General features: G+C 43.3%; 9 protein-coding genes and 1 long non-coding RNA gene across 21 annotated transcripts; 5 read left to right on the top strand and 5 right to left on the bottom strand.

Moving 5' to 3' along the window:
• Nucleotides 1-8,500: 8,500 nt before the first annotated feature.
• Nucleotides 8,501-28,886, bottom strand: LOC139628351 (EMILIN-1-A-like). The gene is made up of 14 exons (XM_071489981.1): nt 28,342-28,886; nt 21,425-21,550; nt 18,914-19,152; nt 18,228-18,487; nt 17,944-18,117; nt 16,835-17,740; nt 15,483-15,816; nt 15,023-15,241; nt 14,681-14,929; nt 14,089-14,280; nt 12,285-12,401; nt 12,043-12,060; nt 11,774-11,908; nt 8,501-11,219 (listed from the first exon to the last, which is right to left on the bottom strand). The coding sequence occupies exons 1-14, from the start codon at nt 28,473-28,475 to the stop codon at nt 10,897-10,899; spliced, it is 3,426 nt and encodes a 1,141-aa protein (XP_071346082.1). The 5' UTR covers nt 28,476-28,886; the 3' UTR covers nt 8,501-10,896.
• Nucleotides 28,887-42,947: 14,061 nt separating this feature from the next.
• On the top strand, nt 42,948-43,871 carry LOC139628062 (uncharacterized). Its single transcript, XM_071489400.1, has one exon. It carries the CDS (start codon nt 42,948-42,950, stop codon nt 43,869-43,871), a length of 924 nt encoding a protein of 307 aa, XP_071345501.1.
• Nucleotides 43,872-55,289: 11,418 nt separating this feature from the next.
• Nucleotides 55,290-124,789, bottom strand: vps13c (vacuolar protein sorting 13 homolog C). 5 transcript variants are annotated; one of them, XM_071489976.1, is made up of 87 exons: nt 124,556-124,789; nt 123,353-123,396; nt 122,532-122,574; nt 121,459-121,554; nt 121,016-121,048; nt 119,442-119,543; nt 118,438-118,500; nt 117,398-117,472; nt 116,947-117,056; nt 116,771-116,830; nt 116,616-116,675; nt 116,336-116,416; nt 115,526-115,583; nt 115,285-115,412; nt 114,998-115,104; nt 114,573-114,747; nt 114,012-114,074; nt 113,779-113,923; nt 113,588-113,688; nt 113,263-113,405; nt 112,788-112,980; nt 112,568-112,682; nt 111,883-112,019; nt 111,673-111,802; nt 111,441-111,558; nt 111,223-111,355; nt 110,704-110,776; nt 110,422-110,522; nt 110,183-110,330; nt 109,448-109,527; nt 109,211-109,270; nt 108,838-108,988; nt 108,630-108,746; nt 108,421-108,524; nt 108,157-108,324; nt 104,965-105,269; nt 103,672-103,819; nt 103,480-103,588; nt 103,137-103,267; nt 102,806-102,962; nt 102,124-102,203; nt 101,894-101,953; nt 101,260-101,413; nt 101,014-101,133; nt 100,832-100,935; nt 100,508-100,675; nt 99,913-100,217; nt 99,564-99,711; nt 99,090-99,231; nt 98,883-99,004; nt 98,567-98,733; nt 98,195-98,442; nt 95,101-95,327; nt 94,711-94,803; nt 94,360-94,593; nt 89,920-90,051; nt 89,532-89,621; nt 88,737-88,892; nt 87,931-88,195; nt 87,678-87,838; nt 87,465-87,586; nt 86,704-87,001; nt 86,102-86,491; nt 85,359-85,463; nt 84,725-84,880; nt 84,345-84,470; nt 84,127-84,260; nt 83,336-83,462; nt 78,622-78,857; nt 78,391-78,535; nt 78,098-78,238; nt 77,935-78,016; nt 72,348-72,417; nt 71,173-71,284; nt 70,973-71,086; nt 70,676-70,806; nt 70,451-70,532; nt 69,965-70,078; nt 69,425-69,500; nt 68,661-68,824; nt 68,534-68,579; nt 67,831-67,954; nt 61,219-61,333; nt 57,536-57,627; nt 57,307-57,430; nt 56,340-56,420; nt 55,290-56,214 (listed from the first exon to the last, which is right to left on the bottom strand). In XM_071489976.1, exons 1-87 carry the CDS (start codon nt 124,653-124,655, stop codon nt 56,113-56,115), a joined length of 11,250 nt encoding a protein of 3,749 aa, XP_071346077.1. In that variant the 5' UTR covers nt 124,656-124,789; the 3' UTR covers nt 55,290-56,112. The 5 variants fall into 5 exon arrangements, with proteins under 5 accessions (XP_071346077.1, XP_071346079.1, XP_071346078.1 ...); XM_071489978.1 differs by lacking the exon at nt 118,438-118,500 and having other exon boundaries at nt 124,556-124,788; XM_071489977.1 differs by lacking the exon at nt 121,016-121,048 and having other exon boundaries at nt 124,556-124,788.
• Nucleotides 124,790-130,497: 5,708 nt separating this feature from the next.
• agrp (agouti related neuropeptide) lies at nt 130,498-132,299 on the top strand. Of its 2 annotated transcripts, none has more exons than XM_071489973.1 (3): nt 130,498-130,879; nt 131,789-131,923; nt 132,000-132,299. In XM_071489973.1, exons 1-3 carry the CDS (start codon nt 130,741-130,743, stop codon nt 132,218-132,220), a joined length of 495 nt encoding a protein of 164 aa, XP_071346074.1. In that variant the 5' UTR covers nt 130,498-130,740; the 3' UTR covers nt 132,221-132,299. The 2 variants fall into 2 exon arrangements, with proteins under 2 accessions (XP_071346074.1, XP_071346076.1); XM_071489975.1 differs by having other exon boundaries at nt 130,505-130,879; nt 131,789-131,886.
• A 399-nt stretch (nt 132,300-132,698) lies between these two features.
• On the bottom strand, nt 132,699-134,881 carry LOC139628347 (chymotrypsin A-like). Its single transcript, XM_071489971.1, has 7 exons — nt 134,744-134,881; nt 134,301-134,404; nt 134,133-134,212; nt 133,867-133,945; nt 133,600-133,780; nt 133,023-133,156; nt 132,699-132,923 (listed from the first exon to the last, which is right to left on the bottom strand). Exons 1-7 carry the CDS (start codon nt 134,793-134,795, stop codon nt 132,762-132,764), a joined length of 792 nt encoding a protein of 263 aa, XP_071346072.1. The 5' UTR covers nt 134,796-134,881; the 3' UTR covers nt 132,699-132,761.
• Nucleotides 134,882-139,499: 4,618 nt separating this feature from the next.
• Nucleotides 139,500-141,582, bottom strand: LOC139628348 (chymotrypsin B). The gene is made up of 7 exons (XM_071489972.1): nt 141,432-141,582; nt 140,843-140,946; nt 140,686-140,765; nt 140,466-140,547; nt 140,193-140,373; nt 139,883-140,016; nt 139,500-139,770 (listed from the first exon to the last, which is right to left on the bottom strand). The coding sequence occupies exons 1-7, from the start codon at nt 141,481-141,483 to the stop codon at nt 139,609-139,611; spliced, it is 795 nt and encodes a 264-aa protein (XP_071346073.1). The 5' UTR covers nt 141,484-141,582; the 3' UTR covers nt 139,500-139,608.
• A 9,349-nt stretch (nt 141,583-150,931) lies between these two features.
• On the top strand, nt 150,932-156,666 carry galr1b (galanin receptor 1b). Its single transcript, XM_071489969.1, has 3 exons — nt 150,932-151,775; nt 153,993-154,058; nt 155,094-156,666. Exons 1-3 carry the CDS (start codon nt 151,062-151,064, stop codon nt 155,409-155,411), a joined length of 1,098 nt encoding a protein of 365 aa, XP_071346070.1. The 5' UTR covers nt 150,932-151,061; the 3' UTR covers nt 155,412-156,666.
• Nucleotides 156,667-158,031: 1,365 nt separating this feature from the next.
• LOC139628344 (ATP-binding cassette sub-family C member 12-like) lies at nt 158,032-178,974 on the top strand. Of its 5 annotated transcripts, none has more exons than XM_071489967.1 (30): nt 158,032-158,389; nt 161,943-162,035; nt 162,745-162,891; nt 163,003-163,150; nt 163,689-163,853; nt 164,083-164,256; nt 164,722-164,869; nt 165,096-165,244; nt 165,454-165,561; nt 165,814-166,017; nt 166,520-166,591; nt 167,187-167,311; nt 167,397-167,469; nt 167,702-167,905; nt 168,371-168,505; nt 169,152-169,221; nt 169,391-169,441; nt 170,149-170,235; nt 170,361-170,464; nt 170,730-170,912; nt 171,302-171,528; nt 172,106-172,243; nt 173,451-173,640; nt 173,862-173,951; nt 174,104-174,293; nt 174,869-175,028; nt 175,186-175,264; nt 175,345-175,458; nt 178,266-178,430; nt 178,703-178,974. In XM_071489967.1, the coding sequence occupies exons 2-30, from the start codon at nt 161,944-161,946 to the stop codon at nt 178,793-178,795; spliced, it is 3,885 nt and encodes a 1,294-aa protein (XP_071346068.1). In that variant the 5' UTR covers nt 158,032-158,389; nt 161,943; the 3' UTR covers nt 178,796-178,974. The 5 variants fall into 5 exon arrangements, with proteins under 5 accessions (XP_071346068.1, XP_071346067.1, XP_071346064.1 ...); XM_071489966.1 differs by having other exon boundaries at nt 163,689-163,925; nt 165,096-165,217; XM_071489963.1 differs by having other exon boundaries at nt 161,940-162,035; nt 163,689-163,925.
• A 1,153-nt stretch (nt 178,975-180,127) lies between these two features.
• Nucleotides 180,128-216,719, bottom strand: LOC139628346 (transient receptor potential cation channel subfamily M member 1-like). Its single transcript, XM_071489970.1, has 28 exons — nt 215,066-216,719; nt 209,106-209,182; nt 208,638-208,830; nt 208,278-208,491; nt 207,846-207,970; nt 207,553-207,724; nt 206,537-206,711; nt 204,573-204,696; nt 193,630-193,702; nt 193,392-193,492; nt 193,035-193,211; nt 192,611-192,745; nt 192,150-192,200; nt 191,649-191,789; nt 191,433-191,462; nt 191,056-191,348; nt 188,327-188,555; nt 188,002-188,133; nt 187,783-187,923; nt 186,925-187,053; nt 186,105-186,356; nt 185,599-185,773; nt 184,784-184,804; nt 184,104-184,248; nt 182,852-183,054; nt 182,547-182,679; nt 181,889-182,250; nt 180,128-181,677 (listed from the first exon to the last, which is right to left on the bottom strand). Exons 1-28 carry the CDS (start codon nt 215,147-215,149, stop codon nt 180,989-180,991), a joined length of 4,776 nt encoding a protein of 1,591 aa, XP_071346071.1. The 5' UTR covers nt 215,150-216,719; the 3' UTR covers nt 180,128-180,988.
• Nucleotides 216,720-227,786: 11,067 nt separating this feature from the next.
• On the top strand, nt 227,787-232,720 carry LOC139628369 (uncharacterized). 3 transcript variants are annotated; one of them, XR_011692758.1, is made up of 3 exons: nt 227,787-228,660; nt 228,956-229,124; nt 230,216-232,720. It is a non-coding gene; the product is annotated as an uncharacterized lncRNA (long non-coding RNA). The 3 variants fall into 3 exon arrangements; XR_011692757.1 differs by having other exon boundaries at nt 228,956-229,927; XR_011692759.1 differs by having other exon boundaries at nt 227,789-228,660; nt 228,956-230,609; nt 230,691-232,720.
• Nucleotides 232,721-237,992: the final 5,272 nt, after the last annotated feature.

Genomic DNA, 237,992 nt, shown 5'->3' with positions numbered 1-237,992 from the left:
CTAACCTAACCCTAACCCTAACCCTAACCAACCCTAACCCTAACCAACCTAACCTAACCCTAACCCCTAACCTAACCCTAACCCTAACCCTAACCCTAACCCTAACCCTAACCCTAACCCTAACCCTAACCCTAACCCTAACCCTAACCCTAACCCTAACCCTAACCCTAACCCTAACCCTAACCCTAACCCTAACCCTAACCCTAACCCTAACCCTAACCCTAACCCTAACCCTAACCCTAACCCTAACCCTAACCCTAACCCTAACCCTAACCCTAACCCTAACCCTAACCCTAACCCTAACCCTAACCCTAACCCTAACCCTAACCCTAACCCTAACCCTAACCCTAACCCTAACCCTAACCCTAACCCTAACCCTAACCCTAACCCCTAACCCTAACCCTAACCCTAACCCTAACCCTAACCCTAACCCTAACCCTAACCCTAACCCTAACCCTAACCCTAACCCTAACCCTAACCCAACCCTAACCCTAACCCTAACCCTAACCCCTAACCCTAACCCTAACCCTAACCCTAACCCTAACCCTAACCCTAACCCTAACCCTAACCCTAACCCTAACCCTAACCCTAACCCTAACCCTAACCCTAACCCTAACCCTAACCCTAACCCTAACCCTAACCCTAACCCTAACCCTAACCCTAACCCTAACCCTAACCCTAACCCTAACCCTAACCCTAACCCTAACCCTAACCCTAACCCTAACCCTAACCCTAACCCTAACCCAACCCTAACCCTAACCCTAACCCTAACCCTAACCCTAACCCTAACCCTAACCCTAACCCTAACCCTAACCCTAACCCTAACCCTAACCCTAACCCTAACCCTAACCCTAACCCTAACCCTAACCCTAACCCTAACCCTAACCCTAACCCTAACCCTAACCCTAACCCTAACCCTAACCCTAACCTAACCCTAACCCTAACCCTAACCCTAACCCTAACCCTAACCCTAACCCTAACCCTAACCCTAACCCTAACCCTAACCCTAACCCTAACCCTAACCCTAACCCTAACCCTAACCCTAACCCTAACCCTAACCCTAACCCTAACCCTAACCCTAACCCTAACCCTAACCCTAACCCTAACCCTAACCCTAACCCTAACCCTAACCCTAACCCTAACCCTAACCCTAACCCTAACCCTAACCCTAACCCTAACCCTAACCCTAACCCTAACCCTAACCCTAACCCTAACCCTAACCCTAACCCTAACCCTAACCCTAACCCTAACCCTAACCCTAACCCTAACCCTAACCCTAACCCTAACCCTAACCCTAACCCTAACCCTAACCCTAACCCTAACCCTAACCCTAACCCTAACCCTAACCCTAACCCTAACCCTAACCCTAACCCTAACCCTAACCCTAACCCTAACCCTAACCCTAACCCTAACCCTAACCCTAACCCTAACCCTAACCCTAACCCTAACCCTAACCCTAACCCTAACCCTAACCCTAACCCTAACCCTAACCCTAACCCTAACCCTAACCCTAACCCTAACCCTAACCCTAACCCTAACCCTAACCCTAACCCTAACCCTAACCCTAACCCTAACCCTAACCCTAACCCTAACCCTAACCCTAACCCTAACCCTAACCCTAACCCTAACCCTAACCCTAACCCTAACCCTAACCCTAACCCTAACCCTAACCCTAACCCTAACCCTAACCCTAACCCTAACCCTAACCCTAACCCTAACCCTAACCCTAACCCTAACCCTAACCCTAACCCTAACCCTAACCCTAACCCTAACCCTAACCCTAACCCTAACCCTAACCCTAACCCTAACCCTAACCCTAACCCTAACCCTAACCCTAACCCTAACCCTAACCCTAACCCTAACCCTAACCCTAACCCTAACCCTAACCCTAACCCTAACCCTAACCCTAACCCTAACCCTAACCCTAACCCTAACCCTAACCCTAACCCTAACCCTAACCCTAACCCTAACCCTAACCCTAACCCTAACCCTAACCCTAACCCTAACCCTAACCCTAACCCTAACCCTAACCCTAACCCTAACCCTAACCCTAACCCTAACCCTAACCCTAACCCTAACCCTAACCCTAACCCTAACCCTAACCCTAACCCTAACCCTAACCCTAACCCTAACCCTAACCCTAACCCTAACCCTAACCCTAACCCTAACCCTAACCCTAACCCTAACCCTAACCCTAACCCTAACCCTAACCCTAACCCTAACCCTAACCCTAACCCTAACCCTAACCCTAACCCTAACCCTAACCCTAACCCTAACCCTAACCCTAACCCTAACCCTAACCCTAACCCTAACCCTAACCCTAACCCTAACCCTAACCCTAACCCTAACCCTAACCCTAACCCTAACCCTAACCCTAACCCTAACCCTAACCCTAACCCTAACCCTAACCCTAACCCTAACCCTAACCCTAACCCTAACCCTAACCCTAACCCTAACCCTAACCCTAACCCTAACCCTAACCCTAACCCTAACCCTAACCCTAACCCTAACCCTAACCCTAACCCTAACCCTAACCCTAACCCTAACCCTAACCCTAACCCTAACCCTAACCCTAACCCTAACCCTAACCCTAACCCTAACCCTAACCCTAACCCTAACCCTAACCCTAACCCTAACCCTAACCCTAACCCTAACCCTAACCCTAACCCTAACCCTAACCCTAACCCTAACCCTAACCCTAACCCTAACCCTAACCCTAACCCTAACCCTAACCCTAACCCTAACCCTAACCCTAACCCTAACCCTAACCCTAACCCTAACCCTAACCCTAACCCTAACCCTAACCCTAACCCTAACCCTAACCCTAACCCTAACCCTAACCCTAACCCTAACCCTAACCCTAACCCTAACCCTAACCCTAACCCTAACCCTAACCCTAACCCTAACCCTAACCCTAACCCTAACCCTAACCCTAACCCTAACCCTAACCCTAACCCTAACCCTAACCCTAACCCTAACCCTAACCCTAACCCTAACCCTAACCCTAACCCTAACCCTAACCCTAACCCTAACCCTAACCCTAACCCTAACCCTAACCCTAACCCTAACCCTAACCCTAACCCTAACCCTAACCCTAACCCTAACCCTAACCCTAACCCTAACCCTAACCCTAACCCTAACCCTAACCCTAACCCACTACAACCCTAACCTCAACCATCCCTTGACCTTTGCCTAACCCCAACCCATCATGACCTTTGACCCAACTCCAATATCCCATTTTAATCATCCCTTTCAGGGAGTTGAGCTGGGCGACACTCCTGCAGGGTGTCTGTGATGGAGTGTGCATGACTCGGCCACTGCTAGTCAGTGGCCGAGTAAATTTTATCTCTCCTAACCCTAACCCTAACCCTAACCCTATTGATTTTATTTCTTTTATATAAAAAAACAAATTTAAAAAGCCTTCTTAAAGGCTAGTTTTTTGTTAAGTTTTATTACATTTAATCCTTCTCAATTGGAGAAGCGTTTTTTGTTTACCTTTTAATTAATATAAATAAATAAATAACACATAGACAGTTTGATTTCATATTTTTCTTTATTATTTACATTTCATTACATACACATATATACCTACCTTAAAAAATACAAGTTATTGTTCTAGAAATACAAAGCCTTTAATACTTACCTGTAAAGCAAATCATACTTACCTGTACCTGTTAAAAAGGAAAACACATAACAAACATACTTACCTGTACCTGGAAAAGAAACACTTACCTGTACCTGAAAAAAAGAAAAGTAACTGACTGAGGCCTATTGGCCGGAAGATGGACGGAGGCTGGACTACGGTCCGCTACGGACGCAGGCGCCGGGAAGCCAATCGTGGCAGGGTTCGGTTTACAGATGGGGGTTATCCTGGGTGGAAGGACCGTGCACCTTCTGCTTTCTCCAGCTGGAGGGGGCGGGTTCCTGACTCCTATCCTAACCCTAACCCTAACCCTATTGATGGGAAGGGCTAATTTAATCTATAAATAAATAATTAATCTTAATAATTTCATAGGGTTATATAGAGTTAAAAACATGGGTTTTATTTTAATTGGCAGTTATAGAGTTAAAAAATTATGGGGAGTAATAATTTGTTTAAAATGTAATCAGTTTATAAGGATATATTGGGTTAAAAACAGTTATTTCATTTTATTTGGCATTTATAGGGTTAAAAACAGGGGGGAGGGAACATTTAAAACAAGAAAGGTTAAAAAACAGTTTATTTGGTAAAATAAAATATTCGCCTATACAGAGGGTATAAAAGGAAAAAGACGGACATAGAGTTCATTTCTCATCTGGAATTCAATGGGATAACATGCTTGGTTTACCAGCCATTTCAGCAAGCCATATTTAAGTTTTTTGTGTGCCAGACCTGAGGAAGGCCTACTAGAGGCCGAAACGTTGTCTCTTTTTGTTTTTTCTTGGGCACACCTTCCTTAGTTCATTGTTTTTTGTTTTTTATTTTTTATAATAAAACACAATTTGATTTATTTTTTCTTTCCTACCTTTTGGAAAGCATTTTTTGTTAAAAACAGTTTAAAAATAATTTGATTTTATTTCATTATAAGATAAAAAAAAGAATAAATACAATACAAATTTGATTTAAAACAGTTTATTTCAATTTTTTTTCTCCAAGTTGGGGACACTTTTAGTTTTTCACATTTTATTTTAAACAAATAAAAAAACAAAACAAAAGAAAAACATGACTGATGGTTGGACGGTGGTTCAGTATGGCAGGAGGCGCCAACGTAACCGCCAACCATGGGACCAGTGGTACGGGGGGTCCTTCGGGTGGAAGGACCGTGCACCTTCCTTCTCCTACGGGAGAAGGGATAAAGTCCCCTAACCCTAACCCTAACCCTAACCCTTTTTTTATTATTATATATCTACCTTAAAACAAAAATTATTATTATATGAATACAAAGCCTAAAATACTTACCTGAAAGAAAGAAAAAAAGAAAGAAAAGGAAAAAGGAGAAGAGAAAGGAAAAGAAGGAAAGGAAAAGGGAAACCAAAGTACTTACCAGAAGATGGACGGAGGCTGGACTACGGTCCGCTACGGCCGTAGACGCCGGGAGGCCAATCGCGGCAGGGTCCGGTTTATGGATGGGGGTTACCCTGGGTGGAAGGACCGTGCACCTTCCGCTTTCTCCAGCTGGAGGGGGCGGGTTCCTAACCCCAATCCTAACCTCTACCCTAACCATAACCTCACCCCACCTCATCCCTAACCTCAACCTTTGACCCCACAACTTATCCCAACCTACCCTAACCCTATCATTGACCTTTACCGGTCAGTGAGACTGGAGCCCTTGATGGTGTACTGGATAAGACTGTGGACACTGACACGGGAGACCTGGGTTCAAACCCAGGTTGTAACCTCTATCCAATAGGGGTCCACAGTCTGAAAAAGATTTCACCAGTCTAATCCTACCATCATTCTTACGGCTGCCCTTGTTTTATCCCTTCTCAGCTCCTTTTATTTTATTTTTTAGAATTTTACCATTATTTTAAACCATAACCCTCTTAAAATGGATCATGGTTTCCTGGGTCCCCCCGGTGGTGTAGGGGTTAGGGTTGTGGACCCCCAAACAGATGACTGGGGTTCAAAACCCAGCCCTAGCAAAAGAGCAGTATTGCCTAACAAAATACTAAAACACTAAGGAATCCACAGCCCAACCCCCACCACCCCTAAGTGAATTTTAAGCACCTGGTACTATCTTAAAAGAGACCTATTTTAATGTTTTTAATGGGTCCTCGTGTGCCCGTGCCCTTCGCAGCCCTCCCAAGAGTGCTGCGCCTTTTACCTAACCTAACCCTAACCCTAACCCACAACCTAGAATAATGAAAAGATGAAAAGATGAGGAATTTTACCAACATATCTCTCTCTCTCTCTCTCACAGACAAACACACACACACACAAACACTCACTCACTCTCTGTCTCTTTCTCTCTCACACACACACAGACACACACACACACACACACACAAAACAATTAAAAACACATTTAAAAAACAATGAATCATATCATTTTTCTTTTGATAAAAAACGAAAACGGGTCCCTCACACCGCTGAGCCAGGACTCCTTTCAACAGCTGTGGGAGAGTGTATTAGACAGGCTCAAATAAACCTGGAGTTGACCTTTGACCTCTCCAATTGTATGGGGTATTTTATTATTTCTATTTTTATTTCTTTTGACCTCCCCAGAAACCAAGTTTCACACCTCCGCCCTGCTCCACAGAAGCTACAGCTGTTCTGACCAATCACAGGCCTAGTATGCTAATGAGAGTCAAACTGCTGAGAGTCCTTTGCCATATTCACCCATATACCTAACCCTAACCCTAACCCTAACCCTAACCCTCTTTCCCTCACCTGACTCAGCCTGTGCCTCACTTGGGTGGCTCTCTCCATCAGGTAATACCAGTTGAGTCCTCTAGCTCCTACCAGAGGCCAAATATTGAGGATACTCAACCCTAGTCGGGTGGGTAAATGTTTCTAGCCCTAATCAGGGCGCTTTCCTAACCCTAACCTCAGTGGGTTTAATGCCTAACCCTAACCTCAGTGGTATTTGTGTGCTCAAGAGCCTGAAGAAGTCAAAAACGTCAACAGTCAAAACGTAGCTACAGGGGCACACAATTTATTAAAAAGCACAAGAAAGTGGTTAAAAAGCATAAATAAGAGAGATTAAAAAGCATAAAAGCATGAATAAAAAGCATAAATACATTAAAAAGCATAAATATATGAGGAAGCATAAAAAAGCACAGTTAAAAAGACGTTACCGAAGTTCATGGAGGTTAATTGATTTTATTAAAAACCCAGAGAGGTTAATTTTTTGAGCCAGTAGGCATTTGATGTTTGATGTAGGCGCTGGTATGGATGGTGCTGCGTACCGTATCGTAGACCAAGCCGGATCACGGTACCGTACGTAGGATTTGGATGGGGGAGTGGCCTGGGTGAAGGACCGCGCACTCCTGGCTCTAGTAGCCAGTCTCTTTCCCTCACTAGACCCCCCTCTCTACCTTTAAGATCAGGCTTAAAACTGTCCTGTTTAGTAAAGCTTATAGTTATGGCTGGCTCGGGTATGTCCTGACCCATCCATTAGTTATGCTGCTATAGAGCTAGACTGCTGGGGGATTCCAATGATGCATTGGGCTCTCTCTCTCTCTCTCTCTCTCTCTCTCTCTCAGCTAATTTATGCCATTAACTTTGTTTTTTTTCTCTCTCCCGTAGTTTGTGCTTCTTCTCTCTTCCTCTCTCTGTCCTCATTCTGCAGGTATCTCTGCCTCTGGAGCAGTAGGATCCAGATCCACCACTACTCATCATTACTATTAACCACTGTTATCTGTCATTATTATTGATAACACCATTACATATACAGCTGTTCCAGGTCTCTCTCTCTCTCTCTTTTCTCTTCTCTCCTCGCCACACCCCTCTTTCTCCTCTTAAACCCAACCTGTCGAGGCAGACCCCCCCCCACCCTGAGCCCGGTTCTGTTAGAGGTTTCTTCCTGTTGAAGGGAGTTTTTCCTCCCCCTGTTGCTAAGTGCTGCTCTTTGTGGGAACTGTTAGGTTTTTCTCTATAACAAAGTAAGGTCTCAGTCTTACTCTGTAAAGTGCCTTGAGATAATGTCGATTATGATTTGACGCTATACAAATAAAATTGAATTGAAATTGAATTGAATTGAATTGAAGAGGAGATTTCAAAATGGGGTACATCTGTATATCAGTGTATAACAGTGTTATACAGTAGTAATATGTGTGAGATTGTGGAATATACAGCAGTAATATGTAATGGTATAATTACACAAAATCTGTGTATATAGTTATAGCCTGACATGTTAGCCCTCCAGGATCAATATGTGGAACATTTGTGTCTCAGTTTCTGTATCCCTATGTGCACTTCCAGAGGGTCTCCGTTATGAAATGGGGTCTCCTGCGCTTACCTCTCCCCTTTTGTTGTTGAACTCCATGGGAGAGGTGAGCAACAACATTGTGATCTGAGAGGTTTCCATGTGTTAACCTTTCTGTTTATGTTCATGAGCTAAATCACTAGCACACTAATATATTGTGTTGTCTAATTTGTGTAGGGGCTAAGTTGCATTGTCACTGGATGATTTTGTTATCAAACTCTTTTGTAAGAATAAACGGAGATTGTCTCTAACAATATCCTGCTCTTGGCCTCTTCATCAAAACACAAAGCACACAACACTAGATAGGGTTAAGGTTAGGTTTTGTGTGCTTGTGTGTAGTATGGCTGTGCACCTAAGTGTTGTGTTCCAGTGTGTGTAATTGTATACCTGAGTGTAATGTAATGTCCAAAACTGTAAATGATGGCTAAACTCCACCCATGAACAGATACAGTTGTGTTTCATATTTGTATTAAATGCTGCATTTCTTGGTGCATTAACAGAATTTGATCATTTATATCAGAGGCTGTTAATAACTTGTGCTGAATTTTATGAGCTCCTCTAAGCAGCACGTCTTTTCTTCATAAACAACACAGTTTGTTTGATAACCTGCTGGGTTTTATTTGTGTTTTGTGTAATGTCAGGGAAAATTATTCAATACAAAAGTGTGAAATGTAAATCAAGTTTACATGAGAAAAGCCTGTTAGAGAGTAAAGTTTCTAAAATCAATTCAGTGACATGGTGCTGTTCATATCTCTTCTTCTCAGACTAAAGTGTTATAAATATCTGTCACCTTTTGTCCATCAGTTTATGTGCAGACAGTGAAGACTTGAGATGACGACGTGAATGATATGAAACATAACACATTCATCATGTTCAGTAACAGATGACAGAGTTAAATGGAGATGGTTGTGTTCTTGATCTGCTTTAGTCATTAAATGATTAGAACATTTAGTTAAAACATAATTTATACGTCTTCTCAGGCAGCTGTTATAATAATTATCCACAAAGCAAACACTGTCTTCAGATAAAATGTGTTTTCCATCATTCTCAGCTGTGTGGGCTAAACATTAGATTTACACTATTAGTCTGGCTAGACTCAATATTTTTCTTTTTGTCAACAAATTCCATGATCAGATGCAAACCAACAAGTATTGTGTACTGTATGTACTGATATACTCTAATATAAATTAACAAAGAAGCCTGTACAGCCTGACAGATCCGATTCCTCTGAGCCAGAGAGCTCCATTGTTTCCAGAAACTATTAAAACACATCAGTGAACCACAGTATGTCACTGGATGACATGTTCATTCATCATCATGATCACACACACTGTAGTTTATTCCTCACACACATTTTCTGCCACAGACAATCCCTACAACTCTAGATGTGGATTAATCTGCTGTTAGTTTAATAAAAACTACAGTTGGCAGCTGTTTTAGGAAATTACTGAAACTATATATTTGAAGTGTTTTTAAGGATGAACATCTTCAGCAGAAACCAGTGAGCTCAGAGCTGAGAGACACAGAGGATGGAAGTCTTGAGAGATGAACTAACACACTGTTGGTTTTAGTCTTTCCAGTGGTGGAACATTTACTCACATACTGAGCTGAAGTACAAATTTGAGGAATTCGTCCTTTCTTGATTAATTTCAACACTGCTATTCAATATTTCTACTGATTTATCTGACACATGAAAGGTTACTTTACAGATAAGAACATAACATATCATATGATTAGTAATAATAATAAAAAACAATACATATTCAATCTGTCATTATTTTAGCATAGATATATGTTTCTACATGAAGTACTTTTATATTAAATACCATAAGTACATTTGGATGATAAAACTACTGTACATTTACTTAAATAACATTTACAATGCAATACTTTTATTTGAAATCCAGTAGTTTTTATGGTGTGGTATTACTACATTTAATGAATATATTTTCCACCACTGGTCTTTGAATGTGATCTGTTGACAGTAAGAAAATACTGAGTATTTCCAGCCTTGTCCTTCAACATTTGTCTATAAAAGTGACATTTTGTGACAATGGCTTAAATAAAACCACAAATAAAACAAACATGTGCAGCTCAGTATAAAATATTCACAATGTGAACCCTTATGTTATAAAATACACATTTTGCTTCTACAGAGTAAAAAGCTTTCTTTGTTTTTCATATTTAATGTTACACTATTGCATGTTGACATGACAAAATCTGACCTGCTGAGGGCAGGTTTAAAGTCCCATCTGTCTGTCCAACACTTTGGTCCACAATCATTTAACTCAGTCAGATCATCAATATAAGACAGGTATCTAAATATCTACCAATCATATCAATAAATGTCCTGATCTTGTTCCTGCTCCTCAGAGGATTTAACCTTTAGATGTTAATGACTCCATCATTTTTCCTGTAGTGCCACCCTCAGGACAAAATTTACAGTTTTAACTCCACTACTTTTCAGACTCAAAGAATCAATAAATCTGGGTGTTGTTTATGTTGTGGCTTTCATGAAGTCTGTGGCCTGTAGGGGGCATTAAAACCACTACAGACTGGAAAAAAATGTAATTCTTCAGTACAGAAAGTCATATGCTTCCAAAAAGTGGTTTAAAAGTTTCAAGCAGCAGCAGGAAGCAGGTCTGCCAGGCATCAGCTGATCCTGGTTTACAGGGATGTGTCCTGACAGTGCTGCTCTTAGGTCAGGTTATGTGACCACAGAGGATCAGTTGATTGGATTAAAGCAGTCAGACAGTTAATCAACTCCTGCTGTTGTCCACATGAAGAGACATAAAGACTCAATACAACAATAACATAAAAAGTCAAACAGATTGCTGGGAAGAACATGGAGACAGAACTCTATTCAGGACTCAAGGTTCATTTAAAATATTCTGTCATCACTCCCGGGTCAGTGACATCATATTTCATGTTGCTGCCTCCTGTGGGTGTTGTTCGGCTTCATTGTTTTGCAGACGTCAAGACAAACCTGTCACATGTCTTCATACAACAGCATGCCATTGAAGATGGTGAGGGGCTCCACGGAGTGAGCCAGTTTTCCCATCACCAGATCGATGCAGATTGTGTCCCGTGTCTGCAGAGGCAGGATGATGTTAAAGACTGCCAGAGAGCCAGGAGTGGTTTTAGCCTCGGCCACAGGGTTATTCTCCAAGCCTTCAGGCTGGTAGCCTCCAGAGTCCACCCGGGCCATGCCATAATTAGACTTTGACAGAACTGCCTCAATCTTCTCATTCTTATGGCCAGTCAGGATGGCACTAAAGAAGTAATGTCCATCAACAGGGGCTGTGAAAACACCTGAAGGTGATAGAGTTAAAGCATCAGATCAATACTGGGAACATTTTAGTGATTGAAAGATAAAACTAAATATTTATGTGAGCTGTAAAACAGGTGAGACATATTGTTTGATTTACTTCACATTCTAAGAGCAGCTGCAGGTGAAACATCCTTATTTCAACACTTTGACTTCATGGCTTCAACAGAGAGTAGACTGTTCTCATTTTCATTCTGTGAATCTCCTCAGGATTTATTAGGCTTTGTGTTGATGTGGATTATGATTAAATAGTAAGTGGTTGCATTGATGCACACTTTTATCCAAATCTCTTTACAGTTTGCCTCCCACACACACACACACACACACACACACACACACACACACACACACTGATGACAGTAACCTATCATACAAGCTGTTGTCTGACCATCAGGAGCAGGTTGAGCTGATGCTGCACCATCTATATGTGACTGGGTGAATGAGACATTAACTGTAAAGCACTTTGAGTGGTCACTATATAAATGCAGTCCATTTACCATTTATCTGCTCTACCTACAGTGAACGCCCTCAGGTTTACCTGTTCTGGGGTCGTAGAAATCTCCTTCGTTGACAAAGATCTTGTCAAAGACAATGGTTCCAGCTCTATCCATGGGGAAAGTGAGGGCAGCAGAGAATGACAGTCTGGGTACGTGAGCATCAGCACCAGGCACACCTGAAAAGACATGCACACACACAGACACAGAATAATAATAATGTGTATAAACACAGCACTGCAGAATGAAGCAGCACTAATTACAGTGTAGATGATGTTAACAGCTTGAAACTTTGTTCTTGTGAGGTACGAACCTGGTTCACCTCTGGGACCTGGAAGAACCAGAGCAGATATTAGAAAAGACAGAGAAATAAGACACCATGTGTGCTGATATGAACAGTAATAGTAAATGTAGAAATTTAGTTGATAAATTCAAGCCCTTTACAAATTAGCTTTATAAAGTGAGGATCCAGGTGTTCATCAGTTTTTCCCCCATGTCTTTCACTCTCCTTCCTAAAGACTCCTCTATCATATCAGAAAAATAATGAGCATGTACCAGGAAGACCTCGTGCTCCACTCTCTCCTTGTCGTCCTTGAGGTCCAGGGGGGCCCCGGGGACCTGGTAGCCCTGTGAAACCTATTTCTCCTGGGGGTCCTGGGGGTCCAGGGAGGCCTGTGTATTGATACATGATAACACACATCACATCATTATTCAACCCTGATCTTACCATTTTACCAATTTTCCCAAAAATCATGCTGACATATTGTTTGTGGAAAATTTGGGGTCTCCAGTGAATTTGAATAAAGTTGTGAGGGTGCGAACATGACTTTGCACAACTAATCAGACTGTGTGGAGGTAAGCTTCATAAATCAACACATGAAGCGATGTAACCCATTATTCCTTCCATCTGTTTGAGTGATCTGTCCCTGATATGAGCCCAGAAAACTGGATTTTGATGTGAGACTTTTCAACAAATCCATCAAAACAGCTTTCTTCCATCTGAGTAACATAACCCCCTCCACTCCTCACCGACACAACACAACAACACACTGAAGACAAACAGCAACCCACTGAATAACAACTACAACAACAACACACTGAAGACACTGAGGACAATAACATTGATGAGTTCTGGAGACTGGTATTAAATTAGTTCTGGTTCCTGAGTAGTCAGGACCATTAACTGCAGTCTATGATGTCTGTAAGTGTATCTTCATTCTCTCATTTGATAAATAGGTTTCAGTTTTAAATCCTGAACATTGTGGTGTTACTCTGTGTGTTTACAGGAAGCTAACAGTTCATACTGTCACAGTGTTCCCTCTGTTGTCTACTTCATGTTCAATAGTATAAAAGTCTCTGGGGGGAACATGTTACCTGAGGAAATCTGCCTGTATGATAATGCTGATCTGAGACATGCCAAGAAAACTGAAAAAAAGATTGACTTTTTTTTTTTAGCCCTAACCCTAACCCTTAATATATGAAGAAATTACATTTTAAACATTTGGACAGTTGGTTGCAGTCATTTGTTTAAGGATTTACACAATCAGCATGTTCAAACTCTAACCCATGATGGTTTACAGAGACTGAGTCAAATCACAAGAAATTAAAATTCTGTTGTGGGTAAACAGTTTTAGAGCTTCTGCTTTGTTAGCTCTAATTTACATTAAACATTAACACTACCCCTGAAGCATTACACATAAACAAACTCTTAAAGCCCTTGGCAGGAAATCTAATTATGTCAAATTTTAACAAAATAAAACATCATTAAATACAAAGAATCTTGGCTCCTACCATACTGACACAATATGTAAACACAGGATCAATTATATATAAATTAACAGCCACTGAATGCAGTAAGAGTGGACTGCATCATCCAAAAAAGAAAAACTTTCTAGTCAATCTGCATTTTCAATTATACTTGCTCGTGTGGATCAAACCCAGCGACATCACAATAAACAACAATTGGTTCTTCAGCTCTGTCAACATGGGGTGAAAGCACTAAATTTATACTATAACATGCATATTCTATGTTGTGCTGTGTTATTACATCACATCTACCTTCTTATAACTTTAATAGTATGAAAATATTTTATTATATTGTATTATATTATACTTTTATATTGAATGTTTTATGTTTTTTTACTGCTTCATTTTCTTCTTAACATCTGTCCAGGGACAGCAGATGTAAAATAGCCATTTGGCTGATTCTGATACATTTACTTTTATATTTATTAATGTTCCTGCTAAATCAGCAGAAAACTGAAGGACAGTAAAGTAAAGATCTGAAACCTGATTCTAACCTCAGTTAAACTGAGCTTAAATAGTAGAATGAAATAGAAAACAGTAGAGTTCAGCGCACCAGTCAGGTTGTTGTCAGAGAAACTCTGAAGGTCTTTGAGGACCTGGTTCACACTTGAATTTAGGTTTTTCATCCTGCTGTGGACATCATCCTGGTTCTTCTGAATAAATTCCAGGATTCCTCCATGATGGACGATGGAGTCATTCAGACCAGAGACACATGTCCACAAACTGGATACATGTCGATTCAGTCCTGAACAGAGAAAAGATCAGAGAACAGGAGACATGAAAACAGGGGACTCACAGTGTTGAGACAGTTAGCTGACCAGGGTCCAATCTGTACCTGAGGAGTCTCAGAGGGCTTCAAACTATTGTTGGGTGGCTCATGGCAGGATGAACTTGTTGGATAAATTAACCAGTTTAGGTTCAGATCTTGGATCAGTTCAGCAGCTACTTTCTGACTGCACTTCAGATTTGACCAACCTTGTTCAATTTTTAAGCGACACTGTTGAAGTGCCCATGAGCATGTCATATGAGAAGTTTCACCTGTTGTACCTGATGTTCATCGGAGTTTGGTGTAAATAGTTAACAGGTTTGCTTCCTGGTATTTAAGGGAGAATAAACACAGGAAGCTCCATCAGAACCAACCCTACCTTCCTTGATCTTGTGGATGGAGTCAGAGACACCGTCCAGTTTCCCACAGACCCCCTCCAGCTTCGACAGCCTCTTCTCCAGTCCGTCTCCAGACCTCTTACAGTCTCCCATCTCCACCAGCAGTGTGCTCTCAAACCGCCGGATGTCATGGCCCATCCCATCCAGACGGTCACGACTCTCCTCAATGTGCTCCGTCACCTCCTGCTGGATTTTGTCCAGCTCAGAGATGATCTTATCCTTGGTGTTTCCTGGTGGGAGGATTAGGAGAGGATGAGGGAGTGAATGTTATGTGGGGAGGGTGCATTAATGACTAGTGGTCATTGTTCCTGTGTTGAGCTCACCAAGGTCGGTAATGACGCTGCCGTGTTTCTGCACTGTGTGTTCAAGCCCCTTCAACGTGTCATTGATGGAGCTGAAGGTGAGGATGACCTCAGACAGTTCACCTTGGAGTGTCTTTAGCTGGTTGCTGTTGATGGAGCCTCCGATCACACTGTGGCCATCTAAAGGCTTCTCAGCATCCAACCCAGTTCCACGTCCACTTGTGCCACCACCACCAGCACCTATTGGGTGTTTAGTTTGAGTAAAATCATCTGCTCATAAAACAGTAATGTCAGTAGGTCTGTTTGTTTGAATGCTGCAGTCATAGTTAAAAAGTGTTGATGTTGCACGTGTTGATTTTTTTTTAATCATTAATTTATCAATTAGTTCCAGTAAGAGCCTTTCTAAATTACTTTATCATCAAATGCTTTTGAAAAATAAGGGGATGGCTTTGTGAAGGATCATTTCATGGGTTGATCTGACCTGCGGGTGTGTCCAGGCTGGTCTCACATTGGCCAGTGCACCTTCTAACGTCATCTCGCAGCATACGGACTTCGTCCTGCAGGTGTGAACAGATCTGGAAGCAGCCGTCTCTCTCTGAGTCCAGTCTGATCTGGAGTCTGTTGATGTGGCTTTGCATGCGCCCCAGTGCATCATGGGAGTGATTCTTCAGCCTCTGCAGCTCGTCTTCCACCTTCTTGCACAGCTCACTGTCCTGGCCCAGCAGCTCTACCTCCGTCACGATTCGGTTAAAGTGTTCGCCATGGTCGCCCGTCAGAGCCTTGATCTTACGGACGTCATGGCTTAGGTCCAGAACCTGGAAGTTGGTTTATATGTTAATTAGGGTTGTCATATGATACATTTTTTTCTTAATCGCAATTAATAGCTGAATTTCAATAGTTAATCGCTACAAATCGCATGTTTTATCACGTGGTTAAAATTCTATTATTTTGTATTTCAGAACTGTTTTCTCTCACTTGACTTAACTGTCAGTCTGTCTGAACTAAAAGCTAAGATTAGCATGTCTGATGTGTAATTATGAAGATGTCCGATCATTTATTTATCTGTAGATGAGCTCTGGGTAAGTTATATTTTTATTTTCCAACTCATTCAATCTTTACCAACAACAATTCAGGCATTGGATTTAAACACTTTAGGTCTCCCAACACACCCCTTTATGCAGACTGGAACCGTCCCCCTTTTGCTCCCATAGATGTGTCAACAAGTATCTTGCTCTGCCATGTAAAATCATTGTAGGAAGTTTCTGTGGCAGCTTGACAACAAGTAAGGGTGCGTTAAAGAGTCAAAATAGTAGCAGCCAAAGATTCTAGAACGTAGCACTCTAGAATCTTTGGTAACAGCACCAGTAACAGTGTAAAATGATTAATCTTTGGCGGCTTGCAATTAACACCATTAAGAAAAAAAAATGGCATTATGCTCGGTCCTTAATCTTATTGCGATTAATGCAGTGATGCTGACAACCCTAATGTTAATATTTCAACACTTTTTCTCTTTCATCTGTGAGACCTGCACTCAGTCCCATGAAAGTAACATCAGTAAATCATGGTTTAATCTCTTGTAATATTAAAATATTAACAAAGGATGTAGATGAAACATGGAGCACAACATACACATTAAACATGATGGTGATTTTTATGTATTCAAATGTGAACATTTTTAGAGTCCAGTCCACTTATCTGTAATAATGCAGATGTTCATACAGATGTTTTTTATTGGGTTTTTTTTGGTAATCTTTGCTGTAGTTTCATATTGTTAAGAATCTGCTTTATTTGTTTATTATTCCACAGTGATGATGTTGATAAAACACATCTCACCTTGTCATGCAGAGAGTCTCCAGACACCGACAGGTCTTTAAGGCGAGTGTTAAAATGTTGAATCCGATCCTCATTTGCCACCACTCTCCACTCCAGTGACTTCTCTGTTGTATTTTCTCTGTCTCCTCCTGTCCCAGACAATCCTCCCCCTGTACCTCCCCTTCTCCCTCCCCCTGTAATTACTCCTCCTCCTCCTCCTCCCCACCTTTCTCCATCTCCTTGGTCACCTTCTCCTTCCTCAGGCTGTCCACAGTTGCATTTCTCCAGCCTCCAATTCATGAGGGAGGTATTGTTTTCCAGCATCGACAGCCTCTTGTCATGGTTGCTCACCCTGTCCTTCACCAGCCCCACATCCAGCTCCACGTCAGCGATCCTGAAGGCCTGATCATCGAACCGGTCCAGGAACACAGTCCTCAGGTCCCCCAGTTCTTTATGGAAGTAGTCTTTCAGGTCATTCTGCACAGATGAACAACTCTGCTCGGTTCGCTGCACAGTGTTGTTGACACGCCGCTCGAGGCCCCTCAGCCAATTGTCCAACATGTTCTCTGTCACCAAAGCATCCCTTCCGCCCCCACCGGTCCCACTACCACCACCAGCACCTCCTCCTCTGGGCCCACTGTTCTCATTGTTGCCACTGCTTCCTCCTCCTCCTCTGAGCTCCTTGTCCAGGCGGTTCTGCAGAGCATCAAAGTTCTCTGAGGCTGAGCTGATCTTGCGTTCAGCATCAGTGATGCGACCTTGGAGATCATCAACGATGTTGCAGCATCCCTGCAAACGCACCACATCCTGCTGCAGCCCTTCCAGGCCCTGCCGATATCGGACATCCACGGCATTCAGCTGCTTCTCCAGAGCTCGAATCCTCTCTTGGTCCTCCTGCTGCTGTTGGCGCAGATCTTCCACACCAGCCTGGAAAACAGCAGTGAAGTGAATCTCACTAAACTACATGTTTTACTTCAACTCCATGTCTCGGACCTCTGACTGTGCTGAACATACAGAAATTAAAGTATTTTCAGAAATACATACAACTGTAGTGATTTCATGACCAGTAGGAACAGACTGCAGCCTCCATGTTGTTTGTATTGCCCCATTAAAGTCAGCTGATGTGATACCTGACAAGAGGAGCAGGACAACGACACTCTCCTCTCCAACTCCCTCAGAATCTCCTCCTTCAGCAAGTTCAGCCTCCCTCCACTCAGTCCTCCTCCAGAGAGACTTCCATCCAGCTCATTACCTTTCCCATTCACCAGGTGGTTGTTGATGCTGGAAAGGGTTTTATCATGTGCCTATGAGGGGAGACACACAACAACCACATCATCAACCACACAAAGCACTTTGAGCGTTAATAGAGATGAGTCCCCGTCAGTCACAGGTGAAGTCTGAAATGGTGACCCACCTGTGTGCGGTTGTCTAGTTGGTCCAGTTTGGTCTGAATGCTGTGAATTGTCTCTTTAATCTCTGGCTGAGCTGCATCAGCAGGGTTTCTTCCTCCTGATGAGCCTCCTCCTCCTCCTCCTTGACTGGAGCCCAGATTGTTGACCTCGTGCTGGAAGCGTTCGTTCATGGTGTTCATGGTGGACTGCAGGTCCTGTAGGTTCTTGGTTAGGCTCTGGATCTTTTCCTCCAGCTGCCTCATTTTCTCTTTCTCAACTTGTCCTGGAAGAAAAGGAAGCAGCAGCCACATGGCCTCACAGCACAGGAGTACAATGATGACAGCAGTTCATGGAGGTGGCCAGCAGGGGGCAGCAGAGGTCAGATTACTGCATGTTTGATGCTGAAGTCTGATCAGTGAGGTGTCAAAGATCAACCACAGGAAAATACAGTGGTCAGTGTGAGACTGTTGTCTACATGTGGCTTTATTGTGATTAGTCCATCTGGATCAGATCTGACATGAATTTGTGTGTTGGACTTGAGAAGAAAAAGCCCCTCCAGAAGAACAAGCACTAGTTTATTAAGATGTTGGACTTTCAGTGTGCCCTATATGGGTCCAGTCCGTACCCCTAGTCCACTACCTGAGTACAGGAGGGACAGACATTTGTTCTTCAGTTCATATGAAAACAAGTAAACAATAAATCTACTCACTGCTGTGTTCTCCGCTTTGTCCACCTCCCTGACCATAACCTCCTCTGCCTTGTCCATAGCTCGTCACCCCTCCCTGTCCTGGTCTGGGTTGAGGTCCGGTTGTGGAGATCTGGGTTCCTGCTTCACCAGCTGGACCGTCAGTGCAGTCCTCTCCACTATAACCATGGCAACACTTCCACTCCATCTCCGTCAACATTTTGTAGGCAACTTTGTAACGTGGCCTCATGTAGGTGCGATAGCTGCAGAGATCAGTGACATGTTTGATTTGACCCAAATAAACTGATTTGTCTGACAGATGACAGTCCAATCTGAGTCAGCAGTCAACCGGCTCCACCCCATCATCCTATGACATCATAGTTCATCACAATCTCATGTTGTGTCATGTGACAGCACTGTGTAGAAGCACCACCTATGACATAACTGTGAGCTCAGTTATACCTTTTTTCCACCAAAATGAACGGGTATATATCTGAGATAAACCCTCTTAACTTCGTATCAAAGTTAATATTAGTTCCGCCTGCAGAGACAGGACGTGACATCATATTATAAAAACTATACTTTATACCAGACTCTGTGTGTGTGTGTGTGTGTGTGTGTGTGTGCGTGTGCGTGTGCGTGTGTATGCGTGTGTACACTCTCCAGCCACTTTATTAGGTACATCTTGCTAGTACTGGGTTGGACCCCATTTGCCTTCGGAACTGCCTTAATTCTTTGTGGTATAGATTCAACAAGGTGCTGGAAACATTCTTCAGAGATTTTGGTCCATATTGACATGATAGTATCACACAGTTGCTGCAGATTTGTCAGCTGCACATCCATGATGTGAATCTCCCATTCCACCACATCCCAAAGGTGCTCTATTGGATTGATTCTGTTGTCCACTTTTGTTGAGCCTGTGTGAACTGTAGCCTCAGTCTCCTGTTCTTAGCTGACAGGAGTAGCACCCGGTGTGGTCTTCTGCTGCTGTAGAACATCTGCTTCAAGGTTGGACATGTTGTGTGCTCAGGGTTTCTCTTCTGCATACATTGGTTGCAACAAGTGGTTATTTGAGTTACTGTTGCTTTCCTATCAGCTCTAAGCAGTCTGGCAATTCTCCTCTGACCTCTGGCATCAATCAGGCATTTTCTCTCTCAGAGAACTGCAGCTCACTGGATATTTTCTCTTTTTTGGACCATTCTCTGTAAACCCTAGAGATGGTTGCGCGGGAAAATCCCAATAGATCAGCAGTTTCTGAAATAGCAGCCCGTCTGGCATCGACAACTTTCCCCATTCTGATGCTCGGTTTGAACTTCAGCAGGTTGTCTTGACCATGTCTACATACCTAAATGCATTGAGTTGCTGCCATGTGAATGGCTGACTGGATATTTGCGTTGACGTGCAATTGAACAGGTGTACCTAATAAAGTGGCTGGTGAGTGTACACACACACACACACACACACACACACACACACACACACAGTGACTGTTGTACTACATGTACTAATACTAATATATTACAGAGTTTCTGTACAGTTTCCTGCTGCTTTTCCTTTTTATACTTTCCCCAGTCCACCACAAATATGTTGGAGAACAGCTCTCATCCAATCAGCTCATCTAAAAACTGAAAGTAAAACTTGATTGAATCCATCTGTGAGTGCTGCAGGGCAGGTCAACAACCAAAAAAACTGAGGAACAGCACTGTGTGTGTCTATTACAGTCAGAATCAGCTCCATGTGTGGAGGAAACCCAGAGTTTAAAGCTCCTGGCCTGAGGGTGGTGCTACAGGGAAAGTTAGTAGAAGAGGAAAATGTTTCCTGTTGACATGACGATAGTGAACTCAAGATAGACCACGGCCTCTGTCAGCTGGATGTTTGTGTAGGTTCATGTAGATTATTTACATCTGGATTTTTTTTACATGATGAAACTTCACAGCATATGTCAGGCACCAACTTCAACGTCAGGGCACTCTCTAATGCCAGGATCAAATCCTGACAACAGCTGTTGTTGATATCTTGTTGATTTTAAATTGTGTCTTTAAATCCCTAAAATCCAATATCTTTTAAACGTCTCATGACAAATAAAATACAACATTTTAGTCACGAGTAAAACCAACATCTCAATGTCACATGTTAGAAAACACACAAAGTCTGAAATCATTTGAGCAAATGGTTGACAGATTCCAGAGAAATTTGCATCCTGCAGAAGTCCTGTGTGTGTGTGTACTTGTACTTGCTACATAGTAAGGACCAAAAAAAGTATTTTACTAACAGAGTGAGGTCTTCACTTTTTTACTTTTTTAGACACCTTCAAATCACATGTTGAGGGTTAAGACTTGGTTTTAGAGTTATGGTTAGAATTAGGTTTAGGTTAAGGTCAGGGTCAGGGTTAGGGTTAGGTGCTCAGTTGTGATGGTTAAGGTTAGGGTAAGCGGCTAGGGAATGCATTATGTCAATGAGTGTCCTCACAAAGATGGAAGTACAAGTGTGTGTGTGTGTGTGTGTGTGTGTGTGTGTGTGTGTGTGTATACTTACACCACCACCCTGCTGCACTGTCCACTGCCCCAGCTGCAAGGATGATAATCAGGCTTCACGTAGGTTTCAACTCCATCCTCAACTACACAACTCACCGTCTTTGTCACCACAAATGCACACCAGTTCCTGTTTAACACACACACACACACACACACACACACACAAAAACCATGAAGACATGAAAAGCATGAACACAAACACCATGAGACCAGAATCAGACAGATGAAGCATCTAAATTGCTGAGGTCTCATTCTAATGGTTTCTGATGAGACCTTTCACATACATTACAACACACCTAACCTTTACTGATCAGATGTTTTTTGTTGAGCAGCTGCAGCTCCTCAGGCCTAATGACGAACATCTTTTTGAGTCAAGTGAGGTCAAAAGTGAGCATGTGCAGATGTTTGTGGGGCAGGTTAAAGAAGCAACTGATGCTACAGGACAGAATATTTTAAACCTGTACATGGAGCCAGAGATGGGAAGCTGTCCTTTTTCCACACAGCTAACTTCATTTTGAAACTACAGTGTTTAGGGTTAGGGCCCTCTCCCACCCAGTCCCACTCCCACACAAACCTGCAGCCCGCTGAAGTTAAACATATTTATACTTTCTTTTGTTTCCAAGTTCAAACATCCAGCAGATCATGTGACTGGCTCACACACACACACGCACGACACAGTCATTGTTCATGTGTGAGTGGTATTGTGGGTAAAGATCTCTTTCAGCTCGTGGTGCTTATATCACCGATGTGAGACAAACTGTGACGCTTTGTATTTAAATTAAATTATGGGATGAATTTTTTCTGGAATCCAGAACAACAAGCAGGAATTTAACAAACAGACAATGAGTGCACACCATTGATGCAAAACTGACTAATAATAGGAGTGTCTGCTTCTCAATTAAATTTGTCACTAATTTGATGTTGATGGAAAAATGTGATGTGATATGGATTTTGAAAAATCAAATTATATAAAATGAAACCTGAAGATTTCTCTTTTAGTTTCAGACGACCTTCAAATAATGAAGTCAAATAATGAAAATAATCTCTATTTAAGGTCTTTCTGAGTGTGTATCAGAACAATATTAATAATAATAATAATAAAAATTTCTCTAACAGTGGCCTGAGATTTAAAATAAATATATGATATTGAAATACTGAAATATATTTGTGGGTAAATGTGTGTTGTCATGATATTAGATTTTTACTGCACAATCATTGTGGCCAAAAATTCACAACTTTATTATCACAATATCTATTGGAAATTAAAAATAAATATGAATAACAATGCTGTCAGTCAAATTCATCTTTATTTATTGCTTTGGGTTTTTTTGTCAAATGAATCAGACTCAGATACAAGTGCCGGGAGGTGGAGAGAAAGAGTCTGTAACATAACTGTACAAAAACAACAATTATAATGAATGGACAGTGAAAAGGAAACAAGATAAACTGATAAACAAAGGCCAAACTTCTATCACCTTATTATCGTATGTGTTATTAACTTCATCATCAATATTTCAGTAGTATAGTATCACCAGTGTATGGCAGCACCCTAATGGTATTATTTATCAACATTCAACATAAAGATCCTGCTATTTCTCCAAATGAATCATCAGCAGATGTTAGTTCATACAGAGCAGCTACAGCAACGTTTTCATTTGTTTGTTGTTTTATTCTTTTTACTGTTGAAGTCTGCATTATCAACTTTTCACTTTTTGGCTGCAAAACTAAAATAAAACATTAAAGATGTACAGACTTTACATGAGGGAGACACAGTGAGTCTCAGTACTGAGCTGCACATCTGTTCAAAATGAAATCAACCCCCAGCTGTGACCTTTGACTTCCATCTGGCTGAAACCATGATAGAGTTAAGATAAAGTGGAGGCTGATGAGACAAAACTAAAGTTGAGATACTGTGACAAACATTACTGTCTGATAATTAACATTATGTTTTCAAACAGATCTTAAGCTTCACACTGCAAATATATCCAGAGAAAACACACAAACACACAGAGTGATGTCAGTCTCTCTACAGGAAATGAGTCATTAAGGCGTTTGTTTCAACTGCTGATGACATCACAGCTGCTTCACTGCCAAAAGGAGGAGGCTGTGTGTGTGTGTGTGTGTGTGTGTGTGTGTGTGTGTGTGTGTGTGTGTGTGTTGGATTTGTTCAGATGAAATAGCTGGTGATGTCACAATGTGAAGCCTGTGAGTTGAGCAGTAAGGGTAATCTCATCTGATAAATGACGTTTAAATAAACAGAGACAATGGAGACAAACTGCAGGGACATACCAGAAAGTTTCTTCTGCACTGAAATCAGTTAAAGTTCATCTCGTTTGAACTGACACAAATTTAACAAATGATCCAGCAGACAAACTCACATGAATGACATGAGGCAAAGATTCAGTGTAGTAGTGTATGTGTGTTTGGCTCAGTGATGACAACAGAAACCACCTTCTCATCACAAGAGACTGCTAAAAGTCAGAGAACTAAAATCAGACTACATATGGACTCAGATTAAACCAACAGGCTCAAAGTGAATTTCAACCACTGGTTAAAACTTTTACAAGAACTCAGTTTCTGCTGGTACTGAAATTCAGAGTTTGATGTCTTATTTTCTAAAATTAAAAACATGAATCTCTCTCTCTCTCTCTCTCTCTCTCTCTCTCTCTTCCTCTTTTACTATTTCTCTCTCTCTTTCTCTCTCTCTGTCTCTCTCTGTCTCTGTCTCTCTTTCACTCTCGCTGTCGCTCTCCCTCTCTTTCTCTCCTTACACATTTATATCATACTTACTTTATGTCATTAACTTTGTATTTTTTATGCCATAGTTTTTTGCTTCTCCTCTCTCTCTCTGTCTCTCTCAGACCAGCTCCATGGGGTTCAGGTCTAGAGACTGTGCTGGTTCTGGTCTTCTAATGTTGTGGTTCATTATGTTGCTGTAGAATGAAGCACTGTTTCCCTCCACTCTGACAGCAGCGTACAGTCCTATTTGTGCAGTACAGTGTTGTCATAGTAATGATCAGAGGGTGTGGTGACACACAGGACACTCCTGTGTTGGGTATCTCATATAAACAACAGCCACCTCTGTGCCTCTGAACAATCTTTCCCTCCTGAGAGGCCAAGTGCACTGAGCTCCACGACATCTTCTACAAATGATGATGTCATTTTCCAAGATAACTAATTGGTCAGTAGGTGGAGCTTCTGTAAGCATTGATCTGTTATCTGAACATAAGCTGCTGTTAAATAAGATCAGATGTCAGGTTGCACATCTGGAGAAAAATTGAAAATAAACTGCTGGACTTCTGAACTGAAAAAATGCATTTATCAGTTTGGGTTAAAATATTAAATAAACTCATGTTCACAGCTCAACAAAAAAATCAGGAATTGACAGTCTTCTGAAAAACTCCTCTGACAGATCATTTCTGCAGACAGATTTCAAATAATATATCAGCCTATGAACAGCAGTTACTGCCTATTTCAGTCAGACCTCAGTGGACTGGAGCTGCTGTGGAACATTAAAGTTATCCACATTAAAATGTCTAAAAACAACCAGACCTCTGTTCTATATGTTGTTGAGCTGTGTTCTTACATCAGCACAAATGATTTAATCGATTAAAAAAGCATTTCAACTTTTGATATGTTGTCTTTGTTCTCTTCCTCCTGAAATGCACAAGGTTTTATGTTTATTTATCTTCAGTCTCTCTTTATTACTCACTAGTTTCATTGTCAGTCTCTCGACTCTATCAGACTTTATCTCTATCATCAAACTGCTGTTTTACACCAAATGTGTCACGGTTTGAGACCGTGCCTCCAATTCATTCTTTCCCCTCCTTTATTTCCCCCCTCCCCTCGCAAATAAACTCTGTTCACTTCATGCTGCTTGGCTCTGTCTGTTTTCTGCATTTCAGTCCAGTAAAACTACATTATCTGTCACAAAATGGGTTTGAAACCAACCTGTTCAGTGGTCACTGACCTGAACACAACCTTCTAATGTACCATCTACACCAGATTTGAATATTTAGAAACTGAGAAGGTCCTGATGAATGAACAATAGTATATAAAGAATATGTCTGGTCAATACAAACGCTGTTCTTGCAGAAGCTATTTTCTATATCTACCAAAAGACCAAATATGTAACAACAGAGTTGCTCATTAAAAGGAGGACTTATCCTGCTATAATTCAAAGGAACTCCAGGAGCATTATGTTGGTTTATTATGGATTTAAGTCAGAGGCGAGCTGTACTCAAAACAAATAGAAAAAATATTGCTCCAAATCCAAAATAAACAGGATCATTTTCTTTCCTTTTAATTCTTCATTTAAGTACTGATTAAAGAAATAGTCCTGCTGTGTATTAACCATTGTAATATTTCTAAGACCAGCTTCCTTTTGCCACTCAGCTGGTGAGTGAGAGCCAAAAGCCAGACCCTTTTTCAGAACACAAGCTAACACCAGCTGCAGTGAGATTGATTTAACTCTTTTGGGGCCAAAATTATTTTTCATGTTCCAAAACAACTTGATTTTTTTAATGCTTGCCCCCTGCAAGCCCATGTTTTTCTGTCAAAACTTCTGTTCAACCTTAAATTCATTGTTTAACTGTTACGTCCTAATTTCCTTCCTGTCACACTTAAAAATCTTGTCTCAACCAACCTCATTTCTACAACTGTCCATTACAATAAGGTTTACATGTCCTGGAAAACCCACCTTCTCTGTACTCTGAATGTGCCCATCTTAAACACACATTAAAAACATATTTACAAAATTTACCAAACCATTTATCTATTTATTCATTTATCTAAATTGAACATAATCTGAAACCAAGTAATCAGCAGCAGAGCCCCCACCTGCCTTGAAGGTCCAATCAACACAGAGTGATCAGGTACTCTATGCCTGTTGCTCCACTCTTATTGAACTTGTTAGGACTGTGGATGTTCAGCTCAGTACAAGTACTGAAACAGTCATGAGGACTAATTAATCTACAACAGCTTCCCTCTGCAGATACTCATGTGAAGTTATCATTCACAGACATGTCCACTCAGAACACATCATTTCACCCTGTATGGTTCAAACATCCTGAGTCTATGTGTATTAATATCACTATCACTAATACAATCAAAGGCCATATTCAACTGTTCAGATCTCCAAAAACATGAACAGCATCAACTGCTAACTACACATAATCTGAACCAGCAGATCAGCCCATACTGATCCTTCAGGGGGAAGAACATCTGGCACCAGCGGCTTAAACTGTACATCAATTATTCCATCTATAAGTTATCAACTAGGTAACACTCAAGTAAGTCCATCAATATCAATTGTTACATGACTTTTGTTGGTTTAAAACTCAGTTCATAGTTCAAACCCATTGTTCAGGACAGACGGGCCTCAACTGTCGGCCTCAATCTCTGTTATTATCCACACCTGTTGGGCATCTTGTGATTCTCCCATTAACAGTAAAATAAAACTGTTGCTTTAATGGTTTTTCATCCAGTAAAATGAATAAATTAATTAATTATAAAATATTTTTTAAAAGGTGGATTTGGAATTTTGGTTGCTCACAGCGGCATGCCATCAGGACGAGTAAGGCCAGCAGTGCTTCAGCAGTTAAAGCCAAAAGTAGACATGTGATATCTCTCCTCACATCTGATCTCAGAACAGTTTTCTGTCCCATAAAGGATCTGATGCCTGTTTGCATTTATACTGCCCTCTTGTGGGGGCAGTAGGGTATTGTCTCTGAAAATTGTTTGACTTCCAGCTGTTGCATCTATAGTTTCTATCATTTCATGGGCAAGACACATTGATAAGGGCTGGAGCTTGTAACATAGAGAGGAGAGCAGTGATTTGTGGATGTTTGAACATCATGGGTAAACCTGGATCTTTGACAGGTGACAAGCTAAAGCTGTCCTTGACTCCTTGTCCTTGATCAGCATTATTACACATGTGTAGGCAGATGTTTGTCGAAACTAAATTTTAGCATTATAAAATTATTTCTACAATCTTTTCTTCCTGAGTGTGAAGATGCAACAGAGAAGAAGAGAGAGACTGATGAACTGAAATGAACTGAAATTGAGAGAGAGAGAGAGAGAGAGAGACAGAAGAGAGTGAGAGGAGAGAGAGAGAAGCTTACAACTGGAGCAGAGGTAGTTTGTTAGTTGGTTATTTAGTTAGTTAGTTGGTTGATCAAAGAATAACTTTCAGAAACTTCTACTACATACTGTACAGACCCGAATGTCACCTTCTTCACTCCAAACCATCATCCTCTTCCTCTCAGCTGCCACATCTCTCTCCACTGTCGGCCCTCAGTGAGCATGTCCTTCACCAGACCCACAACCTTTCCCCTCCTCATGATGTATACCAGAGATAATAACAGATACATATGGGTCAGATCTTTATTTTGTCACCAGATCAATCTGAGCTTCCAGTTGTTCAGTTTGGCCCAGTGACCTCAGACAGGCTCTGTTTTCCATCAGTCTCCAGGGAGACACAGACTGTCCACCATGGAGTTTGTCTCTTAAACACCTCTGTCAGTTTTGAACTCCTGACCATCCAGAATCACCATCTTTTCCTTCACCTTCACCTTACTGTCAGTGGACTTATACACTACTTAATTTTACTGAAATAAACTGAAACAGCTGTTGACAGCTCATTACCATGGAAACTGCAGAGCTGTGTGTCATCACAACTCTGACATCATCAGAGTTGCTGCTGTCTGAAACAGCAAACCTGCAGAACCGACTAGGAGTCAAAACAACAACCTTTAAACACTTTCACACTGTTCACTCTTTCACTCTTTCGCGCAGGCACACACACACACACACACACACAGAACCTCTTCTGTACCCTGACGTCACCATCACCTCCTCCGTCTCCACCCTCACCATCGTCGTCATCATTATCATCTTTCCGTGCACGTGTCATTTTACCTGTGTCTGCTGGTCGCGCGGGCACCGTGCGCGTGCCCGCCGGTGTAGAGGCTGTAGGAGGGTCGCAGCGGGAACGCGCTCTTGGCGTGTCCGCATGTCCAGAGCGCGAGCAGCAGCAGCAGGAGCACGGCCATCCCGCCGATCAATACACGGTCAATAAGATATAATATCAATATAGGGTATCAATAGGCTACTCGATCAGAGTGATCAACTCCTCAGATGGCGACAAAAACTTTCATCTCCATGGAAACAAACTAGGTTTCCACAAAGTCCGTACGTCCTACTGACCCATGATCCGGATTCTGATCCAAACTCCCAGAAATCAGACCAGAAGCAGAGTTCAGTCTCCTCTCATCCGCTCATGCCGCTCCGGGTCAGGGTCCTGCTGGTCCTGCGGTTTTAATCCGGTTTTAATCCGATTTTAATCCGGTTTGGTACCGTCACAGTTTGTTCATCAGAACTTTTCATATGAAACAAAGGGAAGAAAACGTTGCGACAGACTGAACCGAGACCAGCTGCTCCTCCTCTTCATCACCGCCCCCCCCCCCCCCCCCCCCAACAGTCTCCGCCCCTCCCGGAGGAGAAACCAGACACGTGCAGCTCTGCACCCACACCTGCAGTCCAGCGACAGATCCCCTTTGTCCTGACACCAGGTCTGAAGATGCCCTGTGAAAATAAAAAAGTGAGAAAAGTTTCCAACAAAACAAAGAGATGAAGTTTTCTTCTTCTTTGTTTTCTTCTTCTTCTTTTTCTTCTTATTCTTCACACAAGTAAAGAATCAGTCTGCTGTTCAACAATCTTTGAAATATTTGTAAATAAACCAACAGTGTTTGTCCATTGCTCAATAATATAATAATATAATTTATAACATAATTTTCAGTAAAGTTGATTCCAACAGTTTAATGTGATTCTGTCTGAATCAGTTTTAGCCAATAACAGACCTATATCCAACCTTCCCTTTGTTTCCAAAATCTTTGAAAAAGAAGTTGCAAATCAGTTATGTGATTATTTGCACAGGAATGGTTTGTTTGAAGATTTAGAGTTCATCATAGCACAGAAACAGCTCTGGTTAAGGTTACCAATGATCTCATCAAGGCCTCAGACAATGGACTTGTCTCTATACTTGTGCTGTTAGATCTTAGTGCTGCATTTGACACCATCGATCATAAGATTCTATTACAGAGACTAGAACATGTTGTTGGCATGAAAGGAACCGCACTAAGCTGGTTTAAGTCAGACTTAGATAGTTCCACAAGGTTCTTTGCTGGGACCAATACTTTTCACTCTATATATGCTTCCTTTAGGCAACATTATCAGGAAGCACCAGATAAATGTCCACTGTTATGCAGATGACACCCAGCTGTACTTATCCATGAAGCCAGGTGAGACTAACCAGGTAGCCAAGCTTCAGGTGTGTCTTAAGGACATAAAACCTGGATGAGCAGCATTTTTTTACTTCAAAATACAGACAAAACTGAAGTTATTGTACTTGGCCCCAAACACCTCAGAAATACACAATGTGATAATATACTGATTCTGGATGACATTACCTTGGCCTCCAGTGCTACAGTCAGAAACCTTGGTGTCATGTCCTTTACTTCACATATAAAGCAAGTCTCTAGGACAGCCTTCTTCCACCTGACCATAATTATGAAAATCAAAAACATCCTGTCTTAAAGGATGCTGCAAAACTAGTTCATGTATTCATTACCTCAAGACTGGATTACTATAATTCCTTATTATCAGGATGTCCCAGTAACTCAGTGAAAAGCCTCCAGCTGATTCAAAATGCTGCAGCACGAGTACTGACAGGAACTAGGAAACAAGATCACATCTCTCCTGTGTTAGCTTCTCTGCATTGGCTCCCTGTAAAATCCAGGATAGAATTTAAAATCCTCCTCCTCACCTACAGACATTAATGGTCAGGCACCATTGTACCTTGGAGAGCTTATAGTTCCCTTTTTTCCAAGTAGGACACTTCGCTCTCTAAATGCAGGTCTACTTGTGGTTCCCAGAGTTTGTAAGAGTAGAATGGGGGGCAGAGCCTTCAGCTATCAGGCTCCTCTCCTGTGGAACCAGCTCCCAGTGTGGGTTCAGGAGGCAGACCCCCTCTCTACCTTTAAGATCAGGCTTAAAACTGTCCTCTTTGATAAAGCTTATAGTTAGGGCTGACTCGGGTATGTCCTGAGCGATCCCTTAATGATGCTGCTATAGAGCTAGACTGCTGGGGGATTCCCATGATGCACTAGGCTCTCTCTCTCTCTTTTCTCCTCTCTCTTCCCCCCTCCCCCTCTTTCTCCTCTCAACTGGTCGAGGCACACACTCCCACCCTAAGCCTGGTTCTGTTGGAGGTTTCTGCCTGTTAAAGGGAGTTTTTCCTCCCCCCTGTCAACAAGTGCTGCTCTTTGTGGGAACTGTTGGGTTTTTCTCTATAACAAAGTAAGGTCTCAAACTGACCCTGTAAAGAGCCTTGAGATAATGTAGATTATGATTTGGCGCTATACAAATAAAATTGAATTGAACTGAATCACAAACATCAGCAGTTTAACATGGGAGTATTTCGTTTTTAAATTTTGTATTGAAATAAACTGTAACAGACTGTAACTGAACAATAATATTGTGAAGCTGTGCTTTTATATAAAGAGATAAACCTGAATGTGACTTTAAACCTTTCAGTGTCTGTTTGATGACACAAAGGTGAAAACATCCTGCAGACTTCCTGAGGTTAAAGGATGTTTCATATCTGCTGCTCCTAAAATAGCCCAGTCAAGATAACCTCTGGCACACACACACACACACACACACACACACACACACACACAGTAGATAACAGTAGTAGCTGCAGTCTCTGATTATAACAACACAATTGTCTCTGTTCTGTGAGTCTGTTTGATTTGCGTAACTGAACATGTATTAAATCACTGACTCATTACAGTTGATGTAACTTCCCTTTTTACCTGTAAAACTAACTTTCATCTTACATTGTGATGGTCCTTTCCACCCCCCACCTCCACCCCAGCCTTGTGTGGTCACACTGGGTTAAAAATGTCTAAAAATAACATGGAACTTAAACTGTGATTATGTAGAAAGTATAATATCTGTCAAAATACCAATTTAACCCAAAAAATTTAGGGTTAGCCTTAACCCTAACCCAAGTCTTGTGAACCATTGAAAGTTTCAACCATGTTTCTATGTCAAAGTATGACAAAGCAGTGGGGCTCCAAAGAGGGGTGGGTTCAGTCATTATCACAAAGTCTTTTTATTCATTTTCAAACTGCATGTTTTCATATAATTTGTCTGGGTTTTCTCAAAGTTACAGGACTAGTTATTTGCTGCAGAAGAATAAGAAGATGAAGTAGAAGTATGACAGATATGTGCCTGTTGTACTACAGTACAGCAGACATATATAATAATCCATGAAGAGAGCGGTCATAGTTGATGCCTGACCAAACTCTGATACAACCTGTAATGTTTCTCTTCCTAATAAGACCAACAGAGTGAGGCAGCAAACAGGACTCTGCAGTGGAAATACTCTTTATCAGATCTCATAAATCATGTGGTGCCCCCCCCCCCCCCCCCCCGGGGGAGACACAGACCACCCAGACTCCATCACTCACACTAACCACTGTTTTCAGTTTTATGAGGCTGTTTTTAAATTGAGCTTTTGTATTAAAGACAGAGTCACATTCCAGAGTTAAAGCCTTAGGTGAGAGACACAGAAACAGAAATCAGCATCAGTGTTTTACCATCAGCTGCAGTCACTCTGACCTTGACAACACCTCACATTCCACTGAAAGCCATCAAGCACTCCAAATACTAAACAGCCACAATTAAAATTTGTTTTTTTTCTCTTCTGAATGATCCAGTAGCTCTGACAGTTTTACACTTTATTTCCATCACACGTTCATTGTGATTGTCCATATTATATCTATACACCTGGTCCATCTGTTGATCTTCTGGAAGGTTCCTGTGTGATATGCTTTTTTGTGGAAATTAAACAAATTACATATCGATAACATATCAGTATCAATTACACTGAAAATGTCATGTGCAGGTGAAGGAAAAGAAGATTACAGTGATTTACAGTGAATAAAACTGACTTGATTCAACTCTTAAAGCTCAATTAAACCCTTTAAGTGATCTGAAACCTGGAGATATGTGGTTTTAACCAGACAACTGACTGTGTCAGTCATTAGAGCAGGTGTTTAACGTTAGGAGATCCCTGACCCTAACCCTAACCCTAGTTTCACAGGGACTCAAACTACAACAGTTACATATGAGTCAGGGTGATGGAGCTTTAATACAAAGGAAAGACAAAGAATGTGTTTGTACCTGCTGTAACACTGACATCACATCTCTCTCTGTGTGTGTGTGTGTGTGTGTGTGTGTGTGTGTGTGTGTGTGTGTGTATGTGAGTGTGTGTGAAAGAATTTAAATTAACTTGAATTGACTTTATGAACAACAACCACAGAACAAAAAAACTTAATATGTTCAGGCTTATATCTGATAACTGAGTATAAATGTAAGTGTAAGTAACCATCAGTCACAGCTGCTGCTGATTGGCTGAAAATAATAAACAAGTACAAACTAAAACTGTATTAAAAATGTGGCTGTAGAACAGAAACTTCTTAAATGTTTTGTGTGGACACTGAAACCACAACAGAATCAAAGTTGAACCAGAATTACAGCTGGAACACAGTCGGAACACAGTCGGAACACAGTCGGAACACAGCTGGATCCTGTGGACCTTCAAAGTGAGTGAGACACTTTAAAGAGATCAGAGAGCAGGGTGGTGTTTGTGTTGATACGCAACAGGGATGGAAAATATCTGACAAGTAACAGAGTGGAAAAGTACACACACACACACACACACATAGTGTGTGTAAGATGAATGAAGTGATTAATATTGGGGTGAAATCTTCAGTTCTAGACAGCAGGTCTTATTCAACAATGTGGAATATAAACAATATAACAACATTTCTGCAATAGAACAAAAAGCTTTTTCCAGATATTATAGTGAGACTGAGGATACATAAACAAGAGTAGGAATGTAGTACTTTTTGATTTGATGATGAACACACTGTTCTCCCTCCAGGTTACTGTTCTTCAGCCCTTTTGATCATAGCCATAACTCTTGTCTCCTTTTAAAGGAAACTCTACATTTTACAACCTGACAGTCGGAAAAAGTTGAAGAGACACTGAACCAAAGTAACAGAGGCAATAACAGTAACAGTGAAGACAACATACCTGAAGTAGCTCTACCAAGTGTCACACAGGTGGATAAGTGGAATTTAAAGGGTCAAAATGCAACTTTATCTATTGTGATGTGGACACATGGAAACTCAAAACAAAGTGATGTGACTGATCAATAAAATGATCTAGTGACCTTTATTGTTTTTTAGTTTATTGTAAACTCTGTCCCTGACAGGATTCTGACTCAGTTCTTCCAGTGATCTGATTGGTCAGTATTTGGGCTGGTGAACCTGATGTTTCCACTAACTACAACAAAATCCTCAGTTAAGACCAGACCACACAACAACTACAGCAACAGCAACACAAAAAGCCACAATAAAACCAGTGACAGACCACTAACCACAACACCGAGTGAAGGTTCTGTGGCTGTGCAGAGTGACAGTCTGTTTGTCTTCACTGGGAGATGGGTGAGGTCACTGTTAACATTCCTGATGTGTTTTTTTTTTTTTTTTTACTTTCAGAGAGCTTCATCTTTTTTTTATTCACTTCAGTGTTGACAAATATGGAAACTGCTGTTTTGTTTTTCTTTTCATCTGTACATGGAAACCCTCTGCTGTGTATCTGTGATGACTGAGCTGACACTTATCAGTCCACGCTGAGGCAACACCAGCTAAATGTCACGTCCTGCTGTAGTGCCTCAGAGTAACATGCTGAACCCTCCACAGCTGAGGTGATTCAAACATCATCCAGAGCTCAGGGACCTGCCGACACTGACAGCTCTAGTCTCAATGGCGACACTCTAACAGCAGAGAATCTGTTCACACATTGAACTGACTGTAGTTCATGTTGCAGATTGGTAGAGACCCTGGCTACCCTCTGGACTGCTTGGTGGCATTGGTCGGTTGTTAGCTGTGATGTTGGTTGTTCATTTAAAACCCTTGTGCTAAAAGGCAGGTCACTCATATCAGGAACAATCACATCCTGAACTGCTAAGGGCTGAATCTCTTAACTTTTTCGTTGCCCTCCATGAATGTTTCATGGCCAGGTCTTTGTTTCTGGCCCCACTTCTGTGTATCATCATGGAGCTGGCTGTTTCAGCATAATTCTCAGAAGTGGCTATCATCTGTGCCTGGTTACAAAATGTCCTGCAGCTTCACAGAGACAATGCATAAATCATAGTGTTCAGTGTACAGGCTTAGAACCAGTAGGTCTGCATCTACCTGAAGTCTAAATCCTTTAGCATCAGTCGAAAACCTGGGAGTTATTATTACTGCTGACATATTAGTACTTCACACTTATTCTTATATCATCTCATCATCTAGAGCTTCATCTCTCAGGCAAAGTCAGAGACCAGGTTACTGGAACAGCCTTACTTTTCAGAAATTATTCAGCTCTGGCTTATTCAAAACGCATTAATTAAAACCAAAAAAGTTGATCATATCAATCCACTTCTTAAAGACCTTCAATGGCTGCATGGCCTGGTCTATAAAGCATTAACACTCCTGGATCCTGAACATTGATACGCTGCCTCTATACTGAAGTATAGGTGTGTGTGTTTGTGTGTCATCATTTCTTTCACACAGTTTCATACATACAACCAACACTGAAGTTGACTGAAACATGGATCAACCTGCAGCTTCATGTTACTGTTCAAGGACAAATATTTTTAGATTGAGTGAAATCTCTATAAATTATTAAGGGCCTGGCCGTATATTTGGTCCTGACTTGCTGGGTTTATTATTTTAATGGATCAACTTTCTTTTCTTGTGTTTTCCTTTCATGTTTCTTATTCCAACATTTCATCCTGTTTGTTCCTGTGGTTAAAGAAGGATTTATCGTCCATGTGTTATAAATAAAAATGCTTTGAAAAAAAATACAGTAAAAGTTCAGTCAGATTCTCTCTTCTCTTTTTCTAAGTCCTTATGACCTCTCCTTCACACCTGTCCTTGACCTCATGACCATCAAGGTCAAAGAAAAGTGGTTAAGACAGGAGATTATGCTGACTTTTCGACCGCAGCCCTGGTCTCCTGCTTTGTTTGCATTGCTTGGCTTCCTGGTTCCTGGGAGACTCCACCTACCTCAGATTGCTGATTGGCTGCACCTGTGAGGAGGAGCATGAACGCCAGGTTTCCTCAGCCATGTGGTTCTCTTGCTCCCTGGATAGCTGTGCTCCTGACATCCATTCTGTTTATGTTTTTTGTTTTCCACCATACAACACAAATTACACACACACACGGCTTTCCCTGCATCCCACACCTCCACCACACATTAACAACTGACCTCACATCCCACAAACTTCTGTTATTATTTTGAATTAAAAGAAATGTTGCTTTAACTAAAACCCACCACTTGGACCTCCCTTAAATGAGCTGGTCATAACAAAATATAAAACTGTGCAGAGTTGTCTCAACACTGCACAGTGACATTCAACATACAATACAACTAAACTACAACAGCATCAAGTATCATCCTGTGATAATTCTGATGAAAGGAGCTGAACATTAACATGTGGTAAAATAATTAACAGCAGTGGTAAAATAGAAATATGAATAAATATAAATATATAACATAAATATAGAAAAACGTGGACAAAGAACTGATCAGATAGAATTGTTCTGTTGTTCAACCAGAAATACATAATATAATAAATTGTTAATGTTCAGCTCCTCTTAAAAAAGAAAAAATCAGATCTTTTCATCCTGAGCAGAAAGCAGCTTGTTCACCTTCAGGCTGAAGCCCCTCCCCCTCCTCTGTCTGGCCTGCAGGTAATCACCTGGCAGTCAGTGCTCAGGTGAAAACTGTAAATCAGCTTGTTATCTGTCACCACAGTAACAACATGAGGGAGAGGCTTGCGGACAAAACATTTTTTGTATTTAACCTTTATTTACACAGAAAACATCAGCAGTGTGCTGCACATGAAACATTGAAACACTTTACATTCTGTTCCTTCCTGTTTGTACCCCCCCCCCCTTTCCCTGCAGGGATCTATAAAGTTTCCCCTAATCTGTTTTTAAGTGCAGTTGTAAAACCACAGAAGAAGTCCTGAGAGTCTATTTCCTGTTGTTTGGGGTTAAAGGTCATAGATAAAAGCTGAATCTGTCTGACAACTTTTACTTTGCTTTTCCTGTTCAGGAAGCCAGAACTTTATTTAGTCCCGGTGTTTGACCAATAACACTTCTTTACAGGTGTTAATGTGTCCAGTCAGACAAGTCTACTTCCTGTCTTGTACAGACAAATCAGGAGAGAAGAAGAAGTGGTGTAACTCCAAATAGAACTGTTAGAAACCAGAAGTGTCAACATCACTCAGTCTGAAAACACTGTTGAACGACATGTTTCCTGGTTTTGAGATATGTTTTTTACCTGTTTGGTGGGAGTGTCAGAGGTGTTACCCAATCAGCAGTGATGTGTGTATTAAAAAGGTATTGTGCCTGTAACACAACAAGAAGTTCAATAAACTGTTTCTGATTAAATAAATGTTTTGCTTCATGTTGTCGGGGCTGAACATGCCCCAGGTTTCAACCACATTATCACACTGCTGTTACTTCCTGTGTATGCATCAGAATAAAAGTTCTTTATTGAAAAACAGTGTGAGGCTTATATTGTGAAACCAGAAGTGTTTACTCTGCAAGGAGGAGGAAAAGGAGGAGAAGGAGGAACATCTTCAAGCTGCAGTGACAGTGAACAGCTGTGGTCTGAGTCCAACACACTGGGAATATACACAAGTGAAGTAGGAGGAGGAGTAAAGGATGAAGAGTTAACAGCTGCTGTCGGACTCAGAATAAGTTTTGTTTCTAAAAGTAAAGTCAGGATGTTTTCTCTGTGAACCTAAATCAGACCAGTATCTACCTGTTGGTTGCTCGAAAAATCCGGACAATGGATGCCACTGTGCTCCAGCTGAGATTTGGCTGCACACGTTCTCCAGCCTCTCTATGTGACAACCCATGGTTGATGACATGGTCGATGATGGTAGTTCGTATTTCATTTGTCACCCTATCTCTGGCATTCTTTGAGCCCCACCACACATTCTAACTCTCCCTCTACCTCTACCTCTAGGCATTTTTCTCACTTGTTTTTTGCAAGTCCTCCACCTTTTCCCTTGTCTTCTCTATTGTTCTTTTCCCTCACAAGATCCGCCTATAAATATAGGTGATGTGATTGGTGATGTGATTGAAAAAAGCCCAGCACCTGAGCTGGGTGAGACGGGAATAAACTGTGATCAATGTAATCTTCAATCCATTAGTTTTGAACATGAGGTTTTCTGTTTTGACAAACCATGTGAAAGCAATTGAAAATTCACCAGTTAACATCTACTGTTTTGGTCTTGATTGAGCTTGTGTGTAAAAGGAGTTAAAACTAATTTTAAACGTGTAAAATGTGTGTATTTTGTGTCAAAAGAAGAAGAATTGTGTTAATTGTATAGCCCACACAGGCTGATGTTGTGGTAACTGTGTGAAGAGTTTTGAAAAAGCGTTAAAAGTATTGAACAATGGGTCATAGCGGTTGTAAAAAACTGTAATCATGATTTTGTTTACAACACAATTAATATATAGTTTTAAAAGAATAATGGAGACATTAGTGGACAATAATAAACTGAACTGATGTTTTATTATCTACACAGTTTAACATCTTTATAAGAAATAAAAATAGCCTTAAAATGTAAAGTACTAACAGAAAAACATCCCTTTATGTAAATGATTAAAGGGCCTGACAGGAGCTATACATTTTGCTGATAATACTTTTTACTTACATGGGATTTGAATGCAGGCCTTGTACTTGAATTGTAGTTATTATTATTGTAAGTATTTAAGTATTGTGGTAGGAGTACTTTTTTTCTACAACTACCTTGAAGTTTGTCTAAAGCTGCGATGAAAAGAAAAAAAAATCAAAAAGAATCCACCTTCTGATTCACTTGATATTTAATTGATTATTGATCAGATTAAAGGTGAACCGCCCAACTTGTTTCCTGTTTCATCAAGAGTCAGACAGGTGACATAGACAGACAGCAGAAAGTCCAGGATCAGTGACCACAAACTGACAATTGAACAAGGACGACACAAACCATTACAAACCAAAGAAGAGATATTTCAAGATGGCGCCGTCCTAGTGGCAGCCTGTTGTAGTAGCTCCGGATATTTCTGTCGGTTTTTTGTATTTTTATTGCGTTTGTTGTTTGTTTTTTATCTTTATCTTTATACTGTCCTGTGCATCTTCGCAACGCACAACGGCAAGATGCTTTTCCAACGGATTGGACACTTTTTACTCCTCTTACTCCTCTTCATTGCACTTGGGTCTCTTCAGATCACTGGGAGCCATGCCTGCAACATCGCCGGCATTGTTTACACCCACGACCAGCTGACGGCCCTGAGGTACCCAACTCTCTTGGCCGGAGAGAGACCCACCATACCTGAGGAGCTAAAGAGGAGACAGCAAGGCTGCAGAGCGGGGCTTAAACTGAGGATGAAGAAGAGGAAGTTTAAGCCCTACATCCCTGCAGTCATCACTGGAAACGTGAGGTCACTGGCAAATAAAGTGGACAAACTGGAAGCGCTCACCAGGACACAGAGGGAGTACAGAGAGTCCAGTCTCATGTGTTTTACGGAAACGTGGCTGCACGAGCAGATACCGGACTCCAACACCTCCATTCCCGGCTTCCAGACGGTTCGAGCTGACAGAGACACCACCGCGACTGGCAAGAAGAAAGGAGGGGGCCTCGCCGTGTTCGTGAACAACAGGTGGTGTCACCCTGGGCACATCTCTGTCAAGGAGCGGGTCTGCAGCCTGGACATTGAGCTCGTCGCCATCGGACTTCATCCATATTATTTGCCGAGGGAGTTCACCAGTGTCATCGCCATCACTGTTTACATTCCTCCATCTGGAAACACAGAAGCAGCATGTGATGCCATCCATACTGTGACTGCTAGATTACAGACAAAACACCCCGGGGCCTTCATGATCATCACAGGTGACTTTAGCCATGTTTCCCTCTCATCCACACTCCCAACCTTCCACCAGTTTGTTAAATGCACCACCCGTGAAAATAAGACTTTGGATCTGCTGTACGCAAATTTTAAGGATGCGTATAGCTCCACTGCCCTGCCACCACTGGGCAGGTCAGACCACAACCTAGTCCTGCTCTCACCGTCATACAAGCCTGTGGTTCAGCAGCACCCAGCCATAGTGAGGACAGTGAGGAAATGGTCTCCTGAGGCCATGGAAACACTGCGTGGAGCGCTGGAGGCCACAGACTGGGATGCTCTGTATGAGCCACATGGTGAGGACATTGATGGCCTGACTGACTGTGTCTCTGAGTACATTGGGTTCTGCATTGACAATCAGAATCAGAATCAGAATCAGAATCGCCTTTATTGTCATTATACATAGTACAACGAAATTTGAGCGCTGCTCCCTTGGTGCAAACAATGGTAATTAAATTAAATAAATAGGAACTTAAAGAGAACACAAAATTAAAATAAAGGAGGTATAAAAGGGCAAGTGATATGTACAGCTATTTACACGTGGTATGAATGAAAGCCCGATTATTGCACTTTAGGCCCAGTTTATTGCACAGGTAATTGGTAGTTATTATGTGATCATCCGGTCATCCGGATTTCTTTTTGTCCTTGTTGACTACAGTGATAGCCCTCGGGAAGAAGCTATCTCTGAGTCTGTTGGTCCTAGTTTTGTGTGACCTGTACCTTCGGCCCGATGGTAACAGGTCAAACAGGTGGTTACAGGGGTGGGAGGGGTCCTTGATGATGTTGCCAGCTCTGCTCAGATAGCGAGAGTTGGCAATGTTCTCCAGGCTGGGCAGAGAGCAGCCAGTGATCTTCTGGGCTGTGCAGACGACCCCCTGTAGTGCTCTCCTGTCAGCTGCTGAGCACCCCGCGTACCACGCTGTGATGCAGTACGCCAGGATGCTCTCTATGGTGGCTCTGTAGAAGGTCACCAGCAGCCTCTCCTCCAGGTTGTTTCTCCTGAGCACTCTCAGGAAGTGGAGACGCTGCTGGGCTTTCCTCACCACCGCCAAGGTGTTCGCAGTCCAGGAGAGGTCGTCGGAAATCTGTACACCCAAGAATCTCATGGTGTGGACTCTTTCCACACAGTCCCCGTGGATGTAAAGTGCGGCCGGGTCCTCTCTGCCCTTCCTGAAGTCCAAAAAGAGTTCCTTGGTTTTTGTGGTGTTCAGTTGGAGGTTGTTAACCGAACACCACGCAGTCAGTCTTTTGACCTCATCTCTGTAGTTAGGGTTAGGGTTAGGGTTAGGGTCGGACTCATCCCCCCCTGAGATGAGTCCGACCACGGTTGTGTCGTCCGCAAACTTTATGAGGGTATTTGAGAGATGTGTCGGGGAGCAGTCGGATGTGTAGAGTGTGAACAGTAAGGGGTTCAGAACACATCCTTGTGGAGAGCCGGTGTTGAGTGTGATGATGCTGGACAGGTGGGGGCCAAGTTTGACAGTCTGTAAGCGGTTTGTCAGGAAGTCCTTAATCCAGAAGCAGATGGGGGTGGAGAGGCCCAGGTGGGACAGTTTCTGGATCAGGATCTCCGGGATGATATGGTTGAAAGCCGAACTGAAGTCCAGGAAGAGCATCCTCACGTAGCTGCCCGGGTGCTCCAGATGACTCAGTGCGGTGTGGAGCGCTGTGGTGATAGCGTCCTTGGTGGATCGGTTTGCCCTGTAGGCAAACTGGTGGGGGTCCAGAGTGGGAGGCAGACAAGTCCTGATGTGCTGAGAGACCAGTTTCTCAAAGCACTTCATGACCACAGGCGTAAGTGCAACAGGCCTGTAGTCATTGGGGCTGTCCACTGCTGTCTTCTTGGGGATGGGGATGATGGTGGAGGTCTTGAGGCAGGGTGGAACGGTGGCCAAAGACAGGGACAGGTTGAAAATTGTGGTGAACACTCCTGCCAGTTGGTCCGCACACGCTCTGAGCACCTTGCTGGGTACTCCGTCGGGTCCGGTTGCCTTCCTGGGGTTCACTGTCCTAAGCACACGTCTCACTTCCTGCTCCTGGAGTGTCAGTGTGCTAGTGCTGACGGGGGATGGGGGTGATGCGACAAATGAGGGCCTGACCGCCTCGAAGCGGGCAAAGAACTGGTTCAATTCTTCTGCCAGCGAGGCGTCGGTCCTAGTTGTCGCCTGGTTCCTGCTTCTGTAGTTTGTAATGTGGTTTATCCCCTGCCACATCCTTCTAGGGTTGTTTTCAACAAAGTGGTCTTCAATCCTCTTCCTGTAGGCTGCCTTGGCTTCCTTGATGCCTCTTTTCAGGTCTGCCCTGGCCTCGCTGTACACTGCTTTGTCTTCTGACTTGAAGGCAGTGTTGCGTTTTTTCAGGAGGGATTGCACTTTACTGTTCATCCAGGGTTTTTGGTTCGCAAAAACCCTGACCCTTTTGTTGACGGTGACATTGTCAACACAGTTCTTGATGTAGGAGAGTACAGTGTCCGTATACTCCTGGAGGTTGTGGCTGGAGAATATGTCCCACACAGTTGTGGAGAAGCAGTTCTGTAGCTGAGAGAGGGCTCCTTCGGGCCAGGTCTTTATTGTCTTTCTCTCAGGTTTAGTTCCCCTCAGCAGGGGGGTGTAGATGGGGGTGAGGGACATGCAGAGGTGGTCAGATCCAGTCAGGTGGGGGAGGGGTGTGGCTTTGTATGCATGTTTGATATTGGAATAAACATGGTCCAAAGTGTTTTTCCCTCTGGTGGCAAAATCCACAAACTGGGCGAATTTGGGTAGCACAGTTTTTAGGCACGCTTGATTGAAGTCACATTCAACAAACAGTCAAATGTTCTGCGGTGGAAAACGACTTATTTCAACATTATACGATACTTCTTTTTAGTTTCTTTTCAACTTCGGATGCAGTAATTGTAGATATGAACTTACTTTGCTCTGAGGATACTTTGCTCTGTGTAATGAGGTGTTTTCATTGTCTGCATGTAGTAATGTAACACATAAAAGCTGATAAGAAACCTGCTAACGTATACACATGAATTACTTTCTTCAGGGAGTAAAATCTACCCGTGGAAACATTTCTCTAATCCCATAGTCTGATCTCAGAAAGCATTTTTTTACATGGTAATTGCTATCAATGTGTGTGTGTGTGTGTGTGTGTGTGTGTGTGTGTGTGTGTGTGCCATGTAGATATATACAGAGTATATGTGTTTTTATTTTATTTGTTGCTCAGTTGTACTGCATTTAAAAATCAAGTCAATACTCAGTCTGTGTATTTCTATCTAAACAGGTAGCTTTGTGGCTGAGGGCACAGCAGCGGTCAGCTGTTGTCTGGGCATATCCATGGTCCAAGCACTGGTGGGACACAGTTGTTCCTGATTTCAGCTCTCATCAGTTTGTGCAGAATTTCCGTGTGTCCAGGGAGTCGTTTGAGTACATCTGCACTCAAGTCAAGCATGCCATGGGAAGAAGAAACACAAACTACCGTTTGTGTATCCCGATCGAGAAGCGTGTTGCAATAGCCATCTGGAAGCTGGCAACTGGGAGTGAGTACAGGACCATCAGCCATCTTTTTGGAGTAGGCCTGAGCACGGTTTTTAATTGTCTTCAGGACTTCTGCAACGCAGTTATCAAGGTTCTACTTCCTGCCCATATCACATGTCCTGATGCTGACAAATTGGTCGAACTAGCCACATTCTTCAATAATCGTTGGAGAGTACCACAGTGTGTCGGTGCCATAGATGGAAGCCACCTCCCAATTATTGCACCTGAGGAGCATCCGCGAGACTACTACAACCGTAAAGGATGGCATTCAATTATTTTGCAAGCAGTGGTGGACGGTAAAGGTCTCTTCTGGGATGTGTGTGTTGGCTTTCCAGGGAGTGTGCACGACGCAAGGGTACTGCGGCAGTCACATTTGTGGGAAATTGTAAATGATGGGGAATTACTGAGCCAAAACAAGGTGTCCATCTCTGGCTGTGATGTTGGGCATTATCTGATTGGTGACCCAGCCTACCCCATGCAGAACTGGCTCATGAAGCCCTTTTTGGACACTGGCAGACTGACCCCTGAGCAACGCACCTACAACTACAGGCTGAGCAGTGCACGATCGGTTGTGGAGATGTGTTTTGGAAGACTTAAAGGACGTTGGAGATGCTTCCTGAAAAGGAACGACAGCAAGCTGGAGCTGGCCAAGAAAATGGCACTGACTTGCTGCGTGCTGCACAACATTTGTGAGGAACATGGGGACAATTTCAGCGAGGAGCATCCAGACAGGAATGTGATCATTCAGCCTCCACTTCAGGCATTGCCCGACCATGGCAATCCTGAAGGAGCTGACATTAGAGCAGCATTAATGCAGTACTTCAACAGACGGAATGAGTGATGTACAATACATATCTGTTGTCATGTTCAACGAATCTTTTGTCATGTTCAGGAATTTTCAGTAAAACCAAAGTAAAATTACCTGCCATGTCGTCTTCTTTGATATCATATGATGAAGTGACCAACTGAAGTTACCAACAGAAAAAAAACACTACTTCTACACTACAGGCAAAAATGTTGATTTTTTTTTTTCATGCAGTGGTCAATTGAGATTTTGTCTCAAGCTCCTATAAATACAACACTGAAAACATTAAAATGTTTTTCATGATCTTTAGTTGACTTGCAGCATTAAGTCTGACCGCCGTTTAAATTTTTAACTGCTGTTTTCTCAAAATTAGTTTTTTATCATATTCCAGAGCAGTATTCTGAAGATATTTAGAGGGATTTGTTAAGAAATCATTCCTATCCTTATTTGTCTCATTATAATCAAAATATGGCAAAAATATGCTTTGTTAAGGCTGTGGACAGTATATTTTGATTTCCTGAAAGCAGATTCTAAAATCCCTCCATTTTTTTTCATTTGTGTGTTAACGAAATCAAATAAGAATTTAGCACCTGCCTTTATCATACATTCAGATTTATGCACCAAAAGTTGATGCAAAATTGCCCACTTTAGATAACAATACCTAATATGCATAATTAAACTGTTTCTTCATACTAGTGTATGTGATCAAATGAGAATTTCATAGTGATATAATTTTAAAAGAAATTGCCTATACTCACCTGTAGTGTCTATCCCTAAAAACAGTAAATGGCTGAATTTTCATATTGTTGCATCTTGCATACTGGCCCGCATACCTGCAGTTAACTATTTTAGGAATTTAGATTTATTCATATCTTACAAGTTTTACTGGTACCCATAAAGTGAGACAATACTGATGCAGACGTGTCAACTTTGAAAATAGCTTTATTAACAACAACAACAACAAAAATTATATATATATATATATATATATATATATATATATAAAGTCTATGTCAAATTAAATGCAAATGTTCATTTCTTCAGCTGAGCCTCCATCAGGGTCACCATGCGACCCATCAGTGCAACATAGGCAGTTGCATGCTCATCTAATTTCTGCAGCAGCGCATTGTTCATGTCCCTGCTGTGCTCCAGAAACTTTTTGTCCGCCCTCTCAAGGTACTCCAACACGTCCGTTGAATCTCTTTTGCGTTTCCCTGTGTAAAAAAGATCAATAACAATTAGACACTACCACTACTCTGCACCACACATTACTATCAAGTACATTTGAGAGAAAAAGGGGTGAAAAGAAAGACAGAAAGAAGGAGAGGAAGAAAGAGAATGAAAAGAAGGAAGAAGTGAGAGAGGAAGAAAGAAAGATAATGAAAAGAAGAGGGAGGAAGAGAGAAAGACAGGAGGAAAAGAAAGAAGGTAAGGAAGACAGAGAATGAAAGGAAGGAGAGAGAGAAAGAAAGAGAGAAGGAAACAATATCAAATTGTCCCAGGAAGGGTTAATATCCAGACTAGTGTTACTATATACCCAGTAAAACAAATCTTACCTGGTCTGGACTGTCCAGAGACTGATGAGCGACTTAAGGAGGAGGATGCCGTCGGTGAGCTACTTCTCTGGGGAGTTGAGTGCAGCAGCTCCTCACTAACATCCAGTTCTGTGAAGTCTATAAGCAAAAAAAAGAGAGCAGTGTTTTAATAAACAAACTTACCGACAACACTTAACACACGATTAGCCGTTTGTGAGGCCAAATGTAGGGTAACGTTGCTATGTTAAACAATGGCAAATCTACAAAGTAGCATGCTAACGTTGTTGTTATAGGGTAGCTTTTGATCAGCAAACATTACCCAAGTAACACTGATTTCAGAAAAGTAGAAGTTAAACTACAAGCCAAGTTAAACTACAACTGGCGAAACATCCGAAACAATAAACTTAACAGGCTCTGCGGAGGTTTGCTCCAGGGTTGTGTCCTGCATCGACTCCAGCATGGCTGTGGCTGAATTCAGTGCTCCGGTAGCGTTGCACACCGGTCGTTCACCGAGGACAGCATTGAGCATTTCGAAATGCGGGCTGTTAAAGCGTGGCCGACCATTGCCACTACGTCCCAGCTCAGTCTTTTGGTCCCTGTACCCCTTCTTTAGTTTCTTTAGCTTGTTCATGATCTGGTCAATGCTGCGCTCGTAGCCTCCTGCCGCCATTTCTCGCTGGATCTGTTCAAAGACCGGTTTGGTCCTTGTAGCTCCCTCCAGTTTTCTCTGGATCTCCGAGGAGGACCACACTGCCAGGAGACAGGTTAGCTCCTCCACTGACCACTGCTGTTTTGTTTTAACATCCATTGTTTAATTTAAGTTCTTCTTTTTCTGTTGTTCTCGTCTCGTCTTGTCTTATCCCAAAATCGTCTTTTTAAAAATGGCGCTCTAAACTCTGCTTTGGTTGGTCAATAATCCCGCCCCTGCTCGCTGACGTAAGCCCGAAGCCCCCAACGTAACGTCTACTGGCCCAGCAAGGAGTTGGTGCTTGCCTAGCACCGGTTTTGAAAGCCAGGAACCGGTGCTTTGTCTGTGGAAAACCAAAGAACTGGTGCTAAGTCTGGCTCTAGCTCTGAACCAGACCTGGAACCAGTTTGGTGGAAAAGGGGTAACAGAGGAAAGCTGCTGGACCAGACCGCATCAGCCCTCACGTGTTGAAGGCATGTTCCAGCCAGCTCTGTAGAGTTCTCCAGCACCTCTTCAACCTGAGCCAACACCTTCAGAGAGTGCCAGTGCTTTGGAAAACATCCTGCCTGGTCCCAGTGCCCAAAAAAGGACGTCCTGCTGCACTGGAGGATTACAGACTGGTGGCACTGACCTCTCACATCATGAAGGTCATGGAGAGACTGGTCCTGGTACACCTCAGACCGCTGGTGTGCCCATCGCAAGACCCCCTGCAGTTTGCATACCAGCCCCATGTTGGGGTTGATGATGCAATTATCTACCTGCTGCAAAAGGTTTACTCCTCCCTGGACAGACCCAACACCTCAGTCCGCATCATGTTCTTTGACTTCTCCAGTGCCTTTAACACCATCCAGCCCAGACTGCTGAAGGTCAAACTGGAGAACATGCGGGTGGGTGCTTCCCTCATCACTTGGGTTGATGACTATCTGATGGGCAGACCGCAGTTTGTGAGATTACAGAACTGTGTGTCTGGTCGTCTGATCAGTAACATCGGGGCCCCCCAGGGAACTGTGCTGTCTCCCTTCCTCTTCACCACATGCACGTCAGACTTTAAGTACTGCACTGAGTCGTGTCATCTGCAGAAATTCTCTGATGACACGGCCATTGTGGGGTGTGTGAAGGGAGGGAGGGAGGCTGAGTACAGGGACCTGGTTGTGCGCTTTGTGAAGTGGTGTGGGGAGAACCACCTGCAGCTGAACGTGGCAAAGACGAAGGAGATGGTGGTGGACTTCAGGAGGAACAAGCCCCTGCCCTCTCCTGTCTGCATCAGTGGGATGGATGTGGATTTAGTGGCCTCATACAAGTACCTGGGTGTAACACTGGACAATAAACTGGACTGGTCCACCAATACAGAGGCTAGCTACAAGAAGGGTCAGAGCCGGCTTTACTGCCTGAGGAGGCTCAGGTCTTTTCATGTCTGCAACAAGATGCTGGAGATGTTCTATCAGTCTGTTGTGGCGAGCACCATCTTCTTTGCTGCAGTGTCCTGGGGTGCGGGCATCAAGGCAAAGGACGCCAACAGACTGAACAAACTCATCAAAAAGGCAGAGTCTGTTGTTGGCTCTGAACTTGTCACCCTGGAGGAGGTGGTGGAGGAAAGGATGCTGGCAAAACTGCTGGTAATCATGGACAATCCCTCTCACCCCCTCCACAAAACACTGGACAAGCTGAAGAGCAGCTTCAGCAACAGACTCATCCAACCCCGCTGCTCTAAGGAACGATACAGGAAATCGTTCCCACCTACTGTAATCAGACTGTACAACTCATCTACCTCTGTCAGAGCCAAGATGACACAAGATGACTTGTCACACTTTGCACTCTGAATCACCACAACACTCCACTCCAAATACTAACCGTATTGATATTATATATCATATCATACAATATTTGTATCCTTCTTTTTGCACTTTCTATTTACATATGCATATTCACAGTATATTATTATTTATGGTATTTATATCTTGACATTCTGTATTTTTATTTCTATTCTGTCTACGTCAGTATTCCATTCTATTGTATTTTTGTATTTTAATACACCGGACTGCTGTAGCAACCTAATTTCCCTTCGGGGATGAATAAAGTCATCTATCTATCTATCTATCTATCTATCTATCTATCTATCTATCTATCTATCTATCTATCTAAGAGAACATGTGGTCACTGTTCACAGGTGAGGCTGAGACAGAGGGAATGTCAGTTCAGTGAAATAAGGAACACTTCAGGAACATTTTACTAATTCAGTTTTGTGATTCAACATTTCATTGAACTCAATGACATCTCAACATTACAAATCCTCCAAGAGAAGAAGACAGATCTGCCAAACATATACCAAAACCTGAGGGACAGTGACACATACACACATGCAAATAATATACTGTAAATATATGATTAACAGGCTTATATACAAATGTATCAATCTTGGTGTTGTCCTTTGTAGTTTGTACTTGTGCTTCGACAACACTGTTTTGTCTAAAACTTTCCCGCCAATAAATGACTGCTTAATTGGAAGGAAATTGATATAAGATCTGATCTCAGATTGTCTTCATCACTGTACCAACAGAGGCAGGTAGAGAGTGTTGAGCCAACCGAGGAGCTCTCTGCTGTGTCTGATCTGAAAATGTTTTCTACTGTGGTCTTCCTCTGAACAGTTGGAGGTGTTTATGAAGTTTCCAGTCAGCTGGAGGTTCAAGTGCATGTGTTGGATGTTTCAGAGGTCAATCCAGTTCAAGCTGGTTGTCTTTAAACACAAACAACTTCATATTTAGTCTGCTGCAGGGTGGCTAATCTAAACTGAGCTAACAGTCACTGGGGGTGGAGAAAATACCTGGGGGCCCAGTTAACCCTCACTCCGCTTTTTCCACTCAGCTCTGTAACCCCGCCCCTCCCCCACCCTGTCTCTCTTTGTTTACATTACTTCCTTCAGGATCTTTTCTTTCCATAGAGAAAAACTGCTGAGGTTCAGGTGGAACAGAGTCCTGACAGACTGAATCACTGAGCCTCAGAAACTGTCTTCATCATCATCATTATCATCACCATCATAACCATCATCATCATCATCATCACTATCATTGTCATCATTATCATCATCGCAATTGTGACCACCATCATCATCATCATCATCATCATCATCACCACCATCATCATGATCACCATTATCATCATGTTTGACATGATTATGACCTATTTACTGTGTGATATCAGTATGTGCTCAAACTATTAAACCATGTCAGAAAACAGTCTGGATTGAATTGTTCAGAACAACACAGCTGATTGTTTCTAAGAGGAACAATTATCCTAAGAACATCTGAGACATACAGTGACTTTATATAAATCCTGTGAAGTAAAAGGAAAGAAAATGAGCAGAAAATCACATGTTCAAAGAACTAAATTGTAAACTGAAACTTCAGGTGAAATGTACTTTGACAAAATAACACTGACTCAAAGACCACTTGCTTTTTCTTACTTTTTCTGAAAATGTGGTTTGTTGAGTTTTATGAGGATAATTCAATCAAACATAAGGTGGAAGGTTAAAACATATTTGACTCAGCAGGTCACACTTTATATTTTTGACTGTGTAGATATCAAACATCCTCTTCTGTTCGGCCTCTGGTAGCTGGAAGTCATTACAACCCCCCCCCCCCCCCCCCCTCCCCAACACAGCCAGACTGTATTTTTACCACATTATAAATCCCTTCATGACTCTGCCAGCAGACTCTGAGCCAACTGTGTCAGAACAAGTCAAATACACCCAATCAACCTGCCCCGGATACGTACTCATCAATATTTAGAAGAACTAACTGAAAAATGTGGATAATTTTCAATCTGAAAATATTCAAAAAACTGCAGGATGAATCAATATGATCCATGTGATGGAGGTGACCTGCAGCAAGGTCAGCTGCTGAAAACAAATCTCAAACAATTACATGACTGACCACTGGATTAATCACTGAATCAGCCATTGACCCATCACTGGACCAATCACTGGACCAATCACTGGATCAATCTTGGACTCATCACTGATGGGTCACTGAGGTTAAGGTTATTTATTAAGGTTTATCAGAATCTGTGCACAGAGGCTCATTAATCTGACAGACAGGGTTTAAGAAGCAGAACCCCCACAAAGCAGCCGGTCCTGACTCTGTCTCTCCATCATCCCTGAAGCACTGTGCTGATCAGCTGTCTCCGGTGTTCACGGACATCTTCAACACCTCACTGGAGACCTGCCACGTGCCAGCCTGCTTCAAATCCTCCATCATCCCTGTCCCCAAAAAACCAAGGCCCACAGGACTAAATGACTACAGACCCATTGCCCTGACCTCTGTGGTCATGAAATCATTTGAGCGCCTTGTCTTGTCCCATCTCAAATCCATCACTGACCCACTCCTGGACCCCCTGCAGTTCGCCTACAGAGCCAACAGGTCTGTAGACGACGCCGTCAACATGGCTCTCCACTTCATCCTCCAGCACCTGGACTCCTCAGGGACCTATGCCAGGATCCTGTTTATGGACTTCAGCTCTGCCTTCAACACCATCATCCCGGCTCTGCTGCAGGACAAGCTCTCCCAGCTGAGCGTGCCTGACTCCACCAGCAGGTGGATCACCGACTTCCTGTCTGACAGGAGGCAGCATGTGAAGCTAGGAAAGCATGTGTCTGACTTCCAGACCATCAGCACTGAATCCCCACAAGGCTGCGTTCTTTCTCCTGTGCTCTTCTCCCTGTACACCAACACCTGCACCTCCAGCCATCAGTCTGTCAAGCTCCTGAAGTTTGCAGACAACACCACTCTCATTGGACTCATCTCTGATGGTGATGAGTCTGCCTACAGGTGGGAGACTGACCGTCTGGTGACCTGGTGCAGGCAGAACAACCTAAAGCTTAACGCTCTGAAGACAGTGGAGATGATAGTGGACTTCAGGAAAAACCCAGCCCCACCCACCCCCATCACCCTATGCGACTCCCCCATGGCCATCGTGGAGCATTTCTGCTTCTTGGGAACCACCATTACACAGGACATTAAGTGGGAGCTGAACATCAGCTCCCTCATCACAAAAGCTCAGCAAAGGATGTATTTCCTGAGGCAGTTGAAGAAGTTCAACCTGCCAAGGACTATGATGGTGAACTTCTACGCCTCCATCATTGAGTCCATCCTCACCTCCATCACCATCTGGTACGCTGCTGCCACGGAGAGGGACAATAGCAGACTGCAGCATATCATCCACTCTGCTGAGAAGGTGATTGGCTGCAATCTACCATCCCTCCAGGACCTGTACGCCTCAAGGACTCTGAGGCGTGCAGGGAAGATTGTAGCTGACTCCTCCCACCCTGGACACAAACTCTTTGAGTCACTCCCCTCTGGCAGGAGGCTGTGGTCCTTCAGGACCAAAACCTCTCACCACAAAAACAGCTTCTTCCCGTCTGCTATCAGCCTTATCAACAAGGCTAGAGAGCCCCACTGTCACTGATCCCCCTGTACCCCCATTGCACCAATCACCAGCACAAATTCCTTGTATGTGGAAACATACTTGGCAATAAAACTGATTCTGATTCTGATTCTGATAACTAGAAACTTCACAAAGACAGTTGATCGTAAACAACTTGTTTATGAAAAAAGTAAAAACACAGCATTCACATCACAGTTGTGCACCAGAATATAAGCCCCCTTCAGGTTTTACTGTTTTAAATGTACTTTTATCCACTAAATCACCTAGATAGTTTCTGGAATTCATTTAATGAGTAAAACCTCCAGCAGAGAACAAACACTATGACTCACTGTTGCCATTCAAACCAGCTCCTGCTAAAGTTTATACACCAATAAAACCTGTAACACTCAGACAGCAGCAGCTGCATCTGTTTCACTGGTCTAAGATCAGTTTAAAAGCCACATGAAACCAGTGTGACTGGAAACAACAGAAGAAATCAAAACTCACTGTAACAAAGATAAACACCTGGAATTTAGATCCTGATATTCCCTGGAATTCTAATCAAACCTTGTTATTGGTTCTAATCTTAATATTGTCTAAATGAATTTAAAATCAACTCCACTGAAGCACACCATAGCACATATGCCCTCAACTATCGTGCTGTCTTCAGAGCATCATTACTCCTCAGTGGTTTGAGCTACAGACCAGAGAATCAGAGCTTTCTGACAAATCCCTGTTTGTCCATTTGAGTCTTTTACTTCAGTCAATAAACTGATGTGTAAAGTTGGAAAAGATTTTGATAGTCTCACCTGTTGCATTGCTTCATTCCATCTAATGTAAAACAGTGTATGTTGGACATAAATATGTGTATGGGGCAAATACTAATGTAAACTACTTTACTCATTTCAATCAAAAGTAAGTGAATAGATTACCCCATTAGCAGCCTTGACCACACTCTCCCATCTGTTTTCTGTTATTATAAATGTCAGAGTCCAGGGGAGGTCCAGGTGTATTTATTCTCATTAGCTCAGTAAATTTAGAGCAGAGAGAGAGGGTGGAGTGTGGTTTAGTACATCTGAATGTTTCAGTCTGAATTCTAGGCATCGTACCTGAGGCCCCAGGTCACAGATGTGTTGTTTCACCTGTGACTTTGTTGTGTGTAACTTTGTCTTGTTTATTATTTGTAAGGTAATTATGTGTTATCAGTTTGTTTACACTCTGTACTATTGTTATTTTACAGTGTACTGGTGAATCAGGACTTTACAATAAAGTTCAGTATCAAGGATTTATGGAGGATTTAAAGGATTTAAGGATTTAACATTGATTTAAATGTAATCACATAGAATTAACAGCAGGTTACTGAGATTCCTGATCTGTTTTTTCTTTCTTCATTTCTTTTTCTCTTCTCCTTCATTTGTTGACTTGTTTTTCTTTTTCTTTCTTCTTTTCCTCTCTCATGTTCACACTCCTCTTTTTCTTTACTTTCAAGAAATGCTTAATTATTTCTCTTTGTTGTTAACTATCCATCTTCTCTTGTCTGGTTTAATAAACAGATTTTTCCTTCATGTTGGATGTAAACATGTTCAAACCAATCTTCAGTCTTCACATGATGATAACCTACAGGGATGGGATCGGTCTTCCCTTCCTGTCTCATCTGTGCAGGAACAGGAGGTCATCAATCTGTCATTGTGGATACCATAAATCTGAATGTGTTTCCGTGGAGACAGGATGAGCGACAGTTTATCAGCTGACAGACGTCCTGAATTCAAGTTTACTAATCAGAGAGGAGACGTCTGTTTAACGCTTTCTGTTGTCTTTAAGCAGTCTGTAAACAGGTTTTAAACAGTTAAACAGTCTGTAAACTAAACACTGTAAACTAAATAGTGTAAACAGTTTTTAAACAGTGTACAGAGTCTGTAAACTTAACAGTGTAAACAATCTGTAAACTAAACACACTTTAAACTAAATAGTGTAAACAGTCTGTGAACTAAACACTATGTAAACTAAACAGTGTAAACAGTTTCTAAACAGTGTACACAGTCTGTAAACTAAACAGTGTAAACAGCCTGTACTGACTGATGTGCATTGAACTAAACTTCACCTGAGCAACATCGGAAGGTTGAAACTTCTCTCTTGGGATCACAGGTGAACATGAGGAAACCAGCTGATTTTCACCATGACAACAAACCAGACAGGAAGCATCTGTTCTGACACCTGGTTTTATTTTGAAGGATATACCTTTAATCTGAAACATCACCTACAAATTACAAAAACTAAATTAATTGAATTATATAATTTGGTTATTTTAATGGCATAAACCTCATTTCATTTATTAATCGATGCTCAGTTACATTGTGTTGCATTATAACCAATTAATATTTTGCTAATGGTTTGTTTTACCAAATCCATATGATGCTGCCTGGACTATGTTTTAGTAGAGTCACAGCAGACACTCAGTGGAGTCACAATAGAGTGTCGTAGAGTCAAAGTGGAGTGCCAGTAAAGTCACAGTAGAGTCTGCTTCACTCCCTCCTTCAGTTCCTCCTGCAGGATGAAAGGTGACCTCAGGTCTGTTTCTCTCAGCTCAACCTGTTCCAGATGTTTCCATACCAACAGCAGCAGATCTCAGGTCAGATCACTGAGGGAAAACTACCCATGGTGCACTGGGAGCTGCTTCTAAACTGACTCAGGGTCAGTTCATTCTGAGACACAACATCTAATCAGATTGCACGTCAGTCTGAAAATGACCAATCAGGAGACATCTCTGTCTGTTTCTGTTTTCAAAATATAGACGAGTCAGCAGAAACATCCAACATCTGGAAATCATCGTCATCAGCTTCATCCTGTTTTTATTGTTGCCATGACAACACCATGTAGAGCGACAACCTCACAAAAGTGTGTGTGTGTGTAAATGTGTATATGTTTTTGTGTTGTAAACAGCTGTTAGGCACATTAACCTCCACCTTGGGGGTGGGGGGTGAACTACCAGTAAAACCAGTAGAACAGGACTGGGGTGTGAACTGCACTGAGCCGGGTTTCTCTGAAACTCCACAGATCCAGAGCGAGTTTGCTGCCTCCTGCTGGTCTGAACCAAGTCTGCCAAAGTCTCCAGCCTGTTTGTTGAGGTGGTGTTGGGACAGAGACCTGAGGACCCCCCTGGTCACACAGCACCACCTACAGGCTGCCCTGTAGTCTCACTGTAGAGAGCTCCACCTCTGGGGTCAGTTTCTGGGGCAACAAGAATTTCTTATGCTGCCAGTAAATTTAGTGTCTGTAAGCAGCTACAGAAAGCTGAGGCAGAGGAGGATTTACAACCTTCATCAGGTCCAAGTTTGGTTTTGAAACCTGTTTTTTTTTTTTTATTTCAGCGCCGTCTCTGTCCAGGATGTTCAGACACTCTCTTCTGGAAAATGGCTGGTGTTTTGGAGGTCCAGGACCTGCCCACCTCAGCACCCCCCCCTTCACCTGGTATAAAAGCTTCAGACGTGATCAATAATCAATCAGTTCCTTCTGTAATCCTCACCTTGTGTTGTGACGTCAGCCCAGTCAGGTGACAGCTTCATTATCACATGCCATTCAGGATCAAATGTGTTTAATTGATAACCTGATCTTTGATTGAAATAATCTAAATGAGCTGTCGAACAAACTGTCACAGCAGTTCAAACTTCATCTCTGCTGTTATTGATTGTTTTACTTATGAGCTGATTGGATCTTTATTAATGGTCATAGTCAGGGGTTAATGTGGGCTGGTATGATCTGACACCATCAGTTAATAAGTACATAAACAGAGTGACAGAAGCTGCTCCCCTCAGATCAGGTGATGGTCCTTTAATGAAACCCTGCTCCTCCAGGAATACATGAAACGCTCTACATTAAAAATTTGTTATAACGACCGGGTCTATGTGATCAGAAAGAGGCAGAGGAGCAGAATCTTTTCTGGTTATAGTAGAATGAAGACAATTGGTGACATCTCACTCTGACCACAAAGTACACTCTTAGAAAAACAGTCCAGCAGATGTCATTAATCTAGTCTTTATAGGAAATCATTCAGGGTATACAGGGTACAACAAATACATATATCTCCTGATGTCAGGTTTGGGTTTCAGCATCATGTTTAAATCAGACTCACAGACTGTAAACAGGTCAAACTGATTCATCTAAATCAAAGAATCAAACTCAATCATCAATCAATTTTCTTTTCTGTTTCACTGTAGAAAACATGAATAAACATGTTGAATTATTATCTTCAGATTGACTAAAGATCAAACATCATAAAGACAGTGGTTTCTGTAAATATTTTTTTAGTGCAATGTGTCATTTTTACGGCTTCATCTTGTGACAGTGCAGCCTGCGGACAAAGTGCAGGGGCCAAAATACACAATTAAAATAAAATAAAAAGACCCAACATGTGACGTTACTCTGATGACTGACACTTAAAATATTTACAGCTTTTATCTTCATTAAACTTTATTCTTTAACAGGAAGTGACTGTTACTCCACACAGTAAAGGCCCATTCATTTTTAACAACTTCCTGTCCCGTCTGATTATGTACTTGTTTCTGCAACTCTTAAAGGAACAGTCCCACATTTAACATCTGTAATTTAAACAAAAAACACCAGCTGACAGGAAGTGACCTCACTTCTTGTTTTCCAGTTTCAGGAAGCGCTGTGACTTCTGTCTCACCATGCAGTGCTGTTGCTGCGCCACCTGAGCGTCTGATATGGCTGCCTGCAGTGCCTGTAGGTAACCATGGCAACCAGATGAGGGAGAGGCTACACACAGAAATATACATAGTACATAGAAATATACAAGTACACATGCACGCACGCACGCACACGCACGCACACGCACAAACAGACTACCTGAGCAGTGTTTGAGTCTCTGAGCTGAACTCTCCTCACTGAGTCCTGGTCTCTCTTTGGTAGCTTCAACTTCTGCTGCTCCTGATACACAATGAGACAATGAGACGCACACAAACAGAAAACACACACACACACACACACGACATCCTGTCAGCTTGTGCCAGATTGACACTGAAAATTTAATGTGATAAAAAATAAACATCAGGTCATGTATTTTACAAAATATCCTCAGAATAAAAGTCCTTTCTCAGTGTCTGATTTAAATACTGGTCCTGTCCTCATGTTTCTGACTAATTCCCAAAAACACTTAGCTCTAAAAGAAGAACTTGAGTCTGGAGGAGTTAGAAGTAGTGGAGAGGATCCTGACTCACTGAGATGAGATTACTTGAATCATTGCAACCAGATCACAGAGAACCATAAAGGTCTGTGGTCACCAGCATCAACACACAGGTTGATGCTGAAATTCTCCAGGTCACCACAAACCTGATGACATAGAAGAGAATCCACTACTTTACTAAACAGAACTTGATCTGTTATTATTTAATTTGTATTATCTGCTTTTTTTATGCTTTTTTATTATCTTGCTCATTTGTTTTCACCATCTCAGACCGGTCTTTCATCAACCAATCACTGTGGTTCTTGCAACAAGATCTTCCATGAGAATTGACGTCACCATAGCAACAGAGTCTCAGTCTGAGCTCAGGGGTTTTTGCGACTTCTGAGAGCTCTTAGTGGTAAGATAAAATGCTTTGTGAATATGGCTTCAGTTAAGCTTTGACATTAAACTGAGAATCAACTGACACACAAGGCTTCATTTTGTGGCATTTTCTTTAAGTTTATTCCCAGAAATGTTTCACTTCTATTTCATTTCCCAGGTTTATACCAGGGTATTTTTAAGGTGTATTTCAGGTATTTCTCTGGTTTATTTTGGGTTTTTCTCAGGTGTATTTCAGGTTTACTTTTGTACCTTGCAGTAGATCTGCAGCTCAGATCCCATCACAGTCGGAGGACGAAAGAAGTTCTCAAACATACACTCCCACTCTTTGTTAAAATGACCCACAAAGTCAATCTCCTTCACACACATGACCCTCCTACACAACAACATACAAAACAACAAACAATACTGTAAGACAACAGCAATAAATACATTGTTTCTGACAGTTTTAGTTAGGTTGGAGATTTGTGGGGGTCTGTACCTGTTGGTGATGATGATGTTGGTCTTCCTGTGTCCAGGATACTGACAGTGATCTCTGAACACTTCACCATCCAGCTGTTTGATCTCCGAACGCTGGAACACAACACAAAGGGGTGAAAACTCATCTGAAGACTTATCTGTCTCTGTTCTTCCTCCATCACATTCCCTTCTTTCTCTCATTTCCTGACCTCAGTTTTTCCTCCTCACTGGTCTCAATCAATCAAAACACTTTGATCCCCAGGGGGAAATTAGGTCTGCTGCATATTTTCACTACAGAGCTGAAAATACATCTCCACTTTTCTCTCAGCAGCAGTCAGTGAGCTACAGTAAAATCAATATCCAATACTTAACAATGAGTGTCACTTTCATTGCTGAAAGACTGTCATTGTGACAGTGTGGATGCAGTCTGTTTGAGGTCACATTGACAGGTGGATGTGGTTCTCCACCTCCTCTAAAGTAGCTGATTCAAATGTAACTCACTTCAGCGCAAATGTTCTGTGATGAACTCAAGTCAGCAGGTGTTCACATACAACACCAGCCAAAGCTTTCTGACAACACCTCAATTTTTCAGTAAAGCTCAGTGGTAAACTGCTTGACGCAACAAAAACTAAAAACAATGTAAATTCCATAGAAAACGGGGTTGTTGGTTTGGTGAACTTCATCTTTCCTGGAGCAGTTGACGCTAATGAAACTCTTCGAGATTGATGCTGACAAAGCCTCTGGACCAACTGTGTCACTACACCCTTTGATCATCACCATGACAACACTGTGCTGCAGGAAGGAAGACTATATGCTGCTGTCTGAGTGGAGGGAAAAAGAGCTTCATCCTACAGCAACATAATGAACCACAACATTAGAAGACCAGAACCAGCACAGTCTCCAGACCTGAACCCCATGGAGCTGGTCTGGGATCAACTGGACAGACGCTGACAGTGACACACAGTGTGACAGAGTTGGACCAACTTTCTGAACAGTGATTTCAACAAGAATCAAACATTTAGATTCAGTTTAGTTCATCAAGAAGATTAAGTGATTCCTTGTTTTTAAAATGTACAGAATTATACTGATTTAAATAACAACTGTAAAAATGTAATGTAGGAATCAGTCCTGTGTTAACACTGTGAGGACTGTGCTGCTGTGGAACCATCAACCATGAAATACGATCCAGTTGGTCCAGTTTGAGTTACAGATGAATGAGTTTGAGGTTTGTAACACTGAGGTTGGGAATGTCAGTGTCTCAGTATTCATCAGCTGTTGTAGGAAGTGACATATACCTGTTACCAGTCTAATGATCAGTGTATGTTCTCTTTTCTATCTACTATTATGACAAAAACACAAAAAATGAGCTGGCAACCACCCCATCATGTCTGCAAACCTCAGAGAGGAGAATGTTAGAGAGGAAGCTGTTTTATTAGACACCGAAGTTATGGACGTCACACACACTGACGGTTCAGCTGACAAACACTCACATATAAACACTAAAGAGCTAGAGGTCAGAGGTCATGCTGACAGTGATACATAATACCAGACTGAATCATACAAAGAATATATCATCACAAAGACAGAAATATGAACCAACATATATTCATATACAAGTTCAGGATGAATTCAATCATTTACAAAAATATTGCTACAATCTACGGGAGTCGAGATATTAAGCACAGATTCATAGTAATATGAAAATGCTTTGAACTGCCTGTTACTCGTTTGGATAAATTAAATATAAACAAAAACTATGATACACAATTATTTAAAAATGGTTATGAATAGAAATAAAAAAGAGAGAAGTCATAAACTGAGAGCAAAAACTGAGAGTAAAAATATTTGGTATGAGAGAAGATATTAGTTTTGGCATGCATAGAAACCTGAATTATCTCAGATTCATGTCCGTATAACAGATTTTTTTACAGATTCATGTAGAAATGATCATATCTGTAAGTATGAAAAATGAATCATGAATATTTCAGTAAATATGATTTAAAGTGTTTAAAAGCACTTGATCCACCCAAACCCTTTTTATTCCTCATCTGGCTGCATGTGACACAAACACAAGAAGAAGAAGAAGAAGAAGAAGAAGAAGAAGACATGGAATTAGAAACAGAAACAAGAAGATGCTACTAAGTTTTTAATAAAGGAAACTCCACAGATTAACTTTTACATTATTACTGAGGCAAAGTAAGAAACTGAGATTAAACATCTAATATATAGGGCCAACAGTCCCAGAATTCTGTGCTCTGAAGACTGGACTGGACTGGACTGTTCTGTTCTGTCTTATGTTTTCTGTTGTCAAACTGTTTGAGTTTTACTGAACGAACAAGTTTGGGTGATTAAAACTGAAAACTAGATATTTTATGAAATTTCAGGGTTTTATTTTATTTTTCCATTTTTATTATTTTGGAACACAAACTAACCCAGGGACCTAACCCTAACCCTGTGAATATTACTATATTTTCTGAGAATATACCAGAGTTAGCCAGAAAGGCTAATTTTCATATGGAGTCTCTGGGCAGGGAACAGTTAGAAACATTAAGAATCAAAGCAGAAATTAACAACTACAGCACTGGAAATATGCAAATACAAATAGAGCCTGCACCACAAAGAGATAAGAAAGACACACAAAATCAACACAACAATAGCCTGACAACATTTCAACAGAAAACACAGATAGGCCAAAACGACTTTGTAATCGAGGAGTTACACAATCTCCTCTAGTTGTTGCTCTATTAATTTAATGTGTAATATAGTGTAATAAAACGAGACAAAGTCGACTGTATTTAACCATGTTTTCCAGCTTAGTAAGTTTTACTTTTTCAGAATATTGTAATGATGGTGTCACTGTGACTTCTTGTCAGGGGTTTTTATGGCTTGTGTATTCAGGGATTCTCTTGTCAGACACTACGTGATGTGTGGATTGTTGTGTTCATAAATATTTCACAGGCATTAATTGTCATGTTCCTTAAGAATTTGAAATTGGCTAAATTAAATCTATAATTTCTTGCAACTTTTTTTTTTTACATCTGATGTGAAAGACAGATTTGAATCATCAGCGAAGTCAAAGTGTTGAGTTGAGTTTTAGTTTTTCTCCAGAGACTGATTGTTGCAGTACCTTCTCACCGCACTTTGCCTTTTTATTTGTTTTGCACAATTAGTTATGGTATAGTTTGTTATTCGTATCAGTTGTGCTAATAAGTGTGTCATAGTTGGACTGGGGTGACCAGGACATATTCCAGTGGACCACAAAACATCCATTAAGTTTCCAGTGGTCCTGTCAGTCTTTTTACCTCTTTTTACCTCTGTGTGCCTGTACTGGGACTGGGCTCACTGGTGTTTATGGGCAGAGTGGGACCACAGGTCTCACTAAAGTCTGGACTGTAGGTGATGGGATGTCTTAGGAGATGAGGTTTGTTTAATGTTTTATGTTTATTCATGTTTCATATCGGGCTAATTTGTGAACATTTGGATGAGTGTGTGATGTTCAGGACAGAATAAAACTAAACCACACATGCTCCGATGAAGGTCTCATACAATGATGTAAATAAGATTCATCACATGAGCTGTTAATTTTCTGAGTTTATGGACAGAGCACCTGACTGAAGCTGAATGCAGGAAATCACACCTGTTCCCTCCCAGGATGTGACATCATGTTATTAAAGAAACAAAGTTAAAGAGTCAAAATAATCACACCTGGAAAAGTTCGAAACCCTGCGACTCCGTCAGGTCATAGGGACGGATGACACCGTCCTCCCTGATGAGACGCACTGGACGAAGTTTGGTCACTTCTTCTGTTGACTCTGCTGCTCTGCAAACGCAAACACAAACACACACACAGCTCATTTATGTGTTTTAAAGCCACCTCACCCACCTCCACCTGAGCGACAGTGAATTTATCTGATTGAACAGAAACTTTGTTGTTGATGTCTGTTGATGAATGATAATGACACATATTCTGTTTAAACTCTTCACATGATGTGATTTAAGTTAAAACACCATGAAAGTTAACACGAACTGAAGAACATGAAGAATCAGATCAGATAAGGTTGTAGCTTTAACGTCTTTGAAGACTCATCCGGGTTATGGTGTCTCCAAGAGCTTGACTGAGGCAGCTGGACCTGCTGAGGCTCTGAAGATGTCTAACCGAACATCTGAAAGACCTCTTCAGGTGTAAGTGACAGAAGGGGAGTTAAAATGATGCTCAGGAATCAGCAGTCCACCTGCGTCTGAAGGACAGAGAGGACCGAGGGTCAAAAGAGGAGTGACATATCTACATCAAACTGGAACAACCATCGAAAGAGGACATGGTCTACAACATCACTTATCATCCACTTACAAGGAGATCACTCCCCAGGCAGCTTCACACCCATCCACCCTGTACAGACCTGTATAGACCTGTACAGATTTGTACATACTGTATAGACCTGTTCAGACCTGTACAGATCTGTATAGACCTCTACAGACCTGTCCAGACCTGTACAGACTTGTACAGACCTGTATAGACCTGAACAGACCTGTTTAGATGTGGTATTAACATCATCTCAGGTGATCCACTCACAAGTGAACAGCTCTAAGTTCAGGTGTGAACGCACCCAGAACGCACTGAGGATGCATTTGTGATCTGATCACTCAGACCACATTCTGAGGTAGTCTGGACGACATGTAGCCCCATTCTTTCTCTCTCCAATCAACAACACATATTTGTTTACTTAAGAATGGGAAGTGAGATCTGATCACTGGAGACACGTGATAACGCCAGGTGTGAACAAGGCCCATGACTCATGTGACCTATACGACTCTCATAACAAGTTAACTGAACCTGACTAGTTGGTCAGACCTGAAGAGGTCTCTCATTGTAGGTCCAGGTGCCTTAAGAAAGCTCTCAGACAGTGACACGGTTCAGGTGTCACTCAGGGTTCAGCAGGTGAGCTGATCGACTGGACATTAGATCAGAGTGAAGCAGGTACATTGCTCATGCACACGATGCTGCTGCATATCTCACCTTTCATGACCTCTACAGTGACAGCATGAAACAGTAACATTAACAAGTTATCAAGAACTGACTGATGTGTCACACGACAGATGGGTCCTCCATACAGAGGAGGAGGAGGATGAAGATTACTGAGTCTGCTGGGAAATGTAGGAACAGAAGCAGGTTGTCTAGCAACGACAGATTTACTGAGATAAAACAGTTTAACTGTTTTTAAAGAAGCTGGAGTTTGATTTGACCCATGTGATAAACAGCTAACAGCTAATATAAAACACTGTAATATAATATAATTCATTAATTGTGAACCATAGAAGCTAACCCTAACCCTAACTTTATTTACATTTGTTTACACATGTACCTCTTGGTTCACTTCTGTGTACATTTAAAAGTATTTACATCTACTCTAAACTACTCACTGGTATTTCTGAGGAGTTATAATACTTACAAGTCTTTTGTAGTATTTAGACATAATTATTAGTATTATAAGTATCTACATATGGACAAGTACTTTGGTTTATTTCCAATTTAAAAACATTACTTTTTTTACCTGCAAATATTTATACTTAAATGTGCTTTACTCTCTTTTACATGTATTTATAACTATTTACATTTTAGTATCTTCACACTTAAATAGACTTGCATGTATATTTGTAATACTAGTATCAAGTATTACATAATTACACATGTTGTGAGTATTTATTTACATTTTTATATTGATATATTTTTCAAATACATTTTCAAAAATATTTTACCATTTAGTATTACATATATTTACATATATTTACATATACTTTCACCTTTTTGCAATATTTAGTAGCGGTGCAATTTCTCTTTGATGCAGCAAACTTCTGCAGGAGTCCCCCACCAAACAAACAAACAACTAACAAACAGACATACTAACTTTCATAATCAGTTTAAACCACAGAGTTGCCAATCTCACCCTGGCAGAAACATCACTCAGTCAGCCAATCCCTGAGCAGAGAACAGGTGATGCTGGACTTCCCTTCATAGTCTTAAATCTCATTGTGTGGCATGGACCTACACTTCAAGTCAGCTGTTTGATTGATTTAACTCCTTACTCCTAATATACAGAATGATCATCAACCATCAACCTCCAAACCCTGAAGTTCCTCTAATGACCACTAGAGTCTGGCTCCAACAGTGAGTCAGTCCCCATAGACTCCCATGTTCAAATGTCCAACTCTACAGCAGAAATAAACATGTTTACAGCCTGGTACAAAAATTGTTCTGGTCTCTAGAGATAATTTCCTCCTACATGACAACTGTACAGCTGAATTTTATAGAACTCAACTGTTTACATTTTATTAAGGACTAAAGTGATGGAGAATTGAGGGCGAGGCCTCTTTGAGCAACAGGTGGGTGAGTGTATCCTGCCACAAACCGTCATGCACACAAGTCTCTGCTCCACACACGCCCCATCTCTTTGACCATATTTGGATTAGCTGGGAGTTAGGGGTGGAGTCAGGCACTGTCAAGATGGCGATGATGCAGCCAGCTCACTCTGAGCTTCAGAAACCTGAGAGTGAAGTCACAGAGGCTCCGCCCATCTGTATTTACAGTTTGTGTTAAAGACCCAACAGGAGCAGACCTGACCAAAGAGACACGACTGAGCTGGATGACCACACAGACACAGGACCTGCGTCCTTTTCTGGTCGAGTGCAAACCATGGCATGTTGAGGCCTCTTTGTCAGCCAGAAGGCTCAGTGGTAATTAACCCACCCCCCCCAGATGTAAAGCTTCAAATTTTACCAGTACTACAAGTGCCGGGATGAGAGTAACACAACAAGCTGTCCAGGTTCACAGCGGAGGAAGAGGAAGAACTGAACTATAACCTGAGCTGCCAGGACAAATATCTAAAAAGCTCTGATGCATTAAACTGTCTTCATCTCACATCCCCTCCATCCCCCACCACCAGGCTTCTCAACTCATGATGCTATAAGCCTGTGAATATTCTCATTTGTCCAGGTCATAGTATCTCAAAGGAGTTTTGAATCGAAAGCAACTGGACTTGGTTATTTGTCTAGGAAGACATTTCACCTCTCATCCAAGAGGCTTCATTAGTTCTTTCTCGCACCTGACCAGGCTGGGACTGGTCCAACTATCTGGTGTGGAGACCCAGGTATTTTTAACCTCTGGGAGGGGCTTTCACAAGGCTGATGATATCATTGGTTCCCTTTGTGCTCCATGTGCCACACACCAACACCACAACACCCGAAAGAGCAATCTGGTGTATGCAGTCCAATGCAATGAGGAATGCAAAGACCTCTACATTGGAGAAACAAAACAACCACTGCATAAACGCATGGCCCAACACAGGAGAGCTAACTCCTCAGGCTTGGACTCTGCTGTCCACTTACATCTTAAGGAGAAAGCCCACTCCTTTGAGGACAGCAAGGTTCACATCCTGGACAGAGAGGACAGATGGTTCGAAAGAGGAGTGAAAGAAGCCATCTATGTGAAAGTAGAGAAACCATCCCTCAACAGGGCAGGAGGCCTCAGACACCACCTATCTCCAATTTACAATGCTGCCCTTTCATCCCTTCCCAGGAGATTCAACAATTTAACCTCAAAGAAAAACAACTGTTCACAAATGGCATGTGACCCCAACGACTGTGGTTATAACACAATAGGGCTCTAACGAAGTTGAAACCAACTCTCCACCAAGACAGTCACTCTAACGACTGTCGTTGGCACATGGAGCACAAAGGGAACCAATGACATCATCAGCCTTGTGAAAGCCCCTCCCAGAGGTTAAAAATACCTGGGTCTCCACATGAGATAGTTGGACCAGTCCCAGCCTGGTCAGATGCGAGAAAGAACTGATGAAGCCTCTTGGATGAGAGATGAAACGTCTTCCTAGACAAATAACCAAGTCCAGTTGCTTTCGATTCAAAACTCCTTTGAGAAACTCATGATGCTGCAACAAGCTGGGGGCGTGGCTTACAGAGGGATGGGGCTAGTAGCAGTTAGAGTGAAGGGCAATGTGATGAGTATGTATCAGTTCAGGACACTATGATGAAGTTTTTATTGTGACACGATGCCGTGACTTACCATCCCTCTGCTGCAGGACGACAACGACATGCAAACATACAAAGTGCTGCTCGTTAAAGCTCAGCTCCTCCAACTCACTGCTTTAATCAGACTCAGTGAGAAACTTGTTCCTGAACCCCACAGAGGAATAATGAAAGTTGAATTTAACTTGGAGTCATGACTTCACATAAGCAGTGATCAAAGGAGCTCAGGTTTAACATGTTTCATGTGAAATACTCACACACCAAAACGACAAGAAAAAGAACAAAACTCCGGGACAACACCAACACCAGAAACAAAAAAAAAAAAAGCAGAAAATGTGAAAATTAGTGAGCAGACAAGAAGAAGAACAGAGGACACAACAAACACACCACAACAAAGTTCTTCATTAACTAAAACACTGGAAACTACGAGTCAAAAAAGTCACAGAAAATAGACGAAAGAAGTTCCAGGATGTTTGAGCCTGAGCCTGAGTTTACCATCGTTTTAAATGATTGAAAGGAGTAAGATGTTTTGCGTTTTTGTGTGCATATATATATATATATATATACACACACACACACACACACACACACACACACACACACACATATTATACTGTATAAATACTATGACAGTATTTGCCACTGGCAGGATCAGATTGTTATTATGTATCAACGTAAACAGTGAGATCTTTGTTGTTTAACAGGAGACAGCCATTCAAAGATACCAGACTCCATTGTTTGAGCTATAGTGTGACAGAAGTATTCAGTACCACACAATAACACAAACAAACTAACCCATCAAGGCAGCGTTAGACCAGTTCTGTGAGTTAAAAACATTGGTTTTGTCCATGGAGTCTGGTATGGACATAACGCTGGTTTCTGGTTAAACAAAGGGATTCTCATTCTTGAAGACTTGAGCTTCCTGAGGGACATTTTTGTCATTTCATGTTTGATTTTTCGATGATTTTTCTCTACAACAGAATGTGAACACAGAACAGTTACACTCAGGACCTTAGGCAAAAAAATGATTGAAACATGTTACACACAATTTTTGATCCCTCTGCTATTACAACATAGGCTTTTATTCTGAAGAGCAGATACATGCTATTTTCATGGTGTCCACTACGGAGCACTGGAATAAAAGTCTGCAACTAAAATTATGTGGGTGGATGTCAGAGTGTTTTCTCTCTCTCTCTCTCTCTCACACACACACACATGCGCGCTATATTTCTATTTGTGTCCTCTAAGGTCCTGAGTGTTTAATTTTTAAATCTGACCCTGCATGAAAAATAATAATGCATGAAAATCAATGTTGTTGCTCACTGATTTATCCCACAATGTGATGATCAAAAAAATCCTTTACATAAACAAACTGGGAAAGTGTTAAATTCCTGAAAATGAACATTGGGTGTTTATGACTGATGCTGGTTAAATAATTAATTCAGTGAAAGTGTAAAACAATATTAAATTAGAAAATATTTATGGCAGTTTTTTGATGGAGTGGACTTCAGTGTAGTTCTTTAAAAAGAAAACACAACTGTCTGAGTCCTCAATGTTGTTAGACACATGACAACATTAATACGCAACATGAAAGCTCTTCATTAATACACTTCATTAAAGCTCTTCATTAAAAGTCTTTATTAAAGCTCTTCATCAATACTCTTCATTAATACTCTTTATTAAAGCTCTTCATTAAAGCTCTTCATTAAAAGTCTTTATTAAAGCTCTTCATCAATACTCTTCATTAAAGCTCTTCATTAATACTCTTTATTAAAGCTCTTCATTAAAGCTCTTCATTAATACTCTTTATTAAAGCTCTTCATTAAAAGTCTTTATTAAAGCTCTTCATTAAAAGTCTTTATTAAAGCTCTTCATTAATACACTTCATTAAAGCTTTTCATTAATACTCTTCATTAAAAGTCTTTATTAAAACCTTTCATTAAAGCTCTACATTAAAGCTCTTCATTAAAGCTCTTCATTAATACTCTTTATTAAAGCTCTTCATTAAAAGTCTTTATTAAAGCTCTTCATTAAAAGTCTTTATTAAAGCTCTTCATTAATACACTTCATTAAAGCTTTTCATTAATACTCTTCATTAAAAGTCTTTATTAAAACCTTTCATTAAAGCTCTACATTAAAGCTCTTCATTAAAGCTCTTCATTAAAGCTCTTCAGTGGACGTACTTTGATTTGACTTTAATCATTTACACCAAACACATGGAAACGAGGCCTGGATCAAAAATCACTGGCTGTTTCTTTAAATAAAAACCTGTCCACTCACCTCTGGATGCCCTGGAAGGTGCTGCTCGCCATGTCCACGATGCCACCTGTCGGCCGAGCAACCACGCCCACCAAACCTTTACCAATGCCTTTAAAGAAACCTGCTGCCCCCTCCTTCTTAGCACCTGCGGACAGACGGGGGGGGAGAGAGAGACAGAGAGAGAGTTTGGGGGGCAGGTAGAGAGAGAGAGAGAGAGAGAGAGAGAGAGAGAGAGAGAGAGAGAGAGAGAGAGAGAGAGAGAGAGACACAGTTGGAGGGGCGGGCAGGAAGAGAGAGAGAGAGAGACACGGATGGAGGCAGATGAGATCATAGTCAAAACAAACTCTCTCCAGTGAACATGAGGAGTAGAAACTGAGTCAGAGGTTCTACTGTTGTTGTTCTGTTCTACATGTTGTTCTAATTGTTGTTCTACATGTTCTACTATTCTACATGTTGTTCTATTGTTGTTCTGTTGTTCTGCATGTTGTTCTACATGTTCTATTTGTTGTTCTACATGGTGTTCTGTTGTTCAATGTGGTGTTTTACTGTTGTTCAACATGTTCTAACGGTGATGCCTTTAAAGAAAGGCTACACCATTAGAACATTATTCTTGTCTGACTTGTCTGAAATGTCTCTAAACCTGTGTTTTCTACATGTTCTCTAGAGGTACTTTGACCTGATGTGTTGAAACCAGTCATCTGGATACAGAAGCAGAGGACCCTACCCTCCACAGGTTTGGTGACAATGCCTGTAACTCCACCGACGACTCCCTGCAGAGACATGAAAATAAGGTCAGATCAACTTTTTGCAGGTTTAACATCAGGATCAAAACTCTGGACTAGTCTCTGCACCTTCAGCAGTCCTTTTCCTCCTTTAGCCAGACTCTCTCCAAAGTCTTTAGGCGGTCGGTTCATCTCCTCTCGTCGTTTTTGCTGGTACTCTTTATCCATGGTGATGGCTGCCAGACCTTTACCCACCGACCCTGTAATCCTGGATACCATACCTGCAGCTCCACCTGCAGGACGCCAGGAGGAGGAGACAGTGAGCTGATGACACTAACATCACCTGGTCAGACATTAACACAGGTTGATCATCTCACTGTGACTCAGTCAGACTCATGATTGAACCAGAGAGATCTTCTCTCTTTACCCCCACAGTCTTCAAAACCTGCAGCCTACTTTTCCCACAATGCATCTGGCCCTCTGACAGCTGGGTGACAGATTGGGTTTTTTTTAGTTAGTATTGTCCTGCAGGAGACATTGGAGGGGCGTGGGGGGACTACAGAGATCTGGTCAGGTCACTTCTTTCTACTACTTCTGTCCCCTCTGGAGGCACTAAATGATTTATAGTTGGTTTAAAATACATGCTGGAGCATCCCCAACACCTGGAAACGACTGGAAACATCTGGAAACACCTGGGAATGTACTGGTGTAAAATTGATCTTAAAGTTTCAACAACTCAAAAATGTTCTCAAACGTGATTGAATTCAAAAAAATACTACAGAAGAAAAATCTGTCGTCTCTGCTGAGACCAGAGATATTTGATGTGACTGAGTGAACACTGTCACTAATTCAGTGCCGACAACAGCTGGTTTTGGTTTGTTTCAATTTCTTACCGACAGTGTGACCCAGCAGGCTGCGGACTCCGATCACAAAACCTTCAGCAAACTCCTCTGGACCCTGGACCGCTCCCTGACAAACACAAACACCAGTTCACTTTATCAAAGAGGACATGTCACGTGCTTTCCTATCTTTTACAGCCTGTTTTAATGTCAATGTTTGTTACATGTGAACATCTATAGAAATCTTCCTGAATACCTTGTTTGCTTGGTCCCCTCTGCCTCCCTTCGAACTGACGTCAGATTGTTTATCAATGTTCATCACACCCACAAACGGTCGTCAATTATATAGATTTTGCTTGTGAGGTTGCTCAGTGGGTCGTTCCATTCATTTTCACCAAAGTAAGTTTAGTCAATCTGAACAGTTTTAATCAAGGTATAGACAGTTTGTATTTATGATGATAATGAAATGCCATAGTGTATCCGGGTTCCATCAGTATGAAACAGACACGTTCTCAGAATCATGACTCTGAGAAAAGGCCTCATTTGTGTCTGAAGGTAACCTCAGACGTGGAGTTCACTCTGTATATGTGTTACCTGGAAAGGTTCGTAGAAGAAGGCCTCCACTCCCTCAGACAGACCTCGGATCAGTCCAAACGGGTTTCCCAGGACGTCCAGACCCAGAACCAGAACATACATCTGCCTGAGGAACTGCAGCCAGAAAAAAGACATCAGAGCTTTTAACTTCCTGTGGCTGCTCCTCAGAGCTGCTTCCTTCAGCCCAGTGTCACCTCACAGGACGACTTCCTTCTTTAACACGACTGATTCAGTACCAAAGTTCATGTCTACAAACCATTCAGAGGCAATTTCTATGAATAGAAAATATGAGGTGTGTGGAGATGTCTTCACAGCACAGGAAGTCTGATCACCACACAGCCACATGTGCAGTCACATACAACAACCATTCAACCATCTGGGGTCAAGCACAGGAGGGAGGAAGTGACAAAGATGTCTGGATGCAGAGGAGAATGTCACCCTCCAGTTATTGAACACTTACAGACAGGTGATGAATGTAAATGTTACCTGGTCACTGTAGTGTCGGACAACAGCCCTCACTAGCTTCTCTCTGCGGTAAAACTGGTACTTCACCTCGAAGAAGGCCAGTCTGTCAGGGACAGTGACATCACACAACAGACAGGAAGAACAACTTTTAGCAGCAGAGACTCTGCAGCATTTAAACTGTACAAATACATGATGTTGATGTTGTGTTAAACCTGTTCTAAACTCCACAATAAAACTGCATCTCACTTGAAGATCAGGTCGTCGACGTCGGTCAATGTGGCTCCGATACTTTTCAGCAGCAGGTTCAGAGACTGAACAGCTGCTGCCTCCTGAGCTGAGTCGTCACCACTGGAGCCCAGAGAGAGACTGAGGTGGAGCTGAAATATAACAAACAGAGACAGACCGAGAAGACAACACCAACATGAATCAACAGACTGAACCATTCATGTTCTGTACTTGTGCTGCTGATGAAAACTCAGTGGAGTGAACAGTTTGAGGTTTTAGTCAGCAGTCAAGAAGAAGAGGTTTAAAGTGTCTCTTCACCTTGATGGGTGAGATGTGGAAATGTTCGAAGAAGCTGAGTCCTGACGTATCGGTGAGCGATGCCTCCATCAGCTCGGCCTGCAGCAGCTGCAGATCTCTCTCTATCAGCTGCGACTGAAAAACAACATGTCTGATATTAATCCTCTGTGTACTGTTCATGTGTCAAGGACTCGAAACGTCCACCTGCTGCCTTGTTTTACCTTCTGTCTGTCGGCCTGTGGGTCAGCAGCAGGTGTGAACAGACCCAAGATGGCTCCCAGGAAACCCTGATCGAGCTTCACTGCCATCTCCTGAACCAGAGCCATGAAGTACCTGAAGAACACACAAACTTTATTTGAATTACTCACATCAAAATTTGCAGAGTCTTTACCACAGACTGTTCATGAACCTGGATGTGAAGCAAGTGCTGAAGAGCCTCAAACCTGCATTTTATCTAATGACCATCAACCACTGGTTGTAAAAAGAAGTCGATTGTACTGAAGTCTATATAAAAAGTCACTGTATTCACCTTGCACACAGTGATGTCACAAGAACCGATACTTCAATCACAAGGTGATGTTCACAAAGGCTAATGTTAGCTTGTTTACACTAACATAGCAACACGTCATAATGTGAGCTGGGTGTTCACAACATTAGCAGCTACAGTCATCACTGTGCAGTATGAGACCTCTGGCGTGTCAACATGTTAGTTTAAACTACGGCTGTACACTGACCAGATGAAGGGGTGTGTGTGCATGTATGTTAACAAACTGTGTGTGCAGCATCCTCTGCTGTTTTCAGTTTTTTGCTGTGGTGCTGAATTTAGTGTTGAGGATGGTGAATTTTATTGCTGTTGGTGCAGACCACCAGATATCTGATACAGTGATGTTCCTACAGATCAGACGTTTATCGGATGTCAAAACAAGCAGAAAAGAAATGAATTTAACCAAGACACAATCGAAACAGACTCAGGTCTGTTTAAATCACCTTAGGAGAAGTGTTGAGACATGTTTTATTAGCTAATCCCCAGCTAGTGAGGCTGAACTGGCAGCATCCATAAAGTCTTCCTGAGTCCCAGGGGAGGCTGGTGACATGGACTTTGACTTGGCCATGTTCGAGGCCCCCTTTTTGGCATCTGCCGCTCAGGATGTAAGGTGCCAGTGGCAGCAGCTTTTTGTCCTTTCAGACTCATTGGCCAATGAGACTCCTGGGTTAGGGTTAGGGTTAGGGTTACTACAGGACTTAGTCCAGACTGTTTTCAGCAGCTAGGAAAACAGCTAACCTGGACTGGACCTCCAAAGAGGAGGCTGCAGACTCACACCTTACTGTACTGGTTAAACTGGTTCTTATTCACTGTAAACTGGGTTAAAGTCATGTTAAACTGGTTGTTACTCACTTGAACTGCATGACACTGCTGTGCTGGTTGAACCTGGTGATGATGGACACGTCAATGAATGGCTTCGGCTCTGTTGAGATCAGGAGTTAAACTCATCACAACAGAAAAAAACATCTCTAATAATTCTTCTTTTAAAACCGGATGATGCTCTGATGTGATCATAATCAAAAGTAGCACAAGATGCATTTTAAAATAAAAAACAAAAGCATTTTAAGGTGAAGCTCAGCTGATGATGCTAAGACTGACTCACCTGTTCTAAGTCTATTTTCTGCACTTTTTGTCTGTAAGTTGTTTGGAAACATGATATTAAATCTTACTTATGTATATATATATATATATATATATATATATATATATATATATAGAGAGAGAGAGAGAGAGAGAGAGAGAGAGAGAACGTCTCTGGTTAAGACTGATGGAACCCGGATATACTATGGCATTTCATTATCATCATAAACACACACACACACACACACACACACACACACACACACACACATATATATATATGGTGAGAGAGATCCCAACCGAACCAGAGTAATTAGAAAAATACCCCCAAACAAATTGAGAAATTCAATTCAATTGTGAGATCTAGGGTGGGGGGGTAAGACGTCTACCAAGACACCGAGTAATAAACAATATCAGAGGGCAGAGGCTTTTGAAAGAGACGAGATGCAGCAACATAAACAAGACTAAAGCTAGCGAACAACGAGGGAATAAAACACACAAGCCCCGGCAGGAGAAATTGCTGATTTGGAGCTGATTCTGCGGGAACTAACAGGATTTTGCCAAGAAAACAAAGAGCAATTACAGACAATTAAAGAAGAAATTTCAAAGGTGAACACTAGCCTGGGGGAAGCGGACGAGCAAATTGAGAAAACCAAGGAAAGAATTCAGAATGTAGAAGAGGTCGTCATGGAGATGCTAAAGCTACATGTGAAGCTAGACAATAAGCTAATGGCTCTGGAGAGCCACTCCAGACACGAGAATATAAGGATTTACAATGTGCCGGAGGGGTCTGAGAAAGAATCATCAACGATGGTTTCATTCATGGAAAAGCTACTCCGAGAGGGCCACGGGCCGACCTGCAGATCAAAAGAGCGCACTGTTCAGCGGGGCCATGCTCCATCACAGTGAAGTTTCTAAGCTTTAAAACGGAAGAGACTCTACTCCGTAAGGCATGGCAGAAGAAAGGATTTGCTTGGCAAGAAAACCAAATAAATTTGGATCACAATTATCCACCACTCATCCTCAAAAAGCAAAGAGAGGTCCGTAAGGTGCTCAAAGAAAACAAAGTTCAATTCCAGACTCTCTTCTCAGCCAGGTTACGGGTGAGACACAAAGATGGAACCAAAGTTTATGAGACAATATAGGAAGCAACTGAAGACCTGTTAAAAAGAGGCTACACCATGACGATCTTCAAACCTCCAGAGACATTGATGGAGCAGGTGTGCACTCAAGGGCGCACTCAATGCGGGAGGAGATTTAAACTACAAGGAGAAACTTCGAGCCTTCATGAGATCTTCACCGGCACCCACTGTGAACTAATGGATTACACACTCTTCGCTCCATTTTCCGTTACCATTTTTTCCTGCCTCTCTTTCAGTTTGGGCTATGCCAGTCCAGCGTTGGGTGATCCAGCTATAAATAAAGGTGCCGACCCACTAGACTATAATAAGGTTCATCAGGGTCTACTTTTTTGCTATGTGGCCGGCAAGGGCCCCTTTCACCGAACACAGGAGGAGGACTTCCCCCTAGGAGCCCTTTTCGTGAGGCTCACCAGGGTGAGATTAATAGACCCCTACATTGGGAGTCACAAAGACTATTATATTAAGTTTGATGTTTTTTGTTTTTTTTTTAAAGATACTTTTTTTGGGCATTTTTTGCCCTCATTGACAGGACAGCAGAGAGCGACAGGAAAGGGGCAGAAAGAGAGGGGGAATGACACGCAGGAAAGAGTCGGGCTGGTCGGGAGCCGAACCGGCACTCAGCCACCAAGAGCATCCGCTCATGCCCCCATATTAAGTTTGATGTTAATTAGGTTGTTATTTGTTCATTATTAATTTGTTCACTGCCTGCCAGTTCATGCAGGGAAGGGGGAACTTACCAAGTTCATGAAAGTGGTTCAAGGGGAAATTACATAGATGCAAAACAGATCTATAAAAATAGCCTTGTTTGATGTTAATGGTGTACTCAATCCAATAAAGTGGGGGAAAATTCTGTCAAAACTTAAGAAAGATAAAATCCAAAGAGCGTTCTTACAAGAATCCCATCTTGACGACTCAGAACATGCCAAATTGAAGAAATCAGGATTTAAACATATTTATTTTTCTTCCCATAGATCTGGGAGGTGGAGGGGACTGGTATGCAGTGATATCCAGTGCTGTTAATTATGAACACAAAACAAACACTGAATATGAAGATAAGGAGGGTAAATTTGCTATAAGCAAAGGTAAAATAGAAGGAAGTGTGACGAGTCTCTTCAACGTGTTTGTTCCTCCAGGTAGTGACTGGTCCTTCTATAAATATATATTTGAACTTATGATAACAAAAAGCCAAGGGATCCTAATTTCTGGCGGTGATTTTAATATTTGGCTTAACCCGAAAATGGACTCCTCTAATGGAAAATATGCCACAAAGAAAATCAATAAAAGAATCAGAAATTTGATGTCTGAAATGGGGATCATAGATGTATGGAGAGAGGAAAATCCTATAGATCGGGAATATACATATTACTCAGCTGCCCATAATGTCTAATATGAACATTCAAAACACCTAAAAAAGTAAACCAAATCTAAAATTTTAATATTAAAAAGGGAAATAGACAAAATAAATACACATGAAATACATGTGTAGTATTGTTGACAGGAGGGAAATCATTGAAGCTTTTGTCATACAAGTTACGAAAACAACAAGCAGACAGAACTATACACAAAATAAGACACCCTATAACAAATGTTATAGAAACTAATCTAGAGAAAATTAAACAATGCTTTGAAAAATATTACGAAGCACTTTATACCAAAACCACAAATGAAAGACGACCACCAAATTGACGCCTTTGTATCCTCGATACAAATACCGAAGGTCACGACCGAGCAGAACAACAAATTAATATCTAAAATAAAAAAGGGAAAATACAGGCGGCAATTAGAAGACTAAAGGGGGGGGAAGTCTCCGGGGAAAGATAGATTCCCTTCAGAGTGGTACAAAATAATGCAAGACCAACTAGTTCCAACTCTCTTAAAAATGTTTAATTGGGTGTTGGAAAAGAAGAGTATTCCCCCTTCATGGCGAGATGCAATAATTTCTGTCATTCCCAAGGAAGGGAAGGACAAATTGGAATGTGGGAACTATCACCCCCTGAGTGTTCTAAATATTGCACTGCAGCACTGTACGACAAACCAACCGCAAAAATTAAAATTAATGGAGATTTAACTAACTCATTCTATCTGCAAAGAGGAACAAGACAAGGATGTTGTGTTTTGCCACTCCTCTTCGGCCTGTTTATAGATCCACTGAGCCAATGGATCAGGCAGAGGCATGATACAATGACGACCGGGGAACAAAAACTTGCCCTATTTGCTGATGATTTACTGATCAATTTAACACAACCTACACATACACTCCCAAAACTGATGAAAATGCTTACAGAATATGGTCTACTTTCTGGATACAAAATTAACGTTAATAAAACTCAGATATTAGCATTTAACTATGACCCACCATCTGAGATTAGGAACCTATATAAATGGAAATGGGATGCAGAGTCTATCAAATATTTGGGAATCAGACTGCCTAAGGACTTCTCAAAGATGTACGATGTCAATTATGGACCGTTAACTTCAAATATAAAGTCAGATTTACAAAGATGGAACGTTATCCCCTTTCCCAGAATAGAGTCAATCTGGATGAATATTCTTCCATGAATACTTTATTTCTTTCAGTGCCTACCAGTGAAAATACCACCAAAACAATTTCTAGAATGGGAAAGGTTAATATCAAGATACATATGGCAGGGGGAAAAAGGCCAAAATTAAATATAAAACTTTGCAATTAAGAAAAGGTGGACTGAGGCTCCCCTGCCTACAGGAATATTACTATGCAGCTCAATTAAGACCATGTTCACCAATTTACATGGCTGAATGGAAAGAACTGGAGGGGACAACAGTATAAAGGGTACCGATAAGCAGCCCTGTTAGTGGATAACAAGCTGCAGGGTGATGGGGTGCTCTCAAATGACCCCATGTTGGACGTTCTTTTGAAATCCTGGCAAGAAATATTTAGAATTTGTAGAATAGAAGACTCATCCAAAATTATGAGATGGTGTGCCGATGATTCAGATTTCACACGAAACAAAAATTATGATAGATTTTAAAAAATGGATCTCAAAAGGTTTAACTACCTACCAATCATTTGTTTACAAAGGAACATTCCAGAGCTTTGAAGCTTTACAGAATGAGTACAGGTTGGGAAATGATGAATTTTATAGATATTTGTAAGTTAGGCATCACTTAAACCAAAACTTGAAAGTGGCTTCAGAAAAAAGGTTTTTACAGGTAGTCTTAATGTTACTTAAGTCCAGAACATGCAACAAAATCATCTCCAGATTGTACAATTGCATCCAACTATCCAAGCAAGAAAGTACAGATTACATAAAGAAGAGGTGGGAAAGAGAAGGAAATGTATTAATTTCTATGGAGGGTTGGCAGAAGATATCCCAACTACAGTGGATCTCCACAGGGTCAAATACATGGCGAGAGTTCTGTTGGAAAAATATTGTGAGATTCTTTATTACACCCAATCAGAAACGACATCTGGTTATTGGAGATACCTGTTGGAGACTTTGTGGGACTAAGGATGCCAATCACTGCCATATTTTTTGGAGTTGCCAGGTTGTGAGAACTTATTGGGAAGAGATCCATGGACATGTAACAAATGTATTTGGTGAAGACATCCCTTTTAGATGGGATACTATATATTTGGATAATATATTGTTTGGAAAATGGAATCTTAATAACAAAAAAATACTCTGCACTGTACATTATTGGCAGCAAGTGAAAAAAGCCATAATGAGAAAATGGCTAAAAGTAGAATCTCCCAACATCAAGGAATGGATTGATATTGTACATGAGAGTTACATTATGGAAAAATGAACTTTCTCCCTCAAAGTACAAAAAGAAAAGTTTTATCGGATCTGATTTCATTTGAACCAATCTGTAATTTGAGTCAACCTGCCCTCTTCACCTGTTTTCCTTTTTTCCTTTATGTGTGATGTTAGGAGGACCATATGAAGTAACCCCCCCCCCCCCCAATTCTGTTGTTCTTAAGTAATGAGAATTGTATAATTCGAGAAAACAGAAAACCTTGGGAAAGCAATAGGGTTAAAGGCATTCAGGCTTTTTGTAATGTTTTTTTTCAAATAGTAAACAAGGTAGAATACTGGATGGAAATGGAAAATCTGAAATGAGGTGAATACCGTATGTAACGGAATGGAAAGTTCATTATTGCTTTCACTGAATAAAAAGAAAATTTCAACAAAAAAAAAAAAAAAAAGATGCAGAAGCAGGTAACTAAGATGACCCACCTGAATCCAGAGCGATGGATTTTGGAGGAGGTACTGGATGGAAGACGATGGGGAAGATTGCACCTGGTAGCTGGTTGTCCACCTGCACACAAAAACCACATTAGTCATAAAGGTGAGTTCTGGACAGGTGTGTGTGTGTTAAGGTGTGTTTGAGTGTGTTTACCTGCAGCCAGTGCAGCTGAGCTCTCAAGCTGCGCTGATGCAGCGACTGTTTGAACTCCACCTGGATCCCAGACAAGAAGTTCCTCCTCACCTGGCAGGAAAATGGCTGACGCATCATCATGGTGGTTCCACTGAGGTTAACCTGTTGACCAGTGACATCACACACTCTCAGTCAGCTCACTGGACAAACTGAATCTTTTCCAGTTATCACAGAACAGAGTCGAAATATTCTCCTGCTTCATGTGAGACTGGATGTTTGTGTCCAGGCCGTTAATGTGCAGGTTGGCCTCTGACCTCCAGGTTGGTCTCCAGTTTGACCCAGCCCCCTTCAGTCTTCCTACTCAGCTGGCTCTGGTAGGTTTTTTCCAGCAGATTGATGTTCTTCTGACTGAACGGCTTCCAGCGATTCTTCGGCTTCATCTCCCAAACAACACCTGAGCTGTGACACAGAAACACACCCGAAGTGTAACAAAGGTGAAGCATTAATGTTTAACTAGTGGTGTGTTTACCTGATCATGTGTTTACCTGGTGATGCCGATGTAAGCGATCTCCTGCCGGCTGGTGTTGTTGATCAGCGACAGTCCGAGGTTTTGCAGTGACACCTTCACTTCCTGTTGAAACTGTTCAAGCTCCTCCGCCTGACGAGCCTTTGTCACCACACCAACGTCCTCGGTGAACAGCAGCACCCGCTGACGTCCGTCCAGGAAGGAAACCCAGTGGACCTGAGACAGGCTGTCGTAGGAGAACTGACCGACCTCATCCTGAAGGAGAAGAGACAGACTTTAGTCAGCTGAAGTGTGACTCACTGTAGTCAGCTGAAGTGTGACTCACTGTAGTCAGTTGAAGTGTGTCTCACTGCTGTCAGCTGAAGTGTGTGTGACTCACTGTAGACTGTTGAAGTGTGACTCACTGTGGTCAGTTGAAGTGTGTGTGACTCACTGTAGACAGTTAAACTGTGTGTGACTCACTGTGGTCAGCAGAAGTGTGACTCACTGTAGTCAGCTGAAGTGTGTGTGACACACTGTAGTCAGCTGAAGAGTGACTCACTGTAGTCAGCTGAAGTGTGTGTGACACACTGTAGTCAGCTGAAGAGTGACTCACTGTAGTCAGTTGAAGTGTGTGTGACTCACTATTGTCAGCTGAAGAGTGACTCACTGTAGTCAGCTGAAGTGTGTGTGACTCACTGTAGACTGTTGAAGTGTGACTCACTGTGGTCAGTTGAAGTGTGTGTGACTCACTGTAGACAGTTAAACTGTGTGTGACTCACTGTGGTCAGCAGAAGTGTGACTCACTGTAGTCAGCTGAAGTGTGTGTGACACACTGTAGTCAGCTGAAGAGTGACTCACTGTAGTCAGTTGAAGTGTGTGTGACTCACTATTGTCAGCTGAAGAGTGACTCACTGTTGTCAGTTGAAGTGTGTGTGACTCACTATAGTCAGCTGAAGAGTGACTCACTGTAGTCAGTTGAAGTGTGTGTGACACACTGTAGTCAGCTGAAGAGTGACTCACTGTAGTCAGTTGAAGTGTGTGTGACTCACTATTGTCAGCTGAAGAGTGACTCACTGTTGTCAGTTGAAGTGTGTGTAACTCACTATAGTCAGCTGAAGAGTGACTCACTGCCATCAGTTGAAGTGTGTGTGACTCACTGTAGACTGTTGAAGTGTGACTCACTGTGGTCAGTTGAAGTGTGTGTGACTCACTGTAGACAGTTAAACTGTGTGTGACTCACTGTGGTCAGCAGAAGTGTGACTCACTGTAGTCAGCTGAAGTGTGTGTGACACACTGTAGTCAGCTGAAGAGTGACTCACTGTAGTCAGTTGAAGTGTGTGTGACTCACTATAGTCAGCTGAAGAGTGACTCACTGTAGTCAGCTGAAGTGTGTGTGACACACTGTAGTCAGCTGAAGAGTGACTCACTGTAGTCAGTTGAAGTGTGTGTGACTCACAATTGTCAGCTGAAGAGTGACTCACTGTAGTCAGCTGAAGTGTGTGTGACTCACTGTAGACTGTTGAAGTGTGACTCACTGTGGTCAGTTGAAGTGTGTGTGACTCACTGTAGACAGTTAAACTGTGTGTGACTCACTGTGGTCAGCAGAAGTGTGACTCACTGTAGTCAGCTGAAGTGTGTGTGACACACTGTAGTCAGCTGAAGAGTGACTCACTGTAGTCAGCTGAAGTGTGTGTGACTCACTATAGTCAGCTGAAGAGTGACTCACTGTAGTCAGCTGAAGTGTGTGTGACACACTGTAGTCAGCTGAAGAGTGACTCACTGTAGTCAGTTGAAGTGTGTGTGACTCACTATTGTCAGCTGAAGAGTGACTCACTGTAGTCAGCTGAAGTGTGTGTGACTCACTGTAGACTGTTGAAGTGTGACTCACTGTGGTCAGTTGAAGTGTGTGTGACTCACTGTAGACAGTTAAACTGTGTGTGACTCACTGTGGTCAGCAGAAGTGTGACTCACTGTAGTCAGCTGAAGTGTGTGTGACACACTGTAGTCAGCTGAAGAGTGACTCACTGTAGTCAGTTGAAGTGTGTGTGACTCACTATTGTCAGCTGAAGAGTGACTCACTGTTGTCAGTTGAAGTGTGTGTGACTCACTATAGTCAGCTGAAGAGTGACTCACTGTAGTCAGCTGAAGTGTGTGTGACACACTGTAGTCAGCTGAAGAGTGACTCACTGTAGTCAGTTGAAGTGTGTGTGACTCACTATTGTCAGCTGAAGAGTGACTCACTGTTGTCAGTTGAAGTGTGTGTGACTCACTATAGTCAGCTGAAGAGTGACTCACTGCCATCAGTTGAAGTGTGTGTGACTCACTGTAGACTGTTGAAGTGTGACTCACTGTAGTCAGTTAAAGTGTGTGTGACTCACTGTAGACAGTTAAAGTGTGTGTGACTCACTGTAGTCCGTTGAAGAGTGACTCACTGCAGTCAGCTGAAGTGTGTGTGACTGCAGTCAGTTGAAGTGTGACTCACTGTGGTCAGTTGAAGTGTGTGTGAATCACTGCAGTCAATTGAAGTGTGACTCACTGTGGTCAGCTGAAGTGTGTGTGACTCACTGTAGACAGTTAAAGTGTGTGTGATTCACTGCAGTCAGCAGAAGTGGGACTCACTGTAGTCAGCTGAAGTGTGTGTGACTCACTGTAGTCAGCTGAAGAGTGACTCACTGTAGTCAGTTGAAGTGTGTGTGACTCACTATAGTCAGCTGAAGTGTGTGACTCACTGCAGTCAGCTGAAGTGTGACTCACTGTAGTCGGCTGAAGTGTGTGTGACTCACTGTAGTCAGTTGAAGAGTGACTCACTGCAGTCAGTTGAAGTGTGTGTGACTCACTATAGTCAGCTGAAGTGTGTGACTCACTGCAGTCAGCTGAAGTGTGACTCACTGTAGTCGGCTGAAGTGTGTGTGACTCACTGTAGTCAGTTGAAGAGTGACTCACTGCAGTCAGCTGAAGTGTGTGTGACTCACTGTAGACAGTTAAACTGTGTGTGACTCACTGTGGTCAGCAGAAGTGTGACTCACTGTAGTCAGCTGAAGTGTGTGTGACACACTGTAGTCAGCTGAAGAGTGACTCACTGTAGTCAGTTGAAGTGTGTGTGACTCACTATTGTCAGCTGAAGAGTGACTCACTGTTGTCAGTTGAAGTGTGTGTGACTCACTATAGTCAGCTGAAGAGTGACTCACTGTAGTCAGCTGAAGTGTGTGTGACACACTGTAGTCAGCTGAAGAGTGACTCACTGTAGTCAGTTGAAGTGTGTGTGACTCACTATTGTCAGCTGAAGAGTGACTCACTGTTGTCAGTTGAAGTGTGTGTGACTCACTATAGTCAGCTGAAGAGTGACTCACTGCAGTCAGTTGAAGTGTGTGTGACTCACTGTAGACAGTTAAACTGTGTGTGACTCACTGTGGTCAGCAGAAGTGTGACTCACTGTAGTCAGCTGAAGTGTGTGTGACACACTGTAGTCAGCTGAAGAGTGACTCACTGTAGTCAGTTGAAGTGTGTGTGACTCACTATTGTCAGCTGAAGAGTGACTCACTGTTGTCAGTTGAAGTGTGTGTGACTCACTATAGTCAGCTGAAGAGTGACTCACTGTAGTCAGCTGAAGTGTGTGTGACACACTGTAGTCAGCTGAAGAGTGACTCACTGTAGTCAGTTGAAGTGTGTGTGACTCACTATTGTCAGCTGAAGAGTGACTCACTGTTGTCAGTTGAAGTGTGTGTGACTCACTATAGTCAGCTGAAGAGTGACTCACTGCCATCAGTTGAAGTGTGTGTGACTCACTGTAGACTGTTGAAGTGTGACTCACTGTAGTCAGTTAAAGTGTGTGTGACTCACTGTAGACAGTTAAAGTGTGTGTGACTCACTGTAGTCCGTTGAAGAGTGACTCACTGCAGTCAGCTGAAGTGTGTGTGACTGCAGTCAGTTGAAGTGTGACTCACTGTGGTCAGTTGAAGTGTGTGTGAATCACTGCAGTCAATTGAAGTGTGACTCACTGTGGTCAGCTGAAGTGTGTGTGACTCACTGTAGACAGTTAAAGTGTGTGTGATTCACTGCAGTCAGCAGAAGTGGGACTCACTGTAGTCAGCTGAAGTGTGTGTGACTCACTGTAGTCAGCTGAAGAGTGACTCACTGTAGTCAGTTGAAGTGTGTGTGACTCACTATAGTCAGCTGAAGTGTGTGACTCACTGCAGTCAGCTGAAGTGTGACTCACTGTAGTCGGCTGAAGTGTGTGTGACTCACTGTAGTCAGTTGAAGAGTGACTCACTGCAGTCAGTTGAAGTGTGTGTGACTCACTATAGTCAGCTGAAGTGTGTGACTCACTGCAGTCAGCTGAAGTGTGACTCACTGTAGTCGGCTGAAGTGTGTGTGACTCACTGTAGTCAGTTGAAGAGTGACTCACTGCAGTCAGCTGAAGTGTGTGTGAGACTCACTGCGGTCAGCTGAAGTGTGTGTGACTCACTGCGGTCAGTTGAAGTGTGACTCACTGTGGTCAGTTGAAGTGTGTGTGTTTCACTGGTGTGGCAGTGTGTCTAAAGTGTATACATTTCAAGCAGCATCTGACATCATGAGCATACAGGAGTTTTACTTCCTCATCTGGTCCTGAAAACAGCTGAGACTGAAACAGACAGTAAATGTGTGTAAAACCAAAACAAAGAGCTAAAAGAGGCTGAAAAGCACGTCACCAGTACAGACAGTCCCTTGTAAAAATACAAGTACTGATGAGTGTCTCTTTGTGTGAGTCAGACCTTCAGCAGGTCCAGCTCTCCTGAATGCTCCATGCAGCTCCAGCTGAGCGTTCGGACGCCTGCAGGGTCGTTCCACGCAAACCGCCGAGCCTGGCCAGGTTTGAGCTCATGAACCACCGGCGAGCCACTGGGGGAGACGAGTGGGAGTTAGACCTCCAGTTAACAGAAACGTTTCAAACAAACCCCTGAGTCTCTGCAGAATAAAACGTGACCCAGCTCTTTTTCTTCTCATAGAGTGCATGATGTGATGATATCATTAATGACATCAGCAGAGACTCTAACAGAGGACTACTAGGACCAGTACTTTCCCTGCTTTCACCTTAGATACTTTCTGTGTTTTCAATAAATTAATTTGTTATGGATTTTAATTAACCCATAAAACAGGTGGATGGAAACTTACTTTAAAAACAGCAGCAAACAAGAGGAACACAAAACATCACACAATAAATCATAATGTTCCAGGTGGAGCAGAGAGGAGCTGGTTCATAAAGAGGTGGAGCAGGATGGTCAGGTTGAATTTCACCTGCTCTCATTTTACACCTGTCGTACAGTGATTCACTTTCACCATCATGTGTCCGGTAGTTTAGGTGTGAATCAAGGACCTGGAGGGCGAGTCCAGGACCTGGAAGGTGGGTCCAGGACCTGACGTCCTCAAATACTCAAACATCAACCAGGGTCAAATCTTTTCAGCTTCTCCCCAGGTTTACAGAAATGTATATGTGTGTGTGTGTGTGTGTGTGTGTGTGTGTGTGTGTGTGTGTGTGTGTGTGAGAGAGAGAGAGACCTCTGACCTCTGTCTGTAGCTGATGGTGACCCAGGGTGTGTGGTTGAGCAGGAGGGCGGGAGCTGCTCCTTCGTAATAATCACTGAAGCTGATCACGGTGGAGTGATCAGAGATGTTAACGTCCACAATGATCCCACCACACTGAAAACACACACACACAAACACACACTAAGAGTCCTGACACACTCTAAATCAGCCTGTGATTGGTCGAGCAGAGACACTTACCACGTCCAGGCTCAGCAGGGTGCCGTTGTCCTGCTGGTTGAAGAAGAAGAACTTGGAGGTGGATTCAGATCCGACCACACGGACACACAACTTCCCTGAGCTGTTCTCCGGCCACAGAGGGAGGCACTATAACACAACAACAACATTAACAGTTCTTCAATTTGTTTCTGTTGAACATCAAATGAACAAAAACTGGGCTGTGGTCTGAACCAGAACACTGAACCCAGGTCAGGTGTGACAACACAAACAGATCTTCATCTGAACTCAGACCCACAACGTCTCCTGACCACTGAACCAGACTGAGTTAACCCCACCGTCAGACTGAATGGTTGTCACAGCAGTGCACCATGGGAGACACTGACAAACACGAGTCTGTTCACCTCGGTGGAGGAGATGTAGTGCCACCTGGTGGAGGTCTGGCCGGTGACCTCTCCCACCTCCAGCTCATAAGACGACTTGTTAACCAGTGTGTGGAAGGGACTCATGGTGACGATCCTTGTCAGGTTAAAGCTGCTCATCTGGATACTAACGCCCACCTGGACAGACACACACAGAGTCAAACACCAAGGCTGCAGTTCATTGTTCTTGTTAATTAGTGCACAAATTATTTTCTAGATGAATCAACAACTTGTTAAAAAACTGTGCCTGACACACAGCAAACTAAACAAATATTTACATTTTAAATCTGAAAGACAAAATATTCATTCTAATTATTTTTCTGTCAATCAAGTAACTGATGGTTTCAACCTCTTATTGTCTGATCTGATTTTATCTGCTCTAATCCACTGCTTGTTGTGGAGCTTTTGACTTTATCATATTGTCTTCATCATCAAATGATTTAGATGTTGGAAATGTCAAACCTTCCCTGGTTCTAAGCACCACCAACACTCTGCAGATGAAGACTGTGTGATACAGTCAAAAGCTCTGGATCAAGAGTCTGACTGTCTCCATCTGAGACAGTTCAGAGCTTTACACCGGTTTAAACAGGTTTATCACACTGAGGTTTTCAGTCACCAGAAAGTCCATGTTGTTAGAGGGACAGCGAACGCAGCCGTAACTTCCAATGGTGTCCAGAGAGAAACCATCAGACCAGGAGCTGGTGGAGACGCACAGCTGGAGCTGCAACAAACACCAACACACCCGTCAGAACAACACAACACAACACACTGAGCTGCTGCTGCTGACAACACTACAGGAAACACAATCCTGACGATGCCCTCTGTGTGTTTTTAGCCTAACTACCGTTTTAATATATTTGTGACTAAAATATTAAACTTTGTCTCAAAGTGTCTGTTCAGTTCAGGCAGAAGGAAAAAACTGAAAATACTGGTACGACTTCAGGTACAGACATAATGACTTGAACAAAATATTCAGGTGAAACACAAAAACACAGAAGTTTGGTGAAGACCTGACCCAGAAATTCCGGACAAAAACGACTGAATATGTCTGAGAGGAAGGTTCTTCTTCATCCTCAAGGAAAAATACTCAAATTCAAAAACAGGGTTAAAATATTTTAGGCAGCAACCTAAGACAGTAAAAATTTATTGACAGAGGTGATCAATGTTTCACTCCTTGATTTCAGCCTTCACACCCTCAGACATGTCACTGCAGCTTGACCACCTGACCAGGTCTTCACCTGTTGTATGTACCTGCCTACATTATGGAATCGTCTGACGTCAGAGTAATAAGTGGCGTTTTGAAGATGTCGTCATCACAACGACTCGACAGTGGGACTCTGAACTGGTCTCGTGTCTCACCTTGCTCTTGCTGAACAGGGTTTTCTTTCTGAAGGAAAACAGGATGATGTCTCGGTAGTCTGCTGGGTGTTTGACGCTGATGTCCTCCGCTCTGTACTGCAGGACTCGAGACGTCTTGTTGATGATCCAGTACGGGCTGAAGAGTGACAGCAGCAGGCGGCTTGGCGCCCTCGTCACATGAACACTCACGTCCACCGTCATGTTGGTGTCCGAGTCGCAGGTGACACATGTGGCAAAGAACTCTGGCATTTCGTGAGTGATGCGAATGTGTCCGTGCCAGTCGCGACCCTGATACCTTATCAGCACTAACGACACAATCTCACCTGAGACGCGAGCGTTCAGGAGGTCTGAGACGCTGCCTTCTGGAAGCTCATGAGTGTCTGCTGAGCTCTGAGGAAGAAAGACCAGATTAGATCAAACCAGATTAATTAGATCACTGATCACAGCCAATCATTTTGAAACCTGGTCTTTACTGATCACCTGCTGATTGATCAGTGCACCTCTATGACTTATTTCTGACTTCAGCTTGTTTGTTCTATGTAAAGACCTTTTATTATTTATTCTTGACTCTATTTTTCTTCATTCTGAGGAAGCTGTTGTACCTCCATCATGTAGCGAATGGTGTAGGGCAGCAGGTTGCGTAACGTGGCTACAGGGTAGAGGTGAATAACGTAAGCGGGGTCCCAGTCCTCCTCTCCGTGGCTGGTGATGTGTCGCAGGTCATCCGGGACAGCCAGCGTGCTGACCATCAGCGGCAGCAGGCTGCACTCAGTTGCAGGACACTGCAGCACTGAACGCACCTCTGAGCTGTGGTGCACCTGCTCCTTCCAGGCCACGCAGGTGGAGGACGGACCATACTGACCGTCCAGATGGCCTGCTGGACGGACAAACAGCTGACATCTGAAGGACAGCGGGAGATTAAAATACAGTCAATATCTCCTGAACACCTGTGGTAGCACCCGGACCTGCTCACCTGTTGCCATAGAAACTACAGAGACCTACACGACTGCACTGCTGAAACTCTTCTGTCTGCTGAAATGTCTTTAATTAATTGGGTATTAATTTAGCCTCTATTTGATGGTTGATAGCAGACGGCAAATACAGGAAAGCGAGCAGTGGATGCCGCGGTCATGTGGAGTGCAATGTAACCGTTCAGCTACCAGGGCGCTCAAGTGGGAAATATTTCAGTTTCATGTCCTGTGGTTTTCTTTTATTCTCTTGTGTATAAACAAAGTAAACAGACTTGATGCTGAGCTCATTACCTGCAGGATGAAAAACAAAATGAAGAACCAATTTAAAGTAATATAGATGGAACTAACAAACTCCCCCTTTTGTACCCCTAAGCAAGGCAGTGTAATGTTACCTATACGTTTCTAAGGCAACATGGAACTCTGTCTCAGGCTCTGCCTGTCCAACGCTCTGCAGACTCCTGGATGTTGGACAGTACTTCAGGATGGTGAATGGAACTGAGAAGTGATTCTTGATCTGAAAATACAAAGTTAAAAATAAAGGTGTGCTGCTGCTCAGACTGTCACAGGACTGTGTGGTGTGACTGTTCAATCTTTGTAATTCAGACCTGCAGTGGAGAACGGATGGTGATGACCTTGTTGCCCTCTGTGGCGTCAATCTGCAGCAGCACAGAAACAGCTTCCTGCAGCATTGGACCACGGATGTTGTAGAGACAGCGACCTGGTTTGTCCACAGCAATGTTGGAGATCTCGCTATACCCAGAGGGCACTGCAGGTTCAGAGACATCTTTATTCACAGTCTGCGTCTCACACATCAGACAGACAGAAACTGTGAGAATGCAGGAAATCTAGAGTTCTTACCGACACTGAGGTTGAACAGGCAGCTCTCTTGCCGCTGTAGAGCTGATAGTTTGCCTCGTGATGACGGTTCAAACACGGAGAGGTCCAGGTCCATGCTCTGATCCACTGACAGCTCGTGTAGTTTACCCTGCACCGGTGATCCCACCGGCCTCAGGTTGGCACTGTGCTGCAGGATGAGGGGGATCCCCAGAGAGTTTCTGATGGTGAAGGGAGCCTTCTCCTTCAGAGAGGAGTCGAAGGTGCAGGCTGTGCCCTCTGAGAATGCCTGATCAAAACACAGCAATGACAATGTTAATCTATATAAATCTGTAATATGATGTTCAGATACCATTTAGTCACTGAATGAATAAAAGTAGCAATGATTCAAACCACAGAGTCTGTCTGCTAGAACTTATGTTTCTGGTTTCTCATTAGTACTTAATCAGAAACCTAGATTAACACTAGTCACAAAACCAGTCAGTTAGTGTTGGAAATATTTGTAGGTCAGACAGAGCGCCCTCTGTCTTTTGGAGGTGGTCATATTTACCAATCTTGTAAAACCCCAACAACAGGTCATTGATTATTGTTCATCAGTGATGCATGAATACATTTCTGGGTAAGACTCATTTTAGAAGACCATATGTTATGATGTGAGGTTACAGATGTTCTGTTGTGAGGTTACACATGTTTTGATTTGAGGTCACGGATGTTTTGATGTGAGGTTACAGATGTTTTGATGTGAGGTTACAGATGTTCTGTTGTGAGATTACAGATGTTTTGTTGTGAGGTTACAGATGTTTTGTTATGATGTTACAGATGTTATGTACCTTGGTGAGGTTGTAGAGGACGTTGAGGCTGCACTGGGAGATGGTGATATTCATGGTGTCTTTGGAGCAGATGCTGATGGCTGTGCGTGGCTCAGGAAGAATTATGAAGTCATCTCCATGAACAGGACTCTTGTCCTGGACAGGGTTTTTCTTCATCTGCAGGGACAAAGACAATAACAATCAATTTATCAGAGTTCATTGGACGGATGGCATGGCATTGCTGGCAATGTTTACTCCTTCCACTATACTCCATACCAGTATGGCACGGGAGGCAAGGATACTCTGTGCCTCTTGAAATCTGATTGGCTGTTCCCTGGCTGACAGCAGGATGATAAACATGTGACAAAACCAGACCAAATCTGTCTAATACTATACTAGATCTGACCCCAGAGGATGACTGTTTTGAGTGAGGGCTCACACTCTGTATTATTCTTGAGACTGAGGTGAATTAACTGTAAATACCCTGATTATTTGTGAGAACTTTAGTAAAGCATTGACTAATTAATGAATTGTTTTGCTGTGGCAGATACTCTGAAATCTATGTATGTTGAGTCTTAGAGGGGATACATGATCTATTTCACTCTGTCTGCTGATGGTGCAGGAACTAGGATTTTGAGTTCATGTGTCCTGTGCATGAGATTGACTGTAGTCAATTTATTTGTCAGATGTGATTCTGAGTGAAACTGCATTCAGGAGCAGTTTCAGTGGAGGGCTGACTCTTCATTACAAACCAACAAAGACAGCAGTTTGACAGTTTAACACACCAGACACAATGCATCAACACAACACTTTTACCTTGAGCTCCAGGTTCCATCTGCGTCTGCCGCTGTCAACTCGTTCAATCAGAGGTTCCCATACTGCATGAATCTCATTGAAGTAGTTCACCTGCAGACACAGCAGGTGTCAACATTCCACAACATAGATTATAAAACATAGTCTGGCACCACTGCAGCTGCAGTGAAGTTAAAATTGTGTTGGTGAAGGTGAGTTTCAGATGTTCCTGCTCAACAGTTTCACCTTTTCTGAAAAGTCTACGTTTCCAAAGAGAAAATATTGAGTAAGTGTTTGGTGTTCTACTGTTCAGAGGTAAAGTCCTGTGTTTCAGCGTGTGTCCAGGTTCAGGTGTGAAAGACAGGGACAGGTTCAGGTGTGAAAGGTTCAGGTCTAAGGGACTGGCTCTCACCTCCAGTGTCATGTTGGCTCTTAGCTGCAGCAGAGATGACCAGTTCTTGGCCGATCCAATGAAAGACGACTCAGCCAGCAGCAGAGGGACGGTCCGATGACCCAAACCAGACTCCAGAGTCACCTGGACCACCTGGGAGCCACCAACAACATCTCATCTGAAATTTCAATTGTGCTGTATGTCCTGTATGTGTAGCATAATTGACAATAAAGCTGACTTTGACTTTGATAATGATTAACTTATCTTTATCAACTGGTTATGTACCGCAGGCTTTTAAAGTTGCAGTAATTAAACCTCTACTTAAAAAGCCTACTCTTGATCCAGAAGTTTTAGCCAATTATAGACCTATATCCAACCTCCCCTTTATTTTCAAAATCCTTGAGAAGGTTGTTGCAAACCAGTTATGTGATTATCTGCACAGAAATGGTTTGTTTGAAGATTTCCAGTCAGGTTTTAGAGTCCATCACAGCACAGAAACAGCTCTGGTTAAGGTTACCAATGATCTCCTCATAGCCTCAGACAATGGACTTGTCTCTATACTTGTCTTGCTAGATCTTAGTGCTGCATTTGACACCATCGATCATAAGATTCTATTACAGAGACAAGAGCATATGGTCAGCATCAAAGGAACCACACTAAGCTGGTTTAAGTCATATCTGTCAGATAGACTCCAGTCTGTTCATGTTAATAATGACTCTTCTATCAACACTAAAGTCAGCCATGGAGTTCCACAAGGTTCTGTGCTAGGACCAATACTTTTCAATTTCAATTCAATTCAATTTTATTTGTATAGCTCCAAATCATAATATACATTATCTCAAGGCACTTTACAGGGTAAGGTCAAGACCTTACTTTGTTACAGAGAAAAACCCAACAGTTCCCACAAAGAGCAAGCGCTTGGCGACAGGGGGGAGGAAAAACTCCCTTTTAACAGGAAGAAACCTCCAACAGAACCGGGCTCAGGGTGGGTGGCCGTCTGCCTCGACCGGTTGGGTTTAGGAGGAGATAAAAATAAGGGGGGTGGGTGGGAGGAGAGAGGAGAAAAGAGAGAGAGAAAGACCAGGAACAGCTGTGTAGGTAATGGTGTTATCAATAACGATGACAGATAACAGTGGTTAATAGTAATGATGAGTAGTGGTGGATCTGGATCCTGCTGCTCCAGAGGCAGAGAGACCTGCAGAATGAGGACAGAGAAAGAGAGAGAGGGAGAGAGAGAGGAGAAGCACAAACTACGGGAGAGAAAAAAATACAAAGTTAATGGCATAAAGTAATCGAGAGAGAGAGAGAGAGAGAGAGAGAGAGAGAGAGAGAGAGAGAGAGAGAGAGAGAGAGAGAGAGAGAGAGAGAGAGAGAGAGAGAGAGAGAGAGAGAGAGAGAGAGAGAGAGAGAGCCCAGTGAATCATTGGAATCCCCCAGCGGTCTAGCTCTATAGCAGCATAACTAAGGGATGGGTCAGGACATACCCAAGCCAGCCCTAACTATCAGCTTTACTAAACAGGACAGTTTGAAGCCTGATCTTGAAGGTGGAGAGGGTGTCTGCCTCCCGAACCCACACTGGGAGCTGGTTCCACAAGAGAGGAGCCTGATAGCTGAAGGCTCTGCCCCCCATTCTACTCTGACAAACTCTGGGAACCACAAGTTGACCTGCATTTAGAGAGCGAAGTGTCCTATTGGGAAAATAGGGAACTATAAGCTCTCCAAGGTACGATGGTGCCTCACCATTAATGGCTTTGTAGGTGAGGAGGAGGATTTTAAATTCTGTCCTGGATTTTACAGGGAGCCAATGCAGAGAAGCTAACACAGGAGAGATGTGATCCCGTTTCCTAGTTCCTGTCAGTACTCATGCTGCAGCATTTGGGATCAATTGGAGGCTTTTTACTGAATTTTTGGGACATCCTGACAATAAAGAGTTACAGTAGTCCAGTCTTGAGGTAACAAATGCATGAACTAGCTTTTCAGCATCCTTTAGACACAGAATGGGTCTGATTTTAGCAATATTGCGCAGGTGGAAGAAGGCTGTCCTAGAGACTTGCTTTATATGTGAAGTAAAGGACAAGTCCTGGTCAAAAATGACACCAAGGTTTCTGACTGTAGCACTGGAGGCCAAGGTAATGTCATCCAGAGTCAGTATATTATCATATAGTGTATCTCTGAGGTGTTTTGGGCCAATTACAATAACTTCAGTTTTGTCTGAGTTTAAGAGTAAGAGATTACTGGTCATCCGGGTTTTTATGTCCTTAAGACACACCTGAAGCTTGGCTACCTGGTTAGTCTCACCTGGCTTCATGGATAAGTACAGCTGGGTGTCATCTCCTAATAATGTTTCCTAGAGGAAGCATATATAGAGTGAAAAGTGTTGGTCCTAGCACAGAACCTTGTGGAACTCCATGACTGACTGTAGTGATGATAGAGGAGTCATTATTAACATGAACAAACTGGAGTCTATCTGACAGATATGACTTAAACCAGCTTAGTGCGGTTCCTTTAATGCCGACCATATGCTCTCGTCTCTGTAATAGATTCTTATGATCGATGGTGTCAAATGCAGCACTAAGATCTAGCAGGACAAGTATAGAGACAAGTCCATTGTCTGAGGCTATGAGGAGATCATTGGTAACCTTAACCAGAGCTGTTTCTGTGCTGTGATGGACTCTAAAACCTGACTGGAAATCTTCAAACAAACAATTTCTGTGCAGATAATCACATAACTGGTTTGCAAAAACCTTCTCAAGGATTTTGGAAATAAAGGGGAGGTTGGATATAGGTCTATAATTGGCTAAAACATCTGGATCAAGAGTAGGCTTTTTAAGTAGAGGTTTAATTACTGCAACTTTAAAAGCCTGCGGTACTTTTCACTCTATATATGCTTCCTCTAGGAAACATTATTAGGAGGCATCAGATAAATTTCCATTGTTACGCAGATGACACCCAGCTGTACTTATCCATGAAGCCAGGTGAGACTAACCAGATAGCCAAGCTTCAGGTGTGTCTTAAGGACATAAAAACCTGGATGACCAGTAATTTCTTACTGTTAAACTCAGACAAAACTGAAGTTATTGTAATTGGCCCAAAACACCTCAGAAATACACTATGTGATAATATACTGACTCTGGATGACATTACCTTGGCCTCCAGTGCTACAGTCAGAAACCTTGGTGACCAGGACTTGTCCTTTACTTCACATATAAAGCAAGTCTCTAGGACAGCCTTCTTCCACCTGCGCAATATTGCTAAAATCAGACCCATTCTGTGTCTAAAGGATGCTGAAAAGCTAGTTCATGCATTTGTTACCTCAAGACCGGACTTCTGTAATTCTTTATTATCAGGATGTCCCAAAAATTCAGTAAAAAGCCTCCAATTGATCCAAAATGCTGCAGCACGAGTACTGACAGGAACTAGGAAACGAGATCACATCTCTCCTGTGTTAGCTTCTCTGCATTGGCTCCCTGTAAAATCCAGGACAGAATTTAAAATCCTCCTCCTCACCTACAAAGCCATTAATGGTCAGGCACCATCGTACCTTGGAGAGCTTATAGTTCCCTATTTTCCTAATAGGACACTTCACTCTCTAAATGCAGGTCAACTTGTGGTTCCCAGAGTTTGTAAGAGTAGAATGGGGGGCAGAGCCTTCAGCTATCAGGCTCCTCTCCTGTGGAACCAGCTCTCAGTGTGGGTTCGGGAGGCAGACCCCCTCTCTACCTTTAAGATCAGGCTTCAAACTGTCTTTGATCAAGCTTATAGTTAGGGCTGGCTCAGGTATGTCCTGACCCATCCCTTAGTTATGCTGTTATAGAGCTAGACTGCTGGGGGATTCCCATGATGCACTGGGCTCTCTCTCTCTCTCTCTCTCTCTCTCTCTCTCTCAATTACTTTATGCCATTAACTTTGTATTTTTTCTCTCCTGTAGTTTGTGCTTCTCTCTCTCCCTCTCTCTGTCCTCATTCTGCAGGTATCTCTGCCTCTGGAGCAGCAGGATCCAGAACCACCACTACTCATCATTACTATTAACCACTGTTATCTGTCATCATTATTGATAACACCATTACCTACACAGTTGTTCCTGGTCTCTCTCTCTCTCTCTCTCTTTTCTCCTCTCTCCTCCCCCCACCCCCCTTTTTTATCTCCTCCTAAACCCAACCGCTCGAGGCAGACGGCCACCCACCCTGAGCCCGGTTCTGTTGGAGGTTTCTTCCTGTTAAAAGGGAGTTTTTCCTCCCCCCTGTCACCAAGCATTTGCTCTTTGTGGGAACTGTTGGGTTTTTCTCTGTAACAAAGTAAGGTCTTGACCTTGCCCTGTAAAGAGCCTTGAGATAATGTATATTATGATTTGGCGCTATACAAATAAAATTGATTTGATTTGAATTGAATTGAATAAGCAGGAAACAGCTCTGACTTAAGTCCTTGAATAAAAATGTTTGGACACAGCAGATGTCCACGTACCTTGATCTCAGCAGCGAAGCTCTCGCCCTCATTGCGTCCATCCTGCTCTCTGAAGCTCTCGGTGACCTCAGTGGCTGGGTCAACCCCCAGGAACCAGTAGTTACAGTTGTAGATGTTCATGACCGACCACAGCTCGCTGACTCCAGGCTTCAAGTCCTGCCTCTGCTCGTCATGCTGCTTCACTGTCATGGCGGATGTTATCGTTATCACTGTGTTGAGGATGAAGGGAGAGATCTGCAGGACAGAAATGGTGGTGACGACTTCATTGACCGTTTGTTTTAGTCTGTTGTAAAAGTTAATTTTTTGTTATTTTTTATCTATTGGATTCTGGTCTTCCATCGATGACTGTACCTTGACAATGACTTCTTCCACTGTAACAGAACCACTCAGTGGCTGGTTGGGGTGTGTTCTGGTTTCCAAGGCAACGGAACAGGGTCTCAGCACCTATTAGACAGAGTCAGACTGATGAGTCAGAGCAGTTTAGTTAATTGGTTTTTGTTTTATCTCAGTATTTAAACAGCAGATTAACAGTGGTTGTAGACACAGTGTTCTCAGCTGAGTCCACACACTGCGACACAAACTGAGAGTTTACCAACATAATGAAGCATGGGTAACATCAGCTCCACCTGCTGGAAGATCTTAACAACATGAGTCAGGTCTCAGTTCAATCAGATGTTCACCTGCAGGACAAAGAACAACCTGAGAACACACACGTGCCCCCACATGGTCATGTGATCTTACTGTGGTGACGGCCTTGTCCCCCTTGTTTCGGATGAAGGGGCCGGCGAGGACTTTCAGCTCCCTCAGGATGGCTCTCATGTCCTGGGTCCCATCATCCTCAGCCTGGAGGTTGAAGTCACACTGAAACGAGGCCACCAGGGCTGGGGCGTCAGCCTTCATCAAGCTAGCAACAAACACCACCTCTGGGTCAACCACCACCGCCCGCAGACGAGTCCTGAAACGTGATGCTGCAGAGAGGAGACAGCAGTGAAGGTCTCAGGGTTTTGTTGTGGTAGCAAAGATGTGATTTCTGTTTTTACTTTGTGACTTTGATCTGTACATTAAAACATTTAAATGACACAATATCACATGACACTGATCTGTACAGGTGGTTTTTAAGGGTTTTATACTGAAGCGCTGACTCAGCTGCTCTAATGGTCAGGAGAGTTGTTAACCCTCTGAACTGAGAGGTGTCGGGACAGAAGAGTGGGTTCTGAGCGGTGCAGGGGCAGAACAGTGGGTTGTGAGAGGTGTTGGGGCAGAACAGTGGGTTCTGAGAGGTGTCGGGACAGAACAGTGGGTTCTGAGAGGTGTTGGGGGTGTCAGGGAAGAACAGTGGGTTCTGAGAGGTGTCGGGGCAGAACAGTGGGTTCAGAAAGGTGTTAGGGAAGTACAGTGGGTTGTGAGAGGTGTGGGGCAGATCAGTGGGTTCTGAGAAGCAGAACAGTAGTCTCTGAGTGGTGCGGGGGCAGAACTGTTTGTTCTGAGAGGTGTGGGGGCAGAACAGTGGGTTGTGAGAGGTTTTGGGGCAGAACAGTGGGTTCTGAGAGGTGTCGGGACCGAACAGTGGGTTCTGAGAGGTGTTGGGACAGAACAGAGGGTTCTGAGAGGTGTTGGGGGTGTCAGGGAAGAACAGTGGGTTCTGAGAGGTGTTGGGGAAGAACTTTGCATTCTGAGAGGTGCAGGGGCAGAACAGTGGGTTCTCAGAGGTGTCAAGGCAGAACAGTGGGTTCTGAGAGGTGTCTGGGCTGAACAGTTGGCTCTGAAAGGTGCAGGGGCAGAACAGTGGGTTCGGGCGCAGAACAGTGGGTTCCAAGAGGTGTCGGGGCAGAACAGTGGGTTCTGAGAGGTATTGGGGTTGTCAGGGAAGAACAGTGGGTTCTGAGAGGTGTCGGGCGCAGAAGTGTGCATTCTGAGAGGTGCGGGGGCAGAACAGTGGGTTGTGAGAGGTGTCGGAGAAGAACAGTGGGTTCGGGGGCAGAACAGTGGGTTCTCAGAGGTGTTGGGACAGAACAGTGCGTTCTGAGAGGTGTCGGGGCAGAACAGTGGGTTCTGAGAGGTGTCGGGGCAGAATGGTGGGTTCGGGGGCAGAACAGTGGGTTCTGAGAGGTATTGGGGCAGAACTGTGCGTTCTGAGAGGTGTCGGGGCAGAACAGTGGGTTCTGAGAGGTGTTGGGACAGAACAGTGGGTTCTGAGAGGTGTGGGGGCAGAACAGTGGGTTCTGAGAGGTGTCAGGACAGAATAGTGGGTTCTGAGAGGTGTCTGGCAGAACGGTGGGTTCGGGGGCAGAACAGTGGGTTCTGAGAGGTGTCTGGGCTGAACAGCGTGCTCTGAAAGGTGCGGGGGCAGAACAGTGGGTTTGGGGGCAGAACAGTGGGTTCTCAGAGGTGTCTGGGCTGAACAGTGGGCTCTGAAAGGTGCGGGGGAAGAACAGTGGGTTTGGGGGCAGAACAGTGGGTTCTCAGAGGCATTGGGGCAGAATTGTGGGTTCTGAGAGGTGTTGGGGCAGAACAGTGGGTTCTGAGAGCTGTGGGGGCAGGTGTGGCTCCCTGTAAAATCCAGGATAGAATTTAAAATCCTCCTCCTCACCTACAAAGCCATTAATGGTCAGGCACCATCGTACCTTGGAGAGCTTATAGTTCCCTATTTTCCCAATAGGACACTTCGCTCTCTAAATGCAGGTCTACTTGTGGTTCCCAGAGTTTATTCAGAGCCTTCAGCTATCAAGCTCTTCTCCTGTGGAACCAGCTCCTAGTGTGGGTTCGGGAGGCAGACACCCTCTCCACCTTTAAGATCAGGCTTAAAACTGTCCTCTTTGATAAAGCTTATAGTTAGGGCTGGCTCGGGTATGTCCTGACCCATCCCTTAGTTATGCTGTTATAGAGCTAGACTGCTGGGGGATTCCCATGATGCACTGGGCTCTCTCTCTCTCTCTCTCTCTCAATTACTCTATGCCATTAACTTTGTATTTTTTTCTCTCCTGTAGTTTGTGCTTCTCCTCTCTCTCCCTTTCTCTGTCCTCATTCTGCAGGTCTCTCTGCCTCTGGAGCAGCAGGATCCAGATCCACCACTACTCATCATTACTATTAACCACTGTTATCTGTCATCATTATTGATAACACCATTACCTACACAGCTGTTCCTGGTCTTTCTCTCTCTCTTTTCTCCTCTCTCCTCCACCCACCCCCCCTTTTTTATCTCCTCCTAAACCCAACCGGTCGAGGCAGACGGCCGCCCACCCTGAGCCCGGTTCTGTTGGAGGTTTCTTCCTGTTAAAAGGGAGTTTTTCCTCCCCCCTGTCACCAAGCGCTTGCTCTTTTTGGGAACTGTTGGGTTTTTCTCTGCAACAAAGTAAGGTCTTGACCTGACCCTGTAAAGTGCCTTGAGATAATGTATATTATGATTTGGCACTATACAAATAAAATTGAATTGAATTGAATTGAATCAGTGGGTTCAAGGACAGAACATTGGGTTCTGAGAGGTGTCGGGGCTGAACAGTGGGTTCTCAGAGGTGCAGCTGAGCCATGTGGTGATTTAAACGTAATCAACAGAATCTTAAATTGAATCCTATATGAACTAGGGAGCCAGGACTGGACTAATCCACCAAATACAACACACACATCATTGTGTTGTTCTTGTTCATTCTCAGTGTGTGAAGCATTGACTAACTGGAGTCACTCAGGGAGACCAGAGACAAAAGAGGAACTACCCAGTATCACAGTGGTATTCCTAATAAAGTGCTCTCTGAGTGCATCTCACCTCAGCTGTTTCCAGCCTTGTTTTTATGTAGAGCACCCCCACCTTTGTGTTTGTGTTTAGATCTCTTGGTCTTACCGGTCTTGTTCTCGGCTCTGGGTTCAGTCGTCTGTCTCAGAGGCAGTCTGTCGCTTGGTGCCAAGGTGGTGGTCTGTGCTGAACTCAGAGCCTGTAGGAAGAATTCTGCCACGGCCATCAGAAACTCCACACTGGCACACAGATAGAGTTTCTGCAGAACAGCAACCACCTCCCGCTCGTTGCCACGCTGTCGATACGTCACATCAATCATGGACGCGGAGCTATCCTCGTCTCTGCGCCCGACCATCCTGTAGCCACAGCGACAGACACAAACACAATTAGAACAGAGGTCACTGAGGATGAAGCCACTGTCACACTCATACACTTCTTCTTCTTCTGTTCATCAGAGACCAGATATCATGTGACTGTTACCGTGACGTCACCCTCTCCATGCCGCTCCTCAAGTCATCCAGCGTGCAGGCGGTCAGGATGGTGCTCACTTCCATGCTGCCACTGGCCAGGATCCGTCCTGACGTTTTGAGCAGATGGAGGGTGAACTCACCCAGTCTGAGGCCCTGCTGGTGCTGGAGGTCCGCCGGCTGCAGGGAGCAGGAACAACAATCAGACAACACATCCAACAACGAGCTGATCCTGGACATAAACACCACCAGGCTGAACCCGACAACCAGAACCAGCTGATCCTGATTCAAGTCTAGTCAGCCCCACAGAACGTCTTCATGTGACTGACCAGTTTTGAGTCACTGCTGTACAGAACCAGACCCAGAGACTCGATGTTCAAGTTAAACTTCATGGACTCCGTACTTTCATTGGCCTCTTCATCACTGCTCACAGTTGGCTTCCTGACATCAGCTGAAGAAACACAGGCCAATGACTGAGATGCTGGAGATAAGAACACATAGTCTGTTGTATGCATGTGAATATAAACCAGTCAGACCTGTTGGGGGGCCTCTAGCCGCTCGGACCTGCAGACCTGACTCCTCCTGTCTTTGGGCGGTGGGCTCCAGACTGCCGGCCTCTCCCAGATTCTCCATCAGGATCCGCAGCAGCACCTTCAGGTCGTCCTGACTCAGCTCCACCTGCAGGACGAGTCCAGACAGACAGTTGTGACCTTCTGTCAGTCAGACCAAGATCAGTTTATCAGTCTGATCTGTAAGTCCACTACAGAGACCAGATTAGCACTGGACTGGTTTAAAGACAAGAACCTGAGAGTTAGAAACAGACCTGCAGGAATCACAGGGTTCAGCTGAACTGGTCTAAAGAGCCAGCCTGAAGGAGGACTACTGTCTGAGGTGGTCTCTGTATCTGAGGAGGAGGTCTGAACCCCCCCCAAAACGTTCCAAACTAAAGCCACCATTATTACTGATTCCCCAATCAGAACTGGGTTGAACCCCCCCCTCCCCTCACCCACCTTCATGGGCTTCAGGTCTCCATCAATCTCCATAGCAGCCATCTTCTTGTACCAGGTGGCTGCAAGGTTCCTCTTGATGCTCAGGTGCAGGTTGACCGGTGCCAGCAGCTCAGTGTTGGGTTGGTCTGACACCAGGTCCATACAGGTTCTGGTGGACAACAGGAAACAGGTTTTTCTATCTAACCTTTATCAACTAATGACAGCTGGGTTCTACTGATACGATGACCCAGCCAGAGTCGTTTTCTGTTTCAGGGTTGTTTCACTTTGGAGGAACGGAGGAAGTGATCTTATCAACATCTTCAGTCAGAGTAATTTTTATTTTTCTGATCTGAGGCTCAGTTTGATTCACCTGGAGAGTTTGAGCTGCGTCAGCTGGACGTCCATGTTATCGATGACCGCCGGCAACGGACACCCATCCACATGCAGCACGGAGAAGCTGTTTCTCACTGTGATCAGACCCAGGTCCATCACCAGAGCATCATGGGAGGTGGAGGACTGGGGGATGATGATGAGCGGAGCCTTCAGCTTGATGTCCATGGACAGACGGAAACTCTTCTGGGCAAAATCTCGAACACTGGACACAGCCTTCTCGGCGGCCTGAGCTGTGGCAGCGCTCAGAGCTTCTTTAGCCATCTGGAAGTTGCTGCTGAAGTTCTGAATAAATAAAGATAAAAAAGCTTATTTACAAAACCTAAAAAAAATCAATATCAATTAAAACTTATCATGTAAACCTTAAACCAAGATTAAAAATGTGTTGAAAATACAAACATCATTAACCAAAAACAAAAATATTGCTTCAGCACTTCAAAGGACAGAGGCTTCTGGTTCCTGAAAACTTATAAAAGTGTACAACAGAAACTCAACTAAAAACAGACAGGTCTAAAACACTTTGACCACCCCGCTGAAGTCAAAAGAATTTGTCACATTACAAGTGTCTGACTCACCAGCAGAGACGTGACGAACTTGTGCAGGTAAACCACCTGGATGCAGCCCACGTTCAGCTTCACTTTGCCGTCGGTCTTTGAGGTGTCGGTGTAACCAGCACCCTCCGTGGCATTAGGAGTCAGACTCATGGTGAAGCTGAACACCTCATCACCCATGATGGAGATGGCCTAAAGGACAGGAAATCACAATAGACCAACACTGCTGAGTAGGATTCATTGAAGAATTTGATATCAGACAACAACAGGTAAGTCTGATGTGATAAGACTGCTGAAGCCACATTCCATGGTAGTCTGAAGTAATCCATGGTGAGACAGCTGACTGACCTTCTTGTGGATGCTCTTAGGATCAACGTTCAGGACGATGAAATCTCGTAGGCGGGCTGATATGTGCGTTTGTGGTCCTTGCATCAGTAAGGAACCATGAATACCTGAAAGACACAACACACTGGTTAAATGAAGTTGGTTCTGATCAGTGACAGCAGACAAACTCAGCTGTGACTTGTTACCTTGGATCTTGATGTCGGCCATGTTGCAGCTCTGGTCACACACCAAGGCGTTGAAGGCTCCCAGTGTTATCACCACCTTCAGGTCGATGACCTCACTGTCTGCAGGTGACACCAGGGCAGCTGACAAGAAACACAAAAACATGCTACATTAAAGATGGTCTGACAGGTCAGACTTTCAGACCCTCCATGCACTGGTTTAATTCCCGGTCATCTCATTGTGTGTGTGTGTGTGTGTGTTGTACTGACTGGACTTTGCAAACACTGTCTTGTCCTCTGTCTTTGGTTTTATCTCTCTCTCCATAGACGACACGCTGCCAGACGACTGGGCTGCTGACAGGAAGTTGATGGCTGACAGCAGAGCCTCAGTGTGGAGCATGAAGTCGAGAGAGGTAAAGGTCACCTGGAGACAGACAGAGAGACATCTGTAATGCTTTCATTTACAGGTCTGCGACTTCAGAATAATTAACCAGGAAATAACTCAATGGTGCAACACCAATTTAATAATCCCAAGTAACTGTTAGGATTACCTAGAGTCACACCAGGACAGCTGAATACACAGACACATGAGATTATATGGTGCATGATGTTTTCAATAATAATTCCATTGGAGCTCCTCTTTCTTCATTAAGGCTCTATAATTCTTTCCAGGACAGTTTTGGAAAATTTGGGGGAAATTGTGAGCCACTAAAATGAAACATTTGCCAGTAATCACTTTGCTGCACTGCACTACTCTTCATGAGAGCATCAAATGGAGCCAAACTAATTTTTATTTTCCCACATGGACATTAAAATGATCATAGCGTGTACAGATGAAACTTGAATCACAAAGACATGAACTGGTGATCTGCTGGTGCATGTCAGTGGATGGACTATCACTTACGTTGATCATCTGCTCAGTGTTCTTGTAGGTGGTAGAGAAGTTCGGCCCTGATCGGTCAGCCTGAGAAAAGACAGTCAGGGAGTTTAAAATGTTGAATGTTTTTTTATTCTGCGCTCTCATTTTAATTTTTTTTTTGTCACTGCTCCCGAATCGTCTTCTGCTCTGACCATTGACAGCACACCTGTGTATCTGAACAGGTAATCAGATATGAGAGTTAGTGATGTCATCACCTTGAAATACTGCACTTTGAGCAGTTCAGCTCCAGACTCCACTGAAGAGCTGATGAGACACAGTGGCTCGCCACTTGAATCTGAAAGAAGATGAAACCAAAAGAATCATATTGTCAATGCCTGCATTTCTATACATGTTTGAATTCATATACAAGAACACCTGCTGCTTCCTCTCCAAACTGGAGGATGTGAAGGCACCATAGAAACCACTACAGGACATCATAGAAACCACTACAGGACAACATAGAAACCACTACAGAACACCATAGAAACCACTACAGGACACGATAGATACCACAACAGGACACCACAGAAACCACTTCAGGACACCATAGTAGACAAAGTATACAAAATGAATGTGCAATATATTTTACATGAAATATCATCTGTGCAATATTCATTTATAATCTTTATACTCACTTTTATAATTTTCTACTTATTTATTATTGTGTGTGTAATGTGTATGTGTGTGTGTCTGTTTCTTTTGTTTGTGGCACCAGATGGAGTAGCACTCAAAATCTTGCTGTATTTTTTCGCAATACAATGAGAATAAAGGGTTTTCTACTTCTACTTCATAGAAACCACAATGGGACACCACAGAAACCACTACAGGACGCCATAGAAACCACAAAGGGACACCATAGAAAACAGTTCAAAACCCAGTCTCCTGTGGGACTCTGACCTTTGAACTCCAGGCACTTCATGGTGATCTTGTTGATGTAAATTGTGGCACACATGTCATACTTCCTGACTTTGGTGTTGATGCCCAGGTGAGCAATGTTAAAGACCAGGAAAGGTGACTCTTTCTGCTCCATGGGTTTCTTCAGGGTTAACAGCACCTTGAGCAGAGGAAAAGGAGTTGATGCAGTTGATGAGGACAAATGATTCCTGAAGTGCATCTAAGGACCATGTGGGTATTAGCTTTAGTTTTCCGCTGACCTGAGGTCAGCCTGATGTCCTTTAAGAACGTCTGGTAAAAGTCTGGTGTCACAATTCAGTCATAGATTTCGTACCTCTTTGATTTCAAAGTTGAGGAGTATGTTGATGGTGTTTTCAGTCAGGCCTCCATTGGTGTTGGGTATCACACCAGCTCCTCTCTGGAGCGACACCACCTCCGCCCTCTGCTCAGTCAGCTCCGCCTTCCCTGAGGAGACAGGGTAGTCATTAAAAAAAACATATTTCTGTCCTCACACCTGCTTTAGTGTCTGTTTGGCTGTACAAAGGTAATACTGACCAGGTAAACTTAGGTGTTATATATAAATTATATAAAAACTATCAGGACGTAATGAATTTTTACTCATTCTTGGGTCTGTAGAGTTTGTCAGATTTCCCATCATGCACTGAGAGTTAACTTGCCTTGAGCCCCTTGTCTTTTTACATCCACGCTGTGCTCTTTATTTCCCTCCCCGATGTTCTCCACCAGAATCTTCATCAGCACACCAAGGTCTTCCTCACCCAGTCTCATCTAATGGACAGACAGCACAGTTAATGTCTTACTATGACAAACATTTAAATCTAAGTTTAAACAACAGCACATAAGACACCTACGTTGAGGGACCGTAGAACTCCCTGGACCTGGACTCCAGGGATCTTGGTGAACCAGGAAGCAGCCAGGTTTCGGGTAACAAGCAGCTCTGTGTTGATTGGCTGAAGGATTTCAATGTCCAGCTGAGAAGAGCCTGACTTCAGTGTGGCTCTGAAATCACATTTATTCAACATTTACTCAGGTTTCTGTGTCTTTCTGGTCTCAGCTCAGAGCAGTTTGTCACAAACAAAACTGCCACAATCCAGTTCCTGTGGAGGTGTGAACAGTCTGTTCATACTGTGTCTGCCCTGATTAAGACCCCATCAGGCACAAACCGGTCCCTGTTTTAGCCAATAACCTGTTAATCTCTGTCTTTGAGTGATGGACCAGGTCTCTGACTGTGATGAACCAGGTCTCTGTCTGACTGTGAATGTGAACCAAGACCATGAAGCAGGTCTCTGTCTTTAAGCCCTCTGTCTTTAAGTGACGGACCAAGTGAAGGACCAAGGACCAAGTCTCTGTCTCTGAGTGATTGACCACGTCTCTGTCTGACTGTGATGAACCAGGTCTCTGTCTCTGACTGTGATGAGTGTGTGATAGTGCAATAATCGGGCTTTTTAGTGCAATAATCGGGCTTTCATTCATACCACGTGTAAATAGCTGTACATATCACTTGCCCTTTTATACCTCCTTTATTTAATTTTGTGTTCTCTTTAAGTTCCTATTTATTTTATTTAATTACCATTGTTTGCACCAAGGGAGCAGCGCTCAAATTTCGTTGTACTATGTATAATGACAATAAAGGCGATTCTGATTCTGATGAACCAAGTATCTGTCTGAATGTGAATGTGCACTGAGACCATGAACCAGTACTCTGTCTTAAAGTGATGGACCAGGTCTCTGTCTCTGAGTGATGGATCACGTCTCTGTCTGACTGTGATGAACCAGGTCTCTGTCTGACTGTGATGGACCAGGTTTCTGTCTCTGAGTGATGGACCAGGTCTCTGTCTGGCTGTGATGAACCAGGTCTCTGTCTGACTGTGACGGACCAAGTCTCTGACTGTGATGAACCAGGTCTCTGTCTCTGAGTGTGGACCAGGTCTCTGTCTGAATGTGATGGACCAGGTCCCTGTCTCTGAGTGTGGACCAGGTCTCTTGTCTCTGTGCTGGACCAGATCTCTTGTCTAACTGTGATGGACCAGGTCAGTGCACATTCACAAGTCTAAATTCAGCCTCGACACAAGAAGAAGTGACTGGGCCTTAAAGGTCCAACAATCATACCAGGTTTCTGGACTCTGATCCTGATTTGTTTGTACCTGGAAAGCTTCAGCTGTGTCAGCTTCACATTCATCTTCTCAACCACCACCGGCAGAGAGAAACCTTCAACAGGCAGCAGGGAGAAGCTGTTTTCCACCGTGATCAGACCCAGATCCACCACCACTGCATTATGGGAGGTGGAGGACTGGGGGATGAAGATGAGTGGAGCCTTCAGCTTGATGTCCATGGACAGACGGAAACTCCTCTGTGCAAAGTCTCGAACACTGGACGCCGCCTTCTCGGCGGCCTGAGCCGTAGCAGCGCTCAGAGCTTCTTTAGCCGTCTGGAAGTTGTCGACAAACATCTGAAGGACAAAAATCGGGAGTGAAATGGCAAACAAAGACACAGAGAGAAGCCATGGAGGTCACAGTCAGAGGATGTGAGGCATTCGCTGCCTGGACGTGAGCCAACAGGTTCATTTCTGTTTCATAAACCTTCCGAAGAATCATATGAACCTCACACTGGTAACAGGCACTGATGTGGTTTATTTGTTACTGATGAAACAGACAGATTATTTTCTGCTTTTAGTAAGTAAGTAAATAAACTTAATTAATATAGCACCTTTCACAGATAAAAATCACAAAGTGCTTCACAGTATAAATGTTTAATTTGCACATTAGATTCTAATTTGAAACATTTCTACAGAAGCTCTTTATCACTTTGAAGGAAAATAAACTTCCCACTGAGAATGTTTTTTTTTTTTACAGTGAAGAATAACAGCAGTTCACAGGTTCAACAGTTTATGAAACAAGAATGAGCTCAAAGTTTAAAACCTTTTTCAAGGAGGGAGGTGAGGTCACTCAGGCAGAGATCATGGGACTGTCAGGGGCGTGACAGAGTGGATGGGGGGGTTAATGATGACAGCTGTGTGAGATGCATAGCACGTATGGAGGAAGTGAGCTCTGACTGTTGTTACATGAGAAGCATTCCCTCATCTTGTCCTCCTTCATCCCTCCATCCGTGCTCAGCCTGTCAGGTCAGACTCAAACGCAACCTGCAAACACTCAAAGCGTTTGTTTTGATGTTCTCACAGTCTCAGATGGGTGGAGTTTACAGGTGTTTTCAGGTTTTTGTCTCTGTCCTTGAATAATGATTTAAAGGACAACTGTGCAAATCACAGGATGAAGCTGCTGGACCTCTAACAGTGTTAACATAGAGCAGAGGGGATTCACAAGGAAGACCAGAAACTTTACATTTAAACAGCAGCTGAATCGTCGGTCGAAAGAAAACAAGACTAATGTGACAGAGGTCTATTTACAAAGTGGATTCTTAGTAAGTAAAAAACAGACCGATGAACATATCAGCTGACAGTGGTCGGCTCATTATACCTGATTTTAAGCTTTAGGATCGATGAAGTGTGAAATCATTACAGGGTGTTTCACAGCGTCTCCACGGACTCCTCTCAGAGTCCAGATGTGTCAGAGGAACACCACAAATCTGCTGCTGATCAGGTCTTGCAATGACTATCTAAATTGCCTGATAATCAGATTGTGATCAGTGTCCTTGAATGCACCGACTGTTGTGACTATAAAAACGAGGTGGGCAGTGAGGTGTTAAATGTGATGAAACAGGAGGTTTGTTTTCTGATGGATGTAGAAACATCCTGTCATGTGACAGGAGAATAAACTGATTTCCTAGTCCCTTCTGTGTGTGTAAAAAGCTGCTCTGATGTCTGTGGTTGTGGTGTTGGTCATTGTCTCCACCCCTCTGAGTTAAACCGGGTTCAAACACGTCACAGAGAGTCAGCCCGTGTTCAGATTAACCCAAGTCCACGCATGAAAACCAGACGTGGAGTCAGGACTGGTGTTAACCTGCCCACAGAGACCGTGTCCTAATGACAACACTGAACCAGATGATGTCTGCAGTGGACTGAAGGTGCAGTGAAGTTAAAGCAGGAGGTTTGATGCAGTTTAGAGCTTGAAGCTGGAAGTTGTACCTCGTCAGCAGACGTATAGTGAAAGCAAAAAGAAGCCTGAAAGAACCAAACACATCAACATGAGACAGGCAACTGACCAACAGACACAACAATAGAGACAAAAACAGACACAATAACAGACAACAAACAGATCAACAGACACAACAACGGACAGAACAGATGCAACAGACACAACAACGGACAGAACAGATGCAACAGACACAACAACGGACAGAACAGACGCAACAGACACAACAGACAACAACAAACAGAACAACAGAGAGAGCAACATACACAACAGACAGAACAACAGACACAACAACGGACACATCAACGGACACAACAACAGACAGAACAGACACAACAATACACAGAACAGACACAACAACAGACAACCACAGACACAACAACAACAACAACAACAACAACAACAACAACAACAGACACAACACGCAGGACAGACACAACGACAGACAGAACAACAGACAACAACAGTCAACAACAGACAACCACAGACACAACAACAACAACAACAGACACAACACAGGACAGACAGAACAACAGACAACAGACACAACAACAGTCAACAACAGACAAAAGAACACAGAACAACAGACACATTAAAAAAGACCAACAGACACAACAACAGACACAACAAAGTTAATTTAAAAGTTGAAACTATTGTAAATTCTCCAACAGAACAGACCTGACAGAAATGTGTTCTTAGTCTCTTTGGTTCCTGTTTTCAGTCTCAGTTGTTTCACTTTCTCAGTTACACACATACACAACACATGTCACACACAAGGAGCAACTTAGAGGAGCTGTCAGTTTGATGCCTGTATGTCCTCAGTTAACAGCCGAGTGTTCCTGTCACAGAGGAACCGTAGAACCATCGAAGAACCCGTGACTGAACTAGTGTAGTTTATTCTACAGTGAGTGAACTACTGATCATCATCATTATCATCGTCGTCATCATCCCTGTCAGCTGATGCACTTTCACATCTATAACACGTGATTATCATCATCATGGAGAATTTACAGTAGGATGAAAGTGAAAGTTTTTTTGTGACTTTACTTTGAAATGATCAGAGAAAAAACAGACATGATACAAATATAGAAAGAAAACTGATCAATATAGAATGAAATGAGAACAGAAACCAGCAAATATCAGCCAATGTGTCATTTTAACCGTGTCCCTGTTTCTCTCTATGTGGACATGTGTGTATGTGTGTCTACATATTTATATGTAAACATGTATACATATAAAATCACTGACCAGCAGTGACATGAGGAACTTGTGCAGGTAGACGATCTGGATGCAGCCCAGACGCATTGTGACCTTCCCATCCACCTTGGACGTGTCACAGTAGCCTTCTCCCTCCGTCGCCCCCGGAAACAGGGACAGTTTGAAGCTGAATACCTCCTCACCCATGATGGACACCGCCTGCAACAAGATAAAAGGTTCGGTTCACAACATGAGCAGTGATCGTAACTGAACTGAGACACAGTCACAGATACAGTGGAGACTTCAGCCTCAGACCTTCCTGTGGACAGTTCTGGGGTTGACGTCTGTGACCACAATGTCTCTGAGTCGTGCAAACACCTCCGTCTCCTTCACCTGCACCAACACCGATGCATCGATTCCTGCAGGGCGGTGACAGTGACGATTTTACAGTTTACAGTTCATCAGCTTTGTGAAATCATCACCTCACCTCTGGAGTTCATACTGAAACATGTCAGTGTTGGTACCTTGGACTCTGATGTCAGCAATGCTGCAGCAGTCGTCACACACCTCCACGTGGAAACAGCCCAGCATGGCAAACAGCTTGAAGCTGAAGATGCCGCCATCTCTGGTCCCTTTCGCCACTGCAGAAGGAGCAGAAAGACAGTTCCTGTCAGGTACAGACCATCAGACAGGACATGGTGACTCACCTGAGAACAGTCAGTGTGGACTCACCTGTCCGGCCCTGTCCCATCTTCTCCACCTGTTTTTTGGCGTCTTGGTCTCGGGCGGTGGCGAGCTGTGGTGGCAGGGCACTGCTCAGGTAGTTGATTGTTGACAGCAGAGCTTTAGTGTGAAGGAGGAAGTCCAGAGAGGAAAATTCCACCTGAAACACCACCAGGTAAAAAGACACCTGTGAACACCTGGCAGTGAGAGTGATGGTACCTGACAGCTTCACGCAGGTTTATGAATTGATCAGCTGTACATTTCAATGTTTGTGTCGGTAAAGAGTCTCCTACTACGACTATAGATCAAACTGATTGATGACTCCTGAGCTGTTACAAGTCTCCTCAACAACTATTGCTATGGAAACCCCTCCTTCACCCACCTTCAGTGTTTGCTCGGTGTTTTCGAACAGAGTCTGGAAGCTTGGACCGCTGGGGTCGGCCTGAAGGACAACAGAGACACACAAACAGCTTCAGTATTATGTGTTAGTGTTTGTGTGTGTGTGTGTGTAGTCGGTACTGACACCTGTATCCCTCCTACAGTCTGACACCACAGAGCATCACACTGATCCTGAGCCTCAGCTTCCTGTCTCTGAACAGGTGAGGGTGCTTGTGCTTACCTTGATGAACTCCACCTTCAGCAGGTTGGAGCCCTGCTGCTCCGAGGACCTGATCAGGTGGAGAGGTTGATTCCTGCCGTCTGACACACAGTTTAAAAAACACACACAGCACATGTTAAAACACATCTCAACAACACACAGTACAACAGGTCACACACCTGAAGAGGTTCAGGTGTGTTCAGGTGCTTCTGTCCTTTCATTTCTAAAGGACTGAAGCTTTTCACCTTAAAGCTTTAAAACTACTTTGATGGCTCACTGACCGGTCACAGGAACTGGAATTTTTTTGGGCCTATGTCTAACCTGTACTTCTATAATTGGCACTTCACAATGTGATGATGTATGATTTCTCACATGGCACCAGGGGGTCTAGCAGATATGCAAGAAGATACTGATTTACAGTAGTCAGGAGTTACTATGTATGGTAAGGTATATTGTTAGAACACATGTTACAACCTATATAAGATCTGTGTTCAAGAGTTGCTCTTTGTCAGTATTTCCTGAATGCATGTTCGCTGATTATTTACCCATTGATCATTGATAATAAAATGTTCAACTGAGTTTCGACCTTCCAGTATCTACTATATTATTCCATATCTGTCAAATTCTCCAACCTCCAATAAGTTCTACATCTCCTCAAGAAATCATCCTTACAAGGAGACACTCCGACCCTGAATACCTGTTCTTACACTGGTGTGGAACCGTCAGGTGGGATCATCTAAAACAAAGAGCTCTGACCTCCGCAGTAGTCCAGTGTGACCCTGCGTAGGTATGAGGTGACACTCAGGTCGAAGCTCCGCCTCTTCCCTTCAGCACCCAGCTGACGGATGCTGAAGGACAGGATGGTCTTCTCCTGGTCCACTTGACGGGTCAGTTCCAACAACACCTGAATACACCACACACGGTTTGAACTGACCTTTAAACTCCACCCCTGAGTCACATGATAAAGTGATCTGAGATCAGAGAAACAAACACACCTCTCTAACTTCAAACTTGAAGTGAACGTCAGTGAGTTCCTGCAGAGCAGAACGCTGGTGGTCTTCATCTGTTGACCTCTCACTGGTGTCGTCATCCGAATCTGACACCGTAACACAAACATGACAACTTCATCTGAGTCTGACACCATAACACAAACCATAACATGAGTAATAAACAAAATGTTTGTTTCATTCCAGTTGTAAAAACAACAAATCTTTCTTACTGGGACACAGTAACAGTAACAATGTTTATCAGCCAATCAGATCACAGGAAGCACTTACCTGTTTCCATAGTTTCAAGTAGGGCGGGGGGGAGGCTGAGCACCTGTGGTCTGGCCTCCGCCAACAACATCACCTACACAGGGAAACTTGGTCACATCAGTGCTGAGCTGCAGTCCAGCCCTCACCCCCCTAACTCCTCCCTCAAACTCCTCTCCATCTTACCCCTGACTCCTCCCTCACAGCACTCCTTCATTCCCGTGACGTCTGTGTTACTCTCCAAACTTTTCTCTCTCATTCCTACTCCCCTAAACTTCTCTATTTGACCCTTCCTTGCTCCCTGCTCCCTGCTACTTGCCCCCTGCTCCCTGCTCCAGACTCCTTGCTCCCTGCTCCTTGCTTGTGGCTGCCTGCTCCTGACTCCCTGATCCCTGCTCCTGACTCCTTGCTCCCTGCTCCTGTACAACCCTTAAACTCCATTAAACAGTCCCCAGAGGCTCACGAAGTAAAATCTTAGCAGCAACAGTTTGAGCTTTTTTCAGTGGGCGTGGCTAAAGTAAGATCAGACTGTACCAAATGTACCTTCTCTATGGGGGTGGAGGGGGAGGAGTCCATGTTGGGCAGGGGTATGCTGTCAACCAGCTCCAGAACGTTCTGGATCTTCTGGTCTGAGATCTTAACATGCAGCAGCGGCAGCTCACCAGACACCTTGAACCTGGCACACAACAAAGTATTCTGATGACATGTACAAGTGAGTCAGCAGGTTAGTTAGCAGGTGAGTTAGCAGGTGACAGTCTTACCTGGGCATCCTGGCATCCTTCTCCACCATGCACTTGGCCAGGTGGACAGTGAAGTCCATGGGCTGTAGGATGTGCTGGACTGATGAACCCTGCAGCCGAGCCGACTTCCAGTCCTCACCTGGAGTCAGTTCACAGCTGACTGGATAAAGCATGGACTCACAGGCAGAAATGTAGTTGTGTGTAATTGTGGTGTAGTTGTGTAGCTGTACATTTGTGTGTCTTCATTGTGTACCTGACTTGCTGTACAGCACCTGAACTCGTCTGAGCTCCACATTGTATCTCTCATACGCTCGATCCATGATCTCCTCCAGAGAGGAGAAGGAGGAGGAAGAACTGACACCACTCTGCTCCACACTGTGCAACTACAGACACACAAAACAAACACACTGTTTTTTATATGTCTGCAGGTGTTAGGATTAACCCAGTTAAAAGAAGAACTGACCTGTAAGCTGCCAAAGTCCACAATGATCAGCTCTGACATGTCACTGTAGAAGCCGGACTTTGGTACCAGCAGGTAGGACGGCTTCAGGTCAATCCTCAGGTCCAGTACCTTTCTGGTCTCAATGATGTGAGACAAACCTGCAGAAACCACAACCCATCAGAATTATGATGAGGACCAGATTGTCCTCTACTGGATCAACTCAATCCAGAATTCATCAGAGTTGGTGGATGCTCATTTCTGGGATCAGAGTATTTTTCTTTCTATCAGATGGTAACAGAAGCTGATCAGATTCACAGGTCTGTATCAGGACTTTGGTATCTGGATCATAAGATACAGAACTCAGCTGACCTCAACAGAAATTAGACAAATTCAGATTCCTTTATATTCAGCTTGTAACATCTAAACACACACTCTGGTTCATGTGGGTTTTAAATATTTAAAGGTCAGAGGCCTTCTGGATCCAGACTTGGTGAAATGTTATCAAAACCTCTGAGACTCAGATGATCAGGCTCAGCTCCAAACTGTCAGATTAGACTCAGCTGGACTGTGTCAGACTCAGCTCTAGTTAGGTTGGTGGTGCTAGATAAAATCTTAAGAGTTCATCCTCGTGAGAAGATGACAGACTTAAGTCTGGACCACAGTGATGCTGTACATACAAACCTGTTGAAGGTCTCATCAAACTCACCTGTGGCCGTTTTCTCTTTGATTTCCTCCAGCTTGGAGAGCGTGGCTGAGGTTAGGACCTCCAGATCCACACCTTTCCCTGTCTTAAAGAACTCAGCCATGCTGTTCACAGTCAGCTGGAGGACAACAAGACATAAAGACCAGAACCAGCACTTGTGGTTTATTACTTGTTACTGCAGGTGGATTCAGAGATTTGCCTGATGAACAGATGTGATGTTTACCGCATCATAGACAATCTCCACGGGCTGTGAGTGGACTCGGAGCAGCTGGTCAGCCGTGCTCTCCTCTGGGTTTAACTCAAACACAACGCTGAGCAGAGAGGAGTCGTCGTCTCCGACTGAGGCAATGAGGGAAGGTACCGCCCCCTGCTGCTGTAAACCTGTAACATACCAGTGCTCCAACGCTGCCTCCACCCTGCAGGATGACCGAGACATGTACATCAAACACATCAGCTATGTCATTCTCATCTGTCGCCTGTTTTTTATTCACTCTCTTTTTTCTTTTGTAAAGTAGCAAAGATCAGATCAGTCAACATGACTGATCAAAGATCTGTTATGTTGACTCCACAGGTGGAACTCTGCTCTCTGGGGTGAACACGCCTGATGGTGAACACATCTGATGGTGGATGGTGGACACACCTGATGTTGGACACTACCCAATGGTGGACAGTGGACACACCTGATGTTGGACACTCACCTGATGGCCTGAGCTCCAGGTCTCTGAGATATCTTAGTGCTGAGGTCGAGCATCTGGATCTTGAGGATCTCTGGGACGTCCGGCTGCTCTCTGACCGTCACCGAAGTCCTCAACAGCTGGAAGGTGACGACTACAGCTACGTACTGAAACACACAGACACACATGTGAGGTTTGTCCTGAATCAAGGTGTCATTCCAATATGAAGCGTTCATCCTCTGGAAACCAGGACTGGGATTGTTCACTTCCTGAGTCAAACATTACACTTTGTCCTAAAGGAGGTGCTACAGGATGAGTCAGAGAGATGACAGCAGCAGGTGAGGTCTACCTGTTTGGGCAAAGCCAGGTTGTGAGAACTGCCACTGTAGCCGATGGCAATGTAGAGTTTCTCCTTCTCCTCAGCCGTCATGAGCTCATCCAGCCCTGAAACTGAACGCCACAGGAGGCGGGGTTAGTTCATCAGTGATGGAGCTCCAGAGGAGATCTGTGGGTTTCAGATCAATCTGAGCAGTCACTTACTCTCCATCTCCTTGCTCTCCTCCTGCTCCTGCTCCTCCTTTTTAGCCTTTCTCCCAAAGAGGCTGCTAAAGAAACCTCCTCCTCCTCCCTGCTTCTGCCCACCCGCTGCCTTCTTCCCCACCACCTTCTGTCCTGATCTGATCACCTGGACGAGGAAGAGGAGCACAGGGTCACATGTTAAACTGGACTCAGGTCTCAGTCTGAACAGCTCAGACCAGCGTCATTGTGTTTACCTCCATCTGGGCCTGCTGTCGGGCCAAAGTGATGTTGAACACGTCCAGAACCTTCTCCAGGTCCTGGAAGAAACAGAAACGAGTGAGCAGGTCAGACCTGATCACAGCTGGGTGGGGGTCAGAATCATTATTTACACTCAGGGTCCACGTGATGGTTTTTTGAAACCCAGAGAGAAACAGGTTCACGGTGAAGAACCAGAGACTGACTGATCTCTTCAGCTCTGATCCAAACAGTCTCCACCTGAACAGATGGGTGGAGGTGGACCAGACTCTGAATACACAAACACCTTCAGCTGTTTCACATCAGTGTTTTAGAACAGTTATTATTGAACGTGAGTGTAACCTGCAGAGTGTACTGTAGATGACTCTGGACTTGACCTTCATGTAGACTGGACTCCACGTTGTCAGTAACAACTCTAATGTGTCTAACTAGTACTGACTGCGTCCTCACACCAGGTCTCTGCTGCTCTGAAACTTCAGTCCCTCACTGTGAGTCACTCTGGATAAAACAGATGTAAACATAAACTGTTGATTCAGCTCCTCTCAGTCAGTCAGCAGCACCTGGATGTGCCGCTCCGTGTCCTGGCTCGGTTTGCTTTGGCTCAGCAGTTTGGTCTTGTAGGCAGTCTTGTAGGCCTTCAGGTTATCTCGGTGCTGCCTGATGTTGGACCAGGACCACATGTGACTGTAGCGCCGGATGTGGACCTCTAGGATGCTCATTAAGCTGTATCTCCACCTGACAGAGGCACAGAAAACAAACGCACCCCCAAACTATCAGAGATGACTTTGGCTCTAAGCCCTCCCACAGGCTAAATCTTCATCTTCTTACAAAAATTATATAACAGGGAGATTGTCAGTAAATGTCCCAGTCTTACTCCTGCCCTCATTAACCCTTCAATTACCCCATGACCTCAACAGATCAACAGGGTTTGTTCCTCTCAAGGCTGCAGCCTGTAGGAGGCGCCAACAGGAAGCGTTAAACTGACCAGACTCTGGTGTTCCTGTGAACGGGAACATCAGGCCTGAATTTCCTGTAGGGGGCGTTCTTCACCATACAGTCAATGGACTCCAGCAGCTCCACCATGGTCACATACTGTAGAGGACACGCAGAGGAAACACAGAGACACACAAAGACACACAGAGACAGACACAACACACAGAGGACACACAGAAGACCAGGACACATCAACAACACAGGACAGTTTTAAAACACAGCACCGTGGTTATGTCACCTGCCTGTGTCCTCTCACTGTCTCACCTGTCTGTGTCTTACCTGTGGTTTGGTCATCTCTATGGTGATGTTCTGAACCTCCAGGTGAAGGTTTATTTTTGGAGTCTTCAACTCTAGCTCAGCATTTGGGTTGATGCACATTTTAGCTGAGGCAAAGATCGGCCTGAAAACTACAGAGAGATGAACAGGTGAACAAATCGAACACACACTGATGTTGTGATGTTTGTGCTACTGTCAGACTACAGGTTTACAGGTGATTATCAGCTGAGTGAAGGAAACTCACTGTACTGATAATGAGGCAGCTGCTGGTCCTTACTGCTGATCCCGCATTTCAACTGATCCTGAGGGAGGAAGAGGAGGGAGAGGAGGGAGAGGAGGGAGACGAGGGAGAGGGGGGAGGAGGAGGAAGAGGAGGAGGAAGAGGAGGGGGAGAGGAGGGAGAGGGGGGAGGAGGAGGAAGAGGAGAAGGGAGAAGAGGGAACAACAGCATGATGTCATAACAACAAGTCAACAGACTTAACATGAATCATTTGTATTTACTGTCAGGTGTTTACGTCATGACTCTGGACCTGTGGACTCTGATTCTGGATCTGTGGACTGAAAAGTCTCCTCTTCTGTCTAGGGCCTTTATGTACCTTGATGTCAGAGAGAACCAGTCTTTCATTTTGAAGAGGCTCATGTTAGCAGCAGGCCTTTATTTTTACATCCTCATCATCATCATCATCATCATCATCATCATCATCACTGTTGTTCACCTGAACCTGCTGCATGTGACTGTTTCTACAGGTGTTGTATTGTTGACATGGTTGTTGCGTGTGTGTCTACAGTTTGTTTGTTGTGTTACTGTGGGTGTGGGGAGGGTTTGGTCAACCAGCAGCTTTGGTCACAGGAAGTAGAGCTGCTCAGTGTCTGTGTGTTAGCACAGAGAGACACTGATCACCTCGTCTACTGGGAACCATCACTTTACATCTTTCATTCTGTGTGCAGGTACTGATACTGTGTGATGAGGAACGGACCAGTTCATATAAAGTTCATTCGTTCATTCATTAATTCATTCATTTGTTTCAAAGGGAAACAAAGAGCACAAACTCACCACGATGTCCTCCCATGATCCTCTGTAAAAGATGGGACTGTTGACGTTCCAGTAGGCGCAGAGACACTCCAGACGGCCGAGCTGAAACCATGAGACAGGCAATCAGTATCTTTACCTGCACACAGGTGATCAGACACCTTTACCCGCCCTGCCATGTGTGTACAGCAGATCAGTCATCAGATTTTAACCGTAGTGGAAATAAAGCCGCTTGTGCACAGTAACCAGGTGGGAACCAGGTGAGTGAAGCTCAGGTAAATAGAGTGAGCAGAGCATCTGTCACCTTATAGATGATATTTGCTGCTTCATTCAGGATACATGACTTCCAATTCTCATCAGTGGTCTGAGGAATAAAACACAAATACGGGTCATCAATACCTGGTACATCCCTGTGTGTGTGTGTGTGTGTGTGTGTGTGTGTGTGTGTGTGTGTGTTACCTGCAGGCTGAGCTCTGACAGTGTCACTCCCATAGACAGGGGGCGCTGTGGGTCTGACAGCTAAAACACACAAACAGTCACACTGACAGGTGAGACATGACTCACCTGTACATCGCAACACTGGTTCTAATGTGACCACTTTCGACCTGATGGGCTGACTGGAGATCAGTACTCACGTCGTCTTCATAGCGCAGGTGGATGCTGCTGATCTTGACCTGCAGGTTTTTGATCACCTGAGTGGCCAGTTTCTCCACAAACGTGTCCTTCTTCTCCTCCTGAGGTTTCTCTAAAAAAAAAAAAACAAAAAAAAAAAAAACAGGAAAACAGTCTATGAGACCTGAGACCAGGACTCAGACCTGGACCTGAACAGAAGCCTGAAAACAGGAGGTCAAACCTGTCTGAGATGTAAAGGTTGAAATATGACGTCAAAACGTTCATCATGAATGAGTCAATGAGACGTCATCATTTTCCATTTTTATTTAAATTTTATCTTCCACATTTGTCATCTACTGTTTTTCCGTTAGTTAGGAACTTTTAGAGCGACTCAGGAGAAGATAAAATGCTCTGTGAAAACGGCCCAACTTAACGCTAAGCCTGCTTCCATCACAGCCAAACCTTTAAACTCACCTCCTTTGTTGTCGTGTCGTTTCAACTTCTTCAAGCCTTTTTTGTGCTTTTTATGTTTTTTATGTCCTTTAGGGACTTTGGCAGCGTTAAAGAGAGAGACAGAGTTTAGTGAGACGACAGCCTGAAAACACAGCGAGAGCAGGAAGCAGCAACACACACACACTCATCACCAGAGTGATTTAACAGTAGCTTCCAATCAATCAGACAGGTGGAGGTGAGGGGAGACCAGCCAATCATAGCACAGAGTTAAACCTCTCCAGAACAGTTTAAAGGATCAGGATGTTTTTCATGATCCATATGAACTGACATCTGAAGAAACGTGAATTTTAGGCTGTTGTAGGATTTAAGTTTTCACTTATTCAGACTCTGTCATGTGTTTAAGAGATGATCTGAAAACACTTTGTCCTTCCTGATACCTGACCGTGTGAATCAGCTGATACCTGAAAGTGTGAATCAGCTGATACATGATCGTATGTGTGAATCAGCTGATAGCTGAAAGTGTGAATCAGCTGATACCTGACCATGTGTGAATCAGCTGATACCTGATCTGATACTACTGTGTGAAACTCAGTTTAACAGCTGTAAACTTCTGACCTAGTGGATGTGATATGGTTGCTGTCATTGTTGTATGACTCTCTGTAAAACATGAACGAACACATGAAGAATCTGTTACACGTTACACAATTTACTGGAAATCAATTCTTCTTCAGCGCTCTAAAACAGGAAGTTGTACTGTGCTGCCATTGGTAGCTACTGTTTTAGTAGCAGTAACAGTGAAGAAGAACTGAGCAGCATGAAACTACAAAGTTTAATAATATAATAATATAGTTCGGTTAGAATCAGATGTTTTTATTATAAATGACTGCAATGTAACCTACTGATGTCTTCATATACCAACAGTCCTGTGTGATGTCATCATGTACCAACAGTCCTGTGTGATGTCATCATGTATTAATATGTGACTTCTATTCTGTATTAATTTAACTGTCCTACTTTATTCTGTGGTAAATTGTGTGTGTGTGTGTGCACGTGTGTTTTACCATTGTGAGGCTCCTTGTAAACAACACTCTCCAGACTGAACAGCAGATCTCCAGTCTGAGACGCTGACAGCAAACGCAGCATGAACAGTACAGACAGTAAATTAGTTAATTAATCTATTCATCCATTCATCTGTCCAAGACCTGGTTCACTGAGTCTGTGTGGATCAGGTCTCCATCGGATCAGAGCAATCAGCCAAAGATCATTGAAGAATAAATCTGAGGGTTAGAATGACTTTCTGAACCATCCATGGTCTGACTTCTCGGTCCACTCCAGAACATTAATCTGATCCCTGACCAGTTAATCTGATCCCTCACCAGTTCACCCACTGCATGATCTGATCCACCTCACAGAGATTACCAGGGGAAAAGTGAAACATCTATCACTGACAGAAGCTTGTTTAAAATGTTTAATTTGATAAACGACTCAAAAAGACCAGAGCTGGTCACATGACCTCTGTGCTGTCGCTGGTCTTGTGACCTCTGTGCTGTCATCAGTGAGATAATGTGATTTTAATTCTGGCTTTTAAAAAGCAGCTGATTCAGATCTGAGTCCTAAACATAACTAAAACTAACTAATGGACTGATCTGTACCACAAGGGACCAGGTCTTCTCCAGACTACAGTCTTCTTCTGATGACCTCCTGACCTCTGATGTATTCAGGACTCACTTTGAACTACAAAGAGACTAAATCAGAGCTCTGATGGTCCCACTGTGATCTAAATCCTGAGGTCTAAGGACTCTGAACACGTCACTATCAACCTGAAACTCAAAGTCCAGATCCAGTCTGGATCCAGCTGACAGCATCACAGCTCTGACACTGATCTGGTCCTGTCTTTACTGATCTGTCTTCCTGTGTGACTCGTCCTGTTGTGTTGTGTATCTGCAGGAAACCAAAGTTGATCACACAGCAGCAGAAAATAAAGAGAAAGCAGGAAACACAAACCACCAGGTGAGTGCTCAGGTGTTACAAGCTCAGTCAGAGGTCAGAGGTCAGCCTGTCTCACCTCTCCGTGCAGCCATTTGCAGCGCCTCCTCGATGCGTTGCAGCTCTCTCTGCTTTGCCTCCTGGTGGTAACGCTCCTCCTTTGCTGCATCGTACTTTATCGCTGAGGACAAAATGAAATTACAGTTTGTGATTCAACAGATTTTTTACTTCACCTGCTAAGCTCCACCTGTTGACCTCCACCGGTTGACCTCCAGGTAAAAACCTGGAAAACTGTTGGTTTCTGCTCTTCAAGAGAAACTGTTCTGCCTGAGGCTGCAGGGAAGTGATGAGTGAAACTACACAAACAAACAGACATAAAGTTTGTCAGTGTCCCTGTTGTCCCTTAGGTGTGTGTCTGTTTGGGTAAAGCTGTCTTGTTAACTAACAACAGTTTGTTTTGTTTGTAAAGAAAAGTTGTGTTTCTCACATGCACAAAAGGAGGACCTGCTAATGAAGGAACAGCCCCACAGAACTACTACAGGTCTGAGGCTCCACAGGGATCTGGTCTGTGTCACAAGGAAACTCAAACTGTCTTAGGTGTCTTCACAGGAAATATCATATAAATACAATGAATGACGTCCCCTGAACACAGCTCCGTGTTTCTGTTCAGGATTAAGACCTTGACTAGTCATTTTACAGTTTCTTCCTAACAGGTTAGAAACACCTAAGCTTAGGTACATTGTTCAGCTCAGAGATGAAAAACAGACACTGCAGCTGCTACAAGACCTGTTTCTGATTCCAGACCAGTTTCTAATTCCAGACCTGTTTCTGTGTCTGACAGTGAGCCAGCGAACAAGAACCTGGACTCTGGAGGCATCTTTTATCTCTGTGACCAGAGGCCACAAACACACCAGAGTCTGCTGTCATACAGCACTGTGGACACAAGAGGACTAGGCAGCAGAGGTCCCAAGTCTAGGGTCAAGACAGGCAAGTCATAATTCAAAACCAAAACATCCCCAGTCAACAAGTCCCACATAAGTTAAGACCAACAGTCCCACATCAAAATAAACCAGTTCCAAACATTCACCCTGAGGCCAGAGTCCGGCACTTGTAGTTTCTTTCCAGCTCATTCTGATTGGATGTTAGCAAGCCTCCACCCAGCCTCCATCCTGCTAAAGTTTGGCATGCTAGCTCTCTAACTGTTACCAGTACCACATACCAGTAAAACCTCCAAGGATCAGTTGTAGAAACCAGTTAACTCCAGAATCCCACATTACAGACCAGCAGACTGAGACGGTCTCAGACAGACGACGCAGGGCTGCACGACGTGAAACATTAAGAGCTGGTTTCTCCATCACAGACAAACCCTCTTCTACAGCGAAGGAAGGATCCTGACGTGTGACACTTAGCATTCTGAGCTAATTCAGCACATGGATGCACATGTCATGACTGGAGCTGCTTCAGAGTAAAAGCTCTCCAGCTGCAGGACTCTGACAGCTAAAAAGGCTTTTATTATGAAGGTCAGTCATTGTTCTTCAGGTCACAGCAGTGTTGTGAATTATCACAACTCATGAGTTATTTCATGTTGTGGACGTCGTGCAGCTCCGACAGGAACAGACGGGATTGGACCTGAACCACCACCTGAGAACTTACCGTTATATGGACACGTTTTCAGCTGAGATCCAGCTGGAACACACACACACAACAACTGAGAACACACACTCCTCCATATATCATACACTCCACATGCCACATATGTACAAGCGCTGCCCCCAGACCAGACCGGCCAATCAGCAACTATGAAGGCAGACTCACTCATTTTGAATAAATGGGTGGAATGGGTGGATGGATGAATGGATGGGTGGATGGATGGATGGATGAATGTGTTGTCACTGTGATTATTGATAAACAGAGACAGGCTGCTTCATCTTTAAACGTTAGTTGTATCAGAACAGGGTCACCTGACAGAGGAGAGGCCTGTGATTGGTTGATCTGGTGATGGAGCTCTGTCCGTTTGTCCATGGAGTCAATGTAAACTAATACACCTGTATTACTCAGCACAGTGGTCTGAAGCAGGAAGGTCAAAGGTCACTTACTGGCTCCAGGAACCACCAGCAGGTACAGACCATCCAACGTGGCGACAACAGCGTCATTGTAAAGGTTCTTCCAGGGAATCTTCAAGGTCAGCTTCCCTGAAACACAGGTGGGTTCTCAGGTTAGACCTGGACAGATCTAGACAGACCTGAACTGTCCCGAACAGTCCTGAACTGTCCTGGACAGACCTGAATTGTCCTGGACAAACCTGAACAGTCCTGACCAGTCCTGAACAATCCTGAACTGACCTGGAAAGACCTGGACAGACCTGAACAGACCTAAACTGTCCTGAACTGTCCTGGACAGACCTGAACTGTCCTGAACAGACCTGACCAGACCTGACCAGACCTGACCAGACCTGAACAGTCCTGAACTGTCCTGAACAAACCTGACCAGACCTGACCAGACCTGACCAGACCTGAACAGACCTGAACAGACCTGAACAGACCTGAACAGACCTGAACAGTCCTGGACAGACCTGAACAGACCTGAACAGACCTGAACAGTCCTGGACAGACCTGGACAGACCTGAACAGACCGGAACAGACCGGAACAATCAGGACCAAACACTTCTGCAGCAGTTTCTTTTATCAGTGGAGTTAACTCTAACAGGCGTTAAACCAGCAGCTCCTGTTGTGTTATCATCTGACAGCAGGTTTGATCACACTGACACACACAGCGTCCTCTGCTGAATTCACTGTTTTAATGCTGTTATCACACTGTTATTCATACTGTTTGACTGAAAACTGATACACCCCCTGTGTAACATCACTAAAATGTTAAAGGATTCTAAAATACAATAGTTGTTTTATTTGAAGTTGAAGTATATTTGCTCTGATCTGTGTATCATCCACATCCAGGAGGATCCAGCCTGTTACCAGAATAAAGGCTGACATATGAAATATTAAAAATAAACGACTGAATCTCACTGCTGGAGCTGAACTGACTTTAATATGAACCTTTCATTTCAATTTAATTGGTCAAACATTTTTCAAAGAATTGGCTTCATTCCTGTTGGTCTAATGAACCTGTAATCACTCAACAGAGCAGGACTCAGACTTCAGTCAGTACTTACCGATCTGCCCGGCCTTCACTTTGAAGGGAACATTAAACTCACTCTGAAACACAAACACATAAACTGTTATCATTACAGCTCCAATACTTAGCCGATTAATCAATTAGCTGATTGGAGGGAATATTGATCAGAAACCAGTGGAGTTTGTTCTCCTGTGGATTCCTGCAGCTTCCTTCCACAAAGACCTGCAGGTTACGCGGTGACTCTAACCTGCCCGCAGGGGTGAATGTGAGTGTGAATGGTTGTTTGTCTGTGTGTGTCAACCCTGCGATACAGTGGTGACCAGGTGTACCCTGTGCTCACACAGTGTCAGCTGGAATCGGCTCCGCTCCGCTCCGCACCGCACTCTGTAAGTCTGCTTTAGGATCTTGTCATGAACTAGAGACTCTGACCTGCTGGGGGCGCTTGAGTAAAGTCAGAGCATCAAAGCATTCATGCTATGCTGGGTAATAATGAACCAGAGGTCTCACTCTTAGTTTAAATGCTGAACAGTCACAAACAGGAAGTTTGGTTTTTGCTGCAAGTCTGAGTCATCAGAGTGTCATCATGGGACCATCTGCGTCTTTACATCACACAGGTCTGAGGGGCATCGCATCAGTGTGTCTCCAGCCTTACAGTGTCACATTATCACAAACAGAACACAAGGTCTGTGTTCATCAATCAGAAGATACAGATCTGTTTGACAAATAATTTCAGACTCTAACAGGCTGGTTCAGAGTCGATCCATGACTTCAATGCTGACCAAGACCTGACTCTCCTTATTATCTGAAGGTGAACAGGTGAACGCGACTAGCGTGGACCCCCTCAGGTTCAGGACTTACCAGAGCGTTTTCCTTCACCTTCAGGTTCTCAAGAACAACATTTCCTGCAGGAAGAAGAAGAAACAGTTTATTAAAGGACAGTTTCACATTTTCTTTATGTCTGTGTTAAGCCAACAGACCATATGAACATGTGAACATATGAACATGTAATCATGTGAACACATGATGGATACATCATGGTCCTCTTTCTGTCTGAGATATAACCTGAAGTTTATCTCAGGGTAATAATAAACAGGGTTATTGATTAATGATTAAAATGATCAGGATCTGACAGTTTCCACCTGGTTATTTTCCATCAACACTCAGCAGCTCAGAGTTGTCAGCTGATTGGTGCAGCCAGCTGTGAGGTGTCACATGTCTTAGGTATGAACTAGTGAGAGTTTCCCTCCATCAGGTGTGACACAGAATCCATTACATTACAGAGGAATCCAACCTGTCAGACAGGTGTAGGTTCACAACATGTCCAATAATAACCTGCTGTCATTAACAAAATAAATAAATTGACTTAAGTATCTGCAGTTGTGTATAACATACATCTGTTTACCTGGTGTCAATAAAGATTAGTTTTGACTGAGCGTGAACAGCTATTTGTCCTGTGAAGGTGAACGTGGTGTTTTAGTTTTTAATCACAAGTTTAAATTCCCTTCATCATCATGTTTTTTCTGAAAGCACTTCCTGTCTGATGTCGTGTCGGTTGGGGGGGTGTTGTTGCTGCTGCTTACTGACGTTCTGTCACGTTGAAATTATCACGCCAAATCTCGTTTGAACACCTGCTAATTAAATGTGCAGGAGTTCGCTAATGGACGGTGAACATGAAAACGCATGACAGGAAGGTTTTACTCATCGGCAAACATATAATCAGCAAACAACCCCTCTAATCCAAAGAACTTTAAATATAAAGCCACAACAAAGCGTTTGCTTCTGTAAATGTCTCGCTGTATTTTGGCGGAGATATGGCGCGAACACCACGCGAAGCTTTCACTAAAGTTTACATTAAATCGAAAGCAAAGCTGAATTATTTTTCAGATTAATGCCGACATTAAGAGCAGATCCTGGGGTTTCGCAGTAGATATTCGGACATGTTTTAGATTGTGTTTATGGTGGTATAAAAAGCGATGACTTTTGAAGTATGATATTTCTGAACGAAGTCTGGTATTCCTCCGCTTATTACCGCGGTAGCTGCTAGCTGGCTGCTGAGCTTACCTCCCCAGATCCCGATCTTGAGCTGAGACTTGTCCAAGTTCTCCACGTAGTCTCCGATGAACCTGTTGAGCAGGTCGCTGACCAGGGACTCGAACACCATGGCTCAAAGCTCCGGACTGGACCCTGCTGCAGGGTCACCGTCAGTCAGATTTCACCTGATTTCCGGTTTAGGCGATGACAGAATTCAAGAATCGAGTCTCTCTGGGATCGACTGTGTTGGATTAGTGCTGTCTGTGTGTGGCCCATAGACTGTGGACCAGTGTTTGTGAGAGAGAGAGAGAGCATCGATCAGTCAGCTGATGGAGGGTGTGTCTGTTACACACACACACACAAACACACAAACAGCAAGAACTTCTCGGCTCTCCCTCTCAGTGGTACGAAAGGAGAACACAGAAGAACCTCCTCATGAACTCAGTGACGTTAACTGGGCCGAGCTTAGCATAGCACGGCTATCTCACGGCTTTAACTGTTTGTACTGATTTAGTGGACAGTGTTTGATTTAGTGTCCCTGCTGGTACCAGTTCTCAAACCAGTTTGTGGACTTGTTAGTGGTTTTATTCCAGTTCACAAAGTTTGGCAGAAGACATTATGATAAATCAACACAACACAACACAACACAACCATGTTTGTTAATGACAGAAACTACAGAGAATGAGGTCTGTGGTCAGGAGGAACTAGGACATAACACAGTTAGTTAGTTAGTCAGTCAGTCAGTCAGTCAGTTAGTTAGTTAGTTAGTTAACTGGATGAGACAGATGTCCAATGTGGGACAATGAGGGCTCAAGTGAACTCAGGTTCAGTCTCATTGTGTTCATATAACAAAGCTCTCACGTCCTGTTGTTTGTGTCTTTGCTGATCTTTAAATGTGCCCCCCCCCCCTTCACTGGAATAGAGAATAATGTGTTGCAGATTAAACAGATTACATTACTTTATGAAGTCATGTTATTTGAGATTAGATGACATTCACCTGCTCATGACCAGGTGAGGTCCAGTGATTCCTGTCTGAATGAAGCATCACTCGTTCACTGTGAAGCATTTGGCTCCTGACTCTGACCCCTGCTGCTGGGTCACTGGAACTACAATGACCACTCCATCCTAACCAGATAGAAACTCTGACAGATACCAGGTTTTGAGTCCTCTGTCTTCCTGTGTCAAACTACAGAAGTGAAACTCACCTCCATCATCATGAAGCTGCTTCATGCATGAACTGTTGAGTTGAGTTTATGAGATAAATTATAGAAATTAATTCTGATGTAACTGATGACGATGATGATGAGTCATTGTGTTTACACAGACGTGATGAAGACTTCAGAGAAGAGCAGTCAATTCAATTCAATTCAATTTTATTTGTATAGCGCCAAATCATAATATACATTATCTCAAGGCACTTTACAGGGTCAGGTCAAGACCTCACTTTGTTACAGAGAAAAACCCAACAGTTCCCACAAAGAGCAGCACTTGGCGACAGGGGGGAGGAAAAACTCCCTTTTAACAGGAAGAAACCTCCAACAGAACCGGGCTCAGGGTGGGGGGGTCTGCCTCGACCGGTTGGGTTTAGGAGGAGATAAAAAAGGGGGGTGGGGGGAGGAGAGAGGAGAAAAGAGAGAGAGAGAGAGAGAGACCAGGAACAGCTGTGTAGGTAATGGTGTTATCAATAATAATGACAGATAACAGTGGTTAATAGTAAAGATGAGTAGTGGTGGATCTGGATCCTGCTGCTCCAGAGGCAGAGAGACCTGCAGAATGAGGACAGAGAGAGGGAGAGAGAGGAGAAGCATGAAATACGGGAGAGAAAAAAATACAAAGTTAATGGCATAAAGTAATCGAGAGAGAGAGAGAGAGAGAGCCCAGTGCATCATGGGAATCCCCCAGCAGTCTAGCTCTATAGCAGCATAGCTAAGGGATGGGTCAGGACATACCCGAGCCAGCCCTAACTATAAGCTTTACTAAACAGGACAGTTTGAAGCCTGATCTTAAAGGTAGAGAGGGGGTCTGCCTCCCGAACCCACACTAGGAGCTGGTTCCACAGGAGAGGAGCCTGATAGCTGAAGACTCTGCCCCCCATTCTACTCTTACAAACTCTGGGAACAACAAGTAGACCTGCCCCACAGGTAGACCTGCATCATCATCATTGCTGCTGTGTGTTTCAGATAAAACCAGCAGGGGGCACCATAGTCTGTAAATCTAAATGTACACTCTGTGATCACATTATAAGGAACACCATGCTAACTCTGGAGCTCCTCAGTTCTTCAGGTCCTTGATCCAAATGTTGAAACTTTCCTCTGAGACTCTATCACATTCATGCTGCAGGTCTCCTGTTCTACCACATCCCAAAGGGGGTCTATTGGATCCAGGTCTGGAGACTTAAGACTGACATGTTGATGAAACCAGTTTGTGATATGGACACTACTTCCTGTAGCCATTAGAAGATGGTTAACTGTGGGCTGCAAGGTGGTGCACTGGTCAGCACTGTTCCCCTCACAGCAAGAAGGTTCTGTTTTTGAACCCAGGGCCTTGGGTCTTTCTGTGTGGAGTTTGCATGTCCTCCCTCCAGGTACTCCGGCTTCCTTCCACAGTCCCACAGTAGGTTAATTGGAGACTCTGGTAGTGTCAGCCCACAACACTCAGACAGACTGAGACATTCAGACCAGGATTGACTGGTGTTAAGGCCCACAGTGAGTCCAGAAAACATCCCCACACCATCACACCACTAAATCCAGACTCTGACCCTACCATCTGCTGCCTCAGCAGAAATCCATCAGACCAGATCTTCACCTGTCCAGTGTTGGTGAGCTTGTGTCCACTGCAGCCTCAGGTTTCTGGTCTTGGTAACAGGAAGTTGACCATGACGTGGTCTCAGCTGTTGTAGTCCATCCTCCTCCAGGTTGACCTGTTGTTCACTGTGAAGCTTTTCTGCTCAGCACAGTTGTAGAGTGGTTATCTGAGTGACCGTAACTCCAACCAGTCTGACCATTCTCCTCTGACCTCTGACCTCTGTCATCAGCACAGAGCTGCTGCTCAGGGATGGACTGTTGAGATCAGCAGCTTCAGAAACACCACATCACACTTATTGTGTCTTCACAATCTGAAGTTGTCTTTGTCAAGTATTTCAGTCTGATATGTGTGTTTTTACTAAATTCAAAATAAAGCCAATAATAGCTGAGATAAACCAGACTCTCAGTGTTTCTAACAATCACTCCCTCCCTCATCAAAGGTTTGAAGAGCTGATTTTATTTTATTTTGAAAGGTCACAGGTTTTATTCTGTAGATGAGCTGCTGTGTCAGCATCAGTTTTGTCTCCAGTTTGTCTGAGGTAAATCAGACTGGACTCTGATCTGCTCAGAACCAGCTTTATGAAACTGGTCCTGGTTCAGTTTGTTAAATCAGGACAGACTTTTCACAATAAGAGCTGTTTTTATGAAACAGGCCTCTGTTGTGCAGGTTTATTAAAAAACACACCTCACTAGCTGAAGATGCTCCATGATGACCTCCATTGTTCACCTGCAATTCAACAACTCACCTCTTAATCCTACACTGTTACCATGGTAACAGCCACACAGAGCTACATACCTCAGGCTGAAACAGGGAGTGTTTGTGAGATTTGTTGTCGTTGGTCGTTAATCAAAGTGATCTCTTGCTGATGTCCTTTAATCAGTAGAGTGCAGCAGTGATGTCACCATTCAGAGAATTGCCGCCATGTTTGTAGACAGAACATGAGGAGGATGAAGAATGATAATAATAAAACAGCGGATTGACAATAATAGAGGAAACACAAACTAAGCAGCTGAAGCGGCTGATCCAATGTTCTCCAATAAAACACAGAAAGGATCATTAATGAGATGAGCTCTGAAAAACAGAATTAATGAGCTTCTGTCCACAGTAGCTGATTAAAGTGATGACATGTATAGAGACATGTAATACATGTATAGAGATAAAAAGGAAACAGATGTACAGAGAGAGAATCACACAGTTCAGAGAGAAAACGTCCTTAATACAATACACCGTGTGAACACATGGATGAATGAAATGGTTAATTTTGTGTCCATGTTGTCCAACACTTCAGCATCAGCAACAACAACAATGACAACGACAACAATAACAATAACAATGACAACAACAATGACAACAAAAACTGTGACAACAACAACAAGGACAACAACAACAATCACAATAACAACAAGGACAACAACAACAATGACAAGGACAACAATGACAACAACGACAACAACGACAACAACAAGAACATTGACAAGAACAATGACAACAAGAACAACGGCAACAACAATGACGACAACAACAACAATGACTAGAACTGTGACAAGGACAACAACAATGACAATAACAACAAGGACAACAACAACAACAAGGACAACATTCTGTGTTAGGTTAAACCAAAATAAGAAAATGTTCACTTGTATTATTGTGCATATGCGTTATGTGATTGGATGGATTTTGTTTAATAAAAAAATAAGTAACAAAATAAACAATGACAACAACAACAATGACAACAACAACAACAACAAACAAAATAACAATGACAACAACAACAACAATAATAAACACAATAACAACAACAGCAACAACAACAATTAACAAGAAACAGCAACAACAACAATGACGACAACAACAGTAACAAACACAACAAAAACAATAGTAACAACAACAAACACATCAACATTCATGTTTTACAGTCCTTTTTATGCTTTTATGGACAGTGAAGAGAAACAGGAAATCCAGGTGACCTGCAGGGAATGGTGCGATTTGCTGGGACCTGCAGCTCAGGGTTTTTACACCTGTGTGGTGCACACCCAGTTCACTGAGCCATCATACAACACCCCCAAACCCCACACAACAACATAAATGACTGACTACACTCAGCTGACAGGCCCAGGTCCACCCAACTGAAGCTGATGCATGTTTAACCCGAGGACAGGACAGAGGTCAGAGCTCTTGGCTCTGACACAGAACTTTGACCTTTAGATAAATGAGATGAAACCTTCTGAATTAAGCTCTTTAATTTCTGATGTTTCTCTACATGGTCACAGAGTGTGGATGAGTGACACCGAGATGATGGCCACACCCCCTCACCCCACTCACCTCACTCACACCCCCTCTCCCGCTGGTCATGTGATCTCCTTCCGCTAAGGGGGTCTTTAAATCGCCTGTTATCCCCTCAGAGAGAGAGAAAGAGACAACAGAGTCCCAGCGACAGGTGAGTCACCTCTACACTTTTCTCTCTCTCTCTGTCTGTGTGTCTTGTCCCCTCTCTCTCTCAGATACAGTTTCTTTTACTTTGGACATTTGTCTTTTTAAAAATCTATATAATATGATATAATACAATATAAAACTCTTATTGTGACTATACTTACAACAGTGTTGTCATTCTTTCATGGTGCAACTTACAAAAATCATTTTAAAAGAACACAAAAACAAATCTATGTGAAAAGTGATGTTTATATTTTCCGATGTTTACTCTGTTACAGTTTAATGTTGTCTGTGAACATGAGGAGGACAGATTGGTTGAACAGCTGTGAGCTGCAGTTGATACCCAGATGTTCAGGATGAGATGTTGACAGTTCCAGGCTACGTCTAGTTATTATCAATAATCTGTAAAGTCACCAGTAATTGTATCTGTTAAATAAAATGCGAAATGAATGTTGTGCAGTAAATAAATAGTACAAAGACTCAAACTTCTTTGGCAGCAGTGTCAATGAACTGAACCCTCACTAAGCAGGAAGCTGATCAGACGTCAGAATAAAACATCAGATAAACTGACAACCATCATCCAACAGACTGAAGTCACTTCTTCAACTTCCTACAACCTCCTCCAGTACTGAGGAAACCTGTGTGTATAATGAGTGTTGTGTGTATAATGTGTGTATAATGTGTGTATTATCTATGTCATGTGTATTATGTGTGTGTTGTGTGTATAATGTGTGTATTATCTGTATCATGTGTGTATAATGTGTGTATAGTGTGTGTTGTGTATATAATGTGTCATGATAATTAATCTGGATTTCAGACAGTTGCTGTAGCAACATCTCATGACAACGTTTAACGACCTGATCTCTCTTAAACTGAATGAAACCCTGTTTGTGTTTCCTCCTTTCAGAGCCTCTTGCAGAAGCTGAGGATTGTGGGAGTTGCGGTACAGGTTGTTCTTCTTCATTTCTGACAGCAGCAAGATGTTTGGCTCTGTGGTACTCTGCTGTTGGTCCTTCAGTCTGCTGCGTCTCTCCTCCTCCCTGGTTCATGGAAACATCCAGCTGGATGACGGTCCAGCTGCTGGCCGACGCACTGAGACTTCCTACCTTTCTGACATTGGTCAGTATCCAATCAGAGAACTTAAAGAACCTCACCTGTCACCTGACTCACCACGACAGGACTGAAGTTGTTGTGGGGTTGTTCTGTCTTCATGAGAGGAAAGAAAAGCGATAGCACAAATGTTCTGTAAGACATGATTCTGTTCAGAGGCAACATGTTTGTATTTGATTTATATTTATTTTTAAAGGAGGTGGTTGTTCAGGACTGTGACACTGTGACACCAGAGATCAGGTTCACATCCAGAGTCCCGTCTGTGGTTTAGTCAACAACAGCTCTTTGATTGAGGTTAGTGAAAGATGGTGGTCTAGGTTAGAGTCTGATCAGAACTTTAAAATGATAAAGCTGGAGTCACTACAGATGGAGATTGGTCAGTGAGATCAGACATTCAGGTGGAAAACAAACACGATGTCTGTGAACAATTAACTGAGACGTTCAGTATCAATGTATCTGTGACTTGTCACATACACAAATTAACAATAATAAAAAATGTTTCCTACAGAACATATCTGCTGTTGCAGTTTACTCAGTGAGTGAATTACACACACTGATGAAGAGTGTTTATGGATACCTTTAACACAAACCAGCAGGTAAGTTCATGATGACCTGAGTCTCATCAGCTCATCCAGCGTAATACCTGCACCAGGATCTGGTTCCCCAGATGAGGTCCCCATCCAGTCCCAAAGAGTGTGGATTTAGTGGGCTGATGATTTAATGAGATTATTCACCCTAAACCAGGAGGCGAGGCTTCACATTCCTCTGTCATTATGGCTAAGCTGTAAAGAAGAGTATCTTCTGCATACAGACAAATTATTACATGTACACCCACCTCCCTGTCATTTAAACAGTGGCTAAGGTGGATGACACCACTTGTGACACCACTGGCCTGTTTTTCTGTCTTATGTTCTGCAGAGAGAGGCCACGCCCCCGACCCAGTACATGACCCTGCCCTCCTACCTGTCGACTCAGTGGAGGATCACTTCCTGATGGACACGGGGTCTTACGACGAGGTGGCTGTGGCTGATTTAAAGACACAGTACACTCCAGGTTTTTGTTTAAGAGCTCAGATGCTGAAGTTATTAGAGTGTTATACATTGACTGCAGTGATTGTTCCTGTTTCTAGGACTCGTCAGCAGCCTTGCAGCTGCAGGGTCGGGCCATGCGTTCACCTCGTCGTTGCATCCCTCACCAGCAGTCATGCCTGGGTTACCCACTGCCCTGCTGCGACCCCTGCGACACCTGCTACTGCCGCTTCTTCAACGCCATCTGCTACTGTCGCCGAGTCGGCCACGCCTGCCCAGCCAGACGCACCTGAACACACCTGAGGCAAACAAACGCTGCTGAGGGGACACATGTCAATGAGCTGTTACATGTTGTATAAAATGTGCTGATTGTGAAGTAAATGACATGTTTCCAGATCTGAGTTCAACCTGTTTTATGTCAGTTATTCTAAAATTTCATGATGACACTGAAACAACATGTGAACTGTGAGAAGCTCACCTGGTAGAGTGCATATGATTAAGGCTTAGTCCTAATCGCAGCGGCCCGGGCTTGAATCTGACCTGTGGCCCTTTTCTGCATGTCGTTCCCCCTCTCTCTCCCCAGCTTTCCTGTGTCTCTCTCTCACTGCAACTATAATAAAGGCATTAAAAGCCCCCCCACAGACAGAGAGAAACATGTTGGTAACTATCTTTAAACCAGGGACAGAGCTGTTCTAGCCAATTCCGATCTATGCTAAGCTAAGTTAACACTTCCTAACTTCAGAGCACAGATGTAAGGTTAAAGTTCACATTGACAACAGAGGACACAGGGACAGATCTGGTTCAGAATTTATGTCATTTATTGATGATCAGATTGAAACAGGAAGCTGTCCGGTTTGACACATTCAGTTGGCAGCAATGGTCTGGTCCATCCAAGCGCGCAGCTCAGTGACACGGGCATACACGCCGGGCATGGTGGGAGTGCAGGTTCCACTGCCCCAGGACACGATACCAACCAGAGTCCAGGCTCCAGCCTTCTGACAGACCAGAGGACCGCCAGAGTCGCCCTGAACACACAATATATGAATGAATAAATAAACAATAAACAACACAAAGTAAACAATCTAAGGATCATCGCTTTCCTGTGCTGCGTCAGTAGCACCCACCATGCAGGAGGAGGCTCCAGAGGCTCCAGCGCAGATCATCAGGTTGGTAATCTTGTTGCCCCAGTAACGACTACACTGATCGTTGGTCAGCAGGGGGAGGGCGGCCTGCTGCAGCAGGGCGGGGGTGTCAGGAGCTGCAACACACACATACGTAACACAAACATCAGTGATGCACATTCACAATGTTGATTAGCTGTAGGCATACTGGTGGTCCAAACTACATCTAGTGGTCTGATAGAGTCCAGACATGTTGGGTCTGGACTCTTGAAATAAAGCAAAATTCTCCTTGTGGCCTTTTGTGTCAGCTTTTTAATGTTGTCTATGAACAAGTCAACACCAGTTTATTTCACTGTGCTCTCAGTGTGTGTGAATCTGTGTGAACCTGTGTGAAGCATAAAGATACATGAAAACTAAGATAATTCAATGTTTTGCTTTGTAAATGACAATGGAGCAGGTAAAGTCAGATTTACACCGCAGTTAAGTTGTCTGACATTATTCTGCCCCTCCCCTGCTGCCTTCTGACTCTCAGGTGATGTGGAATTTTCTGATTGGCCAGCTGTGACACAGGTGGCCTCACCATTGTAGCGGGTCAAGCCCCAGCCGCTGGTCACACACTTCATGCCTCCAGGGAAGTTGTCCCCCGTCTCCGCCACGCACACGGGGGAAACACGCATGTTCATCTGGGCAGGGCTGGCCAGCTTAATCAGCAGGATGTCGTTGTTGATGGTGTAGCCATTGTAACGGGGATGCTTGAACACCTGATAGGAAATGACATCATTATGACCAGCAAACACACAGGAAGACACCCTGACAAGGTGAAAGGCTGGGAGTGTTTGTCACCCACCTTGCCAACCCTCATGACCTGGATGTCCTCAGCATTGGAGGAGCGGTCGTGCTCTCCAAGGATCACACGGTGGGATGTCCTGCACAGAAAAGGGGGTTGGGTTTAAGACTTGTTGCTATGACAACAGCTGCAAATACATTTTTAAGTAACTGTTTTACATGATCAACAAATAAATCAGTGATGCACATTTGACATTTGAGCAGAGCCCTGCTGAGATAATAATAATAATAATAATAATAATAATAAAAAAGACTAAAGGTGTTTACCTGACGTTGCAGTGAGCAGCTGTCACCACCCAGTTCTCATTGACCAGAGAACCGCCGCAGAAGTGGAAGCCAGTGTAATCCTGAAACAACAAAAGTTAAAACACATTCATTAATACAACTGTGTGTGTGTGTGTGTGTGTGTGTGTGTGTGTGTGTGTGTGTGTTTACCTGAAGGGACACCTGCCAGGGCCAGGAGTGAGGCACTGCCTCCTCACCGTTCACGATGCGAGAGTAACCAGTGATGACGGGAGGGATGGCAGGAGTGCCGCAACCTGGTGACATCATCATGATATAGTCAGACAACACAAATGTGAAGGTTAAATCTGATCTGTTTTCATTCAGTGGTTTGTTGATATTTGTGGTTAAAGATGACATGCTGATTCACAAACAACAGCGAATTGAACAACATTGGTTGTCAGAGTGACTTTGGTTGTTAAGCTCAAAGGACAAATAACTGAAAACATAAAAACATAAAGGCGCTGGTTGCTGCTCCTGCAGCTACAGCACCCCATGTTGGTTGTAATAGTTTGCTGCTGTTTTGTTGAACATGCTGGGTCAGAGAAGCCTCTGTCCCAGCCTGCCTTGCTCTGATGTCAAAGACTTGCTCTCACCATAGGCGGCGCCAGCGAAGGCGAGGCAGGAGAGGATCCACAGAAAGGCCATGGTTCGATCATGGTGAGTCTGTGTGAGCTCGGACCCTTTATACAGCCAGGGAGCAACGTGATTGGACAGGAGGTAAGCGAGAGAGGACATCTTATCAGAGAACAGTGGGAGTTTGGACAGGTGGAGCTGATGGAAAGTTTTCACCTGAGGCAGGAAGGTTTTTGTCTGTAAACTGAAAACAAAATCTAAAAACGTCATGTTGTCCTCAGATGTGCTGTCTGACTGATCCACAGTCCCTCACAGAGACTGATCACAGAGCTGTCAGAAATAATTACACAATAATTAATTCAGTGGAAACACAACACACAGTTCAAATGGTCAATTCAACATCATACAATAAATAACCTCTGTAACCTTTGTAAACATGAAACTACAGGTTTTCATTAAAAACTGCAGATGTTTCCAGATGCGCAGGAGATTTAGTTTTTCATGACTGTGGCACAAATTATTTCAAATGTTTTCTATAAAAACAAAGACATTAGAGATCAGTGTTGACTCCTTTAATCCCAGATCTTTAAACTAATCAATGATCAATGTTTCAAATGTTTATTGAAAAGTAGGTGTTACGCACGTGTTAAAACATTTATATTGTAACTTTATATTATCATTTGAATAATATAATAATAATAATTGTAACATTTTAGTTCAACATTCACTAACAACTAAAAGATGAAAAAGATGAAAAGATGAAGGTCACATTTAGGCCTGAACAGAATAAAGAGAGGACGCTGTGCATAAGTATATATACAGTGTGTGCATCATCACTGATCAAGTTGTTCTTATCGTGTTGGCAGTGTTCTAATGAGGTTAGCATTAGCATTTGACAGCCTAAATGCTAACATTGTGAGCAGCCAGCATGTCTGCGTTTGTTGTTTGAAAGTTGTTTTGCTGTCTGTGTGTGAACAGTATTGTGTGTTTTATTGTGTTGTGTATATTGTTGCACTTGTGTTACTTTTATCTGTGTTTAATGTGTAACCCTGACAGTATATCAAGTTTCCACATGGAATAATAAACTGTCTGAATCTGATTTGATGGTTTGTTCTCATAGTCAATGTCTGAACAATCACTGAGCTTTGCTTTGTTCAATCACTTAGATTCAACATTTCTTGACTCAAAGTGAAACTAACAGAAAGAACAGAGTAGAAAGTTTGGAAGTGTGTGTGTGTGTGTGTGTGTGTGTGTGTGTGTGTGTGTGTGTGTATGTGTGTCTCACTGGTCACCATGTTCACTCATTCATTGACCTCACTGAACAACGATGAGTCATTGTACATGTGTAAATCAACAGTTATTTTTTCAGTGTTTGTACTGATTCACATGTTGGATTGATGAGATCAAACCTTCTCAGTTTATCAAAGATGTGTTATAGAGGCGGAGTGTGGTGTTAAAGCCGTAACTGACTCTGCAATGTTTTATCAGTGAAATGTTTCCATTGTGTTTGTGCTGACAGTGATTATGTGTTGAAGGTCAGCTGGTTTGAAACATGTGTGTGTTTCCCAGCAGCAGCTTCTCCTGAACATGTGGCCTCATGAAAAACTGATGATCAAACTGTCTGGATATGTATGATATATATGTATTATATATAATATATGTAATATGTATATATACTTTATTACACATATAATAAATGTAATATATATAATATATGTATTATGTAAAGTGTGAATGCATCATGAGTCATCAGGTCACTGAAAGGAAACTAAAAGAACAAATTATAATGAATTTATAATTTAATTTATTTAATGTTAAATGTTTTTTTTTAATTTAACAACATCAACAACACAGTGATGTTGGATTGTTTCTGTTGTATAGTTCAGGATGAAATATTCAGGCTTCTCACTGAAAATAAAAAATGTGTGTGTGTGTGTGTGTGTGTGTGTGTGCACGTGTGTGTGTGTGTGCGCGTGTTGGTTGTTGCTTGAGGTTTGCAGCAGTTGAAGGTTTCTGTCGTCAAGGAAACACAAACATGATGATGATGATGATGATGATGATGATGTCATCAACCCTGTAATGATGATAATTAATAAATGAGGTCAGAGGTCAAGGCTGGGGCAGCTGCAGCCTTGTATTGGTGATTGATTATGGACAGAAGAATCTGATATTTATCCAACCTGCTCCTCAGTCCACAGCTGAGGAGTCAGCAGGTCCAGGATCAGTGGATCTGATGGTCTTAAAACTACAGACAACAGACACTCTACTGTGAGACAGTAAAGTCTGTTTGTTTGGAACAGTTCTGGTTCAGGTTCCTGGAGCTGGTCCAGAGTGTATTGATGCGTCCTGTGTCTCTGGACTCCAGGAGATCCTCAACCAGAGCTGTTCTTGTGACGGATCTAAATCCTGACTGAAAATATTCAAACAAATCATTCAAATAATCACAGACCTGGTTTGTAATGACCTTCTCAAGGATTTTAGAAATAAAGGTGAGGTTGGATTCAGGTCTGTAATTAACTAAAACATCCAGAGTAAGTTTTTTAATTAGAGGTCTAATTACTGTGACTTTAAAGCCTGTGGTAATAATGGTGGTTCATAATGATATAGATATGTAATAATAATAAAGATAAGTTGATCAGACTTAATCTGGAGGTGTTGATTAAAAAAATGTTTGAACAGTTAGAACAGGGTCTAGAAGACAAGTCAATGTTTAAATGAAGAAAAAGAAATAGTCCAAATATAAATCTATAATATTAATCAATTACTGGACAGAACCTCTGAGTCTGAGTCTGAGTCTAAATCTGAGTCTGAGTCTGAGCCTGAATCTGAGTCATCTGAGGAAGAGACATGTATCTGTTACATCACAATTTTATTTATAAAAGCTCATTCAGGGTTAAAGGAACAGATGGCTCAATGCAGCCAAACACACACAGACATATATGTGTCTGTGTTTATGTATATATATATATATATATTTTTTTTTTTTTTTTAGGGCTGTCAATCGATTAAATTATTTAATCACGATTAATTGCATGAGTGATCATAGATAATCATGATTAATCGCATATTTTTATTCTGTTCTAAATGTACCTTAAACAGATTTTTTTCAAATTGTAATACTCTTTTCAACATGAGAACACACAAGCAAATGCTTGCTTTATGCAAAAAAATCATGTTTATTTATTGCTACAATGAGAAATACTCTCAGTTCAAGTAACTAACATGTGCAAACTGCATTGTAAAACAAGATGCTGAAATAAACTAAAACAAAAGCCCAACAAAAAAAATTACAGATGGGCATACCAATTTACTAACTGTAACATTATACTATAATGTTAATAATAATCCATTACTGCTCACGACGGCATCGACCTCGGTGCATTGCTTCCTGATTTCCCAAGCTACAGAGTGGCCCGAGGTTCAAATGTCACAAGCGTTAATCACATTTAAAAAATTACTCCCGTTAAAGGCATGTTATGTTAACGCGTTAACTTTGACAGCCTTAATATATATATATATATATATATATATATATATATATATACACTCACAGGCCACTTTATTAGGTACACCTTGCTAGTACCGGGTTAGACGCCTTTTGCCATCAGAACTGCCTTAATTCTTCGTGGCACAGATTCAACAAGGTGCTGGAAACATTCCTCAGAGATTTTGGTCCATATTGACATGACAGTATCACACAGTTGCTGCAGATTTGTCGGCTGCACATCCATGATGAGAATCTCCCGTTCCACCACATCCCAAAGGTGCTCTATTGGACTGAGATCTGGTGACTATGGAGGCTATTTGAGTACAGTGAACTCATTTTCATGTTCAAGAAACCAGTTTGAGATGATTTGAGCTTTGTGACATGGTGTGTTATCCTGCTGGAAGCAGCCATCACAAGTTGGGCTACACTGTGGTCATAAAGGGATGGATATGGTCAGCACCATACTCAGGTAGGCTGTGACGTTTAAACGATGCTCAGTTGGTACTAAGGGACCCAAAGTGTGCCAAGAAAATATCCCCCCCACCATTACACCACCACCAGCCTGAACTGTTGATACAAGGCAGGATGGATCCATGCTTTCGTGTTGTTGACCTCTGACCCTACCATCTGAATGTTGCAGCAGAAATCGAGACTCATCGGACCAGGCAACGTTTTTCTAATCTTCTATTGTCCAGTTTTGTTGAGCTTGTGTGAACTGTAGCCTCAGTCTCCTGTTCTTAGTTGATAGGAGTGGCTTCCAGTGTGGTCTTCTGCTGCTGTAGAACATCTGCTTCAAGGTTCGACATGTTGTGTGTTCAGAGATGCTCCTCTGCAAACCTTGTTTTTTTACGAGTGGTTATTTGAGTTACTGTTGCTTTCCCATCAGCTCGAAGCAGTCTGGCCATTCTCCTCTGACCTCTGGCATCAACAAGGCATTTTCTCCCAGAGAACTGCTGCTCACAGGATATTTTCTCTTTTTCGGACCATTCTCTTTATATCCTAGAGATGGTTGTGTGGGAAAATCCCAATAGACCCACAACCTTCCCCATTCTGATACTCAGTTTGAACTTCAGCAAGTCATCTTGACCATGTCTACATGCCTAAATGTATTGAGTTGCTGCCATGTGATTGGCTGATTAGATATTTGCATTAATGAGCAGTTGAACAGGTGTACCTAATAAAGTGGCTGATGAGTGTATATATGCTATAGTATATTGTATTTAAACAGTTTAGATGAACTCAACCAGTAAAACTCAAGACACAAATTCAAAGGACAAACACAGTCAGTGATGTTCATAGTTTTTATTATCATTCACTTTCCACACTCTGATGTGGGACTGCCAGGGGTCAGGGGGTTTGTATGTTGACCCCGGCATTGGTGGCTCAGCCTCTGAATGTTTAGTTGGCAGCAAGGATCTGGTCAACCCAACCGCGGAGCTCGGTGACACGGGCGTAGACAGCAGGAGTGGAGGTGGAGCATCGGCTGCTTCCCCAGGACACGATACCGACCAGAGTCCAGGCATTGTCCTTCTCACAGACCAGGGGGCCGCCAGAGTCGCCCTGAGACCACGACAGAAAATAAATAATAAGCACAAAGAAGGACAATATCGTTAAATTAGATGAAAATAAAATCTAAACAACAAATGACGTAGGTAGGTGGGCGGGGCCTCACCATGCAGGAAGTTGCTCCCGCTCCTCCAGCGCAGATCATCACATCAGAGATGTTGCTGCCCCAGTGTCTCTTACACTGCTCGTTGGACAGCAGGGGCAGGGCAGCCTGCTGCAGCTTGTTGGGAGTACTGGGAGCTGTGGGAGACAGATAGGACTCAGACACACTTCCTCTGCACCTTTCAAAGTAAAAGTCCTCCTGCTGCTCAGCTGGAGAAAAGGCGTCTTAAAATAAGAATCTGTTTATTCCAGGAGCCAGTCAGAGCAGCAGTAGGTCTTCAGGTCCTCAATCGAACAGCTGGAATTCAACTCACCATTGTAGCGGGTCAGACCCCACCCGGAGGTGACGCAGGTCATGCCAGCAGCGAAGACATCGGTGGACTCAGCAATGCAGACGGGGGACACGTTGGTGCCCAGGCGGGCGGGGGTGGCCAGCTTGATGAGGGTAATGTCGTTGTTGATGGTGCGGGGATTCCAATTGGGGTGGGTGAACACCTGTGATGGGGGGGGGGGGGGGGGGGGGGGTGTTAGTGGGGTGGTGGTGGTGGTGTGCTCTGAAAGCTGGTTGGGTGATGGGTGGTTCTCACCTTGGCAGGCTTCAGCACCTGGACATTCTCGTTGGAGCCATAGCCCTTATCATGCTCTCCAGCGACCACACGGTGGTAGGTCCTGACAGGAAACAGGGAACAGGACAACACACAGTTGTCAGTCACTGTGTGTTGACAACTGTGCAGGCAGCTGCAGGCAGGTCTAGTTTCTGTGTTTGGTGTTGTGTTGCTTGTTTTGGTTGTGTTGTGTTGCACTGACCTGACATTGCAGTGGGCAGCGGTCACCACCCAGTTCTCGTTGATCAGAGATCCTCCACAGAAGTGGAAGCCGTTGGATTGCTGAGAGGAAAACACACTGAACTCAGTCACAGGAAGAAGAAGAAATAATTTGTGTTTGTTGAGGTCAGTTGACTCACCTGCAGAGACACCTGCCAGGGCCAGGAGTGAGGCACCGCCTCCTCACCATTGACGATACGGGCGTAGCCGGTCACCTGGGGAGGGATGGCAGGGGTGCCGCAGCCTGAAGATAACAGGTCACAGACTTTAAAGGCCTTTTCTTCAGTTGACAAGTCAAACATCAGTCACAGAAAACTGAGTCATCAGGTTCAAATTTGTCTCTGTGACCAACTTCTTCTTATTATTCTTCTTCCTCACTCTCTGAGGCCAAAGTTCATTTAATCATTTTCATCCCACTGTGAGAAAACTGAGCCTGAGAAGCTGGAGCTGTGGTTTTAATGTGAACCAGCAGGTGGTGGCAGAGTCACACTGAGGTTCAGTCAGAGTCTGGACTGTGTCCTCAGTGAGCTGATCATCAATACAACCTCAGCCACAACTCAATCAACAATGATTTCAGTCTCCATGGTGAAGGAAACTGTATGAACTTTGTCACTGCTCAGTTTATTAAACAGTAACTGGCACAACTGAGTTCATGTAACTGATCAAATAACAAACAGTAAAACTACACAACAGACTGACTCTGAGTCAGTTTGTGTGTCTGTGTCTCACCATAGGCAGCGCTGACGAAGGCAAGGCAGGAGACGATCCAGAGGAAGGCCATGGTGATGATAGTGATGATGATGTGTTGAAGGCCCAAGCTGCCTTTTTATACCTGAGCCCTGCCTGGCCTCCACCAATCAGAGCATCCGGTGGTTGGTCCAGCTCAGCTGTCAGCTGGTTATCAGACGTGAGGTGACACCGTCGTTCTCACGAGTCACACACCCCGACCTGCTGTTCTCTGATTGGCTGAAATATCTGACAACATGTGGATGACTGCACCAGAGACCAGTCAACACATCAGCGTTTTTCTCCAAACTCAACTTTATTTAAACTGAACAGATGTGAACATGACACACATGAGTTTTACAGCCTGACTCAATTTAATGTGTTGTTGTGTTTGTGCTCATTCTTCTGTTCCTAAAGTCTCTGAGATGAGTTTTAAATGTTTGACTTCAGATCATTTTAAAGTCCTTTAACTTAGAGGGAAACAGAGTCTGCAGGTGGAGCAGCCTCCTCCCACCATGATGGAGCTTCCTATCCAACCTGAATTAATGACATAATAAATTTTATATAAAAATGTTTCTCATGTTGTTTTGTGAAGAGATGTCTGAAATGTTTTATCTTCATCAGAGAGTTTATTTCATTTAGTATGATGACATGTTTTCACTGTGAATCTGTTTTCTCTGAAAAAAATACTATTTTTTTCTACACACATCCTGAATTTCTCTGCATTTCTCTTTACAGCTGTGATGTTTGGGATATTTCATCATTTTGACTTTGGAATCAGTCATCCAGCTCAGAGCTCAGGGTTCAGGGTTCAGGGTTCTGGGCTCAGAGCTCAGGGCCCAGGTTTCGAGGTTTGGGGTTTGGGGCTAGGGGATCAGGGCTTGAGTGTTCGGGACTTGGGCCTCCTCCCCCAGCAGCTGGCTCAGGGTGATCCACCATAACACACATCCTGACAGAGACACAGTGATACAGCAACCAATGAGAAAAACATATGTAAAGGTTGTGTTATTGTTGTTTAGTCATGTTTTTGAATTAATTAACTTTATTTAATTTGACAGACGCAACAGTATTGGAAACTTTATTAGTATATTTTTAATTAGTTCTTGTTATTGTGTCAACATGTTGACAAAGGATGTTATTTTTTCTCCTCTCCTCTCCACTTGTTTTTCCCCATTCCTCCTTTTTAAATGGCGCCGCAGATGGCTGCCTCGGTGTTTTGGTGCGCTCTGCACCATTCACCAGAACAAATTCCTTGTACGTGAAAACATACTTGGCAATAAACCTGATTCTGATTCTGATTCTGATTCTGATTCTGAAACTGTTCAGTGTGTTGGTTGATCATCATGACATTAGACTGGTGTTTGAACTTTTCCCTCTGTTGTGTGTCACAGGCAACTCCCCTCTGACAGGTGGTGTGTAGGCCAGACTCGTGTAGGCCGGACTGTCTGAATCACAGAGATCTGGAATCAGGTCTGGAGCTCAGAGGCCACAGTTAAAGTCAATGAGTCTCAAACTAGAGATTCTTAGTCATATGACACAGGTCATCTGTTACGTTACTCAACCAAACCTTCACGCTTAGTGAACTATGATTGACAGGTGATTACATGATCCTTCTTCATCCTCTTAATCAGCTTCAGTTCTGCTTCATATATTCCTCTGTTTTCTCTCTTTTGTTTAAATAAAGAATAATTGTAAATGTAAGTTAAATTCATTCTGGACAGCAGTGGTGAAGAAAACCAGACATATTAATCTCAATGAGTCAAGTTTCTTTAAAAACACATTTTATTAAATCATGTTTTTATTACAGTTCATCACCAAAACAACCAACCACAGTGAATTTACACCACAGTGTCAGAATGTAAACACACACACACACACACACACACACACACACACACACACACACACACACACACACACACACATATTTAGATAGTTCATGGAGTCAGTACCTGTGATAATGTGTCACATGTTGACACACTGATAAGACTCAAACTAAACTGAAGATCAGTAACATCAGAAGAATTAAATGAATTTGATGAAACATTCAGTTATTTTTGTTTCCTCCTCAGAAACTCAGTGGGGTCGATCAGTGAAGCTTCAGGTCAGTCTCTCTGAATGCAGCATCAGAGACTGGACCTGGTTCAGGGTCAGGAGGAGTTAGTGGAGATCAGACCAGATGAGCTGCTGCATCTGGACCATCTGTCAGTTTCACTGTGAGTGAAGAGAGGTCTGTCAGAAGAAGTGAGAGAAAACCAGAACCTGGATCAGGATCTGGGTGGAGGACTGAGTCAGGTCAGACCTGATGTTTCTGATGTTGTTCAGAACAAAGAGTCAGGACCTGGAGACAGAGTCAACCTGGTCTCAACATGACTCCAGGTTCTCACTGGGTGAGAGATAAAGAGGAGATTTATATCATGACCAAGTGATCAACTTACAATTTGTAAGAATTTGTAAAAATCAATTATTTGAAAATGATCACTAAACATTTTCAGAGTTAAAGGTTGTTTAAGGTTCAAACCCATTCTACCCATGTTTCTTTTATTTCAAAATAAGAGTGCAGTCAAACCTCTGACTGGAGGAGAATCAAGAGGAGCTCATCCTGAACATGTTGATCTCTGTGAGACAACATCAGAGGCTGAACAGAGGTCAGAGGTCACTGAGGTGTGTGGAGAGGAGCTGCTCTGACACATGTACCTGAGACACATCTCAACCTGAGGCCTGGACTACAAAACAGGTTAAACAAACCCAGGATATCTGTTCGTTATCTGGCTTCACTGAACCTAACACCTCTGTATCAACTCTGTGAGTCAGCCCAGGTGTCCACATTAAAGGGGTGGAGTCTGCAGCATGTGACTAATCACAAACTACAAGTCCTCAGGCAGCAGAGCAGCATATTTTACAAAGAACAAACTATAATATTAGATAAATACAAAGAAAGTCATGATCCAGGATAAAAAAAAACAGCTAGTAAAAATCAGACTCTGTACTTAATGACATCACGGCTCATCATTAGGACTTGAGTAGATCTGATCTGGGTCCATTTAATGAATGTGCTGCAGGACAGGTTCAAGGTCAGGTTCAGCAGGTTGGCCTCTACACTGTGACTGTGATCTGCCTCCTTCAGTCCTCCTCTGTTTTCTGGGCTACATGTGGATCAGGGTCAGAAACAAGAACACCAGAAGAACAAGAACCTGTCTGTGTTCTGATCCACATATGATCCAGACTCAACAAGTGACTCAGTTTAAACGGGGTCTAAGTTTCCTGAACCAGCTCATGTGCAAACAGGCGTCTGGGAAAGTCTGGATTATCAGCAGCTGAGCAGAGGTTAATAATTGGTCAGGTGGTGGCAGCTGACGGTTGATGATTGGTCGTTGTGTGCATCAGGTATAAAAACAGGTGATGGTCCAGTGTCCCATCTCGCCTCCTGTTGGTGCTACCTATGGAGAGTCTGCAGGGTCATAAATTAACCCTGCAGAAGCCTTGGTGGTGTCTGATCCATGATTCAGCTGGCTGAAGTGATGGAGAATGAGGAGCCGTCAATTCTCCAGGTCTGGATTTTACTGAACTGTAACCTGACCACACACACAACAGTTTACACACATACAGAGGAGTCATCAACCTGAGCAGGAGAAAACATGATAACGTCAGATAGGTACAATCTGTCCTTGTGTTTCCTGCTGTAACAATAACACATGTAACACAATAAATCTGTTAGTCATAAATTCTATAAATAATCAATAATAGATAAAGGCACATAAATCCTCTGAAACTCTTCTACAGATCAGACCAGTTCAGAATATGTGACAGTTTCAGTAGAACACAAGTCGGTAATGTTCTATTGACTGACTGACACAGGTGAGATAGTGACTGACAGGATCAATCCTGTCTCTTTAATTTAACTATTGATCACATATTGGTTCTTGTTTTCATTTACATTTACATTTACATTTAATCGTTTAGCAGACGCTTTTATCCAAAGCGACTTACAGAAAGGGGAACAATCAAGGTTAAGTGCGATAAGAAGTGATAGCGCAGCAATAAGTGCTAGTGACGATTCTTTAAGTGTGGATTTGCTATGTAGTGCTAGGAGAGAAGGTGCTCTCTGAAGAGCTGGGTCTTCAGGAATTTTTAAAGGTAGAGAGGGACGCCCTTGCTCTGGTAGGAAGTGGTAGTGCGTTCCACCAACGGGGGATATGTGAGAGAAGAGTTTGGATTGCCTTGGACGGATGGGTGGCAGAGCCAGGCGTCATTTGTTAGAGGAGCGCAGCAGTCACGAGGAAGCATATTCCTGTACCAGGGCGTTCAGGTAGGTAGGTGCAGTGCCAGAGACAACTTTGTAGGCAAGCATTAGAGATTTGAACTTAATACGGGCTGCAACAGGTTTTCAGTAGGAATCAGGTCAAACATCAGCAGAATATCAGTAACTGAATAAGATCATAAATGAAAAACACCTGTATCAGCAACTGTGACCAATCAGCTTCATGCTTCAGTTTCGACTCAATACAAAACTGTTCTAGTTATTCCAACACAAATCACTTTCTGCTCAAATGTCTGCTGTAGACTGATTCAATTCAGTTCAATTTTATTTGTATAGTGCAAATTCATAATATACATTATCTCGAGGCACTTTACAGGGTAAAAAGTTAATGGCATAAAGTAGTTGAGAGAGAGAGAGAGAGAGTGTAATGCATCATGGGACTCCCCCAGCAGTCTAGCTCTATAGCAGCATAACTAAGGGATGGGTCAGGACATACCTGAGCCAGCCCTAACTATGAGCTTTACTAAACAGGACAGTTTGAAGCCTGATCTTAAAGGTAGAGAGGGGGTCTGCCTCCCGAACCCACACTGAGAGCTGGTTCCACAGGAGAGGAGCCTGATAGCTGAAGGCTCTGCCCCCCATTCTACTCTTACAAACTCTGGGAACCACAAGTAGACCTGCATTTAGAGAGCGAAGTGTCCTATTGGGAAAATAGGGAACTATAAACTCTCCAAGGTACGATGGTGCCTGACCGTTAATGGCTGTGTAGGTGAGGAGGAGGATTTTAAATTCTATCCTGGATTTTACAGGGAGCCAATGCAGAGAGGCTAACACAGGAGAGATGTGATCTCGTTTCCTAGTTCCTGTCAGCACTCGTGCTGCCGCATTTTGGATCAATTGGAGGCTTTTTACTGCATTTTTGGGACATCCTGACAATAAAGAATTACCGTAGTCCAGTCTTGAGGTAACAAATGCATGAACTAGCTTTTCAGCATCCTTTAGACACAGAATGGGTCTGATTTTAGCAATATTGCACAGGTGGAAGAAGGCTGTCCTAGAGACTTGCTTTATATGTCAAGTAAAGGACAAGTCCTGGTCAAAAATGACACCAAGGTTTCTGACTGTAGCACTGGAGGACAAGGTAATGTCATCCAGAGTCAGTATATTATCACATAGTGTATCTCTGAGGCGTTTTGGGCCAATTACAATAACTTCAGTTTTGTCTGAATTTAAGAGTAAGAAATTACTGGTCATCCAGGTTTTTATGTCCTTAAGACTCACCTGAAGCTTGGCTACCTGGTTAGTCTCACCTGGCTTCATGGATAAGTACAGCTGGGTGTCATCTGCGTAACAATGGAAATTTATCTGGTGCCTCCTAATAATGTTTGATAGAGGGAGCATATATAGACTGAAGAGTATTGGTCCTAGCACCGAACCTTGTGGAACTCCATGACTGACTTTAGTGTTGATAGAAGAGTCATTATTAACGTGAACAAACTGGAGTCTATCTGACAAATATGACTTAAACCAGCTTAGTGTGGTTCCTTTGATGCTGACCATATGCTCTCGTCTCTGTAATAGAATCTTATGATCGATGGTGTCAAATGCAGCACTAAGATCTAGCAGGACAAGTATAGAGACAAGTCCATTGTCTGAGGCTATGAGGAGATCATAGGTAACCTTAACCAGAGCTGTTTCTGTGCTATGATGGACTCTAAAACCTGACTGAAAATATTCAAACAAACCATTCCTGTGCAAATAATCACATAACTGCTTTGCAACAACCTTCTCAAGGATTTTGGAAATAAAGGGGAGGTTGGATATGGGTCTATAATTGGCTAAAACATCTGGAGTAGGCTTTTTAAGTAGAGGTTTAATTACTGCAACTTTAAAAGCCTGCGGTACATAACCAGTTGATAAAGATAAGTTAATCAGACTTGATATAGAGGTGCCGATTAAAGGAAAAACTTCTTTGAACAGCCTTTTTGGAACAGGGTCTAGAAGACAAATTGATGGTTTAGATGAAGAAACTGTTGAAGTGAGCTCAGAGAGATCTACAGGAGCGAAACAGTCTGAATATAAACCAGTTACAGTGGACTCTGAGGCTGCTGAACTGGACAGTACATCTAAGTCAGCTGATGACATCACTCTGACATCATACAGCAATTGTCATCAGCTGAGAAGGACTGAGGGGTCCCATCAACGTGTCCGATACCAGGGGGTGTCGTTGTTCTCAGAGTGAAGTCTGAGGTTCCTATCAAATGTTTTTGTTGTTTTTAAATCAACTGTTTTATTTTCAGGTATTTCCTTTGCCTTTGAACAGTCCACGCAGACCTGTAGACCTGATCCAGGATCAGTGAGCAGGACAGTACTCAGACATAAACTGACCATCAGCAGGTTTAGAATATATCAGGGTGAGTCCTGTACACAGGTCCCCAGTCCAGTCCAGAAGACCACCTGGAACCTGAACTTAGTCAGCCTAAAGGCAGGATGTTTTTAACACGATACCTGGATCTGAATTCATCGTCCTTCATATTTTCTTCGAGGATTTGGATCATTAACAAAGCTGCTCTGATGTTTCCCTGCAGGTCTCTAATGTTCACTCATGGTCTCTAATGTTCTCTAATGGTTCCTCTCAGGGTGCTGACACTGTCCTCACTACACAACCTCCATCAGAGGATCAGCAGCTCAGCTCCAACACACAGAACTACAGAGAACACATCTGCAGACACACAACACACATGTGTCAGTGCGATGGATAGGGGACCTGTTCTTTCACCTCTTCTCTCACTTGTTCAGTTCTACAGTTTAGACCAAAGAACCAAAACCTGAACTTTTGAAATCAAAACAAAGAAAAAAAAGTACAAACACATTTTCTGATTTTTAATTCTACAACACACAACACAAAACACACAACACACAAAACACACAACACACAAAGCACACACAACACACAACACACAAAACACACAACACACAAAACACAGGAAGAGGAGGACAGAGGAAGAGGAGGAGGAGGGCAAAGAAGACTTGTCAACAGACACACACATCAGAGCCACTGTGGTGGATCATGGTCTGACAGTGAGGGAGTCCGGGCAGAGTCCGGACCAATGTCAGTCACTATACATCGTAACATCTGACTGAGAACAGTTGTCAGCTTCAGCTTCAGTTCATCAACTTCAGCTGAGGATAAAGCAGCATCATCTTCATCACTGTAAAATCAGCTGTTTTCTGTTTGTGTGAAGACAAAATGACAAAATTAAACTCACAACACTGCTGTGTGGTATTCACAGCAGTGTTGTGTGTGATCAGTGTGTTGTTGCTGCTGTGAAACAGTGTGTATCACTGGTTGTGATTGTTGTTGTTGTGAGTTTCTTTTTGTGTGTGTGGAGTTTAAACACAATGAGCCAAACTCTGCAACAAGTGTGTAAGTGATCACACAAACCTGTAACAACTGACCTGAACCTGATCAAAGGAAAGTTAGTGTGAACTTCACTTGCGACAATCTGATCTTTCTGTCTCATTTCCACAAACTTCCTGGAACAAAGGAAACAAAGAAAACTGCAGTGAACAAATGAAGTTAGTGAGAGAAATTAGGCTTTAACGAGCAGCTGGAAACAAACGAGCGACAGTGTCATTTATTATGTCTCTGACACACCCGTCAGAAAACTGATGACTGACAGACAGAGGGAGGACAGATGGACTGGCCTGTCTGATCTGGATGTCTGCAGAGATGGACACAGGGACATAACAAGGACAGGTCTGTGATTGATGTGGTCGCAAGGCATGTGTGAGTGAGCAGGTCTCATCAAACAGCTGTTTATGACCCAAATTGTCAAAGATGAAGAAAATCTGAATGATTCTGGGTGAAGAACAAAGACAAAATAAGAACATTTCATCAGGGGACGCTGAGAGGACAGAAATCAGGAAGTAACCAGTCAGTGTGAGGAGAGATTTTACTTAATGTTTGAGCTGCAGACACTGCAACACGTGAATAAACACACAAAACAAAACCTCAGCACTTCACCACAGAAAGACTGAGTGCAGGACTCTCCTGATCAGGACTGTCTCAGGACTCTGGACCCACTGCTGGACTCAGGTCTCTGCTGACAAAGAGAGAAACAACGGTGTGTAGTGTTTGTGTGGTGTTTGTGTTTGTATAGTGTGTGTTTTTGTGGTGTTTGTGTTTGTATAGTGTGTGTTTGTGTGGTGTGTGTTAAAGTGTCATCATATGATGGTGATGTGTTTAATGACTTGAATCTGTGGTGATGAACCTGCTGAGACTCATCTGCTGCTGCTGGATGATGAAGTCCACATGTTGCTTTTTCAAGCTGTGTTTTAACTGTGTGGAGCTGTTGTAGCACCACACTGTGGACACACACACACACACACACACACACACACACACACACATCCTTCCACCTGTTCATGTTTATGGTCTTTTATTGTGAAGTTTTATCTTGACTACAGTGTGTGTTGCGCCATGGCTCCTGTGTTTGATGGTAAATAAAGTGAATATTAATATTCATCACGAACTGTAATAAAACCTTGTCACAGTGTCTTATCAGTCAGCAGGAGACTCCAGACTTACACTGACTACACAAAGATACTTACAACTGAACAGGAAGTACTAGGGTCTACCAACAAAATAAAATCGTAACTGGTCAACATGAGTTTATAAAAATGAAAGAAAATAAGAAAAATGACACATGGAAAACTGTACAAATCATTGAAAATATCATTACAGACCTACCACTCTCTCTCTCTCTTTTCTCCTCTCTCTCCCCACCCCACCTTTTTCTCCTCCTAAATCCAACTGGTTGAGGCAGACCCCCCCCACCCTGAGCCCGGTTCTGTTGGAGGTTTCTTCCTGTTAAAGGGAGTTTTTCCTCCCCCCTGTCGCCAAGCGCTGCTCTTTGTGGGAACTGTTGGGTTTTTCTCTATAACAAAGTAAGGTCTTGACCTGACCCTGTAAAGAGCCTTGAGATAATGTAGATTATGAGTTGGTGCTATACAAAGAAAACTGAATTGAATTGAATGAGCCTTTTGAAGTTCTGTTTTTAACTTTTTAACTTTACTTCTTAACGTCTCACTGGGATCCAGATCCAACAGAGTTTACATGCTGGACTCATCACATGCAGAGGTCTGAAATCTACTTCTGAGCGTTCAAGTCTGACAGTGAATGAAGTGGTTTTACTTTGACATCCCCTGACAGGAAACAGTATTTCATGTTTCCGTCAACTTGCCGTGTTTCCAGCAGTCGAGAGTCCGGACTTCTCCGCTGGACGTGTTTGACCTGGATCATGGACCTGGTCTTTCAGTCAGTCCGTCACGGTCTTCCTCTCTAACCCCCCAGCGCCCGGAGCTCCAACATGCTGCTGCCGGGGAACGTTTCCTCCGGCTGGGCTGAACTCATAGAATCCAACCGCTCTGAAGCGAAGTGCGGCGGCGCGGCGGAGGACGGCGGGTCCGGACCGGAGGCGGTGATCGTGCCAGTGGTATTCGGGCTGATCTTCGTGGTGGGGGTGGTGGGGAACTCTCTTGTGATGGTGGTGATCGGGAAGGTGAGGTACAACAGCGGAGCGGGAGGCGGTGGGGGAGGAGGGGGGAGGCGCTCCGGCAGCCCGACCAACATCTTCATCCTGAACCTGAGCGTGGCGGACCTCAGCTTCCTCCTCTTCTGCGTCCCTTTCCAGGCCACCATCTACTCCCTGCCGGAGTGGGTGTTTGGAGCCTTCCTCTGTAAGTTCGGCCACTACTTCTCCACCGTCAGTATGCTGGTCAGCATCTTCACGCTGGTCGCCATGTCCGTGGACCGCTACATCGCCGTAGTGCACTCGAAGAAGTCTCCGTGCGTCCGGAGCCGCAGGAACGCGCTGGTCGGGGTGTGCGTTATCTGGACGCTGTCTCTGTTGTGCTCGGTGCCAGTAGCCCAACACCAGGTCCTCACCAACCACCCTACCGCCCCAAACTGCACCTTCTGCTGGGAGCAGTGGTCCGGAGCCTCCAAACACACCTACAAGGTGACCATCCTACTGATTGGATACCTGCTGCCGCTGCTGCTCATCATCTGCTGCTATACCAAGGTCAGTTCAGGAAAGAGCTAATTTAACAAGATAATGTTTGACTTCCAGCTGCTGTAAAACACGCATTAATATCAGACCACTGGGACCAAAGGGCGCGCACGGTCTTGCTGATCATATAATCTGTGCGTAAAAACCTGCGGCAAGCGAGCGGAGACGAACACCGCCGAGAAGTTTCAAAATAAAACTTCTTCAAACTGAGAGAAGGTTAAAGTGGACCGAGAAATGGTTTGGGAGATACACTGATATATTAACAAAAATATGACAGGAGGGTCTGAAGAGTTCAGAGATGTTTTGATCTCACAATGAATTTTCCAGATCACAATAACTTTTTTTGTCTGATCCTGTGTCATAGTGAAACGTATTATCTGACAGAAAAATGATGATCATCTAAACATCTAAACATGTAAAGACACCCCCATGGACATCTGTGCACAGATGTCAAGATGTCAAGAGCTACAGCTCTCAAGCTCGTTATTATTTTCATGATGTCCTGTTCACTCACTTTGGTCAGAGGCAAGATGGTACAAAGAAGGTGGTGGATTAGTTCAAGATGCCGAGGACTCTTCATTTACAATTTTACTCCCAAGATTTGAAAAACAAGCACATAACTACAGAGACCTGACTCTGGAGCCATTATCGCTTTTATAAGATCTGCTTAGTCAGCCATGGAGGGTTGTATTTTTATGTCTTTCACTAGACACTTTAATATATTTGCTCTTTATTTATCTTGTCCAGGTTTTACAGTGGATCTGTAGATTATTGATATATGGACCAGCAGGTTAGGCAGATCCTTTTTAAATGTTCTCGTTTTTACCTTGTTTAGAGAGGAGTATGTGTTTATTCAGTTTATGAGCAGAGAGAATTAGACTGTGATCAGAGAGAACCGCAATAAAATTCAATGATTTTATTATCCTGTGTGGTTCTGGTCTGTTTGTAGGACACCAGCTCAATTTGTATATGTGTGTGACTGTGTGTGACTGTGTGTAACTGTGTGTAATTGTATGTGACTGTGTGTGACTGTGTGTAATTGTGTGTAATTGTGTGTGACTTTGTGTAACTGTGTGTATCTGTGTGTGACTTTGTGTGACTTTGTGTAACTGTGTGTAACTATGTGTAACTGTGTGTAACTATGTGTGACTGTGTGTCACTGTGTGTCACTGTGTGTCACTGTGTGTATCTGTGTGTGATTTTCTGTGACTGTGTGTATCTGTGTGTAACTGTGTGTGACAATGTGTCACTGTGTGGGTGTGTATCTGTGTGTGACTTTGTGTAACTGTGTGTAACTGTGTGTGACAGTGTGTCACTGTGTGGGTGTGTATCTGTGTGTGACTTTGTGTAACTGTGTGTGACCTTGTGTGACTGTGTAATTGTATGTGACTGTGTGTGACTGTGTGACTTTGTGTAACTGTGTGTATCTGTGTGTGACTTTGTGTAACTGTGTGTAATTGTGTGTATCTGTGTGTGACTGTGTGTGACTTTGTGTATCTGTGTGTGACTTTCTGTGACTGTGTTTATCTGTGTGTGACTTTGTGTAACTGTGTGTCACTGTGTATGAATGTGTGTAACTGTGTTTAATTGTGTGTGACTGTGTGACTTTGTATGACAGTGTGTAAATGTGTGTGACTGTGTGTTATTGTGTGTGACTGTGTGTATGTGTGTGTGACTGTGTGTGACTGTGTGTATCTGTGTGTAAATGTGTGTGACTGTGTGTATCTGTGTATGAATGTGTGTAACTGTGTTTAATTGTGTGTGACTGTGTGACAGTGTGTAAATGTGTGTGACTGTGTGTAATTGTGTGTGACTGTGTGTATGTGTGTGTGACTGTGTGTCATTGCATATGACTGTGTGTAACCGAGTGTGACTGTGTGTGACTGTGTGTATCTGATTGTGACTTTGTGTAACTGTGTGTGACTGTGTGTGACTTTGTGTGACTGTGTGTAACTGTGTGTGACTGTGTGTGACTTTGTGTGACTGTGTGTAACTGTGTGTGACTGTGTGTGACTGTGTCTATCTGATTGTGACTTTGTGTGACTGTGTGTAACTGTGTGTAACTGTGTGTGACTGTGTGTGACTTTGTGTGACTGTGTGTAACTGTGTGTGACTGTGTGTGACTGTGTGTATCTGATTGTGACTTTGTGTGACTGTGTGTATGTGTTTGTGATTGTGTGTGACTGTGTGTAATTGTGTGTAACTGTGTGTAACACACTTTTTTTTCAGGTTTTGTTTCATCTTCATAAAAAAATGAAGAACATGTCGAAGAAATCTGAGCGCTCCAAAAGAAAGGTACAGTCCTCTTCCTCCTCCTCCTCTTCCTCCTCCTCCTCCTCTTCCTTCTCTTCCTCCTCTTCCTTCTCTTCCTCCTCCTGCTCCTTCAGCGATGGCTTAAGCTCTAGTCAAGAATGGAGAGTAAACTGCTGTTGATGCTAATGTAGCTTAGCTATGTAGCAACAACAAAACCTACAAGTGGCTCCTTTAAAGGATTAAAACGTTTCCAAAACGATTCACCGATTCATCTTCCTTTGATGACTTGATCGTTCTGGTCTGATCGTTAGTTGGAGGGTGGAGGTTGATGGTTGGATGGGTGTAGGTTGAGCCCCACTCTGGCTGGCAGCCAACAGTGAGCAGACGTCCTGCAGCAGCAGATCAGGGATCAGTTTCCAGCAGAGTATATGCTGCTCCTGGGTCAGTGCAGGAACAAAAGCTGCTGCATAAATATTTAGACAGCAGGACTAAGAATAGAGGAGATTCCCTGAGAGTCTGAGGAGCAGAGATTAAACTAAATGCTTCGTCCAGACTGAGCTTCTTCAACTGCTTCATGCCACCTCAGTTTATATTAGAATGTTCACCTGGATCCTGTTTGGTCTCATTGTTTTAAATCAACTTTCACTGTCAGCATGTTTCATTTAGTCTCCCTGTGGTCATCAACACTAAATCCTGCTGAAGGTTTTTATATCTGTTTGTTTATTATTTCTGTGACAGAGAATTTATAGAAACAAAAATCACATCTTCTTTTTTAGTTTTATCATCGAATAAACAGACACAGAGAGAGACAGAGAGAGAGAGAGAGACAGAGAGAGAATATGATTCTAACAAAAATATAATTATAATCTTTCAACAACACCGAACATGACAAGTGAGTTGCGTTTCTGTAGAGTGTGTTTAAGCAGCTCTCAGGAAGCGTTTGGTGAGCATCTGTCTATTGTCCATGAACTGATTTGGAGAATGTGGTGTTTGCAGTGTTCAGGTGTCAAACACCCCTCTGGTCTTTGAACACACCCTGCAGATTCACACTGATGTTTCCTCTCTGTTCCCCTGTAGACGGCTCAGACAGTTCTTCTGGTTGTCACTGCCTTCACCATCTGCTGGATGCCCCACCAAATCATTGCCATGTGGGTGGAGTTTGGCACCTTCCCCCTGAACGACGCCTCCTTTGCCTTTCGTATCGTCTCCCACTGCCTTTCCTATGGAAACTCCTGTGTTAATCCCATTCTCTACGCTTTCCTGTCCGAGAACTTCCGTAAGGCCTGCCGCCAGGTCTTCACCTGCCACTTCCTGTACCCGCCGCCACCCCAAGGCAAGGTGGTTCGTTTCCGCATGGAGAACTTTTCCACCACACACTCAACCACCAACATTTGAAGGACTGGGAGGTGTGATCAGATAAGTGACAAGAACACAGTGATTTCCTCCAGAGAAAACAGGAGGGAAGGGCTGATGGAGAACCCCCTCAGCAGGAGGTGGGTCACATGACAACGGAACAACAAGTGACTGGCTGAGGACAGTATTGATGGTCAGCCTCGTCTGGGTGTAGAAGATCAGATGGAGGTTTATCAACATAAGAACTACCAAATGAAACAGAAACAGGGTTTCAGAAATCTCTGTCCCCTGAAAACCAGTTGAGGATTCAGCCCCTTTAAACCTGTCCAGGTTTTAACCTGTCCTGGTTACATTGATATGTCGCGTTGATATGAAAAGTCATTTTTCTAATAAATTAGCCCAAGTACAGAAATTGAACATAATACACAGGAGCTGCAGTATAATTTGCAGTTTAAGTAGTACCTCAGTACCTCAGTTGGTCTGAGAAATATGAAGGCTCCTCACATGGGACAGTACAAACAGAACGTGTGGGGGTTTAGTGATTGTTTATTCTGGTTTGTTTAAGATATTTTATCATGTTTTATGTTTGTTCTGTGTTTGCTACAGAATAGACTGAAGCTTCATAGTTTCCACTGAACATGGACAACAGGCCCCTGAACAGGCCCCTCTCTTGTTGTGGAACCTTGAGGAACATGGACTCCTGTCTATTGTATATATTCATTTATATTTAATGATGAAAATTTATTTGAGTATTTAAAGATTTAATTTAGTGGTACTTTGAATGATTGATTTAGAGACTGATCAATAACCTAAAGTTTTTAAATCCATACTCAGTGTCAATTGGTTTGACTGAACAAATATCTAATCACCTTGGTACAGATTCTACTCAGTTTTCATCAATAATCATGGAAGTGGGGAGATTCATGTCTTTTCTTTAGTCATAACTCAGTAACGATGAAGCATCAGGTATCATGTAACTGCCACAGGAGACAGAGGAACATTTGACACCCCCCCCCCAACCAAAATAATAGTCATCATCAATCCAGGTCCAAGTTCATACCTTTCTGTGTTTAATTGTTACTGTTGGTACGGTACACACTGGTTTGATATTCACTGTAGTGTCCACAAGACAAGTGTGTGTAAGGTGTGTGTCCAGGTGAACTGATCACAGGTTCAATTTACCAACATACCTCAGACTGTGATCTACATTTAAATCCTGTGTGATATTTTTATGTGTGTGAGGTTACAAACGTGTGAAGGTTTATTTGTGAATGAAACATTAAACTTTTTGACTCATGCTTGTTCACAGATTTTCAGTGAACACAGACAAGCTTCAGACATGTGTGTAGTACTGACTGGACCTGGTGGACACTGTCCCCGGTCTTTAGTTTGGTCTCGGTCTCTGCAGATAGTGTAGAGACACAGTGGAGACACAGTGAGTCTGAGGTGTGTTCACACTGCAGAGGAGATATTCAACACAGATGGAGACTGAAAAACTCCTGATATTTGAGGGTGCAACAATGACAAAAACAACAATAACAACAATAACGTCATCAACAATACAACAATAACAATATCAATATTAATAATAATAATAATAATAATAATAATAACCCAAAATACAAGACAAAAAATAAATAAGTAAAATAAAGAAAAACAGTGGAACAGTGGAAAAATAAAACTTTGCTCCGACATTAATAAAAAGTTCCGACGTTTGCATTTGAATTGAGCATTTGACAACATCAATAAACTTTTGTCACATTTCAACTTTACCTTCTGTTCTTTTCATTCCAACTTACACTCATGTTATTCCAGACCCTTTCACCTGCAGTCACACCTAGGCCCACAACCACCTGTTCACCTGTTTCTCATTCTCTAATCAGCTGCCCACTACTTAAAACTCTCTGCCTCATTGTCTGTTGAGCTGTACCTGCTGTACCTTTCCTTCATCCAACTACCTGCTCATGCCTCACCTTTACCTGCTTTATGGATTTCTGCCTCTGCCCAGCTCTTTGTATCTGCTCACCTCCAGCTGATTTTTTCTAAACCGTTCAGGTAAGACTGAGCCCCTACCTCCACCCAACTCTCACCACTCGACAAAAAGAGCCGATCCAAACCAATGACCCTTCAGTGAGAGGGGTCTATAAAGCCTTCATGCAGGTTCACAAACCACTGTCCAGAGAAGAGCAGCATCACTCTGAGGATGAAATGTCACAAACCTACAACTTTGAGTTCAATGAGTTTATTTCCAAAGGAGAAGTTGTAAATTAACACAAACTCCTGTATAAACATCTGTATAAACACTTGTATAAATATCTGTACAAACAGCTGTATAACACCTGGATAAACAGCTGTATAAACATCTGTATAAAGAACTGTATAAACATCTGTATAAATATCTGTATAAACACTTTTATAAACATCTGTATAAACATCTGTATGAATATCTGTATAAACACCTGTGTAAACATCTGTATAAACATCTGTGTAAATGAATAATCTGAGCAGCTGAAACTGAAAATAAGAAATGAAAATAAGAAAAATTAAAAGAAACAATGAAAAAAACATCAGGTCAATAAACGAACAAAAGTACAAAATCATGAACAAAAATAAAGTATAGTGAAATAAATCAGTTAATCAGTTCACCTGTTCATCAATTCATCAGTTTGCTCATTCATCTGTTCACTTGTTCACCTGTTTTCTTAGTTCCACTCAAACAGTTTTAACGGCTCTCTGACCTGCTGTTTACCTGCTGATGACTGATAACAGGTAACGGCTGCTTTCAGCTGATTGGCCCGGGGCGGGAAGAGAACAATGCAGCCGGCAGACAGGTGTGTGTGTGTGTTTGTGAGTGTGTGTTGCAGCCGTCAGTCACTCAGAGATGAAGAGAAGGGGAACAATGTGTTACTGTCGCGAGTTCTGAACTCAAAATCTACAGTTCCATGACACCTGGACCCGGAGGACCCGGAGGACCCGGCTGGTTTCGGTTTTAAAGACCAGCTGAGTAACTGGACCACAGAGTGAGTAACATCCTGAAGAAAAAAGGAAACATGATGAATGTGAATGGAGGTCTGCAGCCCCTGTTCTTCTGGGGGAACAGTCTCACTGAGAGTGTGGTTCAGCTCTGTGGGTTCAGGTCTGAATCAGGTCCGATCTCGCCGTGTGGAAGGGAGAACGTCACGTTAACGACTCGTCAGCTATCAGATCGTTGATGAACCGGTCCTGGCTCGGTCCTGGCTCGGTCCTCAGCAACTACAATGTTGTTAACGCTGAAGAGCGCCAAACTTTTTCTGTTTGTCAGAGGTCTGAGGAACCTGAGGTGACGGACTGAGAGATTTATAGACAAGCGATTGATCTGATTAAAACAAAGGGAATAATTAATTGATCATTAAAGTGATGTCAGACCAGCAGTGCAGCGCCTGTCTGTCCAGGAATTTTCTATCCTGACGTCACAGTGTCACATGAACCCGGAGTGAACGGATCCAGGTGAAAACCCGCTTCTGATCCAGGACGACCCGCGTCCGGATCAGTGAAGCCAGATCAGGAACAGATATCCAGACTTCTCCCACATTCAAAGTGTGAATTGTGCTGAGAAGACAACACGTAGTCAACATGTCTGTTTTTATCATGGGCTTCTGTTTCTGCAAAAAATAAGTCCACAACTTTGTGCTCTGTGTGTGGACAGAACAGTATTGTTTGACTGTGTCCTTGTACATTTTAATGTTAAACACAAAAAGACGACAAATGTTTGAAGTTGAATTGACAAACAGATGTTTTGCTAGGTGAACAGTCCACAGACACACAAATGTTTAAGGACATGTTCAGTCCACACACACAGAGCACATCATGCACATGTGGACATGTTTTTGTCACAAATGGAGCCCTGTATATTTTGCAGTTTTGTAACTGCAGTGTTACTGAAGTCACTGTACTGAGATCAGTGTTGGAGCTGTGTCATTGTTTAAAGTGTATCAGGAGTGTCAGTCCGGCACAGGTAAACAAAGACAGACAGGAAGCAGAGCAGGGAAACAAACCATGAGGTCAAACAGAACAAAACCTGCAGGTTCTCATTTTAGGTCAGAGTCACAGGAACACTTTCATTACAAATGTCAGGAATCTGTTTGTAGTGTAGAGTCAGTTCATGCCGGGGTTCAGTCTGAAACCTCTGATCAGCTGATTGTCAATAAGCTGCCAAGAGTCTTTATTATTGATTATCAGTGAGGAGATCTGACCCAGGAACATGTTGGTAACTCAGATCAGCAGCTGCAGGTTCTGGTCTCTGGTATGAACTGCAGGGTGCTGTGGTTCAGTAGTGTTAGTTTAACGGACAGGTGAGGACAGATGTGTCCTGTGGCTGCAGCAGCTGTTGGTGAGCTCAGGAAGATTCAACAGTGAAAACGGGTTTCACTGAGAACTGAAAGAGTCAATCTGTCGTTTTAGTTTAATGGATGATTTTACAGTTTCATTCAGACCCTTAAACTCAAGACAAGACATGATTCTAAAACATTAACTTTATTAATGCTACACAATGACCAGGTCACATGTAGAACTGCTGTTCTTTTACATTCACATTGACTCATGTGTGAGACTCTTATCCACAGAGACTCACAGTGAGGTTCATCAGTGAAGCTACTTCTGAGAGACTTCAGGAGCTGGTTCCACCATCAGGGAACCACAGACCAGAAAAGTCTGGACTGAGACTAACCTGCTGACCTCCCTGTGGTCATCAGCTGCTGTTGTTATTCAGGTGTTTAAAACTCTTATGCAGTTGCCTGTAAGAGATGACCACATCTGAGGGCATACAAACAAAAATTTAAATGAATCAAACTGGTATGTGGAGGTGAGGGGAGGCTGAGTAAATCAGCTCTATTAAATTAGACTTTATTCATTTGAAATAGTAAAGAAATAGGAAATCAAGCCGTGGATGAATGTTGATATACATACAATAAAATACAAATAAAATACAAATAATATACAAATAAAATTGAACTGAATTGAATTGATATTGTGGCATCAAATTAATAATGTGTAGGAAACACTGATTTTGAGTAAAAATTGTATTTCAAGATATTTGCACTTTTGATTGTACTAATCAAATCTAAGTGTAAGATATTTAAAAACCTTAAAAAGTGGCTGTTTTGATATTTAATGTCTAGATTGGATTTATATTGTAGATATCTGTCGTTCAGATCTGTGATCTACAATTCTTTCTGCGACAAACAACATCACTTTTACTGATCATGCTTCAGATACCCACCATGTTCATATCCAGAATGAATACTCTGGAAACCTCAGATTTCTACAATCCGGTTGTTACTAGTCACAATCTTAATATCACATGTAAAATTAAAAAATGCATTTTTAAATATCCAAAAATACGTTATGACTCGTCAAAATGTCTTTACAGCAGTATTGTACATTTAGGGCCCAGATTTCAAACTAAAAATAGACATCAGTTAGAACAATACTGAAGTGCAACAATATCTCTCCTTACATCTGATCTCAAAACAGTTTTCTGTCTCATCAAGGATCTGATGCTTGTTTGCATTCCTCATGTAATTTACTGCCCTCTTGTGGTGGCAGCAGGATATTGTCTCTGAAGCCACTTAGACTTCCAGCTGTTGTATCAGACACAGTGGAGAAAGGAGACGGTCCATTTTCAGTTGTTTCCTGTAACTGTATCACATGGGTTTCTCCACCTCCCCGCCCCTTTAGGAGACCAGCAGTGGGTCTGAGTCTATTCATCCCAATGGTAGAAGTGAACTGATCACAGAATTATGACCGAGTCTTTCTCCCTGTAGTCACTGAAATAAATATTGGACCAATTTTTCACAAGCCACAGAGCTACCGAATATTCTGACAGTAAAATGTCATTTTCTAGACAGACAGATCAGGAGAAAATTTACTTTATTCAGATCTCGTCTCTCTGTTGGTTAAGGTTTCACTGCTGCAGACGTCTGGTCCACATTTCAGTGGTTAGTGCAGAGTTTGGGGGGGGGGGGGGGGGGGGTATCCAGCATATACCTATTTAATTGTATACATTATTTAATATATTTTATATCATATTTTATTATATTTTATTGCTGTTCATAATCTTTAATTTGTCTCAATGGGGGACTAGCAATGTAAGAATTGAATTTTATGGTGCAAACACCTGTTTTTACTGTGCTTTGACAATTAAAGACTCTTGACAATGAAATGTTAAAATGGCTGTTAGACTGATAGATAGAATAAAATAGATCGATAGGAACCAATAGATAAATAGGAATAGATAGACTGAGACTGTCGACTGTTGACTGTCAGACTAATGCTTTCATTTATCTCTCAGCCCCGACAGCTTATATTTTGGTACGTGCTGTTATAGATCATGATGCTGCTGTGGCTTCCTGTTTACATAGTTGATTGCTTCTGATTGGGTGGTGTTACAGATGTTTAACACTGAGGTCTAAGGGATGACTGAACACACGTAACTGACTGTTAGCTAAACCCCAATCACACACAGTGACTGACCAATCACATGTTGACGGATTTTTCATTTACAGACTGATCTGAGATCTGTTTCTGTGTCAGCAGGATGGATGGTAAAACAGCCCCAGCAGCTGATTGGAGACCATCAACTCCTCAGACCTATTCCTCAGGTGAATCCGAAACAGTGGCAGTGTCAAGGTGAGTCATCAGAGACAGAGGCCCAGTTCAACCTGAATCTTAATCAGATTTTAATCCTTGTTTTTTATGATAAAGTCAAATAAAAAACACATGTACTGTTTTCCCAGGTACACAGCAACATAAAACAAAAACGTAATATATAATTTCATCATCCGTGTTGAAAAAAGTCACATGTGTGTTTGAGGTCATTTACAACTTCTCTTTTGGAAATAAACTCACTGAACTCACAGTTGTAGGTTTGTGACATTTCATCCTCCTGGACTCAGAGTGGTGCTGCTCTTCTCTGGACTGTGGTTTGGGAACCTGCATTGATGCAAACTCTGTGTTGGAGGTTTTATAGGTCCCTCCCACTGAAGGGTCATTGGTTTGGATTGGCTCTTATTTTGGAGGAGTGAGGAGTAGGGGTGGGTGTAGTGGCTGGACTGGACTGTGACAAATACAGGACTTAATACTTTTCTGTCTGCACAGTGACTTTTGAAAGGAGCAGTAGAAACACCATAGCCCACTCAAGGGCAGCTGTGCAGCTTTCTGCCATTTCACAACATCTTCATTAGCAAATGCAGGTGTCATGAAACTGTAGATTTTGAGTTCAGATTTTTCTGGGTCAAGCCTAGTTGACCCTGAGATTTGACAGATGAACGTATAGACAGGTGAGATACAGTGATGAGACCTTCAGGATACTGATGATATTGATACTGCTGGTGTCCAGGTCCAGTCCTCTGGATAGAGCAGGCTTCCTGTCCTTCAGTACCATGTCCTGGATGACTCCTGTGATGTGGTCCATGTCCAGGAAACAGCTGGACTTCAGCTCGCTCAGCCTGTCTCCTCTAGACGGAGCCGATGTCAACGGAGACAGGTGGGACAATTATAATTACGATAACAATAATCATATTTTATTGTGTGTGTTCAGGCTTTAGAGGTTGTAGAAATAGGAGGTGTGTGTGTTAATGTGTGTGTGTGTATTCAGGCTTCAGAAGCTCTGGGAACAGGAAGTGTGTGCGGTTGGTCAACAAAAAGCATCTCTGACCCGAGTGCTGCTTCGCTTCCAGAAAGACCGACTGCTGTTGGTCCTCTTCATCACCGTCCTCCTCATGTTGGCTCTGTTTGTCGGCTCAGTGAGTCTGTCCTCAGGTCTCTGTGTCACAGTGTGACATAATGTCTCTGTGTCCTCTCAGGTCTGTCTAATGTCTGTGTCCTCTCAGATCTGTCTAATATCTGTGTGTCCTCTCAGGTCTGTCTAATATCTCTGTGTCCTCTCTGGTCTGTCTAATATCTCTGTGTCCTCTCTGGTCTGTCTAATATCTCTGTGTCCTCTCTGTGTCCTCTCAGGTCTCTCTAATGTCTCTGTGTCCTCTCAGGTCTGTCTAATGTCTGTGTCCTCTCAGGTCTGTCTAATATCTCTGTGTCCTCTCAGGCCTCTCTAATGTCTCTGTGTCCTCTCAGGTCTGTCTAATGTCTGTGTCCTCTCAGGTCTGTCTAATATCTCTGTGTTGTCTCAGGTCTGTCTAATGTCTCTGTGTCCTCTCAGGTCTGTCTAATGTCTCTGTGTCCTCTCAGGTCTGTATAATGTCTCTGTCCTTTCAGGTCTGTCTAATATCTTTTTCCTCTCAGGTCTGTATAATGTCTCTGTGTCCTCTCTGTGTTTCCTGTCAGGGCGTCCTGGTCCACGAGATCCTCAGCTATGTCCTCCACCCAGAGATGTCCTCAGTGTTGGGGGGCGTGGCTCTGTGTCTGGTTCTGGTCTCTGTTGAGCTCTTCAGGGTCGGCTGCCTCACTCTGAGCTGGGCCATGAACCTGAGGACGGGGATCAGGCTGAAGGCAGGTTTCTGTATGCTGGGCTTCAACAAGATCGTCTCTCTGAGGACACACAGCGGAGTCTCTGTGGGACAGGTTCACAAAAAACAATAGAAACAAAATTTTCACATCTGAATGACATGATGGAGTCACCCCCACAAATATGATGCAAGTGGACAGTGACAAAGTACAACTTTATTCTGAAACTATTATGTCTATCTTTCTGTGTAACAACTGCCTGTCTGTCTGTCAGATGGTGAACATCCTGACCAGCGACAGTTACCGTCTCTTTGACGCCGTCCTGTTGGGTCCTCTAGTCCTACCGTTCCCTCTCCTGCTCATAATCTGCTCTGTCTACTCCTGCTACATCCTCGACTACACCGCCCTCATCGGCTTCTTCATCTTCCTCATCTTCATCCTACTGCAGGTCTCAGGACACACTGCTCACACAGGTTACAGTCAGGATGTGCGTAGTTTAGATTATCTTAGCATACAAATTGGAAGCAGGTGTTTATATCAACTAAGCTCCTCTGACCTGTTTGAGACTCTTATTTTGAAAGTCAATTGATGTGTTGGAGATGGTATGTGTGTCTGTCAGTGTGTGTGTTTCTGTGTGGCAGTAAAAACTGCTTAAGCTTTTGTACAACAGAACCTCCAGTAAGGTCCACTTACCTGGTGAACACTCTGCTTTAAGTCACAGCACACCTTGCCTGATTAAACCGCATGTTTTCATGTGTAATCTTAATATTTTATCATTTGTCTGGGTTTTCTCAAAGTTGCAGGACTTTGTTGCAGTTATGCACCTATATTTTTATGCAAGAGGCATAAGAAGTATGACGCATTATGATAAAGGTGTGATACACAATCTGTGTTTCGTGTGTGTGTGTGTCAGTTTGTGTTTGCCAGGCTCATTAATGTGTACCAGCAGAAAGCATCAGCTGTCACAGACAGACGAGTCCGAACCATGAATGAGATCCTCACCTGCATCAAACTCATCAAGATGTACGTGTGGGAGGAGTCCTTTGAAAAGAAGATCACAGGTATGTTATTCATCACGGCAGGAGTCCTGGTCCTGGACTGGAACTCTGAGTGACACTAAGTCAGTAAAACCATCCTGTCTGTTCTCAGACTGAGAGCTGACACGTTTGGTGACAGGTTTATTAACACTGAGTGACTGAGATGAAGAAGAGAGTACATAATCGGGACAATCGGTGTGTGTGTGTGTGTGTGTGTGTGTGTGTGTGTGTGTGTGTGTGTGTGTGTCAGAGGTCAGGGCCACAGAGAGGAGGATTTTGGAGATGGCTGCTGTCATCCAGAACTTCAGTGTGACCATCAGCCCCCTTGTCCCCATCATCGCCGCCAGCTGCACCTTCATTATTCACACCTGGGTGGGTTTACCTCTGAGCACCAGCACAGTGAGTACAAACAGCTGATCCACCTACACACACCTGTGTCTCCTCCCTGAAGAGACGGTGTTTACCAGAGTCTGATTGTTAATGTTTGAGGGGAAAGTGTCACAAAATGAAACGTAAATAAAACTCAGTTTATTTGTTGATTTGAGCGATGATGAGATCAAATCAGGCCTGGGTGGATTGAACTGACTGTGGAGCTTTTTCTTCATCAGGCTTTTCCTGTTGTCACCATCTTCAACTGCATGAGGTTTATTCTGTCCATGTTGCCCACGGCTGTCAAGTTCCTGGCTGAAGCCGCTGTCTCTGTGCATCGTCTGAAGGTAACTGATCTCTGACCGAACCCGACCACACTGGATTTGTTCCTGAGGTGACGTCAGTGAATGTTCAGCTTGTATGTGTGCGTGCTTGGTCCCCTAATAACCTCTTCATGGAGATTCATTTCCTCTTTTCTGTTGGAAGTGTAACAAACACTTAAATTTATGTTAAACACATAAAGTTTGTGCTGAGTAAATCAGGTGTGTGTGTGTGTGTGTGTGTGTGTGTGTGTGTGTGTGTGTGTGTTTTTGCTGCAGAGGTTACTGCTGATAGAGAATCCGAAGTCGTACATCATGCAGAAGACAGACCACGGGTCAGCAGCCGTCATCATGGACAAGGCCACACTGTCCTGGACTAAACCACTCCACCCACCCAACACAGAGGACAGGGATGACCTGGTGAACAACACAAGACACACTGTGATGCCCAGACTGAGGAACATCTCCTTCACCCTCAACAAGGTGACACTGCTGAGTGTTGTGAGTGCAGTAAAGCTGTGAACGATTGTGGATCACAAAGGGTTGAACTGACCTGAGGATGTGTGCAGCTAGTTCTGATGTGGGTCTGTACTGTTTCATCAAGTCTCCAGTCCCTGCTCAGCTCATGTCAGGACGGCCCATCTCAGCTGGATGTCGAGCTGATTCTGTCAGGCAGTGCTGTGATTATAAAATTGTGACAATATTGATAATGATAACAACTTTTACATCAAGCATAGTGCACTCACATTCAGATCATTGTGTCACAGGATGTGTTTTATATTAATGTGGAAAGATGTGATGCTCCGGTGAAATCTGATCTGGTCTGACAGTCAGAGCTGGATTTTGTCCAGTAAGGTCGGGGACTCTCTGACCTGGAGACGAGTGGTTTCACTGGACACAGATGTTAACAGCTGGTTGACATCATGCTCTTCTGGATGAGTGTGGACCAGTGCTGTGTGTTAATGATGATGCATGTCTGCTGCAGGGCAAACTGCTGGGTGTGTGTGGGAATGTTGGCAGTGGGAAGACGTCGCTGATCTGTAGTCTGTTGGAACAGGTGAGTCATCTGATGCTACATCATGTTCATGTGAACACAGATTCCAGGTACAGACCTCAGCTGGTACATACAAGACCTCGGCAGGTACAGAACTCAGCAGTTACAGACCAGACCTCAGAAGTTACAGATCAGACCTCAGCAGGTACAGATCTCAGCATGTACAGATCAGACCTCAGCAGGTACAGATCTCAGCAGTTAAAGACCAGACCTCAGCAGGTACAGATCTCAGCATGTACTGATCAGACCTCAGCAGGTACAGATCTCAGCAGTTACAGACCTCAGCAGGTACAGACATCAGCAGTTACAGACCAGATCTCAGCAGGTACAGACCTCAGCAGTTACAGACCAGACCTCAGAAGGTACAGACCTCAGCAGTTACAGATCTCAGCAGTTACAGATCTCAGATACGGATCTGTAACTCAGTAGTTAAAGACCAGACCTCAGAAGGTACAGACCTCAGCAGTTACAGATCTCAGCAGTTACAGACCAGATCTCAGCAGTTACAGACCTGAGCAGGTAAAGACCACAGCAGGTACAGACCTCAGCAGGTACAGATCTCAGCAGGTACAGATTGTGTTGTTGTCTTATGTATCAGATGCACCTGCAGCAGGGATCAGTCTCAGTCGACGGATCAATCGCCTACGGCTCCCAGCAGGCCTGGATCTTCTATGGGACTGTCCAGGACAACATCCTGATGGGGGAACCTTTGGACCGCTCCAGGTAAGACATAAAATGAAGATGAATTGTCCTTCTGGTGTAAAGGGAGGAGTGAATGTGTGCAGTGATGTGTGTTGATGCTCTGCAGGTACAACAGAGTCCTGAGCAGCTGTAACCTGGAGGCCGACCTCCACATCCTGCCTCTCGGTGATCAGACTGTGGTGAGAAACTGACTCTGTGAGGACACACTCTGACTGTCCCGTTACAGCAGTTTATGACTCTATCATGATATAGTAAGATATTATTGTAGTGTAGGAGTAATGTTCAGCATCAACTGAAGATTAACACGACACAAACATTAGCATCAGAGAAGGTTTAGTCTCTGTGTCCACAGTCTCTCAGCTCCTGTAGAATCTGCCTGAGGTGGTGCAGTCTGTAACTCTGTGTTTTCAGTTAGGAGAGCAGGGAGTGAATCTGTCGGGGGGGCAGAAACAGAGGATCAGTCTGGCCAGAGCTGTGTACTCCAACAAAGACATCTACCTGCTGGACGACCCACTGTCTGCTGTGGACGCCCACGTAGGGAAACACATCTTTGAAGAGTGTATCAAGAAGGACCTGCAGGGGAAATCTGTAATACTGGTCACACACCAGCTGCAGGTTGGTTCATATACATTATCTCAAGGCACTTTACAGGGTCAGGTTGAGACCTGACTTTGTTATAGAGAAAAACCCAACAGTTCCCACAAAGAGCAGCACTTGGTGACAAGGGGGGGAAAAACTCCACCTGCAACAGAACCGGGCTTAGGGTGGGCGGCCGTCTGCCTCAACTGGTGGGGGGAGGAGAGGGGGTGGGGGTGGGGGAGGTGACCAGGAACAGCTGTGTAGGTAATGGTGTTGCCAATAATAATGATAGATAACAGTGGTAAATAGTAATGATGAGTAGTGGTATATCTGGATCCTGCTGCTCCGGAAACAGAGATACCTGCAGAATGAGTTCTTGTGTACGAGTCATGAACAATCTCACGTCAGAATTAAACATACAGAAAAACTCATGAAAATATCATCATCATCATCACCGTCATCACTATCATGAATCTGTCTCTGTCTCTTTGTGTCCATCAGTACATGGAGTTCTGTGATGAGGTCCTGGTCCTGAAGGATGGTTCGGTCCTGGAAACAGGAAGTCACCTGGACCTGATGAAGGTGGACGGACATTACGCTGAGCTCATCACTAAATACCTGAGGGAGCTGACCACAGTAAGACATGGTTCAGTCAGTCACAGTTGCTGCTGCTCTGGGTTTGGTTGCATACCTGGTACTGTGGAAAATCTTTGTTCAGGTGTTGATGAACCTCGTTTAGATATAAACGTGTGGACGTGTGTTGTTTGTTTCTGTGACAATCCAGCTGCTGAAGAACTTGTCAGTAAACCTCCACTTAGACTGGATCTGTGTGTCAGTGTCCGTGGTGATTTTAATCTCCTCAGATCAGCTCATCAGATGGTCTGTTGTAATGTCAGCTACAGTGAGGTACTGCTATTTTCAGCCTCACTTCTTAATTTATATCTGTTTATAGTCAGTCAGACGTCTCATCACCAACAGCTGAATCAGCTGTGATCAGCTGTAAGCGGCTGTGATCAGCCGTGATCTGCTGTGATTTGCTGTGATTGGCTGTGATCGGTTGTGATCAGTTATGATCAACTGTGTCTGCAGTGTACCATGATGTCTCTGTTTCACTGTGACACTGAAGGAAACTTAAAAACAGGAGAATTCTGAATGAGGTTCTGCAGCCTCTGTTTCTCTGGAGCTTTATGTCTGAGTGCAGCTTTAGAGGACACTTTGAAATAAGGTTTTATGTAAAACACAGAACATGTCTCAGTGTATTTATTTAGTTTCTTGTTTCCAGCCTCAGGTGGAAGTGAAGAAGGAGAAGGTGGAGCTGAGTGGCCACACGGACAGAGCCATCGTTAATCCAGGTACATGAGACGGAGACAGGTGGACACTGTTCAAACAGATGCCCCTCTGCCTTCTGTCTGTGTCAGTTACTGCAGGTGATGTGATGATAATAGTTTGTAGTCTCATGGTTGTAATATGTGGAATCAATGAATAAGCAATGAATATGACCATGTGTCGTCTTCTTCACAGCGTTCGACATGTCAGACAAGAACACAGACGCTTCTTCATCTGACTGCAAACGTAAGTTCATGTCCATGAATCAGTGACCCTCGACTGTAAGTGTTTCTATGACGACAACACTCATCACGTTACAGGACAAACCATCAGGTTTTATTCAGCTCTGGTTGATTTCTGCTGCTGTGAAGATATTTGTTGTCTCTGATGTGACTAAGCACAGATCGAGTCCAGGCCCTGATTTGTTTGTTGTGATTGATTTTCACACAAACAGCTGTTTTCTATCAGGAACATCTGGAAAACCTTAAACGCATCAAACTAACACACACAGGCTCAACATGTTGTTGCTGTTCACCTGTAATAAAGGACAGGTGAAACACAGCAGGTCACATGGTCACCTCTCTTTTGAACAGAAATCAACTTTTTATTCTCTTCAGTCATTCTTGCTTTTAATGTTAAGCTTCCATCAATCAAACTCCACACGTCTTGGGTGCTTTTCACATTAAAAGCCTTCCTGTAAAGGGAAGGCTGCAGGACTTGTGAAGGTTCTGAAGGAAATGTTTCATTCATGGTAACATGGTTACCATGAAGCCCTGTGGAATTTCAGCCACATGGTTCCTCAGGGGCCACTGTCTCATATAAAACTTTACTGTTCTCAAAGTTCTCAACTTAATGATAATGAACTTAATGATTATTGTGTTGCACAGATTTGTCAAAGTCACGAGAACCAGTTTAATGTCTGAGAAGCTCATTACAGTCTGTTCTCCATGAAGCTGCTGATCAGCTGATCGATCAGGAGAACAACACACATGGTCTGGTCACCTGGAGAACGTTCCAACAGTACAACAAGGCAGCTGGAGGTCAGCACACACACACACACACACACACACACAAGCACTTCATGTTCACACAAACACACTGTGTTAACCTGCAGCCTTCAAAATGAAAGCATTTTATGAAACTTGTTTCTCGTATCTTCTTACAGGATTCTGCGTGAGCTTCTTCATCCTCCTCACCTTCATCGTCCTGATCACTAATGCAGCTTTGAGCTACTGGTGGCTTAGCTACTGGCTGTCCCAAGGACACGGGGTCAGACACACCCACACACACTGTTTTTATTCTTATTATTAAATCCTATTTAAATGTAAAGAATATAAACTTCAGGAAACTGTTTTCTTAGAATTTATAACCAATCATTTGTTTAACTGATCAGATTAATAAATAATGGTCATAATTATTGCTTGTATCAGGGATGAGTGAGTGTGGTGTTCGTGAGGCTGTTTTTACTATAAAGGTGAGAGTTTAAATTTTGTGTGAAGGAGCACAACTGATTGATTGTTGTGTCGTTCTTCAGACCACCAATGTGACGTCCTCAGAGCGAGGAAACGTCTCCGTCAACCCTGACCTTCCCTTCTACCAGCTGATGTTCGCTCTGATTGTAGTCTTCCTGTTGAGCGTCTGCATGGTCAAATGTTTCTGCTACATCAAGGTCACATTTCATGCCTCCACCAGGCTGCACAACAGCCTGCTGAGGAAGGTGAGACCTCACTGATCCAACAGGTGAACCATCATCATCATCATCACGAAGGCTCAGGAGTGTTAGATAGGAAGAGACAGAGGCTGAGCACTGAGCTTTGAACCAAAGAGACAAAAAGGTTGTTGACTTGTTAAACACAAAACGCTGCACTCTATCAGGTGTTTACCTGTGTATCAGGTGCTAACCTGTGGAGCAGGTGTTTCACCTGGTGTGTGAGGTTAAGGTTAAACCTTGTTCCGTGTGGTGACTGATATTCTGTAAAACCAGGTTCAGGGTAAGACTGAGATCAGGCTTCAGTCTCTCACCATCTTACTCATGTTGTTGTCACACTGTTGAAGTTGTTGTGCAACTGTAATTCTGCTCAGCTGATCAGTTGGTGTCTCCCTCAGATCTTGGTGAGCCCGATGATTTTCTTTGACAATACCCCGACCGGACGCATCCTCAACTGTTTCTCCAGGTACCAGGATGAGATGGACTCTTTAGTCCCTCACCATCTGAACGCCCTGCTCATCTTCTGTCTGATCGCCGTCTGCGTCTGCATCATCAACTCCATAATCTTCCCCATCATGCTGCTGCCGGTGCTCGTCCTCATTGCGCTCTTCGCTCTCCTTGTGTGGTGAGTCCTCAGCTGGTCCTAATGAGGCCCAGGTCTCTGAGAGACCTGAACCCAGAAATGTGGAGTTGGGGTTGGACAGTCAATCAAATCTGAGTCTCAGTAACTTTAACCTTCATCATTTGTCTCTGGATACAGTTATAAATAAAGGTTGAGTTCAGATCTCTGATCAGCTGAAGTCCTACAGTTTTTAGAGGCAGCTACTATCATTAACATTAATGAAGCTAATTAATGTCGACCAGCTGCAGCTCCAAGCTGTACATGAGCTAAAATATTGATTATTGATTGATATTGATTGTTGTGACACAGTGAAATAACAGCTGGAACAAACTACTTGATCCAGATCCTGGAGCTCCTGATCCAGAACTATGAGCTTCCACATATTGATCTAATGAACTACAAAAATACAGTTCACTGGATGTAGAGATATTACAGAGTGAGTCAGTTCAGTTTTTGGTAGAGTCCAGTCAGCAGCTCATTAACCAAGATTAATTCATTCCAGTTGATATAATCTACCACTACTGACATCACCTGCATGTTTTCTACATTCTGACTTGAACATCTGTGTGAACCTCTGCAGGATGTTCCTGAGAAACATCTGTGAGTTAAAGAAGATGGAGAACATCAGTCGCTCTCCCTGCATTTCTCTGTGTACCTCCATTGCTCAGGGCCTCAGCACCATCCATGCCTACAACAAGACGCACAAGTACACACAGCTGTAAGAACATCTGCTTCAACATCTGTCTGGATGTCTGTCTAAACACCTATTTCAGCATCTGTCTGAACAGCTGTCTGAACGTCTGTCTGAACATCTGCTAACATCTGTCTGAACGTATGTCTGAATGCTGTCTGAACATCTGTCTGAATGTCTGTCTGAACATCTGTTTGAACGTCTATTTCAGCACCTGTCTGAACATCTGTCTGAACATCTGCCAACATCTGTCTGAATGTATGTCTGAACGCTGTCTGAACATCTGTCTTTGAACATCTGTTTGAACATCTGTCTGAATGATGTCTGAACAGCTGTCTGAAGATCTATCGGAATGATGTCTGAACATCTGTCTTAACACCTGTCTGAATACTGTCTGAACGTCTATTTCGACACCTTTCTGAATGTCTGTCTGAACATCTATTTCAGCATCTGCTAACATATGTCTGAACGCTGTCTGAACATCTTACTGAATGTCTATCTGAACATCTGTCTAAATGTCTATTTCAGCACCTGTTTGAACATCTGTCGGAACATCTGTCTGAACATCTGCTAAGATCTGTCTGAATGTATATCTGAACTCTGTCTGAATGTCTATTTCAGCACCTTTTTGAAGATCTGTCTGAACATTTGCCTGAACAGCTGTCTGAACAACTGTGTGAATGCTGTCCGAACATCTGTTTGAATGATGTCTGAACATCTGTCTAATATCTGTCTGAATGTTTGTCTGAACATCTGTCTTAACATCTGTTTGAACGCTGTCTGAACACTGTCTGAATGTCTATCTGAATGTCTGTCTGAACATCTATCTTAACATCTGTCTGAACGTCTGAACATCTGTCTAACATCTGTCTGAACATCTGGTCGTGATGCAGGTTTAAGAGCCTCTCTGACATCAATGCCAGAACCTCTGTCTGAACACTTTCTGAACATGTCTGAACATTTTTCTGAATGCTGTTTGAACATCTGTCAAACATCTGTCTGGAAGCCTGTCTGAACACTGTCTGCATGTCTATCTGAATGTCTGTCTGAACATTCAATTCAATTCAATTTTATTTGTATAGCGCCAAATCATAATATACATTATCTCAAGGCACTTTACAGGGTAAGGTCAAGACCTTACTTTGTTACAGAATAAACCCAACAGTTCCCACAAAGAGCAAGCGCTTGGCGACATCTATCTTAACATCTGTCTGAACATCTGGTCCTGTTGCAGGTTTAAGAGCCTCTCTGACATCAATGCCAACCACTTCTTACTATTTAACTATGCCATGCGTTGGCTGTGTTTCCTGGTGGACTCTCTGTGTGCCGTCATGACGCTGCCAGTCACTCTGCTGGTCATTTTCAGCTCTAACGATGTCCGCAGCCCTCCCATGAAAGCCCTTGCTCTGTGTTACATTATCCAGGTAAAACTCAAGTGCCAAAATTCTGACACACATCAGGACAATCCTCCATCAGACTGAATATAAATCTGGAAATGAAATATGATATAAACAATATATAGATATAAACACAACAAAACCTACATGTAAGCAGCTTTACTACAGTCATGTGATTCAGCTGAAGGACAAATAGTCTGTGACCCATATAAGGTAAAGTGTCTCATATGCATTTGTTGTGTTTCCAGCTGACGAGTAACTGTCAGTACATGATCCAGTCCCTGATGGAGGTGGAGGCCAGGTTCATCTCTGTGGAGCGGCTGCTCCAGTATATCATGGTCAGTGTGTGTGTGTGTGTGTGTGTGTATGTGTTTGTGTCAGTGTTATCATCACTGTCACTGTCTGACTCTGAATAAGTCATTAGTCAGACTGGGAGTCCTGCTGGTCTGGCCTCTCATGTTAGTCACTGTCACTGTTGGTTGTGATTCAGGGTTGTGAGTTGGAGGGCTCAGGTCAGCTGCAGATGGATCAGGTCTCAGAGGACTGGCCTCAACATGGAGCCATCACCTTCCAGGACTATAAAATGAGGTACAGACCAAACTCACCTGTTGCCCTTAACGGGCTGCAGCTCCACATCAGAGCCGGGGAGAAGCTGGGCATCGTGGGAAAGAATGGCTCCGGTAAGAACATGACTGCAGCCGTCATCTGTATTAAACACTGAGGTTATGGAGAAAATCACACCACAGGGTACACCTTCCTCAAGAGTCATTATCCAGGAATCAGTTATCATGGTGGCAACAGGCTGAGCAAGGTAGTCCAGACGTCCTTCTCTGTCCCCCTTGTTCCATCTGGAGGATCTCAAGGTTTTTACAGGACAGGTGGTTTGTGTAATCTACCAGAGTGCCCAGGTCAGATACTGGTCGATATCACCTGGTCAGGACAACAACTGACAGATAATAGCTGACGACGTGTAGCTGTCAGGATGGTGCAGAGCTGGTTAGAATGGGATCACTGATGTGCCTCATGTAAACATGGAGTTATATTAACCTGGTCGGCACAGTGCAGGTGTGGTCAGGTGTTGACAGATGTTAACAGGTGTTAATAAGTGTGGTCAGGTGTTGTCAGGTGTTCACAGGTGTTTATAGGTGTGGTCAGGTGTTGACAGATGTTAACAGGTGTTGATAGGTGTGGTCAGGTTCCGACCTCCTGCCCTGATGATGAAAAGCTGCAGACTGAATGGGTCCTTGTTGTCCAGGTAAGTCGTCTCTGGCTGTGGCTCTGTTGCGACTGGTTGAACCAGCTGCAGGGAGCATCCTGATAGATGGTGTGGACATCACGACCATCGGCCTGTCTGACCTGCGCAGAAAACTCTCCATCATCCCCCAGGACCCTGTGCTATTCACTGGGACTGTCAGGTAAGGTAACCCCGCTGCCTCCTGTCCTGTGAAACATCGTCAGTTCACTACATTTAGACCAGAACTGCTCTTACCTGTTTGACCCATCATGCTTTGGGGGCTGAAAAAACTGCAGATGTTATCGGACAGGTGTTTGAGTGTTTGTACTCATGTTCAGGTACAACCTGGACCCTTTCAGTACCTACAGTGATGAAGAGGTCTGGGCAGCACTGGAGAAGACCTACATGAAGGACGCAGTACGTGTGTGTTGTCAATATCTGTTATAGTTTGAGTGATGATCGTGCTCTGGTGTTTCTCAACTGTGATGTTCTGTCAGATCTGCAGCCTGGAGGGGAACCTGCAGGCCGAGCTGACGGACAACGGAGGAACGTTCTCTGTGGGACAGAGACAGCTGATGTGTCTGAGCAGAGCTCTGCTGCGAAGCTCTAAGGTCTGTCTGTTCACCTGTTCACCTGTTTACCTGTTCGCCTGTTCACTTGTGTGCCTGTTCACCTGTTCACCTGTTTACCTGTTCACCTGTTCACTTGTGTGCCTGTTCACCTGTTCACCTGTGTGTCTGTTTACCTGTTTACCCATTCACCTGTTCACTTGAGTGTCTGTTCACCTGTTCACCTGTTCACCTGTTCACCTGTTCACCTGTTTATCTATTCACCTGTTCATCTGTGTCTTTTTACCTGTTCACCTGTTCACTTGAGTGTCTGTTTACCTGTTCACCTGTTCACCTGTTCACCTGTTTATCTGTTCACTCCGTAAAGCCAGAACATCCTATTATTCATCATTGATAGAAGTAAAAAAGAACAATCCCAGGTTTCTGTTCAGCACTGTAGCCAGGCTGACAGACAGCCACAGCTCTGTTGACCCATCTATACCTTTAGCCCTCAGCTGTAATGACTTTATGAGCTTCTTTACAGATAAAATTGTCTCTGTTAGAGGAAAAAATTCACCATCTCCTCCCCACAGCTGGCTCAGATGTACTGTCCAGGTCAGCAGCCTCAGAGTCCACTGTAACTGGTTTATATTTTGACTGTTTCTCTCCTGTACATCTCTCTGAGCTCGTTTCAACAGTTTCGTCATCTAAACCATCGACTTGTCTTCTTGACCCCGTTCCAACAAGGTTGTTCAAAGAAGTTTTTCCTTTAATCGACACCTCTATATTAAGTCTGATTAACTTATCTTTATCAACTGGTTATGTACCGCAGGCTTTTAAAGTTGCAGTAATTAAACCTCTACTTAAAAAGCCTACTCTTGATCCTGATGTTTTAGCCAATTATAGACCTATATCCAACCTCCCCTTTATTTCCAAAATCCTTGAGAAGGTTGTTGCAAACCAGTTATGTGATTATTTGCACAGGAATGGTTTGTTTGAAGATTTTCAGTCAGGTTTTAGAGTCCATCATAGCACAGAAACAGCTCTGGTTAAGGTTACCAATGATCTCCTCATAGCTTCAGACAATGGACTTGTCTCTGTACTTGTCCTACTAGATCTTAGTGCTGCATTTGACACCATCGATCATAAGATTTTATTACAGAGACTAGAACATATGGTCAGCATCAAAGGAACCACACTAAGCCGGTTTAAGTCATATCTGTCAGACTCCAGTTTGTTCATGTTAATAATGACTCTTCTATCATCACTAAAGTCAGTCATGGAGTTCCACAAGGTTCGGTGCTAGGACCAATACTCTTCAGTCTATATATGCTCCCTCTAGGAAACATTATTAGGAGGCACCAGATGAATTTCCATTGTTACGCAGATGACACCCAGCTGTACTTATCCATGAAGCCAGGTGAGACTAACCAGGTAGCCAAGCTTCAGGTCTGTCTTAAGGACATAAAAATCTGGATGACCAGTAATTTCTTACTCTTAAATTCAGACAAAACTGAAGTTATTGTAATTGGCCCAAAACACCTCAGAGATACACTATGTGATAATATACTGACTCTGGATGACATCACCTTGGCCTCCAGTGCTACAGTCAGAAACCTTGGTGTCATTTTTGACCAGGACTTGTCCTTTACTTCACATATAAAGCAAGTCTCTAGGACAGCCTTCTTCCACCTGCGCAATATTGCAAAAATCAGACCCATTCTATGTCTAAAGGATGCTGAAAAGCTAGTTCATGCATTTGTTACCTCAAGACTGGACTACTGTAACTCTTTATTGTCAGGATGTCCCAAAAATTCAGTAAAAAGCCTCCAATTGATCCAGAATGCGGCAGCACGAGTACTGACAGGAACTAGGAAACGGGATCACATCTCTCCTGTGTTAGCTTCTCTGCATTGGCTCCCTGTAAAATCCAGGATAGAATTTAAAATCCTCCTCCTCACCTACAAAGCCATTAATGGTCAGGCACCATCGTACCTTGGAGAGCTTATAGTTCCCTATTTTCCCAATAGGATACTTCGCTCTCTAAATGCAGGTCAACTTGTGGTTCCCAGAGTTTGTAAGAGTAGAATGGGGGGCAGAGCCTTCAGCTATCAGGCTCCTCTCCTGTGGAACCAGCTCCCAGTGTGGGTTTGGGAGGCAGACACCCTCTCTACCTTTAAGATCAGGCTTAAAACTGTCTTGTTTAGTAAAGCTTATAGTTAGGGCTGGCTCGGGTATGTCCTGACCCATCCCTTAGTTATGCTGCTATAGAGCTAGACTGCTGGGGGATTCCCATGATTCACTGGGCGCTCTCTCTCTATTTCTGTCTCTCTCCCCCTCTCTCTCTCGATAACTTCATGCCATTAACTTTGTATTTTTTCTCTCCCGTAGTTTGTGCTTCTCCTCTCTCTCCCTCTCTCTGTCCTCATTCTGCAGGTCTCTCTGCCTCGGGAGCAGCAGGATCCAGATCCACCACTACTCATCTTTACTATTAACCACTGTTATCTGTCATTATTATTGATAACACCATTACCGACACAGCTGTTCCCGGTCTCTCTCTCTCTCTCCTCTCCCCTCTCCTCCCCCTCCCCCTCTTTCTATCTTCTCCTAAACCCAACCGGTCGAGGCAGACGGCCGCCCTCAAGTGCCTTGAGATAATGTATATTATGATTTGGCGCTATACAAATAAAATTGAAAATTGAATTGAATTGAATTGTGTGACTGTTTACCTGTTCACCTGTTTACCTCTTCACCTGTTCATCTGTGTGACTGTTTACCTGTTCACCTGTTTCCCTTTTTACCTGTTCACCTGTACGACTGTTCCTGACTGTGTCGGTCCATCCTCAAGTCTGTCTCCTCCTGTCCATCAGATCATCCTGTTGGATGAGGCCATGGCGTCTGTTGATCCAGAGACAGATGCTCTGATCCAAATCACCATCAGAGAGGCCTTTCAGCACTGCACCGTGCTCACCATTGCTCACCGCATCCACACAGTCCTGCAGGCAGACCGCATCCTGGTCCTGAACCACGGAGAGGTAACCAATGCATAGTCCAGTGTTCCTGAGTCCAGTCCAGTGTTCCTGTGTCCAGTTCAGTCTAGTTCAGTCTAGTCCAGTACCACTGAACAGTCTCTGGTCAGTCGTCAGCAGGTCTCTTTAGCACTGACTCTGGACCTCATTCAGACCTGAGACCAGAAACACTCCTGCTCCTCCTGCTGTGATTTTCAGGGTCATGATGGAAGCTCTGTAAAAGCCACAATGTGAACTGTGATCCAGGTCCCTGTGTGTACTCTGTCGTTGTCCTGCAGGTCATAGAGTTTGATCATCCAGACGTGTTGAAACAAAGACCCGACTCACTGTTCTCTGCCCTGCTGACAGCTGCCAACACTGTGATGTCCTGAAGTCCTCAAACACACCACAGTGTGATCAGCAACACAAACAGAAGTGTGATGACTGACTGCAGTTTTCAGCTCAGACCGTCTTTGGTTAAAGTTTATAAATTATTGTTTAGATTTTAAACAATTGAATTTTATTTATTGTTTTCACTCTAACATTTATAATAAAATCAGCTGGTTTTGTTTGTCTGTGTCTGTCAGGTTGTGTTACATGACTTATGTGTTCCTGGGTTCTTCATGTCACAGACTGAGAGCTGTGTGTTACCCTGAGCCAACTCTCTGGACCTGGTCCTGCGGACAGGGTTCTGATAGAATCTGAGTGGAGGTGAACTGGAGGCAGGTCATCCAGAAGTCCAGAGTCCTGCTCAGAGGTCGTGACATGTTAACAGCACAGTGACCTAGTGGAATGTGACCAAGAACATTTACTGAACATCAGACTTTAAACACTCAATGAAAGTCGACAGTGATTCAAACATTCAGATATACACATCAAACTTTACTGCCCTGCACACGGTCACATGACATAAACAGGTCACAGTGACCAGTTAACGAAAAGGGTCATCAGTGGTGTCAGAGTTAATGTGTGTGAGGCTGGGGTCATGACAGGGTCATCCTGGGTTCACATGTTTGTTATGTTGAGGTCAGAGGGGTCAGCTAACCCGGGGATATTGGGAGGTTTAAAAGAAGGGTCAGAAGAGAAGAGACATATGAAACAAAGTCAGGGGGTCTGTAGTAGACCAGGTCTTTTCCTCCAGGAGAACTGGAGTGTGAACTGGTGTGTGAAGTTCAGACACTGATGAAGTGTGAACACAACATGAAGTTTAAACTGCAGCAGCTGCAACAGTCAAAAAAGTTGTATGTTTTCTTTTGGTAGCAGGACTTTTGAGTGCTGCATCTATCTGAACACTAACAGGATCTGGTTCAGTTCATTTCTGAGACATGTAATTGTATTTTTTGGATAATGATCTTGATAAGATATTTTAATATTTCTTTGAATATTTAACTCGTATTTGTTGAATATTCTAATAATTACCTGACTGATATTTTACAAATATTTGTCAGATATTTTTCTGATATTATTCAGGTTTGTTTCTATTAACATACTAATTTATCTTATTAACCTTTGTTGGATATTTTAATAAAATCTATTACATTTCCTCAGAGAGTTTATTAATGCCACTCAAATACTTTATGTCTGCTTGACAAATAGTATTGTCATGTGAAAAGCCTCCTGACAGGAAGTCGTCATCTCTCTGATCGTGGGATGAACCTGAGTCACAAACAACAGATTTGATGGTTCAGTGTTTTATTTTCAGAAGAAATGATTCAGTATGGAGGTAGATTTCATTCCCTTTAATACCAGTGAGAGTTCACATTGGACACAAGAAAGATGTCGGTCTGTGTCAGAGCGTTTCTCCTGAAATCACAACGTGAACCTGACAGAGGTGATGAATTTTACAACACAGGTGAAAATGGGCTGAAAACAAGACATAAATAATAATACAAAATAACTCTAATCAGGTGAAACGTTTTTAATATATTAATATTAAAAATCTCCACAGATCATTATTTTAATCATTTAAACTAACAGAACAAACCAGATCTGTTGATCCAGTTTCTCCAGAGAACATGGTTTTCTGTTTTTCTCTGCTTTATATCTGAATCTCGTTTGGACACATCACATCACTGATTTCTGACATTACACACACAAAATGATGAATCTATGATCAAAATAATCATTAGATGGACTACAGGACTTTTACTTTCCATTCTGGTTTTAACACATTTAAATCCTAAATATAAGAGCAGAGCTCAGAGTACAGCTGCAGCTCCAAGTCAAACAGAGCCAGTTGAGGTGGTTCTGATCAGGATCCTCCTGGACGCCTCCCTTTGGAGGTTTTCTGAAACAGAGACTACACATCTAATATGGTCTGGAAACGTCATGTGGTCCCTCAGGAGGAACTGGAAGGTGGAAGGGAGAGGAACGTCTGGACAAGTGTGATGGATGGACTTAAATTTAAACTAAAAAAACCGGGTCATTAGTTTTGTAGCTGCTGACCCTGTTGGAGGTTTTTGTGACGTGGTCTGGACATTGGTCGGTTCATCTCTGCCACAGACTCCTGAATGTCTCTCTGTCATAGAAACGACTGCTGCTTTGAACTGAGCACAGTCGACAGGTCAGAGTTCACTCCTTCAGGATCAGCAGTCAGAGTCTCTGGACCTGGTCCTGGACCCTGGCTCCCCTGCTGCACCGCTAAACGCTGACACCAGGTCTCTGACGCTGCCGGCTGAGCGAGGCTTCTCCTCGTTCTCCTTCTTCTTCGTTCTCATCTTCCTCGGGTTGGTGTTGAGACTCTTGGAGCGCAGAGTCGGGTACATTCTGTCCTCCCCCACCAGCAGCTGCTCCGGCGGCTCCTCCCTGTTTCCCTTACCATGGATACTGTCCACCGTCTCACCGTCAGACCACCTGGAATCATCCACCTCCTGTCTGGTTTTGGTTCCTCCACTACTCTCTGCCGTCACTCTGGGGGATTTGAGGGGGGTCGAACTGGTGGCCTCCTCCTGATTCTGATGGGTAGGGCTGTAGATGATGCTGCTGATGGACTTCCTGTTGGAGGAGGGCGAGCCGCTGAGGGCCGGAGAGGATAAATACTGTAGGACCTTTGACCTCTCTAGAGGGAAGGACACTGCCGCCTCCAGTCGGCTCTTCTCAGCTGGTTTCTCCACATCAGCCTCCATCAGATCAGCCTGAGGTGAAGCAGCACAGGTTTGGGCTGGTCTGAGGTCAGGATCACAGGGGGAGATCAGGATGTCCACGTTGGACAGGGACTGAGTCCTCTCTTTCAGTGCTCTCACCTCCAGAGTTGAGCCAAACTCCGTCACATCACCTGGAAACAGGAAATGAATTCAAACCAGGAAGTTGCATCATTTGTGTATGAACTGTAAACATACACATACATAAACGTACATGCATAGACATACACAACCATACACATGTGCACAGATATAGCATAGGGGGCGGGGGGATTCCAGGGGGCCCTGTCCCTGGTAAAATCTTATCACAAGATCCTTGCTCTAATGTGTCGCGTGTGGTCCAACCTGTTGTGTTTCCTCTGTGTCTCTCTGGACTCAGCTGGACCTTCCGGTCGTTTCCCTCCATGTCTCCAGACACAGAGATCCTGTCCTCATGCTCCAGCTGGTACCGGTACAGACTGTAGCCGTCAGCGCTGTTGATGCTGCCGTGTCGCAGCAGAGCCACGGGCTCACAGACAGACGAGCCTCTAGAGCGTGTCCGCACGAGCTCGGCTCGGTCGATGCCCGCCAGCTTCTCCAGAGCATTCATCATCCGGCCAGAGAACTCCTCCAGCTGAGCCAGGCGGAGGTCCACCGTCTGCAGGGACGCCTTCATCGAGTGCTCCCTCTCATTCACCTCCTCCAGACGCATGAACATGTTCTCCACCCTGAGCACACAGAGGAGAGGGCTGAGAGTGATACTGAACAAAATGTACAGGTCCATATGTTGTAGTGTTAAATTTTGTGTTTGTTCTTCATTTGCTGTTGACCTGGTCCTTTCTCAGTCTAACACAAATAATCCAGTGTTGGATACTAACATCAGATGTTAAAATGACAGATGGACAAATGTTTTCACTGTCTCACAACAAAAATCTATCACATCAGCTAAAGTCAGACAGCGTGGGTCCCTGTGTGCTGCTGGGTCAGTGTGACAGTGTTCCCATAGATTTGTGTTTGTCCTCACCTCTCAGATGTGACTCTGATTCGTTCATTGTTGGACGACTGTTTCTCATCGTCCTTTTCTCTGAAGTATTCCTCCACACACTGCTCCTCAAACTCGTGCAGACTCTTCAGCTCGTCTGCGCTCAGCACCAGCTCTGAGGGAGCAGACCTCCTTATTATAACCTGGTTATTCTCACCTGGTTATTATAACATCGTCAATTTAACCCGGTTATTTCAAGCTTAATGTTATAACCTGGTTATTGTAACCTGGTTATTTTGACCTCTGCAGACTGTGACAGAACAAACACAGAGGACGCTGAGTCTTACGGAGTCGTCTCTCACGGTCGTTGCGCTCTCCCCCCAGCCTCCGTCTGCAGCGGCAGCACAGCCTCTTCAGGACGATGTAGATGTGTGGAAAGATGATGAGGGGAGGGGGCAGGATGGGACGGTCGTGGAAGGTCATGATCAGCTGATATCGCTGGAACTTCCACACCTGGTTGGAGATGGACTTCACCTCGAAGAAGGTGTTGCTGCGGAGAGGAAGAGGAGGGAGGTTGACATTAAGTCTCTGCAGACGTCCACCGTGCTATTACTGGTTTGTTTCAGGGCTGATGATCAGTTTCATTTTCTCAACCAACAGTCTCTAAAACTTCACTGACAACTTGAAAAGTCTGAACAGTAAAGAAGAAAAGATCATGTTTTTGTTTAATTTGACTGTTGACTGCAGCTTCTGTTCATTTTACAGGAAATCAGATTTCTTTTCAACTGGATTAAGTCACAAGAAATAGACAGATGAATATTATTAATTATAGTAATAATCAATAATACACTGAACTTGGATCTGATCATGATTTATCATTTAACATAGACACATGGACAAACAATCATGTACTGCTGTTATGCCTCAAGGATGAGCTGATTAGAAATTGGTGATTAAAGGTCAAAGGTCACTGTGACCTCACAAAACATGTTTGGCCTTAACTCAAGAATTCATATGTTCATCATGACAAAATACAATAAATACCTTTGATTAGATTCCTTCAAAGTAAGTCTGGGCTGCAACAGTAACTCAGATTCATACTGAGTAAAAATCAACCATTATACAACTTGTCTGCCAACAATGAATCAGATGATGCTTCCATTCTACTATGATAATAACACTAATACTAATACTAATACTCATAAAAGTAACAGGACCAGCAGTGGATTTAGTTCTTTCCTGTTTGTGTAACTGAAGCTGTGAAATTTGAAAATAAAGAGTATTAGTTCCTGTGTTTTCATATGTTTCTGCATTAAATTAAAATATGAATATAAATATATATAAATATAAGGTCTGACCTGGGATCTGCAGATTCTTCAGATATTCTCTCAGTGTGATGACATGTTAAAGACATTTAATCATAAACTCTTTCTTCTTTAATTTCACCTTCTCAACTGTCCTTGTTATTTTTTCTGTCACTCCTCTTCAATTATCATTTTCTTTTCTTATAGAAACACGGGGGCTTTTATTTTGTAGACAGCAGGATGTATCTGAAGGAAGTGATCTGAGGTGTGTGTGCTGTTTGTTTAGAGCACTGACTTGAAGACAGCGATGAGCAGGTTGACCAGCAGGATGTTGGCCACCAGCAGGTAACAGGCCATGATGGCTGGAGTGAGCCAGGCTCCGGGGATACAGGGAGGAAGCTTCTTCCCATCTTCATCATACATGTTGTCTCCACATGGAGCTTAGACACACACACACACACACACACACACACACACACACACACGTTTTTACAAATAAATGACAAAATTGCACACTTTTTTCATGAGGAGATGAAACATTGATAGTACACTATAAGAAATACTCCAAGTCCTGCATTCACAGTTTTACTGAAGTAAAACAACATGGATGTGTTAAAAGTAATATAATATGATAATGAAGTGAAAGTTCTTGTGGCTCAGACCTGTATTTAAGTTATGATTGTCCTTCATCTTGATGGTCATAATTCTATAAGCCTCTCTGTGGGTTTATGATCTGTTATGATCTAGTTTTCACTGTACTGTTCCTGCTCCGGATTAAGATTAATCCTGTGTTACTGTGTTTGTCAGCCAGTGCTAATGCTAATATAACATTTCCTACTGATTAGAGTGGCTTTTATTGTGAAGCAGCCACAGAAAGCACACAGCTACCTGTCGGCATCTGCAGCTATAAATGAACAATGAGCTGTGACAATGACTGCATTTACAGTTAACAGTAAACTGAACTGACACACTTACGGTTGATTTCCATCGCATAAACTGTCCAACAGAGGGAAACGAACAGACAGAAAAGAAACAACATGGTAACCATCAGAGAGGACGACAAAGATTTAAACAGTAAAAACAGAGAAATACTCAACTTTGAAAACCACTGTTTATCTCAGTGTTTTTACAGCCTCCAAAAGAAATATTTTAAATGTATCTGTCACTTTATGTTATTACGTGTAATATGAGGTAAAAAGACATGTGGAAGAAGTGAGGACAGCGGTGAGGACAGATGTGAGGGCAGAGACAGAGGGTGAGGACACAGACAGAGGTGAGGACAGAGACAGAGGTGAGCAAAGGTTGCCAGAGACAGAGGGTGAGGGCAGAGACAGAGGTGAGGACAGAGGTGAGGACAGAGACAGAGGGTGAGGACAGAGACGGAGGTGAGGACAGAGACGGAGGTGAAGACAGAAACAGAGGTGAGGACAAAAACACAGGGTGAGGACAGAGGGTGAGGACAGAGACAGAGGTGAGGACAGACACAGGGGGAGGACAAGGAAAGAGGTGAGGACAGAGACACAGGGTGAGGAAAGAGACAGAGGTGAGGACAGAGACAGAGGTGAGGACAGACACAGGGTGAGGACAGAGACAGAGGTGAGGACAGAGACAGAGGTGGGGACTGAGACACAGGGTGAGGAAAGAGACACAGGGTGAGGATAGAGGGTGAGGACAGAGACAGAGGTGAGGAAAGAGACACAGGGTGAGGATAGAGGGTGAGGACAGAGACAGTGGTGAGGACGGGGTGAGGACTAAAGGTGACTGAGTCTTACTATGAACTCTAGTCTTACGGTCTATGGAGTCTGCGAACACCTCTCCGTAGATCATCCAGTAAGGCATGTAGAAGATGTTCCGGGCCAAACGCCACGTAGGTTCCTCGTCTGGGTGGAGGATGGCCTGCCGAGCTACGCCGAAACTCATCAACACCACGAGCATGATGACGACGAAGTACAGCATGTCAATCATCTGGAGACGGGGGAGGGTCAGAGACAGGGACGTAACATCCAATAGAAACTGGTTTATCTGGTCCTTCGCTCAGCAAATAAAAGAAAACAGTTTGTTAAACATCACAAAGTCAAAACTGAGAAAATACTGAAGAACTGATACTCCAGTACTACTGAGAACACTCCTGTGCTTCTACTTCAGTCTGGATGGATTTACACACAGAACTGGTCCTGGAGGATTTCCACATTCTGGTCTTCGGACTTTTACTGCAGTAAAATATCTGGGTTCACTTTTCCCTGCAGAAAAAAGTTTTACTGATTTGTGTCTATGATGTCACCATCGGACCTCGTACCATCTTCCCGATCATCATGACGTAGGGCCCCAGGTACTTGTTGACTCCGAAGATGTCGAGGACTCGGATGTACCAGAAGATGATGTCGACACAGTAGATGACGCGTCCGTAGCCCATGTAGGGCTCGTTCTGCAGCCGCAGCAGTAAACCCAGCAGGAAGACCGAGATGGCGACCAGGTCAGTGATGTTCCAGTAATCCTCCAACCACACATTGATCTTCTGCTTCAGCTTCCCCGGCTCCGACATTAGGATCTGACATCAGCAGAGTTTGGTGAGGTCACATCAGGTCAGTTATAGAGCACATTTTAAAACAAACAATGACTACAAATAAAACACAGACGTGATTAAGAGGATTCAAGTAGAATAGATAAGAGCTCAGAATATTTGGATAAAGTAACATTGGCTGTCGAAACAATAGTAGATTTAGACTTAAAAAACCCAACAGAAACATGTACAAGGGGAATATAGTGGCCCTGATAATAGAGGAAGAAGACTCTGAGTGTCCTCTGAAGGGTCCGTCCCTGAAAACCAGCACTGCTCTAGGTGGTCCAAGAGGACAGAGTGAGCGCCTGCGTTGAAGCAGTGGTGAGATAAATAAACAACAGTTCCTGAAGAGGGAAAATAAAGTTTTTGCTGCTTGTCAATGGAACAAATTCACAAGTGAATCCACTGATCACAGTGTCCACTGATTTTCAATCAAACTTCCTCCATTTAAAATATTCAAAGTTATCCACATCACTGATGACAGTTCATGTCCAAACTTATCAGGTGATAACAAATCAGCAGATCCAGCTGACTTCAGGTGTGTTCTGGTGTTTACCTGTCTGACTTTCTCCAGTCCCAGAGTGATGATGTAAGAAATAACGATCCACTCCTGCAGAGATGGCCATCGCTCCATCTTCACCAGGATGATATAGTTATACAGCATCAGGTACACCAGGTACGAGATCTGACAGGGTTAATACAGACTCACATTTACCTGTATATCCAGGTTACAAGACTCACAGAGGACACTCACAGTCTGAAGACAGCTGGTTAGAAACAGTGATATCTGTAGTTTATTATTTCCACGTTATTACTGATGCTTTTATTGTGAAAATCTATCACATCTAAATTTTTTGGTTTTTAATTTTGGTCTCAGATTTCACCATCTTGGTACTTCTGAGTGGGAGACCTTCCCGGAGGTGGCAGTATTTTAGCAATAAGCTGGATGCCAATCACAGTAAAGAAGAAGAAGAAGATCCTCCCAGCTCACTCACTAGGATCAGGGCGCTCACTTTGACCAGGACCAGGTCTCTGACCCACACGTAACGTGATGAGAAAATGAGCAACACATAGAAATGTCTCTATTCATGTGTCACCCAAACCAAAATGTACCACTTGTGTAAAGATCTGCAGCTGAACGAACGGACACAAACATTTGTCTCTCTGTGAGTGTGTCCTCCTGCTGTACCTCATCATAGGGACGATGACCTGTCATCACCTGGGATGTGTCTTTGAACAGATCTGTTCTCTCAGTTAGAGCGTGAAACTACCACATGTCCTCATCTCATCAAACACTGAGAGTTCAACCATGTTGAACATGGAGCTGGACCCTTTTATAAACTGTAGCTCGTTATGAAGTTAATGCTACTATAATAATATAACAGCACATTTCATTAAAAAAAAAAGAGCTTGCCGTGTTGAACCAGAACTTGGTGAAGGGAGCGTTGTAGAACTCGTAGATCTTCCTCCCGATGGAAACCCTCCTCTGCCGGTTCTTCTGGTTTTCTTCTTCGTCTCCTTTCTTTGACACAGTGTCGACATTAGAGACAGCGTCCTGAAACAAACTCAGCATTAAAAGTACAATCTGTCCCTGATGACATGGACGATACTGTGACTTCGGTTTGTTTTGTACCTTGCTGGATTTATTGTCGTCATCTTTACTTTTACTGTCGTCATTCTCTTTGGAAGAATGAAACGAAGCTTCATCTCCGAGACGAAATTCCAAGAGGAGGATAGCAGGAGGGAAGATGATCCCTAAAATCACCTGGAGACAGTGAAACAACAGAACTGTAGTAACATGTAACTCACTCTCTGTAGTGAAGATGAATATGTCATTACTTGTGGAGTTCCCCAAGGGCCCATTCTAGGGACCAGGAGGCTCCTCACAATTTGAAAATCTCTTTCTTGAGGTTGTTTGTGTGTGTCTTCGGTGAACTCCCTCAGTGTGTGGTTGGTACCTTGAGGCTGTTGCTCTTGCCCATCCTCAGACAGCCCATCCACATGTCCGTCAACAGCATCTGGCTGCAGGTGTGGGCGATGAAGTCTCTGTGTTTGGCAGCTACAGCCAGCTTAAGGCAGGTGGAGTTACTCCAGTTCTTCAGTTCGTAGGTTAGCAGCTTCATGGCCACCTGCTCATCGTGTTTGTACGACTGATCCAACAGCTCATAGGCCAGCTGACCAAACTCCCTGCCCACAAGACACCAGCACCCCCATCAGGCTGTGAGGTTCAGTACACACCTTCATGCGTGTTCAAACTGGACATGAGGCTTTCACACTAAGTTTTGTGCTGTTGTGTCAGTGTGTTCAGACCTTCAGGAAGTCTTCCCTCAGGTTAACTGAGACTGAAACGTGGTTGGTTCTAGTCTTTCACTGTGACACCTCATGTTCAGTCTAATCACGCCTCAGCTCCTCACCACTGGAGGGGTAAATGCATAATTAGTTTGTCTTGTGGGTGACGCCAAATGAAACATTATGTTGTCAGAGGCGGACAGTAGTGGAGTACATTTACTGGAGTACTGTACTTAAGTACATTTTTCAGGGATCTGTACTTTACTCGAGTATCATGTTGGGAGACTTATGACTTTTACTTCACTGCATTTGAAAGGCAAAATTTGTACTTTTCACTCCACTACATTTCTATCCATAAGCCAAGTACTTGTTACTTTTTCTAATAAAAAAGTGGAAACCCTGTGGATTTAGTGTTTTGTTGATGTTTTCCTTCCAAAAACACATGATTGGATTGTAAAGATGTCACTAACAGGGTCAGCCAATCAGCAATCACGTTCATTTTTCCTTGCACGAAAACACTTGGTTTAGTACTTACTTGTTGATGACAGGATGACCATATCTCTCAAGTATATTCAAGTTTTGTGAAAAGAATAGCAACAGTTTTCGCTTTCAGTGCTTACTTTGCTTGCCAAAAGTAAACTAAATCACAGCCTACAAAAATTTGCCATCTAAACTGAGGAAGCAAGTCCAGGTATGTATAGACATGCTATGCCTATGTTAAGCCTAATATCTAAGTCCTGAAATAGAGTTGCCTTACTTTTTCTACTAGCCACAGAGATGGTTGATAAAGTGCAATAAAGGATCTGCTGGCTGCCATTATGTGATAGTGCTTTAGCATAGTGTAGTTGGATAGTCAAAACTATATTTGCCCGCAAACTTCAGATTACTCTTTGTAGACTGACGTTGATTAGCATGTAAAAACAGTGTTCAGCTAATTGTGTAACATGGATAAGTCACCTGAAGAAACATGTTTTAGCATGCTCTTGCCAAAGAAATGTAGTATTTGTCTCTTTTCTAGTCTGAGGTTGAGTATGAAACATCTTTTGTGCCATGCAAAATATTTAAGCCTGTTAAATTTAGTTCTATGCTAGCCACTACGAGCAAGGCTTTAATAGTATATGTACAGTTGAAGGTCACAAATTCCTGTCATTTTTTAGACCACCAATATAATATTTATTTGACTGCCTAGGCTTGAATTTAACTCACTTCACCACAGTTCAGTTTTTAGAGCTACATTTGGTCTTGATAATTTGTGACTTTTCTGACTTTGCATTATCACAATTGATTTTTATGAAAATTTAATTTACTGTATTATAGTAAAGTTTTTGGGTGCTGTTTTCATTCTGTTCGGTTCAAATCCACCTTTCATTCACACACTGCCAGATGTATGTCAGAAAATTGCCTTATGGGCTGGTTAGGAGTGTTAAATAAAGTAACATTTAAAATATGAGAATTACTTACCTCTTTTTTCAATTAAGTTGTTTCATTTTTGTTACATTCTTCAAAGGTATTTACATTAAAGATTCTACAAAAACTCCATCCAGTAGGTTTCTATAGGTGAAGATATTGTGCTAATAATAATCGATATTTAGAAAATTTACTTTTGATACTTAAGTATTTTTAAAAACAAGTACTTCAGTACTTTAACTTAAGTAAAAATTTGACTGTAGAACTTTCACTTGTATTGGAGTAAAATTGAACACACAGTATCTGTACTTTGACTCAAGTAAGGAAGTTGTGTACTTTGTCCGCCTCTGCATGTTGTTACCTAAATCAAAGGGTAAAGCTCTACACTGTCAGACCAGGAGGGAGGTGAGTGACCATGTGACTCACTGCAGAGATCGCAACATCAGATAAACCAAAGAGATGATCACAGACTTCAGGGAAGAGAGAGCGGGAAACTGTCTCAAAAGGCTGGAGACATCTGTAACACTAACCTGAAATGAGACAGCAGTGATGAGCTGTCTGATCAGAGATACTCAGGACATCAGGTGTTTAAAACATCTGTGTCTTCTCTTCAGTTTGATAGAAATAAATTCCCTGGGGTGATTTAACTCCTGAATCACAAACCTCTGACACTTCTCATCTATCAAGGTTTTTTATACACATGTCCTTATTTACATGAAATGGTGGTTTTGTCAGTGTGTTGTGTTGAACGTTTGTTACCATGGCACCAGAGTTTGTTAACTCGGAGTTAACGCACGTCACTGACCTTGTTGCTCTAAGTGATGGTCACAGATCGACCGAGCTGCTTAATCATTGATTTCCTTCTTTTATTTTTTGATGTTACTTTTGTGAATACTTGAAAACAGGAAGTCAGACTCCAGTCTGGACCTGGTCTGAATAGGACCTGAACAGGACCTGAAAAGGACCTGGACTGTGGCTGTGTGAGACTCACTTGGAGTTATTCTCCAGGTCCTGGTAGATGTCGTCCACCAGCTCACTCTGAGATGACTCATGGGCCATGGCCTTGTAGAGTTTACAGGCCACCAGAGCTTTGGCCATGGCCTCTTCCCCCCGCTGCCACAGGAAGAGTGCCATCTTCTGGCGCTTCATCAGCACCGCCCACACCATCAGCTCATGGAAGGGGTACTGAAACCTGCTGACCTCGGGGTCATCCACATCAATGTCCACCTCCTCCTCCTTCTTCTTGTTCTTCTTTCCTTTTCCCTTTGGGCGGGGCTCATCGTCCTGCAGGGATGAGTCCACAGGTGAGACTGACAGAGACGAACACATCAGGAAGTAAAACAACACAAAGAATCCAAGGTAACACACCTCCATCCCAAGAAGCTTCAGAGCTTTAGGCTGCAAGTGGAAAGAAAAATAATTAGAGCCCCATCATCTTTCTGCAGAAGATTGAGTTTGAAGATCACTATCACTCAGATGATCTTCAGACAGTAACTTCACCCTAGATGTATTGATTGATTATTCATCAGCAGATTCTTCCCAACCCCCCACCCCCCCACCCCCCACCCCCCCAAATCTGCTCACTCTCTTGAGGCCGTACAGGTTGTTGTACAGCGTCCTAAAGCTCTTCCTGGTGTAATTGCAGCGATAAGCTCCACCCATCAGGAACTCCAGCACCAGTCCGATATCGATCAGTGTGATCTGGTAATCTGGAGGGAGGTTCCCCTGAAACACAAACACGGACCAGTTCTTCTCACTGTCTAACACAAACTGTCGTAAAAAGGATGTAAACAAACAGCTTTTAAAGACACGTTCAACCATCCATACTCCGTCAGATAGAAAACTTGTGTCACCGCCTGCACCTGATGTTGCTGATGCAACCTCATGTTGTGTGCTACTATGATGTGTTGATGTGTTTCTGACCTTCAGCACCAATCAGCTGATTTACTGACTGATTGATTCCAATGTGAAGAAACAGAAACATCTGATGTTGGTCACATATTTGTAAAATGTCGACTCACAGACAAACAAACTGTGGACAAAGTATCCTGGTCAGTCTGGATCATATGATACATCACCACTCACCTTTTTCACGTCTCTGACCACAAAGTGCAGCGTGTTGGCTGGGCCCAACTTCTGCAGACACACAAACAGCAAACTGGTGAACAATTGTCTGATTAACAGGGTTTTGCTGAACAGATTAATTCAGTGTGTGCACATCAGAAAACTGAGAGTCAAAGAGAGAAGCTCACACACAGATGCAGCAGAGAGCCTGACTTTAATCTGACAATAATGTGACTGACATGTTGTTTTAAGAGCTTTTGATTCCAGAGCAGCAGATTAAGATTAGAGAGTGATATAACAGAAGAGGAAGTGGATCACTGATGGACGTTAAGCTGCAGATACACATGTCAGGGAGAACATGGAGGTTAAAGCTTTGTTTGGTAACTCATCCTCAGAGGAGCTGCAGTGACTTCACATGAAGATGAAACGCAAACGTGACTCTGACAGATGTGCAGCTTCCTGTTTGAACATCTGTGTCTCACCGTGTTGTACAGCTCCTCCAGACGAGGGATGGTCAGGAAGTGATGGATGTTCACACCGTTCTCCAGCAGCAGCTTCACAAAGTCCACTCGGTCCAGGACCAGAGCGTCCATCATGGCCTGCTCCAGAGAGTTCACCTGTATGACATCATCACCATCACCATCATCATCATCATCATCATCATCATCACCATCATCATTATCATCATCGTCATCACAACCATCACCATCACCATCAGTCTTATCTGACATTGATTACTTTTCATTGATTCTCTGATCACAGAGTAGTTGATCAATACATGATCAAAGTGTGTCCTGTCCTCTGTCTCTTGAGCTACACTGATTCTGAATGCGTCAGACAGGTGAACGTCGACAGGTGAACATTGACCTGCTGGTCTTGTGACAGATCATGATGTCACTCTCTTACCCAGCTGAGCAGTTCTAGTTTCCTGGGGTCGGTCTCCTCAGGTGGTTCAGGTTTGGTTTTTCCTCCTTTTCCTTTCTTCCCTCTGGCTTTCCCTTTCCCTCCTCCTCCTGCTCCTCCTGCTCCTGCTGCTGTTTTCTGGGCCACCGGGCTCTTAGGATGATCGGTGACGCTCACAGGCTTCAGAGGGGGTGTGAGGGAGGAGATGACAAGGAGACACAAACTTTGTGTAGCAAAACCTGAACCTGACATACACTAATTAGATCTCATGATGTCACTGAGTGTTGTTTTGCTGAGCTTCTCTCTCTTCACATCAATGGACAGATCAATACATGTATAGATTGAGTGTCTGTGACTCACTGGCCAGTGGTGTCCGTACACAAAGATCTGACTGTGAGCGATGTCCACTCTGTTCCAGGCCAGAGCCAGACTCAGCTGATCTGAGGCGGACGCATTTGTACCTGAAATCATCATCCACAAGCACAACAGACTCACACACTCACTTCCTGTACACACTAAAGGTACACACTGTAACATGAGGTCACTGTGACAACCGTGTGTGTGTGTGTTTGTCTGCTAAATAAATGTGCAATGTTACCTTTCAACAGAGCTGTTAGAATGGACATCTCAATGTCCTGCTGTCCCTCTGAGCCCATCCTGAACACGGTGATCTATACAAAAAACACAACTGTGAGAAACACACACAACACACAATAGCACGTGGTGACTGTTACATTACAGCCCCAACAACACCTAAAGTTCACTTCTATGTTAATCTTCAATATATTAACCATTAATTCAATTCAATTCAATTCAATTCAATTCAATTTTATTTGTATAGTGCCAAATCATGATATACATTATCTCAAGGCACTTTACAGGGTAAGGTCAAGACCTTACTTTGTTACAGAGAAAAAACCCAACAGTTCCCACAACAAGCAAGCGCTTGGCGACAGGGGGGAGGAAAAACTCCCTTTTAACAGGAAGAAACCTCCAACAGAACCGGGCTCAGGGTGGGCGGCCGTCTGCCTCGACCGGTTGGGTTTAGGAGAAGATAAAAAGAGGGGTTGGGGGGAGGAGAGAGGAGAGAAGAGAGAGAGAGAGAGACCAGGAACAGCTGTGTAGGTAATGGTGTTATCAATAATAATGACAGGTAACAGTGGTTAATAGTAAAGATGAGTAGTGGTGGATCTGGATCCTGCTGCTCCCGAGGCAGAGAGACCTGCAGAATGAGGACAGAGAGAGGGAGAGAGAGGAGAAACACAAACTACGGGAGAGAAAAAAATACAAAGTTAATGGCATGAAGTCATCGAGAGAGAGAGAGGGAGAGAGACAGAAATAGAGAGAGAGCGCCCAGTGCATCATGGGAATCCCCCAGCAGTCTAGCTCTATAGCAGCATAACTCAGGGATGGGTCAGGACATACCGGAGCCAGCCCTAACTATAAGCTTTACTAAACAGGACAGTTTTAAGCCTGATCTTAAAGGTGGAGAGGGGGTCTGCCTCCCGAACCCACACTGGGAGCTGGTTCCACAGGAGAGGAGCCTGATAGCTGTCAATGACACTGTGACAATGTAGACCCAGACTGAAAATGAATAAATTGCTGATTTTAACCTCCCTTTTGTTTTTATGGGTTTCCTCCTTTTTAAATATGTCCAATTTTAAAGTGGGCACTTTAAACATGAATGGAGGAAGAGAAATGTTAAAGAGAGCCTGTGTTTTTAGTCTGATTGAGTCTCCGAGTTGGCCTCCGGGATAAACAGCGCAGTGGTGATTTTTTGGACAGTGTAGATAAAGTGAATCGAGTTGTAGACAGCAGGGTGGCGATCCAGGGGACCTTCATCCCCGTTCTCGCTCTCATTAACCCTGCCATGACAATCTCCAACCTCCCTCCGTTCATACAGAATGAGGTGCTGGAGAAGGACCTGGCCTGGCACGGTCAGCTCCTGTCTCCGATAAAATTGATCCTGCTGAGCTGTCAGATGGCAGGTTCTCATGGTCCTCAATAAAACCAACGAGGAGCTGAATCTGGCCATTAGATTTAAAGTGGATAACTTTGATTACACTGTGCATGTGACTTCCGAGAACATGAAGTGTTTTAGATGCGGGATGGAGGGGCACCTGCCCAGAGAGGGAGAAAGAAGACATGTTGAAAGGAAAAAAACGTGTGTTAGCTGACTTGCTGGGTGTGCTATGGTATGCAGTAGGTTTCAAAACGTTGCTCTGATGGATGCTCCCTCTCACTTCTTCTTTGGCTTGGAGAGGAGGAACAGACAGAGGAGGTTGATGCATTGTCTGCGTTCTGCTGATGGGCAGCTGCTCCGGGACTCTGCAGATATCCACAGATATGCAGCTGGTTTCTATGAGGAACTGTTTCAAACTGAATATACTGAGAAACCAGACGTGTTGTCTTCCTTCTTCACTGGCCTTCCAAGGGTGTCAGCAGAGGCAAACAAACAGCTAGAGGCCAACATCTCCCCACAGGAACTGTTGGAGGCGCTGCAGAGCCTAAAGCCTGGGAAAGCTCCCGGTCTGGACGGTCTGCCAGCAGATTTCTACAAAGCCTTCTGGTCAGTGATTGGTGAGGACCTGCTCAGCGTCCACAGGGACAGTCTGCTGAAGGGCCGGTTGCCCCTGAGTTGCAGGAGAGCCGTCCTCACCCTCCTGCCAAAAAAAAGGGACCTGCAGAACCTGAGAAACTGGTGACCAGTGGCCCTCCTCTGTACTGACTACAAACTTCTCTCCAAGGTCTTAGCCAACAGGTTAAGGAAAGTGATGGAGCAGGTTATTCATGTGGACCAGACTTACTGTGTTACCAGGCAGGCTGATAACGGACCATGTGCATCTAATTCGGGATGTTTTGGACCTCTCCAGTTCATTGGGAATAGAACTCGGTCTTATTTCTGTAGACCAGGAAAAGTGTTTGATCAGGTTGAACATGCATATCTCTGGCAGATGTTGGAGGGTTTTGGTTTCAGCTCAGGTCTTATTGCTACAATTCAGACCTTGTATGGAGACATTAAAAGTGTACTTAAAGTTAACAGTGGTTTGACTGCTCTTTTTAGAGTGCAGAGGGGCGTCAGGCAGGGCTGCCCTCCCTCAGACATGCTGTATTCCCTGGCCATAGAGCCTCTCCTCCAGAAACTGAGAACAGGTCTCACTGGTCTTAAACTTCCACATTTTAATTCAGCTTTTAAATTGTCTGTGTATGCAGATGATGTCATTGTCACTGTCAAAAACCAGGATGACATGAACCTTTTAATCAGCAGTGTCCAGAGTTTAATTCAATTTCAATTCAATTTTATTTGTATAGCGCCAAATCATAATATACATTATCTCAAAGCACTCTACAGGGTAAGGTCAAGACCTTACTTTGTTACAGAGAAAAACCCAACAGTTCCCACAAAGAGCAAGCGCTTGGCGACAGGGGGGTGGAAAAACTTCCTTTTAACAGGAAGAAACCTCCAACAGAACCGGGCTCAGGGTGGGGGGGGGGTCTGCCTCGACCAGTTGGGTTTAGTTTTGGTGAGATCTCCTCTGCCAAAGTCATCTGGGGAAAAAGTGAAGCCCTGCGAGTGGGGGATGAGCTGCAGGAAGTTAGACTACCTGGTGTTCTCACCTGAAAAAAAGGAGGGTTTAAGTATCTTGGGGTTTATCTGGGAGACCAAGACACTGTGGGAAAGAACTGAGAACATGTTTTAGAGAAAGTGGAGGGGAGGCTCAAAAAGTGGAAGTGGTTTTTACCCAAAATGTCTTTTAGAGGTCATGTTTTAATAATTAATAACCTGGTAGCTTCCATGTTGTGGCACTGTCTGTCCTGTGTGGAAGAGGGGGTAAGGAGCTCGTCCACCTGGCCAGCGGGGGAGCTACGTTCCCGCTCTAGTTCATTGAGAGGCTGGACCCACAGACATAGTGTGGAGGACCACAGCCTGTGCTGTCCTGGCTCAGTGCTGGGGACTGGAGGAATCCTTGCTTTTAATGGACCTGAGGAACCACAGACTGAGAGACCTTCCAGGATTTTATCAGAGTATTTTTAAAATCTGGGGTCTTTTTAAAAAAGAGAGACTGCAGAGCTGGAATTTGCTCTTCTGGATTTTAAAAGAACCTGTTGTGTTTGGGACTCGTTTTAATGTGATCTGGGCCATGGGACCTTCTGTTTCAGATAAGTTCCTGGCTGCTAGCATCACCACTCTGGGACATGTGGTGGACCTGTGTGAACCGCACATGGATGATGCTGCTGCTCTCTGCTCTGCTGTCGGGATCTCCTCAGTGAGACTCATCAGAAACATGCTGAGAGTCTGGAGGGACTGGCTCTCCTCAGAAGAATGCTCCATCATGGTGTCCCAGTCTGAGGGTCTCTTGAGGTCCACAGACCGCTTCCCTGTAGAGAGCCTGTCTGTGGATTTTAAAGACTGTCCTGGCTGGTTTCTAGAGGACAGTGTGTCAGGACCCATACGTCTCTCTGACACAGGAGGGTAAATGATGTACAAACTCCTCCTCAGGGTGATTAACAAAGAAAAACTGAACACCATGGAGGGTCCACCTGGGTCTAGGTCCAGATGTGGGCCCTTCAGGGAGAGCACTGTACAAACCACCGTTAACTAAAAGGGTTGGAGACTTAAGGTATAGGGTTTTACATGGGGCTGTTGCTCTCAATGCCTTTGTGTGTGTTTTTAATCCAGGTGTAGGTGAAAGGTGTCCATTCTGCTCCCTCAGAGAAACTGTGTTTCCCTGTTTCCTGGACTGCAGCAGGCTTCAGGGTCTGTTCCTGCTGCTACAGAGGCTGTTTCATCTGTACGCAGAGGTTTTTAATACACACATTCATCCTGGGCTGCAAATACAGGTGGAAATACAAACACAAAACTCAACTGTTAAACTTCCTTCTGGGTCAGGTCAAGATGGCTGGAGGAGAAAGATGGAAGGGTCAGCTGATTGTGATGTAGAGACATTCTTCATCAGGATGATGAAGAACAGGTCAAACATTGACTTTAAGTACTATAACATGACGAAGGATGTAGAGTCATTTTCAGAGGGTCTGGTGTGTGAACGAGGATCTGTGTTCTGTTCAAGAAGGGAAGCTGCTGTTTGGACGGTTGTTGGTTCAGTGATTATGGGTGGGTGTCTCAAAGGAGTTTTAAATCAGTCCAGACCAGTCCCAGCCTGGTCAGGTGCGAGAAAGAACTGATGAAGCCTCTTGGATGAGAGGTGAAACGTCTTCGTAGACAAATAACCAAGTCCAGTTGCTTTCGATTTAAAACTCCTTTGAGATACTATGACCTGGACAAATGAGAATATTCACAGGCTTATGGGTGGGTGTGTGTCTGTGGGTGTGAATGGGGGAGGGTGTGTGTGTGGGTGGATGTGTTTATGCTAATATATGTTAGATATGTAAATATGTGTATACATGTGTATATATGTATGCATGTGTATGTAGGTATGTGTATAGGTGTCTATATATATATATGTATATATGTTTATATATATATATATATATATATATGCGTGTGTGTGTGTGTGTGTGTCTATATGTATTTGTTTACATAGCTGTATAATTTTTTTTTTTTGGTGTTTTTAGTTGAGAGTGAAATTTTCTTTTTCTTTGTGTTGTGCTTTAAAAATGTATTTTCTCTCTCTTTCTCTCTCTCTCTCTCTGTGCGCATGTGCGAGCGTTGAGTTAGCATGGAGTGAGTGACCTGCTGAGTGATTGTGTTTTCTATCTTTATTTACTGAATATATATTGTGACACACACACCCTCCCCCCATTCACAATGTATATATATTATCACTATATATATATATAAAATATGGGACTAATAAAGGCTATCTTATATTGAGTTGTGTATGTGTAGGTGTGTGTTGTTAGTTGTATTTGTCAATAGTGGTCAGGTGAATTGTTGGTAGGGGTGTAGGTGGGGGGGCTGGCAGCCTAACAGGGCGTCATGCCCGCTGTCAGCAGCCACCTGGGGCTAGAGAGGCTGACACGGTGTGAAGCTTCTGCCGGCTGCCGGTTGTTCAATGGAGGAAGCCAGCTACGCTGTGAGAGAGGTTGTGGGCTTGACAGTGTTAAGTCGGCCTCTCACATGAACAGTGCCATTGTCATCTTTTTGAAAGATGTGGATAAAGTTGCTAAAGTTGTGGGGAGCGGTGTTGTGATTCATGACACCACCTTCATTCTCCGACTGGTGACGCTGGCGAGAAAAGTGATCATTTCCAACGTGCCTCCATTCATAAAGAATGAAGACATCACTAGAGAGCTGTCCAGGTACGGTCAGCTCGTATCCCCAATACAGATGGTTCTGCTGGATTGTAAGTCGCCTAAGCTGAAGCACGTGGTTTGTCACAGTAGGCAGGTGATGATGATCCCTAAAGACTGTACAAATGAACTCAACCTGTCCCTCACTTTCAAAGTAGAGGGCTTCAACTACATGGTTTTTGTGACTTCAGGGGATATGAAATGTTTTGGCTGTGGTGCGGAAGGGTGTTTTGTGTGGGCTTGCCCTGAGGGTGGAGAACGGACTGGTCATGGGCTTGTGGCCCAGGATACTGGTGACACTCCGGCCAAGGGGTTGGCACCGGGTGTTGCGATCGCTCCAGTCTGTGGGCTGGCATCAGGAGCTAAATTACACCAGGCTGCTGGAGATGTTCAGATTGACGGGTCAGATTCGACTGAAGAGTCACAGAGTACTACTGTCTCAGACAGACAGGGAAGAGAGACAGATAGACAGACAGGCAAAGAAACATAAGACAAAGCAAAATAAAGACAAGGATGTACAGTGCATCCAGAAAGTATTCACAGCGCTTCACTTTTTCCACATTTTGTTATGTTACAGCCTTATTCCAAAATGGATTAAATTCATTTTTTACCTCAAACTTCTACACACAATACCCCATAATGACAAAGTGAAAAAAGTTTGTTTAAATTTTTTGCAAATATATTAAAAATAAAAAACCAAAAAAATCACATGTACATAAGTATTCACAGCCTTTGCTCAATACTTTGTTGAAGCATCTTTGGCAGCAATTACAGCCTCAAGTCTTTTTGAGTAGGATGCTACAAGCTACACACCTGTTTTTGGGCAGTTTCTCCCATTCTTCTTTGCAGAACCTCTCAAGCTCCATCAGGTTGGGTGGGGAGCATTGGTGCACAGCCATTTTCAGATCTCTCCAGAGATGTTCAATTGGGTTCAAGTCTGGGCTCTGGCTGGGCCACTCAAGGACATTCACAAAGTTGTCCTAAAGCCATTCCTTTGTTATCTTGGCTGTGTGCTTAGGGTTGTTGTCCCATTGGAAGATGAACCTTCGCCCCAGTCCGAGGTCCAGAGCGCTCCGGAGCAGGTTATCATCAAGGATGTCTCTGTACATTGCTGCATTCATCTTTCCCTCAACCCTGACTGGTCTCCCAGTTCCTGCTGCTGAAAAACATCCCCACAGCATGATGTTGCCACCACCATGCTTCACTGTAGGGATGGTATTGGCCAGGTGATGAGTTTCAGACATGACACTTGGCATTCAGGCCAAAGATCTCAATCTTTGTTTCATCAAACCAGAGAATTTTTTTTCTCATGGTCTGAGAGTCCTTCAGGTGCCTTTTGGCGAACTCCAGACGGGCTGTCATGTGCCTTTTACTGAGGAGTGACTTCCATCTGGCCACTCTACCATACAGGCCTGATTGGTGGAGTGCACCTGAGCTCAATTTTGAGTGTCCTGGCAAAGGCTGTGAATACTTATGTACATGTGATTTTTTAGTTTTTTTATTTTTAATATATTTGTAAAAATTTCAAGCAAACTTTTTCACTTTGTCATTATGGGGTATTGTGTTTAGAATTTTGAGGTAAAAAATGAATTTAATCAATTTTGGAATAAGGCTGTAACATAACAAAATGTGGAAAAAATGAAGCGCTGTGAATACTTTCTGGATGCACTGTAATTACAATGAACAGTGTAGAGAGAATCCTGGGGCATCGGAGTACATGTCTATGCTCCAGTTTTAAATAGTGAAAGATTACAGTTCTTGAACATGTTGTGTGATGACATGTTCTGTCTGGGAGGTGATTTTAATTGTACATAAAATGCAAAACTGGACAGGAACCATTTAGAGCCACACCCAGCATCATCTGTCAGACTCAGGTGTCTGATAGAGACACATAAGCTCAAAGATGTGTGGCAAGGTTTTTATCCTACAGAGAGACAATTCAGCTGAACTCACCTGAGAGAAAACCTTGTTTCATTGGCAAGACCTGATCATTTTTATTGTTTTAAGCATCATTTTAAAGCATGTCACATTGTGCCTGTTGGTTTTACTGATCACTGTCTTGTTCACTGCTCAGTGTTTATCCAGAATGTAAAAGCACACAGCACTTACTTGTCTTTTTATACTGGGCTTTTACATGACAAGGTTTTTATGGAATCTGTGAAGTATTTATGGTTCATACAGAAAAAAAGCACGTCAGAGTTTTCATCAGTGCAGCAGTGGTGGGACTATGGCAAGAGTCAGATCAGCCTCTTTTATCAGCAGTATACACACAATGTCACCAGGTGCATTACCAGATCTCTCCAAGACCTAGAGAGTCAAATAGTAGAATTACAAACTCTTGTAAATTCTACAGGAAATCAGGGGCATATTGAAGCCCTGAAAGTCAAAAAGAATGCGTTAGCCAACCTGTTGGGGATTACTGCACAGGGCACCTTGGTACACTCAAGATTCGACGAGCAGAGTAAGGTCGCTCACTCCCTACGCTCAGCTGATGGATCTACAATGGTAGAGAGCTCTGAGATAAGGAGGTACACCACCCTCTTCTACAAAGAACTGTTTACAGGAGGCCGGTCTCTCTGTGACAAGATCCTCTCCAAAGCCTTGGCTCTGAGGCTCAGAGAAGTGGTAGGTGAGGTCATCCATGTTGACCAGAGCTAATGTGTTCCCGTCAGATTAATGAGTGACAATGTCACTCTGATTAGGCATGTTTTGGATCTCTCCAGCTCATTGGGTTTAGATACTGGTCTGATTTCCATAGACCAGGAAAAGGCTTTTGACCGGGTTGAACACCAGTACCTGTGGAACACACTTAAGGCTTTTGGGTTCAGCACAGGTTTCATAGCCAAGATCCAGGTTCTGAACCATGGCATTGTGAGTATACTGAAAATTAATGGTGGCCTGGCAGCTCCTTTTAGTGTACAGAGGGGGGTGAGGCAGGGATGCTCCCTCTCTGGGATGCTGTACGCTGATTCCATCGAGCCCCTGCTTCACAAACTCAGGAAGGAACTGAAAGGAGTTTGTTTCCCAGGGTGTGATTCAGCCGTAAAACTGTCTGTATACACAGGGTCTCATCTGCTAAAATAAACTGGAACAAGAGTGAAGCAGTGGTTACTGGGAGGAAGCTGCCAGCTCAGTTAGTGTTGCCAGCAGGGCTGACCTGGAAGAAGGGAGGGTTAAAATATCTGGGGGTGCTTTTAGGGCATCAGACTGTTTTAGAGAAGAACTGGAACACTGTGCTGACAGCTGACATCAGACCCGACTGGAGAGGACTGTACAAGCCGCCACTGACAAAAAAGGCAGCTGACCTGCAATGGAGAGTGCTACATGGGACAGTAGCCATTAATGCCTTCCTGTCTGTGATCAGTGCAGGTACAGACGACAGGTGTCCTTTCTGTGCCAACAGAGAAACTGTTTTCCACTGTTGTCTGGGGGAAATTTTCTTCAAACAGGTTTACATTCTTGGATTTAAATATAAAAAATCTGCAAAAATCAAATGTCAGATAATAAACTTCCTGCTAGGACAGACCAAGATGGCCATCTACATCAGCAGGAAAAAGAAAATAGATGAGGCAGTAGATGTAGACGCCAGGATTCTGTTTTCCAGGATGGTGAAAGTCAGAATAATGGTAGATTTTAAGTTTTACAGGGAAATGAAGGACATTGATCACTTCATTATGGAGTGGGCTTATGGTGACGCACTGTGTTCAGTGAAAAACAATCAGCTGCTCCTCTCCAAAGAGCTCTTATAAATTATTAGTTTTAAAACTATTTTTTATGAGTGTTACTTGCTGATGTTTAATATGATACAATAAAGTTAGTTTTTATAAATCAAAATATCTCTCTCTCGCTCTCTCTCTCTCTCTCTCTTTCTCTAGCCATTTATTTGCATCAGGAAGTGATCAGATCACTGAGCTCATTTTAAATCAGGTGTGAACAGATGAACACATGTTAATACCTCGTATGAACAAGACCACTGAATCAGATCAGGTCTGTGAGTTCAGGTCTGTGATTCAGGTCTGACTCTGAAGAGGAGTCTAATTCAGCTCATCCAGTATCTTTGCTCCACCTTTGTGGTCTCGTGTCTTTGTCCTGCTGAATGTGTCTGTCTGTTACAGACCAGAGGCCTCGTCTAAAGGTGTCTGTGTGCACAAATATGATAATCAGACTAACAACGCTGTGTAGGAACACCTCCATACAGTTTGTCTTTATGTATCACAATCAACTGTGGACAGGGTGACGAGTCTCGAGTGCTCAAAAAGGCTGTACATGGGGCGGTGTTTAGCTCAGTGGGTAGAGCACCCGCCCCATGTGTTGAGGCTATAGTCCTCACTGCAGGCATCCCCGGTTCAAATCCTGCGCCGGGTGGCCCTCTCCTGTGTGTCATTCCCCCTCTCTCTGCCTCCCCATTTCCTGTCTCTCTCAACTGCCCTATCCAATAAAGGCATGAAAAGGCCAAAAAAATAATATAAAAAAAAAACAAAAACACAGTGAAGTACTGATCTGCGGAGAGGTAGCGCTGACAAACTGGTCAGACTACAGAGCTACATCCTGACTCTCTGGTTGTTGATCCTCTGGTTGGACTTGTCTGGACTGACCATTCACTGAGCTGTAACAGACACACACGACTTGGTGGAGCTGGTGACCACATTGATCAGGTCTGTGGAGCATTTAATCTGACAACAAATCATTTTAAGTAATGAGATGTGATTTAGTTTTTACATTTATGTCCAGACTGCTGCTGCAGCTGTTCTCAGGAGGAAGCAGAGGATTGTGGGATTAAATCAATGATGGAGGGTCACAGAACAATCTCCACTAAGAGCTGCAGTTTTGGGTCAAAGGTAAAACCTTCATCATTATGTTAATGTCACAAATACTGAGGTCACAGTGAGCAGGTATTACGCAGTGGTCACATCTCATCTGCCAGGGTCCATGCACTGAGGGGGGCACAGACCCCCCCCTGGATTCTGAATGGCAAACCATGGTGAACATGTCGCTTGATTCAATTTAAAAAAATGTTGCATCTAAACATGATTCAGGCAGAGATTAGTCTGTCCACAGAAAACAGATAGAGAGGCTCTGTGAAATGTAATCTGTAGGAGACAGATCTGGTTTGTGATGGTGGGGGAGAATAAGTGATGACACACACACACACTCACACACACACAACAAGTTTTGAATGAGGCTGTTTTATTGATGCACTGATGGAAAACAGATTTGAATAAAGAGAATCATTAGGAATATGAAACACTCAGGTACGGCCTCCACCAACACCTTTGTCATACAACCTACCAGGGCTCTCTTCTTCATGCACTCCATCACCATGAGGAAGATCTGCTGTGCCTGGCTGCGGCTGTAGTTGAAGGTCTTCTGGATGGTGACCAGCAGCTGATCTTTGACGCTCTCACTCACCAACCTGCGCAAGAGAAACAGCAGATAATCATGTGACAGGGAGAAATGAGAATGGAGAAATGTCAGTCATGCAGCCATTAGGAGGTGTGGATGTGTTCATATGTAGGTGCAGCAGAAGGCACTGGGAAGTAGGCTGGTTCGGCCTGACTCCTGTTAGCTGAAACTGCCCAGGCGATGTTACAACAGCTGGAGACCTGGTCTCATGTGTGTAGGATGGAGGTCAGGTATTTTAAACACAGGTGAGTGAAGACCTGAGGATCTGTGGGGCCTTTAGACCACCACACTGATCTGAGTTGTCCCCCTTCAGGTCCCCCACCCTCCTCAGCACAAGCACAGCTCAGCAGATACAACCTGCACCAAATTGTCTTGTGACCCTAAAGGTCAAAGGTCATGGTTAGGATTTGGTGTCATGATGAATGTGGACCCATCCAGGTCTGTCAGATCCTGTAACATCTGCTATTTGATAGATGATTTAATCCAGAGTTCTTTCCGGCAGTTAAACTGTGACCCTGCAGGTCCTGGTCTCTGCAGGTCCTGGTCTCTGACAGTCTGCCCGCTGCAGGCATCAGTGTGTTTCCAAACCAGGTTTCACTGTTTCTCAGAGATATAAAAAGCATCTGAACATATAAATACAACAAACATGAGCAGAAATAAAGAAGGAACAAATCAGGACAAGGAAGAATCAGTAAAACGTTCCTGAGAATAAAAAGGTCTTAGGATGATATTTAAAATGGTCTCACGTCCAGAAGGAGACTGATCCAGAGTCAGGGCAGAAAAAGCTCTGTCACCACAGCTCTTGAATTTGAGACAGTTAGAAGCTCTGAGGCCTGGTGAACCCTGGAGGGGATCAGCAGCTCACTGGAACATGGTGTCATAGTTTGTAGTAATTAGAAGGCTTTCAAATGAAACCCTGTGTGATGCAGTGACATGAGAATACTGTGGAGTCTTTGTTGGTTTTCATGCAGCAGAATTCTTGACCTTTGAGTTAGAGGCTGAAGAAGAGTCAGAAGAGCAGCACTGAGTCTCAGTAACTGTAGTGAATTTCATCAGGAAAGTGTTGTCTGCAAATGAACGCAGCCTCACTGGAAATAACAATTGTGACATGTGATCGTGATTGTCACCCACCAAAATGTCCGCCAGCTGTTTCAGGCCAGATGTGACAGGCCGCCATCAGCTTCCCTCTGCCACCATTTTCTCAACTTTGAAAACATGCTTGTGGTCTCTTGCCTTCTGCTATGTAGCCAAGATGGCAACTGTTGATGGTGATACTCAACTTTCTGACAGTTTTGGTTGCACCACCTAGATACTTATAGTGCACTGTATGTTGCCATACCAGTCAGTTTCAACGCAATTATGCTTTCAAAATAATAAGTGTAAGAACAGAAGAACAGAAACTGAGACACAGCTCAGATCTTCAGTTTAGTTGTGATTTAACAGCAGGAAACTCTGAGATGTCCAGGCACTGATATCTTTCAGACATGTCTTTAAAAGTTCACCAGGTTTCACAAATATTTAGAGCAGGACATCATCAGCATATAAAGCATGGAGACAAACTGATGGATGAAGTGCCCTGAAGGAAGCATGTAGAGAAAGAAATAAAACAGGACCCAGGATAGACCTATGAGGAACTCCACAGGTCAGAGCAACTCAGTCCGACAAAGTTAAAATAACAACATTACAATTTGATGAATTGGAGGAAAACCATACAAGTGCTGTAACAGATATCCCAACCCGCTTCTTCAGATGATCTAACAAAATATTATCTAAGGTTTCAAAAGCTGCTGCTGAATCCAGAAGAACCACCTGTTTGAAGTTTAATCTATAATTGTGAGAGAAATCCTCACCCGTCATCCTCGCAGTATCTGTGTGCAAAGGAAATGATGTCAGAAGCTCGACCACTGCCGTCACAGACCACAACGGGGACTGGAGGCTCCTCCCTCAGACTCTCCATAACAATGGAGATGACGTTAGGACCGCCCTCCAGGATCAGACACACCACTGGGACCCCCTGACCCAGACCTGGCACACACACAGAGATGCAGTGTCTGTAAAGTTGAAGCAGTACTGTCACAACCTTCACCAACCACCTTTATTTCTGTGACTTAGATCTGACCCTGTGCCCAGATCTAACCCTAACCCTAACCACTGTTGTCACAGCATTACATATGACCATCAGGTTTAGGTCATTCCATCTTACTCTGTTTGAAAGACTTTAACAACAACACTGATTCTGATGTATGAGGCCGTTGTCACTTTCAGGGCTCTGCAGATGAACAGATCTTTGGACGCTGTAAATCCTCTTGTTCTGGCTCCTCCTGAGTTGGGTGTTCTAGTTTTGTTTCTACAAATATTGTATGGGCCAGTGTTCAGACTAACTGAGCACAGAGATTGGAAGCAGGAGGAAACTGTTAGCCTAGCTCCATCAAAAGAGAAACCAGTGTGTGACTGACTATGGTCAACAGAGACAGTGTGGACTGGCTCCTCTGTGGCTGCAGTGAGAGGTGACGGCTGAGCCTCCCTTTGCTTTCCCTGCCTTACAGACAGCTCCAGGCATAGGATGACAAAGGGAAACCCACAGGTCACATGATTGGTCACATGGTTACAGCAGGTAGGACTGAGGAGCCAGGATGAGGATCCAGGAGCAGTATTCACAAAGAGCCTCCCCAACAGGAGACCTCATAAACGGGGCTAAAGGGTCCAGCTCAGGGACTGAATCAGAACCTGGGAATGAACTTGTGAAGAGATGAGATGTGTGTGTTTGTTCAGTGGTTTGGGTCAACTGCCCCTTTAACCTGCTCAGGTACAATATAAAGGCAGAGCTGAAACTCAGCAGGGTGTTTCAGCAGGTCACATGACTCACGTGTGTTGATCTTCTGCAGGGCGATGTGTTTCTCCAGCTGTCTGCGGAGGCGGACCTCGGCCCCGTACTTCCCGCTGGTCCCATTATCGGACAGGATGAAGTGGGAGTGGCTGCTGTTCAGGACTGACAGCTTGCTGAGTGGGTTGGACATGGTCTGATAGGGCCGAGTCACCTGAAGCACACGGATATGATTGGTCCATTCAGAGGTGGGAGGAACAAGTTACTGTTTAACAAATCTGAAGTGAGTCTGGGCTGAAGACCAAGTATCTCTGGTTCCCTCTGGTTTGACTTACGTCTCTCCCAATCAGGTCTTCTTTGTTCTCGATGATCCCCCACGGTGCAATGCCGATAGCACAGACTTTTCCTCTGGACTTGGATGAATGATCTTTCAGAGCATCTCCAACATGGCGGATCACTCCTGAAAGACCACAGAGGACCAGCAGGATGCCAGGATCCAGTTGGCAGAAGAATTTATAAAGATAACATCTGATATCATTATCACTGTCTGGTTGGTTTTCAGGCGATAACCACACAAACATCTGTTAAATTTATCCCCTGCTGATGGATTAAGAAGGTGTGGGAATATGGTTTTACTTTGAACCAGTTTAAGTATCATTCATAGCATCAGGTGTGTTAGCACTTTTTACTGAATCATCCACAACACAACTGATTCTGAATCAGTGTTTCACTTATTTTACTGAGGAGCAGGAGGAGTACTGTCATACCTGTGCTGACTCCTCCAGTGAAGATCCAGGCTCCGGTGGTCACTGCAGCTTTGATTAGTCCTTTCCCAAAAACCTGCTTCAGTTTGGGGGGCAGGTCAAAGTTCTGGAGGCCTCCATGGACAGAGATGAGGAGCGTGGGGAGCTCCAACTGCCAGTCCTTCACCATGAGGTTGAGCAGAGAGTCTGGTTTAGAGTCATAGGAGACCCTGATGTACTGCAGGAGGAGGAGGAGAAGACAGGAGGAGGAACTGTTTTCAATGACAAAAATCTCCTACAGGAATCTCACCATTAAACCAGAGTTCTCTTCTCCAGAGTTTTAGTCTATCACAGTTTGGTCTGTCACGTGTATCTGTTTGGTACCATGGCCTTGTTGATGTGTCCTCCTCCCTGGAACTCAATGACTCCATAGGCATCGGTGGGGGAGGACTGGGTGTGTTTGAGGGGGCTCCATCTTTCTGCAGGTTGGACCTCTAGCTGAAGCAGTGGGGCCCCCTCCTCTTTGGCCCCTGGTGGGATGGTGGTGTGCTGCGTCACCAGCTGACCACAACTGCACCTGAGCAGCAGCATCAATACAAGAAAGACTATTTATACCATAGACAGTTGAGATTTGGCAGGAAATGAGAGAGAGATGCAACAAACGTCCTCCACTGGACTTGAACCGGGGACACTGTAGTTAAAGGACAGTTCACAGTTTTATATGTCAGTCTCAAAGCAACAGTCAGATCCATATGTGCAGTTTCTGTACTCAGGTCAAGAAGCAGCTCCTTGAGTCAGTGATAATAGTTACATGAGTTACAATGACTGTGACCCTGTAGTATGTGTGAGTACCTGCTGGTGTCTTTGCTGGGAATAATCTGGATACATTCCCTCTTGTGGAAAGTCCTCTCGATCCACACTCTGTGAATCTGAAGAAAAATGAGAAGTGTCTGTGGTGCAGTTCAGTAACAGTGCCAATAAAAAGAACATTAACAGTCAACAAGAACTGAATGAAGAGGATCTTACTACAGTGACAACTGACCACTGTTTACTGGAGCGTCCATCTGTATTTAAAGTTGTCAGACAAATGTGTGTCAACTGTGGCAGCAGATGTGTTGAGTGGAGGGACATTTTCAGACCAATTATAGTGATCATTATAATAGTCATTGGATTATTCATATAATTTGTCAAATAAAAACTACAGTCCTGACCATAAGTATATGGACAGTTATGCACCTTTATGCTCTTCAGGCTCTGAGCTTCAGCACATTCAATTTGAAATTAGATGTTAGAGACTAAAGAGTCTGAGCTTTAATTTGACGTTTACATAAGTAGAGAAGGAACTGTGTGGGAGATAGAGCTGATTCATCAGTTATCAAAATTTCTACCAATTAATCTGCTCTGGATGTCTGGGTCTACATTAGGATCAGTAGGGGCCCAACCAGAGGCCCCTCTGGAGGTTAATCCAGTCGTGCTGAAAACCACATATAAATGATGTCAATGCAAAATGTGAAAATCTGTTGTAAAACTGTACAAAGTTATAAATTTAATGCTGAGTGAACTCTCTGAAGAAGCAGCTGAAAACGTGTTTCTGTTACAGCTTAAGTGAGGAACAGTAAAGTGTTGTTTCCATCAAACATGTTGTGTTTTATTTCATTTAAAATCATTTGAAATTTCATTTCAGACAGTTTGTTAATTGCCCGACCAGAGAGGGGAACACTCTGGACCACTGTTACACCACAATCAGTGGTGCTTATCACGCCGTCCCCCGGGCTGCACTGGGCCACTCTGACCATGTCATGGTCCACCTGATTCCCACATACAGGCAGAAACTAAAACTGTGTAAACCTGTTGTGAAGACATCGAAGCAGTGGAGCAGTGAAGCCATAGAGGATCTGCGGGCATGTTTGGACTGCACTGACTGGGAGGTGTTCAGGACTGCTTCCAACAGTCTGGATGAGTTCACAGAGGCTGTGACGTCATACATCAGCTTCTGTGAGGACTGCTGTATCCCATCACGCACCAGGGTGAGTTATAACGATGACAAACCCTGGTTCACAGCTAAGCTCAGTCAGCTCAGGAGGCAAAAGGAGGAAGCTTTCAGGAGTGGGGACAGGGACAGGTTTAAAGAGTCCAAGTACAGGTTTAGCAAAGCGGTGAGAGAAGCTAAACGACTGTACTCTGAGAAACTTCAGCTCCAGTTCTCAGCCAACGACTCTGCTTCTGTCTGGAAAGGGCTCAGACAGATCACTAACTACAAACCTAAACCCCCCCACTCCATTAACGACTTCCGTCTGGCCAACGATCTGAATGAGTTCTACTGCCGCTTTGAAAGACAGTGGGACAAGCCTGACACTAACCTCCACATCAGAGCCACATCAGAACCCCCCTCCTCCTCCTCTACCAAAGGAACGTCTCTCTCTATCCTGGAGAGAGATGTCAACAGGCTTTTTAAGAAGCAGAACCCCCGCAAAGCAGCCGGTCCTGACTCTGTCTCTCCATCATCCCTGAAGCACTGTGCTGATCAGCTGTCTCCAGTGTTCACAGACATCTTCAACACCTCACTGGAGACCTGCCACGTGCCAGCCTGCTTCAAATCCTCCACCATCATCCCTGTCCCCAAAAAACCAAGGCCCACAGGACTAAATGACTATAGACCCATTGCCCTGACCTCTGTGGTCATGAAATCATTTGAGCGTCTTGTCCTGTCCCACCTCAAATCCATCACTGACCCACTCCTGGACCCCCTGCAGTTCGCCTACAGAGCCAACAGGTCCGTAGACGACGCCGTCAACATGGCTCTCCACTTCATCCTCCAGCACCTGGACTCCTCAGGGACCTATGCCAGGATCCTGTTTGTGGACTTCAGCTCTGCCTTCAACACCATCATCCCGGCTCTGCTGCAGGACAAGCTCTCCCAGCTGAGCGTGCCTGACTCCACCTGCAGGTGGATCACCGACTTCCTGTCTGACAGGAGGCAGCACGTGAAGCTAGGAAAGCACGTGTCTGACTCCCAGACCATCAGCACTGGATCCCCGCAAGGCTGCGTTCTTTCTCCTCTGCTCTTCTCCCTGTACACCAACACCTGCACCTCCAGCCATCAGTCTGTCAAGCTCCTGAAGTTTGCAGACGACACCACTCTCATTGGACTCATCTCTGATGGCGATGAGTCTGCCTACAGGTGGGAGACTGAGCGTCTGGTGACCTGGTGCAGGCAGAACAACCTAGAGCTAAACGCTCTGAAGACAGTGGAAATGATAGTGGACTTCAGGAAGAGCCCAGCCCCACCCACCCCCATCACCCTGTGTGACTCCCCCGTGGCTACCGTGGAGCATTTTCGCTTCTTGGGAACCACCATCACACAGGATCTCAAATGGGAGCTAAACATCAGCTCCCTCATCAAAAAAGCTCAGCAGAGGATGTATTTCCTGAGGCAATTGAAGAAGTTCAACCTGCCAAGGACTATGATGGTGAACTTCTACACCTCCATCATTGAGTCCATCCTCACCTCCTCCATCACCATCTGGTACGCTGCTGCCACGGAGAGGGACAATAACAGACTGCAGCGTATCATCCACTCTGCTGAGAAGGTGATTGGCTGCAATCTTCCGTCCCTCCAGGACCTGTACGCCTCAAGGACTCTGAGGCGTGCAGGGAAGATTGTAGCTGACTCCTCCCACCCTGGACACAAACTCTTTGAGACACTCCCCTCTGGCAGGAGGCTGCGGTCCTTCAGGACCAAAACCTCTCGCCACAAAAATAGCTTCTTCCCATCTGCTATTAGCCTCATCAACAAGGCTAGAGAGCCCCACTGTTGCTGATCAATTGCACCAATCACCAGAAAAAATTCCTTGTATGTGAAAACATACTTGGCAATAAAACTGATTCTGATTCTGATTCTGATTCTGATTCTGATTTACAGGCCACAGTAACATTTAAATAAATAAAATGCCACAAATGGCTGAAACATCAAACCGCTCATGTGTATCTGGCTAATTACTGGGAGAGTGGAGCTTTCCATTTCTTTATGCATCCAATCCTCTTACCCTCCGCCCTAATCCTGCTGCAGCAAAAAACACATGGGAGCCCTTTAAAGCTATTTCCTGTGTGTTCGAATCCATACAGCACTAATGACTCTGTGTGTTATTGTGTGTTATTGTGCGTTATTGTGTGTGTTTCACTGAAGCACTTTGACAAATTCCTGCACTCTGGATGATGGAGGATTAATGAGTGAAAGTCACATGAGTCTCAGTTTTATTGTCTTCTTCACGTGAGTGATGAACTGCCATCATAATCACCATCATCATCATTATCATCGTCATCATCATCTTCATCATCACCATCATCACTCAAAGACCCAGTATGAGAGCACCTCCCACTCCTCAGACACTCAGTAAACAGTTAACAGTAACTTTAACTGATTTCACACAGTTAAACTAATGACAGAATCTACAGAGAGAAACAGAGTCAGCTGAGCTCAGACTCTCCTCTTTACACTCACACACTCACACATCACACACTCAGACATTCAAATGAACAGATCTGGTTTCTGAACTGAAACCATCAAACCCTGATGTACAAAGTTCAGACTTGATAAATAACAAACTGACTCTGTCCAGTTTTCTGACACTACTGATAAAATCAGACAAACCTCTGAGACGTGTCATCAAGCAGAGGAAAACTCAGGAATCTGAGTGGACGGCTCGTTTCACAGCAGCAACAGCTACCTGAACATCTTGTCTCTGAAACTGATCAGGACTGAGGACTGAGGTCCTCTCTGAGGATGGGGCGTCTCGGTCTGGAGTCCCTGAGGACCAGAGGTCTTGGTCTGGAGTTTCGGTGCAGGTCTCTGAGGACCAAGGGTCTCATTCTGGAGTCTCTGAGGACCAGGGGTCTCGGTCTGGAGTTTCGATGCAGGTCTCTGAGGACCAGGGGTCTTGGTCTGGAGTTTCGATGCAGGTCTCTGAGGACTGGGGTCTCGGTCCTGCTGCAGCAGAGGAGAAAGGAGTTGACTTGCTGCAGCTGAGCAGGTTCATATGACAAGCATGTGAGGCAGCAGGGCTCTTTGTTGGAGCTGGTCTCATGACTCCGGTCCGAGGTAATCCTTCTGGGAGTCTCATGACCCATCAAGCTTCAACACAAGAGTGTTTTCATCCAGGGCTGGAATCAGACTCAACAAATCTGCTTTGAGAAACCCCACAAAATATCCAAACGCCATCCACAGTAACGTGGAACTGTTCTTTATTTAGGTTCTCACAGGTCCTCTTCAGTCCAGTTCAGAAGTTCTGCTTCTTTACTCCAGGTTTTTATTTCCATTCTGCTCATTTTACCTGAACCACTGGACCAACTGAGCTCCATCACCTTCTATTAGTGTTTAAGAGCAGTCCCAGATTTGAGCTGTTCAGGTGTGTTGTCTGTGTTGCGTCTGATCCTACAGGAGAATAACTCCTGCAGAATAAACTCCTGTTTCATATTATTTAATAAACTGATCATCTCTTATCTGGTGGAGCAGCACCATTCACATCTGTCTGATCAATATTTCTTATTGAAGTAGAAGTATGCAGTCGTATATAGGAACTCATAATTGTACTCAAATACAGTACTGGGTTTTCTTTCGCTCTGATGTCTTGGTTCAGAGCTGCAGATCCACTTCCTGTCTGTGTACAAAATAAAACTCAGTGATATAACAGCTCATTAGGAAAACAAGTATTTCCTCTGAACAACATTAATCTCATTTACAACCCTGATAATCCAAATCCCCCCAAGGCCTCTCATACATTTTTTAATCTGTCACACTCCTTTATTTACAACACACACACTTTATTACTGCGCGCGCACACACACACACACACACACACACACACCTGATCCTAGGTCTGAATTAAAAAGACAATAATGACATATGGGATGAGGATGATGAAGATGACAGTCACATGGAAATAAAACAGCTGAAGGAGTCACATGAAGTCCATTAACATAGAACTGATCAGGTCACATGATCAGAGGAGGAGGAGGAGGAGGAGGAGGAGGAGGAGGAATAAACAGGATGAGGAATAAAAGAGAAGAGGGGGAGGAATAAAAGAGAGGAGAAGGAATAACCAGGAGGAGGAATAAACAAGAGGAGAAATAAACAGGAAGAGGAGGAAGAGGAATAAACAGGAGTAGAGGATGGTCTCTAGTCTGTGCTGACCTGGGACATGGTCCAGGTCTGAATCACTGTGATCTAATGGGGCCCTTGAATACTCAACTGGGGCCCTGAGCAGTCTGATGGGGCCACAGGGTTGACACATACTCAGCTGATCAGTGATCAGTTCTTCATAGAGACACTGAGCTGTGATGTCAGTGGTGATGTCGGTGGTGATATCAGACAGATTATTAGAAACACCTCCATCAGATCAGAGGGGACACTTTACAGTCAGGTCTCTGTGGTTGGGTCCTCCTCTTCATACTGGACTAATCTGGATCACAAGTACACTTAATCCAACTCAAACTCAATCCCTTGAGGTCTCCACCTTCACTGAAGTTCAGGTTCAGGCTTTAAATTAGTGCTACACACACACACACACACACACACACACACACACACACGTATACATACACACACAACATGTAAGGCACCTTATTCTACCAAAAAGAGACACAGTCATGACACAGTGATGTCACAGTGATGTAAGTGTCAAGTTCCTCAGAATCTGCAGAAATGTTTCATGTCACTGCATTGCTGGGATCTGTAGACTTATGTTGGTCTCTGCTAGAATTGTAAATAAAGTAGTGAGGCCAAGAGGTCTCAGGAGGTCTCAGGTGAGTCTTACCTTCTGTGATCCAGATGATGCACTGCGTTTGATGGACGAGCATTTGAGGGATCCATTAGTCCCTCTCCTCCCTCTGATGTCCATGTTGATGAAGTTCAGCTGTCCTCCACCTTCATCCTCCTCCTCATCCTCTCTGTCTGTCTCCTTCCTTGTCTCCTCCTGTGTCTCCTTCTCTGTTTCCTGTCTCCTGTGGTCCTGCAGCCTTCAGTCTGTGCTGCATTCAGGCATCTGTGGGTGAGATGTGGCAGACAGAGACCCCATCCTCTCTCTCCCTCTGTAATCAGGATTAGTGGACGCTGCGGAGGACAGGGGGCGGAGCTCTTTAATGGATGCAGATTTAATAAATGGTGATTGGAGGTAAATCTACTTTAGGACGACTCTTCCTCAGAGAACACACACTTGTTTTTCTTGGGTTTCTGCTGCTGTTCAGATCAAATGCAGTGAACCACAGGTCTGATATCACACCTGGAGCAAAGCGCCACTTGCTGGCTGCAGACAAATGTGTGGGCAGGTGGGGCTGACTACCTGTTTGATTGGCTGTTTCAGAGTACAGCTGTTGTCAGGATGTCATGTTTCTTTTAAAGAGGGGGATATCTTCTTCAGCCTGTGAAACAAAGATGAATTGCTTGGTGCCACCAGCTGCAGGATGTTGTTATAAACCGAACCTCTGGTAAAAATAATCAGATTTAAGGTGGAGGGGATAGTACCTGGTCAGGAACAAGCTTCCAGGATGTTTCTGAGAGGACTGACAAACATGAGAGCCACAGAGTCTCTGGTGACACAGAGCAAACTCACCTGAGAACAGATGTGTGAGACGCCACTGTGTCGCTTAGTGTGTTTTAAATACACCTGTGTCCTGTGTCCTTGACATGATGAGGAGACGTTCTGGTCTTTTTCATCAGTAGATAGGATGACACCACAACACACAAATGACACCACACTGTAGCTACACAACAGGAAGTGATAATTTCAACATTAAATCCACTCAACACACGTTCAATAAAGATTCCAATGTGATTACCTAATAATCATGTTTTCCATAACAAGACACTGCCGAAACCTCATCCTCTCAGCCCTGGTTCACTGACAGAGATGTGGCACCCCCTGGTGTTATTTGTGTGGCAGTGTTTTCATTCATATATCTTCCTGCAGCATGGTCATCAGGGCCCCTAGGGACACCTGCCTGTCAATCACTCATGGTCTCTGCATGCACCACAACACATACACTTTTGTTTTGTTTCAGCTGCACACCCTGATGGAAACGGATGTCTGCGGATGAGCTCTTTATTCTTTTTGTTCCTCAGCTCAATAGTAATGTTTAGGGAACTTGCAACTTCTGTTTTGCTCATGTGTGATAAGACAGAGCCATTAAACTGGGCTTGGTATGGCTGACATGGAATAAGTTAATGAACGTCGAGTACTGTGGAAGTCCCAGAGTTTGTGTGAATGGCCGTTTTTGCCTTCCTCTCTGTTTCTCCGCACACTCAAACTGCATCAAACCAAACTGTTACATCTGGAAATTACCATTAAATAAATGTTTGTGTGAACAGTTGAAAGAACAGCAATTAAAATGAATTGCTGCACACTTTACTTTTCACCATCATAGTATACAAGGCAAATCTGCTCAAACTACAATTAAAGAGAGACTTTCTTCAAATTCAATTCAATTCAATTTTATTTGTATAGCACCAACTCATAATCTACATTATCTCGAGGCACTTTACAGGGTCAGGTCAAGACCTTACTTTGTTACAGAGAAAAACCCAACAGTTCCCACAAAGAGCAAGCGCTTGGCAACAGGGGGGAGGAAAAACTCCCTTTAACAGGAAGAAACCTCCAACAGAACTGGGCTCAGGGTTGGGTTTAGGAGGAGAAAAAGGAGGGGTGGGGGAGGAGAGAGGAGAAAAGAGAGAGAGAGAGAGAGCAGGAACAGCTGTATAGGTAATGGTGTTATCAATAATAATGACAGATAACAGTGGTTAATAGTAATGATGAGTAGTGGTGGATCTGGATCCTGCTGCTCCAGAGGCAGAGATACCTGCAGAATGAGGACAGAGAGAGGGAGAGAGAGGAGAAGCACAAACTACGGGAGAGAAAAAAAAATACAAAGTTAATGGCATAAAGTAATCGAGAGAGAGAGAGAGAAAGAGTGAGCCCAGTGCATCATGGGAATCCCCCAGCAGTCTAGCTCTATAGCAGCATAACTAAGGGATGGGTCAGGACATACCCGAGCCAGCCCTAACTATAAGCTTTACTAAACAGGACAGTTTGAAGCCTGATCTTAAAGGTAGAGAGGGGGTCTGCCTCCCGAACCCACACTGGGAGCTGGTTCCACAGGAGAGGAGCCTGATAGCTGAAGGCTCTGCCCCCCATTCTGCTCTTACAAACTCTGGGAACCACAAGTAGACCTGCATTTAGAGAGCGAAGTGTACTATTGGGAAAATAGGGAACTATAAGCTCTCCAAGGTACAATGGTGCGTTAATGGCTTTGTAGGTGAGGAGGAGGATTTTAAATTCTATCCTGGATTTTACAGGGAGCCAATGCAGAGAAGCTAACACAGGAGAGATGTGATCTCGTTTCCTAGTTCCTGTCAGTACTCATGCTGCAGCATTTGGGATCAATTGGAGGCTTTTTATAGAATTTTTGGGACATCCTGACAATAAAGAGTTACAGTAGTCCAGTCTTGAGGTAACAAATGCATGAACTAGCTTTTCAGCTTCCTTTAGACACAGAATGGGTCTGAGTTTTGCAATATTGCGCAGGTGGAAGAAGGCTGTCCTAGAGACTTGCTTTATATGTGAAGTAAAGGATAAGTCTTCGTCAAAAATGACACCAAGGTTTCTGACTGTAGCACTGGAGGACAAGGTGATGTCATCCAGAGTCAGTATATTATCACATAGTGTATCTCTGAGGTGTTTTGGGCCAATTACAATAACTTCAGTTTTGTCTGAATTTAAGAGTAAGAGATTACTGGTCATCCAGGTTTTTATGTCATACCTGAAGCTTGGCTACCTGGTTAGTCTCACCTGGCTTCATGGATAAGTACAGCTGGGTGTCATCTGCGTAACAATGGAAATTTATCTGGTGCCTCCTAATAATGTTTCCTAGAGGGAGCATATATAGACTGAAAAGTATTGGTCCTAGCACAGAACCTTGTGGAACTCCATGACTGACTTTTGTGATGATAGAAGAGCCATTATTAACATGAACAAACTGGAGTCTATCTGACAGATATGACTTAAACCAGCTTAGTGCGGTTCCTTTAATGCCGACCATATGCTCTAGTCTCTGTAATAGAATCTTATGATCGATGGTGTCGAATGCAGCACTAAGATCTAGCAGGACAAGTACAGAGACAAGTCCATTGTCTGAAGCTATGAGGAGATCATTGGTAACCTTAACCAGAGCTGTTTCTGTGCTGTGATGGACTCTAAAACCTGACTGAAAATCTTCAAACAAACCATTTCTGTGCAAATAATCACATAACTGGTTTGCAACGACCTTCTCAAGGATTTTGGAAATAAAGGGGAGGTTGAATATAGGTCTATAATTGGCTAAAACATCTGGATCAAGAGTAGGCTTTTTAAGTAGAGGTTTAATTACTGCAACTTTAAAAGCCTGCGGTACATAACCAGTTGATAAAGATAAGTTAATCAGACTTGATATAGAGGTGTCGATTAAAGGAAAAACTTCTTTGAACAGCCTTGTTGGAACGGGGTCTACAAGGCAAGCCGATGGTTTAGATGAAGAAACTGTTGAAGTGAGCTCAGAGAGATGTACAGGAGAGAAACTGTCAAAATGTAAACCAGTTACAGTGGACTCTGGACTGGACAGTACATCTGAGTCAGCTGTGGGGAGGAGATGGTGAATTTTTCAGCTGTGGGGAGGAGAATTTTGGAGTTAGTACCTTTAAGACAAACGTGAGGACCAGACTTACAGACTCCTGTGAACCTGACACGTTATAATACAAGTCACTTATCTGACAGACTCACAGCTGGTCATGTGGTACAGTCTAAGGAGACAGACCATCAGCTCAGGTACTTGTTAGACATCATTAAAATGACTAACCCTCTGCAGAAAACACAAAACCTGGCAGCTCTCCATGGATCTTAGAGCCGGACCATCTATCAGGCTGATCCACATCACAGAGGTAACTCTGTGAAGCAGCCATGGTCACTCAGATCTGTAGACAGAGCTCAGAGGAAACGAAGCTTGTGTTGGAAATTCTGTCATAAAAGGCTCAGAAGAAAGAGTCTGAGTTTTATTAAATCAGCAGTTTCAGACAGCAGGAACCATCATTGCCTCTCAGTTTACACACAGTTATGACCTGATGTCTTTGAAGAAATCATACTTTTCAGCCATACTTTGATACCTTAAGTGGACAGTCAACCCTGACTGACCCCGAGTACCCCCTGAAACTTCAGACTTGTGGCTGGTTTTAACTCTTTATGTGTAGTAATGAAATTAAAACATGTTACTGACACAAGCAGGAAACAGAAACATATTTGAACCAAACCAGTGTTTGTGGTCTGTTGTGTGAAGGGTGACCTGGACTGATGTTCTGAATGATTATCCCAATCCAGTCCTACAGGAAACACTACAGGTTCCTGCTGTCATCACCCAAACCTGCACCTGCACATGTCTCCAACAGCTCAACATGGGAGTACATGAGGCCACCTGAGAGAAGCTGAGAACAAAAACACAAGTTTGATGTTTAATCCTTCAAGTACACAACCTGTGTTTGCTGAGACAGTGCTGCAGGACACGGAGGAGACCTGAGAAACTGGTTCACAGACAAGACTGTTCTCATGATCTCACTATATTTATCTTAATTCAATCTCCTCTTTAGGGCATAATTAGGGAAATACTGTTGTATTCTAAAATAATTAATTCTATTAATATATTATATCACAGTCTTTTTCTTCTATTTAATTTATTTTAATAAAGAAGTGTGGTCCAGGACAACTACGTGACAGAGATGTGTATATTCCTCCACACTCAAACCCTACTTTGCCTGGGGACTCTCAGTACAACATGTTGTATACTCTCCTCCAAAAATCCATAAATACTTTTCAATCTCCAGGTGAGCCGGCCCTGCCCAGAGAGGCTTCAGGTAAAGGTAAGGTAAGGTGAGGTGAGGTGAGGTGTACCTTTATCGATCCCTTGTAGAAGAAGATCAAATTGACACAGCAGCACAAAAGAGTAGCAGCATAAGGGGAAAGTGTATGAAGAAATAAAATAAGAATAGAAACAATCTAAAATAAATAAGATAAAATATAAATAATAAGTACTATGTACAATAACAATATACTGTGCAATGTAGGTTGTTCTGTACATGTGCAATATAAAGATAAATTGTCCCAACTGTATTTTGATATAAAATATGTGCATAGCTGTCCTCCTTGAGGTTCTTCGGTCTTAGACTGTAGCGTTGTGCAGTCCGATGCCCGATGGAACAAAGGGTCAGGATCACGGTCAGGGCCCAACCTTTGAGGCAGGTGCGCCGGATGAGTCTGTGGCTGAACAAGCTTGAGCTGCCTCAGCTGGGTTGGACAAGGGTGGAGGAAAGGAGAGGGAGGACAGGATGGTGTCGATTTTGATGGACCTCTGGGTCAATGAAGGCAGAGGTGGTGAAGTTGTCACAGGGAGGGTCATCCTGTGATGGTCGTAGGTTGAAGGTTTACACCAGGTTAAGGGTACAGTGAAGTAAATGGTCCGGAATAGTCAATTCTATAATAAAACTAGAAAACTAGAAAATTATACAGTAAAAAAGGTAATAATAAAATAATTAAGAAGTGAAAATATCAATAAAAGCATGTGCATGACGCACAAAGTATAAGTAACTGTGCATTGAGTGACGTGACGAGTGTTGTTCTGTTGGCTTCATCAGACCAGGACCATCAGTGTGCACTGAAGCAGTTTGAAGCCAAGTGTGAAGCCAACAGCCAAGTCTGAGGCCATGGTTGTTGGATTGTTCTCCATTGATTTGGATGGAGTTTCTGCCCCAAGTGAAGGAATTTAAATATCTTAGGGTCTTGTAGTGACTGAAAGAATGTGACTGTGGATACAAGAGGCTGAAATGAGTTTCCATTGCATGTGACTGTAGCCTGGAGTAGAGAGATTACATATCTCATCTGGCCTGAGAATGCTTCAGAATCCCAGTGGAGGAGCTGGAAAATGATGAAGAACATCTGGACTACTTTTCTTGACCTGCTGCCACCGTGATCTGACCCTGGATGAGCGGCACATGGCGGATGGATGGATGGGCTTACAGTACTTACAGTACACGCAGACAAGCTGATGGTATGTTGACAGACAGGTAGGCCATCCAATCATTGCAATCAAAGGCCCTAATGCAATCATGGGAAAAACCTTTTACTTCAGTTCTGCAACTGTTACAGAGGGTGGATTTTTTTCTGTTAATTGTCAGAGCATTTAGTTCATTTATTGCTATCGTAATGTTAAGAGAATTTAGAGAGATACAACTAAATTGTTTCTGACATAGATTACCTACTGTAGCTTTAACTTTTAGGATCAATAGTTTCTCCAACATCCCTGCTCAGCTATCTGCTCACTGTTGGCTCTGAATCATAAAATTTGAGTTAGATTTTATTCTCAATCACAATCCTATTCTAAGATGATTAAACATTATTATAGATGATTATTTTTTAATCTGGAGTAGTAATGCTAAAGACTTAAATGAAACATATGCTTTAAAACTTCAAAAAAGTAATTCCTTTAGCCCTCAGTTGTAATGACTTCATGAGCTTCTTTACAAATAAAATTGTCTCTGTTAGAGAAAAAATTCACCATTTCCTCCCCACAGCTGATTCAGATGTACTGTCCAGTTCAGCAGCCTCAGAGTCAAACATATGACTATGTTTGTCATATGTTTATGACAAACATATGTTGATCTGGTTTATATTTTGACTGTTTTACTCCTGTACATCTCTCTGAGCTCGCTTCAACAGTTTCTTCATCTAAACCATCGACTTGTCTTCTAGACCCCGTTCCAACAAGGCTGTTCAAAGAGGTTTTTCCTTTAATCGACAACTCTATATAAAGTCTGATTAACTTATCTTTATCAACTGGTTATGTACCGCAGGCTTTTAAAGTTGCAGTAATTAAACCTCTACTTAAAAAGCCTACTCTTGATCCAGATGTTTTAGCCAATTATAGACCTATATTCAACCTCCCCTTTATTTCCAAAATCCTTGAGAAGGTCGTTGCAAACCAGTTATGTGATTATTTGCACAGAAATGGTTTGTTTGAAGATTTTCAGTCAGGTTTTAGAGTCCATCATAGCACAGAAACAGCTCTGGTTAAGGTTACCAATGATCTCCTCATAGCCTCAGACAATGGACTTGTCGCTATACTTGTCCTGCTAGATCTTAGTGCTGCATGTGACACCATCGATCATAAGATTTTATTACAGAGACTAGAGCATATTCTCGGCATTAAAGGAACCGCACTAAGCTGGTTTAAGTCATATTTGTCAGATAGACTCCAGTCTGTTCATGTTAATAATGACTCCTCTATCACCACTACAGTCAGTCATGGAGTTCCACAAGGTTCTGTGCTAGGACCAATACTCTTCAGTCTATATATGCTTCCTCGAGGAAACATTATTAGGAGGCACCAGATAAATTTCCATTGTTAAGCAGATGACACCCAGCTGTACTTATCCATGAAGCCAGGTGAGACTAACCAGGTAGCCAAGCTTCAGGTGTGTCTTAAGGACATAAAAACCTGGATGACCAGTAATCTCTTACTCTTAAATTCAGACAAAACTGAAGTTATTGTAATTGGCCCAAAACACCTCAGAGATACACTATGTGATAATATACTGACTCTGGATGACATTACCTTGGCCTCCAGAGCTACAGTCAGAAACCTTGGTGTCATTTTTGACCAGGACTTATCCTTTACTTCACATATAAAGCAAGTCTCTAGGACAGCCTTCTTCCACCTGCGCAATATTGCAAAACTCAGACCCATTCTGTGTCTAAAGGATGCTGAAAAGCTAGTTCATGCATTTGTTACCTCAAGACTGGACTACTGTAACTCTTTATTGTCAGGATGTCCCAAAAATTCAATAAAAAGCCTCCAATTGATCCCAAATGCTGCAGCACGAGTACTGACAGGGTATGTCCTGACCCATCCCTTAGTTATGCTGCTATAGAGCTAGACTGCTGGGGGATTCCCATGATTCACTGGGCGCTCTCTCTCTATTTCTGTCTCTCTTCCTCTCTCTCGATGACTTCATGCCATTAACTTTGTATTTTTTTTTCTCCCATAGTTTGTGCTTCTCCTCTCTCTCCCTCTCTCTGTCCTCATTCTGCAGGTCTCTCTGCCTCGGGAGCAGCAGGATCCAGATCCACCACTACTCATCATTATGATTGACCACTGTTACCTGTCATTATTATTGATAACACCATTACCTATACAGCGGTTCCTGGTCTCTCTCTCTCTCTTCTCTCCTCTCTCCTCCCCCCACCCCCTCTTTTTTATCTTCTCCTAAACCCAACCGGTCGAGCCAGACGGCCGCCCACCCTGAGCCTGGTTCTGTTGGAGGTTTCTTCCTGTTAAAAGGGAGTTTTTCCTCCCCCCTGTCGCCAAGCACTTGCTCTTTGTGGGAACTGTTTTTTTTTTCTAACCCTGCAAAGTTCCTTGAGATAATGTATATTATGATTTGGCGCTATACAAATAAAATTGAATTGAATTGAATTGAATCCATCAATTTTTAGTCTTTCAAGTCACATGCTAAAGATCTTTTTGATAGCTTTAAAGGGAGGGGATAATGGATAAGTACCTTGTAAGATAAGCCAAGTTCAGTGATCTGATCTATTCAAACCTTGTCCCAGAGATACCTCTTCTCAGGATCTCCTACTGGTATCTACATATTATCCTAGATTTACCTATATCTACTTGCTGCCTTGATACTCTACCCACAGGTTTTAGCTGGTTAGAATCTGAACTTTTACAAATTGTGAATGGCTCCTAAAGAAAGAGAAATCTTGACACCTCGGCTCTGAGTAATTATAGTCCTGAGAAAGTTGAGAGAGTAGTTTTTAACCAAATCAGTAATTACTTGAACCTAAGTGGGTACTATGACAACTTCCAATCAGATTTTCATCAGCATCACAGGACTGAAACAGCCCTCATAGGGTTACTAAATGACATTCACCCAAATACAGACTCAGGAAAAATAACTGTCCTGGTCTTGTTAGATCTTAGTTTCTTAGAAAAGTGGGTTGGGCTCTCAGGAACAGTACTCACATAGTTCAAGACCTACTTAGAAGGTATGGATTGTTTTGTCTCTATTGGTTCTCATGAATCAGTGAAAACCACTATGCCATACAGAGTCCCACAAGGATCATCTCTTGGGCCCCTTTTCTTCAACCTGTATTTGCTCCTTTTTGGCCATATCTTTTGAGAGCACAAGGCAGCTTATCACAGCTATGCAGATGATACACAGATTTCTTTAGCTCTCTCACCTAATGATTTCAGTCCTACTGACTATTTGCATCTGTGCCTTGAAAAAGTGACAGACTGGATGCAACACTACTTACTACTTACTAACAACTTACTTCAATTAAATCAAGACAAGACTGAGGTAGTAATTCAGTGCCTTCCTGGGATCTGAAGAATTAAAGACTTCAACCAATGTTAAAAATCTGGGTGTAATCATGGATGGGGATCTTAGTTTCAGTGACCACATCAAAGCTGTAACAGCATCTGCATTTTGGCATTTCAAAACACAGCTGGGGTCAGATACCTTATATCTAGCCAAGATCTAGAGAAACTTATTCATGTCTTATATCCTCCAGAGTCAATTATCACAATGCTTTCCTTACCAATTAAGACCATTACACAGCTACAGCTTATTCAGATGCTGCTGTAAGGGTTCTGGCCAAAACTAAGAAAAGAGAGCACATTACTGCAGTTCTCGGGTCCTTGCACTGACTTCAGTCAGTCAGTCAGTTTTACTTATGGTCAACAAGTCACCAAATGGTCTGGGCTCTAAATATATTTTTGAAATGTTTGATGTATATGAGCCTAACAGGTTTTTTAAGATCTGCAGGAGGTGGACAGTCAGTGGAACCTGGAGTTAAAACTAAACAGGGTAAAATGACTTTCAGCCACTGTGCTGCCCCCTGCTGGAACCAGCACCTAGTGGATATTAAATCTGCCCAAACCATAACTGCCCTGTTCTCCACTGCCTTTATTTAATCTTTTCATATATTAATCTCGCACAATAATTAGATATTATCTGTTTATAATCTGTATTTTTATTGCAAATGCATTTCAAACTGCGCAGATATTTTTATGGGAGGTTGTCCAGCCTAAATAATAATAATAATAATAATAAACGTTATTTTATAAGATGTTTGATACAAGAAATGCAGCAGAATACTAATACTTAATACTAACTGCATTTAAAATAAGTGCAGTATTTCAGAGCTAGTTGAGGGTGAAGAGAGAGAAGAGAGAGAGGAGAGAGTTTTAAGCTTTTACATGCTCTCTCAGTGAAGTCATCCTTCTGGGGCATTAGCCAAGAGTATTAAAGAGTGACAGAGATCAGGCTGACATATAGTTGCAGGTGGATCCAGACCGACACATCTGAAGTATGAAGAGCATCTCTGATCTCAGGTCTTTTCATCCAGCAGCTTCAAACGTTTTTTTACCAAACCTTTTATTCTCTGAAGTACTGGAAAGAGATGTTTCTAAGGAGCTTTCTTCTTTCTTGTCTAACAATAATGTTTTTGAACCATTCCAGTACCCCAGGGCTCTGTTCTTGGCCCTCTGCTTTTCTCTATATATATTTGACCTCTAGGCCAAATTATTCTTAGTCATGGAATAAATTTCCAATGTTTTGCTGATGATACTCATCTGTATCTGCCCATAAAGGCTTAAGATTCCCTTTCAGATTACGAAGCTAGAGCTCTGCTTGTCTGCTGTAAAAAGCTGGATTTCTCATCATTTTCAGCTCCTAAACCAGACAAAACTGAGATGCTGGTAATTGGTCCAACCCGACATAGATCAAGTAACATTAACTCTCGACAACTGTGATTTCTCAGAGTCTCACAACCAAGAATCTGGTGTCACATTTGATTCTACCCTCTCCTTTGACCAGCACATAGGATTAGGATATCACTAAGTTCGCCTTTTATCACATATGTAAGAGAGCTAGGATTCAGTCTTTTCTGTCTATGACTGGTGCTGAGATCCTAATTCATGCCTTTGTTTCATCAAGACTTGACTATTGTAACATTCTGTTTTCTGTCCACCTGCTCGTATTAATATCAATATACCATACTAGATCATACTTTGTATAAATATGTAAATGGTCTTTCTACTTCATACCTGTCTGATCTGCTTCAACCTTATTTTATCCTTTCCCCGAGTACAGGGTTCATGTCTAGAGTTAAAAAGATGTTTCCTGGCTGCAGAGCCATTTCCCATCACAGCACTGGAACAACCTCCCCGCTGACATCAAACTGTCTGACAGCTTCATATTCTTTAACAACTTCAGGTGTGGTACCTGTTACTATCCTACCACCGGCAAGTGGGCCACAGTCTCAATAAAACCAGTTAAACCCATTATTAAACAGTTTACTCCATGCATAATTCCTACTGTTTGTTTTTCCTTCAAGCACACGAGTGCCCAGAACTGACTTGAAGCTATCTGCTTTAGGCCCTAACTGCTTTAGGCCCTAAATGGTGTATCTCCTACCATCCTGCTGATGGAAACCCAGTCACACCTTTCTACACCTTTCTTCATTTTCCTTTATTCCCGCAGTCAGCTCGACCACATTCCCCCTCATATGATCGTAACTTCAACTGTAATATAGCCAGTATACCTGCTGATGGTGAACGGTGACTCAGATCTTTCCCTCAGTGTCAGCACCACTCAACTTCATCACATGTGTCAGCAGTAAAATGTACTTCAGGTATCAAAACACAAGGGCTAATGTAAAGGATTAGACATAAAAATAAAATAGAATTTAATACTGACAACAAGAATTTCAAAAATTCATAATGTAGATGTTCTTCATTACATTCCACCACATTTACTTCAGTACTACACTTAAAACTGAACTAATCACCGCCACTTTCCACTTCTACTGCACCAAGTATCAGGTCTTAAACATTTTATTTCTGTCATCATTACTGATCAGGCGAACTGTGAGGTTTCTGAATGTGCAGCTGTTTACCTTGAGTCATCACTGGATCATCATCATCAGACACAGAGGCTGGGTGGTGACCTTTAAAATCTACATCTCCAGTATTTGTTTTGAAAACACAGAGTGTGGGAACTTCATGACTGAAAGACAAAAAAATCTAATCTTCAAATCTAACCTGAGAATCCAGGACACAAAAAGCTGCTGGGCAGAAACTGTTTTTCACAAATGTGGTTGAACTTGCCCTCGGAGACAGGAATTTATTTTATTTCATTTTATAAAAGAATTATTTATTGAAAATAAATAGACATTTATTAAGTAATAAAATATGACTTAATTAATTCACTTATTCATGTAAATTTCCATTTTACTTGATTATTTTTTATTTATCTATACATTTTTCTTTTCACCTTTGCCCCCCACCCCCAAACATATTTATTTATGTATTTTGATTTTACATGTCTTTATACATTTCTGCTTCATTATGCAAATGAGGGGGCTCTTATTTAAAGTGCGACATTTACGCAGTTTATACCTGGTTCCTGACCGGGATCAACCACCAGGTAAAGAGTTGACCACATGACACATTTTCAATGACAGCTCTCTCATTTGTTTAATGAAGCAGAAATGAAAAAAAGTCTGGGGGTTATAAAAAGGGTTAGGGGGTGCAAAAAGGAAAATATTCATGGCTAAATAAATAAATAAATAAATAAATAAATAAAATGGATATTATAATAGGGAAATAAATAAAGAGGGGAATTAATACAAATGTAAATAAATACAGATGCTAATGTAGTCCCCATCAGATGGAGCGGGGTTCATCCACCCACAACTCCATCTTGTGTTTTCAGGGAAGTTTGACACTATTACACACACCATCCTTATTTGCACAGTAAAATCAACACATGCTGGGTAGTGCTGTGTCTATTGTTGAAATATTTGGCACTTTATTTTTCACCCGTTGTTCTTTTGTGTGTTTGAACATTAAAATCAAGGTGTGTTCACGGCACCACAGGCAAGTATTTAAGGGTCAAAGATCTGTCATCCAGACACAACAAGGAACAGCACATCTGAGGTGAGTCCTCTTTGACTCTGTGGAGAGTTTTTGGATTAGAAACTGATACAGAAACATGCAGTTTATGAAGTTATCTTCACATATCACAGGTGTTTCATTGGCTTCTAATGCACACATCATTCACACACCTGTAAGAGGATCAACAGGGTTCATTAGCTGTGAACTTGTAAAATGACTGGGAGCAGAATTAACATTGTGTCATTTGTTGTAACAGAGCTGAATGGTGATGTTTCCAGCTGATATTCCAGTTGTGGAGTCCAGAGGCATGCGTCCTGGTGGGGTAACTGCCGTTCTTCTTCTGGTGGTCCTGATGATGATGATAACAGTTTCTGCAGTCAGTAAGAACCAGATACTGTAGTGATATGTGGTAACAGTAGGTCACCCATAGGTGGCAGTATAACCTCAAGGGGGCTCTGTGAGACTGAATGTTATTACAGGTATCAGATGAAGTGCTTGTGTGTGCGACAACGTGAGTTCTAAAAAATAAACAGCTAGCTGAAGCTAGCACAATGTTCAAGATGAAGCTTTCTTTATAAGCACAAGAACATAACAGATACTACACACAAAGTAATGTTTGACCCAGGCCAAAGGCACACAAAACTGACAATGCCTCTGTTTCTGTGTTGCAGGTTATAGTAGAAACCAGGTTGTTCAAATGTACAAGGAGATACAGACACAGTCTTTATTTATTGATTTATATATTTACATATAGTGGGCCCATCCCGTGTTGGATGGGCCCTGGATGACAAACGCTGCATCAAAGCAATCAGGATAAGGACAACGTTTGACAAGTCTCAGGTGACAAAAACACACACATAAGAGGACACACAGCAGGTAAACCTCATCTTGCTCAAACAGTGACGGTGTCTGCAGCTCAATTCATTTTATCATTCTGATTTTCATAACAGCAGTTTTATAGGACTTTATTTTTTCCCTAATGCAGATTTTTACTTCAACGTGTTTTTTAAAAGCCTGTTTTTATTTCATTATCACATTTTCCAATTAAACTTTAGCCATCTAAAGTTTGACGTTATAATGTCACATTTTCACATCAGTTATTTCCATGACAGCTGTGTTGTCACTGCCCTCTCACCTGGAAAGAGGAGCAGCAAAGGCAGTTGTAGAGTTAAAATACAGAACTGAACTGAACATCAGCTGCTGCAAAGACAATAAGGTCAGTAACACTTTCATTCATTCTCCATGTTGTTTCACCACTGGTAGTCCAGGCTGATAAGAGCCAATCAGGAGCCACCGTGGGTGTCTACATCATCGTTTCCAAAGGTCTCTGTTTGTGTCCGTCCAGACTACAACACAACCTGCAGTTTTAGACTAAAACGGGTCCAGCAGCGTTTCTGCAAGTCTCTGTTCTAGGGGCTGAAGACTCTGGAGGAGAGTGGATGGAGGAGGAAACAGAGAAGAAGAGATGAGTTTAAAACTAATACATAGAAGAAGAGAGGAGTTTAAAACTGAAACATAGAAGAAGAGATGAGTTTAAAACTAAAACAGAGAAGAAGAGATGAGTTTACAACTAAAGCTTTTCTATTGGACCTTCCAGGACTGTTTCCCACCCTCTGGATGACACCGACATGATTAGCTTGAAGGTGAGAGGGCTGTGACAACACCACTGTCATGAAATGAAATAAAACAAAATTATGAAATACAACTTGACATAAAATAAAGTGTCATTATAAAATAAAAACAAACTTTTAAAGACAGTATTTTGTAATTAAAATGATATCAGATAGAAATGAATCATGAAATTACATCTCATGACACAAACTGTTTTTACACAATTTATTCAAGAGTAGGTATTTCCTAATGTTTTTATTGTGTAATGTTAAACATGTGATGGTGGAGTGAAGACTAATTCTCATCTCTGATGTTTCCAGATGATCTGCACAAAGGTAGGTGGTCATCTGGTGTCAATCAGGAGTCAGACAGAGTATAAAAAAGTGCTGTGTCTGTTGGTCGAGGATCACATCAAAAGTTATGTGCACTGGATCGGAGCCAAAAAACAGGTGAGCAGTGAACATGCACATTAATACAGTTACATTTGTAAATGAATCCTTTTCTCTCTGTGAAACAAGGCTTAAAGGATAAAACCTCTTAATATTAACTGTGACAGCTTGAATAAATGAATAAGACTGAACTTTTTCTTCTCCTCCAGTCTTTCTCCTCTTCTTCACTTGTCTTTCTTCTCTTTACCTTACCACTTCATTCTTCTCTCTCCTTGTTTCACTTTTAATCCCTGTAAAGGTCCTTACAGGCTAAAGGTTTTTAAAGGTCCACACAGTCTAAAGGTTTTTAAAGGTCCACACAGTCTAAAGGTTTTTAAAGGTCCATAAAGTCGAAAGGTTTTTAAAGGTCCATTTAGTCTAAAGGTAGATGTCCATGTGTTTGTGATTATAAAGCAGGTCTAGGTTCTATATTAATACTGTGAAAGTATCAAAGCCTCAGTCCACAGAGAAATGCACACAGCCTGTATTCAGGAACTGAGCCTTAAAACCAGCCGTCAGTACTTCTGGAACTTTGTGATGTCACAACAAAGCAGTCACAGCTCTCAGCCATGCCCCAAGCCCCTCCCACCTGCACCCAAAATCCAACCTGAGTGTTTACCTGAAACCTGCTATAATTTTATTGGATCATTCACAAAACAGTCAGCCAATCAGAAGAGGGGCTCAGATCCTGTCTTCTGATTGGCTGACTGTAGTTACTAGAGCTCCAGAGAGAAGCCTGAGAGAGGAGATGTAAAACTACAAATAATAATAATAATAAACCTTTAATTTTTCTTTCTCACTTGTCCAGTCTTTATTAATGAATATTTCACTACCAAAAAATGGGAACATTTCCAGGTTCAGCTCCTGCCAGGGACAGGCCCCCAAAAACAGGGAAACAGGGACGGGTGGTCACCGTACTCTAACTCTCTCAGTAATCACACATTTTAAATGTCCATACGATTCAGCAGAGCCATTGTCATTAACCAGTTTTTATGCTGATTTTGTCAGACGATGATGACGCGGTCAGGTAGGCTGGACAACTGGTTTCCTGTCATTCTTTGACAAGTTGTTAAACTATTTCTGTGTTGTGTTCAAAAGGTCGAAAAAAGCATTGAATTGGATTTGGTGAACACTACAGACACCCTGGACAAACCAGGTATGAGGTGTTAATCAGGATGAAACTGTCATGTTTGACCATCAATCCTCAATCAATAACCCATAATGTTGAAGTGAATACATGAACTTCCCGACTTGTTGTTTTTAAGGAACACTGGCCCTTAAGTGAGCTCATACCTCCTGTCTGTAGGTATTAGTTTTTTTGTTTTTTTTAACTCAACTGTTTTAGATAAATATTGGATGTTTAAACTACAGCTGATGATGACCCTGAACCTGACTGTGATGTTTCCTGTTGTGTGTTCAGGCTGGCGGCCCTGGAAGGACGTGTGGTGCTTAGAGAAAAGGTTCTTTGTGTGTGAAAAGAGAGTGTGATCGTCTCCAGCTTATAAAACAGACATTTTTCTGTAACCACTGCAAACAGAAGCTTTGACTTTACTGCAATAAATGTTCAGCATCAGCAACCATGTTGATGGTTTCATTGTTTCCTTACTGTTTCAGTGGAAAAACTGTGGCCTGATGCAGTGTAGTAACCACCTCTTTTCTCTCATCTTTATTTCTGAGTTTTTCCGTCTGTCGATCAGCTGTTTCTTGTGTCACTGTACAGTGTGTCTGCCTGTCTGTGTGATGTCATTTCTGACTGTCTGACTCATTTCATTTATTTGTATTTTCAGGTGAACTCGACAAGGTATTAAAGTTTAAATTGACATGTGTGAGAATGTCCAGTAACAAACAAGCCCACAGGTCGTCTGTCAGCAGGTTACTGTGACCCATAGTTAGGTTCTGTTGCTAGGTGACATCTAGTGGTCGTAGTGATGATGACAGGAGCAAAGGGAAAAGTGCGGTGACGTAGTTTATAGAGCGACAAAGTCCACGTCAGGAGGAGGTTGGGGTGGATGGATGAATATGACCCAGGAGAGCGGTGTTCGATTCCCATGTGACAGTAGCAGTTTATGTTGTTTCTATTCTCCATGACTGTTCATTGTTATTATTGTAACCATGACAACAAAGATCGTCTAATGTTGAGGAAGTACTTAATTTAACCCAGATCACCATCTTTTCCTGAACCTAACCAAGATATGATCATTGTTATGGTCATAACAGTGGTTACCTTGGTGATGAAGGTAGGTACTCTGCTTTCCGTACAAACCACGTGTTTATTATTGTAACCATGACAACCAATATCTGGTACACCTGCCGCCGTAGGGGTGTAATTTCAGGAGACACTGCTGTGGGTTGTATCAGAGGGTTGATGTTGTTCAGGGTGGAGGACCGGTTGCAGGTTTACATTCACTGTTGTGTCATGTATCAGTCACTGGACTTTAACAGTATTTTGAGCATGAACAGTTGTGATGTTGAACCTGTGATGTGTTTGTTCATTTATCTCTGTTTAAACTGGAGCTGATGAGAATCTGGGGAAAAGAGAAGTGTGGGTGATTTTAAGAATAAAGTCACTAGATGGCAGCAACAGACCAAAACTCTGCTGCCCCCCTCCTCTCTGATGTTTGTCTCCTCTTCTTCTGTGGTGTCTCCTGTCCCACACCTGTTTTGTTTTTACTTTGGCTCCCAGTGTGTTGTTGGTTTTAACATTGTTAGATTGTGACAGTTCAGTGTCAGCAGGCCTGGACCAGGTCAGAGGTTAGAGGTCAGAGTCTTTCACACAACCTGCCCAAGGAAAATACTTCTTCTATCAGAGAGCCTGATTTTATTGAGTTGATTTAGTCGCTGCCTTGCTGTTGTTATTTTACTGAAATCGATGAATGTCCTTTATTCACCTCAAACGTTCCGTTTGCTTTCATTATTGTTGGTTTTTAAATTTTTGTCTTGTTTGAGATCCTCGGAAAGTGAACATGACAGCAGGTCCTCTCTGCCTCTGTTGGAGCCTCAGTCTCCACCAATCAAGAGCAAATTGGTCGTCCTGTGTGTGTGAGAAGGGTTTGTCATCTGTCTGTGTTGTGAGGGTCTCTGAAGACCATCCACATGCCCTGTACTGTATGTAAGCAGATACCCCCTGTACTTAAGCAGAACCTTGTGAGTGTCTGCGGTCCCTGTCCAGTTCCAGAGTCTGTCCAGCCTCTCTGATGTCAGGGACGTCTGTTTGTAGCCTGCGAGGCAGGACTGAGGGTGTAAAGTCCAAAGCATTGAGGTCAATGCATTGAAACATGAGGAAGGTGACTCTGAGCATTTTCACCACTAAAGCTCATGAACCATGAACATCACATTGGACCCCTGTGACCCCACAGACCTGCAGGCTGGATCATCCTGTCAGTGTGAGACCAGCTCAGAGCCGCTGCTGTGTGATGGATGTGGTCTCTTAGTGTGAACGGCTGTTTGCTAATGAACAGATCTGTTTAGCCAGCCGCTCCTCTGACCTCTGACCCCGCTCAGCTGCCACACTGAAGGCAAATAAAATGCAGCAGGTAAATATGGACCAGGATGGGAAACACAATTTCAGGGAAATTGATTAGAAATGATCCATGAATTTGGAGGGAGAATAAAGTGATGGTGTTTGAGTGTTTCAGAACTTCAGTCTGTGTTGGAGCAGGAAGATGATGATGATGATGATAATGAAGGAGGTGTGACCTCTGGAGATGAGACTTTAACATTTCCTCATCACAGATTTCTATTTCATATGTTGGTGTCTCCATCACAATGACTCTGCCAAACCATCTTCACTCATCTGGGCTCTTTTAGTTTGGTTTTTATTATTTAGTTCTTATATTAGTTTGACCCATACAGACATATAATATATAACATACATGTCCCTTTATCAGAGAGATGTTTCCATAATTGTCACGTATATTATTATTACATATAAACATCCTGTGAATGTATGAAGATATAAGTATATAACATATGTAAAATACTTACAGTAAAAAAATATCAAAAATATCTTTATGATGAATTTTTATATGCTAACATGTTGCAAACATATTTTAATGATGCATATTTAGTTTATAGATGTAAGTTTATTAAAACAACATATATATATATAATGATACAGTATATGTTTATATATGTTTTACTTACAAATTGTTCATTAATTTTAAACATGTCTCTTCACATCATGTCTCAGAGTTTTGGACTCTACAGTTTATAATATCAACACATACTGACCAGACTGTGGGAGAGATAAATGTATTAATCCTGTTTCTAACAGATTTTTCTTTTACATATATGACAGTGGGGAGATATTGTGGGGGTTCAATTTATTTATCAATCAAGAAAAAAATTACTAATACTACTCGACTCAAAATAACTATCTGTTAGGAACTTCATTTGTGTGAAAGTATCAGTGCAAACATAACACAAAGTCAGTAAAAGGACAAACACAGAGGAAACAGCAATCAGGTGTGGCTCAGCTGAGGTAAAACAGTTCAAATAGTAAGTGAGAGATAAACAGCAGCCGGTGAATGGTTGGAGCCTCAGAGTCTGGACTCAAACACCTGCTTTTACCTGCAGCTCTACAGGTCTTCATCAGAGCTGGACTGTCTGCTGAGGGAAGACTTTGATGGACAGTTTCTACAGAGAAATGACTCCTCTCTGTATGAAGACCAGACTTCATGAGGACTGAGGAAAAGACTGGATATCCGTACGTTATTTTCAAACTATCTTTATTTCTTAACACATGGACGATGGATCCTCCTTTTCACAATAAAACAAACAGGACTGGGATGTTGAAACATGAAAGGAAAACAATCAGAGAAAGTTGATCCATTCAGATCAATAAAATCATAAACAGAGATCAGAATAAACATGGACATTTTTATAGATTTGTTAAGTAGACTTAACTTTCATGTGTGTAGTGTTTTGTGATAATGATGACGTTAACTATAAATTCAGCCTCGTCCTTCATGATTCTTCATGACTGATTTAAAGAGAATAAATCTATATCTATGGATCAGGAGCTCAGACCGTCAGACCAGGATTTACACCAGTCGTGGTCCAAACGTTAAACAGCTGCTCTGTTGTTTCTATTATCATGTGGCTCTGCTGTGTGTAGCGGCCCACTTGGAATTACCACACAAGATGCAGAGAGCTTCGACTGGAGTTTCTTTAATTCTCTCCTCTTTTCACCACTGGCATTTGACACCTTCTGACACCGTGAAAACTATGAAAAATAACAGAAATACAAATGCCATAGTACCAGATTTCAGTAAATAATACATAGAAATCATGTTCACGTTTGAAACTTAAACAAATAGACTTTTAGTAAACTTAAACAATGAATTTTACGTGAAATTACCCTTCTTAAACTGCTATGAGTTGCAGCTCTTATTCAAATAAATAATGACAGTTTCTCTGTTTTAAATCAAATGAGCCACTCTTTTACAATGCAGACACCGTGAGCCTCCTCCCGCCTCCGAGGCCGCTAAGTTTGAGCTCCTTCCTCACACACACGTCGCAGTAACAGTCCTCACATGAGAAAGACAATGACACAAAACACGGAGCGAACCACGATAAAATGACCGTTCACAAGTGTCAACACAAGATACGACATGTTAATAGTTTGTCTGCATGTTTTACCAGTTCTGTAGCATCGTGCGCATGTTGTTTTAGCCGAGACGGGAGCGGGAAGTCTAGCGTCTTCGATAACAGGAAGTAACAAAATAAGAGTGGTGCTCTTCAAAATAGAAGTACAAAAAGTAAAGTGGCATAACTGCATAATTTATAGACAAGATTAACTGCCATTTACACTGTGGCCAAACTACAATGGTGCCTGACTTTAAACGTTGCTGCAGTAAGGCATTGTGGGACAGCATTTTCTCCTTTCTTTTCATAAAGGAAGGTCCAGTGTTTCCTCTGCTGAAGGAGGTGAGATAGGAAGCGCTGCAGCTCCTTTCCTCAGCTTTGATCACGGCTGCTGCTCAGACAGTTTGAAGAGTTTTTTGATGCAGCCTCAGCTTCACATGAACAAAGTGATGTTTGATATGTGTCAGGTTTAAAGTGCTCCAGCTGCAGATGTACACAGTGTTACCAAGGTGAAGTATTAGGACCTTAAACTCACAGAGGGCTGTGTGTGACCAAGTTTGGCTTTCAGCAGTGACTGACATGTTTTCCCCTCGGTGCTTGCCGTAGCTGTATGAGCTCACTGACACTGGTCAATATAAACCCAGACACTGGAATTGACTCGGCTGCAGATAATGAAGCAGATTGTTTTACTCTCTCTCTGTTTCATTTTAATCGGATGAAATTCCATTAAATCATTTTCTCCCCAAAAACAGTGAAACTTGGGTTAAAGAGTGAATAAACAGCTGGATGAATAAAACAAACAGTAAAAAATAAGTGACAAATAAATATCAATAAAAAGATTGTTTCCATATAGATATATATAGATAATTTATCATTTATTGAAATAAATCTGAGCTCATCTGGAGGATTCTGTCATATGATCTATGCTCCTCAGAGAAACATGAAGATAGCACATTTAAATAATTAAAATTTCACTTTCAGTCATCTGCTAACAGCAGCTCAGATTTTATTCATCAGAAAAAAATCTTTTTAACTCAACTTGTCCTCATCCAGAGAACTTTTACACAATGAGGAAGAGTTTCTCTTTCTTGAAACTGCTTGGTTCAGACCTTTGATCGATGGTTCCTCTGCTTCGTCACCAGTCGAGCATTTATCTGTGTGTCAGATGTGTGAGCGGTTAAACAGCTCCTGCAGCTCCATCCATATCTCACTGTTATGTTAATGAGCTAATTCAATATGCAGATTCAGTCCTCAGAGGCAACACGTAATTAATTGATCTCGTTGACTCGAGTAATTATTTGTTTGCAGATTTAACTTGGAGATTTAGACAAAGTCAATGCCACATGATGTGTGTGTGTGTGTGTGTGTAATCCAGACCCGTCACTTGACAATGTGATTTGTTTCATGACCTACAGTGAGCAGATTTATTCCAGATGTGTCATTGACAGTCTGGGTTCTGTCTCCTCCAGATGTTTAGATGTTTTTTTCCACCTCTGTCTGACAGATGTGTTCCTGACTCATGTTTAAACTCTCCCCACATGATGGAAGGTGACTTTGATGATTTGTGGATCAATATTTGGGACGGCATTGAAAATAACTCCAAGGCTCCTGACCTGGTCACTGGTCCTGGCCATTGGTCCTGGTCACTGGTCATTGGTCCTGGTCACTGGTCCTGGTCCTGGTCCTGGTCCTGGTCCTGGTCACTGGTCATTGGTCCTGGTCACTGGTCCTGGTCCTGGTCCTGGTCCTGGTCCTGGTCCTGGTCCTGGTCACTGGTCATTGGTCCTGGTCACTGGTCCTGGTCATTGGTCATTGGTCATTGGTCCTGGTCCTGGTCCTGGTAATTGGTAATTGGTAATTGGTAATTGGTATTTGGTAATTGGTAATTGGTAATTGGTAATTGGTAATTGGTCATTGGTCCTGGTCCTGGTCCTGGTAATTGGTAATTGGTAATTGGTAATTGGTATTTGGTAATTGGTAATTGGTAATTGGTAATTGGTAATTGGTAATTGGTCCTGGTCCTGGTCCTGGTCCTGGTCCTGGTCCTGGTCCCAGTCCTGGTCACTGGTCACTGGTCACTGGT

This window comes from Trachinotus anak, unplaced genomic scaffold (assembly GCF_046630095.1).
Source record: "Trachinotus anak isolate AG129_WGS33_773 ecotype Australia unplaced genomic scaffold, CSIRO_AGI_Tana_v1 ptg000011l, whole genome shotgun sequence".
Classification (NCBI taxonomy): domain Eukaryota; kingdom Metazoa; phylum Chordata; class Actinopteri; order Carangiformes; family Carangidae; genus Trachinotus; species Trachinotus anak.
Note: the sequence above shows the minus strand (reverse complement) of the source record. Positions and strands in the feature narration are given on the sequence as shown.

Coding starts and splice junctions, on each gene's coding strand:
- galr1b (XM_071489969.1), top strand. CDS start 151,062: ATGCTGCTGCCGGGGAACGTTTCCTCCGGCTGGGCTGAACTCATAGAA. Junction 151,776..153,992: donor TCATCTGCTGCTATACCAAG/GTCAGTTCAGGA, acceptor CTTTTTTTTCAG/GTTTTGTTTCATCTTCATAA. Junction 154,059..155,093: donor CTGAGCGCTCCAAAAGAAAG/GTACAGTCCTCT, acceptor GTTCCCCTGTAG/ACGGCTCAGACAGTTCTTCT.
- LOC139628348 (XM_071489972.1), bottom strand. CDS start 141,483: ATGGCCTTCCTCTGGATCGTCTCCTGCCTTGCCTTCGTCAGCGCTGCC. Junction 140,947..141,431: donor CTTCGTCAGCGCTGCCTATG/GTGAGACACAGA, acceptor TGTTATCTTCAG/GCTGCGGCACCCCTGCCATC. Junction 139,771..139,882: donor CGGGAGCAACTTCCTGCATG/GTGAGGCCCCGC, acceptor TCGTGGTCTCAG/GGCGACTCTGGCGGCCCCCT.
- LOC139628347 (XM_071489971.1), bottom strand. CDS start 134,795: ATGGCCTTTCTGTGGATCCTCTCCTGCCTCGCCTTCGCTGGCGCCGCC. Junction 134,405..134,743: donor CTTCGCTGGCGCCGCCTATG/GTGAGAGCAAGT, acceptor TGATGTCACCAG/GTTGCGGCACTCCTGCCATC. Junction 133,157..133,599: donor GGGCTTGACCCGCTACAATG/GTGAGGCCACCT, acceptor TGTGTGTTGCAG/CTCCTGACACCCCCGCCCTG.
- LOC139628344 (XM_071489963.1), top strand. CDS start 161,944: ATGGATGGTAAAACAGCCCCAGCAGCTGATTGGAGACCATCAACTCCT. Junction 167,312..167,396: donor GAACCTTTGGACCGCTCCAG/GTAAGACATAAA, acceptor GATGCTCTGCAG/GTACAACAGAGTCCTGAGCA. Junction 174,294..174,868: donor CGTGGGAAAGAATGGCTCCG/GTAAGAACATGA, acceptor CTTGTTGTCCAG/GTAAGTCGTCTCTGGCTGTG.
- agrp (XM_071489973.1), top strand. CDS start 130,741: ATGTTTGGCTCTGTGGTACTCTGCTGTTGGTCCTTCAGTCTGCTGCGT. Junction 130,880..131,788: donor TTCCTACCTTTCTGACATTG/GTCAGTATCCAA, acceptor TATGTTCTGCAG/AGAGAGGCCACGCCCCCGAC. Junction 131,924..131,999: donor AAAGACACAGTACACTCCAG/GTTTTTGTTTAA, acceptor TCCTGTTTCTAG/GACTCGTCAGCAGCCTTGCA.
- LOC139628062 (XM_071489400.1), top strand. CDS start 42,948: ATGGGAAGAAGAAACACAAACTACCGTTTGTGTATCCCGATCGAGAAG.
- vps13c (XM_071489976.1), bottom strand. CDS start 124,655: ATGGTGTTCGAGTCCCTGGTCAGCGACCTGCTCAACAGGTTCATCGGA. Junction 103,589..103,671: donor GAGTTCTACGGTCCCTCAAC/GTAGGTGTCTTA, acceptor TCTGTCCATTAG/ATGAGACTGGGTGAGGAAGA. Junction 101,134..101,259: donor GACAGTGTTTGCAAAGTCCA/GTCAGTACAACA, acceptor GTTTCTTGTCAG/CTGCCCTGGTGTCACCTGCA.
- LOC139628346 (XM_071489970.1), bottom strand. CDS start 215,149: ATGGACATCAGAGGGAGGAGAGGGACTAATGGATCCCTCAAATGCTCG. Junction 207,725..207,845: donor AAGACCTGATTGGGAGAGAC/GTAAGTCAAACC, acceptor CGTGTGCTTCAG/GTGACTCGGCCCTATCAGAC. Junction 184,805..185,598: donor GTTCGCAGACTCCATAGACC/GTAAGACTAGAG, acceptor TCTGTTGGACAG/TTTATGCGATGGAAATCAAC.
- LOC139628351 (XM_071489981.1), bottom strand. CDS start 28,475: ATGGCCGTGCTCCTGCTGCTGCTGCTCGCGCTCTGGACATGCGGACAC. Junction 18,488..18,913: donor ACAAAGCGGAGAACACAGCA/GTGAGTAGATTT, acceptor CTTTTCTTCCAG/GACAAGTTGAGAAAGAGAAA. Junction 12,402..14,088: donor CTCTGACAACAACCTGACTG/GTGCGCTGAACT, acceptor ATCAATACACAG/GCCTCCCTGGACCCCCAGGA.